The sequence below is a fragment of the Oncorhynchus masou genome, chromosome 8 (genome assembly GCF_036934945.1).
Source record: "Oncorhynchus masou masou isolate Uvic2021 chromosome 8, UVic_Omas_1.1, whole genome shotgun sequence".
NCBI classification, from domain to species: Eukaryota; Metazoa; Chordata; class Actinopteri; order Salmoniformes; family Salmonidae; genus Oncorhynchus; species Oncorhynchus masou.
In genome coordinates this window covers 27,447,600-27,735,957 of record NC_088219.1, presented here as the reverse complement: position 1 = coordinate 27,735,957, position 288,358 = coordinate 27,447,600, and the positions used below count along the sequence as shown (strand labels likewise).

The following is a 288,358-nucleotide window of genomic DNA, read 5'->3' as shown; positions in this document are numbered from 1 at the left end:
CCAACATACATGTATCTTATACTGTTTTGAAGGTAATCTTGTTGTTAATCCCACCACAGTGTCCGATTACAAATAGGCTTTACAGTGAAAGCACCACAAACGATTATGTTAGGTCACCACCAACTCACAGAAAAACACAGCCATTTTTCCAGCCAAAGAAAGGAGTCACAAAAAGCACAAATATAGATAAAATTAACCACTAACCTTTGATGATCTTCATCAGATGACACTCATAGGACTTCATGTTACACAATACATGTATATTTTGTTTGATAAAGTTCATATTTATATATTTTTAAATCTATACATTGGTCCATTATGTTCACTAGTTCCAAAAACATCTGGTGATATTGCAGAGAGCCACATCATTTTACAGAAATACTCTTTATAAATGTCGATAAATACAATTGTTAGACATGGAAATATAGATATACCTCTCCTTAATGCAACCGCTATGTCAGATTTCAAAAAAACTTTACGGAAAAAGCAAACCATGCAATAATCTGAGACGAAAATAAATAAAATTATCCGCCATGTTGGAGTCAACAGAAATCAGAAATCACATTATAAATATTCCCTTACCTTTGACGATCTTCATCAGAATGCACTACCAGGAATCCTAGTGCCACAATAAATGCTTTATTTGTTCAATAATGTCCATTATTTATGTCAAGTAGCTACTTTTGTTAGAGCGGTTAGTACACAAATCCAAACGCTCGTGCAGGTCCATCAGAACGTCGGACGAAAACTTCAAAAAGTTATATTACAGATTGGAGAAACTTGTCAAACTAAGTATAGAATCAATCTTTCGGATGTTGTTATCATAAATCTTCAATAAAGTTCCAACCGGAGAATTCCTATTTCTGTAGAGAAGCCATGGAATGCAGGTCGCTATCATGTGAAATGCGCGTGACCAGGACCTGGCTCTCTGCCAGACCACTGACTCAAAGAGCTCCCATCCGGCTCCACAACACAGTAGAAGCCTCATTCAAGTTTCTAAAGACGGTTGACATCTAGTGGAAGCCCTAGGAAGTGCAACTTTATCCATATCCCACTGTGTATGAAAATCAACCAACCTCAGATTTTCCACTTCCTGTTTGGATTTCTTCTCAGGTTTTTGCCTGCCATATGAGTTCTGTTATACTCACAGACATCATTCAAACAGTTTTAGAAACTTCCGAGTGTTTTCTATCAAATACTAATAATACTATGCATATATTAGCAACTGGGACTGAGGAGCAGGCTGTTGACTCTGGGCACCTTTCTTCCAAGCTACTCAATACTGCCTCTGCAGCCATAAGATGTTAACCTCTACGGGGTGGGTGTCCCTAAACCGGGATGGTTGTTGCTAACGTGCGCTAATGTGACTAGAATGACACAGTATACAACAGCCAGCTTTCCGGGACATAGACATGTCTTATGTTGTCAGAAAGCTTAAATTATTGTTAACTGCAGTGTCCAATTAACAATAGCTATTACAGTGAAAAAATACCATGCTATTGTTTGAGGAGAGTGGACAACAACAAAAAACTTTTATCACGACAACTGGATTGATACATTCACTTCTGAAGGTAATACTGTACTTACATTCAGTAATCTTGCCATGATTTGTCATCCTGAGTGGGCCAGAGATAAAATGGATGGGGGTCTTTTACCAGGCAAGAGGACACAATATTACCAAAAGTCCTGCAATACAGACAGCTCCTTGTATTGATACTGTGTTGCCGTGTGCCGGCTGTGGTTCCCATATGGCGGTAGCCCAGGTGAGAGCCCTCCCAGACATCAGAGTGATGAGGTAGGCTATCTTGGAGCGATCCGAGGGGACGGAGGAGGGCTGAAGCTCAAAAATTAGGGCACACTCAGCAAAAAATGCACGACAGGTGCTAGGATCTCCATTAAAGCGTTCCGGGGAGGTAAACGGGGCTTCCGGGAAGGTGGAGTGGCCGGTGGGGCGGTGCTGCTAACTGCCGAGTTACTGAGGGGCGGTGGGGTTACCACCGTGGAAGGCTGCCCCCCAGACAACCCGCAGAATTGCTCTAGCAGAATGTCCAACGCCCGGTCATGGCGCTCAGCCAACATTTGGACCCCCTCCATAAGACCACGAAGCAATATCTCGTGCCTACCAATGGAGGCTCCTTGGGAGGAGACGGCGTCGCGCAGCTGGCCCGGGTCTGCTGGGTCAGTCATGGCCAGTCCGTACTATTCAGGTATGAAGGTAAGACCCAGATGCAGACAACGTCGAATTAACAATGGTTTAATAATCCAACAAGGGCAGGCAATAGACAGGTCAAGGCAGGCAGGGGGCACATTGCAGGATCCAAGTTCAAAAGGTAGCTCGTAACCAAACTATTTCAATAGAAAAAATCTTCAGAGACTTGCAAAACTTTTAAAACAACAAACCGAGCTCTCACTAATTCAACATTTGACAACACAGAACAATAATGTGGTGCTGACTGGTGATTGGCCAACAGGGGCTGTATAATAAACCGTGTCTGAATGAGTAATGTCTCTTAACATATCTGACTGGCCCAGCATATGCCAGTTATAGGAAACCTATAGCATCAGTCAGTGCATATTGCCCAGCGAGGTCAAAGGCTAGGAAGGTCAAAGGTGTTATCCGCCTTTCATCATGAAGTGCATTAACATCTTCTCTGTGTTCATCTGATCCAGATGGCTAAGTAGAACTCTGACAGCTGCCACCACTGTGCAATGTCACTATAGAGAATATCGTTGCATCTTTAAGACATCATATTTCAAAGGAATATTACTGTGCGGATGGCTATTCCTTTGGTTGTGCACAGAGAAGAGGCAGAGGTTGCATGCACTCGTTGCTCATTAATTCATGGTTCACGACTGAATTTCGAACAGCTTTTTCTCTTCACCTAGATTTTAACGTTTCTGTACCCGACTGCTCCTGTTTGAAAAGGCTAAGAATAGGAGTCTATGGAGAAGTAGTGAGCAATAACGAGATCATTATTTCATTATGATACCATCACTGAAATGAGTCGCCTTGTTTGTTGCCACTGGCAACAGACCATAATCTGTGAAGCAGTAAAGAGTTTAGAAGAGACGTAGAAATGGCCCTGGCAAAGCCGACAGGAAGTGACCTCTTAAGTGTGTAAGTTATGGAGCCTTAACAACTTAGGTCACTGTATATGACTACAAAAGTATGCCTAGAAGTTTTGCTGTGAAAATTATGATTTCCTTTTTACATTTGAAGATATTGTGCATAACAGTAAAATCCTAAATTATATATCCCACAGTAAGGCAATGTAGTTTCCAAGTCTCTACAAAATAATGATGATAAAATTATTTAAATGTATCTGCACAGCAATAACTTTCATTCTAGTTTTTAACTAAATCAAATAAATTTGGTCCTGAGGCTGTAAACCATCACTCACAGCGTCTCCTCGACCAATCAACACAACACAAAAACAAAGAAACACACCTCCCGTTGCCCATCACATTTGTTTACAGGGTAGAGTCTCCCAAGCATGCCTATAGCCATGGCAGTGGAGCAGCTCCAAGTGAAAACGGCCTTAGCCCCCCGCTGTGAGTCCCCCTGCCTTTTCCTGGAGACCTCTGACTTGAAACACTACTTGAACCTGCTGCTCTCACTCAGCAACACATAAATCACCTGGCTCTCAGCAACATCCCCTGCCAGCAGCGCACTGCTGAACTTGACTCCATGGAAATAAAGTTCGTAACAGGATACAAAAAAACTAATCCTGGCCTGAACAATTGCTGGCATACTGGAGCCCAGAGGTGCTGATACCCAGTGACAAACACAGCCTCTGTTGAGAGGTCTCTTCTGCGTCAAGGCACTGTTGGGTGCTAGCCTAGCCTAGCGCCTCGCACCAGAGGAACCTGGCAAGAGCCTTCGGCTCTGTTCTTGTCATCTGCTGCTGATGAAGACGTAACCTGTCAGACCAGAGGCCCTCTACTCAATGTCTCAATCTCTAACCCTCTCTTACTCTCTCTAGAGAAAAGGTCCTCTCACACACACACACACACACACACACACACACACACACACACACACACACACACACACACACACACACACACACACACACACACACACACACACACACACACACACACACACCTAGAGCTGGGATGATAAAACAAAAATGATTGACACCGACCAAACGACAACTCATTACGATAAATACACTATACTAGAGAAATGTGAAGTTTCAAATTAAATAAGTTTGCTAATATGGGTGATTGTTGATGGGAAAATTGATAGCTTCAACATTTATAGTAGTAGTAGTTTTAAGGGTAATATAAAACAATGACCGATGTAAAACAATGACCGTTCAACTATCAATTAATCGTTAACGTGAGAATTCAGTAAATTTATAGTGATATGGATTGTTGTCCATATCACCCAGCAATAGTCTGTGTCTTGGTCTCTCACCTACACAGCATGTGTCTGACTGAAGTGTCACAAAGCTAACTTGGTGGGTAACCCAAACCTTGAGAAAGAAAGGGCAAATGGTGCCCGTCGTTCTGTTCTCCGCCGATTCACAGATGAGGCAACAGGTCTCTCTATTACTATTAGTCCTCCTGGCAACAAAACACCCCAATCAGTTTTCTCTACTATGTCCACAATAAAGACATCTTCTCTGAGTTCATAACAGCTCTATGCTTTTAAGAAAATACGGTCTGAAAGTACAATTTTGCTGTATTACACTACATTTTACTCCATTAAGAGTCCAATTTATTTGTTCTTTTACAGACCTTACAAACTGTGCAAACAGTAATGTCTCAGTAATGTCTCAGTAGTCTATTCTCCTAGCTGAGCCCCCATCGTTCCTCTTGATAACATCAGGCACCAGGCCTACAGAGCCACGGGCCCAGAGACACACTTTTATGACTTAAATACTTGGGCCTGTATCCACAAAGTGTTTCAGAGTAGAAAATTGGTCGTAAGTGCTCAGAATAGAGATATATTTTACTCTCACTCTTATTAGTAAAAATATATGCTATGCATGAAGCATCTTTAGTCATAAGAGCCCTACCTAGTCAACAGATATTTAGGGGACCTCATGAGCTGCCCTAACCAGTTGAGTTACCAGCAGGTCTCAGTTCAAACTTTAGCCTGCTCAGTTTTAGTTTTATGTCCCTATATAAAAATAGCAAAATATTTCAAATGATTGAGTGACAGGTTGGCGGAAAAATAATCTGTATTTCCGCTGCGCTGTGTCTGCACAATCAACAGGGCGTGCCGTGGTGTGTGTAGGGGGGCTATGGAAAGCCACTGGCCGGTTGGAAACGTGTTTATGGTAGGCTGGCATTGCTTAATTGATTACATGGGCCGTATTTGAACTTCAAAAGTGTATTGTGACATATCACAATGTGTTGCTGAACTCATGAGCGAGCGATTTACCATGTTTGAAGAGGGACTGTATAGGCCTATTTATTTGGCAAGACTGCTGTGCATGGCTGTATCTCACTGTAGTAGGCTGTGTTTTGGTTATTTGGATCTCCATTCTCCTTTTGTTTACTAGCTATTATATTATAGCCACATTTCTATTCGGTATTTTTGATTGAAAGCATTAATAACTAGGGTACTACTTCAGCATTTAGTTCACATTATGTTGGTAATACAGCTGTGTGTATGGCTGAATATACATAGGCTGTTTGTAATTGCTTTATCTACACTATATATACAAAAGTATGTGGACACCCCTTCAAATTAGTGGATTCGGCTTCTTCAGCCACACCCGTTGCTGACAGGTGTATAAAATTTAAAACACAGCCATGCAATCTCAAAAGACAAACATTGGCAATAGAATGGCCTTACTGAAGAGCTCATTGTCTTTCAACGTGTCACCATCATAGGATGCCACCTTTCCAACAAGTCAGTTCGTCACATTTCTGCCCTGCTTGAGCTTCCCCGCTCAACTGTAAGTGCTGTTTTGAAATGGAAACATCTAGGAGCAACAACGGCACACCTGCGCAGTGGTAGGCCACACAAGGTCACAGAATGAACAAGTCCTCCAGCATCTTCTGGAGAACCAGCTGTTTGTCAAAGCGGAGAAATGCAAATTCCATCGCTCCACCATCTCCTTCCTTGGATAGATCATAGCTGCAGGCAACATACAGATGGATCTCTGGAAAGGTGAGAGGGGTGGTGGATTGGCCGCAATCCACCTCCAGAGTACAGCTGCAATGCTTCCTAGGGTTCGCTAATTTCTACCTCCGGTTCATCCGGAGTTACAGCATCCTGGCATCCCCCTTTCAGCACTCACCTCTCCCAAGGTCCCGTTCACGTGATCTCCAGCTGCAGACCGGATGTTCTTGAAGCTCAAGCACCAACTCAATGCCGCCCCCATCCTAATCCATCCGGAATCGTCCTGGCAGTTCGTGGTGGAGGTTGACACCTCGGAAGTCGGAGTGGGGTCTGTCCTGTCCCAGCATTCAGCCTAAAACCAAAAAGCTGCAACCCTGCGCTTTCTTAACACCACGAAAAGGAATTACGACGTGGGTAATAGAGAACTACCCGCGGTGAAGATATCGTTGGAGGAGTGGAGGCACTGGTTAGGGGGCCGAACACCCATTCGTAGTATGGACAGATCACAAGAACCTGGAATATCTCTGCACCGCCAAGTGCCTCAACTCCAGGCAAGCTCGACGGGCACTGCTATTCACTCGATTCCACTTCCCTACCACTCAGGGTCCAAGAATGTGAAGCCAGGTGCGCTTTCACCATCATTCCCGAGATCATGCTCCCTACCTCTTGTCTCGCGGCTGCACTTATCTGGGATATAGAAAACCAGGGACCGCGAGGGGGGAGCCCGGCTAACCGGATGTTTGTCCCGGACTCTACCTGTTCCCCGGTTCTGGAATGGGCTCATTCCTCTTGACTGGCCTGCCAACCTGGCTCCCGTCGGACCCTGGCCTTTGTACGACAACGGTTTTGGTGGAACATCTTGGTTCCTGACATCTCCGAGTTTGTCGCCGCCTGCACCATGTGTACCCAGAATAAAACTCTGCGGCTGGCCTCCTTCAACCTCTTCCCATTCCTCACTGCCCCTGGTCCCATATATCCCATATATCCCTTCATCAAGGGTCTTCCTCTATCAGATGGAAACACCAATATCCTCACGGTGGTGAATTGGTTTTCCAAAACCGCCCATTTCATTCCCCTTCCCAAGTTAACCTCAGCCACGGAAACGGCCCAGCTCATGGTGCAGTCTTCCGGATCCATGGACTTCCGGTGTACATGGTCTCCGACCGCAGTCCTCAGTTCTCGTCCCGGTTCTAGAAGGCGTTCTGCACCCTTATTGGGGCATCGGTCAGCCTGTCCTTTGGTATTCACCCGTAATCTAATGGCCAGTCGGAGCGAGCCAATCAAGACCTGGAGACGACTCTTCATTGACTCATCTCCGCCAATCCCACCACCTGGAGCCAGCAACTCATGTGGGTGGAATACCCCCGCAACACCTGTCCCTGCTCAGCCACTGGTCTCTTGCCGTTCGAGTGTTCCATGGGTTATCAGCCTCCGCTCTTCCCTGAGCAGGAGGAAGAGGTCAACATACCCTCGGCCCAGATGTTTGCCCACCCCTGTCACCGTACCTGGAAGAGAGCCTGGTCCACCCTCCTCAAGATCACCTTCAGGTGATCAAAACCAAGATGGCATAGCAGTCAGACGTGTGTTTGTCTTGTCCAGTCATGTCCCGTGTAAATAGTCGTTTCCCTCGTTTTTTCGTATATATTTCAATCACACTTTTCATCTACGGACTGAATAAACTTTCTTGCAACCCGCCTCAACCAATGTGGTACAGATCTGCTATTTTTATACTTTAGAACCGGAACCCCCATCAGAAGCTAGCCAGCTAAATAGCTACTAGCTAGTAGGAAATTAGCCACTGCTAGCGGTCTTCACCGTTAACTCGGACACCAGCCAGCTTCAACTTGGTCAACACCTGCGAGTCTGCACAGCACGATATCAACCCAGAGCATATCAGACAGCTTTTTCTCTACCACATCACCGGATTCCTACCGGAAGCTCTGGACCATTACACCGGATCATTGCAGCTAGCTAGCTGCAACCTGAGTGGCTACTGCTGGCTGACGCCTCTGTCCCGAAGCAAGCACCAGTTAGCCTTGAGCTTGCCTCGAGATAGGCCCATCTCCCAGCAACTCAGAGAGGTCTACCAGCTAATTATTGGGCTACAATAACTCTTTGTCAATTGGCCTGTACCCTTTATTGCCGACACGGAGCCCCGCCAATCCATCATGACTGGTCTTCCGACGTAATTGTCCGAGGAGGTTTCAACAGGCTTTTCCGTTGCAAAGTCAACAAAGACCCATCTGCTAGTCCCGGCCCGCTAGCTTAATGAATTGCCATTTCTCCAGCTCGCCTAGCATAGTAGCGATGTCCGAGCGGCTCCCTGACTCACCTATTGCTGCTCATTGGACCCTATGATCACTCGGCTACACATGCCTCTCCCAAATATCAATATGCCTTGTCTACTGTTGTTTAGGTTAGTTATTATTGTTTTTTTTCACTATAGAGCCCCCAGCCCCACTCAACATGCCTTAGATAGCTCTGTTGTCCCATCCCCCACACATGCGTAGACCTCTCCTGGCTTAACTGGTGCCTCCAGAGCCACTACCACTCTCATCGTCACTCAATGCCTAGGTTCACCTCCACTGTACTCACATCCTACCATACCCTCGTCTGTACATTATGCCCTTAATCTCTTCCACCACGCCCAGAAATCTGCTCTTTTCCTCTGGTGATGTAGAGGTTTACCCAGGCCCTATAGCTCCCAGCACCACACCTACCCTCATTTGTTGATTTCTGTAACCGTAAAAGCCTTGGTTTCATGCATGTTAACATCAGAAGCCTCCTCCCTAAGTTTGTTTTTTCACTGCTTTAGCACACCAAAAATGTTGACATTTCCATCCCCAACTACAACATTTTCCGCCAAGATAGAACTGCCAAAGGGGGCGGAGTTGCAATCTACTGCAGATATAGCCTGTAGAGTTTTGTCATACTATCCAGGTCTGTGCACAAACAATTCAAGCTTCTACTTTTAGAAATCCACCTTTCCAGAAATGAGTCTCTAACCGTTGCCGCTTGTTATTGACCCACCTCAGCCCCCAGCTGTGTCCTGGACAACATATGTGAATTGATTGCCCCCCATCTATCTTCAGAGTTTGTACTGTTAGGTGACCTAAACTGGGATATGCCTAATGTTCTACAATCTAAGCCAGATGCCCTCAATCTCACAGAAATGATCAAGGAACCTACCAGGTACAACCCTAAATCCGTAACCATGGGCACCCTCATAGATAATATCCTGACCAACTTGCCCTCTAAATACACCTCTGCTGTCTTCAGCCAGGATCTCATCGATCACTGCCTCATTGGCTGTGTCCGTAATGGGTCCACTCCTCATCACTGTCAAACGCTCCTTAAAACACTTCAGCGAGCAGGCTTTTCTAATCGACCTGGCCGGGGTATACTGGAAGGAAATTGACCTCATCCCGTCAGTAAAGGATGCCTAGTTGCTCATTCAAAAAATGTAGAACTAAGAACAGATATAGCCATTGGTTCACCCCAGACTTCCGTAACTACCCTTGACCAGCACAAAAACATCCGGTGGCATACTGCATTAGCATCAAATAGCCCCTGTGATAGGCAACTTTTCAGGGATGTCAGGAAACAATATACATGGTCAGATTGAAAAAGCTAGCCCTAGCTTTCCTAACAGAAATTTGCATCCTATAGCATTTATTCCAAAAAGTTCTGGGACACTGCAAAGTCCATGGAGAATAAGAGCACCTCCTCCCAGCTGCCCACTGCACTGAAGCTAGGAAGCACAGTCACCACCAATAAATCAATAATTTCAATAAGCATTTTGCTATGGCTGGCCATGCTTACCACCTGGCTACCCATACTCTGGCCAACAGCTCTGCACCCCCGCAGAAACTTCAACCACGCTCAAGGTCGCAAATGATATCATAACCGCCATCGATAAAAGACAGTACCTGTGCAACCGTCTTCATCGACCTGGTCAAGGCTTTCGACTCTGTCAATCCCTGCATTCTTATCGGCAGATTCAATAGCCTTGGTTTCCCAAATGACTGCCTCGCCAGGTCACCAACGACTTCTCAGATAGAGTTCAATGTGTCAAATCGGAGGGCCTGTTGTCTGGACCTCTGGCACTCTTTTCTCTGTACATATCAAAGATGTCGCTCTTGCTGCCAGTGATTCTCTGATCCACCTCTACGCAGACGACACCATTTGGTATACATCTGCCCCTTCTATGGACACTGTGTTAACAACCCTCCAAACAAGCTTATATGCCATACACCACTCCTCCCGTGGCTTCCAACTGCTTTTAAATTTTAGTAAAACTAAATTCATGCTCTTCAACCGATCGCTGCCCGAACCCGCCCACCCAAACAGCATCACTACTCTGGACGGTTCTGACTTAGAATATGTGGACAACTACAAATATCTACCTGTCTGGTTAGACTATAAACTCTCCTTCCAGACTCACATTAAGCATCTCCAATCCAAAATCAAATCTAGAATCAGTTTCCTATTTCACAACAAAGCCTCCTTCACTCATGCTGCCAAACATACCCTTGTAAAACTGACTATCTTACCGAATCTTGACTTCGGCGATGTCATTAACAAGACACCCTCCAACACTCTACTTAGCAAATTGGATGTAGACTATCAAAGTGCTATCCGTTTTGTCACCAAAGCCCTATATACTGCCCACCGATGCGACCTGTATGCTCTCGTTGGCTGGCTACATATTCGTCGCCAAACCCACTGGCTCCAGGTCATCTATAAGTCTTTGCTAGGTAAAGCCCTGCTTTATCACAGCTCACTGGTCACTATAACAACACCCACCCATAGCACGTGCTCCAGCAGGTATATTCACTGGTCATCTCCAAAGCCAACACCTACTTTGGCCGCCTTTCCTTCCAGTTCTCTGCTGCCAATGATTGGAACGAATTGCAAAAATCACTGAAGCTGGAGACTTATATCTCCCTCACTAACTTTAAGCATCAGCTGTCAGAGCAGCTTACCGATCACTGTACCTGTACACAGCCCATCTGTAAATAGCACACCCAACTACTGTTACGGCAAATGAGTGAGAAGGTGTGGAGTCAGGCGCAGAGAGCAAAAGATGTGGGAAAAAACACGCTTTAATGTCCCGGAAAAATAACATGAACAAAAGTAGGAAAACAAATGATCAGAAATATTAACGGACAGCGTGAAACCCAAAATACTAACAAAATACACTAAAACAAGGAACAGACGAACAAGCCCGCACGAAACAGAAGCGGGCTGAACAAACTATATATAACCCTACCCTAACAACCAAACAAGAAACAGGTGATACCAATCAGACAAAACCAAAGGAATACAGAACAACGGATCGTGATAGCTAGTAGACCGGCGACGACGACCGCCGAGCGCCACCCGAACAAGAAGGGGAGTCACCTTCGGTAATATTCGTGACAACTACCTCATCCCCATATTGTTATTTATTTTTCTTGCTCTTTTGCACCCCAGTATCTCTACTTGCACATCATAATCTGCACATCTATCACTCCAGTGTTAATGCTCAATTGTAATTATTTCACCTCTATGGCCTATTTATTGCCTTACCTCCCTAATCTTACTACATTTGCACACACTGTACATAGATTTCTTTATTGTGTTATTGACTGTATATTTGTTTATCCCATGTGTAACTCTGTGTTGCTGTTTTTGTCGCACTGCTTTGCTTTATCTTGGCCAGGTCGCAATTGTAAATGAGAACTTGTTCTCAACTGGCCTACCTGGTTAAAAGGTATCGGCGACAGGCGACACTGTCCTGGACCCCTGATCCCTGCTATCATCTCGGGCAGAGGGTATGGCTGTCCACTCGGGATTTGCCCCTCCTAGTGGAGTCGGCACTGTCTCCATCTCTAAGGTCCTTAGCCCCTCTGCTGTTCGCCTTCTGTTGCCCTGCACTCTCCGTATACATCCACTTTCCATGTATCTAGAATTAAACCCCTATCTCACAACACTTTGTCTCCCGTTTCCAGGATTCAAAGGGGGTTTTCTGTTTGTCTGTTGTGAGTTTGTCTTGTCCCGTCACTTCCTACCAGTATGTTACCATGTTTCCTGTGCTCTACAGTGCCTGCAAAAGTGTTTATTCCTTTTGGCATTTTTCCTATTTTGTTGCATTACAACCTGTAATTTAAATGGATTTTTATTTGGATTTCATGTAATGGACATACACAAAACAGTCCAAATTGCTGAAGTGAAATTTTAAAAAAGAACATGTTTCAAAAATGTATAAAAAATGTAAACGAAAAGCTGTGCATGCATATGAATTCACCCCCTTTGCTATAAAGCCCCGAAATAAGATCTGGTGCAACCAATTACCTTCAGAAGTGACATAATTAGTTTGAAAAAAGTCCACCTGTGTGCAATCCAAGTGTCACATGATCTGTCACATGATCTCAGTTTATATACCTGTTCTGAAAGGCCCCAGAGTCTGCAACACCACTAAGCAAGGGGCACCGTGAAGGCCAAGGAGCTCTCTAAACAGGTCAGGGACAAAGTTGTGGAGAAGTACAGGGTTGCTTTATAAAAAATATAAGAAACTTTGAACATCCCACGGAGCACCATTAAACCCATTATTAAAAAATTGAAAGAATATTGCACCACAACAAACCTGCCAAGAAAGGGCCGCACACCAAAACACACAGACCAGGCAAGGAGGGCATTAATCAGAGAGGCAACAAAGAGACCAAAGATAACCCTGAAGGAGCTGCAATTCTCAACAGCGGAAAATGGAGTATCTGTCTACGGGACCACTCCACAGAACTGGGCTTTACAGAAGAGTGGCCAGAAAATAAGAAGCAAACACGTTTGGTGTTCGCCAAAAGGCATGTGGGGAGACTCCCCAAAACATTTTTCAAGCAGAAATTTGCATCCTGTAGCTCTAACTCCAAAAGTTCTGGGACACTGTAAAGTCCATGGAGAACAAGAGCACCTCCTCCCAGCTGCCCACTGCACTGAGGCTAGGTAACACAGTCACCACCGATAAATCCATGATTATCCAAAACTTCAACAAGCATTTCTCAACGGCTGGCCATGCCTTCCTCCTGGCTACTCCAACCTCGCCAACAGCTCCCCCCCCCCCCCAAATCCAGATAGCAGATGTTCTGAAAGAGCCGCAAAACCTGGACCCGTACAAATCAGCTGGGCTTGACAATCTGAAACTATCTGCCGCCATTGTCGCAACCCCTATTACCAGCCTGTTCAACCTCTCTTTCATATCGTCTGAGATCCCCAAGGACTGGAAAGCTGCCGCGGTCATCCCCCTCTTCCAAGGGGGAGACACCCTGGACCCAAACTGTGTTACAGACCTATATCCATCACCATATTCTTATCGGCAAACTCAGTAGCCTCGGTTTTTCTAATGACTGCCTTGCCTGGTTCTCCAACTACTTTGCAGACAGAGTTCAGTATGTCAAATCGGAGGGCATGTTGTCCGGTCCTCTGGCAGTCTCTATGGGGGTACCACCGGGTTCAATTCTCGAGCTGACTCTTTTCTCTGTATATATCAATGATGTTGCTCTTGCTGCGGGCTAAATCCCTGATCCACCTCTACGCAGACGACACCATTCTGTATAATTCTAGCCCTTCCTTGGACACTGTGCTAACTAACCTCCAAACGAGCTTCAATGCCATACAACATTCCTTCCATGGCCTCCAACTGCTCTTAAACGCTAGTAAAACCAAATGCATGCTTTTCAACCGTTCGCTGCCTGCACCCGAACGCCTGACTAGCATCACCACCCTGGATGGTTCCGACCTTGAATATGTGGACATCTATAAGTACCTAGGTGTCTGGCTAGACTGTAAATTCTCATTCCAGACTCATATCAAACATCTCCAATCCAAAATCAAATCTAGAATCGGCTTTCTATTTCGCAACAAAGCCTCCTTCACTCACAATGCCAAACTTACCCTAGTAAAACTGACTATCCTACCGATCCTCGACTTAGGCGAGCTCATCTACAAAATGGCTTCCAATACTCTACTCAGCAAACTGGATGCAGTTTATCACAGTGCCATCCGCTTTGTTACTAAAGCACCTTATACCACCCACCACTGCGATCTGTATGCTCTAGTCGGCTGGCCCTTGCTACATATTCGTCGCCAGACCCACTGGCTCCAGGTCATCTACAAGTCCATGCTAGGTAAAGCTCCACCTTATCTCAGTTCACTGGTCACGATGGCAACACCCACCCGTAGCACACGCTCCAGCAGGTGTATCTAAAGCCAACACTTCATTTGGCCACCTTTCCTTCCAGTTCTCTGCTGTGACTGGAACGAATTGCAAAAATCGTTGTAGTTGGAGACTTTTATCTCCCTCACCAACTTTAAACACCTGCTATCTGAGCAGCTAACCGATCACTGCAGCTGTACATAGTCTATCTGTAAATAGCCCAACCAATTTGCCTACCTCATCCCCATACTGTTTTTATTTATTGACTTTTCTGCTCTTTTGCACAACAGTATCTCTACCTGCACATGACCATATGATCATTTATCGTTCCAGTGTTAATCTGCTAAATTGTAATTATTCGCCTACCTCCTCATGCCTTTTGATCACAATGTGTATATAGACGCTTTTTTTTCTACTGTGACTTGTTTATTGTTTACTCCATGTGTAACTCTGTGTTGCTGTCTGTTCACACTGCTATGCTTTATCTTGGCCAGGTCGCAGTTGTAAATGAGAACTTGTTCTCAACTAGCCTACCTGGTTAAATAAAGGTGAAATAAAATAAAAAATAAATACAAATATGGAAGAAGGTACTCTGGTTGGATGAGACTAAAATGTATCTTTTTGGCCATCAAGGAAAACGCTATGTCTGACGCAAACCCAACACCTCTCATCACCTCAAGAACACCACCATGCTGTTCTTCATCGGCAGAGACTGGGAAACTGGTCAGAATTGAAGGAATGATGGATGGCGCTAAATACAGGGATATTCTTGAGGGAAACCTGTTCCAGTCTTCTAGAGATTTGAGACTGGGGCAGAGGTTCACCTTCCAACAGGACAATGACCCTAAGCATACAACTAAAGCAACACTCGATTAGTTTAAGGGGAAAGCTTTAAATGTCTTGGAATGGCCTAGTCAAAGCCCAGAGCTCAATCCAATTGAGAATCTGTGGTATGACTTAGAGATTGCTGTACTCCAGTGGAACCCATCCAACTTGAAGGAGCTGGAGCAGTTTTACCTTGAAGAATGGGCAAAAATCCAAGTGGCTAGATGTGCCAAGTTTATAGAGACACACCCCAAGAGATTTGCAGCTGTAATTGCTGCAAAAGGTGGCTCTACAAAGTATTGACTTTGGAGGGTGAAGAGTTATGCACATTCAATTTTTTTTGTCTTATTTCTTGTTTGTTTCACAATAAAAAATATTTTGCATCTTTAAAGTGGTAGGCATGTTGTGTAAATCAAATGATACAAACCCCCCAATTAATTCCAGGATGTAAGGCAATAAAATAGGAAAACTGCCAAGTGGGGTGAATTCTTTCACAAGCCACTGTAGTTTTTGTTTTTCCTAGTCTTCCCAGTTTGGACCATTCTGCCTACCCTGACCCTGAGCCTGCCTGCTGTTCAGTACCTTACTAACTCTGCCCTGGATTACTGACCTCTGCCTGCCTTTGACCTGTCGTTTGCCTGGCCCCTGTTTTGGAAATTAACATCTGCGATTGGAACTGTCTGCATCTGGGTCGTATCCTGAGTCCTGATAATGAGTGTAGTAAGTAGCAGAGGTGGGACCAAGTCATTGTTTTACAAGTCACAAGCAAGTCTCAAGTCTTAGCATTCAAGTCCCAAGTCAAGTCCCAATTCAAGGCAGGCAAGTCAGAGTCATGTCTCAAGTCAAGACCGACAAGTCTCAAGTCAACAAAGACGCCCCAACAGCAGTAACATCAGGCATGATTTGGCAACCAACTTCCTTTGCCAGTTGTAGCTCAATCTTGGGTGCAATGTTTACGTTCCCGCACTGAGTGACCATGTGGAGGCTCATTGATTTAATGTTACGTTAGCCTAGATGCTACACTAGCAAAGTTATATATATAGCTGTTGGCTATATTAGCCACAACTTACCATTCTTTGTGCAGCTTCAAGTGTCGAACAAGTTTGAACAAGTTGTTGCGCCTCCTTCTGTAATCTTCTTCCCACATGTTTTGCAAGTTGCAATCCGTTTTTTGATGACTACAGCGTAGTCTTTATATTCGAACATAATAAGTTGGGGTATCATCTTTCCAAGGGTTCCGTCTGAATTCACCCAGCGACGTTCCTCTGCACTGCCCCTCACAACTTTTTCTCAGCTGGCACAATTTGCTGTCCGATTCAAACTGTAATCCGTTAAATGAAGAGCTGATACGCTGCACAATTTTTTAATAGCATATTTTTTTATATTTAGGCTTGGGGAGGGTATCAAGTCAGTTTGAGTCAAAACGTTCAAGTCGAAGTTAAGTCCCGAGTCATTGGTGTTAAAGTCAAAGTCGAGTTGCAAGTAAATCAAATCAAATCAAAGTTTATTTGTCACGTGCGCCAAATACAACAGGTGTAGACCTTACAGTGAAATTCTGACTTACAGGCTCTAACCAATAGTGCAAAAAAAGGTATGTGTGTGTGTGTGTAGGTAAGTAAATAAATAAAACAACAGTAAAAATACATTTGAAAATAAGAGTAGCAAGGCTATATACAGACACCAGTTAGTCAGGCTTATTGAGGTAGTATGTACATGTAGGTATGGTTAAAATGACTATGCATATATGATGAACAGAGAGTAGCAGTAGCGTAAAAGGAGGAGTTGGCGGGAGGTGGGACACAATGCAGATAACCCAGTTAGCCAATGTGCGGGAGCACTGGTTGGTCGGGCCAATTGAGGTAGTGTGTACATGGATGTATGGTTAAAGTGACTATGCATATAAGATAAACAGAGAGTAGCAGCAGCGTAAAGAGGGGTTGGGGGGGCACACAATACAAATAGTCTGGGTAGCCATTGGATACCTGTTCAGAAGTCTTATGGCTTGGGGGTAAAAACTGTTGAGAAGCCTTTTTGTCCTAGACTTGGCACTCCGGTACCGCTTGCCATGTGGTAGTAGAGAGAACAGTCTATGACTTGGGGTGGCTGGGGTCTTTGACAATTTTTAGGCACCGCCTGGTGTAGAGGTCCTGGATGGCAGGCAACTTTTCCCCAGTAATGTATTGGGCCAAACGCACTACCCTCTGAAGTGCCTTGCGGTCGGAGGCCGAGCAATTGCCGTACCAGGCAGTGATGCAACCGGTCAGGATGCTCTCGATGTTGCAGCTGTAGAACCTTTTGAGGATCTCAGGACCCATGCCAAATCTTTTTAGTTTCCTGGGGGGGAATAGGCTTTGCCGTGCCCTCTTCACGACTGTCTTGGTGTGTTTGGACCATTCTCGTTTGTTGTTGATGTGGACAGCAAGGAATTTGAAGCTCTCAACCTGCTCCACTACAGCCCCGTCGATGAGAATGGGGACGTGCTCGGTGCTCCTTTTCCTGTAGTCCACAATCATATTTGTGACTCGAGTCTGACTCGAGTCCAAGTCATGTGACTCGAGTCCACACCTCTGGTAAGTGGTACTCCTGTAATAAGAGATATATTTATATATTTCTAAATTCCATTAATTTACTTTTAGATTTGTATGTATTGTTGTAAATTGTTAATATTACTGCACTGTTGAAGCTAGGAGACAAGTATTTCACGTTGCATTTTACGTTGCATTTTAGATACACTGTACAGTGGGGCAAAAAAGTATTTCGTCAGCCACCAATTGTGCAAGTTCTCCCACTTAAAAAGATGAGAGAGGCCTGTAATTTTCATCATAGGTACACTTCAACTATGGCAGACAAAATGAGAAAAAAAATCCAGAAAATCACATTCTAGGATTTTTATTGAATTTATTTGCAAATTTTGGTGGAAAATAAGTATTTGGTCACCTACAAACAAGCAAGATTTCTGGCTCTCACAGACCTGTAACTTCTTCTTTAAGAGGCTCTTCTGTCCTCCACTCGTTACCTGTGTTAATGGCACCTGTTTGAACTTGTTATCAGTATAAAAGACACCTGTCCACAACCTCAAACAGTCACACTCCAAACTCCACTATGGCCAAGACCAAAGAGCTGTCAAAGGACACCTGAAACAACACTGTAGACCTGCACCAGGCTGGGAAGACTGAATCTGCAATAGGTAAGCAGCTTGGTTTGAAAAAATCAACTGTGGGAACAATTATTAGGAAATGGAAGACATACAAGGCCACTGATAATCTCCCTCGATCTGGCGCTCCATGCAAGATCTCACCCCGTGGGGTCAAAATGATCACAAGAACTGTGAGCAAAAATCCCAGAACCACACGGGGGGACCTAGTGAATGACCTGCAGAGAGCTGGGACCAAGGTAACAAAGCCTACCATCAGTAACACACTACGCCGCCAGGGACTCAAATCCTGCAGTGCTAGACGTGTCCCCCTGCTTAAGCCAGTACATGTCCAGGCCTGTCTGAAGTTTGCTAGAGAGCATTTGGATGATCCAGAAGAAGATTGGGAGAATGTCATAAGGTCAGATGAAACCAAAATATAACTTTTTGGTAAAAACTCAACTCGTCGTGTTTGGAGGACAAAGAATGCTGAGTTGCATCCAAAGAACACCATACCTACTGTGAAGCATGGGGGTGGAAACATCATGCTTTGGGGCTGTTTTTCTGCAAAGGGACAAGGACGACTGATCCATGTAAAGGAAAGAATGAATGGGGCCATGTATCATGAGATTTTGAGTGAAAACCTCCTTCCATCAGCAAGGGCATTGAAGATGAAACGTGGCTGGGTCTTTCAGCATGACAATGATCCCAAACACACTGCCCAGGCAACGAAGGAGTGGCTTCGTAAGAAGCATTTCAAGGTCCTGGAGTGGCCTAGCCAGTCTCCAGATCTCAACCCCATAGAAAATCTTTGGAGGTAGTTGAAAGTCCGTGTTGCCCAGCAACAGCCCCAAAACATCACTGCTCTAGAGGAGATCTGCATGGAGGAATGGGCCAAAATACCAGCAAAAGTGTGTGAAAACCTTGTGAAGATTTACAGAAAACGTTTGACCTCTGTCATTGCCAACAAAGGTTATATAACAAAGTATTGAGATAAACTTTTGTTATTGACCAAATACTTATTTTCCACCATAATTTGCAAATAAATTCAATAAAAATCCTACAATGGGATTTTCTGGATTTTTTTTCTCATTTTGTCTGTCGTAGTTGAAGTGTACCTATGATGAAAATTACAGGCCTCTCTCCTCTTTTTAAGTGGGAGAACTTGCACAATTGGTGGCTGACTAAATACTTTTTTGCCCCACTGTATATATACAGGTCATGTATTTATATACTGGATTCTTAATAACATACCGTAACTCGCTGTAATATAGCTACTGCTGTACATGTCATTCTTAGTATACTGGTGTATATACGCATAGATTTTATTTGGATTACTGATACAGGATTACTGATACAGTGTTGGCAAACAAAGTCGATCCTCAATCAAAAATGTTCAAGATCGGAAGAGTTTGTTTCCAAAATGTTTTACCACTAATCATATATATAACTATGCATGGCATAGTTGAAGAGTACACAAAGAGAGTTCCAAAGACAGTGATTTCTTGCAAGTATTTCCCAAATGGCTCTGTGAGGTCTATAGGTTTAGTGTGTGCTGGGTACACAATCCAATTTAACACTAGGGTTAGCATTTCAAACACTTACATTCTGAACACGTGTGTAAATGCCTCCTCAAAATTCCAAGACATTTACTCAAATGCATTCACTCACATACTGTTCATCTCAAGGCAGCATAATCATTGTTTCTATATGAGGTTAGGCAGGCCAATTATACTTCATATATAGGAGGCCATATGTCCTTCCTTCATAGCCCAGAACAAGAACCCCTAACAATGAATGAACCACTCTATATATGTCTGAAGCCCATCCACATTGAAAGGTGCCCGCATTGCTGTAACTTAGAAAATAGAGAGAGAGAGAGAGAGAGAGAGAGAGAGAGAGAGAGAGCGTAGTCAACTGCTCCTCTTTGACCAAGAAGAAAGAGTCTATCATGCACTGTGTGTTCTTCTGATGGAAAGACCACTCCACTCTTTCTCTGACGGTCACAGCAACAACAACAACAGAAGAGATGAGATGAGTTCTCAGGGGAGTGAGGATAATACAATCAGAACGGTTCATTCACGACAGGCCTCTAAGAGAATGAGGATGGTTTGGCGGCCAGAGACTCCTTTTAGCTGGAGCAGCAGATTTCTTTGAGGCATCAGCCACCTCTTCTGAAGGGGATTACAGTGGCTCTAGGCATTACAATACTGCAGCAGAAGTGCATTATGGGTGGCGCCCACTGTCCAGAATTGTGCCTCCCTTGTTAATATATACCCTAACAGTGCTTTTTATTTTATTTTCATTTTTCTCTTCCTCGTCCCAGAATTGGATTAGGATCGATCGCAGCATCCATGGGCGTGGTGGCCAGAATAGAGCTGCTGGGCAATCGTAGCGCCGCTCCGCCTCAGAGACTATTCAAGCGACTAAATAGAATGATTTGCCCTTAGATGTCAAATTTGTTCTGAGACAAGGATGTCAATACCAATTAGATTGTCTGCAATTGCCGTAGTTACGCCGCCCCCCCCCCCCCACATCACCCCGTCTTCCCCCCGCTCTTTCTAATGTCTGCCTTTTTTTCGCGCAGCAAGGCAGAGTGGTGGTCTCTGCGAAACCTTTAGCTCCAAATCAGTTTTATGACTGGCGCTGTGCAGACATTATACTAACTCCATTAGGATCTCTGGGGGAGATGGCCTGAGGGGGAACTCAGAGGCCAAGGGGGGGGTTGTCTTACAGAGTCTTTTGGCATCTACTGAAAGGTCAGTGTCTGCCGGTTAAAGGTTCAGCGACGGAGCAAAAGCCCATTGGAGCAAAAACACAAACAACAGGGAAAAGTGGGCGGAAAATGGATTAATAAACAAATACAATTAAGAGAGAGGGAGGGAGGAGAGAGAAAGACGAGAGCACCCTGTCTCCTGTCTGTTTCCCAGTGCCTGCAGGCGCTTAAGTGCTAACATGACAAACAGATGTGGCCAAGGCTTGCCTGACAGAAGGCTAGAGACACACACATACTACAACGACATGGCAGGCAGAAGGGAAAATGAGGACTTGACTGTACTAGACCTCCACTGTGGTCACTGCAAACAATCCATGGGACTAATCAAATAAAATACAATTTTATTGGTCACATAAACATATTCAGCAGATGTTATTGCGGGTATAGTGAAATGCTAGCAATGCATGGGAAATGTAGCGAAATGCTACATACACGTTACAGCGGAAGCCAGTAGTAAGTAGCCTAAAACAAAAAAAATCCATCCAGACTCTTGATTTAAAATACATGCACAAAACACACACATGCACACACACACAGACACACACGCACAGCCAACCACAGCCAGTCCACACACACACATGAAAAAAAGACAGCTGCTGTTAGGTGTACTCATGTCTACGTACAGTACAATGCACAAAAGGCCAGACACACTGGACCTATATGTAGCCTATTACCTATGAGTACCCCGAGACACAAAGCCTGATCACAACAACCAGGTAATAGTAGGAAGTAAGATAGCAACAGTATGCATTGCATTCATATGGATCCTGGCTAGCCATGTAACTCAATCCCTGAAAGTATCCAACATGAATAAAAGTATTTAACAACACATTATTAAGTTATGAGATGTGATGATTAACAAAGGTCTTTGCTCTTAAACAATTAGAACTGAATGGACTGAATGGCTGGCAATTTGCTAAGTGGATGAATATCGCTGGGGAAATGCTAAGACAAACCTAACAGACTGATCCTAGCCATGCTACGATCTATCCAACAGACTGGTGTATGCTATGTACTCATTATATCCATGCTACGATCTATCCAACAGACTGGTGTATGCTATGTACTCATTATATCCATGCTACGACCTATCCAACAGACTGGTGTATGCTATGTACTCATCTTATCCATGCTACGACCTATCCAACAGACTGGTGTATCCTATGTACTCATCTTATCCATGCTACGACCTATCCAACAGACTGGTGTATGCTATGTACTCATCTTATCCATGCTACGGCCTATCCAACAGACTGGTGTATCCTATGTACTCATCCTATCCATGCTACGACCTATCCAACAGACTGGTGTATGCTATGTACTCATCTTATCCATGCTACGACCTATCCAACAGACTGGTGTATGCTATGTACTCATCTTATCCATGCTACGGCCTATCCAACAGACTGGTGTATCCTATGTACTCATCCTATCCATGCTACGACCTATCCAACAGACTGGTGTATGCTATGTACTCATCTTATCCATGCTACGACCTATCCAACAGACTGGTGTATCCTATGTACTCATCCTATCCATGCTACTACCTATCCAACAGACTGGTGTATGCTATGTACTCATCCTATCCATGCTACGACCTATCCAACAGACTGGTGTATGCTATGTACATCCCAGTGGAAAGAGGGGAACCGGCCAGGCAGAGACAGCAAGGGTGGTTCGTTGCTCCAGAGCCTTTCCGTTCACCTTCACACTCCTGGGCCAGACTACACTCAATCATATGACCCACTGAAGAGATGAGTCGTCAGTAAAGACTTAAAGGTTGAGACCGAGTTTGCGTCTCTGACATGGGTAGGCAGACCATTCCATAAAATGGAGCTCTATAGGAGAAAGCCCTGCCTCCAGCTGTTTGTTTAGAAATTCTAGAGCGGAGGTAAGCCCAGGCACCGAGTGATGGTAAGAGAGGTTGCACCTCTGGACATGCTGGTTATAATGGGTGAGGTCACTGCATGTGTGGGAGGTGGGACAAAGGAGATATCAGAGGTATGATGAGTGGAACTAGGGGCTCCATTGTAAACTAAAACAATGATAACTAACCTTAACAACAGTATACAAGGCATATTGACATGTGAGAGAGACATAAAGCGAGGCATAAGTAATCACAGGTGTTGATTGGGAGAGCTAGCTAAGATAACAACGGGTAAGACAACAACAGCTGATCAGCTAAGACAACAACAACAGGTAAAATGGCAATGAATGGGCAGAGAGGGTCAGTTAACTACACACAGAGCCTGAGTTTGTGGCTGTGGCTGACAGATTAAATTAAACAGAATGGAGTACCGTGATTAATGGACAGTCCAGCAGGCATCAGCTATGTAGCCAAGTGATCATAGGGTCCAGGGGACAGCAATAGATGGAACAGGGAAGACGAGGAGTAGTCGCTATTACGCTAGCACACAGGCAACACAGCGTTTAAAGTTAGCAGGCCAGGGCTAGAAGAAGCGTCTGCTCTGACGTCCGACAGAGGCCGGTTGAAGGCACAGCGGCTGGGGTAATTTGTCGGCAGACCAGTTGTGGTGGTGCGGCGGGGCGCCGTGTTGACAAAGGATCCAAGCCAGATGGCGAAAGCAGTATTGTAGTTGTAGTAATTTAATTTGCTAGCCGGGAGATGTGCCTGGCTCACGGCCAACTGGTGCTAGCTTTGGGGCAGGGGTGTTAGCCACTATAGCCACTTGATAGCAGTGGTGATCCTATTCCAAGATCCAGAGCTTACCGATCGGATCCGGTGGAGTAGTGGATTCTGGCCGTGTTTGGGTGGAGTCCAGGAGAACAACTGAGTAGGCCGGGAGGTGGGCCTGGCCTGGCTCAGGGCAAGCTTCGGTACAGGGTCACTCGGTGGCAGCGAGCTAGCTGTGAAGATCAAGAGTAATGGTCCAGGGTTTATGGCTGGAATCTAGCGTTGTAGTGGAGAAACACTCCTATACTGGTGGGCTGGCAGTTATTTTCCAGGCTACAAAAAAGGGCTGGCAGACGGTAAAGGCTGCTAGCAGTGGCTAACAATGACTAAATAGCTTGTGGCTAATTAGCTGGTTAGCTGCTGATGGCTAGCTTCTGATGGCTAGGTGGTTCTGGCTATATATCAACAACAACAAAATGTGTGGTTCCATATCACATTGGGTGAGGCAGGTTACCGGAAGGTATAATTGATTTAAAATGGAAAAGAGATTGAAAATAAAATTGAAATATATACAAAAAAAGGACGAAAAATACAAAAGTACACGAGAGGACGAACAAAACACGTCTGCACTTCTTCGCCATCTTGGAATCATGATATGTGAAGTGAAATAGAATGCTAAACGCAGCAATCAGGCTGGTTCCACCAGGCTATAGGTTATGAAGGTGAATTGGGACAAATCTCTAAACTGTTTTGACCTTTGACCAGGTCTAATATCACCAACCCGATTCTAGTGTCCAAACTGTTCCATTTATAGGAATGCTCACAGTGAGGGCATGTCTATGTGATGCTGAGGGTCCCCTTGCTGGTCTTCTCGATGTTGCATGTTCGGCTGCAAACTGGACAACTCTCAGAGAACTGCAGCGGGCAATCCTCATAAACAATGTACTTCCTCATCTTATAAGGTGGTGTTGACTGGGAAGGCCTGTGACAGGGTGATACAATAGACAGCCAAATGGTAAATATATATTTTTGGGGTTGAAATGACAAAGTTTTTTTGATCATTTACTTCACAACCAAAATCTACTCTACTACTTGTATCTGATTGGTTAGGTAATTAACCTACTAGTTTATCAAACCTGGCATTTTTCAATACAACTTTTCACATAACACACATTGCCGTTGTTGATGAAGCCGCCTGTGTCAACAGGGTAGTAATTCAGGTCAAGCTAATTCTAGGTCATCACTAGTTACTACAGCCACCAAGTCGTAATAATAGCGCCTATTTCTACAATTTATCTTCTTAAAAAGTTAATGTAAACCGAACCCTAACCTTAACCCTAACCTTAACCACACTGCTAACTATGTGCCTAACCCTAATCTTACTGTAAATTCAGGCTGCCTTCTTCACGACTGTGCTGGTGTGAGAGGACCGTGTTAGGTGATCAGTGAGTGATGTGGATGCAGAAGAACTTGAAGCTCTTGACCCCCTCCATAGCGGACCTGCTGACGTGTGATGTTGACCCCCCCCCCACCCCCCCCGCCTGCTTGCTCTTGCTGACGTTGAGGGAGAAATTGTTGTCTTGGCACCACACTGCCAGGTCTCTGACCTCCTCCCTGTAGGCAGTCTCATTGCCGTTGGTGATCAGGCCTACTACTGTCATGTCGTCTGCAAACTTGATGATGGAGTTGGAGTCGTGCGTGGCCACGCAGACGTGGGTGAACAAGGAGTACAGGAGTACAGGACACATCCCTGTACAGCCCCCGTGTTGAAGGTCAGTGTGGAGGAGGTTTTGTTGCCTCCCCTCACCACCTGGGGTCGGCCCATCAGGATTCAGTTGCCTAGGGAGGTGTTCAGTCCCAGGGTCCAGAGCCTGGTGACGAGCTTGGAGGGCATTATGATGTTGAACGCTGAGCTGTAGTCGATGAACAGCATTCTCTTTTTTCCAGGTGGGAGAGGGCCATGTGGAGTGCAATTGAGTTTGCGTCGTCCGTGGATCTGTTGGGGCGGTATGCAATTTGAAGTGGGTGCAGAGTGTCTGAGATGATAGAGTGGATGTGTGCCATGGCCAGCCTTTCAAAGCATTTCATGATTACAGATGTGAGTGCTACATAGCGGTAGTCACTGTGGCACATTGCCTTAGAGTTTTTCAAAACAGGAATAATGGTAGTCAGCGTGAAACGTGGGGATGACAGACTGAGACAAGGAGAGGTTGAAAATGTCTGTGAAGACGCCAACCAGCTGGTCTGCGCATGCCCTGAGGATGTGCCCTGGAATACCGTCTGGCCCTGCGGCCTTACGAGTGTTGACCCGTTTAAGAGTCTTACTCAGGTCGGCCTCAGAGAGTGTTAATCCAGGGCTTTTGGTTGGGAATGCAGACTGGTGTATAGCTATGTACTCATCCTATCCATGCTACGACCTATCCAAAAGACTGGTGTATCCTATGTACTCATCCTATCCTAGCTACGACCTATTCAACAGACTGGTGTATCCTATGTACTCAACCTATCCTAGCTACGACCTATTCAACAGACTGGTGTATCCTATGTACTCATCCTATCCATGCTACGACCTATCCAACAGACTGGTGTATCCTATGCACTCATCCTATCCATGCTACGACCTATTCAACAGACTGGTGTATCCTATGTACTCATCCTATCCATGCTACGACCTATCCAACAGACTGGTGTATCCTATGTACTCATCCTATCCATGCTACGACCTATTCAACAGACTGGTGTATCCTATGTACTCATCCTATCCATGCTACGACCTATCCAACAGACTGGTGTATAGCTATGTACTCATCCTATCCATGCTACGACCTATCCAACAGACTGGTGTATCCTATGTACTCATCCTATCCATGCTACGACCTATTCAACAGACTGGTGTATCCTATGTACTCATCCTATCCATGCTACGACCTATCCAACAGACTGGTGTATAGCTATGTACTCATCCTATCCATGCTACGACCTATCCAACAGACTGGTGTATCCTATGTACTCATCCTATCCATGCTACGACCTATCCAACAGACTGGTGTATCCTATGTACTCATCCTATCCTAGCCAACATATGGTTGTATCCTCTGTGCTGATCATAGCCAGCAGAGAAAGCAAGCTTTTCTGAGGGTGGCAGTCATGAAGCGGATCACAAACAGATGCCACACATACGGCTGGCAGCTCCGTGTTCCCAAACAATGTGCTTCTTCAGATTAATCTGATCTGGCAAGAGGAACTCTGTAGTGATTAGTTGTCCTGGTGTAAATCCAAAATAGCACCCTATTCCATATATAGTGCACTACTTTTGACCAAACGTAATGTGCTATATGAGGAATAGGTTGTCATTAGGGACGCAACCCTGGTCTTATCGGAGCGGCCATTAGGAGGTCTCGTCTGGTAGCTCATTCAGCTGTTGTGTTGAAGCAGACCCGGCTCCTGAGAGGCCACTGAATCAAAGACCCTCTCCTTCATTACATTCAAAGGCATTTCAGCTTACTTGGTCAATCAATTTGTGTGTACTGTGGCATTGGGAAACAACTAAGTAAAATCTATGTTTTTTATCTTCAGAGGAATAGAACTTATAAGTGCCCTCCAAATGTTTTAAGAACTTTAGAACATAGCATTGAAAAACTACAAATGGGAGTGTGAAGATTTATATAAGCTTGTGTAATGAATACTGTACATGACGCACTCTTCAAAGATACAGTACTGTATATGAACATGCCAGTCACTCATCAACAAAGCAATGTTCCATGCATACTTGCCCTCTCTTTAAGGTCAAACTGTGAACTGCCAACCAGGATAAGATTCTAACAAAGGGATGTCAGCCCTGTCCCAGACCGTTAAACTTGTAGTGAATATCCTCTTTCTCCATCTCTTTCTCTCTCTCTCTCTCTCCCGCTCCCTCTCTCTGCCTGTCTCTTCCTCTCTCTCTCTCTCTCTCTCTCTCTCCCGCTCCCTCTCTCTGCCTGTCTCTTCCTCTCTCTCTCTCTCTCTCTCTCTCTCTCCCGCTCCCTCTCTCTGCCTGTCTCTTCCTCTCTCTCTCTCTCTCTCTCTCTCTCTCCCGCTCCCTCTCTCTGCCTGTCTCTTCCTCTCTCTCCCTCCTTTTCCGAGGATATGCAATCACCGCAGCACAATCAGTTCCGCAGTGGGAATGGAAACAAGGCTTCCATTTTGAAGTTGGCTTAACCTTGCAGTGACACCTATTGAAGAGACTTTGAAATGGTTGTGGAGAATAGTTTCCGCATGGTGGGATCTGCAATTAGGCGGCACATCTGCAGCAAAGTCCTCCATTCTGGCATCCAGAGAGTCCGGTGTTGGTGGGCGGCCAACAACAACAGTTCCCAGTGCCTAACTGTGAATCATTTTATTAGATACATTTCAACTGAGCAATTAGACAGATTTCAACTGTGAATATTTAGAGAGGATAGGAGACAGCTCAATAATGAACGAGAGAGAGAGAAAGAAAGAGAGAAAGAGAGAAAGAGAGAGAGAGAGAGAGAGAGAGGAAGAGAGAGAGAGAGAGAGAGAGAGAGAGAGAGAGAGAGAGAGAGAGAGAGAGAGAGAGAGAGAGAGAGAGAGAGGAAGAGGGAGAGAGAGAGAGAGAGAGAGAGAGAGAAATAAGTTGGAGAGAGGGAGGGAGGGAGTAAAGGAAAAGAGGAATGGATGGGGATGGTGAAGGAGAGGGAAGAAAATTTGAAAGGGACTGAGAGGAGAGAGAGAGAGAGAGAGAGAGAGAGGAAGAGGGAGAGAGAGAGAGGGGAAGTGAATGAAGGAAAGTAGAGCAAGCCATGAGTCTCAGATTTATGAGCGGATCATCAATTAACCACTCCAGTCACAATGGATCAGGCCATTAAAGTAGCGTTTAGTCTACACTACAGTGCATCAAGACTGAAAACAACCTCAAATCCCTCAATAGACCCCTGACATGCAGCAGACATGTTCTAATTCTCAGCATTCCTTATAGTTTTTATATCTGAACAGGCTGACAAGGACAAAAGGAATGTCACTATCCTCTCCACTTTGATGTTGAGTGTGTGGTCCCACCCTGTAAAATCCAGTTGCTTCACCCTAGATGGGTAAACCTTTCTGCTCTATTGTTGACATGTTTACATTGCTATGTCCACCGCCTGCTGAATAATGATAGAATGGGACCATTAAATATATTGCTGATGTAGAGACAAGAGAAGGAAAACATCAATATGCAAGTGAACTTAGGTTAACAGTGGGCTGTATTAAGCCTTGGGCACGTCACTGTAATAGTGTCCAAACCAGGATACCGTATATAATTACATGGGGACTGTTTCATTGCACTAAGCACTCTAATTGATCAAACTCAATCAACTGTTTACCATGATAAGTCCACAATGGTCTCTCCTTTTTTGCAGCATAAATATACTAAAACCAAACTATTTTTAACAATGGAAAGAAAATACAATGAACGGCATATTGTTTCAAACATGCTTTGTTGAAAATCTGATCCCTAAAAAATCAACACAAAACAGGTGTAAACGTAGCTGTCTATTTATTCCTCCTGAAATAAATAATACAATATTGACCTGAATCTGAGTCCATATACCCACTTAATCCTAACATCCTCCCCACCTAGTGTGGGGACCTCAGACCTACCTACCATATACTGGAAAGCCCTTGTACTTTCACCATCATTCAACCCTAACCTCGGGTCTACCTACTATATAAAGCCCTTGTACTTTCACCATCATTCAACCCTAACCTCGGGCCTACCTACTATATAAAGCCCTTGTACTTTCACCATCATTCAACCCTAACCTCGGGCCTACCTACTATATAAAGCCCTTGTACTTTCACCATCATTCAACCCTAACCTCGGGCCTACCTACTATATAAAGCCCTTGTACTTTCACCATCATTCAACCCTAACCTCGGGCCTACCTACTATATAAAGCCCTTGTACTTTCACCACCATTGAACCTGGGCCAATATTCCCCCACATGAGTTGTTAGGGGACAATTCCCTGCTATTGACCAGGTTCTGTACCTCCTGCTCTGGGATGATTGACGCTTCATCCCCCTTTGAAGTCCCATGGCCACAACAGAACAGCACAGGCAGCACTTCCTCTTCTGTAGCTCAAAGCGCGTGTTACTGTGTTACCTCATTCAGGGCACCAGAGTGAAGAAGAAAGAAAGGCCCACAACATAAAAAATAACCCAGATGTTTGCTACTTTGCTTCCCGTCCCAAACGTCGGGACAAGAGCAGGCCGTGGGCCTGCATTAATGCGGCTGGATCTCCATCTGTGGATCTGATGACGACTATGACTGGCCATAGCACATACAGAGACTCACCCGGTCACATGTGTTAGCAATAAGCTAGCCTTGCCACCTTAGTTAGGCTAACAGATGGACTGGGTTAAAGCTTGCTTTTGCTGAGAGCTGGGGGGAGAGTTAAAGCTTTAACCAAAATCCTCTGGTACTTTGTTTTTGCATAGAAGCAATAATGTAACAAAATTAGATAAAAGGTAGGAGTTACTTCACATTGACTCAATAACAAGTAGGCCTATGTTAATATGCATGACATGGACCTGCCAAAGATCATAACAATTGCAACTCTTTGATGGAGGATCTACATAATATTATCTAGGAATCAATGTTATGAATATTCCTGATTATCGCTTATGACGACTTCCAGATTTTCTGCACTGAATTCCGTGACCGTTATGGATATTGGGCTCGTATAACACTATTATTATGAAGAGCTTGTAGTATCATACCCAACCTCATAGAGGACCAGGATAGTGGAACAGAGCCCATATGACATGCCATTTGGTATGATTGCTTCTGTGTAGGACCAAAGTCCCCTCCTGCCGAGCTTTCAGGGTCCTCTCCACAAGCCTCTCCACCTCCATTTTGTAAATATGAACAAGCCTTACTGGTTAGACAGAGCTGCAGAAGACTAGAGATAAAGATGGACCGCTTTTGAGCTTGACTTCAATATGACCTTTTTGAGACTGATAGAACATCATTAGTACACCTATTAATGAAGTATACCCGTGGCCTGTTCTCTGTGCTATATTAAGTTCATCAAGTTTGTATGTCAGTGCTAATGCCAGTGTAATTGCCTATTTCAGCTGGGCCTATTGTTGAGAATCGTCCCTTACATCCTAGACATCCTCCATTGTCATCTCAAGCCAGAGAAGGAGAACATTAAGCATCATCTGAAATAATTATCCCAATTGCTAGTATGAAATGGCACAGGCTTGAATGTTGCCTGTTCTTTTACCTGAGCTATGCGAGGCCAATATCATCGCAATCATCCAATTGGATCTGAAATAGCCAGACAACAATTGTTACCACTGCCTGCAATGTGATGAGACCATCCCACAATGAACCATCAAATGTCTAAAAGATGTACTGAAAATGTTCTAGGAGATTTTTTTTGTCTCTTCTAGAAGAAATCAAATAAAACATTTTTGAATGTATATATATTGTTTTCAGACATACAGTGGAACATTACTGTGATGTGGAATGGCATTTTACAGGACAAAATAGTCATTCTGAAAGATAAATCATTAAAGGCAGTCATTGTATTATTGTATGTGGCAGCCTGCATTGCTCATGGAATTGTGCTGATGAGTGTTTATGTGTTGTTTTTAATTGCATAATCACCTTTTTCCAAAAATGTCCAAACAGGTCGTTAAGGTAGAACGAAAATATGTTTTCAAATAATTACATGGCTAAATGAATATATGTTTGACAATTGCATGATCATTAACCTTCTGCAAGGTATTGCTGTTGCATTTCCAAAAAGTAGATAAACAATTAATAAAACGTAATTTCTTCCACACAAAGAAAAAAATACACTTGTCTCTCACCCTGACAATGTTCATTCATCATTTTGTTCAACCACTAAAAGTTATTGTCCGGTTGTCTGATGTCAGCATCTATGACATAACCTGTGAGAAATGTGAGATTTGTACAAGTTATTGATCAATTTGTCTGTCCTAGGTACTTATTAAAAAATAGCATTTTCAAGTTACAAGCCAACACAAAATAAGTCATTTCTGTACATTAAAAAGGGCTTGGTAAAAATGTAATGATGAAGACAAATTATAGCCTACTTTTGTGAGTTTTACCCTGAAATATAAACTCACGTTGTCAATTAAATTACTAATGGATGAGTCATATTACAAAACTGACTTTAGACAATAGGGTTGACGGGCGTAGCTGTGGCAGGGAGTGGGTTGGAAACTCTGGAGCGTGTACAGTCAACCCTAAAGACTCATCCAACAACACTTCGGACCAGTGATTTTACACTCACTATTCAGTTCAATCTACAAAATCAGCAAATATAGATTTCACATAATATAAAGTGAGTGTTGTCAAAATCATGGGTTTATCAGGTATTTGAATCTGCAGCTTAGAGGATCGCTCTGAAAAGTTACATTAACTCCGGTTACTCAACCCTGCACCTTAGAGGCTGCTGCCCTATATACATAGACATGGAATCGCTGGCCACTTTGATAAGGGAACACTAGTCACTTTAATCGTGTTTCCATACTGCTTTACTCATCTCATATGCATATAATGTATTCTATTCTGAATTCCATTATTTTACCTCAGATTTGTGTGTATTGTTGTGAATTGTAAGATACTACTGCACTGTTGGAGCGAGGAACACAAGCATTTCTCTACACCCGCAATAACATCTGCTAAATATGTGTACTTGACCAATAAAATGTGATTTGATTTGATTTGAAAGTAAATACACTATAGTGGAGATAGTACTGGTCACAGTCATTTGCATATCAAAACTAAATGAATGTGGTGAACTTCAGCTGCGCTGTGAAAGACATTAGGAATTAAGAGGGAAGAGTGAGGATGAATGAAAATGTAAAGATTGCACGGAATGCTCCGGCATGAACTGTAAATGAACTCCCGAACCCCAATCTCCATCTGACAAAATGTGTTCCTCACCCTGACATATAGCCATAAAGAGCTTGAAGCAAGCACTCAGGAATGCAATCTACACATTAGAATTGCCTCTCAACGGCTTCACAAATAAATATTGCCATCCCGAGAGGAGGTAATATAGAACTATTATACAACCCCCTTGGTCTGAAGATTTTTAAAGATTTTTATCATTAATTTCATTGTCCAACTTCATGCTTTTATCTTTTAAAAGAATATCCACAGAAATTATACTGGAGACTTACGCTCTCATGAGATAAATCAGTGCTGTCTCAGGGGTATATTCATTAACGTTATTTACAGTGCAAAGAATAGTGTAGTACCATCAAAATCAGTAAAATGTGATACATTGAACCAGACCCTAGAGGATGGGTACGACCTTCCCAAACAAATACCAGATTTAAACCTCCATTGTCTACCTTACAAATCCAAAAAGCTCTAATCCTCATCGGCAGCACAACGTTCTGACAACCTACTTCAACACATCGGAGGCGTGTAACCACTTCTCCTGACTCTCACTCTCTGATCCCTTCAACGCTTTCATCAGTGACAGACACAGGGTTAAAAATGAGATGTAATTAAGATAACCACTGCAGCAGCACAGTGAGAGTGGTATTTAACACGCATAATGCTGGGTTTGTTTTCCTGCGTAATCCCCTGTGGTGCTCTCAGCACTGTGAAAGGCCGATGAGTGGCAGGATTGGGCCTTTTGCAAGGTTGTTTTAAGACACTCTCTCCGTCAGATGGGCAGGTCTCTCTCTCCCGACTCTCTCTGTCTGTCAAGCTCTCTCTTCTTTCCTTCCCTCTCTCCCTCCCTCTCATCCACTCCTCCCTCTCCTCTCCTCTCACTCCCTCCCACAGGAGGCTGTGTTGCATTCCTTCCAGGAGGGGCAGAGGTGTCAGTGGCAGAGCCTCTACCCAGGCTCACCAACCCCCTCCCTGGGAACAGTCAGTGCCCCCTCCTCCCTGGCAAAGCTCTGGAGCTCCTTTGAGCATGCTGCCAGCCATGGCAGCAGAGACTTAACATGATTTGTTTGTCTGCCGCTGCATGTTTGCAACGATCACAGCCCTGCCCATTAATCCTCCTGCTCCCATCCAGGGGCTGCTTGAAGAGTGGCTGCAGGGCTAGGGAATGGGGATTCAAAAAGGTTTAGAGTATGATCCACGGGCTGAAAACATTAAACATCTCAAATATGTGAAGCTCGTCTGCAACTAGTCTCAGTTTGTATGAGTGAATAAAAAAAACATGACCTTACTGTTCAAATATCCGTAAAGTGTAAGGGTTTTCCCATCTTTTTGTATTAGCTTGATTCCTGGCGCAGTGGTGCACTGGAGGGTACAGTGGCTGCCCAGTCTGCCCATTGATCTTTCATCAGTCCATAGAGTGGGCTGAACGCTAGGAGCAGCCTTCTTTTTATGGCAGCCTGCTGGAGCCTGCCTATGATTGTTCCCGGTTTCCTCAGATTGTTTTTCATTTAGTCCGGGTGCAGTGCCTCGCGCACTCAGATTGTGAGGTGGAGTGCTGCAGACATTTAGGGGAGCACGTAACAGCTGCACTCTGGGTAGGTGACACAATGGCATTTGTGTGGTGTATATATATATATGTGTGTGTGTGCGTGTGTGTGTGTGTGTGTGTGTGTGTGTGTGTGTGTGTGTGTGTGTGTGTGTGTGTGTGTGTGTGTGTGTGTGTGTGTGTGTGTGTGTGTGTGTGTGTGTGTGTGTGTGTGTGTGTGTGTGTGTGTGTGTGTGTGTGTGTGTGTGTGTGCGTGTGTGAGAGTGGGTTGTGTGTACTCTATATTTTCATTTGTTTTAAGCCTTAGTGAATAAAGCCTTTGATTAGAAGTGAGGCGTTGCCAGAACTAGAGGATTTGTAGCAGTGATGAGTGTGTGTGTGTGTGTGTGTGTGTGTGTGTGTGTGTGTGTGTGTGTGTGTGTGTGTGTGTGTGTGTGTGTGTGTGTGTGTGTGTGTGTGTGTGTGTGTGTGTGTGTGTGTGTGTGTGTGTGAGTACACATGCCGGCCTGTGTTACTGAGCCTTTGCGTCAGATGCTGTGGTGTGTATTGTGTCAGAAAATTAAAAAATATATATATATATATATATATTACACTAAGATACAGTAACTTTAAATTAAATATTTATCTGAAACAAATTACACCTGAGATTACAAACATGTTTCAAAATAGAGGTATAAAGAACTTGTCATAGTAAACATGTTGCTAGAAACTCAATCATCAATCTTTACCAAGAGGTATATAGGATATGCTACATTTCCCTACTGCCTCTATAATTACATGCATTTATTTATTTACTGATGTGTTTCACTCAAGAGAAAAGAGGATAAGAGGCTCTAGGATGGTGGTCAGAATGTTTATGCAGTATCCAATCAGAGAGTGGCTTTAATGTGTGGGTGTGGACCTTGATATCTAAACATCCCATTGATCACAACCACACTAGAGATCAGTTCTACTGACGGTTCTGCAGCGGGCCCTGAACTTGGTCATCCTGTGATATCTAATCTTTAGCTTCTACTGACAGCTTCTGGGAGGCTCCGGGGGGAGATGACCAGAGAGAGAGAGAAAAAAGCCTGACTCCAGACCGGCGGATCAATTTTCACTGGACCTTGAATATTTTATGTAGCAAGTCTTGCAGAAGACACACAGATGGACTAAATTAATGGCAAACGACCATGTCCGTAACCCCCACTCATCCACACAGACAGCACACACCCACCCCGCAACTTCACCCCAAGGGCCACGCCAGAAGAATCATGTCTGGATCAGATTGCTGGTCACCCTGACCATGTGGTTTATGTAACACTCTAACACTGAGACGGCCCGGTATCTGTAAAGATGCACCAGACCAGAACATGTGTATAGCCACTCAATTCCCATCTATTAAACATTAAATAATGTGTGGTATAGGTTGTAGGCTACTAACCACAGGGTTTTAAGATATACTGTAGTTATAAATATTAGAATGAAAAAAATTCGAGATCCAATTGTTCAGTTCAAACCTTGTTCATCTTTCTGATAAATGTGTACATAGCAAAATAACACAAATGATTGAAATCAGAACCTACAGGGTACATTTCAGTTACCAAAATGTTCTTCTTTCTAATATTTGTAATATGACGCCCTGTCCCTGATACACAAACAAAACTGTGTCTCACGTATTTGATCGTGTAACATAATTTGCCAGCTAAATGCAGGGCAATGATCTTTTGGCTTTCTCAAATCCATTCAGAAAAGCAAGGTTATAACCTGACAAACCAAGTCAGGTAACAAGGTATTGAAATGTGTTATGCACAATTCTACAGAGATTTGTATAGGTATGGGACAGACCATCCACCCATGTTCAATACAACACTACGTTTACATATTACTCACTGCTAGTGGATAACCCTAACCTCAAGACTATAGTCTAAAGCCAAACCTACTATAAGGATGCCGTTTCACCGGCTGCCTCCAAATACCTTCCATCAGTGAAACCAGATCCAGTCAAACCCTGTATTTGTTTATTAAGTAAATATGCTCTTGGTCTGGCTTGCTCCCAAGACGGCTGTAACCGAGAGATTTGTTCATGTAGGCATTAGTGCTGGCTATCAGTGGTGAATTATTTATTGAAAAAATCCTCCCATCCAAGATAGATGAGGGGAAAGTATAGGGTAGGGCGGGATGTCACGAACATCGACGTGAACAACACCTTTGACATCAATGAATTATAGAACATGTACATTTTAGACATTTAGATTGCTGCAACCCTCTTCTAATATATTTGGGTAATGTAGGCCTAAAAGGCAGATCACTCAGACAGCTGAATAAGTAGGCGCTATCTGTTTTGGAAACATTGACATCATGAAAAGCCTTGTCATGTCGACCATGTCTGGGTTTTTGAGAGAAAATACTAATTTCAAGGGAAGGCACAAAAAAAATACATTTAACTCGTTAATTTGCCAATAAGTCTATGCAAAAAAATAACATAAGCCAATGTATCATTCATTATTAGAAAAACTGAAGATGATGATTATTTACATTAACACACATGCACACACACACACACACACACACACACACACACACACACACACACACACACGCACACACACATACACACACACAGAGTTCTTATTGAGGAAGTGGCTGTTATGGATAAATGAGTACTCCAATGTTTCTGGTTTAGTTCATACAGACTTTATAACTACTTTCTCTGTCCTCTAACTTTACACGTTACAATTAGTAAACACTCCCACTTGTTAAATCACCACATATTCGGTCAGTACCTCCTTAAAAAAATGTAAATATGTATTCTGTGGGAAACCCATCTTAAACAAATATGATTACGTGCCGTGTATACCGTAAAACTTCAATTAAACACCTCGTCCCAAATAGCCCTCCTGTCCTTTTTAATAGCTGGGCATCGGCACACATTTCTGCAAATTAAGCGCCTGTTTTACATAAACGCTTGTTTTAAATAAACGCAGGGTCTAATTGAAACGTTTATGAGTGAACTTCAGTGAGTACCGTAAAGACTGAGCAAAAGATGATAAAGGAGAGCAACTTCATTTCCATGGATGAGACGGCAGTGTGGTTTGACATGGTCGGCTCAACTACAGTGGATACAAGAGGCGCAACTAGTTGAGAGAATGGTGCTGAAGCACGAAATCAGGGGTGTGTGATATGCAGCCTAGTCTTTGCCTGTCTGATCTGCAATGGATTTGTTATTGTAATGTTTATACTGGTCATACTGGTCACAATAAGTCTTTTCAACATTTTATTGAGCAAAAACTGTGTGCATTAAGGAAAGAGACACCTCAAATAGAAAGCTGCCTCTGATAAGCATCGGTTGTGTTTAGTGATTGAAGCAAATAAACGCCTGGGCTATTAATTTAAGTTTTATGGTATAGTCACAGTGTCATGGACCAAAGATTCCATAGGGGAGCCCCAGAGATAGCAGGAGACTCTTGGTAATATGTCTTTCTCCCTCTCCCTCTATCTCTGCCTTGTGCCATAATAAAATACAGAAAGGCCTCAAAATCCGACAAGCCAAGATGAATTTAGCAACTGCCCGATTCAACAACAAATCACATATGCTGATTTCTTCCATTTTTTCTTAATGTTTTTATCTGCAGCAGAGGGGCCTGGCCATTGTCATTTAATGGCAGTGCCGTTTTGGAAATCACTGCTCTCTTTGTGCTCCGTCAGCCTCATAGGCTGTATTCCCTGATGGGCTGCCCTAGATGGAACACTTCCTTTTGTAATTTCCAAGTTATGTATACAAATCCTCCCATGTCAGAAAGAGGGAAAGGGGAGATTAATTAACAAATGAATGAATGAACAAATGAATGAATTAAGTAATTTTTACTTACTTTTTTAGATCATTTTAGTCATTCTCATTTTAGTAATTCTAATCTTCCATCAATTCTCTTTCAGCATTCATTTCAAATTAGAATACATGTTGGATTCTCCAGATTTACAAGTAATTGACCATTAACTTTAAATTAACTTGATTTGCCACAAAATACCAGGCCCAATGCAGTCAAAAATGTGATTTTCCTGTTTTGTATATATTTCCACACTATGAGCTTGGAATAATACTGTGAAATTGTGAAAATATGATAATGCCCTTTTTAGTGTAAGAGCTGTTTGAAAAGAACGCCTGAAATGTTTTGCCTGCTTTGGTGGGATGGAGTTTTGGCCTGCCTGGTTGACATCACCAATAATAAACCAATAAGAAAGAGAGTTTGAAACCTCTCTGCCAATAACAGCTAGTTTTCAGTTTTACCCTCCCCACTCAGACCACTCCCAGACAGTCCTCGCAAAATTTGAGAAATGGCTCTTTGCGAAGAGGCTATTTTTGCTCATTTTTTACCATTTTAATTGAAAACAATCACAGTAAGGTACTTAATTGTTATCCAGAAATAATTTTATATTTAGACAAAAACGACTACATTGGACCTTTAAACTAAAAACTCTTCCATTATCAAGAGTGACTGAAAATGATGATCTACTTAATCAGCAACCCAATCAATCATTTGTTAAGTGTATCAAAAACATGGGATGCTTTTCAGGGTTTAACTCAGCACTTAAAAGAGTGTAAAAAATAAGAATGTAAAAGCAGTTTAACTAAACAACACATAAACAAACCACATAAAGCACTGTGATGCTTATAGAAAAAGTGTGCTTTTAGAAAAAAGAAAAATACACATGTCCATGACTGCCTTATGGACATGAGTTCAACTAACACAGGTCTGGACTGGAACCTTAAAAGCACCAGAAGACAATGATATTATCACACATGCAGGGAAAGTCTATGAGTCAGCAACATCAGTGAAGAACATCGATAAAATCAAGTGTTCAATCAAATGTATCGATAAAGCCCTTTTTACATCAGCAGATGACACAAAGTGCTGTACAGAAACCCGGCCTTAAACCCCAAACAGCAAGCAATGCAGATGTAGAAGCACAGGGTCAGCTAAAAACACAAATCCATTTAAAGGTCATAAAACGTAGTAAAAACCAGAAGAGGTCGTTACAAAAGCCATTTCCTATATCATTTCACTCTGTCTGTGATAAGATATTCATAGATGTGCTAATGAGTGAACGCTGAAAGCAAAAGGACGTACAATAATCTTCCTCCTTATTTTTAGAGCAACCTGTTAGCAGGCTCTAATTGCTGTCAGATATCAGAAACTTTCACACTGCCAATTACACGTCATGGAAGATTATCTTCATCTGGGGCATGAAATCCACTGCTTCTCCCTCTCCAGCTCCCTCTCCCTCTCCAGCTCCCTCTCCAGCTCCCTCTCCAGCTCCCTCTCCAGCTCCCTCTCCCTCTCCAGCTCCCTCTCCAGCTCCCTCTCCAGCTCCCTCTCCCTCTCCAGCTCCCTCTCCCCAGAGCCGCCTTGCCTGGGTGGAGAGCAATGAGGCTGTGAACCAACCGCCAGTGTCTGAACTCTGGCTGGCACCACAGACATCTCAGGTCAACAACCTACTGTAATACTGAGGGAGCACACGCTAGATGGTTAGCACACGCTAAGAATGGCTTTTCTAGGCTTTTCTACAGTCAAACTCTTGGGGTTTTGGTACAAAACTAAACGTTTGTTGTCACCAGCATGCAGTGTGCTCCCATTGCACAGTGTTTCATTTATCATTATGTTGTATTGCTTGAACTGCATGATCTGTCTTATCTGCGGTTTGAGCGGCTACACACTCCCCAAAATGTTGATCTTCAGAATAACATGCATTATAGCTGCATTGTAACAAGAGTATTGATTCATAATTAGGCTATATCCATTTCAATTCATTATAATAATGTATTCTTATGAAGTAATGATGGGGATGATGTAATTTACAATTTAGGTTATTTGTGCAACATTATAGTCAATGAATATTGTGGGAAATTTTAGCCAGAACACTGTTGAGCCTTGGGGTGGTTGTGTGGGGTTTTGACTAAATGTGTAATGTTAGCAAATAGTGATCTCCCTGAGGATTAACATTAGGGCAGCGTAATGACCTAATGATCAGACCATGTCCTCTCTAATCCTGCTAATTGTTTTCACCAGGTTAAAGGATTTGGGAGCCAACACTGCATTCAGCCTTTGCCTCCCGAAAAGAAAAGCGAAAGGGGGAGGCACAACCGTTTTGTAGTCTTTGTAGGATGCTTCTAACATCCCTAGCCTACATACTTATTAGTCCAGAGCCTAGACCTAACGGCGGGTCATTCCACGAAATGAGTGCCTTTTGCGTCCTTTTGATATTTTAAGTAGAAATGCACCAATATTGAATTTTAAAAGCGTGATATATTCAAGGAAGTATGCCTAAATATAAACCACATAGAGAATTCAATAAATCTGAGTTTTTTTTATATCAATAAAGATTTGCTGAAGCGCCAAAATTCAGCATTCTGACATGTCCCTCTATACCCCATCTGCAACTTCCAGGAAGATTTTTACCCATTTAACCATGATTAGTGATTAATATTAAGGTTTAAAAAACATGTTACAACCCTTTTACATGAACTGAAGTCTCTGAGATGGGAAAACATGTTTTTTATTAAGTTGAACATGTGCTCTTCATGACAGAATACTAAAATTAGGTGAAATCTAACGTTGTTGTTGCACCAAGTTACATCTCAAAAGAAACAGAATTAGTGGAACGACCCATTTCCCATTTCCCGGATACATCACTCATATCACTTGACATAAATAGGTAAAATGGACAGCAAACGTAACTGAAATGCTGAGTGGGTTACATGCCATTGATTTGCAAATTATAGGCTTATAAAACATATATTTATATTAAACAATAGGCTTACTTATAACCTATGGATTTTGGATTTCTGGGTGATTTTTTTATAGCCTCAGCATAGCCTATACCCAAATAGTTTGTCATCCTGCAGTAATAGCTAATGGTCGATTCCATGAAAATAGTCTGATTTCTCTTTGTTAGGCAACTGAGTCTCTAACCTGTAGCCTGATGATGTCTTAGTCTCACATGTAACATTTCAGGATGATGCGAATTTAATTTCAGCATGTCAACAATTAACTATTGCTGTGTGTCGGATGAACCATTGTTTTCTTAAATTAAATGCCCATTTTCCTCTAAATTAGGTTACTATCCAGTTACAATCAAAGTATTTGCAAACTTTTATGATAGGGGTATTACGCCAAACCAGAGGCTAAGTCAATAGCATAAAGGAAGAAAACAATTCCTAGCGAGATATGCTATTATAAGTGACAGGGTAATGTTTGTAAATAGTTTGACATTGTGCTGAGCATACAAAGTGTTTTTATCACACTAATAAACATGAAATCGATGGAATTCAATTAAACTCAAAACGTGCATAGGATAGGCCTAGATGAGTGACGCATGTGAAAAGTTCAAATGTATGTTAATGTCCATGTATGTTAATGTTTAGTTTTTAGATTATTTATTTATTTATTTTTATTCAGAAATTGAAAACGGGGATAAGGCTAGGCCTACATAGGCTATTACTTGTAATATCAGAAATAAAAAGACTAAATACCATGCATCAACAAGCCAGTCCAAAGCAGCTTTGCTAGGTTAAAAGCCCAGAAATAAAAGGTTTTGTCGAGAAATGACGCTGTCTCTCCGAGATTTATCTTGAAACAAGTGACCCGCAACAGACTGGAGACTCCAAAACACATAGCCATGACATCAAACACTCTCCACTATTTACTTGGCGGCGGGACGAACCGGTCGGTGCCCAGCGGAGTGCGAGTAGTGCACGCATGACAGCGGTGGGGTAGACTGACAAGTACAAGGAAGAGAGAGCCCTGGTCTCCGGGGCTATGCGATTTGTGCTGCAACATGGTTGTTTGCCTCCATTTAAATGACTTGCCTTTAAACATGGCAGTGGTGCGCCAGGCATCCAGTATAATAATTTGTTTACAGTGCTCGTATTGATGGATATTTTTTATGATGTTGTTTAATCCAGACTCGGGGGAAGGTGTCTCGCAGAGCCCAGACAACCTGGCTCCACCGGCCATTTATGTAGACTATATGGCTGTCTATTTGAGAAGAGAGACAGGTGTAAATCTCTCTGGCTACTTTACACTCCCTGCGACACTCACCTGAAGGTAAATCAATGGTTTATGGCCAAGTAAATGAACCACCTTTTTTTCCTGTACCAAGAAGGACAATATGATAGGCTGCATATTTGGAGGTTCATCATTTGTCTAATTATTGTGTTTGTTTGTTTTTTAAGGGCGGTGTACTGGCCGCATAGCTGCCTTAAAATAATATTCATGGTTGTTATCTTGTTAATAATGGACATTAGCCAATTGATGTTTTATGAGCAATGTATTATCTATGAGCAAAGATTACTACAGTTCGTATTCGCCTAAACAAACACAATCAGTTTCACAGGAATTGCTGCTTTATTATGGACCATGCGCTAGCTATTCTTTTGGAAAACTGATTTAATTGAAGATAGTAACTTTTGAGAGTGTTTTGTGTATTCAGACCACATTTTACAATGTTAATCTTCCCATTCAAGTGTAATTAGACTAGTGAACATGTAAATAAATCAACTAAGAGCAAAATAAAAATCGGAAAATGCTTAAGAGCATAACATTGTTGCTGCTACATTGGTCTAACTCACCCGTGACAATGTCTCTCTCTCTCAAACACACATGATACATGAATAAAGCATGATCAACATATCTTTAACACTTAACTCCTATCCAGCCCCTCTGTATTGTTGCACCATGGACCTGGGTGTGTTTGTGTGTGTGTGCGCGCGCGCGCGCGCGAGAGAGAGAGACACATTTCACCCACGGCTCATGCAGCAATGTCGGTCTGTGCCACTCTTGATTAGGGATTGTTCCCAAAAGATGGTTTCAGACATTAGATAATGAGGTCCTGTGATAACGCGGGTCTCCTTTAAGTTTTTCCCATGAATCAGGCCTGTCGCCAGTTCACAGAACGGCACTGTACATCCGCACCACGCTACTCACTTCTCATTTGTTGCGCACAAAAGCTGATCCACCCCAAATCCCACGAACAAACGAGGGGCTGGGAACAAATCATATATGCCTAATGTTCAATCTTCCTCATTTCTCGACTAATTAACTGCAATCCCACCTTATTCTTAATAGAGCGACTAATTAATTTGTGATCTATGTCAAAGGTCCAGGGGCCACAGTCAGTCGCCAGGATCATTTGGACAGATGACCCTGATGCGGAAAGGTTACAGGTTTGTCACTGCCTCCTTGTTCACAAATGGATTTTAATTGGTTGGTTGAATGGTTTGTGTGCGTGTGTCTTGTAGACTGTATATTTACACCAGATCCATCCGAATGCACACGCGCTCCATTCAACACGGAAATGAATGTTTGCGTTATGTGTGCAGCACTCAACCATAGGCCTAGAGAACATAGCATTTAATACAAAACTATAAGTTACAGGTTCTACACATAGGAACTGGGATTGAAGCAACAAGGTGTTTTACATCATGTGATTTACACATTTACATAAGCTAGTTTTATTTCCAATACATTTCAGTCATTATTTACAATAGTGGCTTAAACTTATTTGACAGTGGCAGTTGCTTAAATTGTTGAGGAATATGCATGCTTGCATGAGCACTCGGGTGTTTAAGCAATAACGCATTAGACCATGCTTGTCATTATGTATCCAGTATAACATTCTAATGTGTAGTTTGTAATGAAGTTGTTATTACCTGTTTAGATGTGCATGACAACCAATGATATCAGCATAACAGTTAACTTAAAGGGTGAAGGGCAGTCAAACTTTTCCCCCAGCAAATAATGTTTTAAACCTTTGCAACAGTGGCTGGGGACCCTGCCCTCCTATTCTATTGGACTTTACAGTAGATGCTCGTCCAACCAGCTTCAGCTTACATTCAAACACTCCCCCTCATTACCCCCAAAATGTCTTCATGCAAAACATCTGTGGGAACCTCAATAAATGAAAGCACAACTCCTGACCACATCCTTCTTATTTAAATGTTCATGTGGTTCCCTAGTATTGTCTAACTTTGTATATACCCACTGGGCACAGACGTCAGTTTAACGTCTAGTTTTGATTTACATTTGATTGAGTTGTCAACTAACGTGAATTCAACATGAAATCAACCAAAAATATCACGCTGTCATTGTATTTAGATTAAAAGTTGGGTGGAAAATAATACGAAATTTCCTTACATTGATTACTTTTTGGAAATCCAATCAGTTTTCCACGTTGATTATTGGTTGAAACGAAACAACGTTGATTCAACCAGTTTTTGCCCAGTAGGTATGTTCAGCCTCATGTTCAAATGTCACGAGACTCTGACATCTTTACATTTGGACACAGCAAGTAACGATAGCCTATAAAATGCAGTGATCCAATGAGAAAAGCTGGTGCAATGTGACTTTTACAAATGTTCTATAACTTAATTAAACAAACCAATCATGTATGCTATTGTATTCTATAGGTATAAACGATAAACCACCGTTTTGTAAAACAAATTGAGATATTTATGCAAGTATTTGATGTGTTCAGGTGTGAGTAGACCTATTCATAATTTCAAATGTGCAGTTATGTTTTGTCGGGGGTAACTGTTGGCCTGCTGACTTTTATGATCATGCCACTGAAATCCCCAAATAAAAAAACTGTACACATGAGTCATGATCATGTTTACACAACCCGCATTTTTCATTTAATTTAACACATTTTATTTAATAGGCATAGATAGGTCTGGTGTGCTGCATTCTTTGAAAATACCATTACATTTCGTTATGTTGTTTCATATTTCTGTTATAAAAAAAGAACTTGCTGTTTGTAAAAATGTCAAAAAATATTTTAATCTCAAGTGGAAGTAACTGTCGTCTAAAATTACTAAAGATATGCCAAACATATAAACGAAAGCATGTAGAATGTTCACGTTTTCAAAAGTTGTATACGCGCAGGAATGAACCCTGCCAGCAGTGCATCCCAAAGTTAAAAACGACAGTTGGTTCCGAGTTCCTTATGCCATATAGTGTTGCATATAGAATTATGCCTATGGGCGTGTAGCCTATATACTATTTTATTAGCCAACTTCGTTAATCAGGTGAGCATTTTTAAAGCTTGTATTAAAACCATCACATATTGCCTTTTTCATTATTTATAATATTAACCATTGCTGCCAGTGTTAGCCAATGTTATACAAATTCATAGATGTGGCTTAAATTTAAAAAAAGAATGCAGTGAGAATATAAACTGCATATTTCTTCTTGGATTATATAATATAACCCAAGGATGAATGCCCAGAGGAATTACCAATAAACATTCAGAAGGTACTACGGCTGAATAGTTTGGAAAGGAATCTATCCAAATCACAGAGGAGCATGTGGGGGATTCACCCAGTAACAGAGGGCCAAGCTTCAGCAAAGGAAGACAAACTGGCCGGCAACTTCCAAAACATTTGGGTTAAACCGCAAACTCAACTCAGAAGCACGTCTAACCAAACACAATAGATTGAATAACCAATATCCAAAATGAATCAAGTGTTGTAGCCTAGCCTGTAGGAAATCCTTTACATGTAGTGATAGAGAGAGAGTCCAATGAACACTAAAATGCATCCCAAAAGCATGAGAAATAGGGTTTCACCATTTTTTTGATGAAGCACTTGAAACGTTTAAAAACATGAGGCACTTGCTTCACGGTGTGTTTTTCCAGCAGGTAATTTAGTATTTTACAATCAGGCTATTCAGGTATAAATACAAACATAACAAAAACTTTGTGAAAATAATATTTTTTCCTCCAAAAATGTGTTTTGGCTATTAGATTAAAAAAACATATAATTTGCTATCGACGTGTCACTTTGTTTAATATCGTATTATCGCTTTTGAAGCTATCAGAAAATGAAATAACTTGGTGATTCACACTTTCTCTAAAAAAAATACAACTGTTTTCAGTTTGGGACACATTTGATGTAGGATTGCATAGATTGTAATTCTCTAGTCAGAAACAAGTCCTAAATTACTCGATTGCTGAGCTAATTAAGCAATTAACATCCCATCATGTTCATGGTCATGTATACAAATGCCTTGGCTAGTAGAAGAGATCTCTGTGACTTTGAAAGAGGGGTCAAAAAGGAGCAATGGGGGATTTAAAGTGTGTGTGTGTGTGTGTGTGTGTGTGTGTGTGTGTGTGTGTGTGTGTGTGTGTGTGTGTGTGTGTGTGTGTGTGTGTGTGTGTGTGTGTGTGTGTGTGTGTGTGTGTGTGTGTGTGTGTGTGTGTGTGTGTGTGTGTGTGTGTGTGTGTGTGTGTGTGTGTGTGTGTGTGTGTGTGTGTGTGTGTGTGTGTGTGTGTGTGTGTGTGTGTGTCTCAGTCACCAGATCTCAACCCAATTGAACACTTATGAGAGATTCTGGAGTGGCTACAGCAGAATCCTCCTCATAATGAACCAGAAAACCCCTCTGAGCAGGTATACATACTGCACCAAAGACATGGGCAGCTAGATTCAACCCAAGGCTGGGAGAGTTGGTTCGCTAGGGAGGCCACTGCCACCAAGTCCTCTCGGCACCCTGCAGCTGAATATGGTATTTTTCAGACTGGGTTTGCAGGAGGAATATTGTGACCACTAGCATACATATTTAAGACACTGGAGTGGATTCATGCTAAGCAATGTAGCCTACTTGATATATCTACCCAACGACTGGGAGTGAACTAAAAACTCAAGTAAATATGCACTATTCCGAATGGTTCATTCTAGAGCAGAAAGACATGTATTCTGCAGTATTCAAGCCATCAATGAAAATCCGCTATGGTCCCCCTTAGCCCCTCAGACTACAAAGCACTTGCCTTTCTGCCCATGGTTTTCCATTTCAAAGGTCTCCATCTCCATGTAAATACCAAAAAACACTAATCCAATCTGACCCCATTGCAAATTTTCCAGAACTATGGGGGGCCCGCGTTTTGACATGAGCCACGCTCTTATCCCACTTAACCTCTAGAGCAGGGATATTCAACTTTTACCCTACGAGGTCCAGAGCCTGCTGCTTTTCTGTTCTACCTTATAATTAATTGCACACACCTGGTGTCCGAGGTCTAAATCAGTCCCTGGTTCGATGTTCAGAGTAAATTTTTCTCTCAACTTAAAAACAGAGAGTCATGGTTAAATATTCAATGGCAGGGCCCTATAGGGTCCAGATATACTATAAACCCACACAGTCAAGTACAAAGCCTATTACTATGGCAGAGAACTAAATGGACATAGGATATAAATTCTATAGACCTTCCTAAATAATTACTTTTAGAAGGTCATACCAAGGATCATATAGTTTGTTCTGAAGTGTTTCTCTTATATACATGGGGTTTTCTACTAAGCTATATGGAATTGTGTTTTAGAAGGTCATACCAAGGATCATTCAGCTACATTAATTTTAATTTTTTTTAAATATTTGGTCAATATTTAAAAAATATTTGGTCATGCTATTAGCCCATACGAACGCATTGAATAACACATTCACCACATGGATCTACACAATCTCCATATACACTTCCATACATTTTTTTCAACTGGTACCTGGGGACCTTCAGTCTTGTGAGACCTGTGGGCATCCTGGAGCAAAACAACCGACATGTACATGTTCGATGAGAGTCGTAGTGTGTAGCCCACACGGTTCCGATGCTACAGACAAAAGTTGGCAGATCGGCTGCACCGATACCAGAGGAGTCCTGATACTTTTGAACCCCATTGTGTTTTGTCAGAGTCTCATCTTTCCATACATGTAAATCGTTTTTGTAGGTCAAACCGTTCAAACACTACAGACAATTTTGTCAGAGGACCGATTTTTGATTTTCGGGATGTCTCATGGTCTGACAAACACAACTCTAGCTCTGTCACCTTTCACAGAAGATGCGGAAGTGCGACATAGGTGGATGCAGTGGATTGAGACGAGACACTGCCCATGCAAGTAAAAAAACAGATATCTCTAGCTTAAACTGACAGATTTTTTCATGGGGATTTTTGTATTACGCTAATTAGATTTCCTCAGGGGCGCGGAAATCGACAAATCGGCAATTGGGGGTTTAAATGGGATTATCTGAGTTGTTCCCAACAGCTGGTGAGTGGTGGCAAATAAGGCCAAATAAGGAGTTTCACACATGGCCCACATCTGAGGCATTTACCACTGGCATCCACTGCACAGCTACAGGGAGAATATAGCCTAGTCTGTTGACACTGTTCCCTCAATCCACTGCATTAAAGTTGCCTTGTACATTGCAGTATAACTTGGGTATTCCTGCAGATATGACAAAGGTCTACTATTTTCACTAATTGTATTTCACCGTGACTGCAAACCAATCAGAGGGCAAATAAATATTTAAAATCTAATCTAATTTGATTTGTCACATGCGCCGAATACAACAGGTGTGGACCTTACGGTGAAATGCTTACTTACAAGCCCTTAACCAACAATGCAGTTTTAAGAAAATCTCTTAAAAGGTAAGAGATAAGAATAACAAATAATTAAAGAGCAGCAGTAAATAACAATAGCGGGGCTATATACAGGGGTACCGGTGTCGAGGTAATTGAGGTAATTATGTACATGTACTGCAGGTATAGTTATTAAAGTGGCTATGCATAGACAATAACAGAGAGGTGTGGGGGCAATGCAAATAGTCTGGGTAGCCATTTGATTAGCTGTTCAGGAGTCTTATGGCTTTGGGGTAGAAGCTGTTTAGAAGCCTCTTGGCGCTCCTAGACTTGGCGCTCTGATACCGCTTGCCGTGCGGTAGCAGAGAGAACAGTCTATGACTAGGGTGGCTGGAGTCGTTGACAATTTTTAGGGCCTTCCTCTGACACCGCCTGGTATAGAGGTCCTGGATGGCAGGAAGCTTGGCCCCGGTGATGTACTGAGCCGTTCACACTACCCTCAGTAGTGCCTTGCGGTTGGAGGCCGTGCATTTGCCATATCAGGCAGTGATGCAACCCATCAGGATGCTCTCGGTGGTGCAGCTGTAAAACCTTTTGAGGATCTGAGAACCCATGCCAAATCTTTTCAGTCTTCTGCAGGGGAATTAGGTTTAGTTGTGCCCTCTTCACGACTGTCTTGGTGTGCTTGGACCACGTTAGTATGTTGGTGATGTGGACGCCAAGGAACTTGAAGCTCTCATCCTGCTCCACTACAGCCCCGTCAATGAGAATGGGGGCGTGCTCTGTCCTCCTTTTCTTGTAGTCCACAATCATCTCCTTTGTCTTGATCACATTGAGGGAGAGGTTGATGATGTCCTTGCATTTGTACTGTTTTGTTGTAGTTATTACCTGAATATAAGCGGTTTAGTATGCCGTTACTGGGTTCCTGCTCTTGTAATGTTTCCTCAATATAAAAAAAATGCTGCCAGAGATTTCTACCACAACCTCTCATACACTGTAAAAAAAACAACTTAACCAAATGCTTAATCAGCGTTATTCTGTGAGTTGTGAGTGCACTGCAAAAGGACAAGAATTTGAGCTCATTTTTAAATGTTTTTTATCTAACCTTTATTTAACTTGGCAAGTCAGTTAAGAACATATTCTTATTTACAATGACGGCCTACCAAAAGGCAAAAGGCCTCCTGCGGGGGCTGGGATTAAAAATACATAAATAAATCAAACATAAATATTGGACAAAACACACATCGCGACAAGAAAGACAACACAACACTACATGAAGAGAGACCTAAGACAACAACATAGCAAGGCAGCAACACATGACAACACAGCATGGTAGCAACACAACATGACAACAGCATGGTAGCAACACAACATGGTGGCAGCACAAAACATGGTACAAACATGATTGGGCACAGCCAACAGCACAAAGGGCAAGAAGGTAGAGACAACAATACATAACGCAAAGTAGCCACAACTGTCATTAAGAGTGTTCATGATTGAGTCATTGAATGAAGATATTGAGATAAATTGATATGAATTAGGTAGTCTCAATAATCAATCTTCCCTACTCCGGCAGTCATTCTAAGTGCAGGTTGCGGGTGATTAAAAGCCCCAATTGCTGTATATCCTCACTCTGGCTAAATTCCAATAGGAATTACACATCACTTTGCAAGCCAGCAAAATGTGATTTGCATGCTTTATGTGGCCTGTAAACCAGGGGTTTCAGACCACTGTGTTGGGATGTAACTAGGCCCTCAAAAAAGGCCTTCTGATACACAGTATGTAATGTTTTGTCAAAAATAGTCTAATTTCACAGTGGGAATTATGAAAGTATGGTAGAATACATTCTCAAGTTGAAATGTATATTCACCCAACCTAAAATTAAAAGTTGGGATTGTGTGTTGGTTCAACTACCTGCCCAAATGTTGAACAAACTCACAATTATATTGCAGATGGTTGCCTTACAATTGTACATTGAAAAAAAACGTTTTTATTTTATTTTTAAATGTACATCATTAGTCAGAGGAGCATGGATATTCAGTGCCATTTCTATTTCTATTGCTCTCTGAACTGAAGTTAATGCATTACTTTGAAACACAGTCCATAAACACATCCCCTAATTAACAAAAAAATGTTTTTCAGCAATACCTGTAACAAGTTATTGCCAGAATTGTTGAGAGCAAGGGTTGACTTGCTCATCGACAGGTTAGAGTTTATCATGCTTCAAGCAGATTGACTTCCAGCATGGAGCTGATTTTGGAAAGTGCATTTCGCAATCTCTGTATTTGGACCAATAGTCCACATGAATCATTTTGAAAACAGTGACATTACTTACACCTATGGGGTAAATAGTACACGTTTACTATGTTGTCATTGCAATACCTAAAGAACAGGTACAACAAATGTATATTGGATGCATACTAATTTCAAGCATTGCACAACTTAACTGACTAACCTTGTGATGCTTCCCCTCCCTATCACATCTAGTTGTGTCTAAATACCCCAAAACAACAACAACGTCCTCCATTCTCGGCTGGTGCCATGATGTCTGACCCCATTTATCATTTACAATCTGCAAATAAACAAATTCAGCACTGGCTGCCCCATGATCCATTCTGAGAGAGTCTAAGAAGTTTGACTTAATAAACATACAAACAATACACATCATATTGATCCAAAGAGCTATAGCTCTAGTCTCCATAGGTATTACTAACTTATTTCCAGTCATACATTTTGCTGACCGTACAGATAACTTAGGGAAAAGACTAAGTGTGTATCCAGTAAGAGAAGACGCTACTTGATAGGTGGTGGGCATTACTTTGACCAACATAAATAGATAAATATTGATAAATAGATCAACATATAGCCTGACATGGACTCAATCTCTTGAAACAAAAACAGTATCTGTCTCTAAAGATATACTTATACATCAATGTATATGACTACACTATAGCAAACACACCATTGATAAACAGTATGGAGGAGCATACAGACAACTGACCTCTGCATGTAACAGGTTCAAACTGCTTATTGTCCCTGTACCGTACACCGCCAGGAAACAAACCGAGGCAGACAGAATGGGATTTTGGACCATGTCTAGATGAATATATAGCTTTTTGATTTTGATATACATTATCACTGTAGATATAAAAACATTGACAACCCCACCTCATCAATCAGTTGTGTCAGGTCTGCAGTTTTATTGCCACTTGGATTCCCTGAGAGCCCTAACCCTGTAAAACCTTATATAGTGTATTGACCGTTCTCTTAGGATTGCTTAGCTAATTAAAACTTATTCGGGATCGGTGTCCCTTCTACGGAACGGTTTAGCTAACGTAGGCTAATGAGATTAGCATGAGGTCGTAAGTAACAAGAACATTTCCCAGGACATAGAAATATCTGATATTGGCAGAAAGCTTACATTCTTGTTAATCTAACTGCACTGTCCAATTTACAGTAGCTATTATAGTGAATACCGTGTTATTGTTTGAGGAGAGTGCACAGTTTTGAACATGAAAGTTATTAATAAACAAATTAGGCACATTTGGGCAGTCTTGATACAACATTTTTAACAGAAATACAGTGTTTCATTGGATCAGTCTAAAACTTTGCCTGTACACTGCTGCCATCTAGTGGCCACAATCTAATTTGCAGCTGGGCTGGAATAATACACTATGGCCTTTCTCTTGCATTTCAAAGGTGATGGTACAAAAACATACAAAAGAATGGTTGTTTTTTTCTTTGTATTATCTTTTACCAGATCTATTGTGTTATATTCTACACCATTCATTTCATATTTCCACAAACCTCAAAGTGTTTCCTTTCAAATGGTACCAATAATATGTATATCCTTGCTTCAGGGCCTGAATTACAGGCAGTTAGATTTGTATATGTAATTTTAGGTGAAAATTGAAAAAAAGGGGCGTATTCTTAGAGGTTAAGCCTGGTGGCCACAGTGAATGAAAGGGTACCACTGTGTCAACACTGCTTCTTATTTGTTGACACCTTCCACTAAATTGAAATGTGCTGCTAATAGGTGTGAGTGTTTAAAGAACAATACGCATGTAATCAGCACAGGCCTGAACTCACACACACAAAGGAGACAATAGGTGCAATGTGCCATTTTAAGTGAACACGAATGCTCAGGCTAAGGTGGCAGGAGAGAAGAGCTAGCCATAGTTACCATAGGCCTATAGTGATATCAATGCTAAATTGAAATTAAGCCTATTGTGTCAGCAGTTACCTCATTTGTTACCCCAGCAAATTTCAATAAATATTGACACCTTACAATACACAATCTATGCTACCCTCCCCTAATTAGGCATAGAGACACACGGGATAGCTTGGGGACAGTTTCCTTGCTCTGACATACTGTAGCAGCTGACAAAAGAGAGCACACGGGCTGTCACTCTACTGACAATAACTAAGCTACACTGACACATAAAGTCTGGAGAACTGGACAGTGGAACCGCAAACTGGTTGTCCTTAATAAGTGCATGCCAATTTTAAAGATAAACTTCATTAATACAACCCAAGGAAACGAGTTTACAAACTGAGCATGGGGATAACCCTCGGGACAACACCTCTCCTGTTATCAGGACTTGGTAAGACTGATGGGTAGGGGCATTCAGATACATTTACTCAATACAGTACAGACAGTAGCCTAATCAAATCACCATGTCACCAGCCTGCAGTCATCTTAGATTGCTCAGTCAAATTGACTGTATCAATAGGTGAGTTTCCCAGTAACAATAGTGTTGGTAGCAAAGGCTAAGCACTTTTATGAATGAAATAGTGGATAGTAGTCCAAAATCACAGCTCAGAAGATTGACGAACCCCTTTAGTTCAACCTTGTAGGACTATGATTGGATGGTAACCCACTGGGCACAGACATCAGTTCAATGTCTAGTTTTGATTTACATTTGGTTGTGTACTCAACTAACGTGAATCCAATGTGAAATCAACAAAACATTTTACAATATCATTGGACTTAAGTTGCAATTTTAGTGGAAAAAATATGAAATCCTTTACATTTATGATTTTTTGAAAATCCCAAAATGTTCCAAGTTGATTAAAATTTGTTGAAATTACGTGGATACAACGTTTATTCAATCAGTTTTTGGCCAATGGGAAGTTACTTGGTCAGTGTTTGGTCAATACAGCTGACCACCGCCAACTCCCTCTGTCGTTTACTTGTAGGGCCTAAATGAATCCTTGAATAAAGTATGTGAGGTTCCCGAGTGGTGCATCTCAGTGCTTGGGACGTCACTACAGACTCCCTGGTTCGAATCCAGGCTGTATCACGACCAGCCGTGATTGGGAGTCCCATGGGGCACGCACAATTGGCCCAGCATCGTCCGTGGCCGGTGTAGGCAGTCATTGTAAATACGAATTTGACTTGCCTAGTTAAATAAAGGTTCCGTTTTTTTTAATGTGGCTCTGTCTAGACTTGCGTTGAATGTGATCCGATATGTGATCCGAAATTACCACCACCAATGTTTTTAGTGGGTTGTATTTTCGAAATTGTATTTTATTAGACTACACGTTATATCAAGATAAAGGAGGTTATCTATAGCTGCGATAGGCCTAGCAGTTCATAAATTCCGACATATAATAATGTAAATTAGGCAAATGTTTATGGTAAATATGTTACTGTCCCTTACCGATTGATGCACCATTAGGAACTTGGCCTACCAGATATAAAATGTGTAGGCCTCGACAGCCCTCTGGATCTCTATGAAAGCATATAGCATGATTGCGTGGCGATATCACAATGAGCAGCATGCATAGGCTATTATCTCATGGGGACAGGGAGAAAAAGAGAGAGAGAGAGAGAGAGAGAGAGAGAGAGAGAGAGAGAGAGAGAGAGAGAGGGAGAGTTTTAATGTCGGTTTATTCATGTTAACCTGCTCTATAGTGCGCGAGGCAATATTATCCACAGACATAACCACACACTGCAGGCGCCATGCATTCAGCACACCGAATCACCCTGTCATCTCTTCACATTCAAGGTCAAATTAATATTGTAATTTGGAGAGTTAAAGTTAAAGTCGGGTCAAAATTGGCTATCAAACGCATCACCTTGGGCTACATATAGCCTATGAATTGTTACTAAGGCTGGTCGATGAGACGGATTAAAGACACAAGAAAGATTATATGCAATAACAAAGCTTACTGTCATAATATTAACATTTACGGCTATAGGTTAACTGATCCGGGTCGTCGCGTGACAACCGGTTCAAATGCACTATTATTTTTCACAAATATGGTGCTGATAATGGTAGCTTGCATGTTGTTCAAACATTCCTTTCCGGTGTTTGTATGTAGCCTAGACCACTACAACGGAGAACAACTGACGATTTCTGATCATCTAATCAATTCAAAATGATCAAATCAATGACAGTGACGATACATTGTGTATATTTCTTCATTCCATATAGCCTATACAATAAAGCTTCCACGATTTCACAGTAAAATGTAGTCAATGTTTTGATGACGGGCCAGCCCTGCCGCTCTGCACACGAGACAGTAATTTCTTATGGACAAAGCAACTGAGACTCGGGCTACTTTTCCTTCGCAGTGTTCCACAGACCGACCTATCGCACTAGTTCTGACGATGTTGACATATTCACACAACATTGACTGGGGCAGTGGTGTTTCACGGCAGCGTTTGAGTTCCAAACACCTTTTTATAAGACTGAAGTCTGTCCCCTCCACCCGACCTGTTAAAACCACGCCTACGAAGCCACACAATTGGTCCGAAAGCGTCAAAGAGCCAATCAACAGAGCCCAGCTTCTCGTAACATGCAACAAATCCATATAGTGTCAAGCCTATGGGGCACAGAAGCGCTAGTAATATCTTAGTGCTGGGACCTTACCACCTCTCTGCCGTCAACGGACTCCTTTCTCCGCATACGTTTTTACTGAAATGTGTGTGTGCGTGAAAGAGAGAGGAAGAAATAGTGTGCGTGCGTGTGAGGATGCATGTCTGGAACAAGTAAAGACAGAGGAATTGTTCCGCGCTATCGAAATATTTCAACACATCGCTTTTGCAGCAGGACTAAAGACAATGAGAGCGAATTCGTTTTAAAAAGGATGGCGATATTGTAAACAACATCAAGAAAATAACGCAACAGTCGATTAAAACGCAGTGACTTACCCTCGTTGCTTCAATTCGAAGATTGTTCGCAAGACAAGGCATAGAAAAGTGCTCTCGGAAGAAAATCTTTATCTCATCACAACTGAAGATTAATGGAGTGCGTTTTTTCATTTCTCATTACAGACACTCTGTTGGAACTCAGCGAAGGACACTAAAGAACATTCACACCACCCAGCCGAAAATAAGTGGATGCTTATTTCTGTAGTTGTGACGGTGGATTTTTCAAGACCTTCAAACAAGTTTTGCTCGTCAAGAAGGCTACATAGACTGACTATAGTATTAAACTTAATAAATCCATATATTTGGTACCTGCCTGGACTTGGATGAGCTTCCTGATGAGAGATCCAGTCATACAAGGAACGAGTATGGCATACCATCCGTTTTTACCTCACCGGGGTCCGGAATTTGCCATGAGTGCAATGTTGGGTCACCAGCCTCCCTTTTTTCCGGCCCTGGCGCTACCTCATAACGGCTCTCTCGGCTCCCTCTCTCTCCCGGGCGCCCTGGGAAAGCCTATCATGGACCAGCTGATGGGTGCCGCCGAGTCCGGCCTCCACTTCTCATCGCTTGGGCACCAGGCAGCCGCAGCCCATCTGAGGCCTCTGAAGACTCTGGAGCCTGAAGAAGAGGTCGAAGACGACCCGAAAGTTCACCTGGAAGCGAAGGAACTTTGGGAAACTTTCCACAAGCGAGGCACTGAAATGGTTATCACGAAATCCGGAAGGTAAGGTACACTTTTATGTGTTCTAATATTACATATTTTTGTTCTGTAGCTGACATACATTAGTCTGCCTTTTGTTATTATGAAGATAATTTTGATCATCAATACGATGACATTCCTCTCGATGGAATACATGTATTAATGTGTGCTTGGAACTGGACCTCCTTCGTGGCCAACATTTTCATTTCAAACTGGTTCATTTCTCATGGTTATATTTGTGTAAATTAGCTGAATATGACCATAGTCTAACTGTCCTATCGACAGAATCTGTATGGTCACAGTCACATTGCATGGGAATGTAATCTCAACACGAGATAAAATGAAGCCCAACCCAAACTATAAAATATACAACACATGAGACTGTAACATTTGAACTTGGACAATCTTATGACTCGTTGCGATTATGAAAACAAATGTAGGCCTACGCTACTACAAACAACAACAAAATATGTAGTTTGAAGATGTAAACTGAAACATGTAGGCCTATATATATTATGATAAAAAGTGTAATAACAAATGTTATTAACACAACAAAGGATTAGTATGCCACAATGCATGCTGTACATGTTATGCGATTGTGCATTATTTATAGGCGGTAGATATTTGTATGGCATGGGTGTTAGAAGGCCTACGGAGTGTTTTGTATCCTCGCACAAGCCTCTGTTTGAATTCATCATTTCTGCATGCATTCAATCTTATGGCTGACGCATATACGTATGCTATAGGCCTACAAATGAATGTAGCCAAATATTTGTAATAGTTTACTATTTGCAGTATGTAACATTGTCATTATCCTAAATAGTATAATAGCAATGCAAATATGTCTGTTTCGTGTGAGTGTATGCTATCATTATTCAGTCAAGTAGACTCGTTCACTGTTTTTAAGTGATTTTCTCATTCCATTTCACAGGCGAATGTTCCCTCCGTTCAAAGTGAGATGCACTGGCTTGGACAAGAAAGCAAAGTACATTCTGTTGATGGATATTGTTGCAGCCGATGACTGCAGGTATAAATTTCACAACTCGCGTTGGATGGTGGCAGGGAAGGCCGACCCCGAAATGCCAAAGAGGATGTACATTCACCCGGACAGTCCGGCTACTGGCGAGCAGTGGATGTCAAAAGTGGTCAATTTTCACAAACTCAAGCTAACGAATAACATCTCCGACAAGCATGGATTTGTAAGTTCATCTAATGTATGTTTTTTTCTTATTTGCATGCTTCTAAAAATTTCTGGCATGCATTTTTGTAATCATGATTGTTATTCGAAGAATATTGTCAGACGTATTATTATTTGTCCAATAATTATAACCCCATTGGCGTTGCTTCTCTGTGGCCGAGGGCTGAGAAGGCTTCACCAAAATATACAGGCCTCATTTCGATTGAATATGTTTGTGTCCAACATGAGGTCTTAATATTTTCATGTTTTCACAACTTGTATATCATGTCAAGCTATGTGGTAATTATACTGCTTATATTATTATTATTATTATATTTTATTTTTTTTAAATTGTGGGGGGATAAATGCACTGATGGTGAAATAAATTCAGGAGAATGTTCTAATACATTCCATTTTACCAAGTAAGCCTGAACTACGATTGAGCACTACATGAAATGACTTATCTTCATCAGAAGGCAGAAATCAGTGTGTGCTTATCTTTTTTTAATCTAGAATTCTTTACTGTTCCAGACCATCCTGAACTCCATGCACAAATATCAGCCCAGATTTCACATCGTGAGAGCCAACGACATTCTCAAACTCCCCTATAGCACGTTCAGGACTTACGTTTTTCCTGAAACGGATTTCATTGCAGTAACGGCCTATCAAAATGACAAGGTAGGGAGGATTACACTTTATTCGTTTATTTTCATGAAATACATTAAATAGTTGGATAGTGAATTTTGCCTTCCTTTTTTGTCAAATAGTGTATATAGCCAATAGCACTGCGCCATTTGCCATCTTAAAATATGTCATTTGTAATCTTGTTTGAGTGTTAGGCCTAAAAGCTCTCGTGTTCGATACATGTAAACGTCATCTCATGCCGTGTTTCATACTAAGCAAACCAGGCTAGAATGGGTCAGAATTCTCAGGGATATATGTTATACAGTTTATCTGTGTGTTTATGTGTGTGTGCGTGTGAGAAAGAGAGAGTAAAGAAGCAAGGAAGGAGGGAGTGAAAGTGTGAGAGAGAAAGAGAGGTGGAACAGAATGTGCAGTGAGAGAAAATGAGCATTTTGTTTATAACCGGCTTGGCTTGTGGTAACATTTAATTCCACGTGGCACACGGCGAATCAAAATCATATCTTATGGTGGCTCTTTGATATAAGAGAGAAATGTTAGCTAAATCTTACCTCTGTAAACCTGGGTCAAGCAAATATGCAGTAAATGTTTGGCAGCCACATGGGTTGAAGAATATTGTAAATCCTGCCAAAATGTGCACATGGGAGGGGCAGAAGGCGAAAGGAAGTGAGTGGGGGAAAATAATGTGATAGCTCTGCGAGAGTTGACATAAAGTGCTATGCATTGCACATGGATATAAAATATCTGCAGAGATGGGGGTGGGGGGGAGGGGTCTGAGCGTGATGGGTGAGAGCGGATGACCTGCCCAGAGAGAGAGAGAGAACTAGTTTGTGAATCAATTATAAAATAATTTCCAATCATTCAGATGATGGCTCAATTTATATATATATATATATATATATATATATATATATATATATATATATATATATATATATATATATATATATATATATATATATATTCCACTTCCTGGGACTTAAGGGTTAACACATAGGCCTAAGTGAAGACATAGGCTTGTGAAAAATGTTGAATAAAGAAACGAGGATAAATATCACTCAATTTACTTCCACGAAACAACTTTGATTTTCATTTATTTCAGATTACACAATTGAAAATCGACCATAATCCTTTTGCCAAAGGATTCCGTGACACTGGCAATGGAAGACGAGAGAAAAGGTATGTAGTAGGAGTAACTATTCCCTTACTGCACTGCAGAAATGTAACGACTCCTGTAGTCAGATTTTATGGACACGGAGTCTGACTGTGATGTTAGTGAATTCCAAAAAACGATCGTCCTACACGATTTACACGACCTACACGACAGTTGCAAAAGGGAATAATTATATGACAATCCCTTCAACTTACATTTATACTAGACATAGCTTATTATGTTGTATTTACATTGTTATGGTTCTCAGAGTGAAGAGATCGCAAGAGCAAAATGCAATTTCGAAACTCCTCTAGAAATAGTTTAGCGTTATTGATAATTAACTCTTTTCTTGAACTATGTTGACAACAGTAAACAAGAACAAGGTTTGGTCTGTGGGTTATTAGTTGTCTGCAGTGGGTTTTAATAGTTTGATTTCTTTGAACAGACATAGATCTTGAATGATAAAATGCATCTTCATAATCTGCCCTCAAAATTTCCCATCTACGCATATATGGTAGCCTACATGGAAATCCACGTTTTTTTTTTACCTTGGATAAATGATTGGCTAGTTTTTGACACGAATAGTTGTGATGACCAATAACTTTTGTGCCTAATGTAGGAAACAGCTGGCCCTGCAGTCAATTCGCTCATACGAGGAGCATCAGAAAAAAGAGAACGGGACGTCTGACGACTCCTCTGGCGAGCAGGCCTCATTCAAGTGTTTCGGCCAGGCCTCGTCTCCCGCGGTGTCTACGGTGGGGCCTCCCAACCTGAAAGGTAATTGAGCCCAGAGCTACTTTCCGCATCTCACAGCTCACAGACCCACATAGCATAGTAGCCTTTGCTTGTAAAAAAACCAAGTGGGCTGAAAAATATTTTCCAGTAAGTAAGCTACATTTTGAATTTAGTTTGAGTCCAGATTCCTTTCTTTCGAAATAAGTATGTCTGTTGTGTTGAATAATTGCACTACAAATTATTGAATGTTGTCTTGCGCCAACAATAACCTACAAACTATATAACGTGTATGTAGGCTAATTCTTGTATTTGACATTTACAGGATGGCTCTCGTGTTCGTGCTAAGCATTTAGCAATCAAGTGAATAATATATCTGCCAAAATGATATAGCTTACTGGATAAAGAATAAAGCGAAACATAAAACAAACTGTCGAGATGTAGGCCTATGCATAGTCACGAACGAATGGCTGTTATCTGAACGACAAAGAATCGTCAGAATTGTGAAAACACACCATTACTGCGGTTGAAACGAGGACAATTTGGAGGACGTGATCAATAAGCTGAGGGTTTATCAAAAAATAAGTAGGCTCTGGATTTCAATGTAGCCCAATACATTATGGAATTAGTATTAGGCCCGGTAATATTAGGCCTCCTTAGCACGATTAGCCAGAAAGTGTAGGCAGAACGCACATTAGTCTAATCTCCTCCATAAGAGCATGTATTAAAAACTAGGCCTATTTGTTATTATGTGATATAGGCTAATTAAGACATATACTGATTATATATCTCGTTGTAAATTAATATTTCCACGTCATAGGCCCATATCATCGAAAGTCATGAAAAATGTTATCACCATATGAGTTCCATCCCTCATTACGTATGCCTATGATAATTGTATAAGCCTATCTGAAGAATAAAACTTAAAACGAAATGAATCCTGATTAACTGAATTAAGTAATAATCCTTCCTCACTTATCACAAACTTTTGACTCATTTCTGATAGACTTTTGCGAGAGTGACGAAGACAGCGACGATGAGAGCAAAGATGGCAACCTAAAGGATGGGCCGGACTCCAGTAAGATCTCAACCACCACGGAGGATGTGAAGGATCTTGAGGCGAGCCCGACTAAAGGCCATCAATTCGGTGCCAATGATTCTACCGGCCGGTCTCGGGAAACCGCCCGGAGGACTGAGAAAAGCCAGGCGGACTCACAACAGAGCCCCATCACCGTTATCTCCAGCACCACTCGGTCCGGAGAAGACCTCAAGAGTCCAAACGAGGACCATCCCAAAGTGGACGAGTGCAGGTCTATAAGCAAGGAGAGCTACATGCCTTTGACTATTCAAACTGACAGCAGTCCGCACTTAAGCCAGAGTCACATGCATCATTTTGGATTTCCACCGGGTTTGGCGGGACAGCAGTTTTTCAATCACATAGGCGGCGCGCATCCCTTTCTTTTGCACCCCAGTCAGTTTAACATGGGAGGCGCGTTCTCGAATATGGCCGCGGGCATGGGCCCCTTACTGGCAGCGGTGTCCTCCGGAGGGGTTAGCACCATGGACACGGCCAGTATGGCGTCACCCTCGCAAAGCCTGACGGGAGCTCATGGACTGCCTTTTCATCTGCAGCAACATGTCTTGGCATCACAGGTAAAACCTGTTTAATTACCACCAGCAGTACCTACAGTAATGCCAATGTGCTCGCGTTTTTCGTTACATTTGGACTAATATAGCCTACTGGACTATATATGTCAGAATATATGTTCTTGTCTCCATTAGTTTATGTGTAAATGTAACGAAAAAAGTATAGGCTAATTTCCATTTCGTTTTAATAGCTGTTTCCTTGTGGCCTTAAATGGCACAACAAGTGTGAGCATATTGTAGACAATTGTGTTATAAATAATAACCAAATGTGTTTTATATGAACTCAAGTTTACTTGGATTTTACCTGGAAGGTGTGGATATTATCTGTCTCAATTGTTTAAAGCATATGTTGGGATTTAGGAAGAGACCACCTAAGCGTTGCAACAATAGTTTTAGGCTATAGAGTTGATATGAACTCAGTCATTAAACATGTGTTTTAGAGGAACATGGCAAATGTTTAAAATACTTCACTGGTTCGTGGAGGGAAAACAACTTATCTGAAATACACAGATTTGCTGTTTTCAAAAAGCCTGTTGCAGAAACGATTCCGTCTAAATTGCTATGTTCTGTACTTAATGGGCAGCATCATATGCCAACAGGCTATAAATCATTTGTATTTGCATGAACAATTAATTAACTATTTGCAAAGCTGCAGAAAACACGATATCACATGGTGGTGGGTCTAAGATATCGCATAACACTAGAACAACTAAATGTTTTGACAATTTGATTCTCGGAAGGATTTCATCGTTTTACGGGAGCATAGAACTTTATATTGTGCTTATTTTAAGGCTTAATTCTATACATGTATTGGTAATAGGCTTAGGCCCTACACCATACTCTCATTATTGGCCTAAACCATAATACTCATTGCCACAGAAAAGAATAATCGTGTAAATCGCTTTATGAGAAAAGTGAAAGTAGCCTGTAAGCCTACAGTACATAACATTTCTCATGGTCTCTCACGTGTCTGGATTCATTATTCACACTCACTCGCTACATGACCTCCATTCAAGATATACAGAAACAGAGGTCAAGTACATTGCGACAAATTAAAATGTAGCCTATTTTTCCAGTTTGGTTGTGTTATTATGGTGCGTCAAAGCTAGCGTCTGTTTAATTAAATTATGCAGGCTAAAGTTAAACTTCTATCCTTCCCCTTCTCTCTCCACAGGGCCTGGCCATGTCTCCATTTGGGAGCCTGTTCCCTTACCCTTACACGTACATGGCAGCGGCAGCGGCAGCCTCTTCCGCAGCCTCCTCCTCTGTTCACCGACACCCTTTCCTGAACGCAGTGCGCCCTCGCCTCAGGTACAGCCCTTACTCCATCCCAATGAGCGTTCCGGATAGCACTCTGCTCACCACCGCCATCCCCTCCATGGCAAGCAGCGCCACCGAGCTGAAAGGGGACGGCATGGCCATGAGCCCAGTCTCGGCCACCCAGGACTCCACCTCGGAGGTCACCAGCCGGTCGTCCACCATATCGTCCGGCTCGGTCTCCCTGTCCCCAAAAACTTGCTCTGGGAAAGACTCCACTAACGACTTGCAGAGCATTCAGCGTCTGGTCAGCGGACTCGATCAAAAACAGGACAGAACACAAAGCGTGTCCCCTTAGATTCTAATGTTGTTGTTTTTGTTGTTGTTGTGATAATAACGATGATAAGGATGACAAGGACGAGTATGACGACACCCTTCTAGCGGATCTGGGTTTAGAAAACGGACCTATTGAACAGTTTAGATTTTGAAATGCACTTTGGTTATATAGCCTACACATCTAATGTATGCTATATTTCTTTTTTGTTAAATTAAACAACACTTTTGAATTTGTCCTGTTATTTGAATACCATACAAGTATTGAAACTGAAAGGTTGGCATGGATGATACTCACAGATCTTTGATAAGTTGCTGCTGTGTCCTATAAGTTTATTTTATGTCGGGTTACTGAGTTAACAACATTTGTTTGATTTAATATGCACTCTGAATTGGTTATAATTATTTGAATTAATTTCCTTTTATATTATAGACTGTTGTGTTTGAGGTATTACTGCATATCTATTTGAAGCCTATCATTATGCTCATAGGGTAGGTGACACTTTGCATGCCCTACAAAAAAATACATGTCTCTTTTACGACCGTAGTTTTTTAATTTTTTGGGAGGGGTTCCATTTAACCAAATTGAAATGAGACGAGTAAGGATAAAAACATGATTCAGGCTGACCTTAAAACCAATCTGAAAAAAAAGATTAAACCCCTTCCCTCCCCTTTTGCCTAAGGATTCAATCAATTGGCCGTCGGTTATTGATTTTTACGTGCGAATTTTTCTGTATGTCAATTTATAAACACAGGATTATGGAAATACATATGCTGGCACTTGTTTGAAGTAGGCCAAAACAGAACCGAGGTTATAAACTTCATGTGCGAGTGGTTGAGACTGTACTAAAATCGCATGCCGAATCCAGCATAAGTATTCAACTGGCAAAGGAAATCTGAAATAACATTGAAAAGGTAATATTGATTATAAATGTAAATAGTGATATATACAAATATTTATGTAATTATTTCATATTGATATTGCGTGTAAATAGAACAGAGTAGTTTGTTTTTGGGGATCTGTCGTTAATTTATTGTCGATATACACGTGTAAAGATAGTTTGTGGGATATTTTCCTTGTTTTTCCATCTGCATTTTATATCCCCTGAATATGGATTTACCTGTACCCCAAATATCCACAGAGCTAGTTATTTTAGCGGACACACTCATGTGCCATTTTACCTTTACCTGTTGTCTGGGTGTGTTAAGTGCTACTGTTCAGACGAATTCAAAAAGAGCACACTGCACCAACGGTTTGAAAAAAGTATGAATAATTTTCTCTCAAAAGAAAAGAAACGTGTGTCAAAATATAATAATTTTCTGTTTAAAACATTGCCGCCTGATAGTAAAAGTGCAGAATCTTATTGAAATATGAAGGTTTATTTTGTGTTTCTAAAGTTGTCATTGGGTTATGTTGTATTCGATTTTTGTGTAGTTTACAACATCAACAATGTGTTCTTGAAAGTTTCAATAAAATATTGAAATGCAGTCTTCATACGTTTCCACGTGTCAATTTCTTTAGATTATGTAAACTGTATTATGTGAAACTATATGGACAAATTACAAGGTGAGGTAATTGCTCCAACCAAATCTGTGTTGCCACACTTTGTCCACTTCAGCAATTGGAGATAGAGGCGTTTAGACTATGATCAAAAAGTGGAGAAATGCTACTAAGATCCTCTCAAACTCTTAAGCTATCATACCTGGAATTCCTTCCTGGACACGAGACCGCGACAGAGCGAGTCTTGTGTGCTTGTGTTTTATGGGCCTGCTGAGTAGCCTATTGACTGATTATTTCGACCAAGCTGAATCCTAAAGAATGTAAAATAACTTGATTGCGCCTCTCTGCGCCTAGAGTCATGAGTTTAACAACATCATATCTTTATTTGTATATTGTATGGTTAATAAGTAACGGCTGTGGCGCTAGGGAATAGGAGTAAACATGACACAAAGAGTATCTCAATTGCTCTGTCTATTGCTCACCTGGCGCCTTGGATATCTTACTCGACTTTATTGCACAGAAAGGGGCGGTGCGTCTGCAATAATGTTGAACAGGATTTTCACGTTGGCATGCCAGACGTAACGCCACCTAGTGAACCCTACACAAACTACACAATTACTTGACAAAGCACTGCAGGGGGATGATTACTTTGAACAGTGTGAATCCTGACACGATGTAGACTAGTGTGTGGTGAAGGTATTCAACCAGACATTGAACATTTGAGAGGAGAATAGTTTACATTTTGGCCAACTGAAAATAATCAAACCTTATGTCGATGTGTTTGTTTGCTGGAAATTAAGAAATAATTGGTGCCACCAAAACTACAAACAAATGGCCAACAATACAATATAATTATGCAGAATGAGCATATACATGTAATAACCGTATGTTTATAGTAATTCAAATATGTCATACTGAATGCTTATTCATTCAGAAGCGTCTAAACACCTATAGGTGTGGTTGATCGTGACATGTTTACCTCGCCTCGTTTTATTGTCCAATATTGGTGGAGTAATAAACTGATTCGATTGCAGTGTTAGATTCTACATTTTGATTTTGGACTTTTCTTTCGAGTTGTCGTACAAGGGTGAGCTATAGCCTCCGAGAGGAGTATTTCATAAGCAACAACTGCAGTATCCACCTCAACTCTCTATCTCTCTCTCTCTCTGCATACGTGTGTGGTTATGTTTGTGGATAATATTGCCTCGCGCACTATAGAGCAGGTTAACATGAATAAACCGACATTAAAACTCTCCCTCTCTCTCTCTCTCTCTCTCTCTCTCTCTCTCTCTCTCTCTCTCTGCATACGTGTGTGTGAGAGAGAGAGGGGGGGGGGTAGATGTTCAACATATACATTTGCAAGTAGAAATCTTCAACAGTACAGTGTCAAACATATATCCACATGTAGGCCTATCTATCCATGTATTCGAGGCAATTGACCTGGGATATCACTTTCAATCATCTGTGAATGGGATCGTCAGACCTTGGAAGAGTATGCTTTAGCTATATCTTTTACATTCCCATTTAGTACTATACAATCTCCATTTCTCCTGCACCTGCCAGCTTGGGCGCAGTTGCCCCGGCCGTATCCTTGCTAACGCCATTTCCACCGCAGCAGCGCATGCCACCGCACTTTGCTCCTGCGAGACGCCTGTTGCGCGCCCGCGCGGAACTGGCTTCTGTCGAGCTGGCGCGTTCCTTGGAAATTGTCAATACAGTTGATTCATCAAAACACAACATCCATTATATTGTAATCATGCCTTGTCAGTAACCAATGACTTGTGATGTCTTTATTTCTGTCTGTTTTGAAGGCTGTGCTATGTCTGTAATGGGCAAAGATAATTTCATAAAGGACAATACATTGTTATTGTCCTATAGCCTACCTTTCTATTGTGATACTGGTCACTTCAATGTTGGATTTAGTGTCATGTCCCGTGCCCCACAGACCTACAAAATAACCAGGTATTTCGCTACCATCAATATGAATGTTTTGATTACAATATAGGGGAGACCATTGCATCTGGTGATTTGCCAATGGGCCGACAGTCTGATGTCCAAACTACTAGCCTTAAAGAGCCTGAGTGCGTAAAAAGTAATTTCCCAGTTCTATAGCGCCGCTCAGTGGCTATGTTAGGCCCAATGAGACTTGACTTATTGCATCAAGTCAAAGATTTACAAGTCAACTGCGTGGATTTATGAATAAACCATTCATTCCCAATTCCCATTTAATAAAATCGAGTTGAAACATAAACCCGTTCAATTAATTATTGAGCCACATAGACCTACCTGTAGGCTATTGACACTGTAGGCTATAATTTCATCTGACAGTCAGACATTTTACATGGTGTCTGTCTCCCTCATCAGGTAGAAGTGGCATTTTCCACAACACTTTGGCTTTATTTTGAGCATGGCTTGAGCATGCACAACTGGATTGGCTTTTGTACACCACATACAACACAAACAAGTTATAGTCATGGTGTGCTCATGAGTAAATGGGTATGTATAACAGCTATTATCACTCTCCCCATATCATGAAAGTTATGCAGCCTAACATTGATAGAGTTAGACCTATACAACTACCATAAAAAATGACCCACAACAGTAAACAATAAGAATCACTAATCTTGTACTAAAGATGTAATTTAATGACTGATGTTTACACTGAAACATATTTGAAATGTGCCTATTTTTTATGTACAATTAAAGTATAGGCTGCTTTTGTGTGTCTTTGTTTGAACAAAAATGATTTGCAATCTCAATAAAGTTTACTTGAAGTTGTGAATTCCTTTGTCAGGAACAAGCAAACCCAGCTCAACAGCCTGGTCTCATAGACTAGACGTAAACACAATAAATGTAAATCTGGGACACTCAAATTAGCATGATATGTCATGTTTGGTATGGTTACATAAGACTGACGATTACAGAAGGCAAAAACAAAAGTAGGTTTGTTCGGGGTGGATGGGTGTGCATATAATGTGAATGTCTAGCAAGCCAAAGGTTGTGAGTTTTAATCTCATCATGGACAGCTTTAGCCTTATATCTAATTAGTAACTTTTCAACTACTTACTACTTTTTAGCTACTTCGCAACCACTTAGCATGTTAGCTAACCCTAACCTTAACCATAACCTTAACCTTAACCCTTTCAGCTAACCCTTCCCCAAACCCTAACCTTCACCCGTTTCGCTAAACCTTCCCCTAACCCTGACCTTAACCCTTAACCAAACTGCTAAACTTAACTCTAACCTTAACACTAAACCCTAACCCTAACCCTTAGCCTAGATAACGTTAGCCAGCTAGCTAACATTAGCCAGTCAGCTAACATTAGCCACCTAGCTAGAATTTGTAACATAACATACATTTAGCAAATTTGTAACAAATTGTACATTTAGCAAATTCACAACTATTAATATGAATTGTAATTCGTAACACATCATACAAAATGGGTGATGGACATACACAAATTAATACATACCACCAGTGGAGGAAAAAGTACCTGATTGTCATACTTGAGAAAATAAAATATTCCTTAATTAATAGAAAATCACTCAAACAAAAGTGAAAGTCACCCAGTAAAATACTACTTGAGTAAAAGTCTAAAAGCATTTGGTTTAAAATGTACTTTAGTATCAAAAGTAAAAGTACAAGTATAAATAACAAAATAATCGTTAAATTAAGCAAACCAAGTGGCATAATTATTATTTTTTTGCAGTAGGGATGACCAGGGATGTTCTCTTGATAAGTGTGTGAATTAGACAATTTTCCTGTCCTGCTAAGTATTTAAAATGTAACTAATACTTTTGGGAGTCAGAGAAAATCCAAGGAGTAAAAAATACATTATTTTCATTAGGAATGTAGTGAAATAAAAGTAAAAGTTGTCAAAAATATAAGTAGTAAAGTAAAGTACAGATACCCCAAAACACTACTTAAGTAGTACTTTAAAGTATTTTTACTTAAGTACTTTACACCACTGCATACCCCACGAAATGTAACATATCATACGCAGGAGGTTTGTGGCACCTTAATTGGGAGAACGGGCTCCTGGTAATGACTGGAGCAGAATCGGTGGAAAGGTATCAAATACAGTACCTGTCAAAAGTTTGGACTTACCTACTCATTCAAGGGTTTTTCTTTATTTTTACTATTTTCTACATTGTAGAATAATTGTGAGGACATCAAAACTATGAAATAACACATATGGAATCATGTAGTAACCAAAAAAGTGTTAAACAAATCAAAACATATTTTAGATTTTAGATTCTTCAAATTAGCCACCCTTTGCCTTGATGACAGCATTACAAACTCTTGGCATTCTCTCAACCAGCTTCACCTGGAATGCTTTTTCAACAGTCTTGAAGGAGTTCCCACATATGATGATCACTTGTTGGCTGCTTTTAATTCACTCTGCGGTCCAACTCATCCCAAACCATCTCAATTGGGTTGAAGTCGGGCACTCCATCACTCTCCTTCTTGGTCAAATAGCCCGTACACAGCCTGGAGGTGTGTGGGGTCATTGTCCTGTTAAAAACAAATGATAGTCCCACTAAGCGCAGAACAGATGGGATGGCGTATCACTGCAGAATAATGTGATAGCCATGATGGTTAAGTGTGCCTTCAATTCTAAATAAATCACAGACACCGCTTCCCGGTAGGAACCACACATGTGGAGATCTGTTCACTTACTCTGCATCTCACAAAGCCACTGCAGCTGGAACCAAAAATCATACATTTGGACTCATCAGCCCAAGCAAGTCTCTTCTTCTTTTCGGTGTTCTTTAGTAGTGGTTTCTTTGGCGCAATTTGACCATGAAGGCCTGATTCATGCAGTCTCTGAACAGTTGATGTTGAGATGTGTCTGTTACTTGAATTCTTTGAAGCATTTATTTGGGCTTTAATTTCTGAGGCTGGTAACTCTAATGAACTTATCCTCTGCAGCAGAGGTATCTCTGGGTCTTCCTTTCCTGTGGATGTCCTCACGAGAGCCAGTTTCATCATTGCACTTGATGGTTTTTGCGACTGCACTTGAAGAAACTTTAAAAGTTCTTGACATCTTCCGTATTGACTGACCTTCACGTCTTAAAGTAATGATGGACTGTCATTTCTCTTTGCTTATTTCAGCTAGTTTTTGCCATAATATGGACTTGGCCTTTTCCCAAATAGGGCTATCTTCTGTATACCACCCCTACCTTGTCACAACACAACTGTGTCACGCCTGCTTCTGCTCTCCCTCTCTGGCACTCGAGGGCGCCAGGCTGCCCTTCATTATGCACACCTGTCACCATCATTACGCTCCGCAGCGCTCATTGGACTAACCTGGACTCCTTCCCTTTGTTGATTGCCCCATCTACAACTGTCTGCTCCCCCGTTTGTTCCCTGTGTCTGCATTTAATGTCGTTATGTGTTCATGTCCAGACGCTGTCCTGTCCTGTTCCGTTGATAATTAAATGTTCACTCCCGGTATCTGTTTCTGGTCTCTACTATCGTCGACCCTTACAGAATGCAGACAACACTAAAAGAAGATTCAGGGAGTTTTGGTTGGTGACGTTGGGTCCTGGTGCCTTCGCCGAGGAAACTGGGGTACCTCAGCTAGCTAGTCGGGCTTCCACGCCTTAGCTGGCTCGAGAGGTGTTTTTTTCTCAGTGGGTTTGGTAGGCGCCCAGCATACGTCTTGCATCAGCCGGCCCATCAGGTTCCCAAGCCTCAGCCGGTTCGTTAGGCTTCCACGCCTCAGCCAGATCGTTGGGCTTTCATGCCTCAGCCAGATCATCAGGTTCCCACACCTTTTCCGGTTTATCAGGCTTCTACACCCCAGCTGGCTTGTCCAGCGCCCATGCTTCGGCCGGCCCGTCAGGCTCACTCAGGTGGGATGCCGGGTTGCACCCCTAGAGGGAGGGGTACAGTCACACCTTCTGGCGCCCGAGGGCTTCATTATGCACACCTGTCACCATCATTACACGTCGCAGCGCTCATTGGACTCACCTGGACTCCTTCCCTTTGTTGATTGCCACATCTATAACTGTCTGCTCCCCCGTTTGTTCGCTGTGTCTACATTAACGTCGTTATGTGTTCATGTCCAGACGCTGTCCTGTCCTGTTCCGTTGATAATTAAATGTTCACTCCCTGTATCTGTTTCTCATCTCTCCCAGGGTCGTCCCTTACGAACTGATTGTTTCTAAAGCATTAAGAAGGAAAGAAATTCCACAAATTAACATTTAATAAGGCACATCTGTTAATTGAAATACATTCCAGGTGACTACCTCATGAAGCTGGTTAAGAGAATGCCAAGAATGTGCAAAGCTGTCATCAAGGCAAAGGGTGGCTGAATTTGTTTAACAGTTTTTTGGTTACTAAATGACTCCATGTGTGTTATTTCATAGTTTTGGTGTCTTCACTATTATTCTACAATGTAGAAAATAGTACAGATAAAGAAAAACCCTGTAATGAGTGGGTGTCTAAACCTTTGACTGGTACATTATTCCATTTGCTCTGTTCCGGCCATTATTACAGTATGAGCCGTTTTCCACTCAGCAGCCTCCACTGATATCATACTAAATTGAGTGTCCCGAATGTACATACAGAATAATACAAAAAGCTCAGAGACCATGTCGCAGCCAGCTGCTCAAACCACACTTGCACATATTGTTTCCAATGATCTATCAACACACACACACACACACACACACACACACACACACACACACACACACACACACACACACACACACTCACGCCACACACAGGCTCTTGAGATAATATCACTAACCTGCCCTGAACCATAGTCACTGCTCTAGCCGGCTACTACCCCGTACTCTACCCTGCACCGAAAATAATAATAATGATTCATTTAATTTGTAGAGGGCTTTTCTCACACCCAAGGGGCAATATATATATATATATATATATATATATATATATATATATATATATATATATATATACAGTACTAGACAAAAGTTTGGACACACCTACTCATTGAAGGGTTTTTCTTTATTTGACTGTTTTCTACATTGTAGAATAATAATGCAGACATCAAAACTATGAAATAACACATATGGAATCATGTAGTAATCAAAAATGTGTTAAACAAATCAAAATATATTTGAGATTTGAGATTCTTCAAAGTGGCCACACTTTGTTAATGCATTTCAATTAACAGGTGTGCCTTGTTAAAAGTTCATCAGTGGAATTTAATCTCAATGCTAGAGGCATCACTACAGACCCTGGTTCGATTCCAGGCTGTATCACAAACGGTCGTGATTGGGAGTCCCATAGGGTGGTGCACAATTGGCCCAGCGTCGTTAGGGTTTGGCCGGGGTAGGCCTTCATTGTAATAAGAATTTGTTCTTAACTGACTTGACTTGTTAAATAAAAGAATAAAAAAATAAATGGTCAGTCAATCTGGAAAATATGAAAGTTTCTTCAAGTGCAGTCACAAAAACCATCAAGCACTATGATGAAACTGGCTCTCATGAGGATCGCCACAGGAAAGGAAGACCCAGAGTTACCTCTGCTGCAGAGGATAAGTTTTTCAGAAATCGTCAATTAACTGCACCTCAGATTGCAGCCCAAATAAATGCTTCCTAGAGTTCAAGTAACAGACACATCTCAACATCAACTGTTCAGAGGAGACTGCGTGAATCAGGCCTTCATGGTCGAATTGCAACAAAGAAACATCTACTAAAGGACACAAATAATAATAAGAGACTTGCTTGGGCCAAGAAACACAAGTAATGGACATCAGACCGGTGGAAATCTGTCCTTTGGTCTCATGAGTCCAAATTTGAGATTTTTTAGTTCCAGCCTCCGTGGCTTTGTGAGACAGAGAGTAGGTGAATGGATGATCTCTGCATGTGTGGTTCCCACCGGGAAGCATGGAGGAGGAGGTGTGATGGTGTGACGTTGCTTTTCTGGTGAAAATGTCTGTGATTTATTTCGAATTCAAGGCACACTTAACGAGCATGGCTACCACAGCATTCTGCAGTGATACACCATCCCATCTGGTTTGCGCTTAGTGGGACTATCATTTGTTTTTCAACAGGACAATGACCTAAAACACACCTCCAGGCTGTGTAAGGGCTATTTGACCAAGAAGGAGAGTGATGGAGTGCTGCATCAGAGGACCTGGCCTCCACAATCACCCGACCTCAACTCAATTGAGATGGTTTGGGATGAGTTGGACCGCAGAGTGAAGGAAAAACAGCCAACAATTGCTCAGCATATGTGGGACTGTTGGAAAATTATTCCAGGTGACTACCTCATGAAGCTGAAAAGAGAATGCCAAGAGTGTGCAAAGTGTGTGCAAAGCTGCCATCAAGGCAAAGGGTGGCTACTTTGAAGAATCTCAAATATAAAATTAAAATAAATTGTTTAACACTTTTTCGGTTACATGATTCCTTATGTGTTATTTCATAGTGTTAATGTCTTCACTATTATTCTACAATGTAGAAAACAGTAAACAAATTAAGAACAACTTTTGACTGGTACTGTATATTCATTATAATAAAAACAATCCAAAACACAGAACACAAACAACAGGTGTTGTCACATCCAGTGGACAGGAGAACCGAATTACCAGAGGTCATTGAAAGATTTTCTGAGCAGCATAATCTTGAGCTGTGCATTAAAGGAGGACAGAGTCTGCAGACCTAGTAGCGTCTGGAAGTGCATTCCACAGCCGCAGAGCAGCGCAACTGAAAGCCCTGTCACCTATAGTTTTTAGTCTGCTGAAGGTAGACGGACTTGGAGGAGCAGAGGGGCAGGAGGGTAGAATGAGGTCAGACAGGTACTTGGTCCAGAGCTGTGGAAGGCTTGATAAGTGTGAACCAGGATTTTGTAGTCAATTCGTGAGCATACGTGGAGGTGGAGGTTGAACAGCATTGCAGTGATATGCTCAAATTTCAAGTGCAAGTTTCAAGCTTTAATGTCACATCTACAAGTACAGTGAAATGCCTTTCTTGGAAGCTCTAAACCCAACAATACAGTGATCAATAACAATGTAGTACTAAAAATAACAAGGTAGAACAAAAACACAGGAGATATACAAATAAGAAAAGCACAATAAAGTAAGTAAGCATACTACATACATGGTCAGTTCCAGCACCATATTTACAATGTGCAGGGATCCTGGATCAATAGAGGTAGATATGTATAGAGGTAAGGTGACTAGGCATCAGAATATATGATAAACAGAGTAGCAGCATGTGTGTATGTGTGTGTGTGTGTGTGTGTGTGTGTGTGTGTGTGTGTGTGTGTGTGTGTGTGTGTGTGTGTGTGTGTGTGTGTGTGTGTGTGTGTGTGTGTGTGTGTGTGTGTGTGTGTGTGTGTGTGTGTGTCATTATAAATGTATGTGCATATTACGTGTGTGTGAGCAAATGATAGTGTCAGTGTGCGTAAGTGTGTAGGGCCCTGTGATTACATAGAGACAGTGCAAAAATAAAATAAAATACAAGAGTCAACTCAGATAGTCTGTGTAGCCATTTTGTTAGCTATTTAGCAGTCTTATGTCATGTGGGTAGAAGCTGTTCAGGAGCCTGTTGGTGTCAGACTTGATGCACTGGTACCGTTTGCTGGAAGCAGAGAAAACAGTCTATGGCTTAAGTGTTTGGAGTCATTAATGATTTTCTGGTCTTTCCTTTCCCTCTGCCTGATATAGAGGTCCTGGATGGCAGGGAGCTCCCTCCGAGTGATGTACTGGGCTGGCTGCAGCACCCTGCCGAAGGTGCCGAAGGTGTATTGCCATGCGATCGAGCGAGGTCCTATTTCCATACCAAGCAGTGATACAGCTAGTTAAGATGCTCTCAATGGTACAGCTGTAGAACCTTTTGAGGATTTGAGGGCCCATACCAAACATCTTCAACCTCCCGAGGGAGGTTTGGTGAGGACAGGTGCAACGCAGTTCTGGACATACAGTATTGTATCCTGTTTAGACACTTGGCAGATGTCCTAACAAAAAGGGCCTTACAATAGTCCAGACGGGATGAAATAAAGGAGTGGATGAGTCGCTCAGGTGCAGGTTGTGATAGCATAGGTCGTGGCCTAGCAATGTTCCGAAGATGGAAAATGTTGACTTTAGTCACACTCTTGATGTGGGCCTCAAACGAGAGCAGACTGGAGGAGAAGACGTTAACACAATCAGTATTGAGGCTGTAACTGCTGATGTTGTTTATGATGGTGTCTTTTTGCAATTTAACTGCAGCAAACAGCTTACCAGAAGTGCAGTGACATTGGCAGTGTTTATGCAGACATACAATTGAGTGTCGTCAGCATAAATGCGAAAGCCCAGTCAGTGTTTCCTCAAGATGTTTCCCAGTGGTATCATGTAGATACAAAACAGTGGTGGCCCCATGACCGAGCCTTGAGGGACCCTCTGTCGGACCACAAATCTGTCTTACCTACTAGGACGGATTACTACAAACTGGTAGCGATCAGTGGGATAGGACCTGAACCAGTCCAGGACAGTGTCTGATAGGCCCAGGAGCTTCTCCATGCGGTCCAGCAGGATGGTGTGGCTGACCGTGTCGAATGCTGCACTGAGGTCCAGCAGTATGATGATGCTGGCAGTCCGAGAGTCAGCATTCATGTGGAGATCATTGGTGACCCTTACCAGGGCAGTCTAGGTGTTGTGTCTAGGTCTGAAACCCGACTGGAAGGGCTCAAGTAGGGCGTGAGTGGCCAGATGGTTTTGGAGTTGGCTTGAAACAGCTTGTTCGAGAAGCTTACTCAGGAATGGCAGGTTGGAAATAGGCCTGTAGTTCTGGACATTGTCAGAGTCAAATTCAGGCTTTTAATTACTGGTGTGACTGCCGCCAGTTTGAGCTGAGGAGGGGATAGGGTCTTTACAAGGGAGGTGGGGATAGGGTCAATTGAGCAAGTGGTGGGCCTCTTTGTCCTAACTAGCTTGGTTACATCAGCAGCAAATACCAGGGCTGGAGAGGACAGGGTGGTGTTATTGACGTTTAACATTTTTATTTGGAAGAGGCACAAGTATTGATTGCACCGTTCTGGGGAGGATGAGGTAGCGGAATTGTTCACAGGTTAGAGGAGCTTGTTTACAGTAGAGTTACCAGTGCAGATGCTGATTAGTTAGGAGTAGTAGGATGTCTGAGCTGCATTTAAGGCCTGTTTGTAGTCTTTCTGATGTCGCTCATACATCTGCGCATGCCCAGTTTTCATATACTGTCATTCTAGACAACGGCCAGTTACTTTGAGAGAGCGTAGCTCCTCAGTGTACCAGGGAGAAGATTTGGAGACAGACACCAGGCGGGTTTTGAAAGGAGCAACATCATCCAGCATGGAAGCCAAGGCAGTGTTGTATTGAGTCACAGAGCCAGTAACTGTAGAAGTAGACGATGGATTGAGTAAGCTGAGCAGTGTTTATTGTTTTCAGACTCCTAAACTGAATGGAGCATTTCTTGAGCCGAATGGGTAGAGGAATATCTAGGATGAAGATGGATGGTGAGTTTATGGTCGGACAGCCTTGTGACAGTTCCTTCCAATTTGTCGAGATCCACGCCTGTGGTACAGAGCAGGTCCAGTGTATGGCCTTCGCTGTGGATGGCAAAGTCCACTTGCTGTTGGAGTCCAAAGTTGTCCAGGACATCAACCAGGCCAGTACAGAGACTGCAGTCAGGGGGGGTCAGCATGTGTGTTGAAATCACCAAGCACCAGCATAGCAGAGGAGGCTCCGGAGTGTTAGTAGCTCAGATAGTTTATCAAGAAAGTCAGAGTTGAGTTCAGAAGGCCGATAAATCAGCACAGCCAGTACTGATACAGATCAAGTGATCTTGAAGTCATGCATTCAAAAGATGAGACAGCTGGTACTGGAGTCAACTTCACAGTACAGTCAGTCCTGCAGAATACAGCCAATCCGCCACCCCGTCCGGATTTGCGATGACAGTTCACATAGGTGTAGCCAGATGGAGTGCATTGGTTGAGGGATATGTACTTTTTCGGCTGATGCCAAGTCTTAGTAGGCAGAGAAAGTCTAGACCTCTATCAGTGATGATGTCAATCAGTAGTAAGCTTTTGTTGTTTATGGATCTTGCATTTAAAAGTTGCAGTTGAATGACTTTGGAAGTTGCCTGAGTGGCAGCCTGCAGAACAGACCAGTGTCCTTTATCCTCCATCTCCGGTGTGCATGATGTACTGCTCGCATTGCGAGTGCACAAACACACTTCCGTTTGTTAATAAGTCTCCTACCATCATCCTCGCCGTCTGAATTTTTTCTGGAGGATCCCGTATTGCATAACGCTGTTCTTCAGCTGACTGCACAGCGTTGAGTTAATACGTTCAAAACTTCTGAGGAATCCTTGGTTGTAGCGAATGATAGCATTTCTGTATCTTTTGGTCCAGCTTTTGGTCCAGTAGATGCGAGGTGAGATAAGGAGAGATAACATGAGAATGTGGGAAGATCTGTGCTGGTATTTGAATCCAAACAATTAGTTAGTGTATTGGAGAAATTGTCAAATATGTTGACTAATTTAATATGTTACCTAAAGAACTCTCAGACCATAAGAAACAAGATCATCTGGTCTCATGAAACCAAGATTGAACTCTTTGGCCTGAATGCTAAGCGTCACGTCTGGAGGAAACCTGGCACCATCCCTATGGTGAAGCATGGTTGTGGTAGCATCATGCTGTGGGATGTTTTTCAGCGACAGGGACTGGGAGACTAGTCAGGATTGAGGGAAGGATAAACATAGCAAAGTACAGAGAGATTCAAATCTACTCCAGAGCACTCAGGAGCTCAGACTGGGGCGAAGGTTCACTCTCCAACAGGACAGCGACCCTAAGCACACAGCCAAGACAACACAGGAGTGGCTTAGGGACAAGTCCTTGAATGTTCCTGAGTGGCCCAGCCAGAGCCCGGACTTGAACCCGATCGAACATCTCTGGAGATACCTGAAAAAAGCTGTGCAGCTACGCTCCCGATCCAACCTGACAGAGCTTGAGAGGATTTGCAGAAAAGAATACAGATATGCCAAGCTTGTAGCGTCATACCCAAGAAGACACGAGGCTGTAATCGCTGCCGAAGGTCCTTAAACAAAGTACTGAGTAAAGAGTCTGACTACTTAGGTAAATTTGATATTTCAGTTTATTCTAAAAACCTGTTTTGCTTTGTCATTATGGGGTATTGTGTGTAGATTGATGAGGGGACAAAACTATTTAATCCATTTTAGAATAAGGCTGTAACGTAACAAAATGTGGAAAAAGTCAAGTGGTCTGAATACTTTCCGAATGCACTGTATATACTGTATTATAAACTGGGTGGTTCAACCCCTGAATGCTGATTGGCTGACAGCCGTGGTATATCAGACAGTATACCACGGGTATGACAAAATATTTATTGTTACTGCTCTAGTTACGTTGGTAACCAGTTTATTTTTTACCTTCATTTAACTAGGCAAGTCAGTTAAGAATAAATTCTTATTTTCAATTATGGCCTAGGAACAGTGGGTTAACTGCCTGTTCAGGGGCAGAACAACAGATTTGTACCTTGTCAGCTCAGGGGTTTGAACTTGTAACCTTGCGGTTACTAGTCCAACACTCTAACACTCTAACCACTAGGCTACCCTGCCACCCAAAAAATAATATAATAGCAATAAGGCACCTCGGGGGGCTTGCGATATGTGGCCAATATACCACGGCTTAGGGCTGTATCCAGGCACTCCGCGTTGTGTCATGCATAAGAACAGCCTTTAGCAGTGGTATATTGGCCATATACCACACCTTCTTGTGCCTTGTTGCTTAATTCAAGTCATGGCTCATCCTCCAGTATATAACTACTACTGTACATACCTTTTCTTTTCATATACTGTTGTTACTATCTTCGCACACCATTATATGTATATATATTGATATTCCGGTCTCTGACATTGCTCATTCTGATATTTCTTAATTTCTACATTATGTGTGTTTTGTTTAGATTCTTATTGCTAGTTATTACTGCGCTGTTGGATAGCATCTATAAATCTGTGTATGCAACCAATAAACTCGAATTTGATTTGATTTGACTGCACCTTAACTTGTGGCCAACATAAGCAACACAGACAAGTTTTCTCTCCCTCATGACAACAGTGGTTGATGGATCACTTAGATACAATATCTATCATCACTAGTGACTCACCCAATCCACTCAGCTGAATCTGGCAGCACATCAACATAAGAAAACCTTCACTGATATACGCCAAGATAAGGAGAATGGAATTAACCCCTTGAGCCCTAGGGCCTACGAGAAGTTGTGTTGTGTTTTCACATGCCTGACTCTTTCTACATGTAACTCCTTGTACCTTTCCTATATTCCACCACACTATTTTTTGCTTTGGTTGACAAAAAGGGAACACTAATGCAGGAAACAGTGTCTAAACTGATGTAGGATAAAAAATAATAATAATAAAAAATTCAAGCTTCATATTTGGTTGAGAACATTTTTGAACATTTTGAAGAAACACTATAAAATGGTTGAAAAGGGGAAAAAAATCTTAATTTCAAATTTGAAGCCCTAAGGTGATCATTTGTAGTCTTGACAAAGCAAACCAGGTTAAATAGTGATAAGTGGTCATGTATTATGGTGTTCTAGATGTACAGAACACTGGCAACTGATAGTACTCCTTGCCTTAGAGAAGAAAGAAAATGATTGGGCGAAGTATGAGAACATCAGAGAGAATGTGACGTTAAAGCTCAGGAGTTCAAAGGAACCTAACTAGCGTTATGCAAATGTACCTGTCAGTGTTGCACAGTATTACCCCACGAGGGAAATGATGGAGAAAGGCTTTGATGCTTTGATGATATTGACAATCGTGGGAAGGTACGCAATCGTCTGCGCATAACATTCGTTTCTGAGATTGAATTGTAATACACAGTCTCTGACACTCGTCGAATGTGGCAGGGCTTGCAAACTATTACGAATTACAAAGGGAAACGCAGCCGAGGCCTGCCCAGTGACACAAGCCTACCAGAAGAGCTAAATTCCTTCAATACTCGCGTCGAGACTAGCAACACATGAGAGCACCAGCTGTTCCGGACGACTGTGTGAGCACGCTTTCTGTAGCCGATGTGAGTAAGGCCTTTAAACAGCATCTTGACTGGCTGCATCACTGCTTAGTATGGCAACTGCTTGGCATCTGTTGGGAAAGGGCTTGTAAGTAAGTAGTTCACGGTAAAGTCTACGCCTGTTGTATTCGGCATATAATTTAATTTGATTTGAATGTAAGGCCTTAATTATAATCGCAATAGAATATATGAAGCACAATTGTTCCTCATGACATCCTATCAGAGAATGCGCTCAGCAGCACCATCATGATCCTCCTGACCGACCTTAACCAGCTGATGGCATGAAGTCACACATGCATCTTTAAGTGATACCTGTTGGCCATAAAAATAAAGAACTGAATAAAATCAATAAATGGAAACAGTAAAAAAAAAAAATAGTCACAGATATGTCCAAACAAATCATTAAAGAGATCTCAGGAGGGGTTCAGGCTAGAGTCAATAATAGATTGTTTTTACCATAGAGACAGTTGTTCTATCTATATCGTTTTTACATTGCTGATTACTTGTTTAGACTGACAGAATTCAACTTAATTTCACACCTGCTTGATTTGTCAGAGTAATACAACATATATTGTGTTATGTTGATGATAAGCATTTTCACTAACAAGCAGAGAATGGAAAATGGATGTGTTTAGTGTGGGTAAGCTGTTTCTTGTTTTGGACTTTCGTTCCCTCCTAAATGCAACCAGAGAAGATAGCTGAATCGGTCTGGTTACGTTGACATCTTGAATGCATAGTAATGTGATGTGTAATGAGCATCTGGTATCATGAATTCCTCAGGTAAGCAAAACCATGTGTAGAAGTGAAAAAACATAACCTTTTCTGAATTTAAATGCAAAACAGAGAGAAATATATATACATTGGCATCTATAAATAGTGACTTATCTTCCTTTTCCTCAAAATTACCGAAGACACACACGCATACATTATACTTAAGCAATAAGGCAAGAGGGGGTGTGGTATATGGCCAATATACCACGGCTAAGGGCTGTTCTTATGCACGACACAACGCGGAGCCATGGTATATTGGCCATATACCACAAACCCCAGAAGTGCCTTATTGCTATTATAAACTGGTTTTCAACGTAATTAGAACGGTTTCCAGTCGGGCCGATTCCGGGTGGTGAATGTAGGAAACAACATCTCCACTTCGCTGACCCTCAACACTGGGGCCCCACAAGGGTACATTCTCAGCCCTCTCCTGTACTCCTTGTTCACCCATGACTGCATGGCCATGCACACCTCCTACTCAATCATCAAGTTTGCAGATGACACAACAGTAGTGGGCTTGATTTCCAACAATGACGAGACAGTCTACATGGAGGAGGTGACAGCCCTCGGAGTGTGGTGTCAGGAAAATAACCTCTCACTCAATGTCATCAAAACAAAGGAGATGAACGTGGACTTCAGGAAACAGCAGAGGGAGCACCCCCATATCCACATTGTCAGGCAGTAGTGGAGAAGGTGGGAAGTTTTAATTTCCGCTGTGTATTTTTTTATATTTTATTTTACCTTTATTTAACCAGGCAAGTCAGTTAAGAAAAAATTATTATTTTCAATGACGGCCTGGGAACAGTGGGTTAACTGCCTGTTCAGGGGGAGAACAACAGATTTGTACTTTTGTCAGCTCGGGGGTTTGAACTCACAACCTTCCGGTTACTAGTCCAAAGTTCAAACCACTAGGCTACTAGACAAACTGAAATGGTCCACCCACATAGACAGCGTGGTGTCACAGCACCCGATGTCACAGGAAGGCCAAAAAGATCATCAAGGACAACAACCACCCGAGCCACTGCCTGTTCACCCCGCTATCATCCAGAAGGCGAGGTCAGTACAGGTGCATCAAAGCTGGGACTGAGAGACTGAAAAACAGCTTCTATTTCAATTGTTAAATAGCCATCACTACCATAGAGAGGCTGCTGCCAACATACAGACTGAAATCACTGGTGACTTCAATAAATGGATTTAATAAAGGTATCACTAGTCACTTTAAATAATGCCACTTTAATAATGTTTACATATCCTACATTACTCATCTCATATGTATATACTGTATTTTATACCATCTATTGCATCTTGCCTATGCCGCACGGCCATCGCGCATCCATATATTTATATGTACATATTCTTATTCCATCCCCTTACATTTTGTGCATAATGTAGTCGTTGTGAATTTGTTAGATTACTTGTTAGATATTACTGCACTGTCGTAACTAGAAGCACAAGCATTTCGCTACACTAGCATTAACATATGCTAACCATGGGTATGTGACCAATACAATTTGATTTGATTTGAGTAAAACATATTTTTGGGTCATACCCTTGGTATACGGTCTGAAATACCAAGGCTTTCAGCCAATCAGCATTCAGGGCTCAATCCACACGGTTTATAATAGGCTTTAATGAACAGCAATCTTTTCCATCTGTGCCTGTCAGCCACCTCAGAACTGCCAGCCATTAATAGAAACATAGCATTAACAGACAACTAGAAGGATGGAATTGATTTAGTACTTAGTATGGAGCAATATTTTGAATGACAATGAAATGCTGAAAACAACAGGCTTTATCCAGGTGCAACAATGACAAACAGATAACTTGATTAAAGCTGGAGTCCTTCATGGTGAAACTCCTACATCTATTTGCAGTATTACAACAACAACAACACAGAAGTTACTGCAAACAACGAACAGCAACACATGTACTGCAATTTTTTTTTTACCACATTGGGCCACCGCTTCGTCAACAAAACAATGACAATAACTACAGCCATGGGGCAAACAGTGGCACTGTTTCCCCTACTGCCGGCTCTATCTTTAAAGTTATCAACAAAGGTATTTATGGACAGTCAGTGTAATGTGGAGGCCTTCACCATGTCACCGAGTTGCCAACTGCTTGGAGCTAAGCATGACAGATCACAGTTAGTTATTGGATGGAATAGGTGGCCACCATTGAAAATCAAAGATGCCTGCATCTGGTATTACTGTGGCAGACGGTAGGGGGCAGCATTTTCCTTTGTCGCAGTAGATATGATGTTGCCGAGGTGGTTCAAAAATAGTAGTCACTACGTTGTATACCTAAAGCTCTAAACCAAAGTCGCACAACCTTTGGTCAATATCCCATTTCAAGAGAGACCAAATGTAATAAATGAAATCCTAGTCCTGCCATTATTTTTGTCTCCATGCTTCAAATATACTTAAACACCTTACCTAATTACAAATTGTGACTGGATTAGATGATTTACATGAAAACAATGTAAACTCATTTTCATGATCCCATGAAACAAAAACATGAGGTAGTAAAATAGCAAAGGATTAACATCGTTGGAATCAGTAATGCTTGTGACTAATTAAGTGATACCATCTGAAACCACATGGTGGAGACATTAGATCACATTTTGAATTCAGTGTCCCAAAAATGGAATAAAACGTTTACTATATTTACTCAAAAGAGCGTCTCAGAGTCTCAATATAGTGTGAACTGTCAATGAATCGGTGTATACACATTGCCCAGAAATCTGTCTAAAAACACAAAGTAAGCATCAAAACACTTAGGAAGTCTAATCCAGCGTTTCTCAAATCAGTCATTGTGGACCCCTCAGGGTGTGCATATTTCTGTTATAGCGCAGTACTTAAACTCCTAACTCAACAAATCAAGGGTTTGGTGATAGGTTGGGTAGTCAAATCAGGTGTGTTGGTGCAGGGCTAGAATAAAAGTGTGCACAACCTGAGGGTCCCCCAGGAATTGATTACAATCTAGCCTTCCAAATACATTTTCTTTAAAGATTTAAGACTAACTAAGCGTTTTTATCTTGTTTAGCCTTTGAAGATTTATTTGACCAAACACAAACAATTTTAGACAAACCTAGGAAGAGTGGGGTAGCATAGACAACATTACATCATTGAAACATCTTCATGATTTGGAAATAAGTGAAATCCCAGACTAAATGCATGTATTTGCATCATTGCATACAACATGTATGCGTCGCATGATGTAGGCCTACAGTGAAATTCACATTTAAAGCTACTGCTACTTCTGCTGTGCTAAATGGGTTCTTTACATGCTTTTTAGACAGCCCTGGTTTTGGAGGAGTTTCAGTCTCGCCTGGCCACGGAATTCTCCCCCTGCCACAGAAGGGTCTAATCTCTCCCTTCATCTCCTTCTGTAGATGAGCTGCTGGGAATGAGTGAAGGCAAATCTCCATCTCCTCAGAGGTCTAATAGTCTCCAGCATCAACGGCACTTCATACACAACCACTGGCTGGCAGATTAGAGGGGAGTTGTAGGCTAGCACACGCACACACTGACTGACACACAAACACACACAGCTCTTTACCATGAAAGTCATGTGAAGCGTGTGGCGTGACAACAACTTTGGCCTCTCACCGCACTCGCCCCACCTTCCTACATTGATGACAGATTCACTGGATTTCCTTCTTTTCATGAAGAATTGAGCAACTATTTCAATCGTCTGAAACGCTTTGAGAGACGTTCATGTTCAACCAGAGATCTCTCCAGCAATCTAGGGTATGGCTTTAGGCCTACTGTAATAATAGGCCTATATGTGAAAGGATTGTCCAAGTTCATTTAAAGTTTTGTTTGATTTAGTCTTATTCTTTAACTTAGATTTTTGGTTGAGATGGAAACGTGAATCCAACCTACCAATTGTTAATTTGCCAACAAACTGCAATCAAAGCCATATTAAGTCAATGGGATCTATCCAAGCAGTAGATACATCTCCTACTGCTCCTCCGAAATGTTGATATTTTTGTAACATTTTCAACCAAATACAATTCAATCACACTGGGCACAGAAGTAAGTTCAACATCTCATTTTGATTTACTGTTAGTTGAATTGTAAACTAACGTGAATTCAACTTGAAATCAACTAAAGATATCACCATATCATTCAGTGGCAACCCGTCATTTTGCCACATCTGTTTTGAGCCCCACCTGTTTAGCTAAAGAAAATATGTTTTGCATGTTATTTTGCCATTAATACGTGTTACATATCAATTTGCAAACAATGTAAAAAAAAAATCTAAAATCATTGAGTTAATAAAGCCGCATACATATTTTTTGCTTTCTTGAGTAAGGCAGCTCCAAAATGCAGGTGTTTCAGCCTAGCTCAGTGCTTTCTGTGGTGGTGGGGCAGCCAGGGGAAAATACAGAGTTTAGGGGTTGGTCATGTTCTCTAGTTGCGCCTTGATTGGCTCAGTGTTCTGTCACTCATGGGTTGTGTTTCGGAGGATGCATGGCTTTTGACCTTCATCTCTCCTGAGCCCATTCGGGAGTGGTAGCGATGAGACAAGATAGTAACTACTAACAATTGGTTATGACGAAATTGGTAAAATTAAAAAAAAACATATTGGTGCTCATTGGCCATTGAAGATAAACATTACACAACAAGTTGGAAATTGCAAATTCAACAACAAATGGTTTGGAAGGAATCAGTGGCTGCAAGCATTGCGAAGATATGGTTTCCACTACTACAGAGTCCAATGGCGGCGAGCTTTACACCAGTAGCTGTTGATAAATGGCCTAATTAGCATCATTAATGATTTATGAGATAAAGTATGGTTACATTTAATTTGCTATGTTAAACCATTTTGAATTACTTTGACAGCAACAGTGAATCTATTTTGTTTTTAGGTGGAGATCTCTCAACAGCACATTGGTAATAGTCAGTAACAAATATAAAAGACGGGCTTGGTTAAACCCCTGGATCGGAGACCAAAAAATAGCTGTAGATAGATAAATGATCCAGTAGAAGGTGTTGCCCAGCCTATTGTTTTTTTCTGATAGTGGCTTTACAGTGCCTTCGGAAGGTATTCAGACTCGTTGACTTTTCCACATTTAGTTAAATTTCAGCCTTATTCTAAAATGGATTAAATAAACTATTTTCATCGGCAACCTACACACAATACCCCATAATAACAAAACTAAAACAGGTTCAAAGTTGTACTAATTTATTGAAAATAAAAAACAGAAATACCTTATGGACATAAGGATTCAGACTATTTGCTATGAGACTTGAAATTGAGCTCAGGTGCATCCTGTTTCCATTGAACAAACCCGGACGACGCTGGGCCAATTGTGCGCTGCCTTATGGGACTCCGAATCACCACTCCGGAGCTCATCAAAAGTTGCCAAAGTAGCCTATTTTAAATTGTTACAAACAAGTGAAGTTGATTGGGCCTATACAGCCTATTTCAATCATATTGAAATTAATTTAATGGTCAATCAATTGAGTTCTATTTTGCGACGAGGCTACTGTCTGTCATTTTTGTCTCAAAAGTATTTCATGATGTGTGACAACATGTGCGCAATGAAGTGCCTAATCTGTGATCCAGTGCATTGTAATTGGGTAATCATAATAAACCGCTTCAATAGCTATTTGCAGCCATAGGTAGTAACATTTCTCTAGTAGCTGATCCATCGTCAGTATTGTGGAATACTTCTAATGCTAAGGTAAGATCTGGTTCGAGAGCAGCGCTGCTTTTCCTTCGATCCTATCAGTATCTACACATGGTGTTCGCTCAGTGCGTCAGATTCTCTCCAAGCACTTGTTTGGGAAACACTTAAAACATTGGCTCCTACATAACGATGCATCTGGTACGATCATTCTAATGTTTAAGTTACATCACAACTGGGAAACTAGGCCCTGATCAAGACCACCTGTCTGGTGAGTAGCCTATTGTTTCGTTTACATTTTCTAAACCCCCTCGAGCACTATGTTACTTGCTCTTTCTTTATTCAGGAAAGGAGTTGATTAAATCAGCATGACCACAGTGATTAGATGAAGAAAGAAGACCCCCTCAACTACCCTATTGGCCTATTGATTGTGGTGTTTAAGTTGATCTGATGTCAATGGTTCAAAGCGAAATCTCGGCCTACCTGGAGTTTTGGGGTAGTGAGGTTTGCAGAGAGTCATGATTTGTGCTCTGGAAATGTGAAAGGTTGTGCAGTGGGGTCCAAATAGTGATGAACCCTAGCGGTAGGTGAGAGAGGATGACCCCCAGACCCCAATCCCCGTAAGGACTGCCTAGACTAGACAAGACCAGACAGACCACACCAGAAGTTTCCCATACCACACCAGAAGGTTCCCACACAACTCACCTTACCCAGTCTTCTCTAACTGTGTTCTGTGTGTGTGTGCGCCACCCACTAGTAGCCCTCATCCATACACACTGATGTCTAATTTGCTACTTCCAAACTTGGGAAGAATAGAGAATGTATGGTTGGCAGTGGATATCTTATACCTAGTGGTCCCTATAGTGCCCATCTGATAGAACTTCCAAAACATCATTCAGGTAGGGGCTGCATCCAACTCATGTCTCAGGTGTTCATAGTTTTCAAGTATGCATGTTGTATTGGCCTATTTATTGCTTTCTTGATTGATTGATTTTATTTGCCAGTGAAAACATTTTTTTTTAAACGTGTCAATGGTATCACAAAAAAAGTCACTTATTTCCATTGTGATCCCTAGCTTGATAACTGAACACCTTTTGTGATGTCTGCAGTGTCATGTCTGCTTTCTCTCTTGATTCAATTATTGACGTCCATTTTGGTACTGTCCACAGCCAACATTTGTTGTTTGGTCTGTCTGTTCTCTATTTCACAAGCCAATGAACTAAGAGTGAAGGACCAATAGAGAGCAGCACAGTACATGACATGGACAATTCTGTCACATAATTAAGGGGGAAATCATGGCAGAAGATACAATCAAATAAATTGAAATGATGATAAGGAAACCGTGAATTTAAAATGTGCTAGTAATTAATAATATTGTAATTACCAGTAATATTATTATGATACGTATTTTATTATTAATGCAGGAATCCACATTTTTGATTTGCTCAATGTCTGACCTATGGCTGCACAGTTCCACTGAGTGCCAGCTGGGGGAAGAGGAAGGCTGTGAAGGAGAGATGGGGAAGAGAAAGGGATCAGGAAGTCGGAATGTGGGTCCCTGTGTGTGATGTGATTGTTAACAGAAATGTGTCAGCCCAGCCCCAACCACCCTTGAGCCCAGGGCCCCGTGCTGCCTGCAGAACTCAGAGCCAGGCTGGAGGTGTGGGGGACTCTGCCTCTGAACGCTGCAGTGCCGTGCGGCCCCAGATAACTTATCATCCCTGTCTCCAGTGGAACAACCGTAAACTCTCGGGAGGAGGAAGAGGGGGGAGAGAGGGGCCATAGTGGAAGGCTGAGCATAGAGCCATCTTTGGCCATGTAGGGTCCACCCATTCTGGGGAGGGTTCGGTGGGTCACCCCCTTCCTTAGACAGGCCTGGAGGTGGAAGAACCCTGGCGGCAGGAGGAGACTCTGTGATGGGATCTAATCAGGAAGGAAGGCATAAGGCCCACAGACAAATGAGGCATTAATCAGGACACATCACTTTCCAGTCATTATGCAAGACTGAAACCGACTGGAGCGACAGTATGGCCATGAAACTATGTCTAACACATTATTTGGGGCGGCAGGTAGATTAGTGGTTAGAGTGTTGGACTAGTAACCGAAAGTTTGCAAGATTGAATCCCTGAGCTGACAAGGTAAAATCTGTCGTTCTTCCCCTGAACAAGGCAATTAACCCACTGTTCCTAGGCCGTCATTGTAAATAAGAATTTGTTCTTATGTAGCCAATCCCCTTCAGTATTTCATTCTGTCTAGACTTTCCATGTACCTATTTGTGCCTTTCAACACTGGGAAAGCAGATGACAGCCTCAACCTAACAGGATATGAGATTTTGGCCAACCCGCGATAATTGCATGGGTGGATGGGATTTGTAGTTCTGTATTTGGAGGGAACTTGCATTATCGTCATTTGTTATCAATTAAGCATTTGAGGCATGTTGGTTTTTGAATAATGCTTGGTGCTCTGATGAACAGCTTGGCAGGAGCAGCTTGATTTAATTCTTTATAATGCAGGGTTATAGTCTAAGGCTGGAGTAGTTGCTGACCTTTGCAGCTATAAAAACATATTTTTGGTATCTCTGATTTGTTTGGTTTTTGTAACTTTTGCATACCTAAATATACCTTATTACAATGTAGTTTACATATGTAATTACACTGTAACAAGTATTGTAATTAATAGTTACACTGTAGTAACAACATGTATGTGGTGGTAATTGCAGTCTTTAATTGCAGTGGTGTAACAACGAATGCTTGTTACCGTGCTTGTTACAAATGTTCAAGATTCCGATTTTATAAGTGTTAGCCAATTGAAAACCAACCACCTCATTGACACAACTCTACTATAAAGGGCTCTGGGAATCTGATACCCAGGCCTTCGTTCAGCTGTTGAAATTCATTAGCGCTATAGCAAAAACATGTTTTATTGTTAAATCATTTAACAGTGTATTTGACCTGGAAAGCAACAGTAGCTAAGGAGGGCAGGGCTTGACAGTGGGTGGATGACTTTATTAAGCATCAATCTCAAAGCATTTACAAATTAGTAAACAGTTAAGGCTAAAATTGCGAGATAGTCATTCAGTACTTGCCAAATTAGGGGGCCTATTTAACTTGGTTAAATAATGGTTTATAAATGCACTTAAAATGGTCATAAGACAACCTCTTATATTGTCATGTAATCTTGCAGAGGTCTACTGGTTGAACAGCATTCTCACTTCTGGATGGGACGCACTGTTGCACTTATCCCAGGCGGCATCACGTCAAGATCTGCCCATCGATGAAACTCGCTCAAAATAACGAAGACCTTGAACATGCCCACAACTTGTGTTAACACTGACTTGGTGACAGTGAAAGTCGCCCAGTAAAATGCTACTAGAGTAAAAGTCTAAAAGTATTTGATTATTTGAATATACTTAAGTCTCAAAAGTAAATGCAATTGCTAAAATATACTTATTTATCAAAAGTAAAAGTATAAATAACCTATATTAAGCAAACCAGACGGCATAATCTTCTTGTGTTTTTAATTTACGGATAGCCAGGGGCACACTACAACATTCAGACATAATTTACAAACAAAGTATTTGTGTTTAGTTAGTCCACCAGATCAGAGGCAGTAGGGATGACCAGGGATGTTCTCTTGATAAGTGCATGAATTGAACCATTTTCCTGTCCTGCTAAGCATTCAAAATGTAACGAGTACTTTTGGGTGTCAGGGAAAATGTATATTGTTTTCTTCAGGCATGTTCCGGAGTAAAAGTAAAAGTTGTCAAAAATATAAATGGAAAACTAAAATACAGATATACCCCAAAAGGCTACTTATTGATTTTCTCCTAAGTTCTTTGCACCACTGCATCTACAGTACAGAATAGACTCTCCATGCCTTGACAGCTAACATTAGCCACCTAGCTACTTAAAGCTGGCAAATAGCTACCTAGCTGGGCTCGATGGTCTTATCTTCTCTGATCCTTGTTCTCAGGGTATCCGTACGGTACCCAAGGGTATTACGTTAGCTAGCTAGCTAGCTAGCTAATTCTGTCATCAAACCTAGTACACCAGGTTTCAAAAGAGTACACTATCATTCAAAAGTTTGGGGTCATTTAGAAAAGTCCATGTCTTTGAAAGAAAAGCACATTTTTTGGCCTTTAAAATAACATCAAATTGATCAGAAATACACTGTAGACATTGTTAATGTTGTAAATGACTATTGCAGCTGGAAAAGGCTGATTTTAATGGAATATATACATAGGCGTACAGATGCCCATTATCAGCAACCGTCACTCCTGTGTTCCAATGGCACGTCTGGTTAGCTAATCCAAGTTTATCATTTTAAAAGGCTAATGGATTGTGAGGAGGAAGGGGAAGACCACCCTCTGTGAATTTAGAAAACCCTTTTTCAATTATGTTAGCACAGCTGAAAACTGTTGTTCTGATTAAAGAAGCTATAAAACTGGCCTACTGTAGACTAGTTGAGTATCTGGAACATCAGCATTTGTGGGTACGATTACAGGCTCAAAATGGCTAGAAACAAAGGACTTTTGTCTGAAACTTGTCAGTCTATTCTTGTTCTGAGAAATGAAGGCTATTCCATGCGAGAAATTGCCAAGAAACTGAGGATCTCGTACAACGCCGTGTACTACTCCCTTCACAGAACAGCGCAAACTGGCTCTAACCAGAATAGAAAGAGGAGTGAGAGGCCCCGGTGCACAACTGAACAAGAGGAAAAGTACATTAGAGTGTCTAGTTTGAGAAACAGACGCCTCACAAGTCCTCAACTGGCAGCTTCATCAAATAGTACCCGCAAAACACCAGTCTCAATGTCAACAGTGAAGAGGCGACTCCGGGATGCTGGCCTTCTAGGCAGAGTTCCTCTGTCCAGTGTCTGTGTTATTTTGCCCATCTTAATCTATTCTTTGTATTGGCCAGTCTGAGATATGGCTTTTTCTTTGCAACTCTGCCTAGAAAGCCAGCATCCCGGAGTCGCCTCTTCACTGTTGACGTTGAGATTGGTGTCCTGCGCATTCACAAGTAGGTAATTAAAGCCTATTGAGCCTCCAACCTTGCTAATCTTGGACACCCAGTGCATCTGTCCATGAGAGATTACAACCTTGTGACATTTGTTACTGATTTGGATGCAGCTGAAAAGAAACAAAACCCTAAATTGGTGAATTTTTGTGGAAACTTTCCCATTTGTAACAAGCACGCTAACAAGCCACCAATTACCACCAGTTAGTTACATGTTGTTATTACAGTGTAACTGAGGTATTACAATTAACTACAATACTAGTTACAGTGTAATTACACATGTAACAAACTTTTTTTGTTCTGACTGTGCTATGCATGATTATCTGAGGTTTGGAGCGCATAAGATTATAGTAATAAGGTTGTTAATACATGCACATTGAAATGCAATCTGTTGCTATGCAGTACCGGCACCTCAAAGTGCTTTCTGATCTACCACATTTTACACTTGACTTGTTTCCTTTCTTGACAGTTTTACAGTTATTTTATTGATTCAATTTCACTTTAACTATGTCCACCAGTAGATGACCCTATTCCTTTACTATAATGACCAATCCCATAACAAATGCGTTAGAAATCATCAATGCACTACAAAGAACATTTAAAAGGGAATTGGTACAACATTTGTTAATACAACATTCAGAACATACCTAGACATAATGCTTTGATTAAGTTGTGTTTTCAGCTCCCCGTGGTCTCTTCTGCAGGCAATAACATGGTAAATATACCTGCGTTAAACTGTAAAGGGGTTGCTGTGAATTTGACTGCAACTTACAGGCAGCTCGTGCTAAGTAAGTTACTGTATTTCATATTGCACTACTGTAATCTAAACACAGAATTAAAGCAAGTACTTTGTCATGATGGCACACAGTAAAATAGCAGAGAATGGACTGTAATATACAGTAAAAATGTATTAATTAATGGATGAACGAATGACATTAATAGAGGGGAGATGGGGTTTGTATTTCACAGTATTTTACCGTAATGTGATTGGTGCGAGCTGCTTGGCTGCTCGGTAATGTGTTTACACATTTCAGCATATACGTTAATATTTGGTGTTTTTTTATCACTTGCACATCTAGAGGCCTTAACAAAGGCTTCCAAACTGTCAGTGACTACAGGGCAAAACAGACCAAAACGACGTGGCAAAATCCAATTTTGCCTTACGACTCACCCTGAATTTATTTCCGCTGCTATATCGATCACTATGTACAGTACCCAGAAAGACTCACTATGTACAGCCCCTTCACTATGTAAAGTCCCTTCATAGCCCTTGACTTATTCCACATTCTGTTGTGTTACAGGCTGAATTCAAATTATTTTAAAAATGTATCTTATCCATCTACACACAATACCCCATAATGACAACGTGAAGAAATTTTGAAATGTCGGCAAATCTCTTGAAAATGAAACACAGAAATATCTCATTTATGTAAGTATTCACACCGCTGAGTCGCTACATGTCAGAATCACATTTGGCAGCGATTACAGCTATGAGTCTTTCTGGGTAAGTCTCTAAGAGCTTTGAAAAATTGGATTGTACAATATTTGCCCGTTACTCTTTACAAACTGGTTGTTGATCCGAGCTAAACAACCATTTTCAGGTCTTGCCATAGATTTTCAAGCAGATTTAAGTCAAAACTGTAACTCGGGCCTGCAGGATCTTTCGCTGTCTTCTTGGTAAGCAACTCCAGTGTAGATTTGTTCTTGTGTTTTAAGTTAATGTCCTGCTGAAAGGTTAGTTAATCTCCCAGTGTGTCATGCCCTGACCTTAGAGATCCTTATTTATTCTCTATGTTTGTTTAGGTCAGGGTGTGACTCTGGTGGGAGAATCTGTTTTCTATTTCTTTGTTGTTTTTGCCTAGTGTGGTTCCCAATCAGAGGCAGCTGTCTATCGTTGTCTCTGATTTGGGATCATATATAAATTGTGATTTTCTGTTTGGGTTTTGTGGGGAGTTATTTTCTGACAGAACTGTGCGCTTTCGTTTTTTCTACTTTGTTATTTCGTTGCGGTGTTCAGTTTATTAAAAATCATGGACGCACGCCTACCACGCTGCACCTTGGTACGGTCATTCTACCACTAACGACGGACGTAACAGAACTCCCCACCACAAAAAGACCAAGCAGCATGGTCAGGAGGAATGGATGTGGGAGGACATTCTGAATGGTAAAGGATCCTGGACGTGGGAGGAGATTCTGGCTGGGAGGGATCGCCTCCCAGCCAGAACTATACAAGGGGTCACAGCTAGTACGGAAGCCCAAGAGGCAGCTCCAAAAACTTTTGGGGGGAGCAACACGGGGAGATTGGCAGAGAGGGTTTAGACCTGAGCCAACTCCTCATGCTTACCGTGGGGAGTGTTTGACCAGTCGGGCACCGTGTTATGCTGTGATGCGCACCATGTCTCCAGTGCGCAGTCACAGCCCGGTGTGCTATATTCCAGCTCCCCGCATTGGCCGGGCTAGAGTGGGCATCCAGCCAGGACGGATGGTGCCGGCTCAGCCCTCCTGGCCTCCAGTGCGTCTCTGGCCCAGGATATCCTGCGCCGGCTCTGCGCACTGTGTCTCCGGTGCATCTGCACAGCCCAGTGCGTCCTGTGCTAGCGCCCCGCATTTGGAGGGCGAAAGTAACCATCCAGCCAGGACGGGTTGTGCCGGCTCTACGCTTGAGACCTCCAGTGCTCCTCCACGGCCCAGTGTATCCGGTGCCTGCTCCACGCACCAGGCTTCCAGTGCATCTCCCCAGTCCGGTGAGACCTGTTCCGGTTCCACGTACCAGGCCTCCAGTATGTCTCCACAGCCTAGTAAGCCCTGTGGCAGCTCCACGCACCAGGCTTCCAGTACGTCTCCTCAGTCCGGTGAGACCTGTTCCGGCTCCACGTACGAAGCCTCCAGTGATAATCCATGGCACTAAGCCTCCAGTGATGGTCCATGGCCCGAAGCCTACAGTGATGATCCATGGCCCGAAGCCTACAGTGATGATCCATTGCCCAAAGCCTCCAGTGATGATCCAGGCCCGAAGCCTCCAGTGATGATCCATGGCACGAAGCCTACAGTGATGATCCATGGCCCAAAGCCTCCAGTGATGATCCAGGCCCGAAGCCTCCAGTGATGATCCATGGCACGAAGCCTCCAGTGATGATCCATGGCACGAAGCCTCCAGTGATGATCCATGGCACGAAGCCTCCAGTGATGATCCATGGCACGAAGCCTCCAGTGATGATCCATGGCACGAAGCCTCCAGTGATGATCCATGGCACGAAGCCTCCAGTGATGATCCATGGCACGAAGCCTCCAGTGATGATCCATGGCACAGAACCTCCAGTGATGATCCATGGCACGAAGCCTCCAGCAATGATCCATGGCACAGAGCCTCCAGCCCGGAGCCTGCAGAGACGGTCCACAGTCCAGAGCCTGCAGTGATGGTCCCCAGCCCGGAACCTCCAACGACGGTCCCCAGTCCAGAGCCTCCAGCGGCGATCCGCAGTCCCAAGCCTCCAGCGGCGATCCCCAGTCCCGAGCCCCCAGCAGCAGTCTGCAGTCCAGAGCCTCCGGCGATGATCTACGGTCTGGAGGTCCCGGCGACGAGCCCTGCACCGGAGCCGCCACCGAAGTGGGGGGGAGCCTAAAGTGGGGTGTGGTCTGCTTCCCACACTGGAGCCCCCACCGAGAGTAGATGCCCACCCGGACCCTCCCCTATAGGTTCAGGTTTGCGGCCGGAGTCCGCACCTTTGGGGGGGTACTGTCACCCCCTGACCTTAGAGATCCTTATTTATTCTCTATGTTTGGTTAGGTCAGGGTGTGACTCGGGTGGGAAAATCTATGTTTTCTATTTCTTTGTTGTTTTTGTCTAGTGTGGTTCCCAATAAGAGGCAGCTGTCTATCGTTGTCTCTGATTAGGGATCATATATAAATTGTGATTTTCCGTTTGGGTTTTGTGGGGAGTCATTTTCTATTTAGCTGCTTTGTTGCCTGACAGAACTGTGCGCTTTCGTTTTTTCTACTTTGATATTTTGTTGCAGTGTTCAGTTTATTAAAAATCATGAACGCTTACCACGCTGCACCTTGGTCTCATTCCGACAACAGCCATAACACAGTGTCTGATGGAAAGCAGACTGAACCAGGTTTTCCTCTAGGATTTTGCCTGAGCTTAGCTCCATTCCTTTTATTTTTTATCCCAAAAACTCCCCAGTCCTTAACAATTACAAGCATACCTACAACATGAACTATACTGAAACTACAGTGTAGCCTTCAAGGAACTAAACTGGACTTTATGCAAACCACATATCCTGAGGCCACATTTATTGTAGGAGGGGATTTTAACAAAGCAAATTTGAGGATAATGCGACTGAAGATCTATCAACACATTGACTGTAGTACTCGTTTATAGAAAACACTAATTTAGGGATCACTGCTACTCGCCTTTTCGAGCTGCCTACAAGGCCCTCCCCCGCCCTCCCTTCGGCAAATTAGAACATTACTCCATTTTGCTCCTCCCTTCCTTTAATCCCTGTAAGCAGAAACTCAAACAAGAATTACCCATGCAAAGGTCTATTCAGAGCTGGTCTGACCGATCGGTATCCATGCTTCGAGATTGTTTTAATCACGTGGACTGGGATATGTTCTGAGAATAACATTGACATTTACACAGACACAGTGACTGAGTTCATCAGGAAGTGTAGAGCATGTTGTTCCAGAGGTGATTTATTAAAACCTACCCAAACCAGAAATAGATGGCAGAATTTGCGCAAAACTGAATGCACAAACCACCGCATTTAACCCTGGCAAGGTGACTGGAATATGGTTGAATATCAATAGTGTCATTATTCCCCTCGTAAAACAATCAAACAGGCAAAACATCAGTACAGACACAAAGTGGAGTTGCAGTTCAACGGCTCAGACATGAGACGTCTGTGGCAGGGTCTACAGACAATCACGGATTACAAAGGGAAAACCAGCCATGTCACGGACACCGAAGTCTTGCTCCCAGACAAGCTAAACACCTTCTTCACCCGCTTTGAGGATAACACAGTGCCACCGACGCAGATCGCTCCCAAGGACTGTGGGCTCTCGTTCTCCATGGCTGGCGTGAGTAAGTCATTTCAGCGTGTTAACCCTCGGAAGGCTGCCGGCCCAGACAGCATACTTAGCCGCTTCCTCAGAGTATGCGCAGACCAGCTGGCTGGAGTGTTTACAGACATATTCAATCTCTCCCTATCCCAGTCTGCTGTCCCCACTTGTTTCAAGATGTCCACCATTGTTCCTGTTCCCAAGAAAGCTAAGGTAACTGAGCTAAACAACTATCTCCCCGTAGCACTCACTTCTGTCATCATGAAGTGCTTTGAGAGACTAGTCAAGGATCATATCACAGTACCCCCCCAAACTCGTCATTAAGCTCGAGACGCTGGGTCTCGACCCCGCCCTGTGCAATTGGGTCCTGGAATTTCTGACGGGCCGCTCCCAGATGGTGAGGGTAGGAAACAACATCTCCACCCCACTGATCCTGAACACTGTGGCCCCACAAGGGTGTGTTCTCGGTCTTCTCCTGTACTCCCTGTTTACCCATGACTGCGTGGCCATGCATGCCTCCAACTCAATTATCAAGTTGCAGACAACACTACAGTGGTAGGCTTGATTACCAACAACGACGAGATGGCCTACAGGGAGGAGGTGAGGGCCCTCGGAGTGTGGTGTCAGAAAAATAACCTCACACTCGACCTCAACAAAACAAATGAGATTGTCTTAGACATCAGGAAACAGCAGAGGGAGCACCCCCCTATCCACATCGATGGGACAGTAGTGGAGAAGGTGGACATTTTTAAGTTCCTCGGCGTACACACCACGGACAAACTGAAATGGTCCACCCACACAGACAGTGTGGTGAAGAAGGCGCAAACAGCACCTCCTTAACTTCAGGAGGCTGAAGAAATTTGGCTTGGCACCATAAGACAAACTTTTACAGACTCACCACTGAGGAAGATGCAAGGGCCCAGCATTGAAACAAAGGTGTCAAGATTCTTGTTTAGCTACAGGATTACTCCTCAAGCTACAACTGGGTTGTCACCTGCAGAAATGTTGATGTCAAGGAGGTTAAGGTCAACCTTGGATCTCATCAGACCAGAGCTGAAAATGAAAATACAACAAAAGGGAATCAAACATGTAACCATGACAACCCGAGCCAAACTTAGAAGTTTCTCCCCTGGAGATGATGTCTATACAATAAACTATGGGTTTGGTCCTAAATGGATTCCAGCTACCATTGAGGATTGCTCAGGACCAGTATCTCATACTGTACATCATTAGAAGTGGACCAAGACTAAGGAGACACATGGATCAGATCCAAGTTAGAATTCCAGTTCCATCTGGATCAATGCTTAAACAAGCAGGACAGGACATTGGAACGTTCCCCAGAGTTGCAGTTGGACAAACCACCTGAGAGCAACAATGCTCAACTTTTTGAAACCACCCGTCCGGGACGACCTCCTCCTGTGAAGTCTCCACAAAAGGACTTTGTTTCACCATCAAGGGGTGAAGATCTGGTGGCACCAGCTACACCACCTCTGAGACGCTCTATTAGAGAGAGACGTTACCAGACTTTTTCAGATCCTAAAGGAGAGCACGTTTGAAATAATGTAAATATGAAAATAGCATATCTCAGAAAGGAAATAAGTTGGGTTATTAGCTTTAAGGGGGGGCATGTAGTAACCTGGTATATTTATGTTTACCAATAGATGGCAGTATTGACTCAAGATGGGGGTTTGCTTTTCGCTATCCGTAGCCATTTCTTATATCTGCCTATATAAATGTGATTTAAGAAAGCTTCAGGTAGCTTAAGCCAGGTGCATTAGAATGTTATTCTAAGTTACAATTAAATAATAAACCGTACTTACGTGTCATGCGTCATCAATCTAAGAAACCTCTAAGGATACTGCAATGAGGAAGGACAATTATGTGGATATATTGAAGCAACATCTCAAGACATCAGTCAGGAAGTTAAAGCTTGGTCGCAAATGGGTCTTCCAAATGGACAATGACCCCAAGCATACTTCCAAAGCTGTGGCAAAATGGCTTAAGGACAACAAAGTCATGGTATTGGATTGGTCATCACAAAGCCCTGACCTCAATCCTATGGAAAATATGTGGGCAGAACTGAAAAAGTGTGTGCGAGCAAGGAGGCCTACAAGCCTGACTCAAGTACAACAGCTCTGTCAGGAGGAATTGCCAAAATTCCCCCAACTTATTGTGGGAAGCTTGTGGAAGGCTACCTGAAACGTTTGACCCAAGTTAAACTATTTAAAGGCAATGCTACACAATACTAATTGAGTGTATGTAAACTTCTGACCCCCTGGCAATGCGATGAAAGAAGTAAAAGCTGAAATAAATCATTCTCTCTATTAATATTCTGACATTTCACATTCTTACAATAAAGTGGTGATCCAGGGCCTCCCGGGTGTCACAGTGGCCAAGGGCGCTGTACCGCTGCGCCACCAGAGACCCTGGGTTTGTGCCCAGGCTCTGTCACAACTGGCCGCGACCAGGAGGTTCGTGGGGCGACACACAATTGGCCCAGGGTTGTCTGGGTTAGGGAGGGCTTGGCCGGTAGGGATATCCTTGTCTCATCACACACCAGTGACTCCTGTGGCAGGCCGGGTGCAGCGCACGCCAACCAAGGTGCGGCTGGCTTCCGGGCTGGATGCGCGCTGTGTTAAGAAGCAGTGCGGCTTGGTTGGGTTGTGTATCGGAGGACGCATGACTTTAAACCTTCATCTCTCCCGAGCCCGTACAGGAGTTGCAGCGATGAGACAAGATAGTAGCTACTAAAAACAATTGGATACCATGAAAAGGGGGTAAAATTTTAAATTCTACCCCTTTACATTCTCTAATGCATATTTAAAAAAAAAAATTAAGTGGTAATCCTAACAAACCTAAAACAGGGAATTTTTACTTGGATTAAATGTTAGGAATTATGAAAAACTGAGTTCAAATGTATTTCGCTAAGGTGTATATAAACGTCCGACTTCAACTAGATATATATGTATATATTTATGTGTAAATATAATAAACTGAGGAGGTGACAGATATAGGGGAGGCAATCAATAAGGTAAAAGAGTCCAGGTGGGTCTGATGAAGCGCTGATGCGCGTAACGATGGTGACAGGTGTGCGTAAATATGTTGCCGCCTGGCACCCTCAAGCGCCAGAGAAAGGGAGCGGGAGCAGGCGTGACAAACACTGGCTAGGCATCATTTTGCAATCCAGCATAATGTGATTTACAGTTTGGGTTGCAAAACTCTGGTAAATTTCCCAGGATTTGCAGGAATCCTGTTTGGAAGAATTTGGAAAGTTTGTGGAATTTTCAACCCTACTTGCAGGCCTGATGTGGCCTGTAAACTATGAGTTTCAAGCCACTGTTGAAGGCCTTATGATATACACTATATCTACAAAAGTATGTTGACATCCCTTCAAATTAGTGGATTCGGCTATTTCAGTCAGCTCCGTTGCTGATAGGTGTGTAAAATCAAGCAAGAGCCATGCAATCTCCATAGCCATTGGCAGTAGAATGGCCGTTCTGAAGAGCTCAATGACTTTCAACGTGTCACCGGCATAGGATGCCACCTTTCCAACAAGTATGCTTGTCAAATTTCTGCACTGTTAGAGATGCAGGGCAGTGTAAGTGCTGTTATTGTGAAGTGGAAAAGTCTAGGAGCAACAACGGCTCAGCAGTGAAGTGGTAGGCCACACAAGCTCACAGAATGGGCCCGCTGAGCGCTGAAGCACATCGTCTGTCCTCGGTTGCAACACTCCCTAACGAGTTCCAAACTGCTTCTGGAAGCAACGTCAGTACAAGAACTGTTCTTCGGGAGCTTAATGAAATGGGTTTCCAAGGCCGAGCAGCCACACACAAGCCTAAGTTCACCATGCACAATACCAAGCGTCTGCTGGAGTGGTGTAAAGCTCACCACCATTGGACTCTAAAGCAGTGGCAACGCGTTCTTTGGAGTGATGAATCTCGCTTCACCATCTGGCAGTCCGACAGACGAATATGGGTTTGGTGGATGCCCTGAGAACGCTACCTGCCCAAATGCATAGTGCTGGTGGTCTGGGGATATTTTTCATGGTTCAGGCTAGGCCACTTAGTTCTAGTGAAGGGAACGCTACATCATACAATTACATTCTAGACGATTCTGTGCTTCCAACTTTGTGGCAACAGTTTGGGGAAGGACCTTTCCTGTTTCAGCATGACAATGCCCCCCTCCCCCCTGCACAAAGTGAGGTAAATACAGAAATGGTTTGTCGAAATCGGTGTGGAAGAACTTGACTGGCCTGCACAGAGCCCTAACCTCAACCCCATTGAACACCTTTGGGATAAATTGGAACTCCTAATGCGAGCCAGGCTTAATCACCCAACATCAGTGCCCGACCTCACTAATGCTCTTGTGGCTGAATGGAAGCAAGACCCTGCAGTAATGTTGCAGCATCTAATGGAAAGCCTTCCCAGAAGATTGTAGGCTATTATAGTAGCAAAGGGGGACCAACTCCATATAAATACTCGTGATTTTGGAATGAGATGTTCAACAAGGAGGTGTCCACATACTTTTGGTCACGTAGTGTATTAGTTTGTTTCAATTATGTTGATACTATTTGCCTAGCAACTCACTTGTTGAAGGTCTCAGTACTGAAAATGAACGAATTGAACAACCAAATCTCTGTCACTAAAAAATACAGTCATGGGTGGTAAATTCAATTGAAAAGGCAAGGCACACTGGGAAATTATTGGAGGTGTGGCTTAGTGGGGGGGTTAAATGTAAGTATACTTTACACAAAAAAACTGCGGTTGTATTACTCATATGAATGTAATACTGCTCACTTCAACTATTTAAGTTTCTTAACTAAATTTTTTTTAGATAATCGTTTTCCTCAAAATGTTTGAGAATTTTTCCGGTTTTAAAGTGCACAGCTTGTTGGCCAAAGCCTATGGGGAAATGAATGGAGTTTTTGGATAAACGCTGATAATAAGGTCTGATAATAAGGTAAACAGGTTTAGGAGATCGTATATCTTACGTTTTGTTCTATGAAATAATCTTCATAAACTAATTTAGCTTTTTGTGAATTTTGAAGCATCTATGCAATAAAAAAAGCACATAAAGGCTTCATGATTCATAAAGGTCAGGTTAACTGACTGATATTATCTCATAGAACAAAAGGTATAAGATATCCTAAACCTGTGTTAACCTCAGACCTTGTTGGCGTTAATCCAAAACCCGATTCTATCCGAACTAACCAGAGGTAACCAATTTCCGGTTTGTAAGACTACAAGCTGGCGAGCTCTATAATGAACGTCCTTGAAAAAAGATGTAATATTAACATTAAAATGTTTTCCGATCAGTTTTATGAGTAATTGCGTGTTATATAAAAGTTGTAAGACTATGGCAATATCTATGAACATATAACCACAATTATTGGGTAAAAGAAAGTGCAAATTAGGGGGAGTTCCTTTATTCACTAATGAATACAAATATGTTTTCTCATCGCAGAAGTATTGTAAAAGTGCGATTGAAATTGAAAGGTAATGTTTCCATGTATGCTGCATGTGTCAGCTCAATCGGAAATTGCCTTTGCGTTAAAATGCAATCTTTCGCGATACTTCCGCGATAAGAATTTAATCCAGCCCTAAATCTTTGAGATTGTGTTATGCACAAAAGCGTTTGATGGCCTATAGCCTCTGATTGACTTTGTCCTACCCACACTTCTGTGTGTTAATTCCCAGTATCCCTATGTGATCTGTCCTGTTTCGCCTGGTCCTGTTTCGCTTGATTTTATACTTCACTATTGATTGATGCACTTGATTTTATGTACTGCACTACATTTTATGTTAGCCTACTTTTCATGTAAGATGTCCTTGAGTGTCTTGAAAGGCGTCTGACAAATACAATTTAGTAGTATTGTTAGAATAATTCACGTGTCGTACTTTTCCATGTCCATTAATTCATTTGTCAGTTTTGTTCACGTGCACCCTTGGATTGCAAAGGATTTTAAATGTAAATTTGTAAAAACAGACTTCGATTAATACACCGGAATTACAGTGTATTTAAACAAATTCTAAAATATAGCCATATACATATTCATCATGATAAAATTATCCTAGTGTAGGCGACTGTATTAAAACATAATTTCGAAATGAGGATTTATGCTCAGAACTAAGCATAATAGCATACATTTAGTGCTTTTGTTTTTGTAGCTGGCTCCAAAGTGGCGCAGTGGTCTAAAGCACGACAGTGCCTGGTTCGAATCCACGCTGTGCGGCCGTCATTGGGAGTCCCATAGGGCTACGTACAATTGGTCCGGGTCTGGCCGGGATATGCCGTCACCGTAAATAAGAATGTGATCTTGACGGACTTTCCTAGTTAAATTAAGATCAAAATAAAGAGTGCTCTCTCCTAATCCCTTACATACTTGTCTATTAAAGAATCCTTAGTTGCTGCATCAATGTTTGGGCTTATAAATTAACGATATATAACCATTGACTGTTGAAGAATATAACTTAAAAATAGAGGTTTCATTAACGTAGTTGAACTATCGTACCCCATCAGCGCCATACGCTTGTTATATTTCAACATTTGTAAACAAATACTTTCTAGCCTCAAAACATGGTTAAAACTCGAATGTTTATATCATGGATGGTCACTCCTCACGCTTTGAATTTGAGAATTGTTCAATTTCTCCAGGCCCACCCCTCAGATTTTTTTGCGAAACACAGGCAGTGTTATTGTTTCAATTAAGGATTCCAGCTTTAACATCCATTTGAAAGATAAGCTCCAGTGCCATGCGGCTCAATTCCTTGTTATAATACCTCGATGCTGGTACATGTAACTACTTAGTAGGACTAACTATAATATGTTTTTACAGTGTACTTGTATTACAATTCATAATTATCGATTGTAGGCTATATACACATGGCCTAGCTGAGTTACATAACAACATTATTGTTACAAAATTAGTTAGGCTTTAGAGGAGCCTAACTATAAAGGCAAACAAATAAAGGTTTGACACTTTATCCTTGGTTTTGATCTACTCGACCTTTTTGCGTTTCTGGACTTGGCCGTGTAATGGTGAGACATTTTCACGCTAACGTTCGTGTTGTTCATGCGTTAGGCTATGGATATGGAACAATCAAGAGAAATGTACATGTTGTTTAAATGTCTATATCATTAATTGCAATAAAATATGAAGTTAATTAATAACAGTTTGACTTTCTAAAGTCCACGTCCAAAAATAATTTTGAAACGAATTACAGAAGCAGTCCCTTTACACAGCTAAATTGATTGGTGTTTTGTTGTTGTTTTGCGTTTTTACTTCATTACATAGCAGGAATCAAAATGTAGGCAAGTCTATGTTGAAAGTAAATTGGTTTAAGTATTAGGCTATAATCTCTGATAATTTGATATTTTCCCAATTGACAATAATTTCCATTAACATTCAACGATAACTTTTGGTCTGTAAAACGATTTCAGTCTTCATATTGATAATGGAGCCTCATACCTATTTGGAAAAATGAAGGGTTGAGTCCCGTTACGCAAATGTTTACCTGTTGTTGACGATGATGACGAGGGTGATGATGATGATACCGATGATTATGATGAGGAAGACTATGGTTATTCTAGTAGATTATGGTTCCACCAGTTGCGTCAGATGTCCTCCTGAAGAAGTGAACGTTTTGTTTAATATTTTGGAGTGAAAAAACAACATCATGAACATGCTTGTGTATTCGGCACCAAACTGGAATGACCCAATTTGTTTTAGGATTAGCCCCATATCACCACCATGCTTTATGAGAGTTTACATAGTAGGCCTATCCATTTCAGTGACCAAGTCGGGTGTAATGTTGACACAATCCAGTAAACTGCATCACCCTTAAAAAGTCATGTAGCCATATACACAATTCAAAAGCTACGTCTCATTTAGGGAGTTGGTAATAATGATTATTTGTTTTGTCTCATGCACATGCACTTAAGAACTAAGAACTTAAATTGGAATATTGTCTTTGACAACAACAAAAAAGTCCACCGCTTTGTGTGATAGGCTATTTGCGCTTCTAGTATTAGGAAAGTCTCTCTTTAACCCTAAATGTTATTTTTCATAAATGCATTACTCCCGCTGTTACCTGCGTTATGTCCATATTTATTTTACAGAGTAATGCATTGAGCAGACTAGCCTAACGTTATATATCCTCAGGTATGCTAATGTATTTATTATGTATGTTTCATTCAAAGCTTGAGTCTCACTTCCCCGAAGGTCTTCCATATTTAGAGTATTATTTGTTTGTGGAAGACTAAAATATTTGATTAGTAGTAGCAATTAGACCTATACAACGATTTACCCAAATGTAGCCTTTGACAATTTCTTTCTCTTTCGACGCATACAATCCTTAGCTGTTTTGCTAGGTCAGCCTATCTCACTCACTCAGATGTGCTACTTTATTTTCCTCCTCAAAATTATCGAAAGAGGAATGCTTTGGTGCGTAAGAGTTCAGTGCATATATTGAGGAGCTCTTGTGTGGCCCCCGGTGGCCAAGAATTTGGCAATACTTTATCATGAGTTTGCTGGATTAGCATTTTATCATTGCAAAGAACCGGTTCCCATGATCTTCAGTGTGAGCCTACGGGTTATTATTTGCTATATAGTGCAGTCCAGTTTGTCATGCTGGTGTATGTGGTATATCTATCTATAGGCTAACATTTCACACATCGAGGAGCAAGAATTCATAGACGCACCAGGCACAAACGTCAGACAAGATAAACCGATATTTTGATACCAAATTTGGCACGGACTTGTCTCCCCCTAGGCCTAAAGCTGATGAGTTCATTTAGTCTAAATGTCGTTTATTTATTTATAAACGTTGCCCTTTTGGAGGTAGGTCTACATTCTTCTTTGGTGATGTGTAATATTTTGACACGTGAATAGAAATGCTGTTTGTGATGATGAGTCATAGCGGTCAGTCGTCACATATGTGGTGTGCGTGTGGGGCAGGGTGGGCGACAGGGGTTATGGTAGGGGTTATGGTAATTGGCATAAGAACAACTGACATCTTAGAAGTCTAAATATTGACATCGTGCCACTGAATGAACATAGACCAACAGCCTATGGGGTCATACCACGCCGTGTGAGGTGTCTTTAGTACCAGCTCTGTATAGTTACTGTCACACGGTTCTTCCCGTTTGACGTGTCACACCTCACTGAATGAAATCATATAGGAAATGGCCTGAAAGCCAAATGTGGTTTTATCAGAGGTAAGGCGCCTGCGTACTGGAATAATAGCCTCGGGTGAAACAAACCTAATGTCGTGTGCACGGTGGAGGATTCCCACCATCATGAAGCCGTAAAACAGAAATGTCTGCGTTGTCCACATAAGAAGAACGTCTGTTTAATACTAGAATTGAGGATTATTCAGTCATTTTGTGTTCCCTATATACAGCAGACTGCCAGAGACTTCAACGACCAAGCTCAGTATGTCAACCTCCCTGCGCGCAATGGAGAATCTTCCATGTGGTGTGATTTTGAATTCACGCGTAAATACAGATATGTACGATATCTGGCCTTCAATTTACATTGCAGGCCTATCGTCATGGAAATGATGGCCTATACAATTGTGTTGTGTTATCTTGTAATGGTTATTCACTCATTGTAAAGTTATGCGGCCGTGGCCCACACTTAATGCTCCAAATAATGTTGACGAGGCGAGATGAAGGGTCAGACGCAGCTCATTCACACATTGCATGGATATTTTCTGTAGGCTACAATTTCCTTATTGTTGCCTACACTGCACATGCAGTCCTATTTTCTTATATGCGTTTGTTGACTATTGTTCTCAGATCTGCCCATATAATTATATCCAAAGGTTTATTTGTTCAGTTCTCTGATGCATGACCCACATAGCCTAGACTAAATTTGTAAGTATACATTTTTTTTTTTAAATAGGATGAATGTATTCTAACACATGCCTTTATCGGTGTTTGTCTCTTAATTAATCGTGACGAGTTATATCTGTAAAACAAAATCACAATTGCAAACGTTACTGAGTTTGCGCAATGGGAAAATATCTCCAGCAGATTTAGCAGTAAATTAGAGGTTTTAGAGGGGGTTGAGGGACGTGGGAGGGTGGACCTGAAGAAGACTATACTTGAGGCTGACCATTCCTGTTCAGGCACTGGATAGGCAGAGAGGACAACTCAAACTAGCTCGTCACAGACTCAGCGCTTCCGCTTCGTAACGCGTACTACTGTGGATCGTTGGTGTGTGGAGGGAGAGAGAGAGAGAGAGAGGAGGGAGGAAAGAAGCTTGGTGACGGACTTGCTCCTCTGGAACACTGCTATATTGCTATGTGCTATCACCAGGGAAGGCTTCCGGAACATCTCGACTATAAGATGTACAATAAAGTAACACCGCGCGCGTTATTTTAGCCACCTTTGCAAGACTCTTGAATGGTCTTGGTCGCTAGGGCGCAGTCTATCTGAAGATAGAGACAATCCATGGAGATACTGGATAGCCTTTTCTGGCTACACATTGGGATTATACATTGAATTGGGTGGAAACTCTTAGCAAACATTTTGAAGTAACTACCTCGGCTGTGCCATAGCTTCACAAGATTGAAAGTGACGTTTCTGGTTACAAGGTAAATCCGTTTTTACTGTACGGAGTAGGCTACCCGGTGTCATCGTGGTTAGTGGTTCATTATGGTAATTGTTATCGCAGGTCATGTCAGTTTAGGCCCTCGTATTGGGGAAAACATCACGTCTGTTTTTGCAAGGAGCTGGGGACGCGTTTAGATACAGAAGCCATACATTAGACCATTTTGGCTATACGTCGTGCTCTCTGTTTATACAAATACATATATCTTACTATTTGTAGTGGTGGTATTTGTTACCGTCACCATCTAGCATCCAAGGAATACATAGACTATAGGTTTTGTCCCGAATTGAAGGTTTTTGTAATAATTTGTTTAGATTCCCTACAATAAAAATCACGCCGGCAGGTAGCCTAGTGTTTAGAGTGTTGGGCCAGTAACCGAAAGGTTGCTGGATCGAATCCCCGAGCTGACAAGGTAAAAGTCTGTCATTCTGCCCCTGAGCAAGGCAGTTAACCCACTGTTCCCCAGTAGGCCGTCATTGTAAATAAGAGTTTGTTCTTAACTGACTTCCCTAGTATTAAAAAATAGTCTACTAGCAAAGCCAGCATTATCGAGTTTAGACACGTTACGAGTGGTGTCCTTGCTAAGCATGTATCTCCATTGCTATGTTTATGAATACTCGTAGCCAACATACATATTTCTTATTGTAATAATTTCTGCTAATTTCTGTCTTTATTTTCTTAGTTATTATATCAATTATAATGACAGCCATAGAGGTATAGCAGTTGAGAATCATTACGACACGCGCAATCTTTCTTCAATGAAAGAGTCGCAAACTGAAATGTATTAAAAGTATGAAGACTGCGTGTGTTGAGTATGTCGTTGGTATTTTATTTTGACCTACAAGTCGTTTCAGTCGAACTGGAATTTCAATTGACTAATGTCACATCAAAAATGTATTGGAAAGAAAGTTATGCGCATAGGTATATTCAGGACTGAGAAAGTGACGTTAAAATGTGCTTTTGTTTCGATCTGACAGTTGAGGCCTTGGTCTCCGGAGCTCCAGACATGGCGGACCAGGATGAAACCGTTGGGCTCCAAAATTCGACAAGCGGTTCAGAGTCAAAAGAATTACACTCCGAGAGTAAAGCAGATAAACCAAATGGAACTTCGGGCAAATCTCCATCCTCCCAGACGACATATATTCAACAGGTCAGCGTTACTAACTATTTTGAACCTATGCTCTTCAGGTCGACAGCCTCAAGTCACTGCCTAGAGGTTGCTCTGGACCTATATGCCTATCTATAGTATTACTTCAGAGTAGCCACATGTGAATAGTAGGTTAATATGATATTAATATCTATAAGTTTTAGTTAAACTATCATGGAATTTATACTACAGTACAACATTGTCCCGATATGAATTACATGACATAGAGTAGTATATATTAGTTGTATAATGATTGGGCTAATTAAGCTTGCAGAATGATGTCAACTGCAAGGAAAAGTGATATTGATATTCGTTTGACTTGTCTAATTGTGAAGGGAATGGAGGGGATAAAGGTGTACCTGCACGAAAGGGAACTGTGGGAGAAGTTTCACGAGGTGGGGACGGAGATGATTATCACCAAAGCAGGAAGGTAAGAGGGCAACGCCTGCATAAACGGGCATTGTGGGCTATGCAGATACATTTTAGGAACATACAATCATTTAAATATTGTTGCCATGGTCAATATATACATACATACACCAATATATTACTGAAATTAGTTATGTCGTGTGTGTATGCTTTAATTATATTAATTATCCATGTATGCCATACGCTTAGGCATACATGTGAGGTTATGTTTGAATAATTATTTGTTGACAAAAATTGTCAACATTTAGTGGTACTAATTTAGACAGCTCTGTGTCTGAAAAAGTGGATCCGTCCATGTTATGTTTGATGTATGAGCACAGAGCACACATTACTTTTCAATAATGTGATAGTGAAATGAATGCTGTCTTCGTTTCTGGAAGGAGGCCTACTTTCACTTTTCTCAATAGGCCAAGAGATAAATACCATAAATACATCTATATAGGCAGAGTTATTTTAAGACAGAGCCTTGGCTAGATACAAGTCAAATAAACAACACGTGACATATATTACGCGTTATATCACCTCCATTCTTGTAATCCTCTCTCTCATTCTCCATCCATTTGATTTTTGAGGTGTATTTTTCCAAGTTGAATACGTGATATTCTTTTCATTCTACCCTAGTTGTTCGTCACGTTTGCCATATTGAAAACAATTGTCGAATGACTTTTTTCAAGGCAAAAAGCAGGGGGCGGAGTGTAAATTCGTTTAGCAATTCCGTCTAACTGGTCTGTTTAGAAACTCTCAGGGAATATGGTTGAGATATTCTTGTACCTGTGAACTTCAATATGCATGATGGTCGGTGGTCTCTGCTCATGTTAACAAATCGTCTTGTGGCTTTTAGGTATTTATTATTAATTTCAGTGATGTTTCAATAGCCTTCTTAGGTGCATTGGGTTAATGTTTTTTCTCATGGCTGCATAAAGCCGTTTTTGTATTATGTCCATGCATTCCCCCTTTTTGGCTTAAGACTTTATTAACCATCCCTCCTCAGCCCTTACTCCTTCCCATCATCCGGGGCGGCAGGTAACCTAGAGGTTAGAACTTTTGGCCAGTAACGGAAAGGTTGATACCTCGAATCCCTTTCAAGGTGAAAATCTGTCCTTCTGCCACTGAACAAGGCAAACGCACTGTTCCTAGGCCGTAATTGTAAATAAGAATTTGTTCTTAACTGACTTGCCTCGTTAAATAAAGGATTAGTAAAACAAATCGCCACTTCAGCGTACGACTTCTTTTCTTTAGCAATTTCTATACCATTGCTGACGTTTTACTTGTGGAAATTGGCACATCTGGAAATATATGTGCACACGTCACACATGCATCTGGTTTTAGTGGGGCATTTGATGCAAAATAAGCTTCCTTAAACCGAGAAACAATAGGCCCATTCCTTCGCAGAATAGCCTGTTTTCTTTTGTTGCATGCGTAAAAGTATGCAGTCGCTTCCAAACGAACAAAATATATATTTGGCTACTTTAGTTTCCATTTGTTTTCTTTTGTTTTATTGATTGATGTTCTAAGCTTCATTTGGTTGTGTGTGTCTGACGTTGATATTCATTTTGAAGCAGTGGGGTTTACACCCACCCCTAAAGACGTGGAGTGTAGGTCATTCGTAGATTTGTTTAAGCTTTGCTAAATTTGGAACACGTTGTGGGCTTCTATGCAAGGCCTGTGTCAAGGTTGTAGAAGTTCATTGATTTTAACAGTATGATTTCGGAACTGTAATCAATTTATATGACAGGCAGGACATCATGTAGAGTTGAACAATGTTGACTATTCCATAAATGTGTCAATAATCCTACATTCCCTTAAGCAAATGGTCACTTCAATCAATGATAGCAGTCATACTTTATTTCATGGGAGACATTTGCACTTGCATTGTGTAACTATTTCGTCGTGCTTCATTTGCAGAAGAATGTTTCCCAGCTTCAAAGTGAAGGTCACTGGATTGAACCCTAAAACTAAATACATACTCCTGATGGATGTCGTGCCTGCGGATGACCATCGCTACAAGTTCGCCGATAATAAATGGTATGTAGGACTTTTTCAAAACAAGTGCCTCTTGGACCGTTCCGGGCTATTTCCAAAGCCATATCACAACTACATGTATGCAACATGATCACGTGAACACATTATGATACGTATTTTCTGCTCCAGGATGTTTCACAACCCTATAATGAGGCGTTTTCTGTTTTAATCGCAGCACAGTGCAGTTCAGTAGCATATGGGCCTATGCCCTCAGGCTACTACTATTGCATACATCGATATATGGAAACTACAGTCAATGTGCAATAAATTATCCCAGTAGGCCTATAAGAATGTATCCAGTTTATGTCAATAAATTGCCTAATACTTCACGCTATGGAATGAGATTCATAATCTTGGGACTAAACTTTTTTTTATTGAATTTGTAAGGTTTATGCCTCAAATTCTTTTCCCATGCATTTCGTAGGCCTAGTAGGCAATCTTTAGCAAACTATTCCTTATGTCTCAAATGTATAAACATGTTGCTTGCTGTAGGCTGTGCAGCCTAGTGTAGTTTAAAATACAATTTTACCAAATCCGAAGAAGAAGTGACTTTCGGGTGGAGTAAGGCAATTGAGTTGGGGGATTCTTGGAAAGTGCTGCGGAGTTGTGCTGACTACCGAATGGAGGCATAGGCTATTTTTGTGTTTTATGCGAATTTAATATAGCGTTGATGTTTCGTATGGTGAGGGTGTAGCTCTCTTCTGACACCTCTGAGGCATTCTCCTTGCCGTCCGTGAAACGTAGCTTAAACACAATTTGTCATATCCATCTGGTCAACAATGCCTTTTTGGGGTCAGTGGTCCTTCTATTGAGGGTTTTTAAAGAGTATAATCACATGCAAATAACGCTGATAATGACCTGCTCAGCGCATGTTGTGGAACTAATCCGCTCTTGGTCAACTAAGAAAATAATGTTCGCCGGTGCCAAATTGCAGGTTATTTGTTGTTGGTCAACGTATAGCACGCCATACGACACAAGATTATAGGCTTAATGTGGGATATTATATAAAAACATGTGTTCAGTTTGCATTTATTGTCACACAATAGCCTTTTTCACAAAAATGTGCCATTCGTATTACTTTGGCGTGAGAGTAGGCTAAACACAAATAGGCTATACGTGGACAGTATTAAAAACTACAAACTAAAGGCATTTGTCGAACCTTCAATTTCACGAACTATTGGCCTATAATGGGATAACCTTGGTAAAATCTCCAGTTTTGGAACAAACCCTAGTCCTACTACCAAATAGCTTAAATTAATTTATTTCGAAGAAGCTTTGGCGACAAATTAGGCTAAACCTGTATTTCTGATTAAAAGTGAATTGTGTCTGAGGCATTTTCATAAACAGCAGTGGGAAACAGTGGGGCAGTAGGGAAAGTATTTTTTTAAACGCTGACTTTGGTGGTGTGATTCAGGTCTGTGACCGGGAAGGCCGAACCTGCCATGCCCGGGAGGCTCTACGTTCACCCGGACTCTCCTGCGACTGGGGCGCATTGGATGAGGCAGCTAGTCTCTTTCCAGAAGCTGAAACTGACGAACAACCACCTGGATCCTTTTGGACATGTATGTTTACGGCTCTTCATATTTTATGGGTTGGTCTGTAAAGCGCATAATGATTTTCGTAAAGGAATACTGTGGCTTATAATTATCAACACAACATCTGCATGCATTAGTAAAGATTAGAATTCAGATGGCATCCGTTTCTTTCCTTTTAACGACGCTCTCATTATGAACTCCCAAGACCCTAGATGTTGTGATCCATGTCTGAAACAATATAGAAAACACAAATATCACTTACATAATCGATTTTCTTCGATGTTAACAATTGTGCTCTGGGCTAGAGATGTGGTTCACGTGGGTCCAGGTTTGGGTGACATTGTGTCCAAATTAGACATCTAAACAGAGAATACAGGATAGGACTGATTACGATACAATAGTTATCCTTTATAGGACATACAAACTGCCCTATGCAATTATTAATATTTTGTTAATTAACAATCACAAGAACAATATTGGTTGTTAAAGAAATTGATTATGCACAAAATAGGCAATAAGAAAAAAGTGAGAACTACAACAATTCTAGAAAGTTAAGTGATAAACTTACTCCATCCATCTCTTGAATTATGGCATGAAGGAAAGTGACAATATTGGTCACCTTCATGCATGAAGCTGATTAGAATTGCAATTGGTTGAGCCTGCTCTTTTTTTAACTAGGCAAGTCCGTTAAGAACAAATTCTTATTTTCAATGATGGCCTAGGAACAGTGGGTTAACTGCCTGGTCAGGGGCAGAACGACAGATTTGTACCTTGTCAGCTCGGGGATTTGAACTCGCAACCTTTCGGTTACTAGTCCAACACTCTAAGCACTAGGCTACCTTGCCGCCTCTTTCTGCTATAAGCAAATATCAAACTGGATGCAAACCATAACACTATAAAGGTCAGCACATAATCATATGGTCACAGATTTAACAGCAATTTGCCATCATTGATGATAGCCGTAGTAGGGAGTATGTTGATTGGAAACCATTTTGCATTGTTTGCATGTGTAAAAGTATTGGCTCACTGCAAATCTACAGCACAATGCGTGTAATTTTGAAGTCAGCAATAGGACAGATTATATTCTCTTTAACCATTGACCAAAGAACCTACAGCACACACAGCACTATCTATCTTCTGCCCGATCACATGACTCCTTTGGCGGTGTGTGAGAATTTATAGTGATTGTTGCCTTGCCAAATCCCAGCTGGTAGAATGAAATTGGAGCTCAGTTCAGTTGGATTGTGAGCAGTGTTGTAAATTTCGGGCCAGAATGCATTTTTAATTGGTTGCAGTGGTTCCTGGCATGCCCTCTTTCGTGCTCAGAAAGTTCCATAGGATTCATAAATGAAATACTGGTGCTAGGCCAAAAAACAATTCTATCAGCTTGTTTGTCCAGCTGGTTGAAATAACTTTGAGACAATTTATAATTACTAGCATCATACATGGAGTTGAAACATGTCAGTGAGGTAGGTTGTAGACAGATAGGAGGAAACAGTACAATTCTTTACAATTGTTTGATAATTAGGAGGAACAGAGCAGAACCTCCCCTCCCCAGCCAGAGAGCATGCTGGGATAAACCAGTGGCTCCTGTAGGTTTCAGAAGGTTGAAATGAATGTTTTTATGACTGTGTATGTTTGTAATTGAGTGTGAATGCGAGTTTATTGAAGGGATTTCTGATATTTAGTTTGATTTTTACAGTTAATTTTGCTATTGTTAAAGTTTACAGTACATCTTATTGACAATATATATATTTATATATATATATGATGTTTGTTTACTCATATAGATGGTATAATCTCAGTTATTTGGGTTAGGTTGCTAATTGAGGCGTTAGTTTCTATCTGATACCAATAGTATGCATATATGATTACCCATTTTCAGTTTATGGCCTACGTTTTATCACAAGCCTCAGCTAGGGCTTTGATCTCCATCTCAACTTGCGAAACATTTCTCAATGTTATTCATCTTCTCCCCCAATTTGCTGGTGCTGGGGTACTCGTCCAGTCCTCCCCACACATGTTTTAGCCAGGAGGGTGGAGTGTGGATATCCCACTGTTTATGTTCCAATGGCAGTGTGAGATGAGCAATAGATGATGGTGTACAAAGCCTGTTAATCCAAAGGCTTCAGAAAGCCCTCTGATGTGGAGGAACTTGAAAGCAGAGGGCAGCCGCTGGGGACCCAGGCTGATCCCTCACTATCATTAAATACTATCATACAGAGTCGGGGGGAATGGAGATGCAGGGAGCAAGGGCAACTGGGCAGGGAGACAAGGCGTGTGCTGGAGGCCTAGTGGGTGGTCTGCTATGCTCTGTGGTCACCCGTTCACAGACTGACAGACACGAAGGGAACCCCAACCCTGTCTGTGGTTCATGTTGTTGTCTGTAGAAAATGAACACAAGACTCTTGGTGTAGGTCACATGGCACATAGATGTCTTCAGGAGTTAGAAAACAAGGTTGCAGCCATCTACATGTGTTAAATCAAAGTTTGTATCATAGTGAATCTGTAGGACAGAACTTTTACATTTGCGGTGATATAGGCTGTTGTTCATAAATTATTTACAAGTCCCTAACCAACTTCCTCTGGAGGCTTTGTGGTGGGATTGGTGAATGTGAGCATACATTCTGTTTTCTCCCACAGCTTTTTATCTAATTCAGTGTTTTAAAATACTTCACAAATACTTCAGCTTTGACCCATTGTATTTTTAATGGGTAACATCAATGTGAGTCATAATGCATTTCCAGTGTTGGCTGTTAGTACATTCACCCTTTTTTTTGTTTCGAAGACAATCAAATGCATTGTACACTAACCTACTATCAAAGGGCTTTTGGAAAATTCACAGTGGACAACTATTTACTCTCTATTCTGAGGGTGAACTGTTCAATCAGCTGTGAGAATCCACCGAGTTCATGTCTTTGTAATTCCCCAGCAGTCTAGGAGGTCAGGGCATCCTCTCCCTTTTCTCTGCAGCATGGCAATTGAAAGGAAAGTACTAAAACAACCCTACAGATAAGAAATAGGTGGAATGCCCAGAGGCAGGGGTGCAGGGGGTTCCTGAGGGGGCAATGGAGAAAAAAAACCCTGTTTTGTTATCTGCAAATGTAAGTGGATTTAATGAAATTAAAAATCATTAGATTGTTCATGGCTGATGCCCATGACTCCACAGTATGTCAGACCAATTAGACTAAAGCCTGCGGATGAGATGGCCTCATGAGAAGAGTTCAGGGCTCAAGTTCAGCTGGGTGGACTGCGTCTTAACGTCGCCAATGGTAGTAGTCATCACTTAGCTTTACTAGACCGGAGGAGTCAGGGCAAATGCAGGGAAAGAGAAGATGTTTACGTGTTACAATGGGAACTCATCTTTTCTGACATATGTGCATTTTCATGGGATGTAAAGAGCATTGTAATGTATTACTGAATGTATTACTATCATGCCCTTCAGTGAGGTGTTTGTAGAGTTACATATAAGCTATGCTCACATTTCGATTTTGACTGTACTTTAAATTATATGGTCAAATAAATGTACATATACTGTATCTTGGGCTCCCGATTGGCGCAGCGGTCTATAGGGCACAGCGGTCTATAGGGCACAGCGGTCTATAGGGCACAGCGGTCTATGGGGCACAGCGGTCTATGGGGCACAGCGGTCTATGGGGCACAGCGGTCTATGAGGCACAGCGGTCTATGAGGCACAGCGGTCTATGAGGCACAGCGGTCTATGAGGCACAGCGGTCTATGAGGCACAGCGGTCTATGAGGCACAGCGGTCTATGAGGCACAGCGGTCTATGAGGCACTGCATCCTATGAGGCACTGCATCCTATGAGGCACAGCGGTCTATGAGGCACAGCGGTCTATGAGGCACAGCGGTCTATGAGGCACTGCATCCTATGAGGCACTGCATCTTAGTGCAAGAGGTGTTGCTGCAGTCACTGGTTCATACCCAGACTGCATCACATCCGTCTGTGATTGGGAGTCCCATAGGGCGGCACACAATTGCCAGGGTAGGCCATCATTGTAAATAAGAATGTGTTCTTAACTGACTTGCCTAGTTAAATAAAGGTAAAGTGAATTGCTATATGAGTATTCTTGGTTTTAATAAATATTTTGTGTGTTTTATATACACTGAACAAAAATATAAATGTAACATGTAAAGTGTTGGTCTCATGTTTCATGAGCTGGAATAAAAGATCATAGAAATGTTCCATACTCACAAAATGCGGATTTCTCTCATTCTGTGTACAAATGTGTTAATATCCCTATTAATGAGCATTTCTCTTTTGCCAAAATAATCCATCCACCTGATAGTTGTGGCATATCAAGAAGCTGCTTAAACAGCATGATCATTAAACAGGTGCACCTTGTGCTGGGGACAATAAAAGACCACTCTAAAATGTGTGTGCAATTGGCATGCTGACTGCAGAAATGTCCACCAGAGCTTTTGCCAGAGAATTTTATGTTAATTTCTCTGCCATAAGCCGCCAACGTCATTTTAGAGAATTTGGCAGTACATCCAAACAGCCATTAAACCGCATACCATGTGTATGGCATCGTGTGGGCGAGCAGTTTGCTGATATCAACGTTGTGAACCGGGTGCCCCATGGTGGTGGTGGGGTTATGGTGTGGGCAGGCTTAAGCTATGGACAATGAACACAATTGTATTTTATCGATGTCAATTTGAATGCACAGAGATAACGTGATCAGATCCTGAGGCCCATTGTTGTGCCATTCATCTGCCACCATCACCTCATGTTTCAGTATGATAATGCACATCCCCATATCGCAAGAATCTGTACACAATTCCTGGAAGCTGAAAATGTCCCAATTCTTCCAAGGTCTGCATCCTCACCAGACATGTCACCCATCGAGCATGTTTGGGATGCTCTGGATTGACGTGTACATCAGCGTGCTCCAGTTCACACCAAATATCCATCAACTTCGCACAGCTGTTGAAGAGGAGTGGGACAACATTCCACAGGCCACAATCAATAGCCTGATCAACTCTATGAGAAGGAGATGTGTCACGCTGCATAAGGCAGATGGTGGCCACACCAGATACAGTACTGTCTAGTTTTCTAATCCACACACCTACCTTGTTTTTTAAGGTATCTGTGACCAACAGATGCATATCTGTATTCCCAGTCACTTGAAATCCATAGATTACTGCCTAATGAATGTATTTCAATTGGCTGATTTCCTTATATGAACTGTAACTCAGTCATTGAGTTTATATTTTTGTTCAGTATATTTGTATGTTTTATTCAAAGCACTAGCAATAGTATTTTGAGTTTATCTGAATTTTCTGAATGGGTTTCGAACTATGTTTCTTATTCTTGGTGCTGGGGACCCAAATGGCTACACATTTGCCCGGCACTACACACCGGATTGATTCCACTAATCAAAGGTTTGTTGACGAGTTTATTTGTAGAATCAGTTGTGTAGTACTAGGGCAAACTCAACAAAAAAAACACTGGTTTAGATTTATCTGAATGTGATTTTGATAATATCAGACTTTGTGTTTTGGTGAGTTTATGCGTCAGGGTGTCCTATTTGTCAGGAGAAAACAGAAATAGTCAAAATACAAATAGGCATACATTTCTCTCTTCAGATTATCCTGAACTCCATGCATAAATACCAACCCAGGATTCACATCGTGAAAGCGGATGAAAATAACGGCTTTGGCTCCAAGAACACGGCGTTTTGTACCCACGTCTTCCCAGAGACTGCCTTCATTGCGGTTACGTCCTACCAGAATCATAAGGTAAGTCTTCGATTTTGGACATATTTAAGTAATTGTATTGTACGTGTGTGAATAGCCTAAATTGTTGTGAATTTGTCAGTGTATCATAGATTAGTAATTAATTACACAGAGTTTATAACTAATACAAACTTTTTGACTTATAAGCATAGAGTAAAAACGCCTTTTTGCATCGCCTTGTCAATTGACAGTGACACAACGTCACAACACGTAGGAAAAAAATTCATGGAATAATCGAAAACAGTTCATTAGCATCAGAAAGTTGCTCATGCTGTAGCCTTTATTGCTGCTAAAGACCTGACGGTAAAACGTACAGCCGACGAATGAGCTCATTATCAAAGCTTGAATAATAAAACGGATAGCGTGTATCCTTTCGCAAGAAATGGAGTCCGATGTAATTATATGTCCCCATGAGCAGTGGCAGAACATAAGACCCACGTCTGATAATCATCGATATCCTATTCAGTCATTGGCAGATGTGAGTAAGCTGTCCTATGGGGCCGGGGAATCCGAATGTCCAAAATATTGGATAAGGCACGCACGACCTCAAGAGACTTTTGGTAATTTCAGTGACTGGTCCTGTTTCATTAAACTTTAAACTCAACGATACGAATTACAGATACTCCTCATACATTTTGAAAGTTGTATTACTGGCCTGTGAGTGTATGTTCTTTATTATGTTTGCGCTTTGTTGATAGGCTATTGTATATTACTAGAGAAAATGTAGCAGTTTATATCCTGTAAGAAATAAAGCAACAGCTTGTTTTATTGTCACCAATGTGCTCCATAGGATACTGAAGCTGCAGTAAATGTCGAAATAGTCCATATTGTGATTATTGTAATCATAAACAATTAATTAATGTGTGCATTTATTTTTGTTTCTTATTGAAATGTGATCATTCACAGGCACATAGACTATTACGCAAGGACTCGAGCTCGCAAGTATTATAATTTTAGTTATACTTAAATAAGTCAATTCTAGATTAAAACATGAGTATTTTCTTTCATGCACACTACCATACCGAGGCATACATATATTTATTGTGATATTTTTCTATATGAACTTGAAAACATTTACATCCACTTGTTGAATGCGCTTTATTTTGATTGCGATTTGGAGCGTTTAGAGAAGACATCGAAATAATATTAAATAATTCGTTTTTCTCAAGTTCTGACGACTCATAATCTTAGGAGGGTTGTCCTATCGTTTCTGCATCTGTTTAACATCCGTTTTTAACTATGTCGGAGTCAGATTTTAGTGTGGAACAGAGGGAATATGCAAGGGGGCGAGGACCCTTAATGTGTCCTGAGCCAATCCGAATTCCCAAAGACTCTGAGAAACAGGAAATTCAAATGACTGAAACTCTGGAGAAACCATTCATTATATTCAGGGAGTTTATTGAGGGGACCTGAGAATGCAACATGGACTAATTATTATTACCAGAGCCTGCCAGACTTCCAGATAGATGTCTGATTACCGTAACTTTTTCACCGAATACATAATCCAAGAAGGTTACATCTGCCAATTCAACTAGAGAAAGTAATCATGCATTTTGGGGAAAGGGCACTAACGCGCATGAGCAGACGCAGCCATCTGCCGTCAAAACGGTCAAACTTGACCATACTATAGGCTTGAATTGAACAAATATAGCAAATTCCTTCTTAGTAAGCTATTTTGAAAATAACTCGCGTTTTCACATCTTCTGTTCTCAAATCAATAGGCAAATAGGCTACAGAAAAGCTTTGGTCCTAGGAATGTTGAATCTGAACGTATAATTGTACCAGCTAATTGACTACCTCTAACGAATTATAATTGCATTATAGTAAATACCATAGCCAAATATCACATGCAATGCATGATATAAACAAATGCAGTATCCTACTGTATTATGAATGAATGTTTGTCATGGTTGCTATCTGTGGTAAAGACAAGTATATCTAACGAGTTGGTAACAACGTGCTTTGTATTTAACGGGGTGTATAGGCCTATAAATGTTTCCAGAATTGTTAGGAAACTCTGTTACCCCAGGCTTGTCTAATTCTTTCATACTATCAGCGTTAATTCAGGGCGCTTTCTTTGATACAACCAACAGCACACTATTCAATATTTATAATATACGTTTTGAAATAGTCTTACATTTGTATAGTCTGGTAGAAATTGGTCCAAGTGATAAGTGATGCAACCTGATTGACGTTCAGTAATAGAAACTTTTCATCAAAGTTTCATTAGTGAATTAGGTTTCGTTTCATTAACATTTGCATTTACTATGCTATCCTTGCCCGCCTAATGTAATATTTCACCTGAATTATCCTGCATATTATGCTTGCAATTAAATAGGCATGGTAGGCCTAAGCGATTACTTCGGCGTTTGGATATGCTATTTTGTTGAGGGTGTTATTTTTGCAAACATTTTGTACCACCAACAGTTATTTACAAAATTAGTGCTTTTTTAAATAGATATCTAACATTGAGAATCATTATGTTGTTGGAAAACGATTATTCTTTTTTTTAAAGATTGAATTCCCTTAACGTCTTTATTGTCCACACTTTATTTTCTACATTTGCTTCTCAATGAAAATCTACATGGTGCCAAAACGCACCATACATTAACGAGAAGATAAAAACGTGTTTTTTCTCAACAAGAGATGTACAAGGTTTCGTAGAAAGTGAGAGCCAGTGCGTGGACAAAAATCCATTCTTGTTGTGAGGCGGTAAGCATTCGACCCGCCAACTAATTAGGGCCTACCTGCCAGAAACAGCGCGCCATTGCGAGAGGGTGATCCCTGCATTCTGTTTAACCTCGGAGTCGTTACTACACTTAGAAAAAATGTGCTATCTAGAACCTAAAATGGTTCTTCGGCTGTCCCCTTATGATAACCGTTCGTAGAACCCTTTTGGGTTCCAGGTCGAACCCTTTCGACAGGGGGTTATACATGGAACACGGAAGTGTTCTACTTGGAACCCTTAAAGGGCTTTCCTATGGGGACAGTCCATGGAAAATTACATTTTTGGCTAGAATTAATGAATGAATGTTGCTTTTCCGGATAAAATTGTGTGCTTACACTGAGCACATGGTCAATTCATCTACATGGTAATACTAAAACAGGAGCACATCAACCAAGTAGTACAGTAGGCCTATCATCCAAGTACTTTAAATAGCAGTGTTGAGGAATAGTGAACTACATGTAGTTCAACTAGTAATTTAACTACATTTTGTGTTAATTGGTGGTGGTTTAACTCAATTCAAATCTAGGTAGCGTTTTCAGTAGTTAATTACTTCTTTGCCATGTAGCTAACTACCGGAACTACAGGCTAGTTTGTTTTTTCAAAAATAAAATATGGGTGAAGTAGGCAATACTTTGCATTCTTTTTGGCCATCAGACCTGTCTAATTATCACTTGAAACATTGTTTTGTGTTTAATAGGGTAGATAACACATTTTGTGAACATATGACCCCAATGTGACTGGTTCTTGCAATTCGTCATATATGGCATTTTAGATTTTTTTTTCACCATGTAGTTTGGATGTAGTGAACTACTTTATCAAAGTAACTTTAGTTTAGTTAACTGTATTTCTAGAGGGTAGCTTTAGTGTAGTTTAACTTTTTCCAATGTGAAGTAATTGGTAGCTTGGTAAACTAGATTTCCAGAGTAGCTTCCCCAACACTGTTAAATAGCAGACTTCAAACCACAGGTTCTGTGAGGTTTCTCCTCAGGTGCTTATGTGACAGGTTCAGTTTGTCACGAGACTGACCACAGCGCATGTGGACCTATGGAAAGTGTCTCATCCCAAAAGCATCATGAGGCTGATGTTCCACATGGGAGGGTAAACACGCTAGTTTTAAGTGAACATATCCTGCTATAGGCCTCGAAGGACACAACTAGTACACACAGAATATAGAGGAAAGGAAACACAAGTATAGCATTGTGATATTAAGTTATCTTTTTACATATTGTTGTAACTGACGGTTGAATGGTGTAACAACCTACAAATCTGCATGCTGTTTTACAGATAACCCAGTTGAAGATAGAGAATAACCCATTTGCAAAAGGCTTCCGTGGGAGTGATGACATGGAGCTCCATCGGATGTCCAGAATGCAAAGGTACAGAACTAGGATCTTAATTTGATCACACTTTTGTTGTTGAGAAGTTTCCTGCACCACATGAAATGCATATGAGCTTTGTGATTTACTTAAATTCACTGAACACCTGCACTAACACAGTTATATTAACAGCATTGCACTTGTCATATAGCCTATTTTGTCCAGCTAATAGCCCAACCACCGATCAAGCAACTTTATGGACTAAACGTTCAAATCCTCTTGCTGCACGATTCTCTTTCTATGACAATACTGGTCAAATTAAGAACCTACATCTGTAGAAACCTATCACAGTCTCAAACAGACACATAGCCAATGGCCAAGCTTTGGTTCAGTTGCCTATCTTTTCTATCTCAGCCTACTAGAAATAATCCAAAATGACCATCATTAGCAGTTGTTTAGCACACTATACTGTAAGATGATAAACTGGAAACAGACATTAGACAATGTAACCAATATTATAGTAGATAAGGACTACTAGCATTGTAATCAGTGTCACTTCACAAGCACCGTTGTAATCCTTCAGTCAGTGAAATGCAAACCAGATATGAGTCTTATTTTCAGTGAGCCCCACCGCCCCCTGCTCCTCTCTCCCCAGCTGTGATTTAAGTGTAGTTCTTGAGCAGAGGCCAGTCTCTCTGTCCCAGGGCTTTTATAGCTTATCTGGCAGGGCCTTCTGAACCAGTGAAATCCATCTTTACCCAATATTCCTACCAGTCATCTGTGCATTGATGATATGGCTGGTCCAGCAGCGGCATCAACCACATGCCCCTCCCCTTTATTCATTCCAGATGAGTGCTTTACGCATGCGTCCACACATTTTCAAAGGAGGAAATCTGGTTTGAGACTTGCCTAGATCGCCAACTAAGGTGTTGCATGGCCTTTCAAACAGAGCATTCCGAAATCAGAGAAAAATGGGAAAGGAGCCTTGTTTTCCAATGCTGCAGTGAAACTTTGCTTCCCATGAATTTTTGAATGGGAGAACAGAACATTCTCTCTAGTAAGCCAGCAGGACTGTTTTAACAAATTGATATTGCAAATTTCATTTTGGATTATCTAAGTCAGACGTTGATTAAGTTGGTTCATATCACAAGATAATATGTAAGTGGAATAGTTATTTTTTTATAGACATTTGTAAATTGATTTTAATTGGCCAAAGGCCAAACCAGACTATCACTCCTAAATGCCACTGTCCTGTCTTGCCAAGTACAGTAAGCTCAGCACGTCTGGTCTTGGTTAGTATTTCCAAGGGAGAGCTTATTGCAAAACCAGGTCACTGGTTCAAAGGTAACAGTTAAAAGAAATCAAAGAAACAGACGAGGCAAGAATGGTCCATTCATGGATCCTCTAGATTAATGTGACTGGAATAAATCCCTGTCTTTCCACTAGAAACTGATACTCTGGAACATTGTCCCTCTGTGAATCCTAAGTGGGTTTGTCTCATTGATGGTCAGTGTGGTTTGTTAGCATTGAGAAGGGTATAGTGTCCGATCATTGGACGAAAGAGAGTGTGTATATAAGTCAGCCATGGTTAATGACTGAGGTCAGACGCAGTCCTCAAATTGATAACAGGCTGTCAAGTAATATATTTATCTTCTTCTTTTGCATGTGAAAATGCATTATGAATGCAAATAAATGAACAAATACTATGACGAGGATAATTAGGATTATTGATCTAGGATACTTAGGTGATGATTAAATACTAATGGCAATGATAGTAGTAGTAGTGGTAGTATTAGTGGTAGTAATATTAGTTGAAGAAGCATACAGTACAGTAAATGTTATCATCATTTCCTAACCCTGTCTCTGTATGTATGTCTGCAGCACTAAGGAGTACCCGGTGGTCCCTCGCAGTACAGTGCGTCAGAGGGTGGGCACCAGCCAGAGCCCGTTCAGTGGGGAGGTGCAGGGTATTGCCAACCCCAGTGGCCTGGCCTCCCAGTACACCCAGTGTGAGAATGGGGCCACCAGCACCTCACAGGATCTCCTGCCCCAGTCTGGCTCCTACCCTCTCCCACACGAGCACAGCCAGGACTACCACTGCATCAAGAGAAAAGGTGGGCCAGGCTATCATGATATATGAGATGGGATTGATTGATTGTTAGGAAGCATGAAAAAAGGGAAGCACAGTTGATTACTAAAGTAAAAATATGTACAATGTTTTGTTCAGCTGATAGGAGTCTACAGTATGTATACATACTGTAACTGTAACTGTTTCCTGTCGGTCCATAGTGGAGGATGACTGTCACTCAGGAGAGCACACCTACAAGAAGGCTTACCTGGAGAGTTCCTCCAGCGAGGACGACCATTACTACCGTCCCGTCAGCTACCCACAGAGCCTGGGCCTGCCCGGGGGGCCCTACAGGTCCGAGTCCAGCCAGAGGCAGGCCTGTATGTACGCTAGCGCCTCCCAGGGGGCCGAGCCCGTCCCCAGCCTGGAGGACATCAGCTGCAACACCTGGGCTGGCGTCTCACCCTACGGCAGCTGCTCCGTCACCACCATGCAGCCAATGGAGCGGCTGCCCTACCAGCACTTCTCCGCCCACTTCACCTCTGGGCCCCTGGTGTCCAGACTGAGTGGGGTGGCAGGCCACGCCTCTCCGCAGCTGGGTGACGCCCACCACGCCATGTACCAGGGCCCCATGGCCCATCAGACTCTGGGCCGCCAGTGCAGCCCCGGGGCAGGCATCCAGTCACCCACTGCAGGTCTCCAAGGCAGCGAGTACCTGTACTCACACGGGATCCCGCGCACGCTGTCGCCTCATCAGTACCACGCGGTGCACAGCGTCAGCATCATGCCAGAGTGGAATGAGAGCAGCTAAAAGGGATTTCTTCATAGGAACGATGAAGAAGTTATAGAAAAAAGGACAGTGATAAGGTGGGACTTTAGATACATCTATATTTATATTTTTAAGCTATATACAGTATGGCAGTGCAGTCTCGTGAGATTAGTGGGTGATCCATGAATGCCTCAAGCATTGGACATTGGACATTGGACAGTGGACTCAGAGGAAGTGGAAATGTCTTTGCAGTTACTGCGCCTATGGGCAAACATCATGAGGATGATCAAAACAAGGTGGAGACAAGCATTAACCATTGAGTTTTTAGGAGTCTTATTAGGACAACTAAATAGAAGTTTAAAAGCCAATGCTTTTGCAGGAGGGACAGAAGTGATTTTATCAAGAGACTCCCATTTTTAAAATGTCCTGTTTTGATAGTGTATTATACATCTTGGTGCTTGAAGGATATGTTTTCTTCTTTTTTCTGCTTCAAGTAGAAATCTTGTTGACCTTTATCCTGTCAACCTTTACATGCTTTAGATTTTGTGCAAAAAAAAGTTTTCATTTTGTTTGGGGCTTTTGTAGTGAAATACTTACTTTCTAAAAAGCATTCTACAGAAATTCAGAAGATGTGATTCTTTTTCTGTGGCTATTTTGAAAACATACTCGGTGAGTTGCTGGCCAGATTCGTCAATCAAAATGACAAAGGACAGAAAACATTCGATACTTACATGAAAGACATTGTATTGCTCGGCATTAAACTTGAATACATGACCACCATATCCATGGATACGGGTCGACATAACGGTGAGGTCATAGGCAGTTGACAGGTCAATAAGCTGACAGTGTGTTCTGTAGAGGAAGTGTGTATTGATATCCTCTCTAACTCTGGCATGTACAACACACACTTTGACCTGGAAATATTTGGATATGGTTTGCTGTTTGTCTGGAGAAGGTGTGTGGAAAAATGTACCTGCAACGAAAGCTAAGAAACAAGAAACCTTCTGACATAGTGGTTCTCATTCAGACACTGCCCTTATAAGAGATATAAGCTAGAACCGGTGAAAAGGTGATTGCATATTTTTATTTGGGTAATTGAAAACACCATTTTTATTAGTCTATGTTGTACCCAGTAAATGTGTGTTGTTTCTCAATCTTTTCATTTATGCTCCTACAATTGGCACTTCTCCCGCGACTACAGTCATGAACTCAACTAGAGCAAACAAAGATATGTCTGGTGTGTGACGCCTTTAACAATGTAGAACCAGAGGCAAAGATTGATATAGATAAATAATGATAATATGAAATAATGGTCACTTCAGAGATTATACAAGACATCAGTCAAAATACACGTAATTTCTGCCAACATATGGAAGTCATGTTATATGTCAAAGGTCAGTTTTATGTATGGACAAAGACTTATTTTTAAAATGCTTGTAGTTGATAGAACGTTACTTGTCGATAGTATTTATTTTTTTCCTGTATTGTAAATCAACTTGTTCCTGTTGTATCGACAACGAAATGTGTTAGTCAGTCCCGTTCTTTTTGTTACTTTGTTTATTTAGGCTAAATGTATTTTCTTTTTTAATCATCCTGCTTTAGAAATCAGGACATGCATTTACAGTTGTCAAAAGTCTAAGAAAGACAGAGATGGATTACTGCGGTGTAAATAAACACAGGTGTATATAGAATACGGAAATCTTTGCAATAAATTTAAAAGAGGATTCTGTATTTTATGATTTGACCTGTCCTATTATTTTGATGACGCTTACTGTTGTGACACCTAACAAAACTACTTAAACATGAAACATTGAATTCATCATTTGGGATCTATAGGACTCTGTACAGAGATAAGATGTTTGACTACAACTCTACATAGGTACAGACAGCTATGCAAAACCATAAGAGACACTAATGTGATACACCAAAGTGTGGGATAATGGACAAAAACTCTGACCATAGACTTTTTGCTCCTTTATTTGTATACACATCATTTTTGTTAATTGCAACAAATGTTAAATCTTGTCATCCCAATGTAGGCAGCAGTAACTAATTATACATACTTGTCCCCAGTTTCTCTTTATTCAATAGATAATCCTGAGGATTAAAGGTCTGCTGTCTGGCCAACCCCTCTGAAGCCCCTCATAAATCTTCTGTCTGTCTGTCTACATGTTGTGCTGGTTTTGCCCCTTGGTGCAGTTGATTGGTTACCTTATAAGACATATTGACCAGAGTTGACCACTCCTTGATCACTGTTTTCAACCACAGCCTGATGCTCACATTGTGTTCTTTTACAGAAGAGCGTGTTGTTGATCAGCTTAATGAAGCTTAGAAGGTCCTCAGAATCTCATGAATCACTTCATGATTGGGACCATTTATGATGAAGTGTTCTCCCTAACATAACACACCATTTTTTAAATTATCTAATGGGATGCTACAGTTGGGTCCAGAATTATTGGATGCCTTGATAAAGTAGAGAATAAAGACTGTATAAAATAAATAATTTAAATTCTGAGCTTTATATATATATATATATATATATACATACATACACACACACATTGAACAAAATATAAATGCAACATGCAACAATTTCAAAGATTTTACTGAGTTACAGTTCATATAAGGTACCTCTGTGCATTCAAATTGCCATCAATAAAAAGCAATTGTGTTCATTGTCCGTAGCTTATCCCTGCCCATACCATAACCCCACCGCCACCATGGGGCACTCTGTTCACAACGTTGACATCAGCAAACCACTTGCCCACACAACACCATACACTCTGTTTGCCCGGTACAACTGAAACTGGGATTCATCCGTGAAGAGCACACTTTTCCAGCGTGCCAACGGCCATCGAAGGTGAGCATTTTTTCAGTTACGACACCAAACTGCAGTCAGGTCAAAACCCTGGTGAGAAAGACGAGCATGCAGATGAGCTTCCCTAAAATGACAGTTTGTGCAGAAATTCTTCGGTTTTGCAAACCCACAGTTTCATCAGCTGTCCGGGTCGCTGGTCTCAGACAATCCCCCATGTGAAGAATTCCGATGTGGAGGTCCTGGGCTGGCGTGGGTACACGTGGTCTGTGGTTGTGAGGCCAGTTGGACGTACTGCCAAATTCTCCAAAACAACATTGAAGGCGGTCTATGTTAGGGAAATTAACATTCAATTCTCTGGCAACAGCTTGCACACTCCCTCAAAACTTGAGACATCTGTGGCATTATGTTGTGTGACAAAATTGCTAATTTTAGAATGGCCTTTTATTGTCCCCAGCACAAGGTGCACCTGTGTAAGGATCATTCGGTTTATTCGACTTCTTGATATGCCACACGTGACAGGTGGATGGATTATCATGGCAAAGGAGAAATGCTCACTAACAGGGATGTAAACAAATTTGTGCACAGAATTTTATTTTGTGTGTATGGAGTGTATGGAACATTTCTGGCATTTTTAATTTCAGCTCATGAAACATGTGACCAATACTTTAGATGTTGCGTTTATATTTTTGATCAGTAAATATATAATTTTATACTAATAGAATTGCTAAGAGAAAGAGCTTTTTTTAAAGAAGTAATAAAATATTGTTTCCCCTGTTTTCAATACTCCAGCACCCTCCCCAAAAAGAGATTGGAGCATACATTTTAGACCATTCCTCCACACAGAATCTTTCCATAACCTTGATATCCACCACCATATTTTACAGTAGGGATTGGGCGTTAGTACTGGTCTTTCGAAGGCCAAATCCACCGCTAGTGCGGCAGCCAAAGTCCTCTATTTCCGCGTCATATTACCATAACATCGATTCGAATCCAAGTGCCAATGCTGTTTACAAACTCCAGGCGGTGCTATGATCAGATGACATGAAAATAGAGCTCGTTGGCCACGCACAACAATGGTGGCTTTGGCCATTCGAAAGAACAATGCATATGCAGAAAATACCTCATCACTACTGTAAAATATGGTGGTGGATCTTTGATGTTATGGGGCTATTTAGCTTTCACTTCTCCTGGGGCTGTTGTTAAGGTAAATGGCATCATGAACTTTACCAAGTACCAGGACTTGAATCTTCCAGCAGGACAATAACTAATAATGTAAAAAAAAATAAAAAGTAAAATACAATAGAACTCATTATTTGTATTATTTATTTTATACAGTCTTTTTTGTTCATCTTTATCAAGGGATCCAATAATTCCGGACCCCGCTGTATATCAATTCACTCTGCTATGAACTAACGGTTTCTGTAATAATGTGGATGGGCATATGGACAGGTTTGATGTTGCAACGCATAAAGAATGAGATGCAGCGCAGGGAGTGGTAAAGCTCCATCAATCAATGTGAAATGGTTTTCTTGGAGGGTTAGTGGAAATATAACAGTTCATTTCACATTCCAGCACACATATGTGTCATTCAGTACCACAGGATATCACAAGATGATGTGTGATCTCTTTAACTCACACACATGCAGGCAGACAGTGTGAGAACTGAAATTTCAGTGACGAAAACAGTCTAGACCCATTATCTTAGCCTGGAATTCATTTTTCTGCTACCTGTTATTCCATTGATTGGTGCAACTCCTGTGAATGTGAATGTGTACATACAGGACACTGATAGACACACAGTGTTTTCCCTTGACAGTCCACAGGAGCTCAGAGCAGATATTTTCCGCCACTGTGGGAGATTAATTCAGATGTTCAAACGAAGTGGAAAGTATAGACGCTGCACTCTATCCCTCCCCTCTCCCTGACCCTGTCTCAGTCTCTCTCCACCCTCACTCTCTCTTTCTCTGCCCCCCCCCATCCCTCATATACCTCTCCCCTCTTTCTTTCTCCTTCCTCCCTGTCTCCCTGAGGGCAGTCCAATGGCCAACCACCCTGACCCTGGCCTCCTTTGATGTGAGTGATGTGACCCCTGCTCACTACCTGCCCCTACACAGCCAGCCTTATCCTCCCTGAGAGCCGCAGCGCGTCCCACTGCAACACAGAGTCATTAACCCCGCAGCCCCTGGCCTCCACTCTGTTGCATCCACATGATGTATCGGGATGCCCACCCGCCAGTCCACGGCCCACGCATCATCCTCTCATTCACCCAACATGCACGAGTGGGCGAGCCCAGCCAGAGAGGATGATGCAAGAGTTTTTTTTAAACATTTAAAGGAGGTCAGCTTCAAAGGGGGAGCCAGAACCTTTGGCCACTGGTTCAGTTATCATAGGTCAGTGGTTGAAAGGAGAGAGATACGTTGGCGGGAGAAGGAATGAATGTCTAATGAACTGAAAGACTGACTGATTCATGTATCCTAACACAGGAACGCAGCTGGTTTACTTAGATGATAAACATATAGGTTTGGAGATAAGGGAGCGAAAGTATAAAGAAAAGGAAAGAGAAAACAATGCTCACAAATCTCCACTGGTTGTTCAGGCTTAGCGTCTCTTCAATACGCTCAGGTAGTTATACTGGTATTGGTCGTAGAATTACAGAAATGCAGTACAGTAGAGAAACCCACAACACTGGCGAACCAGCAGACAGATTAAAAAAGCAGAGTTCACATAGAGTCATGATGAGTCACTGCCACAGCCAAGGCAGCAGGTAGCATCGTGGTTAAGAGCATCGGGCCAGTAAATGAAAAGTCACTGGTTCAAACCCCAGAGCCAACTAGGCAAAAAAATCTGTTGATGTGCCCTTGAGCGAGGCATCTAAGCCTAATTAGTCCTGTAAGTTCTTTGGATAAGAGTGTCTGCACCATAATGTGAAACCAAAATCATAGTTGGGGTGCTCCACATGACAAAGCAGAGGAGCACAAACGCATTCCTACTGGGGAAAAAATGAGGGAGAGGACGATTTTCAGAAACGGGGAGCTATTCCTTGTCTGACCACAGTATCAAAAGGCCTCTCCCTGCCAGTGAAGAGAGAGAAGCACTCTCACACCTAAGGGTTGTGCCTCTATTTGTACCTGAATCTGGGCTTCACGAAGGCGAGGCCTCGTTCTATTCTATTCTACTCCACTCTGAGCAGGCAGGTAAGAGAGAGGCGAGTTGCGAGCTCTTCTTGGCAGGATCCCAGGGCATATGTTGGGTGGGAGAGGGGTCTGGAGAGAGCCCTATATCAGATAACATATTTTCTGGTTCATGTAAAGATGTCGGGCGTATCAACAGAGACATGCATCACCCTGATGGGGCTTCATCATCTGCACAGGGCCTTGGGCTCTGTGGCCAGCCAGTGCTGAGATGGGAGCGGAGGCCCTCCAGCTCCCACCATTCAGTCTTTCAGCACCAGCCCTGGCCAGAGTCCTTCTCTGGGGGAGACCGGGGAGGGAGGTGGGGTGTTGATAGGGTGAGAACCAGAGAGTGTCACAGCGTTAAGAAAGTGGGATAAAGCTGCTAAGCCTGCCCGTACAGTAGCGTAGAGCTTTCAATTCAACTCCTGTCAGGGAGTTTTCCTCCAGTACATGGCAGAATCTGAACACTAACACATTGCAATACAGTACTGATAGAATATAGAATGTAGGGGAATACAGTAGCGGGAGTGGCTGGAAAAAGAAGAAGGTGAAGTGATTCTATTCTACTTTTATATCTATGTTGGAAAATGTGTTGTTATCACTAAAATTTCTATTAATAGAAAGTCCATATTATGGGAATCTGAACATGAATGTATTTAACCCTTTACACTCATGGGAATTGGCCTATATGAATAGGTTTAAATTGAAATGTTTCTTACAGAAGAATTATGAAAAGCATATGCATAACAATGCTAGAAATCAAAAGGGAACAGTTTGGAAATTATGTGAAAATTATTAGACCAAAGGTAAGGACAACATTTCACCTGACACAAGACTGAATCCAAACATTACACGGTTGATTTTATGTGTATTTTACATTTACTGTACTTTTCGTCGCATTTGTTCATAATGAAATCTGAAAATACTCTGGATATATTCTGTCACATGATAACAATATTGGAAAATGTGGGTTAGGTGCAACACAAGACAAAGGAATTACAAGGGTTTGAGTGGGAGGACCAGCTGTGCAATCCAAACACTGTCCATTTTAAGTCACAATCTGGGTCAGGTGGGCATCATTTGAAAGTCTGTTATATTGCCAACATGACTAGCTACGTTCTAAAATATGATATTACACTGTTAGGCTTTCACAATGCAATTCAGGGAAACAGACCATCATTTTGGTTCACATAGAAAGGAGTCAGTGAAATTTCTTCACAATAGACAAACATAGGCTCATTCTGTTCAGAACAACTCAGGGTATGACGACATGACATCTTGTAACTAACTGTACCTCAAACATAGTGATTGTAAACATTGACACTGTCTATGACATTAGTTTTATTACATGGAAATGTGAAGTGCACATATGGACTCACGGGTGTTTGGCTTGATTGTGTGACAGACATCAAAGACGAATTTATTGTAATCCTCAACGTCTCAAATATCTTGTCAATATTTGCTAAAGTTGCCCAATTAGCGGGAGGGATGGGTGCTCAGGTTCAGAATGTCCATCAGTCAAAATCCATAGAACTGTGAAGCGCAGAGACAGAGCTCTGACGTCATGTATAGCATGTTACTTTACAGTCACTGCGTTCCAATTTAGGCATTTATCAGTGCCCAAATCTGTCATTTTCAACCCCTATACAGGCACCAGTGTAAAAGTCTACCTAAGCATCTAAGCCTTGGGAATTGTTTTAAGATGGTCATACTGTACCATGGATCATTTAGCTATTTGATTTTGAATTTTAGGACCCTTGAGACAAGTCTTGTGGGAATCATAGAGCAAACGGAGAACCCATTTGTGTTTGTGAGAGTCTCAGCTTTCGATGGTGGGGTCATATTCATTTGTAGCTCAAACTGTTAAGACTTGACAGATGTTTTTGTGAGAAGACCTGTTCAGAGTTGGGACAGCGTCAGCTACTTGAAACAAGTCTCTGAAGCATGTGGTCCCTTGAGAGCTTTTTTCTTGACATTGCTACTCACGCAACTTAGTTATTTCTTATCGTAAACAGCTACATCAGTGGAATGCCCAACTGTAATATTATATAGAATATCATTTGAACTGTAAAATGTTTGGTTGAAAAAAGAAAAAGGGACATATCGATTCATCATTTACTCAGTGGCATCATACTAATGATTTATTTTACCACTAATATGACAATAGATGTTTATTTAATTTGACCATGATGCTTTTATCATGCAAAAAGGATTTTCAAAGACTTGCCCTGACAGACCTTCTTTTTTTTAAATGGGCAGCGCTTGGCTCCGACAGTGAAAGCTCTGTCTACAACAAAGAGATAACCAAGAATGAGTGAAATAATGGCATTTGTGCATAAAGGAAATCATATCAGATTTTAATGTATGGCTAATGTCAGAGCGGTCTCATCCATCCTTGTCATGGGGAGAGTAGGTAGGCTAGGCCATGGGGGTTTCAAAGCTTAATCTGGGCCAGGCTGTAAAATGGCTTCCAGCTGTCTCATCATTAGAGCTGATAAGGCACCCTTGCTCCCTCCACTCTCTCTCTGTCAGAGGTAGGAATTAAAGGTAGAATCCTGAGGTAAGGGGCCCCACACAGCACAGCACAGCCCACTGTCAGTCTGTTGGGAAGTAAAGGAAGGTCTACAATCGTGAGGTAAGGGGCACCACACAAGACAGCACAGAACAGCCCACTGTCAGTCTGTTGGGAAGTAAAGGAAGGTCTACAATCGTGAGGTAAGGGGCACCACACAAGACAGCACAGAACAGCCCACTGTCAGTCTGTTGGGAAGTAAAGGTAGAGACTCCTGAGGTAAGGGACAACACACAGCAGAGTACAGTCCCATGTAAGTCTGTTGGAAATTAAAAGGCCTAGAGTCCTGATGTTTTTGATTATTTTATTTTACCTTTATTTTACCAGGCAGGTCAATTAAGAACTAATTCTTATTTACAATGACAAATAAGAGTCTTTACATAAGGGCCAACATTGAGCACATAACAGTACGTTCCGTAAATCTATGGGATTTGAGGTGAAGTGCTGAGGTAAGGGCCACATACAGTACAATAGATGATATCTCTCCACCACACATTCCACTGCCCCATTGAGTTTGTGAGGATGCTGCTTGTTTTTTTTGGATAATTACTTTCTCATTACTTTCTGTCGGTGTCACTTTTCCTACTTTTTCCCAGGTTTTGACATTTTTCCTGGTAAAGACTGAGGTAAAATCTATGTTCACTACTTTTTACATTATCATCTATTTCCTTCAAGCCTTTTGATACTGGGATTGTTATGTCTGGAAGTGACTATTCAGTCTCAGAACAAGTAAACAAACAGGGGTCAACTGGGGTCAAATAATTGTCTGCTGTGGGAATCAGCCTTATCACTGGACAGGGATGCCTATCATTTCCATTCAAATGTACTCTTTATTTTTTCTCGTCGGATTCGGTGTGCATTTATGACAACAGCAGTTCAATAACCACGATTGACAAAGGTACAACATATGAACTTCCATTGTATTTTGATTAAGGGACACTGATTTCATGTCATTTGAATTGACAGAATTAATTCAAGGGGCCTGTATCGAAAAAGCTGTCAATACACATGTACATAGGTATAACGATCAGGCCACTGATCACATCTAATCTGATGCCAGCAGGACACACTGGATGGAAGTAATCTGGTCACGTAAAGCTGTATGTTGATGGGGCACAATTGTGACAGGTGTAGACGGTGCCCTCTTGCAAAGGTCAAAAAGGGGCCAAGGGGCCACCGGGCTATTGGAAAAGCCCAGCTGAGGATAGGGGAGCTCTACATGGAGCCCCATAACCCCTGCCTGGGGATCAATAGAGTGGAGTTGCCCAGGGGAGGGCACAATCTCACCTGACCCTCTAATCCTACACAGACAATGCCCCAGTTCAATTAGTAAATGTATGGCATCACTTTTGATTTAAAAAATATTTTATTTTTATTTTTCATGAGTATAACTTTTCATTTTTAAATAAAAAAATTCATATTTTCTAGTCCAAAAAATACTGAGAAGAAACAAATACTGTAAATACTGTAAACAAAAACAAATCAAAAGTACAACAAGCCAAAAATAAATGATATCATTGCTAAAAAGGGAAATCGTAAAGATTTCGAATCACAGTCGTTGACGTCTCACTCAAAATGTATTGACCAATAGTAAGCAATATCACCCCCCCCCCCCCCCCCTTCTAAACCCCACATCAACATTATCTCAAAGTCAACAGCCCTGGGGCCCTGAACCCTCAGCCCTTGAATTATGTTTTACATCGTCACATCTGATTGTACCAAATGTCACTTGCCCAAGCGAGGGAGAGTGATGATCGGAGGCGCAACGTCCTTGGTGGAAATCTTGAAGTTGAGCTTAAAAACAACCAGCCTAAAGCTATTCATGTACCTAGTAATCTAACGTATCTAGCTAGCACTCCTGTCAAGTAGCTAGCTACAGTTACCCTTGGCTGGCTGGCTAGCTAGGTTTATAGTTTGGTAATTTACATTTCAAAATTGCAAAAAATATGTTTAATTTTGCCTTGCAATACCTTTTGGTTAAGTTTTGTTTACAATGTTGAAGTTTGTGCTTCCAATATAAACATTTTCCTTTCAAGACTTTTTTGACTTTTTGTAAAAAAAATCACATTTTAGGACTCATAAAAAAGACCCCACAATTATATTTTAATCAAATGTGATCCATAAAAGTTATTATTTTCAAGACGAGAATTCTCGAGAAATCTGTTTAAGTGTGAAAATGATGAACATTTAATATTTAACACTGAATAAAATGCTGTACAAAAAGCTCTACTCTTAACCCATCTTACTAGCTGCTGTTTAATTTAGAATTTAAAACTATGTATTGGGTTGGAGGTATTAAAGCAAAGAACCTACAGAGTGGACTACATCAGGTCATGCTCATTCTATTAACACCCGTGCTCAGTCGATCAGTGCCGGTCTCCTGGGAGGCCCCGAGCTGTTAGTTGAGGGGTATTGATCTCCGTAAATGCAGGGGCCTCCGTGCAGACCTCTGAGGGGGAACAACGCTTTGCTCTGGCTACCTCTGCCTCTCTCCTTCTCTTTCCTTCCACTTTCCCTCTGCCCCAGCACACAACCAGGTCCAGCCAGAGCCCTCTCCACCTCCACAGAGGCCAACGTGTGACTTGATGCCATCGATAAAACTACAGCCTGAGCTGGACCTCGGTCGCGTCCCTGCACAGTAAGAAAGGCTCTCTGTTGCGGCTCACCTCAATGGAGGCCCGCCCTCTAGGATACAAACACTCAATATCTCCCCGGTAGGTCTGTCCTCCCAGATCCATACAAGTTCATGTCTCTGTTTTTCTCTCCTTGTGTGCTGGGTCTTCAGGGTTTGGGATAGTGCTTGGCTGCACTTAGATAGGATGAACACTGGAACTGGAACTATGTGATTCCAAGTTGAGCTATGGGAGGTAGGAGAAACAGGGCAAGAGAGGTACGGGATGGAGAGAAATAGCCAGAAAAAAGTCTAAAGAGAGGTACAACAGACTTAGAAATATCTCACTATACACTCCCCTACATATTTATTTGGATGGCACTGCAGTGGATAGCAGCCGTTTTATGGGCCCCTGACCAATTCTGATATTTTGTGTTGTTTTTACACTGATTTAAGCTTTTTTTGTACGTAATGTCTCCGCCATCACTTCCTATGCCCGAAAACAGCTTCTAGACATCAGAACACCGATCACTAACCTCGATTTGAATGAGAAATTCTACTTTAATGAGTCTGCTCTGGGCATTCTACTTCCTCTGGACTAGGCCCTAATCCCCAGGACTCGAAAAAAGAAAAAACGGAGCAAGAGAGGCAAACGAGCCGGCATCCTAACGGGACTGCATCGGCAAGCAAATGAACCGCCTCCGCTCTCCATTCTATTGGCGAAGGTACAAGCACTAGAGAACATACTCGACAAGCTCCGCTTGAGACTGTCCTATCAACGGGACCTGAAGAACTGTAATATTCTATGTTTCTCTGAGATGTGGCTGAACAAGGATAATATACAATATATCTTGCTGGGTTTTCCATACATTGTCTAGACCGGACGGCACCCTCGGGTAAGGCGAGGGGGAGGGTTGTGTCTCTAATGTTAAAGGAAGTCTCATGTTTTTGCTTGCCTGAGTTAGAATACCTCGTGATAAGCTGCAGACCATACTAGTTACCAAGAGAGTTTTAATTTAAAAAAATCGTAGCTGTCTATTTACCACCACAAACTGATGCTGGCACTGAGGCCACACTCAACAAGCTGCATAGGGCCATATATCCACATGTCCTCATTTTTACCAGCATGTCACCTTTGCAACTAGAGGCAACAAAACTCTTGATTACCTTTCCTCCATACACAGAAATTCATACAAGGCTCTCCCTCACCCTCCCTTTGGCAAATCTGACCATTATTCTATCCACCTGATTCCTGTACAGTGCCTTGCGAAAGTATTCGGCCCCCCTTGTCATTTAGGTCAACATTGGATCATTCAGAGATCTTCACTGAACTTCTGGAGAGAGTTTGCTGCACTGAAAGTAAAGGGGCTGAATAATTTTGCACGCCCAATTTTTCAGTTTTTGATTTGTTAAAAAAGTTTGAAATATCCAATAAATGTCGTTCCACTTCATGATTGTGTCCCACTTGTTGTTGATTCTTCACAAAAAAATACAGTTTTATATCTTTATGTTTGAAGCCTGAAATGTGGCAAAAGGTCGCAAAGTTCAAAGAGGCCGAATACTTTCGCAAGGCACTGTATACAAGCAAAAACTCAAACAAGAGTCAGATGAAGCGGATGCTAAGCTGCAGGACTGTTTCGCTAGCACAGACTGGAATATGTTTCAGGATTCATACGTTAACATTGAGAAGTTTACTACATCAGTCACCGGCATCATTAATAAGTGCATCAACGATGACATTTCCACAGTGACCGTACGTACATGTCCCAACCAGAAGCCATGGATTGCAGGCAACAACCGCACTGAACTAAAGGCTCGCGCTGCCTTTTCAAGGAGCGGGACACAAATCTGGACTAATAAGTCTGGCTAATAAGAAATCCCGCAATGACCTCCGACATGGCAGGGCTTGCAAACTATCATGAACTACAAAAGGAAACCCAGTCGCGAGCTGTCCAGTGATGCGAGCCTACCTAACGAGCTAAATTCCTTCTATGCTCGCTTCGAGGCAAGCAACACTGAACCAGCATGAGAGCATCAGTTATTCCAGATGACTGTGTGATCTCGCTTTTCATAGCCGATGTGAGTAAGACCTTTAAACAGATTAACATTCATAAGGATGCTGGGCCAGACGGATTACCAGGACTCAAACATTTTCCACCTCTCCCTGACCCAGTATGTAATACCTACATATTTCAAACAGACCACCATTGTCCCTGTGCCCAAGAACACCAAGGTAACGGATCTAAATGACTCACATCTATAGTCATAAAATGTTTTGAAGGCTGGTCATGGCTCACGTCAACATCATCATCTCAGACACCCTGGACCCATTCCAATTTGCATACCACCCCAACAGATCCACAGATGACACAATCTCTAGTGGACTCCACACTGCCTTCTCCCACATGGACAAGAGGAACATGTACAGCACTAGTAATGTCTGGATATACCTCCTCAGTTTTTCTTTATTTTTCTTTATTTTTGAATAATAGTGAAGACATAAAAACGATGAAATAACACATATGGAATCATGTAGTAACCAAAAAAGTGTTAAGCAAATCGAAAATATGTTTTAGATTCTTCAAAGTAACCACACTTTGCCTTTATGAGAGCTTTGCACACTCTTTGTATTTTCTCAACCAGCTTCACCTGGAATGCTTTTCCAACAATCTTGAAGGAGTTCCCACATATGCTGAGCACTTGATGGCTGCTTTTCCTTCACTCTGCGATCCAACTCATCCCAAACCATCTCAAATGAGTTGAGGTCGGGTGATTGTGGAGGCCAGGTCATCTGATGCAGCACTCCATCACTCTCCTTCTTGGTCAAATAGCCCCTACACAGCCTGGAGGTGTTTTGGGTCATTGTCCAGTTGAAAAACAAATGATCATGGGACTAAGCACAAACCAGATGAGATGACGTATTGCTGCAGAATGCTGTGGTAGCCATGAATTGTAAATAAATCACTGACAGTGTCATCAGCAAAGCACCCCCATACCTCCTCCTCAAAGCACCCCCACACACCTCCTCCTCCTCACACCTCCTCCAACTCCTCCATGATCATCCATTCACCTACTCTGCGTCTCACAAAAACACGGCAGTTGGAACCAAAAATCACAAATTTGGACTCATCAGACTAATGTCTATTGCTTGTGTTTCTTTGCCCAAACAAGTCTATTCTTCTTATTGGTGTCCTTAAGTACTGGTTTCTTTTCAGCAATTCAACCATGAAGGCCTGATTCACATAGTTTCCTCTAAACAGTTGATGTTAAGATGTGCCTGTTACTTGAACTCTGTGAAGCATTTATTTGAGCTGCAATTTCTGAGGCTGGTAACTCTAATGAACGTATCCTCTGCAGCAGAGGTAACTCCGGGTCTTCCTTTCCTGACTGACCTTCAGGTCTTAAAGTAAGGATGGACTGTCCTTTCTCTTAGCTAATTTGAGCTGTTATTGTCATAATATGGGCTTGGTTTTTAACCAAATAGGGCTATCTTCTGTGTACCACCCCTACCTTGTCACAACACAACTGATTGGCTCAAACGCATTAAGAAGGAAAGAAATTCCACAAATTAACTTTTAACAAGGCACACCTGTTAATTGAAATGCATTCCAGGTGACTACCTCATGAAGCTGGTTGAGAGAATGCTAAGAGTGTGCAAAGCTGTCAACAAGGCAAAGGATGGCTAATCTCAAATATATAATCTTTTTGCTTGTTTAATACTTTTTTTAACTTTATTTCATAGTTTCGATGTCTTCACCTATTATTATTCAATGTAGAAAATAGTAAAAAAATAATAAAGAAAAACCCTGAAATTAGTAGGTGTGTCCAAACTTTTGACTGGTACTGTATGTGAGATCTCTGTTAATTGACTACAGCTCAGTGTTCAACACCGTAGTGGCCTCCAAGTTCATCACTAAGATCAGGTCCCTGGGACTGAACACCTCCCTATGCAACTCGGTCTTCCTGATAGGCCACCCCCAGGTGGTGACGGTAGGCAACGACACATCCGCCACGCTAACCCTCAACACGCGGGCCCGTCAGGGATGCCTGCTTATTCCCCTCCTGTATTCCTTCTTCATGCACGACTGTGTGGCCGCCCACGACTCCAGCACCATCATTAAGTTTGCTGACGACACAACGGTGGTAGGCCTGATCACTGATGACAATGAGGCAGCCTAAAGGGAGAAGGTTAGAGGCCTGGCAGTGTGGTGCTAGGACAACAACGTCTCCCTCAAAGTCAAAGGAGTGTATTGTGGACTACAGGAAACGTAGGGCCGAGCACACCCCAATCCACATCGACTGGTTGAGAGCTTCAAGTTCATCAGTGTCCACATCATTAAGGAATTAAGATGGTCCACACACACCAACAATGTCATGAAGAAAGCACGACAATGCCCTTTCCCCCTCAGGAGGCTGAAAAGATTTGGCATGGGCCCTCAGATCCTCAAAACGTTCTACAGCTGCAGCATTGAGAGCATCTTGACTGGCTGCATCACCGCTTAGTACGGTAACTGCTTAACATCTGACACAAGGCGCTACAAAGGGCAATACATACGGCACTGGAGCCGAGCTCCCTGCCATCCAAGTTTAAACCAGACGGTGTTAGAGGAAGGCCCTAAAAATAGTCTAAGACACCCAAGTCATACTTTTTCCTCTGCTACAGCATGACAAGCAGTACCGATGCACCAAGTCTGGAACCAACAGGACCCTGAACAGCTTCTACCCCCAAACCATAAGTTTACCAAATACCTACCCGGACTATCTGCATTAACCCCCTTTTGTACTAACTATTTTGACCCGTCACGTACACCGCTGCTGCTGCAGCTTATTATCTCTCCTATTGCCTGGTCACTTTACCCCTACCTATATGTACATACTGTACAGTTGAAGTCAGAAGTGTACATACACTTAGGTTGGAGTCATTAAAACTCGTTTTTCAACCACTCCACAAATTTCTTGTTGACAAACTATAGTTTTGGCATGTCAGTAAGGACATCTAATTTGTGCATGACACAAGTAATCCTTCTAACAATTGTTTACAGACAGATTATTTCACTTATAATTCACGGTATCACAATTCCAGTGGGTCAGAAGTTTACATACACTAAGTTGACTGTACCTTTAAACAGCTTGGAAAATTGCAGAAAATGATGTCATGGCTTTAGAAGCTTCTGATAGGCTAACTGACATCATTTGAGTCAATTGGAGTTTTACCTGTGGATGTATTTCAAAGACTAGCTGGAAACAGCTGATTTTGAATGGAATATCTACGTAGGAGTACAGAGGCCCATTATCAGCAACCATCACTCCTGTGTACCAATGTAGTCTGTGTACCAATGGCACGTTGTTTAGCTAATCCAAGTTTATCATTTTAAAAGGCTTTCCATTAAAAATCTGCCTTTTCCAGCTACAATAGTCATTTACAACATTAACCATATCTACACTGTATTTCTGATCAATTTGATGTTATTTTAATGGACAAAAAAAGTGATTTTCTTTCAAAAACAAGGACATTTCTAAGTGACCCCTAACTTTTGAATGATAGTGTATGTAAATGAGATATTTCTTTATTTAATTCTCAATAAATGTGCAAACCTTTTAAAAAACATCTGGTCACTGTCATTATGGGGTGTGTAGGTGGATGAGAGAAAAAAAGATTTATTCCATTTTGAATTCCGTCTGTAACACAACAATGTGGAATAGGTCAAGGGGCATGAATACTTTCTGAAGGTGCTGCATATTATTATATATTATTGAGACTCTGTAAATTTGTTGGATACGTTGTGTTGTGTCATTTTAAAGTCACTGTTATTGTAAATAAGAATATAATATGTTTCTGAACACTTCTACATCAATTTGGATGCCAAGTCATGAATAAATCGTGAATAATGAGTGAGAAAATTACAGAGGCATAAACATCATACCTCCCCAAAAATGCTAACCTCCCGTATTATTGGTAATGGCGAGAGTTTAGCATGTTTTGGGGGCATGATCATTCATGAGGATCCATAATCATGGTAGAATCGACAATAATGTAGAAATGTTCAGAAACATTATATTATTATTTACAATAAAAGTGACTCCAAATGACACAATACATTATTAAACATTACTTTCTATTGGGCCCAAAATAATCTGAAACACAACCACAACAAACTGCAAATGCATCCAACAAGTTTGTAGGGGCAAAGGCTTGATGTCATCTTTGACTGCTAGGAATATGGGATCAAATACTAAACTTTTGGTTACTGTAATACACAATAAGGGAATTTGTTCAAATACTTATGACCTTCAAATGGAGGGATTAGACACATAAAGTACTTTCATTTCTAAACGGTAAAACAGATAAATATGAAAATATCCTCCAATAAAAAGTGACATTCTGTACTGTCCCCTCATAAAGCATTTGATCTCAACTCCAAAATTCTGTATTGAGACTCTGTAAACTTGTTGGATGCAGTGTACATACATTCCCCTACGTATTTATTTGGACGATGAAGCTAAAGTTGGTAAATTTGGCCCTATACTCCAGCATTTCAGATTTGAGATTAAATGTTTCATAAGAGGTGACAGTACAAGATGTCACTTTTATGTGAGGGTCAATTCATATGGGGGGACGACATACATAAAGTACTCTCATTTCTAAATGGTAGAACAGATAAGTATGAAAATACCCTCAAATAAAAGGGGACATTCTGTACTGTCGCCTTATGTGAAACATTCAATCTCAAATCCAAATGAAATGATTTAGCTTCACTGGCCAAATGCAAATACATAGGGGAGTGTTTATTTCAGAATATTAGCTCTACACTCCACATATAAAGGTGTTTACTACAGTGTGCTTCATAGTATCACAAATATCATTAGTGGGAATCTCCAAAGCAGGGCAGTGAACCAGCTGCTCCTTTTATCTCATTTGTGACAGGTTGTTTGACTTTTCTAACAGCTTAGATATCGCCTCAAACAGAAAAGTATTTTTCTTCTTCACAGCCTCAATGTGTATAGACTAGGTGTGCATTTGGACATGTGTGTGTGTGCGCATGCATGCGTGTGTGTGTGTGTGTGTGTGTATAACATTCTTTAGAGGGGGGTTGAAGGGTCTACAGTGCCTTGCGAAAGTATTGAACTTTGCGACCTTTTGCCACATTTCAGGCTTCAAACATAAAGATATAAAACTGTATTGTTTTTGTGAAGAATCAACAACAAGTGGGACACAATCATGAAGTGGAACGACATTTATTGGATATTTCAAACTTTTTTAACAAATCAAAAACTGAAAAATTGGCCGTGCAAAATTATTCAGCCCCTTTACTTTCAGTGCAGCAATCTCTCTCCAGAAGTTCAGTGAGGATCTCCGAATGATCCAATGTTGACCTAAATGACCAATGATGATAAATACAATCCACCTGTGTGTAATCAAGTCTCCGTATAAATGCACCTGCACTGTGATAGTCTCAGTGGTCCAATAAAAATGCAGAAAGCATCATGAAGAACAAGGAACACACCAGGCAGGTCCGAGATACTGTTGTGAAGAAGTTTAAAGCCGGATTTGGATACAAAAAGATTTCCCAAGCTTTAAACATCCCAAGGAGCACTGTGCAAGCGATAATATTGAAGGAGTATCAGACCACTGCAAATCTACCAAGACCTGGCCGTCCCTCTAAACTTTCAGCTCATACAAGGAGAAGACTGATCAGAGATGCAGCCAAGAGGCCCATGATCACTCTGGATGAACTGCAGAGATCTACAGCTGAGGTGGGAGACTCTGTCCATAGGACAACAATCAGTCGTATATTGCACAAATCTGGCCTTTATGGAAGAGTGGCAAGAAGAATGCCATTTCTTAAAGATATCCATAAAAAGTGTCGTTTAAAGTTTGCCACAAGCCACCTGGGAGACACAACAATGCAAAACGTTATGTTTGGCGTAAAAGCAACACAGCGCATCACCCTGAACACACCATTCCCACTGTCAAACATGGTGGTGGCAGCATCATGGTTTGGGCCTGCTTTTCTTCAGCAGGGACAGGGCAGATGGTTAAAATTGATGGGAAGATGGGAATACAGGACCATTCTGGAAGAAAACCTGATGGAGTCTGCAAAAGACCTGAGACTGGGACGGAGATTTGTCTTCAAACAAGACAATGATCCAAAACATAAAGCAAAATCTACAATGGAATGGTTCAAAAATAAACATATCCAGGTGTTAGAATGGCCAAGTCAAAGTCCAGACCTGAATCCAATCGAGAATCTGTGGAAAGAACTGAAAACTGCTGTTCACAAATGCTCTCCATCCAACCTCACTGAGCTCGAGCTGTTTTGCAAGGAGGAATGGGAAAAAAGTTCAGTCTCTCGATGTGCAAAACTGATAGAGACATACCCCAAGCGACTTACAGCTGTAATCGCAGCAAAAGGTGGCGCTACAAAGTATTAACTTAAGGGGGCTGAATAATTTTGCACGCCCAATTTTTCAGTTTTTGATTTGTTAAAAAAGTTTGAAATATCCAATAAATGTCCTTCCACTTCATGATTGTGTCCCACTTGTTGTTGATTCTTCACAAAAAAATACAGTTTTATATCTTTATGTTTGAAGCCTGAAATGTGGCAAAAGGTCGCAAAGTTCAAGGGGGCCGAATACTTTCGCAAGGCACTGTATTTTATCTTGTTAGTCGTCTGATTCTTCCATGCACTTCGAAAACAAATGTGCCCTGAGTCAAGATAAATGACTGTTCTGTGTAAAACCAATGGGCCCTGAGTCAAGATAAATGATTGTTCTGTGTAAAACAAATGGGCCCTGAGTCAAGATAAATGACTGTTCTGTGTAAAACAAATGGGCCCTGAGTCAAGATGAATGACTGTTCTGTGTAAAACAAATGGGCCCTGAGTCAAGATGAATGACTGTTCTGTGTAAAACAAATGGGCCCTGAGTCAAGATAAATGACTGTTCTGTGTAAAACAATGGGCTCTGAGTCAAGATAAATGACTGTTCTGTGTAAAACAAATGGGCTCTGAGTCAAGATGAATGACTGTTCTGTGTAAAACAAATGATCATCATCATAACAATAGCTATTGTAACCTATGCATTACTTTGACAGTTTTTTCTTTCTTATAAAAGATAGCGGTTTAAGTGGCCCCATTTGTCTCAGTGACAGCTAATTCACATCTTGTTCTCTCACTGTACTGTAGTATGTGTAGGTTGATCCTACTTCTATAATCCTATTAGTTAGCAGCATTGACTGATAGTTAGCGTTATTAAACTAACACTTGACAGGTGACAATAACAATGTGCCACAGAGCCCACAGCCCCATATCTTAACTGAGAGCCCTAGATAGGCTTGGCTGGATAGTGGATAGCTAGAATGTGATTGATAGGAAAACAAACAGACAGACAGACATCAGCAATGATAGGCAGGAGTCTGGATACCACCCATACACACATCACCATTATGCCAATCATGTTGTCTCAATGTGTACATCTTCAAGATCCTACCAAGAGTAGCTCCTATTCCTCATTATGGCAAAAGGGCCTTTTAATGGAAACTGTGTGTTCATCTTCTTCCCTCCAATTTCACTATCATTTAAGAGTCAACAGAGTAAATTCCTAAACCTTATCATTTTATTTATTTTACATGCAGCTGTTAGTTATAATATAACAAAATGTCAGCTACAACATGATCACAAAGAAAAAAGGGTCTTTTCAAACATCTCCACTTGCACATAGACAACACATCCACTTGCTGGAGTTCATACAGGTTTTCTAGCTCAGCTTCCAGCTCTTCCAGCCCCTAGACTCCAGGTAACTTACTTCTGCAGTGTTTGAGTCTTGGAGAAGGCCAGTCCGCTCCGCTCTTCTCGGACCGGTGCCGCTGGCCCAGAATGCAGATGGATGAGTGTGTGACAGCGCTCTCCCCTCTCTTTCCCAGGGAGGCTCCGTCTGCGGCTGGCCCGGCCAGCAGTGTGTTCGCTATGTAAACTCACCCAGAGGGACCCCAGGCCCAGGGGAGATAAAGACTTCTCCCAGAATGTAAACACTGTGTAAAGTGGTGAGGGGGCAGCTGTAGTCACACACAGACACGTTGGAGAACCAACCCCATCCCCCCCAGACGGGTCAAGGTTAAGCAGTGCTTTCTTTCGGGGCCCCCTTTCCCTCTTAACCCTTCTCTCCGTGGTGCATGCATCTGCTGGGGAGTTATTGTGATGACGTGAGGGGTGCCGAGATCATGGAAAGAAAAGTGGAATGTTCAAAGTATGGTTTGTCTTTTATGTCGATGGAAGAGCGGTTATTGGGGTGGGGGTGGGGGAATTCTTAAGGAACTTGTTATCAGATCAAAGTTTGGGGGCGACGATCTTCGTCTTAGCCATTATCAGCAGCAGCAGCTTTATTGTCTCTACATCATCATCTTTGGTGGCAAATGTTTGATGTCTTCTGGACAGGTAGATATCTGAGGAGATTACATTCCCCTCTGACCCCATTCTTGTGTACAGAAGAAGGTTCTCAGCACGGCTCGTACAAAGATCTTCCACCATCAGTCTGGTTCGAGGAGCCTTTGAAGATAGACTTCAGTGACATGTTTACAATGAAAGAAGTAAACAAGCTAAATAATGTTATTAGAACCAAAAGAGTTCCCATCCAGTTGTGTGGAGATATTACAAAAAAGATGAATCCTGAGTGAAAACATTGATGTAGACATGTTCAAATGGGTTTATAGTCATATCCCAAGACAAGGGAATTTGTTTCATTCATCATGCATCTATATGCACACATCCGTTCCAGCTAGAGTACATGACCGAGACCGTATCTTAATGACACATCCCACTGAGAAGTGTCTCTGGCTGTTCGCACTTGTCCTAAGTGAAGTGTTGGCACGTCAGGGGTTAAATGAGTACTAATCATAGAGATATGTTCATAATGAGAACACTGGCTCTCATTGTAATACACAAGGCCTCTTGAGGGAAGGTTAATGTTCCCTTGTGATCAAAGTGACCAAGTGGTGAATTATGTTGTCTGATCTGATCTGGTCTCCTCCCACACGTTCTCCTTCATTCCTCCTCCACCAGACATGACAGGCACACTTAGAATGGACCATCACCAGGGCGATGTTTGTGTGTACATAACACACTTAACAAGTACTTAACCAAGTAGCTTCTGCCCGAATAAAGTGCTGTGAAAAATGAGGGGGGCTGGCATGGATCGGTGGGTAATCTTTGCTCTGGGACCATCTTTATTATCTGAGCTCATGGACAGAAGTGGATCCTTGGGTAAAAATACCCAGGCCTGCTTCTCGTCTGCGTGAAGGGCTTATCTCAGCATTTGAAAATCAGTTAGAGAGAGAGACATCAGAGACAATAATGGATGGCTCCCATGTTGCAATCGTGTTTCAGCATCTCTCTGTTTGAGAGTGTGGTTAGTATTGTGAACTCACTTCCAAAATTCTTGTCACCCTGGATAAAGATGAGCAAAAGAGTCTATATAAAATCAATCATGAAAATATTGAGCTACAGTATATTGTAGGCTCAAAAAATGGGGAAATACTTTTAGACTAGTACAATTGCTCACGGAAAAAGTAATACAAACAACTGTAAAAAAGATAGGTGTCAAAATGATTGGCACCCCCGTTTTCAATACTTTGTGCTCCCTAGTCTTGTGAGGATACCGTCACTTAGCCTTTTTCTATAATGTTTTATGAAATGGGAGAACACATTGGGAGGGATATTAGACCATTCCTCCACACAGAATCTTTCCAGATCCTTGATATTATTTGGTCTACTCTGCTCTTATGAACTGCCCTCTTCAATTCAAACTACAGGGTTTCAATGTTGTTCATGTCCGGAGACTGAGATGACCATGGCAAAATGTTCAATTAGCCATTTCTTTGTAGATTTTGATGTGTGATGGGGGTCATTGTCTTGCTGAAAGATCCACTTGAGGCCAAGTTTCAGCCTCCTGGCAGAGGCAACAAGGTTTTTGTAAAAAAAAATGTCCTGGTACTTGGTAAAGTTCATGATGCTGTTGATCTTAACAAGGGCCCCAAGGGCCCCATTTTACCCGGATCTCTTATCTGGAGCAACTTACAGTAGTGAGTGCCACTGTCCCCCGTGGGAATCAAACTCACAACCCTGCCATTGCAAGCACCATGCTCTTACCAACTGAGCCACACAGGACCGTATAACATCAACCACCACCATATTTTACAGCAGTTGTGAGGTTATTTTCTGCATATGCATCCTTCTTTCCAGGCCAAACCCACCAATGCTGTGTGTGCAGCCAAAGAGCTTTATTTTCATGTCATCTGACCATAGCACTAGTTCCAATCCAAGTGCCAATGCTGTTTAGAAAACTCCAAGCATTTACATTTGTTGGTTGCTCTCAATAAAGGCTTTTTAATGGCAACCAATACAAATAGCCTATTGGCATGAAGGTGGAGTTTGAGACCAAGTTCTGTAATTCTCCAACTGTGACCATTGGACTTTTCTTTGTCTCTTGAACCATCTTCCTCACTGTGAATGGGGACAAGATACACAAAAGTCCTCTACTAGGCATGTTTGCCACTGTTCCAGTGGTTTTAAACTTCTTAATTGTTTCCCTAATAGTGGCAAGTGGTATACTGTATTAGATGTTTCTATTGTTTTTGTACCCATTCTATTTGTGAGTTCTTTGCCTTTCGCCATGGTGATGGATGACAAGGGGATTTTACATGTGTGTTACCTCATTTTTATACCCCAGCGAGACAGGAAGCCATGGAAGGCCACAATACAGTTCCTTAAACTGAGACTAACTTAAAAAAGTATAATGTTGATGCAGATTTTATTTTGTTTGTTTCTATTTATAATATTCTTGTCACGCCCTGGTCTTAGTATTTTGTGTTTTCTTTATTATTTTGGTCAGGCCAGGGTGTGACATGGGTTATTTATGTGGTGTGTTTTGTCTTGGGGTTTTTGTAGGTTATGGGATTGTTTTATAGTATAGTAGTCTAGGAAAGTCTATGGTTGCCTGGAGTGGTTCTCAATCAGAGGCAGGTGTTTATTGTTGTCGCTGATTGGGAACCATATTTAGGCAGCTATATTCTTTGAGTGTTTCGTGGGTGATTGTTCCTGTCTCTGTGTTTGTTTGCACCAGATAGGGCTGTTTTGGTTCGTTATTATCTTTATTAAAGATGTATCGAGATAACCACGCTGCATTTTGGTCCTCCTCTCTTTCACCGGAAGAAAACCTTAACAAATCTTATAATAATCTCATTTTTTAAAACTTGATAAACAAAATCTATTTTTCTATTGTATTAGTACAAAATATTCAAATTTTCACAAAACAATTGAGCATACAGTATAGCTTGGTATTTGCATAATACATTTTTTGCACATCTTTATCAAGGGTGCCAATAATTTTGGAGATGACTGTATATCATTTCTATTTTGTTATTTCAAAGATCTGCATATCAAAAACAATATTAAATGGGGGACGTACACAAGCATCTTAGAAAGATTGCAACTAGAAGCTTTAAACAATAGCTACAAGTTGATCGACACAATAGTTAGGTATAAACTGTAAGGCTGCCAGTATATTCTTGCTATCGACAAACCTGAGAGGTTAACTATGACAACAGCCTCGAGCCTTGAAGCGCAACAGATATCAATCCAGCACGCAGAGACATGGCGAAACATTAGCTGGGTTTCACCGTGACAAGGTGACAAATGGAAGCTCACAGCCCACTATGGTTCCACTCTAGTAAGCTATTGATTGTGTTCCCGGCTTCTGGAAGGCACAGGACACTCTGCGGCCTTGGTGGCACTCTCTGGACTCCTCCGGGAGGCAGGGGAAAAGGATGTCTTTTGACAAGGACCTCAAATGTGTGGCGAGCCAGTCAAAGAACACCTCTAGAGATGCTGCCGCTGTTATTAAACTGAGACAATCGTCTAGTCCGGCTGTGGCCGTGTCCCTAGATGACAAACGCTACTGAGGGTCAGTCAGGGGTGCAAAGAAAAAGAGAGGGAAAGAGAAAAAGGAGGGATTATGAGTGGAGAAAGGAGATAGTCCTTCATACACATACACACACTAGGTCAGGCTGAGTTAGCGACATGGAATGAGAGGTGGAGGGGGAAAGGGGGCACTCAAGCAGTAAGACCACAGCAGCCACCAACATATCAGAAATCAATAGCCAGACAGTTTTACTTAATGCAGGGTGCGATTCTCCACCCATCACTCGCCAACTGAACCATAGGCTGACGTGTTATCCTCATGTTGTCTGTTTTTATGTTGACATGCTCAAATGCAAAACACTCTGAGATATCGCTATAAGGTCAAGAAAGGGATCTCGATTTGGTTGACGAAGTTTAGCAGCTGGTTAGGAGAACATCAGTGTGTATGAGTCCTTAGTACTAGACCATACATTGAACTTGTGTAATCCCTTTAAGTTGCTGATAAAGCATCTGCTTAATGACCATATACAATCACAATCCTCTCGTATATTACAGATAAATTAAATGAGTATGCCACTAATAATGATCAGTCCTGTGTGTGTGTGTGTGTGTGTGTGTGTGTGTGTGTGTGTGTGTGTGTGTGTGTGTGTGTGTGTGTGTGTGTGTGTGTGTGTGTGTGTGTGTGTGTGTGTGTGTGTGTGTGTGTGTGTGTGTGTGTGTGTGTGTGTGTGTGTGTGCATACAACCAGACCATCTGCAGAATGGCTGTGTGGCAGTAGTAGGCTAGGTTAAATCAGACAGGCGGATAAAGACTCTTCATTAGTCTCGGCTCATTGTGCCACTCTGATCTCCGTCTGGGCCCTAATTGGCTGGCTATTGCTGGCTTGGAGGCCATATTTTACGTTAAAGAGGAAGGCTCAACAGGTCAGCGGAATAAAAGAACCCATTGAACAGGTCAACAGGCCGCTGTCTACAGCAAAGCACAGGGTCAAAGGTCAAACTAACATCAAGATAGGCGGTGGCAGCGCAGGTCAGCCTCCCCGGACCAGCAGGGTGACTGGCGAGACCCACAGACTGGTTGTTATAACACCACATCATTACATTATATTACGGTATGTGATACAGTTTTATGGTATCGTTGTAGTTGCATTAGCAGGTAGTTAGTTTACACTATGTTGTGTTGACGAATGTAAAAACAAGCCTTAATTGACTTTTTAGAAGAGTCAAGTTATTTAAATCATACTATTGTTAAAGTCTTATCCATTTGATTCATATTGATATTTTGCCTTCATGTGAGGAATAGCAGTTTGATCATTTAATATCCTATTGACTCAGTCTGTATACAGTACAATTCAAATCAACAACATATACAATAAGTTCAATGAATACTTGAGACACAATGTCTGCACAAATCAAAACCTGGGATTAATGAATTAGCGAGCAGCTATCTAGCCCTCGTCTCATCTTCCCAGTCCTTAGTCAATGCAATTAATCCATGCCCTATTCCCACTCCTCTACAAACGCGTGCACGCACGCACGCACACACACACACAGAGAACAGTCTGCCTGGCACCAGACAGCAGCACACAGCCAAGTGATATGTGTGAGAGCCCCCTGCTGCCAAGAGGCGGACAGGAAGAAGAAACAAACCCTTTCTAATGGAGACATGACATGCTCACCAGGGCAGAAACTCAAACAAACGATTAATGGGCCATGGACCCTTCAGTATAGCATTCCCCCTCCCCCCATTTCACTCCCCTCTCTCTCTCTTCCCCCCTCTTTCCTCTACCCTCTCCCTCCAGTCCACATACTCCCATGCTGGTCTGGGCACAGAGGCTGGCATTTCAAGACCCAGGACACTGCACAGAAACAACGTATTTTTGCCAACTCCTCCCCCTCCCATCCCTTCCGCTTTGTGTTTTGTGTTGCCCCCTGAACAAGCAGGGTAAATACAGAGGAGTGGATGACGCTACCATGCCACAGCAGCCATTTCCCAAGGACATTGTGTACTATGGGACTAATTTCAGGACAGCGCTGTTTCAGATAGATACAATACGAGCTCCATGGCGATTCACCCCCCATGGAGCTCAAACTTTGTGAAGCTGTTCTCAGTAGCCAATATTTCGCATAGCGGACTTGATACTATGTAAAAACATGATGTCAAACCAGATTAAAATGGTTCCACACAAAGAAATAGCATGCTGAAAGTCCTTGTATTGAGCTGTAGCCTGTGTGAAGCCCATGTCAACCAAATGCGTTGTCATGGCCTCTCAGTCTGGACCAGAAGACCAGATTGAATGCATGTGTGTGTGCGCGTGTGTATATGAGTGTACATGGGTGTGTGTGTGTGTGTGTGTGTGTGTGTGTGTGTGTGTGTGTGTGTGTGTGTGTGTGTGTGTGTGTGTGTGTGTGTGTGTGTGTGTGTGTGTGTGTGTGTGTGTGTGTGTGTGTGTGTGTCCGTGTGTCCGTGTGTGTGTGTGTGTGTGTAGTCATCCTGTCAACATGTGAAAAAGACACATTTCTACAAAATATATAAATTGGAAACATTTTAAAAACAATTATTTTCACTATGGGATTTGCGGTGATGTGGAGAGCAAAAAACCCTCACTTGGGCTAAAAAACTGTTTTTTACTATTAAATCCTACCCTGTGATGTCACAGAGAAGCGTTTAGGACCTTCTTATCTTATTAAACCACAGATAATAGAAATGCGCTGTTGTCACACATGTAAACACTGGTTTGGTTCTGGACATTGTTAATATGAGGTTGAAAAGTGGCAGAATTGCACTTTAATACAGGCAGCAAGCTTATAGGACGACTATTAGGACCAGTGAAGGCAGATTTATTTTCCTTAGTGGAATGACCTTTGACTCTTTCCTTCTGGGCACACCCCACACATCAAGCACCTATTAATATATGTGCTTGGCTGTAACTCCAAGCAATTTTCCATCAAGATTATCTGTACCTGGTGACTTATCATCAGAAAGAGACAGTAGCATTCTTTCAATCTGTTTTTTTTTTACCAGAACAATGACCAACACACCTTCAGGCTGTGTAAGGGTATTTGACGGAGAAGGAGAGTGATGGAGTACTGCATCAGATGACCTGGTCTCCACAATCACCCGACCCCAACTCAATTGAGATGGTTTGGGATGAGTTGGACTGCAGAGTGAAGGAAAAGCAGCCAACAAATGCCCAGCATATGTGGGAACTCCTTCAAAACTGTTGGAAAAGCATTCCAGGTGAAGCTGGTTGAGAGAATACCAAGAGTGTGCAAAGCTGTCATCAAGGTCCAGACTGAGAGGTCATGACAACGCATTTGGTTGACATGGGCTTCACACAGGCTACAGCTCAATACAAGGACTTTCAGCATGCTATTTCTTTGTGTGGAACCATTTTAATCTGGTTTGACGTCATGTTTTTACATATTATCAAGTCCGCTATGCAAAATATTGGTGGCTACTTTGAAGAATCTAAAATCTAAAACATATTTTGATTTGTTTAGCACTTTTTTGAATGAGTAGGTGTGTCAAACTTTTGACTGGCACCGTATATTAATAAATATACCCTCTGATTAAACAAGAGGCAGACAGGTTTGAAATCCTACACATAACATTCAAAGTTCTTCATTGTTTTTTCCCCCCGTCACTCTTGACTTCATCGAGTATGACAAGGTACAAATCTGTCGTTCTGCCCCTGAACAGGCAGTTAACCCACTGTTCCTAGGCCGTCATTGGAAATAAGAATTTGTTCTTAACTCACTTGCCTGGTTAAATAAAGGTAAAATAAAAAAATTAAAAAGTGACGATAATATCCTTTCTTTATCTTGGTCACTAGATTTCTTAGCTCATCATCGATCCATTTCACAAACACAGTGCAATTTCAGGATCATCCTCACTACATACTTCCTGCCATTGCACGTTATTAACCTCATCCACAAATGATGGTCCGGATGGGTGTCCTGACATCAGGGAGCCGTTGTCTGGCGTCGGAACAGAAGAGGATATAAGGTCTCCCTCATCCAGCCAGTCTCCATCCAGCCTTCAGAGTATCGTCTCCATCCCTCGTGGAGAGCAGGAGCTCAACGTTGTTTGGCCACGCTCGGGTGGAGGATGTGACCTAACGCGGTGCAGCACGAAATGGGATTAGAGAGGGGTTATTAGACCATGGCTCTGCTGGACCTAGCTGGCCTGACCCTTGGCTCTGAGGAGAGACACTGCACAACAACACAGTAAAGACCCTCGGCACATCCTCAAGGCTGCTCCCATTTCTATTACATAGACACACTGTAGCAGTATTAAACATAGTGGGCCATATAGAAGACTGGGTAGCCTTGAAACTCTCTTTATAAAGACAAATGTAAAAAAAAAAATAGAAAGGGCTATTAGTATTTGACTGATCAGCCTGTGGAGTCATTTCAGACAAGCTAAAGCAACAACAGCTCAAATACTATTCTCAAACTAGCAGTAGTCTCCCATCACAAGGGAGGGAAACAGGGCGGGTGGGATGGGTGAGTGGAGGGCATCCTCCAGTTCTCAGGGAGGCCGTGGAGGTTTGTCCGGCCAATCCGGTAGCTGCCTCCTGTAAAGCCGGACTAAGCCCAGAATAGAGTAGCGAAGCCAAGGGAAGGGAACAGAAACCCTCGCGCTCATGTGTTGTGATTAACAGGTAATGATCTTTGATCTAATGCGCTGACTGGGAAAGTGCGGCTCCCATTGAAATCCGGTGGATGCTTGGCTGACCTGGAGCCAGTGTCACTTCTCGTTAGGGCCCCGGGCTCCGTGACCTCCCCATCGCCCGGCCAGGCCCCCGCCTCTCAGCATGAGCACCCTGCGTAATGATATCAATAGCAACAGGGGTGCAATGAATACAAATCCGCGTGCAGAATGTTTGGACAAGAATTCGCTCCCAGCCTCCTCCTCTACCCCCCACCCTCCTCCATCCCCCTGTCACCCCTCTCTCCCTACTCTCCCCGCTCACCCTCTCTCCCTCACACAAAGGGTTGTGTTGGATGTAATCCGGGAAGTTGATTCGACAACATGAATGATTGAGCCACAATGGCAAAACTCCCCCCAGTGGCTGTTTGGTTCAAAATATCTGTCTCTGCCTCCGATACATGAACAGATTATTATTGACCATAATTTATACAACAAGAAGCTACTGGAAAGTCTCTTACAATCCTGCTCCAACACTTTACCTGAAGCAATTCAATTATATCAAACTCCATAACATGATTGTTTTCTCATTTAGAAAAGGACATGACTATGCTTGGGCTATAACGTATCACCTGCTACCTACTATAACATTCAAAACAAACATTGACTTTTAATCTAAATCTCTTACATAACTATTAGCTAGCTGCTCAACAAACATAAAGTATGGAACTTCCATACATTCACTTTAAAATATATAGCTCTATCACCAAGTGGCTGATGGGGAATTAAAAGACATAGTTCTGGTCCTGAGCAAACTGTCAGCCCCCGGCCATCCCCAATCAGACACACTGTCCAGTGTTAGGCCAAGCATGGCAGGAATTTGATTTCCGTCTCTGGTATTAACGCAGCCATGAGGGGGCCCAACTGACGGTGCCCATAACAAAAGCATGTTCATGGAGCAGCCAGTGAGCCCCGCAATTAAATCATGGTGGAAAGAGGCTATGGGTTTCTGTGTCCGAATTTACAAGGCTGGAAAAAGCTGTAAAACACGCCACTATGAGACCTGTTTACTATCAATTACAGGGGTACAATGCAGCCACACTGTGAACATATGTGTGATACGACTTCTTTAAGGATTACATGCCAGCACACACTGACTGGACCCCTAGCTCTAACTGCAACACTGGTTGTTTCACTGCTGCCCAGAACATGGCTCCAGTCTTTTTGGATTATACAAGGATGTCAATTATTGGTCCAATATGTAATGTGTATGTACTGTGTTGAAATGTTTTAATGTCAGCCATAATCAAGACGAAACTGATAGTGTGTGTGCGTGTGTGTGTGTGTGTGTGTGTGTGTGTGTGTGTGTGTGTGTGTGTGTGTGTGTGTGTGTGTGTGTGTGTGTGTGTGTGTGTGTGTGTGTGTGTGTGTGTGTGTGTGTGTGTGTGTGTGATAGAAAGAGAGCGCATGAACATGAGCAGGAGAGAGAGAGAGAAGAGGCTATAAAAAAGTAGGCATACACTCTAAAATGATTGAAAAATAATATGATTTTAGAGAATCTATTCCCCAAAGTCAGCTTTCAACAGTTCTGCCACCAGCTACATAATTATGTGGTTTGCTATTTCACAAAGCAAACAACATCTAAAGTCATTATAAAGATGGAAAGTGAAAAAAGCATATGGCACAACTCAGCTCACGCAAGCGGTTTGGGCGCTCCTCGCGCTTTCTCTAATTAAGTCTGCAGCCTGTTTGCCTTGTCACACGGAGACAGTTGACAGACATTATTTGCTTACCCAACCCAGGGACATTTTCTTCCCACACTTCTACGGAGATTTCTGGCCTGTGGCTTGTCATCGGTGAAGGAAGATACTTCTCAAACGGTGCTAATATTAAACAAACAAATAGGCCGATCCTGTGCACCCGCTCTCCCCCTTTCAAAACAATAAAGATATTACAAATGTCATATTATATATATATGACATATATATATATATATATATATATATATATACAGTGTTTTAACAATGTACAAATGGTAAAGGACACAAGATAAAATAAACAAGCATGGATATGGGTTGTATTTACAATGGTGTGTGTTCTTCACTGGTTGCCCTTTTCTCGTGGCAACAGGTCACAAATCTTGCTGCTGTGATGGCACACTGTGGAATTTCACCCAGTAGATATGGGAGTTTTTCAAAATTGGATTTGTTTTCGAATTCTTTGTGGATCTGTGTAATCTGAGGGAAATATGTCTCTCTAATATGGTCATATATTGGGCAGAAGGTTAGGAAGTGCAGCTCAGTTTCCACCTCATTTTGTGGGCAGTGAGCACATAGCCTGTCTTCTCTTGAGAGCCATGTCTGCCTACGGCGGCCTTTCTCAATAGCAAGGCTATGCTCACTGAGTCTGTACATAGTCAAAGCTTTCCTTAATTTTGGGTCAGTCACAGAGGTCAGGTATTCTCCGCTGTGTACTCTCTGTGTAAGGCCAAATAGCATTCTAGTTTGCTCTGTTTTTTTGTTAATTCTTTCCAATGTGTCAAGTAATTATCTTTTTGTTTTCTCATGATTTGGTTGGGTCTCTCTCTCTCTCTCTCTCTCACTCTCTCTCTCTCTCTCTCTCCCTCTCTCCCTCTCTCTCTCTCTCTCTCTCACTCTTGCCATTCAAGGACTGTAGGCTTATAGTGTCACATGCTATGCTTGTAGGCCTCCTATAAGATGAAACTCATATCCTTGAGACAAAGAAGAATTACTGGATATATCCAAGAATCCATAATGTGTCAATTCCATCCCTAATTATTATCTTCCTTTGTGATATGGTTTTTGAGTAACAAATTTGTCATTTATGAGAAATAAACGAAAGAAAAAACAAAACCAACAGCGAACTTTTAGAGACCTTTCAACACATTAACTGTTCTTTTTAACAAAATGATAAAATACCATGTTTTTAACTCAAGTTATTTATTCATATGAAGAATGTGAAATTGTTTAGTCATTTTTATTTTTACTATTTTTTTTTAACAGAATACTCCAAAAGCAAGAGAAATGCCTTAAAACCTAGGAATTCATCCAAGCAGATGGATAATAAAATCTGGATGGTTTAAAAAATGTATTAGCCACTGTGTAGCCGTTTTAAACGGCCTGTTTGACACTTACAGCGGTGCAAGGACTCCCATCTCCATTGAGTTCACACTCAGACCCTCCTCCAGTCTATTTTATTTTATTCAAGTACACATTCAAGAACATCTCAAGTGCATTAGCATTCAGTAGACTACGGCTCACATTAATGAACCCTTTACCCTCGCATGGAGAAAGCAGCCAGGAGAACCAGATGAACGTTTTTCAGTGCAGTGATGCTATATGGCTTGTATTTTGTATTGTGTATTATTTGTGTATGTAATGAGGGGATGCGCTTGTACAATCTCCATTGTTGAGCATACCTAGCCTATAAAAACTGTGTAACACATCACAAGCCTTTCGAATGTCAGTGTTTTCACAAAAGTAAAAGCCCTTTCAAATGTTTCAACTGTGTTGAAAAGTGATCTGGTGTCCAACTCAATCTGAACTCAAAGAAAGGACAGATGAAGATGGATAGATGTGTCTGTGTCTCAGTGAAACTCAAAGGGAAGTCTAGATAACCAGAGAGGGCCTGGTTATTCATCAGCAGCTAGACAGACTGCCCATACAGAGCTGTCACGCACCAGAAAAACAGAGAGAGCAAGGTAACTCACCAGCAACACATAACAGCACCTGCCTACAATGAACAGGACATAGACTGCAAATTTGACAAGAGTGTGTGTGTGACTGCTCTTCTGTCTGCCTGTCAGTTGCTGTGTTTGTGTGTGTATCTCTGTAGTGTTTGTGTGGCATGTTGGGGTCATTGAAATAACTGCCGCTGATCCCCCTCCCCCCAGAGAAGGACAAATTAATAGTATTGCTATCTATGATGCATTTGTGTCTTTGATGTGTCCAGCACCAAGCCCTGATTCATTGGAGAGAGGAAAGAGGGGAGAGAGGTAGGAAAGGTAAGAGGGGAGAGAGTTAGGAGGGAAGGAGTGGAGAGGAGGGTATGGATTGACAGCTCGGCTAGGAACGTCTGGGCAATGTCTCCTATCATCTAGACCCACAGTACCCTACACATCCCTCCATCCCTCTCTCCTCTCCTCTCCTCTTCTCTCCTCTGCTTTCCTCTCCTCTCCTCTGCTTTCCTCTCCTCTCCTCTGCTTTCCTTTCCTCTCCTCTCCTCTCCTCTGCTTTCCTCTCCTCTCCTCTCCTCTCCTCTCCTCTGCTTTCCTCTCCTCTCCTCTGCTTTCCTCTCCTCTCCTCTCCTCTCCTCTCCTTTGCTTTCCTCTCCTCTCCTCTCCTCTCCCCTCCTCTCCTCTCCTCTGCTTTCCTCTCCTCTCCTCTCCTCTGCTTTCCTCTCCTCTCCTCTCCTCTGCTTTCCTCTCCTCTGCTCTGCTTTCCTCTCCTCTCCTCTGCTTTCCTCTCCTCTCATCTCCTCTGCTTTCCTCTCCTCTCCTCTCCTCTCCTCTCCTCTCCTCACCTCTCCTCTCCTCTACTTTCCTCATGGGAGCAGCATCTCCCTGGGCCTTCCCTGACATAAACCACAGAGCCTGTACTATAGGTGACTCGACTCACAGCAGAACCCAAACCTTGTTTTCAGTCTATACGTTTATCTCTTTCTTTCTTCCACCAATTCCGTCTCCATCACTCCCTTTGTTCTTGCTACATGCGGTCGATGGTCCATAACTCAACTGTCTCCTGGTGTTTGATGTCTCTGCTCTGGATATCATTCCATCCTGTTATTCCAACACTGACAATACCTGCTGCCTCTCTCTCTCTCTCTCACACACACACACACACACACACACACACACACACACACACACACACACACACACACACACACACACACACACACACACACACACACACACACACACTCTCACAGTAGAAATCTACTACTGCTGATCAATCTACAGCTGGAATGGTGATATATGCATACAGGTACTGTATACAGCCCATATTAAGCTTCTAGACTGGAGCAATGTACCACCAAATGTCTATGGATGGATACCTCATGCTCTTAGGGAAGTACAGGTTCAAACACCATCCATGCAAGAGATTGCCCTTGGCCTATTACAGTATGTCAAGAGACAAGGTTGTGTCGGAGAGCAGAGAGCTCAGAGAGCTTAAAGAGAGCTCAGTGGTAGTGTGGTTGTCATGTTCCCTAACGTGTAGCAGGATCTATTGCCAACAGATTCATGCAAGGGAGATAGTGAATCTTTACCGAACACTCATTGCCTCATGAATGAATGATGCAGGATTACCTGTAGGAGACGAGGTGGGCCCAGGATGGCACTTTAACAATGCCACTAAAGACTGGGCTCCCCTAACTGTCAGTAGCCAAGGTGACAGAAACAGAGGGAAAGAGAAAATCCCTCTCGCTTCCTTTCTTTGTCTCCTGTTGTTTCAGTTGGACATTTTTTCAAGCTGACTGAACAGAGAGCAGATCTCATCACACTTCTATTTGCTATGTGGACACCTACTGTGAATATCTGACCTGATTTGTGAATCATGCATTTATGTAGACTGAAATTACAGTCAGGGTTAAATCTCGATGGGATTTTAACCAGATTTTAGGTCTAAACTGGCATAATAGGATTTTATGCTAGGAACACTAACAAAGATACCCAGTCCCGTTCGTACCCCATCTGTACCACACCCCCCATTGTACCCCAGCCCTATTTGTACCTTATCCCTATTTGTACGTACCCCACCAGCCCTATTTGTACCCTATCCCTATTTGTACGTATCCCACCAGCCCTATTTGTACCCTATCCCTATTTGTACGTACCCCACCAGCCCTATTTGTACCCTATCCCTATTTGTACAGTCCCCCACCAGCCCTATTTGTACCCCACCATCCCTATTTGTACCCTATCCCTATTTGTAAGTACCCCACCAGCCCTATTTGTACCCTATCCCTATTTGTATGTACCCCACCAGCCCTATTTGTACCCCACCAGCCCTATCCCTATTTGTACGTACCCCACCAGCCCTATTTGTACCCTATCCCTATTTGTAAGTACCCCACCAGCCCTATTTGTACCCTATCCCTATTTGTAAGTACCCCACCAGCCCTATTTGTACCCTATCCCTATTTGTAAGTACCCCACCAGCCCTATTTGTACCCTATCCCTATTTGTACGTACCCCACCAGCCCTATTTGTACCCTATACACCAGCCCAGTTCATAACCCAGCCAGCCCTATTCATACACCAGCCCAGTTCATAACCCAGCCAGCCCTATTCATACACCAGCCCAGTTCATAACCCAGCCAGCCCTATTCATACACCAGCCCAGTTCATAACCCAGCCAGCCCTATTCATACACCAGCCCAGTTCATAACCCAGCCAGCCCTATTCATACACCAGCCCAGTTCATAACCCAGCCAGCCCTATTCATACCCCAGCCCAGTTCATAACCCAGCCAGCCCTATTCATACCCCAGCCCAGTTCATAACCCAGCCAGCCCTATTCATACACCAGCCCAGTTCATAACCCAGCCAGCCCTATTCATACACCAGCCCAGTTCATAACCCAGCCAGCCCTATTCATACACCAGCCCAGTTCATAACCCAGCCAGCCCTATTCATACACCAGCCCAGTTCGTACACCAGCCAGCCGTATTCGCAGGCACAGTGCTACACCGGGGCTAGGGGGGGCTATAGCCACTTCACAAATCTGCATAGCCCCAGTTAAGCCCCCTCAAGCATTTTAGTGTTTTCTTTATTTTTGAAGAAATATGTATAAGTTAATAACCAGCCATTCTGTTCCCAATCCGATCCCTGGCTGCATGCTCGTGCCGCGTGTGTACCCTACGAAGTGTGTATCTGTGTGTGTGTACGTGTGTGTGTGTGTGTGTGGGGGGGGGTGTCTGGTGGCCACGTTATGTGAGCTAACTCCTAGCTAGGTAGTCGCCCACCTCGCCCCGTTGCGATGGACCGTTTTCTGATCAAGAGAAGAGTGCAGGTAGAAAATGAAAATCCAGACCCAGACCCTGTTTCCGAGGGGGCCAAAGAAAAAGAGGGAGAGAGGAAAGATGAGTCGGAGAGAGAAACTCGTGAGCCACGACATGAGGGAGCACCAGAGCAGTTTGTCGCTGCCAGCTGCCCCACAGCCATAGTTAGCTGCACTGTCAGCACAGCCACCGCTCCCTCTGATTTAAGCCAGTCACCTGTTGAAGAACCAAGGCCCCCTCTTCTTCGCCGTTATCCAGCCACAAAAGTTGGACAGCAGGATCGCTACTTCAATCGTAGATGGTATGAGGATTACAAATGGCTGGAATATTCTATTTCAAAGGACCGTGCTTTCTGCTTTGCATGCCGGCACTTTCAACTTCCAGGAAACCATGGTGGAGAGAAGGCAGCATTTACCCACGATGGCTACCAGAACTTGAAGAAGGCCACAAGTTCCTTCAAGACACACAATGCTAGTGTGGAGCATAAATATGCAATGACAGCGTGGAATGAGTGGACTATTCAAAAAGTCTGGCTTAATAATATGCAGTGCTCTAAGTGATAGACATTCGAAAATAGTCAAAGAGTCTTTGTGTTACTCTGCATACCAGGGACTTTCACAGAGAGCAGACATAGAAAACGACATGGCTGTCAACCAGGGAAACTTCCTTGAACTTTTACAGGTCATACGCAAAATCGACAAAACAGTCGCACAGAAAATCTCAGATAATCCTAGAAATGCTAAGTACACGCATCATGATATACAGAATGAAATACTGGGCAAACCCTCGACTCAGCAACCTTGTCTGCCTGTCTATACACACAGAAAGATCCAAGGCCCCGGTTGTCCAGGAGATTATAGACTCATTTGCACTGAACCACAACAACAGACATTTCGTCCTCCTATAAAACAACACTTGGTAAGTAACTGAAAAGCCTTTTATTTATTGACAGTGTGCGCCTGTCCGGTGGTGGGAACATGATTCAATTGCGCTGATCTGGATCTGGATGGAACAAGAAGACACATGCATGTTGTCGGCCAGTCGGTCTTACAAGTATTTTTGCAAAGAAATATCATCGCTAAAATAGTGATGATTGACAGTTCGTTTTACAAGAGCGTGCACAGTTAACAGGCATAGGCTAAATGCATTGCACTTCCCGTTGTGGCTGCACTTTGGATATTATTCATGTCATTTCTGACATTGTGATAGCCATTTCATCCGAAAAACATTATTACTAATGCACAGTTGTCTGGTTATGAATATGGAATAAATGCACTTGTAAATAGTAATGAAAATCAACTGTTTTCTTAGCACCCCCACGTATTGGTCAAGCACCCTCTTAGCACCGGGAGAGAAAAAATCCTGGCTACGTGCCTGTTTATTGGTACCCCAGCTCTATTCATACCCCAGCCAGCCCTATTCATACCCCAGCCAACCTTATTCATACCCCAGCACCACTTAAGGAGAACAAGGTCCAGATGGCCTCTAGGTCCGACAGTCTCCATCTCCACCGGCCCGCTTATCTCCAGCTTCACTTCACTTCAAGGGACCACTGATAGCCCTGTTAGTTAGCACCTTTAGCCTTTTTCCCATGAAGGCCTGTGAAAACTAGAGCGACCCAACCAAATATCCCCAAGTATAACCAATCAGTGAAATATCAATTTCTTTATAATAAATTCCCTCCTTCTCAGTTCTCATATCCTTCATCAACATCACCACCACCATCATCAATAACAACAAGATTCCCTCACAGCTGCATGATAGCCCTACATTGGTGACTCAGGCCAGTCCAGGCCCTCTGCCCTCACCGGAACTGAGTTCCTGACCTTGTGGTCATTCGTCCAGGGCCCTTCCTTCTCGCCATGAACCCCTACAGCCCAGAGAAATTAGTCTGCCCCTTTGATCTCCTCCGGCCATGAAGTCAGTGGGAGTCATGAAGTCGCCCTGCTAAATTACAATGTGCTTCAAAAGAGAAATAAAGCAGCAAGATGTCTGCCAACTACAGGTGGCTGCCCTGTACATAGGTCACATTCTCCAATTAAGCAGGAGGACAAAACAAATGGATGAATTACAATAGATTCAAAGTAGAAAGGAATGTATATACACCATACAAGCAACTCTGGAGAAAGCGTCTTCAGCATCCAATGATATCCAAACTAGAAAAATGACGTGGTGTGAGATGCTCTCCTTTCGATTTTCTGGATAAGATTAATGGAGGCTGAAGGGGATGTCTGTCTTTCGTAGCGTTCTAATTTATCGTCTGTAAATGGATGTTTGGAATGCTTGTATTACTGGGCCCATAGGTCACCATTGAAAGATAGTGATAATGATTAATAAGATCACCAGGAGTTGCCTCATGAAATAAAGGCCAAATAGAAAAGGAATCTAATCCTGTGTGTTTGAAGTGGTGGTCCATGGGCGGGGCCAAGGGTGTTGATTGATGGCTCCTACTCCTATTGGGCAGTGGGCTTCCTCCGGTGGGTCACGTCCTGTCTGGCCCCTGTCCACAACACACTTCCAGGACATTTCCGGGGTCTCTGCCCTCGCCAATGCTGTTTCGGCCCCCTCACCCCTCCGCCCACACCCCCTCCTCGCCTCCTCGGCGCCACACTGCGCCAGTGGTCAGGACCTGTGTGCCACCCAGGTCTAGCAAAAGGGGAAGACAGGGAGAGGAGGAGTCGCAGGAGGGAGCAAGAGGGAGATGGGAGAATGGGGCAAGGGCATTTGCATCATGAAGTTTTCTGATGGAATAGGCTTTAGTTCCTTCAACTGCTGCATGGTGTTGCTGGTGACCCCCCTCCCCCCACCCCCCTCCCCCATCCAGAATCTGAAAACAAGCACACGAGAAGAAAAGGTCACAAGCACTCAACTTTCTCTGAGAGCTAACGCTGAGCCAATGACTGGAGTGACACCCCGTGGAGACAAAGGACACTGCAGTTCACCACCCAGTCCAAGGCCACAGTTACAGAATGGCCAGATGCAGTTGGCTGCAAATAACCTTGCAAAAAGAAGAACAGCGTTTTTAGATACATTAACGCACAACAAGACCACAGAGTCCCCTGGACATCCTGATATATTACTTATTCACAACACTTACTGTTTAATGTTTAATAATTACTGTATAATTGTACATGTAAAGAATGATGAATTAGTGACAGCATTAGGATTAGAACTAGGTGTGAGAAGTGGGTACACATCTCAGTTGTGGAATGTTGACTATTTAATAGTAATGGCTTCATATTTGAACATGCTTTTAACATAAAAAGTATATTAAGTAATGGAAATATCTTCTGTGGAAAAATATACCCTACCTTACTCTTTTATTGTTCACAGTATAAAATGAATCAACATGACTGATTCCTAGCAACCACAATAAAAATACAAATACAATGAAACATATCAACTTGTTGTGCAGAAAGAGTCAAATTGATAAATTCCTCCAAATCTTTAATGTCTTGACTTTGATATTTTTAGTGGGCTCTATTGCAATGAGCCGGGACATCTTGTTATATTGGCTTGCTGTCTTTCTTGCATTACTTCTAAGTGAAGTCAGTGATTATTTTGATTTCCAGTGCCTCTCTGATCCTGGGGAAGACAAATGAAGTGCCTAACCACAGAGAGGCAGAATGCTCCGAGACGGTGAAAAGAGAATCTGGGAAAACATTCCTCAGAGGAGAAGAAAGGAGGAAAGAGAAGAAAAAAAGAAATAGTAACAATATTTTTTTTTTTACGTGCAGATTCAAGTCACATCAAACAGAGATTCTTTACATTATATACATAAATAGATAACATATATGTGTACCTGCAGTGTGAGTGCTTTTGTTCAATGAATATTGTTTGAAAAATGATTTGTGGTCCAAAGGTGGAGAGGAGCAAAACTTCAGTGAGCTGCTTGACATCAACTGTAAATATTTGTACAGGTCTAACCAGATAGTTCAGTGCTTGAGCTCTTTTCTGTAGCTTGAAGGGAATACAATAATTGGCATGTAGGTTCTCACTTATGGGTGGCACACATTGGGCTATGGGGGAGGGGACAGGGCAGGGTATATGCAAAATAAATACTGCAGTATTTACTATAGTTAAAATAGTGTTTTTTGTTGTGGATAATACTATAGTATTTACTATACACTCTTAGAAAAAAGGTTATTTGGGGTTCCATGTAGAACCTTTTGCTTATTTGGAAGATATTAATGAACCCTATATATAATGAACCCTATATATATATATATATATATATATATATATACCCAGTGAAACTTCTGAGTGTAGTCTAATGTGGATTTTAGCAAACAGCTAACAAAAGCTAAGACAGTCACATCAAACTCTGAAATGATAGCTAACTAGCTCCCTTTTCATTTGTTTTAGATATTTTGCATGAACATTTATATCCATATTAATGATGATGCTGCTGCACGATTTTGCCTAGTCAGAAAAATGGCTAGTTGATGTCTGACTGTATTACCTCTCTCAGGGGGAGATCTACTTCACATTTTTAAACAATGTTGCCCAGGTCGGAGTGGCAAACAGCAAGGTTCATACAAACCTGTGCTGTTTCAAACTACAGGCTAGCTGGAAGCCAGAGGAAATAATGAGTTGAATGAAAGCATACCCTCCTAGATTGAAAAAGGGGTTCTATTTAGAACCTTTTGGTAAATTCATATTTTAACTGCCATTCAAAAACCAACTGCCATTCCAGAATGAGGATGGTGGATGAACCTGCAAATAGCCTACCAATACCCAAGTTATTTTTCAATTTGTTAAGGTAAGCAAAGTTGATTTTTTAAATTCAAATATATGAAGCCAACGTCATATGATAAGCTCTAGCTAGGCTAGACAACGTTAGATAGATACATTTGTATTAGAATTTGAGCACCGTTCGTAAGCTAGCTTGCTAAGCTTCTTTAATTAGTCACTTTACAAGCTAGCTAGCTAATGCTAATAAATAAACATACTTTTTTATTATGGAATACACCAAATAGAGCTACAGACCCAGCCTGACATTGACAATTAGCTAATTGTTACTATTATTTCAGTATTTCAGCATGGAGTCAGATGACAGTTGCTGACCTCTGTTGAATGCAGGTGATGGGCAGTGGGCTGACTGAGAGGAGGTATCTATCTAAACCATTTATAATAAAATGAGTCTTGGTGATTCAATAGCCTAGTTAATCATTACATAACTTTTAACACACTCTAAGTCTGGCAGTAACCCATCTATCAGAGGCAGAGGATCTCTCTGTTGCTGCTGCTGACAACAACTGCACGTTTTTGCTTCTTATTTCTTCTTCTCAGGAACCCTCCAGGCAACAACACATACTGTACTGTTCCATAAAGAAGATAGACAAAGTTTGGTACCAAGATTGACGTTGTCATTCATTCAAACAAAAAGATTCCTCCCTGGCAGACAGTGCATATTTCCAAACTATGTTTGCATACAATGACAATAACATCTTTAAACTATCCTGGTATTATTTTTTCCATTATTTAATTGTTTATTATACTCAGTGGACTTGTGATTCGTTTTTTGCCCTGAGATTGGAAGGTTGTGAGTTTAATCTATTGCAGAGTCAAACCAAAGACTGTAAAAATGGGACCTGATGCATCTCTACTTGGCACTCAGCATTAAGTATATAGACTGGGGGTAAGGCTCTTCAATAGACTAGCGTTCTGTCCAGGTGGTGTACTTGTACGTCAAGCTTCCTCGTGCTACAGAAACAAGAGATAGGCTCCTATCCAAGGCTTGTGCAAGGCTACCTACTTACATATATTATATTCTTAGCTAAAAAATATTACCTTATTAGTAGTAGCCATAATTCATAAATGGCACCAATTTTGGTGCCGTGATGAAAAACCATTGGATTCTATATAGAACTTTTAGAGGTTCCATATATGAAGCAAGCGATATAACCCTTTTTGGTTCTATAACAAACTTTTTTTTCTAAGTGTAGTATTCTACGTTGTAAACTGGGTGGTTCGAGCCCTGGATGCTGATTGGCTGACATCCGTGGTATATCGCACCATATACCACAGGTATGACAAAATATGTATTTTTACTGCTCCAGTTACGTTGGTAAACAGTTTATAATAAAAATAAGGCACCTCGGGGGTTTGTGCTATATGGCCAATATACCACGGCTAGGGCTGTTCTTAGGCACGACACAACGCGGCCTTATTGCTTCAGTATACTGTACTGCAACATTTTATAGCAAGTACTACACCTAGACGATTACTACAGTCTGTAGTATAGTATTCTACAGTATACTACAGTTTACTGCAGAATACTTTAGTAAGTAATATAGTATTCTATAGTAAACTAATTTTTTTTCATGTGGGTAATAAGAGGAAGTCACTTTAACCCTGTGACAGTTCACTGAAGTAATGACAGAAAGAAGTGCATCTTCCATGCCACATAATCAGGAGAACAGAGGGCTGACGTTCTAACTAATCACACTCACACAGAATGTGTCCCACCAAGGGAAGAGGTTTGCATATCTCATTTGTAACAATGATTCGGACTCCCCAAAGACTGGAATCACATTAACCTACCAGCTGCACCATGATATGGCCAAGCCAAAACACACTTGGCCCTTTATTTTCTCATAAATAACGCAAAACACATGAGGAAGAAGGTGGAGGGAGTGAGGGAGGAAAGGGGACCTCGTTCATTCCCAAAGCACTGGAGTAGAATCCGATGTGTTAAGAGTGCTTGGGAAGCCAAAGGGTTGCTTTAGGAAGCCAGGGTCGGCTCTGCCGGAGAGGGGAGGAAGGTGTTGAGTAGATGCAAACGAGTTGGCCTTGTGAAGAGCGACAGTGGGACTGATAACCCACTTTCCATCCATTGAGAGGGACGTCTTTATAAGGGCTTTCTCATTGGGCCCCAGGCACCTGAGCCTCCCCCAAAATAACCACCATGCTGCATGGCTCCCTGCCAGAATGCCGCCCCTTCCTCCAGAACAGCCGCCACAGGCCCTATGTCCTACTGCACATCCTCTCCTCTAGCTTCTAACACTGAATACATACCATACGGCTCTACATCTCCACACATACTAGACACAGTGCCAATCAATGTCAATGTTCAATTAATGAGAGAATCTTGTGCTTTTTTGCATTTACATATTCCTTTTCATTTCATTTTTGTCATTGTGGTGGTCAGCAATATAGAATGACTCATTTTCATGTTCTGGGGGAGGGGTGAACTTATCTGGAGTGATTTCAAGTAGAAAGCATTGTATTTATTATGTATTCAATTGTGAAACAGCAAATGACAAAAATGTACCGTATTTCACCACCCACACCACAAATACTTTCACTGACATGGAAACTCAGGATAGGCCATATACTTACTTCATGACCTCCCAAACTTCCCAGAGGACGCAGCAGCACATTCTCCTGCAGTATGGTGTGACTAATCGTCTCTGCTGAAAATTCTCCTTGCTGTCTATAAGAGAGAGAATGGAGATTTACTACATGGGGGCAGAGACAGGCAGGTCATAAAGCAGTCGTTTCTACAGTATGGCCTCGGCCCACTGCTCATACGTCACTGACAGGTGGTGGTGCCCGGACAAAGGGTTTAATTCCATTTTGCTTTATTAGGATGGATGGGAAGCATCATACCATCATCAAAGGAAAGGGAGGGGCGTGGGGAGATGAGACAGCAGAACATTCATATTGCAATGTAGTCAACATGTTAAGTAGCGACGTTACCAACACTTTTGCTGAAGTTGTTGACATGATAAAACAATAAAATGATAATCTCGGCAAAGCGATCAGATGAATACTAAATCCCTCTCTCATGCCAGCACATGCACTACAGGCTTTCACTGAGCTTCCCAAACCACAGTCAGTGTCTGGAAGTCCGGACGTCAATGGCTCCGACAGTAGCCAATCAGCTTTGTGGTAACACGTGGCGTTCCTGTGTATAGGGGGGGACTGGGTGTGTTAAGGTGGACAGACCAGCTGTACTGTACCATTCTACCACATTTGAACTCCCCAGAGGTGTCCTGAGGGCCTATTTAATAGAGCCCAGTAAGGCACACCAGGAGTGGCAGCAAACCAAGAACTTCCAGGGGAAATAACATATTAACTATGGGAGGAGAGGTGTGAAAAATAGTCACTGTTTCTGGATCAGTGAGGAATTTTTGGAAGATGCTTGTGTTTCCCACTACCCTTCAATGCCACCTCTTAGTAACTCCAGACAGGTTTGAATGTTGTATGAATGTGGACACTAAAGGAAGAACAATAATATTCATACAAATAATAATTCAATAATCAAGGGTGAATGTTGTGATAACATAATTAACATAGTAATAATGTCATTTTCCCAACATTGAGTTCAACATAATCATTGACTAAAGTAAATCTGGTTTTCTCTGAAGCAGAACTTAAGACATATCTTTGTGCATTCCTTGCTACATTAAAAGTGCCCTAGTGGATGGAGTTGTATTTTGTGGTTAGGAGCTTATTTAAGACCATTTTAAAGGCCTACGGAGAAGGTTGTGCCAAATGTGTTCCCACACTCCTATTTCTAACACACAGAAACCCTAATTACAACACAACTTTAAACCAACCTAACCCTGCAGCGACCAGAGAGAACACTGAAACATTTCACTCCACAAAATCCTCCCTCACGTAAATACTATATAACCATATGGAAGAACATACACTGGAGTATAAAACATTAGGAGCACATTCCTAATATTGAGTTGCACCCCCTTTTCCCCTCAGAACAGCCTCAGCTCATCGGGGCATGGACTCTACAAGGTGTTGAAAGCTTTCCACAAGGATGCTGGCCAATGTTGACTCCAATGCTTCCCACAGTTGTGGCTGGATGTCCTTTGGGTGGTGGACCATTCTTGATACACACGTGAAATTGTTGAGGGTGAAAAACCAAGCAGCGTTGCAGTTCTTGACACACTCAAACCGGTGCTTCTGGCACCTACTACCACCCCGTTCAAAGGCACTTAAATGTTTTGTCTTGCCCATTCACCCTCTGAATGGCACACACAAAATTTGTCTTAATTGTCTCAAGGCTTAAAAACCCTCCTTTAACCTGTCTCCTCCACTTCATCTCCACTGATTGAAGTGGATTTAACAAGTGACATCAATAAGGGATCATCGCTTTCACTTGGATTGACCTGGTCAGTCTATGTCATGGTAAGAGCAGGTGTTCATAATGTTTTGTATACTCAGTGTATAGGAACGTCCACAGGTAATATGTTGCTGTCAGCAGATTTGTGCGTTGGAGACTGAAACTGTTGAGGCAACTGCAGAGGCTAATGTCAGTCATCTCTTTCCTGTCATTCCAGGAGCGCCCTTTGCCTTATGAGCGATAGCCTGAGAAACGGCAGCCATCTTGTCAATGTTTGGAGTAGAGGATAGCAGCCCCCATAGGGCAATATGCAGACTACGAAGCTAAGACATTTGGCAGGGTAAAATAGTATACATTCAAAAGTATGCATATCTACACAAACATTCGTAAACAGCTGTTATGTTGATATTGGCAGAGAATAGGAAAAAAGGTTCCACATGATATACAAATACTATTTGTATGGTGTTAATGAGAAACAGAGAGAGAGAGAGAGAGTTGTGAGTGTTACTGACCAATCTCGTTGTCCTTCTCTGTCCAGACCTATAGCGAACTAAAAGCCTGGCCAACACAACAACCAAAACATCCTCCTCAGTCACAACAGCTGACTGTTTAGTGGAGAGTGGTTTGGTTAGCCATCCTCCGCTACAATCATCCCCGTACATACACTGCCGATAGTAGCCAGTCCTGTTGTGTTGTGTGAGCCTGCTGGGCCTTGAGGCTTCACTCTCTCTGGCCTATCTCAAGTGGATGCTGTGTCAGGGCCAGGAACACAGATAAGCCTGCCGTTCTTAGTCATCTCTAGAGCTGCTGCTGCACTGCACTGGCCTAGAGGGGGACGGAGGGGCCATCTGATAGGGGGCAGGCTGAGATTAAGCCAGGCTGGCCTGTATCTCCACGGGATTAACTCCTATCACAGACACTGTTATCTCCCTGCTGATCCCATCCAGTTCTGGAGTAGCCAATATAGTGCTATCTATGTACAGTATATCTACACTACACAGGAGGCTGTTGAGAGGAGGACGGCTCATAACAATGGCATTTATTCCATTCCAGCCATTACTATGAGCCCGTCCTCCCCAATTAAGGTGCCACCAATCTCCTGTACTACACTATGGGTATTATTCATTTAAACAGGGAGGATACTGTGACTCTGGGATAGCTAAAACTATATATATATATATATATATATATATATATATATATATATATATATATATATATATATTCTGATTGATTAGGGAGCGAAATTTGAACCTGCTATATATTACTCAAAGTGCATGTGTGCGTTTTTGAGAGGTACACACGTCAGATGTCCTGGCAATGATAAATGTTAACTGTAAATACCAATCAGCCATCTTCATTCACCTCAAGTACATTCCCAAACAGAAATGGAAGCCACAAATCTTCCTTCTACTAGTAGAGCGGGCCTACGGGAAACTACGACAAGAGATAACCTACATGATAGCGTGTACACATATCAAACCAGCGCTTGCCTCTAACCACATCCAGATGGAATGTATGTCTCTCCAGTCACATCAGCTGACTTGCTCTGTAGAACAATGGCAGGACTTCAAAACCCACCGTCTCTCTGACCCTGTGTGTTCAGGTTTATGATAGGTGACGTGTACAAAACATTAGGAACACCTGCTCTATCCATGACATACACTGACCAAGTGAATCCAGGTGAAAGCTATGATCCCTTGTTAAATCCACTTCAATCAGTGTAGATGAAGGTGAGGTGACATGTTTAAGAAAGATTTTTAAGCCTTGAAACAATTGAGACATGGATTGTGTATATGTGCCATTCAGAGGGTGAATGGGCAAGACAAAAATGTAAGTGCCTTTGAACAGGGTATGGTAGTGGGTGCCATTTTGACTTGAGTGTGTCAAGAACTGCAACAGCGCTGGGGTTTTCACGCTCAACAGTTTCCCGTGTTTATCAAGAATGGTCCACCACCCAAAGGACATCCAGCCAACTTGACACAACTGTGGGACGCATTGAAGTCAACATGGACCAGCATCCCTGTTAACAGAATTGCCGTCTCTCATTCGGTTTTCAAAGGGAGAGACCACAGCAAATAGAATTATAGCATTTGTTCAACTTCACACATTCGGTACATACAGTGTCTTCGGAAAGTATTCAGACCCCTTGACTTTCTCCACATTGTTAGGTTACAGCCTTATTCTAAAACGGATTAAAACATTCCCCCCCCCCCCCCTCATCAATCTACACACAATACCCCATAAAGACAAAATAAGATTCTTTTTGTTTTGTTGCTAATTTAAAAAAAAAAACATAAAACAGAAATAGACCCTTTAATCAGTACTTGGTTAAAGCACTTTTGGCAGCGATTACAGCCTCCTGGGTCTTCTTGGGTATGATGCTACAAGCTTGGCACACCTGTATTTGAGTTTCTCCCATCCTCTCGATCTCTGTCAGGTTTGATGGGAAGCGTTGCTGCACAGCTATTTTCAGGTCTCTCCAGAGATGTTCAATCGGGTTTAAGTCCGGGCTCTGGCTGGGGACATTCAGAGACTTGTCCCGAAGCCACTCCTGCGTTGCCTTAGCTTTGTGCTTAGGGTCGTTGTTCTGTTGGAAGGTTAACCTTCGCCCCAGTCTGAGCTCCTGAGCTTTCTGGAGCAGGTTTTCATCAAGGATCGCTGTACTTTCCCCCGTTCATCTTTGCCTCAATACTGACTAGTCTCCCTGTCCCTTCCGCTGAAAAACATCCCCACAGCATGATGCTGCCACCACCATAGTCCAATCTTGGGTTCATCAGACCAGAGAATCTTGTTTCTCATGGTCTGAGAGTATTTAGGTGCCTTTTGACAAACTCCAGGCGGGCTGCCATGTCATGTGCTTCTACTGAGGAGTGGCTTCCGTCTGGCCATTTTACCATAAAGGCCTGATTGGAGGAGTGCTGCAGAGATGGTTGTCCTTCTGGAAGATTCTCCCATCTCCACAGAGGAACTCCAGAGCTCTGTCAGAGACCATTGGGTTCTTGGTCACCTCCCCGACCAAGGCCCTTCTTGCCCGATTGCTCAGTTTGACCAACTCTAGGATGAGTCTTGGTGGTTCCAAACTTCTATTTAAGAATGGAGGCCACTGTGTTCTTTGGGACCTTCAATGCTGCAGAAATGTTTTGGTACCCTTCCCCAAATCTGTGCCTCGACACAATCCTGTCTCGTCGCTCTACAGGCAATTCCGTTGACCTCATGGCCTGGTTTTTTGCTCTGACATGCAGTCAACTGTTGGACCTTATATAGACAGGCGTGTGCCTTTCCAAAACATGTCCAATCAATTGAATTTAACACAGGTGGACTCCTATCAAGTTGTAGAAACATCTCAAAGACGATCAGTGGAAACAGAATGCATCTGAGCTCAATTTGGAGTCTTACAGCAAAGGGTCTGAATACTTACGTAAATAAGGTATCTGTTCATTTTTAATACATTTGCAAAAATGTCTAAAAACCTGTTTTTGCTTTGTCATTATGGGGTATTGTGTGTAGATTGCTGAGGAACATGCTTTATTTAATCCATTTTAGAATAAGGCTGTAACAAAATGTGGAAAAAGTCAAGGGGTCTGAATACTTTCCCAAGGCACTGTAAATGATGAATGCAAAATTCAGTGTTAGCTATAACAAAAACAGTTTGATAAACACCTACATTTGTCAAAAACATACTTATTTTTCTAATGTAGGTTTAGTATGTTAAATTTATAAAATTAACTTTTTTTGTATAGTTAAGAGTTCATAAAAAGGGATTTTTTAAACAAATATGTAGTCAAAGTATTATATTCACACATATCTTTAGTTTTCAACATCACTCTATAAATGTGTAATATTAATGAAAATGTTAACATTTTAAACAACTTTACTAGGCTATTGAAAATCTGTACATTCCGTTTCCTTCTGTTACAAAGACCTTTCCCAAATATGTCCTGTTTAGTATGTAGAATAATAGAGTTATCTTATTGCTGAGCGATGGGAGGCAATTTAGAGAGGCGAGACTTTGGTTTTGCGGCTCTTTGCTGACAGAAATGTTCCCTTAATTCTCCCTATTCTAATGAACCTCAATCTCCACCACACTCTTGGCCCAGAGTCAAATCACTCAACACCCTCCGGTTGCTCTGCTGTCAGCTGGGTCAAATGAATACAGATCTCTGAAATGACAACATGTTTGTAGTGACCCGTGGTTCCGCTGGCAGACTTCTCTCTAGGCTTTACCGCCCCCTTGTGGTGAAGAATGGCAGAAGGTTATTATTGCACAATGTGGTCGACAGCGTTCGACTCACTGGGCAGCTTTGTATTATCTACTGTCATTCTGTTCCTCCTAGGACTTTCTAATGAAATAATGACAAAGTCACATATGACAACAAACATTTGTATTAGCTCTGAATTAATACACAAACAAATACCATATTAAGAGAGCAATCCATCTGGATAGGTTATGAAGCAAATATATCTGTAAAATACAGGTTTCACTTGCTCTAGCCCCGTCTTGCACAATCTCTGCATTAAGGCTAGAGGCACATAAAATATGAGGACACGGATGGGGATCTGATCTTGGCACCACACTGTGGTGTCATACACAGAGCTCTGCAATAACCTTTTGGGTTAGGGTGCATCTCAAGTCTAAAATGGCTTCCTCTGCTTTTCTCTCTTCCTACATCTGCATTAACCGAGCAGAAGAGTCATGAGAGGAAAGCAACTTTAGGCTATTGAGATCCACCATTGGAGTTTCTCCATAACCCTCTAATGGAGGTTTAAAAAAAAGCCTCTACCCGTTGTCACCACTCTGCCAATCCTTCCATATCTCACTACAGCCTCCACACCTCATCTACTACTCGCCCCCTCTCTCACAGTCTCTTCTTCATCTTGCCCTTCTTGTGGACACCACGGCCAAAGCCAGACTTCTTCTGGTCGTTGAGGCGCTGCTTGCCCTTGCCCCGGAGCTTCTTCAAGCCTCCACTCTGCAGGAACTTCTGTTTCTCTGTCTTCCTGCGCTGCTTCAGGATCTGGTCCCGGGTCTTCAGCTCCGAGCGCGGGCCCCGGGAGCCACCATCCCTCTGCTGCCCAGGGGGCCCCAGGGGCTGGGAGTTGGGGCCCCTGGATGGGCCACCTCGGCCCCGACCAGGCCGTCCTCGGCCTGGAAGAGAGAGAGAGGGATTGAGACAGGGTTAGGGGAGAGAAGGGCCGAGGCAACATTTCAATTGTTCATAATTTATTTTAACATGCTGATTGCAAGTAGCATGGCCAAAATACATCGAACTGGATATTGCTGTGACTGTTTTGGAATAGATCTTAGGCGGTAGAGCCCGCAGACAGGAGCTTGAACAATGTCAGCTTTACTTAAAAGACATTAGTCACTCATCAGACCCATCACAAACAAATGATCCAAACTCTAGCTACAGCCCTCTGATGAATTGCACTCCTACCTCCTCCTCCACCCCTCCTTCCTCTGCCTCCACCTCCGGTCTCTCCATCCGAATCTCCACCCCCTCCGTCATCCACCTTGTACTTCTTCTTCCACTCCTCATAGCTAAGACACACAGGGTCAAGGAGATGGAACATCCTAATAACATTGCAGTGGTACAATTAAGAGTGAGGACTTCTGCACAATAAGATGAGGGCGCTGGTATTCCCCTCAGAGACCTTATTAACAGCTTTCATCAGTAAAGATCAGTCAGATGACAAAGATACAAGTTCTTCTTGTTCTTGTTGTTGATCATCTGTCCGCTCTCCGTTCTCTTCTTCTTCTTCTGGTCTGCCTCCTTTCCCGTTTCTTTGACGAACCGCTTTCTCTTGCGATCCCTGCAGAGAGATGATGGAGATATCAAGTGAGGTCGATAGGGGTGTGTGTGTGTGTGTGTGTGTGTGTGCGCAGCGGTGTTCCCTCTTACCACTTCATCATGTGTTTGTGCTGGTTGAGTCTTTCCCCTTCGTCTCCCATCAGGTCCAGTACAGCAGTAGAAGCCTGCTGCTCAAACGTTGTGCCCTCTTTTCCCAGGCTCAGTCTGCAAACAGCAAACACTGAGTCATATCACTATGGCTCTGTTATACTACAAACCCACATTCACGGAATGACTATTTTGGTCTTGTGTTTAAAGCCGGTAAAGTGGAATGGACTGTGTAGTCAGCTTTTCCCATACCCTCTCTCAGAGTTGAAGTCCTTGGGTCTGTAAGGGATGTAGTTCTCCTCATCGCGGCCAGTCTGTTTGGTCTTCTTGCTGTCTGGCCTCTCCATATCGCCATCCTCATGTGGCTTCCTCCTCTTCCCCCCCACCACCTCAGAGAACACACCCTGGTGGACAAATTACAGAAGTACAGCATGGGAGACATCCGGTCTGGTCATATGATACTACTTTGTCTGTGGTGGCGCTATGCGCCACTGTTGATTAGCATTGGAACACGTACATGCTAGATGGATACTCGGTAGCGCTAACCTGAAAGTCCTCTTCACTGTCCTCCTGGTCTGCTGTGTGGTGAGTGGAGGGCAGGGGGGTGACAGGAACGTGATACCTGCCCTCTGCAGCCAGAACCTCCTTCTTCTGTGTGAACATATCCACCAGCCGCGTGTCCCTGGAGCGCTTGGCTCGCATCACCACACTGGCATTGGTCTTGCTGTTCGAGTTGATCTCAAAGATCGTCTGGAGGAAAAGTGCCATGGTTGTTTAATACAGAATTACTAGCGGTTATTCATTCATTACAGAGAATAGCGTCCGATACACATTTTCAAGCCCAACTCACAGCTCTAGCCTTGTAGCCCTTAATGCAGTCCACCATTTGAAGGCGTTCCAGTTCCATTTTCTCCAAGCCTGACCCTGAAGGGAAATGTGGGTTAATATCTTCGCAACATTAAGGAAGCGTCTGTGTGGGATTTCCATGAGAACCCTGAATCTGATGAGGATCCACAGACAGAAACTTCATTTATTTATATATCACAACATAATGGACCATCTGCAGCGCACTGGAAAGACCATTCTGTTCACAGGTCAGTCATCCTACTGACCTAACAGTGGGTGGACAGCCATGCTGGGGAGCTCTGTGTTCTTGACCCGTTTAAAGGACTCTGGCGAGGGCATGGGCCGGGACTTGATGTACTGCTTGTAGGCATTGTCCGCTATGCGGCGCAGGTTCTGCAGGTCATGAGAGTTCTCATGGGCCGTGACCAGCTGGGATTCCTCATCATCCAGGATGCTCTGGGGAACACGACCAAACACACCGTCTGACTCTGGAGGGAGGGAAATTAAGCAGGGGATAGAGGAAGGGACAGAGAGAAATATGTAGGAGTAAGCAAGAGAATTAATTGAGTGTCCATGATAGAAAACAAGTGTGACAAGAGAACTGAATGGGCTAGTAATGGTTCCATTCCCTCACACTGTGTATGACATGTTGTTGCCCAGTGCTGGTACCTTGTTGGTGGTCAGGTGTAGCCAGCTGAAGGGGTCTCCCCAGGAAGAGATGGAGGTCATAGACAAAAGGTATCTCATCTGTACACACAAGGCTATAGGCTGCTCCACCGCGGCCTGCGCGTGCCACTCGACCTGGGGTTGAAAAGGCAGAGATGAGCCAACAGTCAATGGTGAGGAAGACGCTATATTTCATTGATTCAGGTGGTTGTCACTGGCCTTTCACGTATATAAATGACAAGTCAAGATAGCCTAAAACATCATGTTGACCACAAACTGTTTGCGTTACCCACCGACTCTGTGCAGGAAAAGCTTGGCCTTGGAGGGGAAGTTGTAGTTGATGACGTTGTCCAGTAGGGGGATGTCTATACCGCGAGCAGCCACGTCTGTCACAATCAACACCATGGCCTTGCGGTGGACAAATTTACCAATGTTGATCTTCCTGGCAGTCTGGTCCAGGGCACTGTAGATGTAGGCACACTCCACGCCCTCAGAGGACAGCAGCTAAGCATAGGGTAACACAGAGTTAGAGTCAAAACGTGTTTAAAAGTACAAGGCTGAGGACAACCAAAGCTTATCCATTAGTTTACCCTTTTATTCACTGGGGTCTCACCTCTTTGAGGTACTCGACATGGTGTTTGGTGGCAACAAATACCACCGTCTGCTCCTGTGGCTTCGCCACGTTCCTCAGCAGGTGGAGCAGCAGAGCCGGCTTATCATCCATCCTCAGGTGGAAGAACGACAGCTGGGAGAGGAGAAAATGCAATGTTATGCTACTTTTATATGATGTAAATTAATCAATCACAGGTTTCACATGTCGGATTCAAACTGGGCGCACATTTTTTGAATTTTTTTGTTTTAGCGGGTCCTTTAGCTTTACCTTCAGCAGCTCACTCAGCTTGGAGTCCACGTCCAGACGAATCAGCACCGGCTCCGTCAACCCTGCACAAAACACACCCCTATTAGAGCACGACTGATCTTGCCTCGTACACAACTTATTATGAAAAGGCTGCAAAAGAAGGCAGAGGATGTGGGTGGGCTTACCGGCTCTAGCAAACTCAACCAGTAGTTTGGGCAGGGTGGCAGAGAACAGCAGTGTCTGTCTGTTGTCTGGGAGCCTCCGGATGATCTCCTGGAGCTGATCAGCAAAGCCCATCTCAAACAGCCTGTCCGCCTCGTCAAACACAACGTACTCCACGCTCTGTAGCTTCAGGTTCATCTCCATGACAACGTGCATCAGACGACCTGGGGTACCGATAATTCTGAAGGCAGAAGACATAACTCAAATCTACAGCAGAGAACAAAACATAAGCTTTTTATAGTTTGAAATTGCATTATGGCAAATTACAGCAGTACATTGTAAAGGCCATAGTTCACGTACATATCCGGGTTCTCATGAAGCGCAGCAAACTGATCATCCATTCTGAAAAGAAACAAGAGGTTCATCTCACATTTTATTTTTCGCATCCCCCAAATACAATTGGTGTAGACCTTACCTTGAAATACTTGCTTACGAGCCATTTCCAACAATGCAGTTTAAAAATAAAATGGTAACACAAGAGGAATAAAATGAAATAGACAACGGAGCTATATACAGGGAGTACCAGATCAATGTGTAGGAGTACGAGGTATTTGAGGTTGATATGTACATGAAGGCAGGGTAAAGTAACTAGACATCAGGATAGATAATAATAAGCTATTTGAGGTTGATATTTACATGAAGGCAGGGTAAAGTGACTAGACATCAGGATAGATAATAAGGTATTTGAGGTTGATATTTACATGAAGGCAGGGTAAAGTGACTAGACATCAGGATAGATAATAATAAGGTATTTGAGGTTGATATGTACATGAAGGCAGGGTAAAGTGACTAGACATCAGGAAAGATAATACGAGTAAAATAAAGAACAGAGTAGAAGCAACAAATAATGAGTAAGAGTGTATGTGTGCGCGCATATGAAGTGTATGTGAGTGTGTACATGGTTTGTAAATATAGTCTAGTGAGTGTGTGTAGGGTCAGTGCAGATAATTTTGGCACCATTAATTGACTATTGAGCAGTCTGGCTATTTTAACAGTGTTCTGGCTTGGGGGTAGAAACTGTCTCGGAACCTTATGTTCTGAGAGCCGATGCTCCGGTACCGTTTGCCGGACAGTAGCTGAGTGAACAGTCTATGGCTTGGGGGGCTGAAATCTTTGGCAATTTTTCAGGCCTTCCCCTGACACCGCCTGATATCGAGGTCCTGGATGGCAGGGAGCAAAGCCGTGTTTAAGGGTCAGCGTGGTGAGGCGTTGTTGCCTACCCTCACCACCTGGGGCCGGCCCGTCAGGAAGACCAGAATCCAGTTGCGGAGGTTCAGTCCCAGGGTCCCTAGCTTGGAGGAGACTATGGCGTTGAACACTGAGCTGTAGTCTATTTAACTAGGCAAGTCAGTTAAGAACAAATTCTTATTTTCAATGACGGCCTAGGAACATGAACAGCATTCTCACATAGTTAGTTATTTTCCCTTTTGTCCAGGTGGGAGAGGGCAGTGTGAAGTGCAACTGAGATTGTGTCATGTGTGGATATGTTGGGGCGATATGCAAATTGGAGTGGGTCTAGGGTGTCTGAGATGACAGTGCCATGTCCAGCCTTTCAAACCCCTTCCTAATTCCAGATGTGTGCTACGGGGCGATAATCATTTAGGCAGGTTACCTTGGAGCTTATTGGGGAACAGGACAATGGTGGTCAGCTTGAAACATGTCGGGATTACAGACTGGGACAAGGATAGATTGAAAATGTCTGTGAACACAATTTCCAGCTGGTCTGCACATGCTTTGAGAAAGGCCCCTGGTGGCCTTGTTCAGTGTTCAGTTGATGCTTATAAGGACAATAACAAATTTCAACACAACACGAGTGAAGATGTACTTAATACCTGTCTCCACCAAGGATCAAAGCTGTCTTAAGGCCGGTGAATTTTCCCAACTGAAATAAAATAAAGGGAATATATTTACTATTTGCTGTTACTGACCAATACAACATACTATCCCGGGTAAGGTGATGATGACAAATTGATTATGAAACACCTATCCTGACCTCTTTGGTGAACTTCATGGTTTGCAGCGCCAACTCTCTGGTGGGGGTCAAAATTAGAGCCCTGGCCCCCGTCTGGGCCTGGGGAACCTTCAGCTTCTCAAACATGGGCACCAAGAACGCAGCAGTCTTCCCGCTGCCTGTCCTTGCCATGGCAACCATGTCCTTGCCATCTAGAATCACTGGAATAGTCTGAGAGGGAGAGAGGTATCGTAAACAATCAACCTGATATATTAGTGAAAGTGAAAGGATCCAAGGGCACTGGCATACCTTCCTCTGGATTGGAGTAGGAACTTTGTAGCCCTTCTTCATGACTCCTTTAAAAACTGGGTAACTGAGACCTGCAATTAACAAAAGACGGCTGTTTTGACACACTCAGGACACATTGCTGTAAAACCAAGTGTATGCGGGTTTTCGCTCCTCCCTTGTAGTTGATTGATTAATTAATTCTCTAGAGTCTAAGCTGTTGGGGTTGGGGGGTCATACCATGGATCATTTAGCTATTTGATCGTGAATTGTAGGACCTCTAACTACCAAAAAAAAAGTGATTTTTTTAAATGGTTGATAAAACATTAAAATCTGGCCTTTAGTAACAAATCCCTAAGAAACACATTGAATATCAAAATTCAGTGAAAACATCAAAACAGTGAAAATATTTATCATATGGATTAAGGTTTTGATGTGTGTCCTATATCTAGGAGATAAAAGAAAGCTCAGGAAATATATACAGTGGGGGAAAAAACTATTTAGTCAGCCACCAATTGTGTATGATCTCCCACTTAAAATGAGGAGAGAGGCCTGTAATTTTCATCATAGATACACTTCAACTATGACAGACAAAATGAGAAAAAAAATCCAGAAAATCACATTGTAGGATTTTTTATGAATTGATTTGCAAATTATGGTGGAAAATAAGTATTTGGTCAACAACAAAAGTATATCTCAATACTTTGTTATATACCCTTTGTTGGCAATGACAGAGGTCAAACGTTTTCTGTAAGTCTTCACAAGGTTCACACACTGTTGCTGGTATTTTGGCCCATTCCTCCATGCAGATCTCCTCTAGAGCAGTGATGTTTTGGGGCTGTTGCTGGGCAACACGGACTTTCAACTCCCTCCAAATATTGTCTATGGGGTTGAGATCTGGAGACTGGCTAGGCCACTCCAGGACGTTGAAATGCTTCTTACGAAGCCACTCCTTTGTTGCCCAGGCGGTGTGTTTGGGATCATTGTCATGCTGAAAGACCCAGCCACATTTCATCTTCAATGCCCTTGCTGATGGTAGGCTTTGTTACTTGGGTCCCAGCTCTCTGCAGGTCATTCACTAGGTCCCCCCGTGTGGTTCTGGGATTTTTGCTCACCGTTCTTGTGATCATTTGACCCCACGGGGTAAGATCTTGCGTGGAACACCAGATCGAGGGAGATTATCAGTGGTCTTGTATGTCTTCCTTTTCCTAATAATTGCTCCCACCGTTGATTTCTTCAAACCAAGCTGCTTACCTATTGCAGATTCAGTCTTCCCAGCCTGGTGCAGGTCTACAATTTTGTTTCTGGTTCACTATAGCCAAGCCAGTTCTTTGGTCTTGGCCATAGTAGAGTTTGGAGTGTGACTGTTTGAGGTTGTGGACTGGTGTCTTTTATATTGATAACAAGTTCAAACAGGTGTCATTAATACAGGTAATGAGTGGAGAACAGAGGAGCCTCTTAAAGAAGAAGTTACAGGTCTGTGAGAGCCAGAAAACTTGCTTGTTTGTAGGTGACCAAATACTTATTTTCCACCATAATTTGCAAATAAATTCATTAAAAATCCTACAATGTGATTTTCTGGATTTTTTTTCTTGTTTTGTCTGTCATAGTTGAAGTGTACGGTACAGCCATTTTCATAAGACAGATTTTTGTGATGTCTCATGCTCTGACAAGCACAGCTGTGGCTTGGCCATCTTCAACCTTAGATGCGGAAGGCTGCCACAGGTGGTTGCAGTGTATTGGGACTAATATCTCTTGCTTAAACTGGCAGATTTTTGATGGGGTGCGTCAATAGACTCGGGGGTTAAGGTCACTAATTAGTAAGAAACTCCACTCACCCGGTGTCTAGGTCTTAACTGAAATGAAAAACCAAGGCCCTCCATGGTATGAGTTTGACACACTTGTTGTATAACATCTGTAAGTGTCTTACAAAGATGGGCTTCAGATAAGCGAACTCAAATTTCTCACCCATTGACTGGAAGCCCCCAGACTTCTTTTTCTTCTTGTTCTGAGCTCTGACCAGCTCCCGGGTGTCTGGTTCAACATCAGACAGACACTCTGACGAAGCACCAGGGAACCGGGGTAACTTTCTTCCAGGCTGAAAAACACATTCATTGCATGAAATACCATGACATTGTCATTATGGAAATTTTTAAACTCGATAATTAAACACTCAAATTCAATTCTAGCGTGACTTTAAAAGCTAGAATCCGTAGTTGATATATATATTTTGAACTTAGTAGCGATCCTCGCTATATGCGCATATCTATATTTGTCTTTTACACCAGAGACCGGGTTTGCTTTCCCGCTCGCTACACTGGTGTCAGGGGTCGGATGGCGCAGTCAGGCCATCGGAACACATGGGCGGACATGTGAAAGAACTTTAAAGAATGTTTACGTGCGTTCCCGTTCGGAGCAGGCTAGATATTAGTCACATTACAATATCCACCAAGTGTGTTGGCGTGATGCATAGAGGTTTTGCCTTTTACGCCAGAGACCCGGATACACTTCACGCTCCAATATATGCCCATTTATTCTTGCAGAATATAATTTAGAAACGCCTCATTAAGTTACTTCAACTGTCATACCCTATTCAGAACCCAAAATATAATATTGTTTTACTCCAATTATCGTAAAAAACGTAAACAAACACGGTATAGCCTCAAAACGGTGATATTATGGATGATCTATCCTTTCATCCATAGATACGTATACGAATTTGAGTGATTACATTTCTCCAGGCTCATTCCTTAGCTTTTTAGCGAAACAGGGGTGGTGAGAACGCTTTGTTATTGTTTCAATTAGGTTTCTAGCTTTATTAATGTGGTTAATGTAATTGGCGATATATCAATTCTAGCCCGAACGCAAAGCCAAACAGGCAAACCCCGCACACAAGTTGACATCCATCGCTAGTTGCCAAGTTAGCATGTTAGCTAGCTAAGGGTTATCAACTAGCTAAGTAAATTCATAGTAAGTAGATTTACATACGTTTGCTAAAATGACAACAGCAAATAGTTTACAATAGTTACAATAACAGAAAAACGAATGGTTCTTACAGAATCATCGTCCCTAATTTTAGCAGCAACTTCGAAATCTCCACCATCCGACTCGTCAGGCTCCCGGTGGCCAGTCTGTCTCTTTTTCTTAGTTAGCTTCTTCTTTCTTTGAGCCATTGTGATTAGTTGCAGCACTTTTTATAATTTGTTCAACGATTTGAACTAGTCAGAATTTAAAAAACAACAACGATTGGTGCTCAAAAGTAAATGAACTGTTCAGCACACAGCAACACAGACGGCAGACATTTTGAAACACGTGTGATTAAAAACGCAGGACTCGTGCGTCCGCGCAAGATATGACGTCATTGTGTTTTTTTGTGAGTAGTATTACAGAGCTTCTAAACCCAGAGGCGTAACATCGCGAGATTTCCGGGAATGATTACGAAACAGAACAGGGTGGGTTTGGGGTTTGAGAAGTCAATACCTTTCTATACCTCACCTTGCGAGGATAACTACACTGAGCCTTTGGCGTTGAAATGGGTTTGGAGTTGAAATGAGAACTCATGAGCAGAAAATAACCCCATACCTACTGTAAAATATTGTGGTGGATCTTTGATGTTATGGGGATATTTTTGCTTCTACTGGTCCTGGGGCCCATGTTAAAGTCAACAGCATCCTGAACTCTACCACGTACCAAGACATTTTAGCCAAAAACCTGGTTTCCTCTGTCAGGAGGCTGAAACTTGGACCTCAACTTGGATCTTCCAGCAAGACAATAACCCAAAGCACACATCAAGATCCACAATTATGTATTTCTTTATTCCATTCTTTTACTTTCAGATTTGCATATTTTTGTAAATTGTTAGATACTACTGCACTGTTGGAGCTAGGAACACAAGCATTTCGCTTCACCTGCAATAGCATCTGCTAAATATGTGTATGTGACCAATACAATTTGATTTGATTTGACAAAGAAATGGTTAATTGGCCAAAATAAACATTTTGCAATGTCATCTCAGTCTCTGGAATTGAAATTCATTGAAAACCTGTGGTTTGAATTGAAGAGTGCAGTCCATAAGCACAGACAAAGGATATCAAGGATCTGGAAAGATCCTGCATGGAGGATTGGTCTAAGATCCCTCTCAATGTGTTCCCCAACTTATAAAACATTTTAGAAAAAGTCTCAGTGCTGTTATCCTCGTAAAGTGAGGTATTGAAAACAGGGGTATCAATAATATTTACTTTTGAGAGAAAAAAAGTATTAATTGTTAAACAAAATCTTTTTATTTGAGCAATTGTATTAGTGTAAAATAATATACATTTCCCAATTTTTTGGAGCAGACAATATGCAGTGGCTCGTGAAAGTATTCACCCCCTTGGCATTTTTCCTATTTTGTGACCTTACAACCTGGAATTGAAATAGATTTTTTGAAGATGCAACATATTTTGGGGGGGTGAAACAAACAAGAAATAAGACAAAAAGAAAACTTGACCATGCATAACTATTCACCTCTGGAAAGTCAATACTTTGTAGAGCCACCTTTTGCAGCAATTACAGCTGCAACTCTCTTGGAGTATGTCTCTTGGCACATCTAGCCACTGGGATTTTTGCCCATTCTTCAAGGCAAACATGCTCCAGCTCCTTCAAGTTGGATGGGTTCTGCTGGTGTACAGCAATATTTAAGTCATACCACAGATTCTCAATTGGATTGAGGTCTGGGCTTTGACTAGGCCATTCCAAGACATTTAAATGTTTCCCCTTAAACCACTCAAGTGTTGCTTTAGCAGTATGCTTAGGGTCATTGTCCTAGTCTCAAATCCCTGTCAAAGTCTCAAACCTCTGGAAGACTGAAACAGGTTTCCCTCAAGAATGTACCTGTATTTAGCACCATCTATCCTTCCTTCAATTCTGACCAGTTTCCCAGTCCCTGCCGATGAAAAACATGGGGATGATGTTCTCGGGGTAAAGGGAGGTGTTGAGTTTGCAACAGACATAAAGTTTTCCTTGATGGCCAAAAAAGCTACATTTTAGTCTCATCTGACCAGACAACTGTCTTCCATATGTTTGGGGAGTCTCCCACATGCCTTTTGGCAAACATCAAACATGTTTGCTTATTTTTTTCTTCAAGCAATGGATTTTTTCTGGCCACTCTTCTGTAAAGCCCAACTCTGTGGAGTGTACGGCTTAAAGTGGTCCTATAGACAGATAGTCCAATCTCCGCTGTGGATCTTTGCAGCTCCTTCAGGGTTATCTTTGGTCTCTTTGTTGCCTCTCTGGTTAATGCCCTCCTTGCCTGGTTTTGGTGGGCGGCCCTCTCTTGGCAGGTTTGTTGTGGTGCCATATTCTTTCAATGTTTTAACAATGTATTTAATGGTGCTCCGTGTGATGTTCAAATCTTCTGATATTTTTTTTTACAACCCAACCCTGATCTGTCCTTCTCCACAACTTTGTCCCTGACCTGTTTGGAGAGTTTCTTGGTCTTCATGGAGCCACTTGCTTGGTGGTGCCCCTTGCTTAGTGGTGTTTCAGACTCTGGGGCCTTTCAGAACAGGTGTATATATACTGAGATAATGTGACAGATCATGTGACACTTAGATTGCACACAGGTGGACTTTATTTAACTAATTATGTGACTTCTGAATGTAATTGGTTTCACCAGATCTTATTTAGGGGCTTCATAGCAAAAGGGGGTGAATACATATGCACGCATTACTTTCCGTTGAGTCTTTTTTAGAATTTTTTGAAACAAGTAATTTTTTTAATTTCACTTCACCAATTTGGACTATTTTGTCTATGTCCATTACATGAAATCCAAATAAAAATCCATTTAAATTACAGGTTGTAATGCAACAAAATAGGAAAAACACCAAGGGGGATGAATAAGTTTCCAAGGCACTGTAGCTCAGTATTTGAATTATTTATTTCATACAGTCATTTTTGCTCATCTTTATCAAGGGTGCCAATAATTTCAGACCCCAATGTAGATCTTTAATATTCCTACAATTAACTGAAGTTCAGTGTAGCACTGCCTAGGGATCTCTCCAAACTGTTTGAATCTCGCCTTTGACTTTGTTTCATGTGATGTCATCGAGGTATTCTACATGTTCTAGTTGGGGGACCAACTGGCACCTGGGGGAAGTAGGATGAGCTAGTAGGATCAACTTCCCCTCCCCCAATCCTAACCTTAACCATTAGTGGGGGAAATTTTCAAACTTCCCAAGATCAGCATTTTGGGGAAAATTCACCCTACACCGGAACAGCTGCTGCTCACAAACAGCTGTGGCAGATATCAAAAGCTCTATTGAAGCCCCATGGTCCTTTGCTCATTAGGGCCAGCACATGAAGATGTTGCAACTTGCAACAACCAGGTTTTCTGGCTGTCCTCCATCTGGCGGACATCTTTTTTTGCTTGTCTTCACTTGAGCTACTGGTACACACCAGTTCGACAAATGTTACAGTACATACAGTAATCTCAGTTAACTCTCTAAAATGTCATGTAATTTGGTCAGATGCTCGATATGTTTACGTAGTCTGTCCACGAGAGATTATACATACAGTAATGATAGAAATATGGTTGGGAATCAAATGCTAAGGTCAAAGAAGGTTCATTTCAAGCCAGTGGAGTAAATAAGTGAACACCATGGCAACAGCCAGGCCCTGATCCCATTCATATTCCATCACAGAGGGCTGGCTGGCGGTTAGAAGTTGGAATGAACAGTAAAACCCTGTCAGGGATATAAGAGGTTTCGAGGGCTAGCTTACACAAATCAAATGGTTTTTTTTTACACACTCCAAATACAACAGGTGTAGACTTTACCGTGAAATGTTTACTAACAAGCCCTTTTCCAACAACTTAAGGAAAGGAGGTCAGCGCCATAACCGTAAGGCTCTCCAGAGGGTAGTGAGGTCTGCACAACGCATCACCGGGGGCAAACTACCTACCCTCCAGGACACCTACACCAACCGATGTCACAGGAAGGCCAAAAAGATCATCAAGGACAACAACCACCCGAGCCACTGCCTGTTCACCCCGTTATCATCCAGAAGGCGAGGTCAGTACAGGTGCATCAAAGCTGGGACAGAGAGACTGAAAAACAGCTTCTATCTCAAGGTCATCAGACTGTTAAACAGCCATCACTAACATGCCAACATACTGACTCAACTCTAGCCACATAAATAATGGAAAAATTGATGTAATAAATGTATCACTAGCCACTTTAAACAATGCCACTTTGTACAATGTTTACATACCCTACGTATATGCTGTACTCTTATACCATCTACTGTATCTTGCCTATGCTGTTCAGCCATCACTCATTCATATCTTTTTATGTACATATTCTTATTCATTCCTTTACACTTGTGTGTATAAGGTAGTTGTTGTGAAATGGTTAGGTTAGATTACTTGTTAGATATTACTGCATGGTCAGAACTAGAAGCACAAGCATTTCGCTACACTCGCATTAACAGCTACTAACCATGTGTATGTGACAAATAACATTTGATTTGAGTGTTTTTGTTGTGTGTGAGCATATGTAGTATGTGTGTGTGTGTGTGTGTGTTTGTGTGTTTGTGTGTTTATGTGTGTGTGTTGGAGTGTCAGTGTAGTATGTGTGAGTGTGTGGGTAGAGTCCAGTGAAGTGTGCTTAAAGCCACTGTAAGAATGTCAGGGTGTCAATGCAAATAGTCCGGGTAGCCATTTGATGAACTGTTCAGCAGTTTTTTGGCTTGGGGTAGAAGCTGTTTAGGAGCCTTTTGGTCCCAGACTTGGAGCGCCGGTACCACTTATCGTGTGGTAGCAGAGAGAACAGCATGACTTGGTGGCTCGAGTCTAACCATTTTTAGGGCTTTCCTCTGACACCGCCTGGGATAAAGGTCCTGGATGGCAGGGAGCTCGCCCCCAGTGATGTACTGGGCCATACGCACTACCCTCCGTAGCACCTTGCCGTCGGATGCCAAGCAGTTGCAATACCAAGCAGTGATGCAGCCAATCAAGATGCTCTCAATGGTGCAGCGGTTTAACTTTTTGAGGATCTGAGGGGCCATGCCAAATCTTTTCAGCCTCCTGAGGGGGACAATGATAGGTCCTTAGTGATGTGGACACCAAGGAACTTGAAGATCTCAACCCGCTCCACTACAACCCTGTCAATGTAAATGGGGCATGCTTGGCCCATTTCCTGTAGTCCATGATCAGCTCCGTTGTCTTGCTGACGTTTTGCGAGCGGTTGTTGTCCTGGCACCACACAGCGAGGTCTCTGACCTCCTTTCCGGTAGGCTATCTCATCATCATCTGTGATCAGACCTACCACTGTCGCATCATCAGAAAACTTAATGTTGGTGTTGGAGCCGTGGGTGAACAGGGAGTACTGGAGGAGACTAATAACGCACCCCTGAGGGGCCTCCTTGTTGAGGGTCAGTGTGGAGGATGTGTTGTTGCCTACCCTCACCATCTGGGGGCAGCCTGTCGGGATGTCCAGGATCCAGTTGCAGAGGAAGGTGTTTAAGCCCAGGGTCCTTACCTTAGTAACGACTCACACTAATGTGGAGCTATTTTCCCCACCTCTATAAGATCAGCTTTCGTTCTTACAGGTGGTTTAGGAGATAAAGCCCGGGGGATTAGCATGTGCAACTGTCAGGGGGCGCATCATTTCTGGGTTTGCCCGAGGGTGTTTGGCAGACTGACACCCACAGCATGTCTTAGCGTTAGCTCCACCACCACCAAAGCCAAAAGCCAACCTCTTTAAGTCACAATCTCCATTCACTGTCTGTAACTCCAGCGCTGTCTCAAAAACATGTCATTAAATTCCTGCCTGCATTCCCCACCCTGTTGTTCTTATATTTGTATTATGAGGTGCATTCATTGGCTAGAGTTGTCATGCTCCTGTGTGTCATGCAGGCTATGTCTGGGAGGATGCAGCATAGTCTTATTGCTACAGCTCTGTTGTGTAAAGCTTCACCTCTGTTACACCCATTGACTTAGCCTGATAGGATCCATATTTGACATACATGAACAGAATTATCACCACAATATGCATACTAGGTTAAGCTTGAGCAGATGCCCAAAGCTTGAGGGACTTTCAAGAAGAATATCTGACATTTAAAAGCAGTGATAATTAATTTTTGCATTTAGGTTGCCTTATCAGTCACTTAAACACTTATATTTATAACTGTACATTAGGAAACTACATATGCTGCTGACTGATACTGGAGATAGATTGCAGCATTAGTATAGCTTGGATGTGGCTTGTGGTTCAAGAAGCAGTCAGCCAGCAGATGTGCATTTCATGAAAGTCATTTTAAGAAGACCGATGTCAACATGACTGGTTGTTTTTTTTTTTTTTTTTTAATGAATATGTACCCAGATAATGTGTGATGCAGATGTTGACTGTACTGTAAGGAAAGTTTAAATGAATGAATATCTGATGCTAATACTAAGGCTGAAAATGGGAGTACCGGTTCAACATCCTTCGGCCGTATCTGTGTCAAATTTAATTATTTAAAAACCAGGCCTTGCGCTCATCTAACCTTTTTAAAAATAGACGTCCATCCAATTAGCATCGAGAGCCATGCTTGTTGGCGAATCAGACAGGAGTGTTTCCTGGCAAGGCATCAGACACTGGTATGGACGTTTCATGCCAGGAACAATCCACCAAGGGGACGGTTCGTCCCAAAATCTTAATCCAGTTACTTGCAAGAAAATCAAGGGTTGTGAGTTTAATGACAAAGAATGCTCTGTTGGATTTGCATTCCAAGAAAAATGAAAACCAATGTGATGATAAGAGAGATCCCTTCAAGATAGTCAAGAGTGTCCGGATATCTTTGTCTGACTAACTGTCATCTTGGGAATGGCCCTCCCCCAACAGTGTATGCACCATAAGATACACTCTCTCTGGTCCCTTGGTACCAGCCCCATGCATTGAGCCATGACATCCACTTACTATCACGAACACTACTACGCCAATGTGCAGCATGCATTAGTGGGTGATGAAGAGGGTGGCTCGCGGGGGGATGGTTTGGTCCCCAGCCCTTTGGTCTGGCATGGCACTGTGAACGTGAAAGTGCCACCCCAAGTGAGGACAGATGGTGAGAGGTCCCCAGGCTTCACCCCCAGGCCCATGGGCAAAATGCGGCCAAGCACAAGATATCTGGGCTGTGATTGGGCCTTGCCTCTCAGCCTCCCATGGCCCAATAAGATGCTGTGAGGCGCAGTGAAGATATGCTTGAGAACACATGTAACTATGTTGACCCTGTGGTTTCCCTAGTCTTCCCATCCCCCCAGATTTTGGACATAATGGCTTACAATGGTGTAGGGCTATAGTATAAGAGTGTAGCTGTAGCATTGACAACATTCTAACCCTCACAATAGATCTGAAACTCTATGCATGTTTCATTAGCCAAAGTCTAGTCCATTCATATTTTCAATGCACTGAATCATTTAATGTGCATTAAATCCAAATTCAGAACTGCTTGAATTTCCACATCTGAAGGAAGCTAAGCCCTTTGCTGAAATGTCCTCTTTGCTGCATAAGGATAATTTAGATTTGATGCCCCTTTAGTGCAAAAACTGCAGAGGCACATACATCTGGTTTAAACTTTCAATTGCTTGATATTCCAGCATTAAAAGGCAGTTTCCCTTCAAGCCACCAGCCGTTAATCTCACAGCTAGTGCCAGCATTAAGGCGATCATCATGGCACATGTGACAATTAAGCGCAAAAACTGTCCCTAGAGGACATTAAAGAGACAGACCCGAGAGGATTTCTCCCACCAGCGAAACTATCTGGGGATTCACTGTCACCCAAACTTACTACCACCCTAAATACTCTCTACTGTAGGCTACATGCAATGCATACACTGTTTTGATTCAAATGTATTAGTCCCATTGTACTTTTAATATGTGAGATTTAATGGACATTTCAGCCCCATCCTTTCTCATCTTCTCTGGGATATGCAAGACTACAGATGCCCAGAATTAAAACCTGAGAGCAGAATTAACATTTCATGCTTTATGTCCTTAGTCTCACTTCTGTTGTTTCTTTTGACCGCCTGCCGCTGCCAGGCACACTCCTCGTCCTCTCTCTCTCGCTCTGTCTCTCTCTCTCTGTTTCTCTGTCTCTCTCTCTCTCTCTCTCTCTCTATCTCTCTGTCTCTCTCTCTCTGTCTCTCTGTCTCTCTCTCTCTCGCTCTGTCTCTCTCTCTCTCTGTTTCTCTGTCTCTCTCTCTCTCTCTATCTCTCTCTCTCTCTGTCTCTCTGTCTCTCTCTCTCTCTGTCTCTCTCTCTCTCTCTCTCTCTGTCTCTCTCTCTCTCTCTCTGTCTCTTTCTGTCTCTCTCTGTCTCTCTCTCTCTCTCTCTGTCTCTCTCTCTCTCTCTGTCTCTCTCTCTCTCTCTCTCTCTCTCTCTGTCTCTCTCTCTCTCTGTCTCTCTCTCTCTCTCTCTCTCTCTCTCTCTCTCTCTGTCTCTCTCTCTCTCTGTCTCTCTGTCTCTCTCTCTCGTGTCTTTTTTAATTGCAAATTCATGACAGCCAGCACTCTCTATTTCTGTCACTCCTGCTCGGCTTCCCTCAGGGACTTAAGGGAATTTAAAGGGGCCATTGTGTGCCATAAGATAAGTCAGGAGTTGCTCGGGAGACTTGCTTTCATCACCGTGGGACTACTGGACCCCTTTTCCCGCTCGGCTCTCTATAGCTTTATCAGTCAAAGGCTCAATCAGCTCACCGCAATACAAATTCCCAGGGACTGACTAACAGGGAGAAAAGAGACAGGGTAGAGATAAGAAATGAGATGTGCAAATCTGAACTGCATTGTATCATTTTTATATGGAGTGATTGATTGGGGTTCAGCACAGTACTATTTGTGAAAAATATATAAATGTTTACATGCCTTGTGTATTCATCACCCTTTGATTTATATCAGAAAAATACTAAATTGTTTTGTAAACACACTGTAGTCTTCTATCTCAGCTCGGTAAAGACCTGGCAGAGGTCAACATGGGGGCCTTATCTACTGACAGATAAGTGGCATTCGGCTGGGAAGTGTCTCTTGATTTCACACAGCACACATATGAGGGGAATCGCCACATGATTCTGTCTCAGCATATGCCTCACACAGAAGACATACTAAAGAGACTTACACAATGACACACATAGAGGCACTTAAAAGACTACAGATCAACCCACACCCAGACACAGAGATGGACACACACCAAGATTCTACTACACAGGACAGAGGAAGGTTTTTCTACAATTAGGCTTTGTTTTTGTAAATAAACCGTTGCTGTGAAATTCTACGTCTCACTGTACGTCGCACTGTAAATAATACTCAATATGAGTGACAGCATCGCTGGCAGTCATCTATCAAGCCAGACCGACCATATGTTGCTTTGGGTGGGGAGAGAACGGGAGCTTACTGCAAAGCTTTCCTTATCCCCAGCATTACAGTCTCTAAGAAAGGATTTACTATTTAATTCATGATTAGATAGAATTTCTCCACAGACCAAACACAGAGTGATAGACTGAGGAGAGAACCTGAAGAGTTTGTGGATATATAGTCACACACTGGCCCGGCCCCTACACACCACTAGTGTGAACCGTTATAGCACTATTATTAAAAGCCATGGATTATCAATCAGGAATTAATCCTGCTTTTTACTGAATTGCTATCGTTTTTCACCCTCCACTGACGCTGCAACAAGAAGAGAAGGGTTTTTCTTCAGATTTTTTTCTTCACAAAAGGAGGTGAGCCAGGGAGAGGAATTAGAGGTGTAGATACAGCCCTCCACTGAGCCACACTAACTAAAACAACAACAAGCGTCTGGCTGTTGCTTCTCGTGCCCTGGATGTGCACAGACAACTGAAGAAGAGTAATTTATTTAGTTCCTTCACTCATCTATTTTCCTCCCCCCTCTGCCTGACTGACTGCCTGGCTGACTGGGCTCACACTGGCTCCTCTCTCTCAGTGAGTGAGGGTGTGTGTGTTTCTCTCAGCCGGAGTGTTGCACTGTGAAGGCTGTGGAGTGGATCTCTACTCTTCCTTTCCCAGTGGAATATTGGATGAGAACGGTTTACCAGCCCTGACTATTGACTGTTGACTGTCACCTGTTCTGCATCCATGACTTTACGTACTTGGCTGGTGTATGGGCTTGGATTTAGTTTGATATCCGCTTTCTGCATCTCACAAGGTGAGTATAGGCATACTGAGGTCAAGTGTGTGTGTGCGTGTGTGTGTGCGTGTGTGTGTGTGTGTGTGTGTGTGTGTGTGTGTGTGTGTGTGTGTGTGTGTGTGTGTGTGTGTGTGTGTGTGTGTGTGTGTGTGACCAGAAGTTCCCACAAGAGTAGTAAACAAACAAACATTTTACCAACTGGGGACATTTTGTTAGTCCCCACAAGGTCAAATGCTATTTCTAGTGGGTTTAGGTCTAAGGTTAGAATTAGTGTTAGGGTTAGAATTAGTGTTAGGGTTAGAATTAGGTTAAGGGTTAGGAGCTAGGGTTAGGAGCAACATTACGTTTAGGGTTACTGTTAAGGTTAAGATTACGTTTTTGGGTTAAGGTTAGGGTCGGGGTTAGGGTAAGAGTATGGGTTAGAGCTAGGTTTTAGGGTTTAGGGAAAATTGGATTTTGAATGGGACTGAATTGTGTGTTAGCTGTACACGACTGTGTGTGTGTGTGTGTGTGTGTGTGTGTGTGTGTGTGTGTGTGTGTGTGTGTGTGTGTGTGTGTGTGTGTGCGTGTGTGCGTGCGTGTGCGTGTGTGTGTGTGTGTGTGTGTGTGTGTGTGTGTGTGTGTGTGTGTGTGTGTGTGTGTGTGTGTGTGTGTGTGTGTGTGTGTGTGTGTGTGTGTGTGTGTGTAAAATAATGAATGGACACCATATGGTGACTTTTATGTTGCAAACGATTGCCATGGGGGGAAATCCATAAACCGTACAATGGGACTATAACCAAAGGTTTCAAACTAAATTTCCCTAGGGACATAATAACAATTGACTTGACTTGTTTTGACTTTAAACTACTGAATGTCCTTGTCTTACTAGGGACGAAAAAAAATTAAAAAATAGGTTCACTGATGTTCAGCTATTTTTTTTTTTATATTCCTCTCACTCTTATAATAACTTAATTATCAATGCACATTTGATCCCTTTATGGATGAAACTGAGGGTCCAGTAAGCTCTTGGACAGATTACTGGTTCAGTATTTAGATACACTGCCCACATGGCTCAATGAAGTGGTCTACATGCTGGACATAAATTATATTCCCAAACGTCAAAAGATTATTAAAGCAGATTTTGCTATATTCCCACGCAATCAACAGTATTTCAGGAACATTGTGACACACATCAACTAATCTATCATATTCAACTTTTTTCATGTCATCATAAATGATGGACATGCCACTTCTGATACCCCTGCAGTAATTGTTTTACATGAACAATACTGGGGTGTTTCCACAGAAAGCAGATGAAAGAGCATGATGTTAAACTCATTTGATGTGATCATTTCTAGTGCAATAGCATATCGTACTTAGGCAGAGTCAAGTGATAACATGGTTTGGTATACTGTGTAGATAAAAATTATATACTCTACATATTTGACAGTAAACATAGATGTTTACATTGGTGATTTACCATCCAGCAGAATAGATGTGTTCGTATTCCATCAGCCTCTCAAACTGGACCTGGGTTCTCTCATATAATATCAAAATCGACCAAGGAATCTAGAGTTAATGTTCCATATTTTGCCCAATTCCTTCATTAATGTGATAGATGACCGCAGAGGGGGAGCCTTTTTAATGTTTAATGAGTACGAGAAAAACAACAACCAATCAGATTGGCAGCCAACAGCCATTGAGTATTCTACTGCTATTCACTCTCATCCCTGTCAGGCTGGCTAGGCTGTATACTGTGGCTTCATATGAGTGCTTTCTTCACACTAGCATAATATTACATGTTCCCTGAAGGCTGGCATGTGTTATCTGTCCCGCTGAGGCTTTACATTGATTTCAGCAGATTTCTAGAGTGATTTTTGTAAGAGCATTTGGCGGAGATTAGTTTGCCTCTGAAAGCTTTTGGTTGGCTATTTAACAGAGACTCAGGCCAGCATTACCTTCCTGGCCCAGCTCTAAGCAGCACTAGATGAGCGGATGCTGAAAAAGAGAGAGGATTGCTGTCAGTCAAAGCTGATCTCCCACCTTGTGCACGGGATTCTGTAGGCCAAATACAGGTGTACGAAGGTCCAGTCTCATGAACAATCCCCTTAGGCCTAATGGATTTGTATCACTAAGCTGCACGACACTCACTTGAAAGTAAGTCAGGCCATTTAGGAGTTGAGACTGGGTGATGGGAGGAAAATGAACTCATTAATTCAATAGGCTAGTGATCGGTAGGCATGATCCAGGGATGGGTATTTTGTACGTTTGTAAACTCCTCGTGATGTTCTCTATCATGGACCTGAATTACATAACCTGACAATCATTGCTATATTTTTGTTTACTTTCATAGCTGATTCATAGAAAAAGAAACACCCTATCAAAACAGTTCAGATGTGAAGTGGGTGTGAACTGGGTGTAGTTAATATTGGTCATCAGCATAGAGATTCATTCTATGTAATTCTATGGTCATGGGTGTCTGTTTCTACTACTCTGGGACCAGACGGAGACAGAGCTTTACCGTGAGATCACAAGCTTACCGAACAGACAGACAACTCGGGATATAGCATTGGCTACTAAAGGGTGAGTCATGGTTAAGTACAAGCCTGTGAGGTGTCACTGTCAACATGAGAACGAGACAGACTCCAATATGACTGACAGAGAACACCATCCCAGCAAGAGATCAGAGCAATTTAGACATTGACTTTTGAGGAGCTCTTTCTTCACTCAGTATTGATATCACATAACAAAGCGTGAGGTTTTACAGGGCAACGGTCTAAATATATTTATACATTTATTGAACCTTTATTTAACAAGGCAAGTCAGTTAAGAGCAAATTCTTATTTACAATGATGGCCTAAGACAGAGTGGGTGGCTCTCCGTGGCATCATTTACCCCCAGCAATAAGCTATGGCTTCAGACAAAGTCAAACAATAGATCAAATCAAATCAAACTTTATTTGCCATATGCACCGAATACAACAAGTGTAGACCTTACCGTGAAATGCTTACTTACAAGATCTTAACCAACAATGCAGTTCATGAAGAAGAAAATATTTACCAAGTAGGCTAAAATAAAAAAGTATTATTAAAAAGTAACACAATAAGAATAACAATAACGAGGCTATATACAGGGGGCACCGGTACCGAGTAAGTGTGCAGGGGTACAGGGGGTGAAGTGACTATGCATTGGTAACAAACAAACAGCGAGTAGCAGCAGTGTACAAGAGGGGGGGGTCAATGTAAATTGTCCGGTGACGATTTTTATGAATTGTTCAGCAGTCTTATGGCTTGGGGGTAGAAGCTGTTGAGGAGCCTTTTGGTCGTGGACTTGGTGCTCCGGTACTGCTTGCCGTGCAGTAGCAGAGAAAACAGTCTATAACTTGGGTGACTGGAATCTCTGACAATTTTCTGGGCATTCCTCTGACACCGCCTATTATATACAGCTGAAGATGGAAGTTTACATACACTTAGGTTGGAGTCATTAAAACAAGTTTTTCAACCACTCCACACATTTCTTGTTAACAAACTGTAGTTTTGGCAAGTCGGTTAGAACATCTACTTTGTGCATGACACAAGTCATTTTTCAACAATTGTTTACAGACAGATTATTTCACATATAATTCACTGTAACACAATTTCAGTGGGTCAAATGTTTACATATACTAAGTTGACTGTGCCTTTAAACAGCTTGGAAAATTCCAGAAAATAATGTTGTGGCTTTAGAAGTTTCTGATAGGCTAATTGACATCATTTGAGTCAATTGGAGGTGTACCTGTGGATGTATTTCAAGGCCTACCTTCAAACTCTTTGCTTGACCTCATGGGAAAATCAAAAGAAATCAGCCAAGACCTCCACAAATTGTAGACCTCCACAAGTCTGGTTCATCCTTGGGAGCAATTTCCAAACGCCTGAAGGTACCACGTTCATCTGTACAAACAATAGTATGCAAGCATAAACACCATGGGACCACACAGCCGTCATACCGCTCAGGAAGGAGACGCGTTCTGTCTCCTAGAGATGAACGTACTTTGGTGCAAAAAGTGAAAATCAATCCCAGAACAACAGCAAAGGACTTTGTGAAGATGCTGGAGGAAACAGGTACAAAAGTATCTATATCCATAGTAAAACAAGTACTATATCAATGTAACCTGAAAGGCTGCTCAGCAAGGAAGAAGCCACTGCCCCAAAACCGCCATAAAAAAGCCAGACTACGGTTTGCAACCGCACATGGGGACAAAGATCGTCCTTTTTGGAGAAATGTCCTCTGGTCTGATGAAACAAAAATAGAACTGTTTGGCCATAATGACCATCGTTATGTTTGGAGGAAAAAGGGGGAGGCTTGCAAGCCAAAGAACACCATCCCAACCGTGAAGCACGGGGGTGGCAGCATCACAAAATCACAAAATTGTGCACTTCACAAAATAGATGGCTTCATGAGGAAGGAAAATCATGTGGATATATTGAAGCAACATCTCTAGACATCAGTCAGGAAGTTAAAGCTTGGTCGCAAATGGGTCTTCCAAACGGACAATGACCCCAAACATACTTCCAAAGCTGTGCAAAATGGCTTAAGGACAACAAAGTCAAGGTATTGGAGTGGCCATCACAAAGCCCTGACCTCAATCCTATAGAAAAGTTGTGGGCAGAACTGAAAAAGCATGTGCGAGCAAGGAGGCCTGCTCTGTCAGGAGGAATGGGCCAAAATTCACCCAACTTATTGTGGGAAGCTTGTGGAAGGCTACCCGAAACGTTTGACCCAAGTTAAACAATTTAAAGGCAATATTACCAAATACTAATTGAGTGTATGTAAACTTCTGACCCACTGGGAATGTGATGAAAGAAATAAAATCTGAATTAAATCATTCTCTCTACTATTATTCTGACATTTCACATTTTTATAATAAAGTGGTGATCTTAACTGACTTAAGACAATGAATTTTTACAAGGATTAAATGTCAGGAATTGTGAAAAACTGAGTTTTAAATGCATTTTGGTGTATGTAAACTTCTGACTTCAACTGTAGGTCCTAGATGGCAGGAGGATGAGCCCCAGTGATGTACTGGGCCATTCGCACTACCCTCTGTAGCGCCTCGTGGTCAAATGCCGAGCAGTTGCCATACCAGGCGGTGATGCAATCAGTCAGGATGATCTTGATGATGCAGCTGTAGAATCTTTTGAGGATCTGGGGACCCATCCCAAATCTTTTCAGTCTCCTGAGGGGGAAAAGGTTTTGTCGTGCTCTCTTTACGACTGTCTTGGTATGTCTGGACCATGATTGTTCATTGGTGATGTGGACACCAAGGAACTTGAAACTCTCGACCCACTTCACTACAGCCCCGTCGATGTTAATGGGGGCCTGTTCGGCTCGCCTTTTCCTGTAGTCCACGATCAGCTCTTTTGTATTGCTCACATTGAGGGAGAGGTTGTTGACACCACACTGACAGTTCTCTGACCTCCTTCCTATAGGAAGTCTCATTGTTGTCGGTGATCAGGCCTACCACTGTTGTGTCGTCAGCAAACTTAATGATGGTGTTGGAGTCGTGTTTGGCTGCGCAGTCATGGGTGAACAGGGAATACAGGAAGAGACTAAGTACACACCACTGAGGGGCCCCAGTGTTATGGATCAGCGTTTCAGATGTGTTGTTGCCTACTCTTACCACCTGGGGGCGGCCCGTCAGGAAGTCCAGGATCCAGTTGCAGAGGAAGGTGTTTAGTCCCAGAGTCCTTAGCTTAGTGATGAGCTTCGTGGGCACTATAGTGATGAACGCTGAGCTGTAGTCAATGAACAGCATTCTCACATAGGTGTTCCTTTTGTCCAGGTGAGAAAGGGCAGTGTGGAGTGCGATTGAGATTGTGTCATCTGTGGATCTGTTGGGGCGGAATGCGAATCGGAGTGGGTCTAGGGTGTCCGGGAGGATGTTGTTGATGTGAGCCTTTAAAAGCACTTCATGGCGACAGACGTGAGTGCCATAGGGCAGTAATCCTTTAGGCAGGTTCTCTTCGCTTCCTTGGGCACAGGGACTATGGCAGTCTGCTTGAAACATGTTGGTATTACAGACACGGTCAGGGAGAGGTTGAAAATGTCAGTGAAGACACTTGACATTTGGTCCGCGCATGCTTTGAGTACACGTCCTGGTAATCTGTCTGGCCCAGCGGCTTTGTGAATGTTGATCTGTTTAAAGGTTTTGTTCACATCTGCTACCGAGAGCGTTATCACACAGTCATCCAGAACAGCTGGTTGTCTCGTGCAGGCTTCAGTGTTGCTTGCCTCGAAGCGAGTATAAAAGGCATTGCAGATGTAGATGCTTTTATAGTAAAAGCAAATGAATTATCTGTTGCCCCTTTATTCCTAATGTTTTTTGTAAGTAGGGAATATTGGCAAACATAAGAAAACAAAGAATACATAATAGCTTTTTTGAGTTTGAGATGTCAGTCCCATTGCTTCAAAGCAACTTTGACATCTCCTCGCTCCTGTGTAGTCGATGCTGCTGCAGTACTATGGCTGCAACATCCCATAGGGTGCACGCTAATAAGTTGACATATCTGGTGGCGCACACTAATAAGATGAGATGTCCCCTCTCCTCTCTAGTCCATGGATTGCACTGCTATTTCTGTAACATCACAGGTTCACACTAACAATTTGACATGTCTACTGGTGCACACTAATAAGTTTACATATCTACCAGTGCACACTGACAAAGTGATACGTCTCCCCTCTCTCCTCCCTAGTCAATGGGTTGCAGTGCTATGGCTGTAACATCATCCAGGGCCAGAGGTACGTGGACATTGGCTGCACCAACCCAGAGGTCCTCACCTGCACACACTCACACAAGGGCTTCAAGCACCGCTTCTGCATCAAGACAGAGAGCAGTGAGTCTGTTTCTCATGTTCCTGAACTGATGACTGTCTCAATCAATGCCTGTCTTCATCTCCAGTCCCTCCCTTCCATAGACTTTCTCCTTCACAGTCTTCTCTGTCTGTTAATTAATGTGTTTGTGTGAAAGAACCCCGTAATGTCAATATGTAGAAAGTCTATTGACCCTCATTGTGCAGAACATGTAGATTAAACAGGAAGAAATCCCCTAACCTCTCCTCTGCACTCTTTAGCCATACTATTGTACCTCAAAAGGGCAAGATCTTAACTCGCTACATAGCTACAACGAGGGCTTTATTCCACCAAATTTGTAAATAACGGTCAGTCACTCCTGCAAGTAAAATCAACATAGAGACGACGGACTGCCATACGTAATATTAAATACTTGATGGAGATCTGCTGACATCCATGCATGTAAGATCCAGCTGTTCTGCTGTTGACAGCTGAAGGAGCCACTCACGTAAAGGGCTGATGTGGCACTGTTTTCTATTGGTTCAGAGAAATAATGGGGTCAATGAATGCTAAGATGGGATGCAGGATCCCTTTAAACAGCATCTTGGGGATCATCGAGAACTGTTCTTCACTTTAATCCCATGGGCACAACTCCGACTGGTCCGGCGGCTGCTATTTCATAACCAGCTTAGCGTCCCACTCCCCTCGCTTTGTCCCCAGCTGGGAGATTTGTCTGATGTGGCTGTTCCCCACCTGGACTGTATCCACCGCCCAGCTGTCACTTTCTTAAGACTGACGGGGGATTTATGGCTCTTGTTAGACAAAAGTGGTCTGCTCTGACTTAAAGAGAGCATTGATGTGGGTGTTTTTTCTCAAGGGTTGTAGAAGGTTTACGTACCAAATTTTATGGAGTGTTTGATGGCTTGGCTGGATGCCCTCATGTAGTTGTACAATAACAACTTTCAATCAACGGCCAAGGTTGAACTTTTTATTTCTGATTTACAGACATGCATATTTTTCAATCTATTGTACACATACGATGTGTCCTCCTCAGCAACCCTTACATTCAATCAGTAAACACAGTTTACCACAAGGAAAATGGAGAGATCTGATGATGTAATTCCATTCTATGACAGCATCCCTCTCTGCACTCCTTTGGCTCTCAATGACTTCAAAACACACATGAATACACTGGCATTCTTTGCTTCTTTTGCCTCTTTCCTGATGACCTCACCATCTACTTGTCACTCTTCTCTGACTTCCTGTCATTTCAGCGGCCCTGGGAATTGTCCTGACCAGTGGATGTGCCACGTCAAGACACTGCCAGCAACATGAGCTGCCTGGGGTGCGCATCCACTGCTGCGCCTCAGACCTATGTAACAGTACCCCCTGCTGTCGAGCAAGCATATTGCATTACATCTGCGCCCTGGCAAGCCTGCTGCTGCTGAGGTTGTGGTTGTGATATGAGGTCACAACTTGTACAGGGACTCAACAATCGATCAAATACAAAGATGGAACTCGGGATAAACCATCTATGAATGACACTTTACATAGCTAGTTCTCAGTGTCTCTTCTCAGCTCCACATGTTAAGAGTCTGAGAGGAGGGTTGTACAACACATACATCAGAGCAATGTGCAATAGCAGCTTTTGTGACAATGACTTTACACTGGACAATAGCATTGGAATGAGTGATCTGGGGGATTAATTGGCAGCTGTGACATTCTGTATTTATTCAAATTGATATCATCTTAGTCCTAATCATCAGTACTGCTTCAGTTGCTTGTAAAGCGTAAATCTTAACTTATGTGGGTTATGTTTATTCAGGGTTAAACACTAGATAATACAGTAAAATAAGGTTAAACGTAAACCGTATTGTTTATTCCGTTTCCTTGGAGATGCACGCTGCATGTTGCTTTTATTTCAGATTGTAAAAATGTACAAAATAATAGTACAGTGAAAGCATGTAATGTTGTGAAATAGTGTATTAAAATACTTAGTCATACCATGTTCTCTATCCTGTACTATAACATACACACTTATATATTGTTCATTAGTAACCATGGTATAAATGCTATCTAAAACATTGGTCTAAATCATTCATGCAACTGAGATGAAGATGCCCACAGAGAGACTAAAAGGAAGACTGAAAAGTTACTCTTTACATGGCAAGGTGGGTAACCTACAATTCATCCCAGAAAAAAACATCACCATTTTTTTGTGAGACTTGTGTTGTTCTATGCTTCCATCTCAGAGCAGTTACGTCCAGTTAGGATGTCTTTACATCCTCTGGGCACTAGATGTCTTCTGTGAGGGAGTTAGGAAGTTCATACACAATCATGAGAAATATATCAAGTGGGAAAAGGCACGGTGGGCACATTCAAAAGGTGTTTTGTGTGCACGAAAAATAAAGTATTGTGTTGATTTTACGACAGCTGATGCATTTCTGGTAGGAATTGTACCTTTACTTAACAAGGCCAGTCAGTGAAGAACTAATTATTATTTACAATGATAGCCTACCGGGGAATAGTTGGTTAACTGCCATGCTCAGAGGCAGAAAGACAAATTTGTATCTTTACAGCTCGGGGATTCGATCTAGCAAACTTTCGGTTACTGGCATAACGCTCTAACCACTAGGCATACTGCCGCCAGAATAGTGACAACGTCTGATCAGCGTGCTAGCCCCGATGTTCTTATCACAGTCTGATTTATTAGGCAACTATCATTTTTATTTATTTATTCAAGCTTTTATCAGGCTTTTATCATACTGAGACCAAGGTCTATATTACAGTGAGCCCGGAATTACATGAATTACAGGAAATACACACATCAAAATATAAATACAAAATGCAAGCAGAAAGAAAAACATGGTCATAAAAAACGAACACATGTTGTATTTATTATGGATCCCCCATATTCATCAGTAATAAGGTCTTCAATCAGCTTTCTGAATTGCCCTACAGGCATCAAAATATAAAATGTATGAAGATTGTTCCACAAATAAGATGCAAGAAAACTAAACGCTTATTTACCTCAGTAGAGACCAAAGGAATTTCCAGAGTTAGCCATCTCTAAGACCAGGTGTGGTAACTCGCATGTCTAAAATTTAGTAAAGATGTTAGGTACAATGGATTTGTACGGAGCCCTTTTGGAAAAGTGCTTTATAAATGAAAACATACCAATGTATCAACATATGTGACATCAAATGGCCTACTTATTGCCTTACCCCCTCACGCCATTTGCACGCACTGTATATAGACTTTTTTCTATTGTGTTATTGACTGTATGTTTGTTTATTCCATGTTTGTGTATTTGTTTGTGTCTCACAGCTTTGCTTTATCTTGGCCAGGTCGTAGTTGTAAATGAGAACTTGTTCTGGCTTACCTGGTTAAATAAAAAATTACCAAAAAAAAGACAGCCACCAAACTTTCTGGTAGAGAATGCAGTGATGAGTACTAAAATTGTTGCCCGTAATAAAGCGCAGTGCACTATGAAAAACTGTATCTAAGGGCTTTAATGAAGTGGCAGCTGCGTTCATTCATATAGAGGATGTTGCCATAGTCTAGGACCGATAGGAATGTCAACATTGACTATAGCTCAGTGTTCAACACCATAGAGCCCACAAAGCTCATCGCTGAGATAAGGACACTGGACTAAACTCCTCCCTCTGCAACTCGATCCTGGACATCCTGAAGGGCCGCCCCCAGGTGGTAAGGTTAGGCAACAATACACCTTCCACACTGATCCTCAACACCGGGGCCCCTCAGGGGTGCGTGCTTAGTCCCCTCCTGTATTCCCTGTTCAACCACGACTGGATGGCCAGGCACAACTCCAACAGCATCATTCAGTTTGCTGACGACACAACAGTGGTAGCCCTGGCAGTGTGGTGCCAGAACAACAACCTCTCCCTCAATGTCAGCAAGACACAGGCCCCCATTAACATCGACGGGGCTGTAGGGGAGCAGGTTGAGAGTTTCAAGTTCCTTGGTGTCCACATCACCAACAAACTATCATGGTACAAACACAACAAGACAGTCGTTCGCGCCTGGTTCACGCCCAGGTATGGTCGAGGGGACGGTATAAGGTATACTGTTACAAGTGCGTACGGCCAAATACATCACTGGGGTCAAGCTTCCTTTCATCCAGGACCTATATACAAGGCAATGTCAGGGGAAGGCCCAAACATTTGTCAAAGACTCCAGTCACCCAAGTCATAGACTGTTCTCTCTGCTACTGCACGGCAACTGGCACCGGAGCCCCAAGTCTAGGTCCAAAAGGCTCCTTAACACCTTCTACACCTATTTCTATAGAAGAAGCCCATTTAACTCATCAATATTATTTTTAAAAGACAGTTTTTCATCTCTCCAGATGCACAGATAAGCAGGGACACGATCAATGTGGACACCATCCAAAGTACATATGCTTAAATCATCAGTTATGTGCTCAAGAGAACAACATATACTTAGTTTAACCTGCATTCAATACTAATTTCAGGTCAATAAAGTTTTATGTTATACAATGAAGGCAGACTGTAGGTCAGATAGAGCCTGGTCAACCGTGGGCCAATAGCATACACAACAGTATCATCTAAATACAAGTGCAGGTTACACAAGTGGAAGTCAATATTGTTAATGTAAACAGTAAAAAGCACAGGGGCCAGAATTGACCCCTGCGGGACACCTTTCTTAATATCGAGGAAACTTTATTTAACACCATCAGTAGATACACATTGACTTCTGTCAAGTCATTTTTAAACAAGTTACATGCAGCATGAAGCCTTCCCTCTATAGCCTATTCCATATCAACAAAAGAGAATTGGGTCTGATAGCCTCTGAGGTTTACAAAATAGATCATCTTATTGTTTATGTGTCTAGGTGTGAATCATAAAGAAAATACATTTGATCTACAAATCACAAGTCGAGTTATGGAATATGTTGTAGTTGGCTTAGATCCCATTCCCAACACAGGTATTTCTTTATAAATATTCCTAGTGTGGGGCCACAACAAAAGGACCAGCAATTAAATATATAGTACTGTACTTTGACACTGATGGTAGAATATTAGGTTAGTCTACTCGCACACATGTAGGCTGAGGCCGTCGGATGCAGCACTGTCATCACACCGACCAAAGCATAAGTGATTCTTCATGCCACAAAACTGTTTAACATCGGCGACACTACCTATCGCGTCCAATACATTGATAATAATTTTTCAGTTTGCGCACGTCATTGCGCATTTATAATTAGTGCAAACAGCGCAAATCGCCCTTTGTCCCAGAAGCCACACAACAGAAGGAAAAACCCTGTGCAGTGCAAGCAGCCATCTTGGACAGGCAGGCAAGGTAGATACTTCAGCCAGGATAACCTGCAGATCTCTTCTGAAGAGCTCAATATATTAAATCGACAATTTCCGGTAAGAATATAAACATAATATAGGAGTGTTCGTATACACATATAGCTAACACATTTATAAAACTTTGAACCTACTGTGTTACAAATTATAGTGGCTAGCTAACAGCAAGCTACTACGCTAATATGGTTAAGTTAGCGGCTAGCTAGCCAACGAGTAAAGTATCTACTAGCTAATGTTATCTATCTTGCGCTGTGTAATATATTACCATTCTTCACAGGCACTCGTGGTTTTGTCTAGCCATTGTGGATCTAGCCAGGTGTCTGTCGTTTTTGGGAACAGGCCACTGCTTTTGAGCTAACGTTGGCTAACTACTGTAGTATCCGAACGAGTAACGTTACGCTGGCTAACTATCATTTGTTTGCCCCAACATTTCGCCTAAGTTAGTTATCAAGGCTCATGTCATGGTAACGGTATTCCTCCCTTTAGGTCGACACGGCTAGCTACCTGTTCGCCAATAAATTATGACACATGTATTATGGTTATCTAGTTAGCCAGTTTAGCCTGTTTCCAGCTGGCTAGTTAGCTTGCAGGTCAATGGAGATGGCTAATGTTAACTAGTCTAGTACGTTATGGTCATAGTTGGACATTTAACCGCTCCAGCTAGCAACACACACCTGTCCCGACTTCAATGCCAGTACATTTTGCAATACATTATTTTAGAGTCCCGTCTAAACAATAAACCAGTATGCTAGCTTTCTAAACAGACTGTTGCCACGGTTTGTGTTGATAGCATCAGCTAGCTAACGTCCGTTGGCCAGTAGATAGAGGCTTTGGGGTGTTGTATTCGTAGGTAATTAGTTTATCAACCTTTTCATCTCATGTAGCTAGCTATAGTCAGATGTGTGCTTTCACTGTCATGAGCAGTTAGCTAGATTATGCCCTCCCACTAGCCTACACTGTCACAAGCCAACTGTATTGTTCTGAAATTGTGGCGTTCATTCATCCATTTAAAGGTCCGACGCAGCCGTTTAATCTCAATATCAAATCATTTCTGGGTAACAATTAAGTACATTACTGTCATTGTTTTCAATTTAAGTTGTAAAAAATAAACAAACAATTTCTCAAGCATAAATGTTGCTAGGAGTGGTCTGATTGAGGGGTCTAATGCAGGGTTTCCAAAACTCGGTCCTGGGGCCCCACTAGGTGCATGTTTTGGTTTTTGCCCTAGCACTACAAAACTGATTCAAATAACCAACCAATATCAAGCTTTGATTATTTGAATCAGCTATGTTTGGGAAACCCTGGCCCAATGGAAGGGACATGTAACCTATAAACAAGCTTTTATTGGCAGAGAGGAGGGCAAACTCTCTTTGTTATTGGTCTATTAACTTATTCGGCCTGGCAGGCAGTCCAACCCAATTTATGGTGTGGAAATATATTTAAAACACAGGAAAATTACATTTTTTACTGCACAGGCCCTTAGTTTAAAAATGTATAGTACAGTCGCTGTTTAGCTCAGCCAGCTATCCAGTAATAACATAGATGACACAGCATGCATCCATATCTAGGCCTTGTCTCGGGCCAGCCTTTACTGTCAATCACTGAAATATTTATTTGATATAAGAATGGGGCTTTGATTAGGATGGGATATGAATGTATTCATGTAGATGTGTCATCACCTGAGATACTCCTCTCCTCTGTGTGACAAGAGCTGAGAGCTGTGTATTTTCTTGGCCTTGAATTTTACTTTGATGGAAAAATATTCCCTTAAAATGGCAGATCACACAGTGAAAGAAATACACTGTACGTGCACTGATTGAACCCAAGTTTTGCAATTGATTTGTCCATTCCATCTCTGCCTTTGGTAATGGTGATCACAACCCAAATGCGCTTCTGCAATTTACAGCAGGATTTTGTTTGTATAGCTGCATAGCAATATGACAATGAGGAAGAGAAAAAAATAGCCCAGATGGACAGTATGTGACACCAATTATAGTTGTTCAACAACAGGAAGTGGATGTGATAAGGTGACAGCGCTCTGTTTTATGAATCAGTGCTAGTGTATGGAGAAGTGCTGAGACTGCAGTCTGGTCACATGCTCTCAATCTCGCTCTCCTTGGATGTATACTTCTCCAGGGCCTCATTTGGGGAAAAAGGGAATTATTCCTATAATTTACCCAAAGAAGGAGTAGCCCTAGTGTGTACAGCTCTAGTAGGCCTATAGCTTTCGCCTTATGGAAAAACTCACACGAGTCTGGAGGCACCACATGACAAAGGGTCATGTGAGGGGAGGCAGTCAGGCTAGCAGCAAGGCAGGCTGTGATACTAGTGCAGGTCACGGTCAGTGTATCAAATCCCTTATTGGAGCTTATCCCACACGCTGACTACATGACTTCCCTTACCACCTCAACTGTCTTTCTACTTGTTTACTTCTCTACAGTACTCTCGCTGCACTTTGTTTTTCAAGCAGGCAGAGCTGGAATGGGGAGTGGGGCCATTTTGTTGAGAGGATGAGGCAACGGGGACACCTTGACCTGGAATTAACCCCCTCAGATGATCAGCACAAATTCATTCAATTCTGGAAGATGATCCTAAACATCAGTCTTCCGTGATTAGTTTACTCAATTTGTCTCTTTATATCACAATGTGAGCGTCCCTAATGCACCCCTCTTTCTTCACACTCCTCACCTTCTCCCATCTTCTCTCAAGTCAACCCACCCCAGCTCTAGCCTGAGGCATTTGTCATAGTGCTATATTGTTTAGCAGGAAAACTTGGTCATTGAACAGCAGGCCACATCATGTGTTTTTCTGGTTTGCACCAGGCTCTATTACATAGCAATTTTAATCTCCAACATCTGGTTGAACTGCAATGCATTTATTGCTGTGTACTGAACCACAAACTTAAGAGAAACGTATCAGATAGAGGGAAACATTCTCTAGAGATTATAACAGATAGCCTAGTCACAATTAATCGCAAGTTCAAAGACTTGTATGTGTAGGCTATTATTCAGGGTGATTGATTTGTAATCAGATCCCATTGTTCCCTTGTGCCTTCTACTTGCATTACAGATGTCCACTCTCAGCTATAGTGTGAGACTGAATTACTGACAAGTGAATTGTTTGAATCGATCATGAGAATGTCCTCTCTCTTCCTGAAAAGTTGATGCTCTTATGTGAAGTCAGATCATGTATTCATAAACAAGGATGATTTCAATTTGAGATTATATTTAATCCAAGCATTTGTTTAAATATTTTCAAATGTAAATGACTATGTGTGTCTATATTCCTGATTATCACCCATCCTTTCTTATAGACTATGGAATAGACTATATTACCATATCAGCAGCAATGGATAATAATTCAGAGATGTGTCTGTGCTATAAATAGCAGGCAGCTTCTAACAGCGATGCCTGATCGTCTCTTTATATACAGTACCAGTCAAAAGTTTGGACACACCTACTCATTCAAGGGTTTTTCTTTATTTGTACTATTTTCTACATTGTAGAATAATAGCGAAGACACAAACACTGAAATAACACACATGGAAGCATGTAGTAACCAAAAAAAGTGGTTAACTGTGCCTTGAATTCTAAATAAATCAGATCATCCGTTCACCTACTCTGTGTCTCACAAAGACACGACAGTTGGAACCAAATATCTCAAATTTGGACTCATCAGACCAAAGGACAGGTATCCACCAGTCCAATGTCCATTGCTTGTGTTTCTTGGCCCAAGCAAGTCTCTTCTTCTTATTGGTGTCCTTTAGTAGTGGTTTCTTTGCAGCAATTCAACCAAGAAGGTCGGATTCGTGCAGTCTCCTCTGAACAGTTGATGTTGAGATGTCTGTTACTTGAACTCTGTGAAGCATTTATTTGGGCTGCAATCTGAGACTGGTAACTAATTAACTTATCCTCTGCAGCAGAGGTAACTCGAGGTCTTCCTTTCCTCTGGCGGTCTTCATGAGAGCCAGTTTCATCATAGCCTTTGATGGTTTTTGCTACTGCACTTGAAGAAACATTCAAAGTTCTTGAAATGTTCGGTATTGACTGACCTTCATGTCTTAAAGTAATGATGGACTGTCGTTTCTCTTTCCTTATTTGAGCTGTTCTTGCCATAATATGGACTTGGTCATTTACCAAATGGGGCTATCTTCTGTATACCACCCCTACCATGTCACAACGCAACTGATTGTCTCAAACGCATTAAGAAGGAAATCAATTCCACAAATTAACTTTTAACAAGGCACACTGGTTAATTGAAATGCATTCCAGGTGACTACCTCATGAAGCTGGTTGAGAGAATGCCACGAGTGTGCAAAGCTGTCATCAAGGCAAAGGGTGGTTACTTTGAAGAATCTAAAATATATGTTGATTTGTTTAATACTTTTTTTGGTTACTACATGATTCCATGAGTGTTTATTTCAGTGTTTATGTCTTCGCTATTATTCTACAATGTTGAAAATAGTAAAAAAAAAAAAAAAAAAAAAACCCTTGAATGAGTAGGTGTGTCCAAACTATACATTGAAGAATCTTATATTTAAAATATATTTTGATTTAACACTTTTTTTTGGTTACTACATGATTCCATGTGTTAATAGTTTTGATATCTTCACTAATCTTCTACAATGTAGAAAATAGTGAAACAATAAAGAAACCCTGTCATGAGTAGGTGCCCAAACTTTTAACTGCTACTGTAGGTGTAGTTAGTTATAATTCTAACCCATATGAATGAATGTCGCTCAGCATAAAGGCAACAGATGGGTTGTGTGGGTAGCTGGTATCTAGGGATACCAATTACTTAGGGCCTAGACCTGTGTGTTTCCATGCAGTATCTAGCCAGACTGTTAAGTGGAATTTAAAGGTGCTACTTGTCCTCCCTTGGGTACTCTTGTGAAATGACACCTGCTAATGGTTCTGACAGAGCCTCTGTATAATGGACTAGGGAGACGCAAGGAAACGCTATCCCTCTTAAAACCTCTCCTCTTCTACAGCCTAATGTAACGTTTTCCTTTCAGTTGAGATTAAAAGGAGCTGTACACATATGATGCAATTTCCTGAATGTGAAGTCTAATGAAATCGCTTGCCTCAGTGACAACACTGCTGGGGATGTTGGCTACCTGTACTTGCTGTATCGATGACACAGTTGGCTAGAAGACTCATATTTATCTGAGTCGATCATAGAAAATAGCTGCTTATTTTCTATGCAGATCGATGTTGTTCTTTTTAATGATGTTCATACACACACCTCAGTCTGCCCGGGACCATGGACCTAAGCCTTTGCTGTTGTGGAGAGTATAGCCTTGTTCCCCCATTGGCTAAGCACAGGACAAGGCTAATGCTTACCATTCAATTTAAACCTCTCTGTTTACTCCGACATCTGTCTGAGAGTTCTCAGAGCAGTTGTAGCGTGAGGTTTGTGATGCAGAGTGAGGAAACACGCCATTGAACATAGTGCATAATGGTGATGATCAACCAACCCAACATAAACACCCATTTGGTCCTAGGCACTTGTTTTTGTTTTAGCTTCCGTTGTGTGAGATTAGGCTACATCTAGAGAAGTTCTCTATCTTCATCTTGATGAAAACGAGTGGCAAAGCGATTATTTGATTAATGAGCCTCTCGAAATGATAACATCCGTATTGTAATTGGTGGTTATTCATCCTTTAACTAACCCCATTAGTTAATGGCTGCTGGCCTGAAGATCATAAAGGAAACTTCAAATTGTAGGTGCATCTCGGGATAGTAATACAGAGGAGTCTGGAGTCTGGCTCTGCCCCGTTTCCACTTGTTCCAGTCCATGGTACTGTTCTGAATAAGATGGCTTCTTGGAAGAACTCCCCTGACAGGCCCTGTCCATCAGTGTGTGTGATCTATGATGACCCTCCCTGTCTGATTTAAGAATATAAAAACATTTGCAGCCTCCCTCCCCTTTTAGGTCTCTTTTCCTCAGCTAGGCTACGAGTCGTTGTCAAATCCTGGTTGGTTTCTCTTCTTACACAACCTGCCCACAGGGTGTGTCCTAATAATCTTTCCTTTCTCCTGAAGTGTACACTCGTTCACCACTTCCCACAAATCTAAACGCGTTGGATTGGTGGAGGCATGAGCTAGAGCTAGTTTCCACCGTGTTTCTTATACCAGAAATGTCCTTTCAAATCAGTGAAGGGAAGTGAAAAAGTGCACACTTTGGGAGGAAGGAGAGATAATTGGGACCTTTCCAGTGATTAGCTGGGTGAAGCTTGACTTCCTCATGCTGATTTGATGGACAGACATCAGTTGAGTTTGGCCCTGTAGATTAATATCCGATATTGGCGTTACAAATATGTTGACTTTATGTGGTCAGATGCATCGCTATCAGATGGTTTCAGCTCTTCCAGCTGGGTTGAGTCCTTCCCATATGTTTGAGAGGTCAGTGCTCCTGGGCCTGCTGTCTAACTGAGAAATCACATGACAGGAATCCTGAGAAATCAGGAATTATTCATACTACCTAGAATAATGTTTTAGTTCTCATACAGCACACCAGCTGCGTAGGCTGTCTAGTACTGTCTGAGACATGGTGACATCATTCTTTACTGAGCATGTTGACCAATTCACAGGCCCATGCTATCTGCCAGGCATAATGTTGTAGTTTAATGTTATGGAGTGCCAGTGGTCGAGCAGCGAGATGCAATGTTTCAGTTGACTAAGTGTGTGGTCAAACCAAGCACTGTACAAATAAATGGGATAGTGAGTGATGTCGACAGACAAAATTCAATGATAATGTGTGGTTTCTGCATGATGCCCAGCTAGAGTCGGTTCATAGACAGCACCCTGATTCTTTCTCTGACTCACCTTTCTCTCTCTTTCAGAGCCACGATGGCCACCGCACCGTACAACTACTCCTACATTTTTAAATACATCATCATCGGTAAGTGAGCCGCGAGCATGCATGTTGACTGGATTGGAATGGAGGCCTGTTTGTTTGTGTGTACAGTGCTGTGTATGTAGGTCACCCATTGGTTGCAGTTAGCACACAGCTCACTGAGATGCTACAAGCTCTGAAAGAGCACCAATCACGAGACTAGAACCGTAGCTCAGGAGTTGGTTCTGGTCAGGTCATGTGGTCAGGATTACTCCAGGTCTCAACCATGACCCCATTACAGCAGATTCCTTTTGATTCGGTATGTGGGTCGCCATCGCTGTGATTTATTTTTTTTATATATATTTTTTTCATCAATAAATGTTTTCCCCGGAAGCTAGCCTAAGCAAAGCTAAATGGTTTGTGTTCTAATGACATACTGTACCGACAATGTGCTCGTAACAGGGTTATTAATGAACTTAAAAAAGAACGATTGCTCTCCTGTTTGATTTAAATTACCAACATAAGCAATGAGCGTACAATAACCTTATGCATCGTTGGTGCATAGCCCAGGCCAAAATGTTCTGAGTTGTGGTGGTAGTTTTATCTTGTTGTGCATTCCACTCTTCCCCTTCGTCTATTTTCCGACCAGTTTGGCACCTCAAAATAGGGAAGTTAAATCTCCATATCTCTCGAACTCCCTGGAGCTTGTTTACCCTGCTGCGTTGAGGCCTTTAAAAACCCCACCTCAATGTCAACTTTGTGGACTTGTTTGACAACTGCCAAAGGCCCCCTCTTGTTTGCTGTCTGTTACCTAGACATTAATGTGGTCATACAACACACACACACACACACACACACACACGTCACTTTAGCTCCGTAGCTAGAGCAGACATTCGTATATAGGCCTTAAAGGTGCATTATGCAGAAATCGCTCCGCCATTTCCTGTTTGCCAAAATTTAAGTAGTTTGCCTAATTTCAGTTTGTGATAAAACAAACAAGTATTCAGAAACATTGTACCACCTAAACTGCTGTGAAATATATTTTCAATAACTACAAATATTGTATTATTCAGCTGTTTGAAGCTGATGTACAAAAACCGACTGCAGAAGACGCAAGAATGGGAAGCCTAGAACTCGCACACAGAACAGATCTACTGCTTCTTAGACTTGCTTTCAATAAGAATGACAGATCTATGACGCACATTTCTATGTGAATTTGGTCGGGTCACCCAAAAAGTTACATATTGCAGCTTTAAAAAGTAAATAAAATGCTCTGCTCTCCCCACTCCACTAGAGGTGACCATGCCAGCTATTAAGTCAAAGCCCTGCAGGCCTGTTCATGCTGCTTCTTCAAGCGCCCTCCATATGTGTAAAGCACACAACTGGCAACCACCATAGCATTCTGTTAACAATGTCTGAGGGGGAGAGGGAAGATACTCTTTCTGTGTTACAACCAGAGTTGTTCCTGGTCAGACCGAGTGGTCAGTGAAAACGAATCCCTTCATAGGAAAATATGAAACAAGTTGTATGTCTGTGTTTTTTGTCCTCTACGTCTTGTATGTAATGTTAATATTTGAACATGGATCCTGACACATCTCCCTCTCTCTCTCTCTGTAGGGGACATGGGCGTAGGGAAGTCATGTTTGCTTCACCAGTTCACAGAGAAGAAATGTAAGTACATCCCCGGCTCCCCACTGACTCCAAACAGATACCCCCCCATCTCACACAGGCTGTAGGAATGGACTGTTTCACTTTAAATCCCCTCTGACGACTTCAGCTCATTGAGAGAGGGGGAGAGTGTGGGTGCCACTTTGAAATGTGTGTCTGCTTCATGTTATTTGTGTGTGCTTTCTCAGCTGTAGCCTCAGTCAGTTCACTATAACACCCAGGCGTTTGAATGCATTTTAATGGCATTATTAGCAGGCAGCAGTAAATGCAGATGCTCTGCTCCTCATTCATCTATTTAGCATCGCATCCTGCATGGCCCGTAGACTTGGGCTCGGAACAGGCAGCTGCTTTGTGAGTGCTGAATGCCAGGTTTGAAGACTTCCTCCCTGTCTCTGGTTAACATTGAAATGCAAGTGGTAAAAACCAACTGATCTGCCAGTCTGAAATGGATACTCAACCCAACCCACCTGCAATCTCTGTTCCCTCACAATGGAGGTGATGAAGTGCGTGTATACGGTCAAGGGTGCACCTGTTTTCTCTGTGGTTGGATGTGTTTGTGACTGTGTGGAAAGATGCGTATGTATATGGGTGCTGTTCATAGTTCAAGTTGGTGCTAGCTGTGCCACTGGCAGGCTGTTCTATATGGTAGGGAGAGGAGAGAGATTGTGCAGGGAAAGGAGGAGGTGTAGTAACAGTAAATGGAGTAGAGAGCAGGTTAATCACAGCAGTCTGACACTCCGGAGAGGAGGAAGGGAGAGCGAGAAAGGGAGGCAGGCTGCGGAAGGTCGACTGAGTCAGACTTCCGTGATGGGAGATGTAGTCGGTGAAGAAGATGCGAAGCAAGAGGTTTCACCAATGCATTTCTATGGGCTTATTTTGTCCCGACACTTGTCGTCTGCCTTCCCCGCCTTTGGGAAAACGACTCTCATTGTTTGGGCGGAGACACGAGTATCTCGTCATTATTTTCAGATCTCTGATGTAGTTCACTCCCCAGTCTCTTCATGTCTCTTGACAAAGTGACAATGCTCTGTTGTTATTTATTGAATTCTGTGTGTTATAGAGGAATGTTGCCTCCTTGGATTCCTCATAGCTATACTGACGATCTATTCCTTTCCCCACCTCTCGCTCCTCCAGTCATGGCGGACTGCCCCCACACGATCGGCGTGGAGTTTGGCACGAGGATAATCGAGGTGAGCGGCCAGAAGATCAAGCTGCAGATCTGGGACACGGCGGGCCAGGAGCGCTTCAGGGCCGTCACACGTAGTTATTACAGGGGGGCCGCAGGCGCACTCATGGTCTACGACATCACCAGGTACGCGCACACACACCGACGTGCCCGAACCTTAATGCTCCAGGTAGAAGATGTCTGTAGGCAAAGAGCTGGGGTCAAATTACCCTTCCCCAGTCCTAGCTCAAACCATACAGAAAAGAAAAACTGGCCTCTGATAAGCATCAAGGGCTCTTCCTGAACGAACATGGTGTCTGCATCCTGTTGCCCTCCCCACCTTCCTCCCCCAAACTGTGAGAATGTATCAGTGGCCATCTAAACTAACAGTGGAATGTGTGTCTCCTCTCAGAAAGCTTAGGCTCAGAGTAAAGCTTTAAGTAGTGCAGTATTTCTATATTGTAGTTTTCCCACTAATAGTAGTTGGTGTCTATGCAGCATATCATTGCCTCTGTTTTATGAATTGGGATTCGATTGCTCGTTTGTTCCCTAGCCTAATTTTTAGCGTTCCATATTGACACCCGTGTCTCGGACTGTAAGAACTGTTGTCAAAACTGAATCAGTAAGTGATATCAGAAAGTTTATTCTATTAGTGAAAGGATATATATAGATACAGACCCAGGAACATTTCTCCATTCGTCACGGCCTCTCCTTTGATCCCACTTATGTGGCACACTCGGTTTTGTCCCGACCTGCCACCAGGTTAACTAACTCCCACTCTTCCCTGTGTGTGTTCCACAGGAGAAGCACGTACAACCACCTCAGCAGCTGGCTGACTGATGCCAGAAATCTGACCAACCCAAATACTGTGAGTATGGTTTCACACTGTTCCACTCTAGCTGCCTGTCAAACACACTGTGTCTGGTTGGATGTACTACCAAGTAGTCACTCCTTCTTGCATTCTCTCATCTAATGCTCTTTGTGTCTCCGCTGTATCCCAACGCAGCACACCCAGTGTGTATGATTGATGCCCCAGAGCCCCGTCCATCTCTAAATTGCATTTTGACTATATGATTATGGCCAAATCACGTTGCTTTCATGTACAGATTAGAATATATGTTTAGCTTGCTTATACAACGTCAACATCCTAAACTCACTCAGACTGTTTGCTTGTTTGTACCCGAAGACCACAGTCTCTCGTTGGAAAATGGGACATGACTAGTGCCCAAATGCATTGGAAGTTGTATATTCATTAGAGGTCAACCGTTTATGATTTTTCAATGCTGATACCGATACCGATTTATTGGAGGACCAAAAAAAGCTGTTTTTAATTTATTTTTATATATATATTTGTAATAATGACAATTACAACAATACGGAATGAATAATGCACACTTTTATTTTAACTTAATATAATACATAAATAAAATCAATTTAGTCTCAAATATATAATGAAACATGTTACATTTGTTTTAAATAATGTAAAAACAAAGTGTTGGTGAAGAAAGTAAAAATGCAATATGTGCCATGTAAAAAAGCTAACGTTTAAGTTCCTTGCTCAGAACATGAGAACATATGAAAGCTGGTGATTCCTTTTAACACGAATCTTCAATATTCCAGGTAAGAAGCTTTTGGTTGTAGTTATTATAGGACTATTTCTCTCTATACAATTTGTATTTCATATACCTTTGACTATTGGATGTTCAAATAGGTACTTTAGTATTGCCAGCCTAATCTCGGGAGTTGATAGGCTTGAAGTCATAAACAGCGCAATGCTTGAAGCATTGCGAAGAGCTGCTGGCAAACGCAGTAAAGTGCTGTTTGAATGAATGCTTACGGGCCTGCTGCTGCCTACCACCACTCAGTCAGACTGCTCTATCAAATCATAGACTTAATTATAATATAATAACACACAGAAATACGAGCCTTAGGTCATTAATATGGTCAAATCCGGAAACTATCATTTCGAAAACAAAAAGTTTTTTCTTTCAGTGAAATACGGAACCGTTACGTATTTTATCTAACGGGTGGCATCTATAACTCTAAATATTGCCGTTACATTGCACAACCTTCTAATTACATAATTACATAAAATTCTGGCAAATTTGTTTGCAACGAGCCAGGCGGCCCAAACTGTTGTATATACCCTGACTCTGCGTGCAGTGAACGCAAGAGAAGTGACACAATTTCTCTAGTTTAATATTGCCTGCTAACATGATTTTATTTTAACTAAATATGCAGGTTTAAATAAATATACTTCTGTGTATTGATTTTACGAAAGGCATTGATGTTTATGGTTAGGTACATTCGTGCAATGATTTGCTTTTTTCGCAAATGCGCTTTTGTTAAATCATCCCGTTTGGCGAAGTTCGCTGTCTCTGTTAGGAAGAGATAGTCTTCACACAGTTCGCAACGAGCCAGGCAGCCCAAACTGCTGCATAAACCCTGACTCTGTAACACAGAACGCAAGAGAAGTGACACAATTTCCCAAGTTAAAAGAAATTCATGTTAGCAGGCAATATTAACTAAATATGCAGGTTTAAAAATATATACTTGTGTATTGATTTTTTGTTGTTTTTTTCTCCCCAATTTCGTGGTATCCAATTGTTTTAGTAGCGACTATCTTGTCTCATCGCTACATCTCCCGTACGGGCTCGGGAGAGACGAAGGTTGAAAGTCATGCGTCCTCCGATACACAAGCCGCACTGCTTCTTAACATAGCGCGCATCCAACCCGGAAGCCAGCCGCACCAATGTGTCGGAGGAAACACCGTGCACCTGGCAACCTTGGTTAGCATGCACTGCGCCCGGCCCGCGACAGGAGTCACTGGTGCACGATGAGTCGAGGCCGAGCGCTCCCTAACCCGGACGACGCTGGGCCAATTGCTCGTCGCCCCATGGACCTCCCGGTCGCGGCCGGTTGCAACAGAGCCTGGGTGCGAACCCAGAGTCTCTGGTGGCACAGTTGGCGCTGCAGTACAGCAGAGGCCCATGTATTGATTTTAAGAGAGGCGTTGATGTTTATGGTTGGGTACACACTAGTGCAACGACAGTGCTTTTTATGCGAATGCGCTTGTTAAATCACCTGTTTGGCGAGGTATGCAATGATTCAATGATAAATTAACAGGCACTGTAGGCACTGCATCGATTATATGCAACGCAGGACAAGCTAGATAACGACACATGGTTGATGATATTACTAGTTTAACTAGTGATTGTTTGTTTTTTATAAGATACGTTTAATGCTAGCTAGCACCTTACCGTGGCTCCTTGCTGCAGTCACATAACAGGTAGTCAGCCTGCCACGCAGTCTCCTCACGGAGTGCAATGTAATCGGCCATGATCGGTGTCCAAAAATGCTCATTACCGATTGTTATAACTTGAAATCGGCCCTAATTAATCGTCCATTCCGATTAATCGGTCGACCTCTAATATTTATATCTGTATCTTTCATGGTGTGTAGCCGATACAGTATTGTTGAATCCTTTTCTCCCACTGGTGCTAAGTTCTGTAAGAGCTCTCGCTCAGTGAAGTGTGTGAGCTGTCTCGTATATCGTTTTCTGACTATAAGTGAGTGAGGATGTGAGTTTAGTGCTTGCCAGGCTGCTACTGCCACTGTGTTAATGTGTTTGGTGCCTGGAGGACTGACCGACTCATTCTGTCCTCCCACAGGTGATCATTCTCATAGGTAACAAAGCAGATCTGGAGGCCCAGAGAGATGTCACGTATGAGGAGGCCAAGCAGTTCGCCGAGGAGAACGGTGAGACAGGGAACACCCTCAGGCTCAATGAGAGGGAGGATGGGAGAGGAGTAACTTGCATCAATCTGTCTCTTCCACCCTATCTGAATGGCTGTGAGAATGCCCCCAGGCCCCCCATTCTCACAAGGTGATTGGAAGGGGGAGTGTGAGGGAGACCAAGAGAGAAGAGACTCCTCCATATAGGGAGAGTTTGAGAAGTAGCAACTCGTCTCTGATTGAGAGGGTGAAAGAGAGTAAATGGAGCATACATTCAGGTACAGAGGGAGAATGCAAAAGAGGTGAACACATAAGTGAGGACACATTCATAGCGAGCGAGTGAGAGACACTATATACAGTACCATTCAAAAGTTTGGACGCACCTACTCATTCAAGGGTTTTTATTTTATTTTTACCATTTTCTACATTGTAGAATAATAGTGAAGACAAACTATGAAATAACACATGGAATCATGTAGTAACCAAAAAGGTGTTAAACTAATCAAAATATATTTTAAATTCTTCTTTGCCTTGATGACAGCTTTGCACACTCTTGGCATTCTCTCACACATGCAGGAGTTCCCACACATGCAGAGCACTTGTTGGCTGCTTTTCCTTCACTGTGGTCCAACTCATCCCAAACCATCTCAATTGGGTTGAGGTCGGGTGACTGGAGGCCAGGTCATCTGATGCAGCAGTACATCACACTCCTTCTTGGTCAAATAGCCCTTACACAGCCTGGAGGTGTGTTTTGGGTCATTGGCCTTTTGAAAAACAAATGATAGTCCCACTAAGTGCAAACCAGATGGGATAGCGTATGGCTGCTGAATGCTGTGGTAGCCATGCTGGTTAAGTGTGCCTTGAATTCTAAATAAATCACAGACAGTGTCACCAGCAAAGCACCATCACACGTACTCCTCCATGCTTCATGGTGGGAACCACACATGCGGAGATCATCCGTTCACCGAGTCTGCATCTCACAAAGATACGGCGGCTGGAACCAAAAATCTCAGGACAGATTTCCACCGGTCTAATGACTATTGCTCGTGTTTCTTGGCCCAAGCAATTCTCTTCTTCTTATTGGTGTCCTTTAGTAGTGGTTTCTTTGCAGCAATTTGACCATGAAGGCCTGATTCATGCAGTCTCTGAACAGTTGATGTTAAGATGTGTCTGTTACTTTAATTCAAAAGCATTTATTTGGTCTGCAATTTCTGAGGCTGGTAATTAACTTGTCCTCTGAAGCAGAGGTAACTCTGGGTCTTCCTTTCATGTGGCGGCCCTCATGAGAGCTAGTTTCATCATAGTGCTTGATGGTTTTTGCGACTGCACTTGAAGAAAGTTCTTTAAATATTCCATATTGACTGACTATTCATGTCTTAAAGTAATGATGGACTGTTGTTTCTCTTTGCTTATTTGAGCAGTTCTTGCCATAATATGGACTTGGTATTTTACCAAATAGGGCCATCTTCTGTGTACCACCCTACTTTGTCACAACACAACTGATTGGCCCAAATGCATTAAGAAGGAAAGAAATTCCACAAATGAAAGGCAGGGAAGGGTAGATATAAGTCTGTAACAGTTTGGGTCTGGAGTGTCTCCCCATTTAAAGAGGGGGATGACCGTGGGTGCTTTCCAATCTTTGGGAATCTCAGATGATATGAAAGAGGGGTTGAACAGGCTAGTAATAGGGTTTGCAACAATTTCGGCAGATAATTTTAGAAAGAGAGGGTCCAGATTGTCTAGCCCGGCTGTTTTTTAGGGGACCAGATTTTGCAGCTCTTTCAGAACATCGGCTATCTGGATTTGGGTGATGGAGAAATGGGGAAGCTTGGGCGTGTTGCTGTGGGGGGTGCAGGGCTGTTGACTGGAGTAGGGGTATCTAGGTGGAAAGCATGGCCAGCCATAGAAATATGCTTACTGAAATTCTCAATTATAGTGGCTTTATCGGTGGTGAGTGTTTCCTAACCTCAGTACAGTGGGCAGCTGGGAGGAGGTGCTTTTATTCTCCATGGACTAGTGTCCCAGAACTTTTTTGAGTTTGTGTTATAGGATGCAAATTTCTGTTTGAAAAAGCTAGCCTTTGCTTTAATGACTGCCTGTGTATTGGTGTCCAACTTCCCTGGAAAGTTGCATATCACGAGGGCTAACAAGGCACACCTGTTTAATTGAACTCCATTCCAGGTGACTACCTCATGAAGCTGGTTGAGAGAATGCCAAGAGTGTGCAATGCTGTCAAGGCAAAGGGTGGCTACTTTGAAGAATCTAAAATTTGTTTAACTTTTTTTTGGTTACAACATGATTCCATACTGTATGTGTAATTTCATAGTTTTGATGCCATCACTATTCTATAATATAGTAACAATAGAGTAAAACCCTTGAATGAGTAGGTGTCCAAACTTTTGACTGGTACTGTATACAAAAGTATGTGGACAACCCTTCAAATTAGTGAATTTGGTGTGCATGCGTAAAAATGGTCTATCCTCGATTACAACACTCATTACCGAGTTCCAAACTGCCTCTGAGCAACGTCAGCACAAGAACTCTTCATCGGGAGCTTCATGAAATGGGTTTCCATGGCTAAGCAGCCGCATGCAAGCCTAAGATCCCCATGTGCTATGCCAAGCGTTGACTGGAGAGGTGCGAAGCTGGAGCAGTAGAGGGATAAATCACGCTTCACCTTCTGGCAGTCCAAAGGACAAATCTGGGTTTGGCCGATGCCAGGAGATCTCTACCTGCCCCAATGCATAGTGCCAACTGTGAAGTTTGGTGGAGGAGGAATAATGGCCTGGTCTGTTTTTCATGGTTTGAGATAGGCCCCTTAGTTCCAAGTGAAGGGAAATATTAACACTACACCATACAATGACATTCTAGATGATTCTGTGCCTCCAACTTAGTCACAACAGTTTGGGGAAGGACCTTTCCTGTTTCAGCATGACAATGCCCCCGTACACAAAGCGAGGTCCATACATAAATGGTTGTTAAGATTGGCATGGAAGAACTTGACTTGCCTGCATAGGGCCCTGACCTCAATCAAACACTTTCGGGATGAACTGGAACGCTGACTGCGAGCCAGACCTAATCGCCCAACATCCGTGCCCGACCTCACCAACGCTCTTGTGACTGAATGGATGCAAGTCCCCGCAGCAATGTTCCAACATCTATTGGAACGCCTTCCCAGAAGAGAGAGGGCTGTTATAGCAGCAAAGGTGGGGACCAAATCCATATTAATGCCCATGATATTGGAATGCTCAATGAGGTGTCCACATACTTTTGGTCATGTAGTGTAAGTCTAGGCAGGGGCGCAACTTTGGTTTTAGAGGGGGGGGTTATCCAGTCAGATAAACACTCCAAACAGCCTACCCGACCGCTCGTAAAGCACACTGTTGTCTCATTTTGTATCACATACCAATGATAAAAGTGGGGTGACAATAATGCATTTTCAGAATGTCGGGGGGGGGGGGACATGTCTGTCCTTGTGAAAGTTGCACCCCTGAGCAAGGAGGATGGTTGGGGATCTGTAATTTTCTTCTGCAGTAGTCTGACTCCATCTTGTGTCCATTCCTTGTTACAGGTCTCTTATTCCTGGAAGCCAGCGCAAAAACGTAAGGCGTAGGCCACTGCATGCTTTTACCTCACATTTGGTCTGAAATGTGCTGAAATGCTTTGTGTTCTTAACCGTGTGACTGACTGTGTCTGTCCAGGGGTGAGAACGTGGAGGATGCCTTCCTGGAGGCAGCTAAGAAGATCTACCAGAACATCCAGGACGGCAGTCTGGACCTGAATGCTGCAGAGTCTGGTGTCCAGCACAAGCCCTCCGCACCCCAGGGAGGCCGGCTAATAACCAACGAACCACAGCCCCAGAGGGAAGGCTGCGGCTGCTAATGACCAACGCCTCTCTGTTCTCATCCTCCCTCCATCTCCCCCACCCCACTCCACTGGGGCTGCATGAGTGTGGGGCACGGGTGGGGGGAGGGAATGAGGGATGGGCTGAATGGGAGTGTACCTCTCTATGAATCTGTCATTCCTCATCCCCCACCTTTTTCACTTTGTCTTCTTCCTCACTTCTCTCTTGTTCCCCCTCTCCCTCTCTTCGTCTGCCCCATTCAGTCCAGCTCATCTGCCATGGAAACCCAGATCCACACACATTTAATATATATAAAGACATGGGTTACTGACAAAGATAGGTAATGTTCATAACACAACCAGAATAAATGCTTTTTAAACGTTTCCTTTTATAGCTTCTACCTATACTATATACACCGATCAAGTCTCATCCACCACATCCCAAACCAAGCCTGTGTAGTTGATAACCGCCATTGACATGAAGCTATCTAGACACACTCCCCCCCCCCCCGCGTCAGTCCTGCATGGTTTAATGATCTAGGACTGTTTTAAACTGAAATGGTTAGTGAAGGGATTGATGTAGTAATGTATGACGCAGCCCCGCTTCAGCTCGCTATCGGCGGTGGCAGATGTGTGTCTGTTCATGTTTGGTCCAGTTGTTGAACAGGGTCTAGAGCAGTCCTTAGCCAAAGCTTTCCCCCTGGTCCTTATGGTGAAGCTCTGATATTTGACAGGTATTTCATCCTTCTGATGGTGTCCTACAGTACAGTACACCTCAGTGTGGCAACACTAGTGTAGTAGAGACACTTAAAGCCCAAGAGACCTGGAATTCCCCAGAATCTCCTCTACCTACATGACGTCACAGGAAAGGGGGGGGGGGATTTATGACTTAATGACACTTGAAATAAAACTTCTTGTTTTTTATGGGAAGAATTCCTTCAGATCATCAGTTTCATTGCACCCGCCCCATATCAATACAATATGTCCTTAACAGCATTTTCTTTGTGGTTTGCCTTGTTATGATTTAATGTTAAATATTTTCTTTGCTGCACTTGCTCTACATACTGCTGTCAAATTGTTTTACTATATGGTAATATTGTAGTGGAGAACATGGAACTGGTTTAACAATGAGGCTAGAAGTTTACCCTACTCCAGGGTGAGGAATTCAAACTGACCCCAGATCAATGATAAGGGTCATCTTAGACTTGTCTGCACCACAGGTGTAGGGTTCTCTCTCCAGCCTGCTCTCCCTATAGGCTTGTATAACAAGACCAAGCAACACGCCCCATATTGGATGAGTGACACTCATCCCAACTCAAATTTCTGTACCATAGAATAATTCCCCCAATTCGGCAGCTGTGTATATAGCTTATATATGGTGACCATGCTACTTTGAGGATAAACAAACCATGCTGGCTTCGTAGAGATCTGTACAGTTGTTTGTGGGATGCTTGTATTTCGTGCTTGGGAATTCTGTAACATAGTTTCTATGAATAAATGTGTATGGACAGACTTCCTCTAGTGATACCTGATTCTTCCCTCTGTTCAGTCTCTGGGTACAGGGAAAGTGTGGTCCATTTCCTCCTAAGTCTTGTTTTTTTGAAGGGGTGGAGAATGTCCAATTTATTTTTTATTTTTTTACTCTTTCCATGTTGTATTGGAGGGGCCTGTGCCGTCTTAATTTTGGGGAGTGGGGATTGGCTGCTGGGGCTAGTGATGGCTCCTTGTGCTGTCCCACCTCTGCTATTGGAGTCACAACGTACATGTATAAATTGAAGGAGCTGTGCATGAATAAGATGTCGACATTTTGATTTCAATGACGATAACATGCTCTAGACAGAAATACAACCTGTTCTGCTTGCGTCATTCGTCACATTGTCCATGGACAATCACACTACCACCAATACTGTGAAGTAAAAACACAGGAAGTTGCAAATTGCTTTGTATTTTAATGTTACATTGCACCACGGTTACAGGGAGGAACAAATGGAAGAGGAAAAAGACAGTGTACTTATTTACAAAGGAGCAAAATTAGTCTAAAAAAAATGTTGAGGCGGCTCGGATCCAACAAAAGTAGTGGCATGATTTTTATGGGAAGAATAAAACAAGGACTCAACATCGAAATAAAGGCAGCTTGTGGTTGATGGCATCGCAGTCAGACAGGGCAAAGGTACATTTAACTGAAATCATTATTTCAATAACAAGTAGAAAAACACGTCTTGGTCACCCCCTGACTACACAGTGAGATTTCATTGGTTTGTTAAGTAGTAAATCAAATTGATGCATACCATCCAACTCCAGAAGGTGTAACATGATGGAAACATTCAGATCCATCTAGTTTAGTTGGAGACAGTGTTCAGTATTTAAGGCCATACTGCTCTGTTTATAGTTTGGCTTTCAGTAGAATTAAAGTAATTCCCCATAGTGTTAAGGCACTTTATTCAGACGCAAAAATGTTCCCAGGTGGTCTTCTTTCCTCTATGGCGCAATTACTGACAGTCGCACATCTTTACCATTCACATCAGAGATCGGCAGCAAGCTTAGGGGAAAAGGGTAGAGACAATGTGCACTTCCCATTGTAAACCACGACAGTAACGGAAAGAATGTGACATGCGTTTTGTCTATAGTGTCATAATTGACAATGATTGATGCAGAATTGGGCCCAGGCCTCCATAGTTAAGGAAAACAAACTTCTGAATTTTGAACACAGTAACCAGTCTTTAGTGTTCTCCGACCTCCTGTAAAGCTGAATAAAGTCTTCCTCTGAGGTGTGCGTCATGCTTAAACCGTCCAGTGGCACTAACATGTCCTGCACTCAACCTCAGCACGACCACGGTAGAGGAAACGCGGCCATGGAACATTACATGCAGTGAGGGGAGGGGGGGTTAGGTTCAGCTTTTTATCCCAGTCAATGTGGCCTCTCTGCTACCTCTGAACGATGTCACTGATCTCTTTGACAGACGAGAGCAACTTGCTGAAGTCCTGCTGCGCTCCGCTGCTGCCCCCGGTGGAAGCAGGGCAGATCTGGAGCTCGCGCAGACTGCTCTCCAGCTTGTTGATGGCCTCGCGGAAGGCAAACTTGTTCCTCATCTGCTGGATGGAGTCCACGTAGCTGACGCAGTACTTGGACAGGTTCTTGCCCGCCTCCAGCACGGCGCTGTGGCTGCCTGTCTGCTCAGAGTTGCGTCCGATGGCGGTGCGCAGCAGCTCCGTGCCCTCCAGGACCATCTCCCTGGTGATGGCCGAGTTGGGTTGGCGCTCCGGGAGCGCACGTGTCTTCCTCAGGGAGCGGCGGGTGTTCATCAAGGGGATAAAGGCTGTGGGAGAGGCCTGGTCTCCTGGGGAGTTGAGGGAGGAGAAGCCCAGGGGGCTGGAGGTAGAGCCAGACACTGAAGAGGTCTTTAATGGCTGTGGTTTGGAGGAAGTGGTGTTGAGGTTGAGTTTCTTGTGGGCCTCCAGGGGAGAGCGGACTTGGTCACTGAAGCTCGATGGGTAGTGGGGGTCTGAGGCCTTGGCTTTGGCATCTGTGGGTGAGGGGAGCTCGTGGGTGGGGCTGCGGGAGATCTTGGCACTGGGGGGTGGAGGGGGAGCAGGTTTGGTCTTCTGGAACTTGCCTCTCTCCCTGGGGCCGGAGGAGTCCAGGTTGGGTTTGTGGCGGCGGGCCCTGCACTCATCCCCGGCTGCCCCCAAAGCAGGGAACACGTTGGGCTTGAGCAGCTCGGCCTGCAGGGCGCTGGTCTTGGAGCTGTCCACCCCCATCCCGAGAAGCCTTCTGCCAAGCTTGGGTGTCAGGAGGCTGGGCTCAGCATCCTTAAACACCTCGTCTGACATGTCCTCTGTCTTCTTGGGCAGGCGGGGCGGGGGGGTCAGGGTGCCCATGCGAGGGGCGCTGATCTCTGGCTTCTCGTTGGCCCTCTTGCGAGGCAGGGCGGGCTTGCTCCTAAAGGTGCCAGAGTCAAAGTGGCCTTTATGCAGGTCGCGTGGCAGCGTGACTGACTTCCACTCAGTGCGCTCTGAGCCCGGGGGCATGCTAGAGGCCGAGGAGGAGCGCAGGAAACGCTTGGAGTTAGAGACTATATCCTCCTCATTGGGTGTTTTACCCACTACACTGGGCACCACCGGTGTACCTTTCTTCCTGGCATGATGCGGGGGGAACAGGGGGCCTGGGTAGGTGGGGCCCCCGTTGGTAATACCCCCTACCCCATTGTTGTTAGCACTCGGGAACTTGCTGGGTTCGATGGTATGTGTAACACTGAAGGCTGAAGAGACGTTGTTGAAGTCGTCTCGGGGGTCGGGCGCTAGCCCCAGTCTCTCCGCGTGTCCGTCCATGTCCCTGAAAGAGCTGCTGCGTTTGGGCGGGGCGGGCGCAGTCTTCTTCTTCTTCTTGATGAGGTTGAAGAGGCTGTTGCGGGACTTGTCCTTGTCTTTTGGCAGGAGGCGGTCGTCCTCGTTCAGGTTGCTGTCCAGGAACGGACGCTCTTTCCTTGGGAGCATGGGGGACACAGCCACCTCCGGCTCCACGGCGTCTGGGTGAACACACAGATATGCAAATCATCAGTTTGGAAAACACTGTAGCATTGAAAATGTAGTAGAACATTGTCCCAATGGCATCGGTTTAAATATGGGTTCCATCCACTTTAGGGTGCAGTGTATTCGGACGAGGGGTAGATAAGTCTCACCAGGGCTGTCTCCGTCTCTGTCCACATTCCTACGGAGGGTCCTGGTCTTGGTGGGCAGCTGTGGAGCCTGTTGGATGGGGCCCAGTGTCGCCTTCTTCCCTTTCTTCCCCAGCTCCTTCTCCACCTCTGTCACATGATACACACACACAAACAAGCATCAGAGACTGTTTTAACCTACTACTTTGTTGTACAGCAACAGCAACTACTCTGATGTACAGCAACTGGAAAACATACGGTAATGACCCAAATCTCTCGGTCCGATCTTTTTGCAACAAGCACAAAACCTACAGCTAATGCCTCAAATTAAAGTTGTAGTTGCTGTCTTAAATTCAGCTGTAACGTGTGTAATTGTGACAGGAGACAGGTGTTCTCACCGTCAGAGATGCTGGATTCCTGAAACATGGTCTCAAAGGCCTGGTGGGTCTCTGCAAAGGAGGGCCGTTCCGCAGGGTTCCACTTCCAGCCTGGGAGAGGAGAGAACAGGAAATTGGTCATGTCTAGAAGGGATACAGCTATTGTTAAATTAAGTCAAAATATATATATATTTTTGTTGCATTTTAACTAAACCCAACCTGTTGCATAAATTCTCACCTATGAAAAGTCAATTTTACAAAAGCTGTATCCCTTCAAGACAAATCCCAGGAAAGGAGGTTTGGTACTAGTCAATAATTTAATTCCAGTAGACATTACACAAACTTAGCCAGTACTGACTGGCTCAGCCAGGTTGTGCTAATCAGCCATTATCCGATGTAAACCGAGTGAACAAAACATTACGAACACCTTCCTAATATTGAGTTGCACTGCACCCCATTTTGCAGTGGATTTAACAAGTGACATCAATAAGGGATCATAGCTTTCACCTGGTCAATCTATATGGAAAGAGCAGGTGGTCCTAATGTTTTGTACACTCAGTGTATGCATACTCACAGGCCCTCATGAGCTGGTAGACCTTCTCTGGGCAGCCCTCCGGCCGGTCCATGCGGTAGTCCTTCTCTAGGAGCTCATACACCTGTGAGAGGTCTATGCCAGGGTACGGAGACATCCCATAGGTGGCGATCTCCCATAGCAACACTCCAAACGCTGGGAGTTTGGGATGAAGTACAGAGATGAGTCCATTTTCATGCCAAAACAGGACTATTCATGACATTGTAATCGTAAACACTGAACAAAAATATAAAACACAACAATTTGCACGATTTTACTGAGTTACAGTTCATAGAAGGAAATCAGTCAATTGAAATAAATTCATTAGGGCTAGAGTCGATCACGCTCTTGATTGTGGCCTGTTGTCCCACTCCTCTTCAATGGCTGTGCGAAGTTGCTGAATATTGCCGGGAACACGCTGTCATACACGTCGATCATCCCAGACATGCTCAATGGGTGACATGACTGGTGAGTAATGCAGGCCTTGATAGAACTGGGACATTTTCAGCTTCCAGGAATTGTGTACAGATCCTTGCAACATGGGGCCGTACATCATCATGCTGAAACATGATGTAATGGCGGAGGATGAATGGCACGAGAATGGGCCTTAGGATCTCGTCAAGGTATCTGCATTCATAAATTGCCATCGATAAAATGCAATTATGTTGACTGTCTGTAGCTTAATGCCTACCCTTACCATATGGAGCACTCTGATCATGTTGACATCAGTGAACCGTTCACCCACACAAGCCGTATGTCGTCAGCCCGGTACAGTTGAAACCGGAATTCATCCATGAAGAGCACACGTGCTACTGTCCCATCAAAGGTGAGCATTTGCCCACTGAAGTCAGTGAACTACAGTCAGGTGAAGACCCTTGTGAGGATGACAAGCACGCAGTTGAGCTTCCCTGAGATGGCTTGTGATAGTTTGTGCAGAAATTCTTTGGTTGTGCAAACCCAGTTTCATCAGCTGTCTGGGTGGATGGTCTCAGACGATCCCAGAGGTGAAGAAGTCGAATGTGGAGGTCCTGGGCTGGCATGGTTACATGGCTGTGAGGCCGGTTGGATGTACTGCCAAATTCTCTAAAATGCTGTTGGAGGCAGCTTATGGAAGAGAAATTAACATTAAATTCTCTGGCAACAGTTCGGGTGGACATTCCTGCAGTCAGCATGCCAATTGAACGCTCCCTCAAAACATCTGTGGCATTGTGTTGTGTGACAAAACTGCACATTTTGGTTCCATTTTATTGTCCCCAGTGCAAGGTGCACCTGTGTAATGATTATGCTATTTAATTTTAGAGAAAAGCTTGGAACATTTATGGAATCTTTTATTTCACTTTACATGTTACATTTATATTTTTGTTCAGTATAAGTAATTCTAAATACATTGGTCTTTGAATTACTGTCGCATCTCCAAACTCACCCCAGACGTCAGATTTGATGGAGAACTTGTTGTAGGCCAGGCTCTCCGGGGCAGTCCACTTGATGGGGAACTTGGCCCCAGCGTGGGCCGTGTACGTGTCCCCCGTCATCAGCCTGCTCAGCCCAAAGTCTGCCACCTTCACCAGGTGGTTCTCCCCTACCAGACAGTTACGGGCTGCTAGGTCCCTGGAGCAAAGAGAACATGGCGTCAAAGGCAGCACTATGTATTTATTTTGGATGGCAATCTCTTCTAATATCCATGTCTTGAAGTGTTGGCGTTGCGTGCACACTTGAGCAAGCAGGGGAGTCTCGACAAGCTTGAAAATCGACGGGAGGACATAAATCATATCACCATCATAAAACATGCTGGGGCAAAGTCAATAGTCAAAGTCAATAGCACACATACAGTGCATCCGGAAAGTATTCAGACCCCTTTACTTTTCCCACTTTGTTATGTTACAGCCGTATTCTAAAACTGATTAAATAAATACAAAATATCCCATAAAGACTAAGTGAAAACAGGTTTTTAGAAATGTTTGCAAAATAACAATAAAAAAAAAAAATCATATCTTAATTACCTAAGTATTCAGACCCTTTGCTATGAGACTAGAAATTGAGCTCAGGTGCAGCCTGTTTCTATTGATTATCCTTGATGTTTCTACAACTTAATTGGAGTGCACCTGAGGTAAATTCAATTGGTTGGATATGAGGACATGTCCCACAGTGGACAGTGCATGTCTGAGCAAAAACAAGCCATGAAGTCAAAGGAATTGTCCGTAGAGCTCCGAGACACGATTGTGTCGAGGCACAGATCTGGGGAATGGTACCAAAAAAAATGTCTCAGCATTGAAGGTCCCCAAGAACACAGTGGCCCCCATACTTCTTAAAATGGAAGAAATTTGTAACCACCAAGACTCTTCCTAGAGCTGGCCGCCCAGCCAAACTGAGCAATCAGGGGAGAAGGGCCTTGGTCAGGGAGGTGACCAAGAACCCGATGGTCACTGACAGAGATCCAGAGTTCCTCTGTAGAGATGGGAGAACCTTCCAGAAGGACAATCTCTGCAGCACTCCACCAATCAGGCATTTATGGTAGAGTGGCCAGATGGAAGCCACTCCTCAGTAAAGGGCACATGACAGCCCACTTGGAGATTGACAAAAGGCACCTGAAGACTCTCAGACCATGAGAAACAAGATTCTCTGGTCTGATGAAACCAATATTCAACTCTTTGGCCTTAATGACAAGCATCACCTCTTGAGGAAACCTGGCACCATCCCTACTGTGAAGCATGTTGGCAGCATCATGCTGTGGGGATATTTTTTAGCAGTAGGGACTGGGAGACTAGTCAGGATCAAGGGAAAGATGAACGGCGCAAAGTACAAAAACCTGCTCTAGAACGCTCAGGACCTCAAGACGGGAGAATGTTCACCTTCCAACAGAACAACGACACGAAGCACACAGCTAAGACAACGCAGGAGTGGCTTCGGGACAAGTCTCTGAATGTCCTTTAGTGGCCCAGCCTGAGCCCACTTGAACCCGATCAAACATCTCTGGAGAGACCTGAAAATAGCCATGCAGCGAAGCTCCCCATCCAACCTGACAGCGCTTGAGAGGATCTGCAGAGAAGAATGGAAGAAACTCCCCAAATACAGGTGTGCCAAGCTTGTAGCGTCATACCCAAGAAGACTCGAGGCTGTAATCGCTGCCAAAGGTGCTTCAACAAAGTACTGAGTAAATGGTGTGAATACTTATGTAAATGTTATCAGAAAAACAAGAAAAACATTGCAACCAAAAACAACTGATTTTTAAAAAATCATTATGGGTTATTGTGTGTAGATTGATGAGGGGGTAAAAAATGTAATCAATTTTAGAACAAGGCTGGAACGTAAGAAAATTTGGGAAAAGTCAAGGGGTCTGAATACTTTCCAAATGCACTGTATAATATCTTTGTCTGGGGGAGAAGAGGACAGGCGATGAAAGAGTGAAGCAGGAAAGATGAGTGATGGGTAAGAAATGGGAAAGAGAGAGAATGTCATGTCTCACCTGTGGATGAAGTTCTTCCTCTCCAGGTACTCCATGGCGGAGGAGATCTGCGTGGCCATGTAGAGCAGCACCACAGCGTTCACCTCCTCCCTGTTACACTCCCTCAGGTAGTCCAGCAGGTTGCCATGGGTCATGAACTCTGTGATGATGTAGAACGGGGGCTCCCGCGTGCACACGCCTGACAGAGAGACGACATTAGTTACAACAATGGCAGTACAGAGTGGCTTTTCAGGAAGAGACATTTATAGGACATCTGCAACTGAAAAGTGTTGTCCCACAGTAACTCACCCAGTAGCTGTACCAGGTTGGGGTGTTTGATCTCCTTCATGACAGCAGCCTCCTTTAGGAACTCCTCCACCTCCATGGTGTCCTCCTGAGTGGGTGAAAACAGGACTAGATGGTCAACCACATACATCAGGAGAAAATACATTCAAACGGATAGCTACATCTAGACTATAGGCCATCGTGACATGTTCCCAACATGGAACTACCTCTAGAAGCTTTCCAATAAGAATGTTTGCTCAGCAGATGTCTCTGTTCTACACCTATGTGGTACACTCAGCACTGTTACCAGGCTCAGATCCCATCATCTGAAATGCCACTCTTATACTTCAACTGCCTAACTAACATTTCAGCAGCTAACAGACAATATTGTATTTAACTCATTCTGATGGTCCAATCTCACTCCCTGAACTCCCAACAAACCCCAGAGACACGTCCCGTCTCCCTGCGTACCTTGAGGGTCTTGACGGCCACAGTGAGGCTGTACTTCTTCCAGATCCCCTCGTAGACCTCTCCATACTGCCCTCCCCCCAGCTTGTGCTTCATGGTGATGTCGGTACGCTCCATCTCCCACTTGTCGTAGTTGGGTGACACGCCGTAGATGGTGGGCTTGTTGCGTTTGGGCGCTGGGTAGTGCAGCGTGGTGATGAGGCCGTCAGCCACCGTGGAGTGGTGGTGCACCAGCTCTGCCAGGGTGTTGAAACGACTCTCAGATGACACGTATAGCTGGAGAGAGGGATAGGCCGTTTTGAGTTTACATTGTATGACTGTTTAGCCAATAACAGTAAGGAGATTAAGAAACACCAGAGTTGTGGTTTTAATTCCAGCTCAAGTTACTTAGGTCACTGTAAATTAAAGTGTCTGATAAATTAACATCTTATAATCATATGCTGCAGCAAGTATCATATGAACAAGTAGATATATTCTTCTGTAAAGTGAAGCAACTGAACTGGCGGAATAATATGTAGAATAGCAGCAGCACTCTCAAAAAGCACAGAGAGCACTTCCCAACTGCACACAATCTCTGGTGAGGGATCTTGGTCAAAGCTGACTGGACACAGTCTTTTCCATTGTCCATGTCTTACATAAGTCCCAGATCCTGTTGTCAGTGTGCTATGCATGGCCTGTTCCACTCTGGAAACATTTTATAGTAGTCTGCACATCTTCACAAATTGATTACTTTTTATAGTTTAACAGAATGTAATTGGATATAATGTATGTAGGTACTCAGTAGACGGTGAATGAAAAATCTGAAGAGAGCAGCATCCGAAGGTCTTGAACAATGAAGAGACTCTCTCACATTTAGCCTAAAGCTCCAGCTTGACCACTTACGTAAGCAGGGCCTGTCTCTCAGGAACAATCATCCCAGCAGGGGATCCATTTCATTAACACAGGAATCTGGGCTGATCAGAATACTGTTGATCACTCAATTTGTGTTGTGTGGGGTGATATGAAGAGTGTTCCACAGACAGGAGAAGTGAGGTACAGATATTGGAAAAGTCTGCATTCCAGACGGCTGAATATAAGCACAGTGGGAGATAGTGGAACTGCAGGGGGTCGGGAGGGTCGGAGATTGAAAGTCTGTGTGTGTGTATGTATGTGTGATATATATATATATATATACACACACGCTGGTCTGTCCTTATCTGGTGGCTGCTGATCCTCTTGCTCACCTCTGTGCAGTGAGGAATGCTGGGATGCTGCGGTCAAGAGAGGGGAGAAGACTGCAGACGGATTATCCTAATGTTCATATAAGGCTTCTTTCTCTGTCTCCTTTCCTCATGACCACTTATAAGGGTTGGTGTAGCACACAAGCAGGTTGTGTCCTAGTCATATACGACCTCCTTTCCTTCAAGCCCCCGTCAAATTGAGGTAGAAAATGCGTGAGAGGATAGGCTTCTACAATGAAAGATGATAATTATGATGATCGAGGTGAAAATATACTTGGTTGATACAGCACTATTGGGTACTTATTTTTCCCACTCCCTGCATCTTTCCTGGATTTGGTCCCCAGCATCTTTCTGGTACCTGTTGAGGTCAGTGGTCATGAAGGAGAGGCCATTTTAGAGTGTTGGAACGTAGGCCAATCAGCTCCAGACCTGCCATGTCCTCTCTAAATGAGCATTTCCCAGAGGGGGTAGAAGAAGCTGCTCTGTGGAGACCTCCACTAAAGCCCACTGACAGTCGGGCCACTTACAACTGCCGGGCCACTTACAACTGCCGGGCCACTTACAACTGCCGGGCCACTTACAACTGCCGGGCCACTTACAACTGCCGGGCCACTTACAACTGCCGGGCCACTTACAACTGCTGACAAAAGAAGTGGCTGTTTAGGACTTGGGGACATAGTCTGTGGGGCATTATTTCATATAAACATGTGCTATGGTGATGTGATAGAATAGAGGTAGGATGTGTGTGTGTGTGTGTGTGTGTGTGTGTGTGTGTGTGTGTGTGTGTGTGTGTGTGTGTGTGTGTGTGTGTGTGTGTATCTTCACCTTCCCGTCAGAGGCTGTGTTGATCCTGTAGTGGTAGACGCGTCCCTCGTAGCGCAGTGAGATAGACCTCTGCCCGGGGCTGCTCTCGCTCTCCCTGACCAGGAAGCTGCCGTTGATACCAGAGCTGAGCAGGTACTCTGCTGCGTTGCGCGACACAGGCCCATGGTACCAGCTGTGCTTCTCCAGGCTGTTGACCGGGGTGATGTAGTTACTGGGCACCCAGCCCTGGCCGTGGTTGGTCTGCGCCTCGCACCACTCCCCATTATGGTTATAACCCAAAACTCGCAGCTTCTCTCCTGCACGGGGGACATGCCATTAGGGTGAAAGCAGGGGAAACTACAGGGGAAATCTACAGTGAGTATGGTAGGTGGTTTACATAGACACCACGCAAAGTACGCCTATATTTCAACTGGTTACAGGATAAACTTCACATGTAAAAGAGACTTGCTATAAAATGGTTGCTTGCTATAAGTTACTAGTATAGTGACTATGTTCTGTATAAAAGGTTCTACATTATACACAATTGAGGCTACGCTTGTGAGTAGACTGTGCTAACGGTTTTTCCATTGGAGTCATAGAGAAACATGAAAGTGTTAGTCTGAGGTGACACTATGCCACATGCTCACTATTCTGAGACTGAGCCAGGCTGGTCAATCCTTGACTCAGGAATCCACTGTGTCTAATACAATGTTTACTCAGATTGCGACACTGGGTTTATTTCCATTGGTCTTGAGGTTAGCTGGGTTGACATCATAGTCTGCCCCCGGTTTTAGACTTAAGTTTACATAGTGGCTCAGCATAAAAACTACAATAATACTATTTTCAATAGCTGTTAATATACTTATTTCTAAACTTTAAGATTCATCTGGGACTGAATAACTTGGAAGAACTTCTCCATTTGGAGGCAGGAATCTAACCCAACTACTATTACTTTTATTAAGAAGTAAGCTTATCCCCAAAATGATAAATGACATGACTACATAAATTAGATTTCTACCATGTTTTGTGCTGCTACCATGTTGGGCTGCTGCCATGTTGTTGTCATGTTGTGTTACTACCAGAGGTGTGGACTTGAGTCTCATGACTTGGACAAGAGTAAATATGATGACTTGCAACTCGACTTTGACACCAATGACTCGGGACTTAACTTGGACTTGAGCCTTTTGACTCGACCTGACTTGATACCCTCCCAAGCCCAAATATTTAAAAAAGTGCAGCGCATCAACTCTTCATTTAACGGATTACAGTTTGAATCAGACAGCAGCCAATCAAATTGTGCCAGCTGAGAAAAAGCTGTGCGTAGCAGTGCAGAGGACCGTCGGCGGGTGAATTCAGATGGAGACCTTGGAAAGATGATACCCAAAATTATTATTTTCGGATATAAAGTCGACGCTGTAACAACAAAAAGTCAACAGCTATATAATTTATAACTTTGCTGGTGTAGCATGTAGGCTAACATAACGTTAAATCAATGAGCCTCCACAGTCAGTCAGTGTGGGAACGTGATCATTGCACCCAAGATTGAGCTACAACTGGCTAGGCAGTTGGTAGCCTAAATCCTGCCTGATGTTACTGCTGTTCCTAAAACCATTGACATACATAAGGCTCCTGTAACCACACACAGAGAGTGTGTGTGGGTGTGTTAAGGTTGGGCGATTGTGTACAATGGGGCGCATCGCCCGATTGCGCCCCATAGCGATCCTCGATAATGGGATTTGGGGGGGGCCGGGGTCTTTCTCATGGCTACCCATGTATTTCCATGGAAATAACATATTTGGAAAGTAATAAATATATATATATTTTGATATAAGTATTCATGATTTGCGTAAATGTAATATACTAACTATTACTCTTGTTAAAAATAAGAAATGGTATTACATTTGGTGAAGAGCACATTATGACTTGTTTAGGACTCGAAACTCACAGTTTAGGACTTGTAAAACAATGACTTGGTCCCACCTCTGGTTGCTGCCACGCTGTGTTGTCATGCGTTGCTGCCACGCTGTGTTGTCATGCGTTGCTGCCACGCTGTGTTGTCATGCGTTGCTGCCACGCTGTGTTGTCATGCGTTGCTGCCACGCTGTGTTGTCATGCGTTGCTGCCACGCTGTGTTGTCATGCGTTGCTGCCACGCTGTGTCGTCATGCGTTGCTGCCACGCTGTGTCGTCATGCGTTGCTGCCACGCTGTGTCGTCATGCGTTGCTGCCACGCTGTGTCGTCATGCGTTGCTGCCACGCTGTGTTGTCATGCGTTGCTGCCACGCTGTGTTGTCATGTGTTGCTGCCATGCTGTGTTGCTGTCTTAGGTCTCTCTTTATGTAGTGTTGTCTTGTCGTGATGCATTTTGTCCTATATATATATATATATATTTTTTTTTTATCCCAACCCTTGTAAATAACAATTGGTTCTTAACTGACTTGCATAGTTAAATAAAGGTAAAATTAAAACATACCTTATTTCATATATTACATAACATTTTTGGGATCTGTATTTCCTGGTCCTTTAAAGTGAATCTCTACATCCCATCCTCCATCACACTCTCTCCTGCAATTGTTTTCCAGCTGCTCCATTGGAAAGAACTCGTGTGTGAGCGGACAGCCAGGATGTGAGCGTCACAGGGAGAGATAGGGAACGAGACGCAAATATGTGGATTTCCAGTCCGATACGTCACCCTCTAAACCCTCCCCATCCCCCTGGGAGGACACTGTACCCATCTCAGCACAGTCACAAGTTTAAGGAAAAGAAAAACAATCATGCTCACGCATACTGTCTGTCCTGTTTAACTGCTGCTGCTGAGGGCCGTATTGCACATTGACCCCATGACCAGTGACTGAGGCAGATGCCTGACCACAATATGCCCAGAGGGAGTATTTTCACAAAGCCTGATGCTCTCTGGGCTATGATGGACGGTTTTATTGTTAATCGTTTCAGAGCACAGAAATGGTTTTCTGACAGCTGTCTGGATGGAAAATTAATGTATTCTCACAGAGACAGACTCACAGCGCAGAGCTGGGGGCTGTTCCATTTCATGTCACGTCATAGTAGTGAAACTCAATTCCTGAATTGACAAGAATTTTAAGATGTTGATCCCAACTCCCACCAAGAGAATCTCATCTCCCCACATACACACACCATTTTCTTACCTTTAGTTATGCTGAGAGTGTTGTCCCCACTGGCCACAAAGTCATAAAGAGCAACAAACAAGTTGGGGTCATTCTCGCTGGGTCCGGCCAACAGGTTCTCTTTTGAGTTCCAGCGGGCCGCTTCGGTCAGACCCTGGGGCTCAAAGTCTGGTCTCTGGAGAGCTTCTGGAACACACAACAGACAGGTCCGGCGTTAGAACATGTCTTTATCTATTAAACAAGTGGACTTTGGGGGAAAGAGAGAGATCTGGAGAGAGTCGATCAGATCCGTGTTAAATAAACCAATAACTAATCAGGCAAATATCCTTCCTATCACCTTGTCAAAGAAGCACAGCCTGGGTTCCAGTCTGTTTAGCTTTCATTCCACACCTGGTAATGCATAACGTCAAATCCATCAGGATTTGGCAAGAGAGCAGAAACAGACTTGCGCCCATCAAATACAAACAGAGAAAGCAATGTCAATGTGCTGGCATTTCAGAACAGGTATCACTGCTTCAGTCTATTCCATGGACATTCACACCTGTATGCGTTCTGTGTATTTAAAACAATATATACTCCAGAGAACCTCCCCACGTCACATCGAAGGAACATTTCCCCGAAAAAGGTTTCATGGTTGCACCATTGTCCTGGACTGCACAGCTACTGTGATTTGACTATGGTATTAAAGGCAGCAACATTAACTGGGTTCTTTAATGAAGTCCAATGACATAGTCCACCTCTCCACCACCTGTACGATTCAGTTCCTGGAGTTCCAGGCTTTCCTTTCAATTTTAAGACTTTGTTTTCAATAACAAGACTCTCCAATAAAAGTTGGCCAATCATAATTTTGTAGTGAGAGGGGAAATTCGAGCTGCGTTAAGCTTCCAATTAGGACTGGAATAACACAGTAAGAGATAATCGACTCTTCAGCCACAGATTACGCTCATTATACTCAAATAATGTGACTCAGAGGGCTTCGGATGCTACATCAAGGTTACCGGAACTGGAATGAGTTGCGGGGAGGTGGAAATATAGAGAAGGAAAGAGGAAGGGAAAGAGAAGACGGAATTTTTACTGAACCCCGGCTGGCCCACACAGTGACTTCATTTTGTGGCTCCTCTGTCAGCACACATCCACACCTTGCATCTCTCACAACACATGTCCTCAGCTCGGGCACTAGGACCACAGAGAAGCATTTGTTCATCTGCTGAGGCCATAGAGATACCCGAGAGAAAGGACAAAAGCTAGGAGTAAAATATTCAGTTCAAGAGAAAGGCATGCTGTGATATATTGAACCCTGGCAGAGCACGGATCCTTGATTGTTATGATTTTTTATCTCAAATCAAATTTTGTCACATGCGCCGAATACAACAGATGTAGACCTTACAGTGAAATGCTTACTTACAAGCCCTTAGCCAACAATGCAGCTAAGAAAAATAAGTATTAAGTAAAAAATAAAAGTTACAAATAATTCAAGAGCAGCAGTAAAATAACAATAGCGAGGCTATATACCAGGGGGTACCGGTACAGAGTCAATGTGCGAGGGCACAGGCTAGTCGAGGTAATATGTACATGTAGGTAAAGTTAAAGTGAATAAGCATAGATGATGAACAAAGAGTAGTGTAAAGGGGGGGGGGGCAATGCCAATAGGCTGAGTAGCCATTTGATTAGTTGTTCACGAGTCTTATGGCTTGAGGGGTAGACGCTGTTAAGAAGTCATTTGGACCTAGACTTGGTGCTCCGGTACCACTTGCCGTGCGGTAGCAGAGAGCACAGTCTATGACTTGGGTGGCTGGAGTCTGACAATTTTTAGGGCCTTCCTCTGACACAGCCTGAGGTCCTGGATGGCAGGAAGCTTGGCCCCAGTGATGTACCACCTTGCGGTTGGAGGCTGAGCAGTTGCCGTACCAGGCAGTGATGCAATCAGTCAGGATGCTCTCGATGGTGCAGCTGTAGAACCTTTTGAGGATCTGAGGACCCATGCCAGATCTTTTCAGTCTCCTTAGGGGGAATAGGCTTTGTCGTGCCCTCTTCACGACTGTCTTGGTGTGTTTGGACCATGATTGTTTGTTGTTGATGTGGACACCAAGGAACTTGAAGCTCTCAACCTGCTCTACTACAGCCCTGTCGATGAGAATAGGGGCGTGCTCGGCCCTCCTTTTCCTGTAGTCCACAATCCTCTCATTCGTCTTGATCACTTTGAGGGAGAGGTTGTTGTCCTGGCACCACACGGCTAGGTCTCTGACCTCCTCCCTATAGGCGGTCTCATTGTTGTCGGTGATCAGGCCTACCACTGTTGTGTCATCGGCAAACTTAATGGTGGTGTTGGAGTCGTGCCTGGCCATGCAGTCATGAGTGAACAGGGAGACAGAAGGGGACTGACTGCACACCCTTGAGGGGCCCCTGTGTTGAGGATCAGCGTGGCAGATGTGTTGTTGCCTACCCTCACCTGGGGCAGCCTGTCAGGAAGTTCAGGATCCAGTTGAAGGGGGAGGTGTTTTGTCCCAGGGTCCTTAGCTTAGTGATCAGCTTTGAGGGCACTATGGTGTTGAACGTCAATGAATAACATTTTCACATAGGTGTTCCTTTTGTCAAGGTGGGAAAGGGCAGTGTGGAGTGCAATAGAGATTGCAACATCTGTGGATCTGTTGGGGCGGTATGCAAATTGGAGTGGGTCTAGGGTTTCTGGGATAAAGGTGTTGATGTGAGCCATGACCAGCCTTTCAAAGAACTTCATGGCTGCAGACGTGAGTGCTACTGGTCGGTATTCATTTAGGCAGGTTACCTTAGTGTTCTTGGGCACAGGGACTATGGTGGTCTGCTTGAAACATTTTGGTATTACAGACTCAGTCAGGCAGGGACAGGTTGAAAATCACAGTGAAGACACATGCCAGTTCGTCAGCGCATGCTCGGAGTATACATCCTGGTAATCCGTCTGGCCTTGCGGCCTTGTGAATATTGACCTGTTTAAAAGTTCTTACTCACATCGGCTACGGAGAGCGTGATCACACCGTCGTCTAGAACAGCTGATGCTCTCGTGCATGTTTCAGTGTTACTTGCCTCGAAGCGATCATATAAGTAATTTAGCTTGTCTGGTAGGCTCGTGTCACTGGGCAGCTCGCAGCAGTGCTTCCCTTTGTAGTCTGTGATAGATTGCAAGCTCTGCCACATCCGACGAGCGTCGGAGCCAGTGTTGTACGATTCAATCTTAATCCTGTATTGACGCTTTAACTGATTGAGGGCATAGCAGGATTTCTAATAAGCTTCCGGGTTAGAGTCTCGCTCCTTGAAAGCGGCAGCTCTACCCTTTAGCTCAGTGTGGATGTTGCCTGTAATCCATAGCTTCTGCTTGGGGTATGGAGTAGAGGTCGACCGATTATGATTGTTCAATGCCGGTACCGATGCTGATTATTGGAGGACCAAAAAAGCTGATACCGATTAATCGGCCGATTTAATTTAAAAAATGTATTTGTAACAATGACAATTACAACAATACTGAATTAACACTTATTTTAACTTAATATAATACAAAAATAAAATCAATTTAGCCTCAAGTAGATAAAAAAGCATATACACACACACAGTGGGGCAAAAAAGTATTTAGTCAGCCACCAATTGTGCAAGTTCTCCCACTTCAAAGGATGAGAGAGGCCTGTAATTTTCATCATAGGTACACTTCAACTATGACAGACAAAATGAGAAGAAAGAAATCCAGAAAATCACATTGTAGGATTTTTTATGAATTCATTTGCAAATTATGGTAGAAAATAATTATTTGGTCAATAACAAAAGTTTATCGGACGGAAGTTTATCTTCATCCAGTACAAGGGGATAATCGCTGTCCTGAGATCCAGAAGCTCTTTTCGGTCATAAGAGACGGTGGCAGAAACATTATGTACAAAATAAGTTACAAATTACGCGAAAACACACAATAGCACAATTGGTTTTATTTACAATAACGGTCTACTCCGGCCAAACGCTGCCCTATGGGACTCCCAATTACGGCCGGTTGTGATACAGCCTATATTCGAACCAGGGTGTCTGTAGTGCTTTAGACCGCTGCGCCACTCGGGAGCCCCCTGAGAAAGATGGTCACCACACACAGCTGACAGTCTGGGCACTAGGCTCTCTAACTGGGCACATGAGAGATTAGGGATGTGCATGATTAACATTCCTGGGGAGTGTGAGATAAGAGCAAAGGCATCGCAACATGTTCTGCTCCCCAACACTATGGCACTGGAAGAGCAGGAATATTCAACTGGAAGTTCACACATGAATTAAAAAAAATATATATGTTTAGACAGAGTTAACACATTTTGAATAGCATACCTAGAGTAGAGGTTTATCTTATTTCTAATGATGTCGACATTATTTCTCAACTCCTAATATTGAGCTAATTACACTCACTGGAGTATCTGACATAGGGTTTGGAAAGGTACCCGCAAATAGGCTACCAGTGTGGGAAGTGCCGCTGGCTGCTAGTAAGCTTTCTTGACTGTATTTAAATCAGCTAATAGTGCTGAGCGATTAACAGTAATTATGTTTTTTGGGGGTCATTAAATTACTAATTGACCAACATCGGTGCAATTACTTCAATTCCATTCAGATCTGTTTTTTTGTGAATACAACATGTACCTGTCTCTAGAGAGAAATCAAATCATTCACGAAAGAAATCAAGAACTATGTGGGAAGCTGGGCTGAAGGGAGTGGTAGTTTTCATTAAGCAAATATTCACTCTAGTTAAGCACAGACACGTGGTAATTAACTACAATGATCATAATCCATTATGCCAGTTTTTTCACTTCAGAAGGGAAGAGGGCGAAACAAGAAGTTTCACTCTGTCAAACGGTTAAATGGACATGATTTGGAAAGGCACACATCTGTCTATATAAAAGTCCCACAGTTGACAGTGCATGTCTGAACGAAAACCAAGTCATGAGGTCGAAGCAATTGTCTGTGGAGTTCCGAGACAGGATTGTGTGGAGGCACAGATCTGTGGAAGAGTTACAAAACCTTTCCGCAGCAACTGCAGCAACACAGTGCTTCCATCATTCTTAAATGGAAGAAGTTTGGAACCACCACGACTCTTCCTACAGCTGGCAGCCTGGCCAAACTGAGCAATCGGGGGAGAAGGGACACGGTCAGGGAGGTGACCAAGACCCAGATGGTCACTCTGACAAAACTCCAGAGTTCCTCTGTGGAGATGGGAGAACTTTCCAAAAGGGCAACAATCTCTGCAGCACTCCATCAATCAGGCCTTTATGGTAGAGCGGCCAGACGGAAGCCACTCCTCAGTAAAAAGCTCAAGGCCTCAGACCATGAGAACCAAGATTCTCTGCTCTGATTAAACCAAGATTGAACTCTTCGGCCTTAATGCCAAGCGTCATGACTGGAGGAAACCTGGCACCATCCCTCCGGTGAAGCATGGTGGCAGCATCATGCTGTGGGGATGTTTTTCAGCAGCAGGGACTGGGAGACTAATCAGGATCAAGGGAAAGATGAACGGAGCAAAGTACAGAGAGATTCTTGATGAAAACCTGCTCCAGAAAGCTCAGGACCTCAGACTGGGGTGAAGGTTCACCTTCCAAGAGAACAACGACCCTGAAACAGGTTTCCCCCAAGAATTTCCCTGTATTTAGTGCCACCCATTATTCCTTCAATTCTTCAAAAACATTCCCACAGCATGATGCTGCCACCACCATGCTTCACTGTGGGGATGGTATTCTCGTGGGGTTTGAGAAGGGTGTTGTATTTGCGCCAGACATAGTGTTTTCCTTGATGGCCAAAAATATACATTTTAGAATAATCTGAACAGAGTACCTTCTTCCATATGTTTGGGGAGTCTCCCACATGCCTTTCGGCGAACACAAAACATGTTTGCTTTTTTTCCTCTTAAGCAATGGCTTTCTTCTGGCCACTCCTCTGTAAAGCCCAGCTCTGTGAAGTGTACGGCTTAAAGTGGTCCTACGGACAGATACTCCAATCTCCGCAGTGGAGCTTTGCAGCTCCTTCAGGGTTATCTTTGGTCTCTTTGTTGCCTCTCTGATTAATGCCCCCCTTGCCAGTTCCATTTTCATTTCAATGCACCAATTTTGACTATTTTGTGTATGTCCATTACATGAAATCCAAATAAAAATCCATTCAAATTACAGGTTGTAATGCAACAAAATAGGAAAAATGCCAAGGGGGATGAATACTTTTGCAAGGCACTGTAATAGGCCAAGTTAAAGTTTACACTTCCTATTCCAATTATGTGGGGAGTAGGCTTGGGCGGTGTACCGTATACCCGGGTATTTGGAAAAAGCCATGGGATGGTTTTTCAATACCGTCAAAACTGTGAAATTTCTTTTTAATATTTGTAGCTACTTTTTAAGTAAATACCTGCAGTCAACTTGTGCAATACGTTAGGAGATAAAGACTGCATTCTATTTTACCTGTCAAAATGTTTCATTATGAAGCTTACCGGTAGACCCCAGTCATGTGGTGTTTATTTACAAGCACACAACGACGAGAGCCTTGTCACTCACTGTTGTGCAGCACGTGCCAGGTGATCTAGCTACAGTATGGAATTCACAACTAAAATGTTGCCAGCTAAATATCTTAGAAACTATAACCATCAAGGTAAATGCACAACTGCAGTTTATTTTTTAAATTAGTAGCTAGTTAAAACCACTTAGCTATCTTCTTCCAAAATCAAGCTTTATTTGGTAACAGCACAAAATCCCCTCGTGGATCAAGAGCATTACTATCTAATATGTGTTTTGTGTTTGCAGCAAAAAAAATGTAGGTACTTGTATTTAATTATGAGCTGGGATGTCTGTCCTGAAAATACAGTAATTTAGGTTGGAGACTGCACTGCGCTCATTAGCATTTAGTTAGCATTCTCCATGGGATTTTACATGTACTTGTTAGCATTGCTAACCTTCAGGTTACAGAGGCTGTGGGGTTAGAAAACAGTGCCCTTTGTGTTCAGTGTGAAGGTATAACAATCAGGATACCCCCGAAGCCTAGTAGGGAGGTCATAATAATGGAAAACTATCAACCAAATCTATTTATTTGGCAAGGAGAATGTTGATTACTTCTCCTTGCCATTATCATTCACCTGATAAGACAGCAAATTTTTTGTTAACGTATGACGGGGGTCCCTGGGTCACTGGTTTGCCTGGGAGGGGGTCCCTGGGCAGGAAAAAGATGGACAGCAACACAATTAGACCCAACCAAATAATGACCATTGTAAATAAACCTATATTTATGTTTATTTATTTTCCCTTTTGTACTTTAACCATTTGTACATTGTTACAACACTGTGTGTGTGTGTATATATATATATATATACATACATACACTGATCAAAAAAATAAAGGGAACACTTAAACAACACAATGTAACTCCAAGTCAATCACCCTTCAGTGAAATCAAATTGTCCACTTAGGAAGCAACACTGATTGACAATAAATTTCACATGCTGTTGTGCAAATGGAATAGATAGACAACAGGTGGAAATTATAGGCAATTAGCAAGACACCCCCAATAAAGGAGTGGTTCTGCAGGTGGTGACCACAGACCACTTCTCAGTTCCTATGCTTCCTGGCTGATGTTTTGGTCACTTTTGAATGCTGGCGGTGCTTTCACTCTAGTGGTAGCATGAGACAGAGTTGACAACCCACACAAGTGGCTCAGGTAGTGCAGCTCATCCAGGATGGAACATCAATGCGAGCTGTGGCAAGAAGGTTTGCTGTGTCTGTCAGCGTAGTGTCCAGAGCATGGAGGCACTACCAGGAGACAGGCCAGTACATCAGGAGACGTGGAGGAGGCCTTAGGATGGCAACAACCCAGCAGCAGGACAGCTACCTCCACCTTTGTGCAAGGAGGAGCACTGCCAGAGCCCTGCAAAATGACCTCCAGCAGGCCACAAATGTGCATGTGTCTGCTCAAACGGTCAGAAACCGACTCCATGAGGGTGGTATGAGGGCCCGACGTCCACAGGTGGGGGTTGTTCTTACAGCCCAACACCGTGCAGGACGTTTGGCATTTGCCTGAGAACACCAAGATTGGCAAATTCGCCACTGGCGTCCTGTGCTCTTCACGGATGAAAGCAGGTTCACACTGAGCACGTGACAGACATCACAGTATGGAGACGCCGTGGAGAACGTTCTGCTGCCTGCAACATCCTCCAGCATAACCGGTTTGGTGGTGGACCAGTCATGGGTGTGTGTGTGTGTGTGTGTGGGGGGGGGGGGGGGGCATTTCTTTGGGGGGCTGCAAAGCCATGTGCTCGCCAGAAGTAGCCTGACTGCCATTAGGTACCGAGATGAGATCCTCAGACCCCTTGTGAGACCATATGCTGGTGCAGTTGGCCCTGGGTTACTCCTAATGCAAGACAATGCTAGACCTCGTGGCTGGAGTGTGTCAGCAGTTCCTGCAAGAGGAAGGGATTGATGCTATGGACTGGCCCGCCCGTTCCCCAGACCTGAATCCAATTGAGCACATCTGGGACATCATGTCTTGCTCCATCCACCAACGCCACGTTGCACCATAGACTGTACAGGACTTGGCGGATGCTTTAGTCCAGGTCTGGGAGGAGATCCCTCAGGAGACCATCCGCCACCTCATCAGGAGCATGCCCAGGTGTTGTAGGGAGGTCATACAGGCACGTGGAGGCCACACACACTACGGAGCCTACTTTTTACTTGTTTTAAGGAAATTACATCAAAGTTGGATCAGCCTGTAGTGTGGTTTTCCACTTTCATTTTGAGTGGGACTCCAAATCCAGACCTCCATGGGTTGATAAATTTGATTTCCATTGATAATTTGTGTGTGTTTTTGTTGTCAGCACATTCAATTATGTAAAGAAAAAAGTAATTAATAAGAATATTTAATTCATTCAGATCTAGGATGTGTTATTTTAGTGTTCCCTTAATTTTTTTGAGCAGTGTATATACACATGATATGACATTTGTAATGTCTTTATTCTTTAGGAACGTCTGAGTGTAATGTTTGCTGTTCATTTGTTATTGTTTATTTCACTTTTGTATATTATCTACTTCACTTGCTTTGGAAATGTTAACATATGTTTCCCATGCCAATAAAGCCCCTTGAATTGAAGACCCTTGTGGTAGAGGGGTGTCCTGTTAACAGCGGAGTGTGATTGCAGAGCAAAACTTCAACATTCAGACAATGAGCAGAAAAGGTCTCTCAATCTATAATCATTCTGGACATTTGAGAATGACCCAAACCAAAAATCTCAAAAACAGAACTGGTATCTTTCCAACTATAGACTTCAAGTGCAAGCATGAGGAATGACAGCTTGATTTCTTAGTGAGCGACTGAAAACAATTGAACTCAAAGGCTATGATTCAATCCGCAAAAGATAAACGCTTAGATTTTGTAGAATGAATATGGGCAGGCGGGGGTTGTCATGTGAGGAAATAAGACAGATGGAGAGAGATACATATGAGTGTAGTGGATAAGAAATGAGAGGAAGAGGGTGGAGAAGGGGATAGACTGGTCATAAGTGTGTGGGCACTAACAGCTCACCCCGCCTACACATATCCATTTTACTAACCTCAAATACCTCTGCTCTTAGTGAGGAGTGACAGCAGACTGAGACATACTGCATGACATGGCAGCATACTGAGAGAGAGAGCAAGAGAGAGGGAGAGAGCAAGAGAGATCGAGAGGGAGAGAGAGGGAGAGATCGAGAGAGAGAGATCGAGAGAGAGAGATCGAGAGAGAGAGATCGAGAGAGAGAGAGAGAGAGAGAGAGAGAGAGATCGAGAGAGATCGAGAGAGATCGAGAGAGATCGAGAGCGAGAGATCGAGAGCGAGAGATCGAGAGAGAGAGATCGAGAGAGAGAGATCGAGAGAGAGAGATCGAGAGAGAGAGAGATCGAGAGAGAGATCGAGAGATCGAGAGAGAGAGAGAGATCGAGAGAGAGAGAGAGAGAGAGAGAGAGAGATCGAGAGAGAGAGAGATCGAGAGAGAGAGATCGAGAGAGAGATCGAGAGAGAGAAAATGGAATAAGACTTAAAATGAGGCAAGAAAAAAGTTAAAAAGGGAAACAGCAGTTGCTAGTGGAGAGGCTGGGATTACAGCATATCCTGGCTGGATCACTGGGGGAGATAATCCATCCAGCAGTGATTAAATATGTGTGGAACTCTTGACAGCTATGACAGAGTTGGTATGAGCAACACGGATGAATTAAAACTAACCAAACACACTGACAGAACAGGGGATACAGAGATTGGCCAAGTGGAGTTCATCACTACCTCTGAGATCAAAACATAGTGACTTGGGCCATAAGAATCCAAACAACTGTCAAGTTCCATGACGTAGAACCAAGCCACTTGAGGTGAAGTTGGAGGGAGGGAAAAGGACTCACGCTTGGGCGATTCTGTTGCATCACCTCGCTGTCGACACCTGTGATGGGTGACAAAGAGCTTGACGCTGGATCAAGCCTCAGATCTGGAGGTCTAACCACTGTTTAAAGATCCTATCTGGATCTGATGCCTTCTGTTGACTAGTTCTCCCCCCAGCTCGACTGTGATTAGGTCAAACATTGGTACACTAGACATGAGGGTGAGTGAACCTGCCACACAGAGAAGGACAGGTGTAAAATGCTAGGCTTTTTTGACTGCAGAAGAATTTGCCACACAAGTATATGAGTAATGTAAACAGAAAGAAGGGTAAATTGGGGGCTAGCTAACTTATTGCAAATTCAATAAGTGGATATCCCTCCAAAGAGAATTGCTAATTTTTTCCCAGAAATACATTAAACTATTCCAAATTAGAGACTGCTCTTTCATTTTTGGTCTGTGTGTGTGTGTGTGTGTGTGTGTGTGTGTTTGTGTGTGTGTAACCACCGCTATATGAAAATGTATGTTTAAAAAGTTATTGATCAACATCTACTTTGCTGGAAATTGTTCCAGGACTACAGTATATTGTCTATTAAATAATTTCGTTGCGCAATCCTCAGCACATGGATTTCCTCAAATTTCATTCATCTTTGATTCAGGCTAATCTATTTAGCGCATCTTTGTTTAAAGTAAGGCCGAGTGTAGGCTTGGAAAATAATTGCAATGGTACACTATAAGGCCGATAAATCTTAAAACTCTATAACTCAGTTAAACTTTTCTTTGCACTCAATGTGGAAAAACAATAAACAAGATGCAAATCTTAGCAAAGAGTGAAAAGCAAAGCGTACATTTAGATGAAACCCTCAAACAAAAGTAAAAACGAGCCCAGCCTGGAGTCAGATTTCCTTGTATTCTCTCATCCCTCTGCAGCAAGCCAGTGTCTAGCTTCCCTCTCCCTGATGGTCTCCCCCTCCGCTTTCCGGAGGAACGACAGAGGCCTCACACGGAGAGATAGAGGGAGAAGATGCGCTACGTTCTCTCCCCCTTCCAAAGTGCAACTAACTCCCCTACAGTGTCATCTCCTTCTCTGACCATCTTTGTCTTTCTCTAAGAATCAAACCCAAAACAACCCCCCTTATACTCCATACCAACCCCCTACTGCCGTTCCTGGAATTCTTACCTTCCAAGTAGCAGCTGGAGGAGGACGAGAGGCCTTTCTTAGATTTACACCCCACCAATTTCAGGCAAATCTCCAACATTTTCATTTGCTTTCTTTCGCTCCACTTGAAAAATGCTGTTTGTTTATCAGCTCAGTGTCCCTTATGTTTCCTTTTGCCGGCAGATCAACAGAAAAAAACTTCCCCAGGTCTGTCATGAAAAGACAAATAACAAAAAAAGAAAGGAATTCTGCTTTTCTCCTCTCAGAATCTTTGGCTGTTGTGACCCCCTTTTCGCTCCTCTATTCCACCAAACAAAAGCGAACTCTGTGCTGCCCGCAAAGTCTACAAACTTTGTAGTCCAAGCGGCTCCATCTTTTTTTTTCTCTGGCTTGGTTAGCTCCTTTCCGGAGGAGGCAGACGCGACCCAAAAGTGCACCCGTTCTGGCCGAAAGCTGTCTGGACATGCGGATATGTCAGTTGAGCGGGCAGTAGGGCAGTTTGGATGGTGCCATTCTCTATCCTGTCCCCGGTGTGTGCGTGTGTGTATGTCCGTTAGCATGAGAAGCACAGGGACTCGTGCTACAGCCTGACAACAAAGGGCCTCTTTCAGGCTCTGCTTGCTGCACTGAATGACATCAGATGGCTGGGCCCTCCCACAACACACAAGAGAGCAAGAACTACTATACACACACACACACACACCAAGAGGAACGCAAACAGAAACAGTATGCAAAAAAAACACATCCAAAGGAGACAGATGAAACCTCTGTTGACAACCAAATTTGAAGTTACAACTGTGAAAGATCCAGTCAGATGTTTCTCTTTGTCCTTCTGTTGGAGAGCCACAAGACACTTTTTCAAAAAACCCTTCAACACTGCAAACCCCCACCCCCACTTCTTCTCTCCCTCAGTTTCCCCCTTTCTCTTACTCAGATCTGAAATGCTTACAGGTTAAAGAACAGGGTCTGGAAGCAGCCTGGCTTTTTAAAAGCACAAAAGCTTGAGCTCGGAGTAGGAAGCTATTCTGCAATCAGATAACAGAGAAAAGTACGCTATTCCCCTGAGCCCCCCCTTAACTTTTTACACTGCTCAAATAAGGTTAAATTGCCCAGGGCTGTTTCAACTGGAGGTGAACTGCAATAATTGTGAAATCTAATATCTCAACTGATAAAAAACAACAACTTTAATCTAAAAAGAAACATGCAGGGCCATGTGCTTCCAGGGAGTGAATGGTTGGCCGTTTCTGTGAGGAACAAAGAATCATTGGCATTAGTCAGGCACTCTTGCGACATGCCTTTCTCTATCCCCGTCTTCCCTCAGCTGTCTTTACAGTGGCCATACTGAACTCAAGGATTGGTTGTGTCATTCTTCAGCATCTTATGCCATGAAATGTTATCAACAAGAGTCATTAGAATGAATAGACTATAAAACAGGTATGCCCACATGGTCTCTCCAAACCAGAACATTGACAATAAAAGGTGCAGAGTGTGTGCAAATTAAGAGTTACCGCTATAGAAAGGAATATTAAATAGGTATTCTTTGGATAGATTTCTGACTTCAGTCAAGACCAGTATCCCTCAAAACCGCTGATTCACTTTCCTTGCCTTTAAGCAGACGCTACATTCAAGTGTGTGTAATACCACTTCAGCGGGTGACTCCAGACTGGCTGGAACCTTAGATCTGTCAGTCCACAGCCCAGAAGCATGCTAGCTGGCTAACACGCTCACTGAAATGTCCAATCATAAGGAAAAGGAGGACAATTGACTGAATATAGGCCAGGAGTCTGTTGCTGTAGTCAATCCCGTCTATAAAAAGGTGAGTCAGTGGTATAGAAGGAGATAACATGACACCAAGGAATACAATAGTAACAATGTTACTATTGTTATTGACTGTACTTTTGTTTATCCCATGTGTAACTCTGTGTTGTTGTTTTTTTGTCGCACTGCTTTGCTTTATCTTGGCCAGGTTGCAATGGTTAATTGTTAATGAAAACTTGATGAAAACTTGATCTCAACTGGCCTACCTGGTTAAATAAAGGTGAAAAAAATAAAAAATAAAAATAGAATTCTCCAATCAAGCCATTGATAATCATTTCGGGACTGACAGTTGAAGTGGGAAGTTTACATACACTTAGGTTGGAGTCAATAAAACTAGTTTTTCAACCACTCCACAAATATCTTGTCAACAAGCTATAGTTTTGGCAAGTCGGTTAGGACATCTACTTTGTGCACGACACAAGTCATTTTTCCAACAATTGTTTACAGACAGATTATTTCACGTATAACTAACTCCCTGTATCACAATTCCAGTGGGTCAGAAGATTACATACACAGCTTTAAACAGCTTGGAAAATTGCAGAAAATGATGTCATGGCTTTAGAAGCTTCTGATAGGCTAAACCACCATAAAAAAAGCCAGACTACAGTTTGCAACTGCACATGGGAACAAAGATCGTACTTTTTGGAGAAATGTCCTCTGGTCTGATGAATCAAAATAAAAATGTTTTGCCATAATGACCATTGTTATGTTGAGGAAAAAGGGGGATGCTTGCAAGCCGAAGAACACCATCCCTGAAAAAGTGTGTACGAGCAAGGAGGCCTACAAACCTGACTCAGTTACACCAGCTCTGTCAGGAGGAATGGGCCAAAATTCACCCAACTTATTGTGGGAAGCTTGTGCAAGGCTACCCGAAACGTTTGACCCAAGTTAAACAATTTAAAGACAATGCTACCAAATACTAATTGAGTGTATGTAAACTTCTGACCCACTGGGAATGTGATGAAAGTAATAAAAGCTGAAGTAAATCATTCTCTCTACTATTATTCTGACATTTCACATTCTTAAAATAAAGTGGTGATCCTAACTGACCTAAGACAGGGAATTTTTACTAGGATTAAATGTCAGGAATTGTGAAAAACTGAGTTTAAATGTATTTGGCTAAGGTGTATGTAAACTTCCGACTTCAACTGTATGTTTACTGCCAAAAAAAGTCTAAGGCTGCAGTTACACAACGCAACTTGCACAGAAATTGTGGCTTGTAACAGAGTTGCTTCTTGATTGGTGAAAACCGTAATAAGCCTGCAATTAATCTGCAACCTGGATGCATCCAGCTGAAATATTTCGACTTTGCAACAGCCAATCAACGGCAATTAAAACGAATGCTTTGTCACATGATCCATTTCAAAGTTTTGGAACTCCGGCCAAGTTGTCATGTCAACAACACAGCTGTCAGTACTGCGGGAACCGTGATCAAGGTGGACAGAAGAGACATTATCCAAACGGGAGCTGAAGTAAATACTGGCATCAAGACTAGTAAAGGTGTTATGTACATGGTTCTGAAGTCAATAAACTAACACTTTCAACATGAACTGCACTAGCTAAAAAGTGTTGCTAGCTTGCAAAATTGTTGCCAGCTAAGGAGCAAGAGAGCAGTGAACCACTACACTGAACCAAAATATAAAAAGGCAACATGTAAAGTGTTAGTCCCATGAGTTGAAATGAAAGATCCCAGAAATGTCACATACGCACAAAAAAAGCTTACTTCTCTCAAATTTGGTGCACAAATTTGTTTATATCCGTTAGTGAGCATTTCTCCTTTGCCAAGATAATCCATCCACCTGACAGGAGTGGCAAATCAAGAAGCTGATTAAACAGCATGCTCATTACACAGGTGCACCTTGTGCTGGGGACAATAAAAGGCCACTGAAATGTGCAGTTGTGTCACACACAATGCCACAGATGTCTCAAGTTGGAGTGTGCAATTCACATGCTGACTGCAGGAATGTCCACCAAAGCAGTTGCCAGAGAATTTAATGTTAATTTCTCTATCGTAAGCCACCTCCAATGTCATTTTAGAGAATTTGGCAGTACATCCAACCGGCCTCACAACCGCAGAGCATGTATAACCATGCCAGCCCAGGAACTCCAAATTCTCTTCTTCACCGTTGGGATCATCCAAGACCAGCCACCCGGACAGCTGATGAAACTGCGGATTTGTACAACCAAAGAATTTCTGCACAAACTGTCAGACACCATCTCGGGGAAGCTCATCTGCATGCTTGTCGTCAATAATTGCACTTTATCGATGGTAATTTGAATGCATAGAAATACCGTGCCGAGATCCTGAGGCCCATTGTCATGCCATTCATCCACCGCCATTACCTCATGTTTCAGCATGATAATGCACAGCCCCACGTCACAAGGATCTGTATACAGTTCCTGGAAGCTGAAAATGTCCCAGTTCTTCCATGGCCAGCATACTCACCAGACATGCCACCCCTTGAGCATGTTTGGAATGCTCTGGATCTACGCATATGACAGCGTGTTCCAGTTCCCGCCAATATCCAGCAACATCGCACAGCCATTGAAGGGGAGTGGGACAACATTCCCCAGGCCACAATCAAGAGCCTGATCAACTCTACGCAAGGGAGATGGTCCATAATGGCACCGGAGGGGATGGCTGCAATTTTACGGGCTACTTAAAAACTGTGCTATTTTGTTTGTTTTTCACGAATTGTTTGTAACTTATTTAGTACATAATGTTGCTGCTACCGTCTCTTACGGCCGAAAATAACTTTTGGACATCAGAATAGCGTTTACTCACCTCGAACTGGACAAATACTTATTCTTTAATGAGTCCACCGCGAAAGGAATACTGCTTTCCGGAGACCAGACACAAATCCCCGTCATTCGCAGGAAGAATACAGAGGGAGAAGGTCAGGGTGCCTTGTGAGGATTCGGAGGCGAGTGAGTAAATCTCCTCTACCATCAGTTCTATTAGCCAACATGCAATCACTGGAAAACAAACTGTAGACCACACTATCTAGCAAGAGAGTTCTCATCTATATTATTCATAGAGGTCTATTTATCACCACAAACAGATGCTGGCACTAAGACTGCACTCAACGAGCTGTATAAGGCCATAAGCAAACAAGAAAATCCTCATCCAGAAGCGGCACTCCTAGTAGCCAGGGACTTTAAGGAAGGCAAACTTAAATCAGTTTAACCTAACTTCCACCAGCATGTCACATGTGCAACCCCCTTTACCACACACAGAGAAGCATACAAAGCTCTCCCTCCATTTGGCAAGTCTGACCATAATGATATCTTCCTGATTTCTGCTTACACGCAAAAACTAAAGTAGGAAGTACCAGTGACGAGCTCAATCCGCAAATGGAATCCTACTACACCGGGTCTGACACTCGTCGGATGTGGCAGAGCTTGCAAACTATTATGGACTACAAAGGGAAAACCAGCCACGAGCTGCCCAGTGACACAAGCCTACCAGACAAGTTAAATGCCTTTTATGATCTCTTCGAGGCAAGCAACACTGAGGCATGCATGAGAGCACCAGCTGTTTTGGACAACTATGTGATCACGCTCTCCGCAGCCGATGTGAGCAAGACATTTAAACAAGTCAACATTCATAAGGCCACAGGGCCACACGGATTACCAGGATGTGTACTCCGAGCATGCGCTGACCAACTGGCAAGTATCTTCACTGACACTTTCAACCTCTCTCTGACAGAGTCTGTAATATCTACATGTTTCAAGCAGACCACCACAGTCCCTTTGCCCAAGAATGCGAAGGTAACCTGCCAAAATGACTACCGCCCCGTAGCATTCGGTAGCCATGAAGTGCTTTGAAAGGCTGGTCATGGCTCACAACACCATCATCCCAGAAACCCTAGACCCACTCCAATTTGTATACCGCCCGAACAGATGATGTAATCACACGACACACTGCCCTTTCCCGCATGGACAAAAGGAACACCTATGTGAGAATGTTTTTCATTGAATATAGCTCAGCGTTCCAACAAAGCTCATCACTAAGCTAAGGACCCTGAGACTAAACACCTCCCTCTGCAACTGGATCCTGGACTTCCCACCCTCAGGAGGTAAGGTTTTATTTTATTTATTTAACACTTATTTTACCAGTTAAGTTGACTGAGAACACATCATTTACAGCAACAACCAGGGGAATAGAGGGGGGGGTGATTGAGCCAATTGTAAGCTGGGGATGATTAGGTGACCGGGAAGCATAGGCAACAACAAATCTGACATATTGATCCTCAACATCAGGGCCCCTCAGGGGTACGTACTTAGTCCCCTCCTGTACTCCCTGTACACCCACAATTGTGTGGCCAAGCACAACTCCAACACCATCATTAAGTTTACCGATGATGCAACAGTGGTAGGCCTGATCACTGACAAAAATGAGACAGCCTATAGGGAGATCAGAGAGCTGGCAGTGTGGTGCCAGAATAACAACCTATCCCTCAATGTGAGCAAGAAAAAAGGAGATGATCGTGGACTACAGGAAAAGGAGGGCCGAAGAGGCCCCCACTAGCATCGATGAGACTGTAGTGGAGCGGGGTCGAGAGTTAAGTTCCTTGGTGTGAACATTACCAACACCTTTTCCCCCTCAGGAGACTGAAAATCTGTGGCATGGGTCCCCAGATCCTCAAAACGTTATACAGCTGCACCATCAAGAGTATCCTGACCGGTTGCATCTCCATCTGGTATGGCAACTGCCCGGCATCCAACCGCAAGGTGCTAGACAGAGGGTAGTGCGTACAGGCCAATACATCACTGGGGCCAAGCTTCCTGCCATCCAGGACATGTATACTAGGCAGTGTCAGAGGAAGGCCCAAAAATTGTCAAAGACCCAAGTCATAGACTGCACTGTCTGCTACCGCACGGCAAGCTGGACCGGAGCGCCAAGTCTAGGTCCAAAAGGCTCCTTAAAAGCTTCTACCCCCAAATAGAATAAGGAAATGGTTGGAAAAACAAATAATGTAAAGCATCAGATGACATGTGCTGAGTTTAGAATTCTCAAACAATATGACAGAAGCAGCTTCAATTTGTTTGTCAATTTTAAAATTGCGTTTAACTTCTTTGGGATTGAAGGCGGTATTTTGACATCCGGATGAAAAAAGTGCCCAAAGTAATCTGCCTGCTACTCAGGCCCAGAAGCTAGGATATGCATATACTTGGGAGATCTGGATAGAAAACACACTTATAAAACTGTTAAAATAATATCTGTGAGTGTAACAGAACTGAAATGACAGGCGAAAACACGAGGACAAACCATCCCCTCCCCCCCAAAAAATCATCCTACCACTGATTTCAATGGCTGGCACTTTTACGATATGGCGAAATCGTGCCCGGTTGCAGTTCCTAGGGCTTCCACTAGATGTCAACAGTCTTTAGAAAGAGTTTCAGGCTGGTGTTTGGAGAAATGAGCCAGAAATTGTAGTTTTTCTAGATGGCTCCCATTTTCTGTAGTGTTTCCAAGCGTGTTAATGAGAGCGCGTTCTTTGGTATTTTTCTCCGGTAAAGACAATAACGATTCTGCGTCATAAATGTTATAGTTATTTGCGTATTAGGGTACCTAAGGTTTCATTATAAACATTGATTGACTTGTTTGGATAAGTTTATTGATAACGTTTGAGATTAATTTTGTATGCATTTTGAAGGAGGGAAACCGAGTGGATTATTGACTGAAGCACGCCAGCTAAACTGAGTTTTTATGGATATAAAAAGGACATTGTCGAACAAAAGGACCATTTGTAATGTAACTTTGACCTTTTGGAGTGCCAATAGAACAAGATCTTCAAAGGTAAGGCATATATTATATCGCTTTTTCTGACTTTCGCAACTCCCTGGTTGAAAATGATTTGTTATGCATTTGTGTGCTGGGCGCTGTCCACAGATAATTGCATGGTTTGCTTTTGCCGTAATGCCTTTTTGAAATCTGGTGCTGGATTAACAACAAGTTAAGCTTTATTTTGATGTATTGCACTTGTGATTTTATGAAAGTCTAATATTTATAGTAATTTAATTTGAATTTGGTGCTCTGCAATTCCCCCGGAAGTTTTCGAAATGGGACGCTAGCGTCCCTCTGAGCTGCAGGAAGTTAAGTAGCGTCATCTAACAGCAAAGTTGCTTGACATGTCAGTTGCAACTGCAACTAAAATTGTGTGGAAGTTGCGTCATGTAACTGCAGCCTAACATTCTATGAGATCCTCAGATCGGATGGAAATCCATACTTAAAACTCTTGAACATTAAAAAAAAGCACCCACCAGAGGACAATGCCGCCCCTATTTGGATGCAACTCCTGTCCTAGAGCGGAAACGCTCGTTTAGGTTCCAACTCCGAAGAATGACACAGGCTACGTATTTGGGCCGGGAAGGTACCAGTTTCGCGATACTCGTTCGTGTCGTGCCAAGGAAACAAAACACCAAGCGGATTTATCTTCTTTAGGAAAACAGCCCTAATGGTTGTTAAACATCTTTATGTCGTCATCTAGAGTCACATGTATTTATTTTCCAAGCTATAGCACACTCTTACATACAGCTAGTTTTTAAAGGACCAAAGAGTTTAGTCTGCTTCGTGTTTTCATTTTTGCCATGGAAAACAATTTGCACGATAGTGGTATCGTCATAGCCCTACTACTTACACATATTCACAAATTGGGGATGGGAAAGAACATTGTGATGATTTCCACATGGAGTGGAGTAACACATGGGCAACTGGCAGCTGTCATTGTAGCTAACAGCATACTAACCTTACCTCGCTAGCTGATGTTCTGTTTCTGTTTCTGTTTGTATTTTATTTTTTACTACACTGTATTCAAAAGATTAGCCAGCTGGCTTGGCTGGTTCTGGATTGGTCATAAGCATTTAGGGAAAACTTTGCCACAGATGGAAACCAGCATCTTTGACTTTGCCATCTACTGTTATCGCCAAAGAGTTGGCATCTTCCATAAGAGACATCTGTTTTTCTACGTTGTAATGGACACGGTGATACCTTTTTTCATCATGATTCACACCGCAAATGAGACGTAACAACACCCTGAGCACATCAAACATGAAAGACCAATACAAATATAAGAGCACAACAAAATAGATAAACAACTTCCTTGAATTTTCTTCGCAGGTGCCTGTTCATTATAGGATAGACACTTGTGGTTTCTAGCTGCACCAATCAAAGCAGTGAAGCAAGACTAGTGGTCAAAACCTTTCAGAGCAGGGTTGCAAAAAACAACATATCATGCAATTATTAATTATAAAATGGTCAGATGTATACTTTAAATATATATTTTTTAAATATAGACTAGCTTCAAAATAAGTGAATATTTACAAATTATCCAATGGATTATTGAAATGTTCTGGTAAAAAATGGCAGTGCAAAATAAAGCTGTTTGGCTCAGCTCAGTCGCGACTCTGAAGAGGAAGAACTTTGCAAGTGTTTCTGATTAATAAACAATGCCATGCTGGTGGGTGGTAACATTTTTTTTTAAACTGTCCTGAAAAAAAAAAAGACTGAAAAGTATTTTCCCACTTCAAGACCAAATAGATCATTGACTAAAACAAATGTATTGTAATCAATCATGGGTATGCAATGTGCACCGTCTTGTGAATCCAAAAGCATCATGAGTTTGTGTTGGTCAACTTCATTCCAATTACTGTATCTTAACTGTATGACTAATGTAGGGTGTGGAGGGGGGTGACATCAAGGCATCTATAGGGCATTGGTTCTCAAAGCGAGTTCCGCTATTGAATATTACCAACAGATTAAACGACCTTTGGCCAATGGATCCATGGAATACGTTTGAAGTGTGTAACACAATGTCATATTATTCATCTACAATTTGTTCTTAACCCTGGGCAACATTGGCCTGGGAGACTCACAGGGATATTGGTGTCCACAGTACTTCCCCTTTAACTCATTACTATTTGTATTTTTTTTAATTAATTTACATAAACACATTGTAAGTTAAGCTTTAAAACTGCAAAGTTCTCTCTCTGCCTCATGGCAAAATTGCAGGATATTAGCTTAAGGCTGCCACAACCAAAAACTTCTGCTCCATGACAAAATGTGTAAAATTACAGGAAATGAACTTGAAACCTGCTAAATGTTCTCCAATGCCAAGAGATGGGCCTTTAAAATGTTCCTTCCCAGGCCCCGACTGTTTGTCCGGCCATGAACTGCCAAAGTCACAGTAAAACCTCTTGCATGCTATTTTTACATCACTCTATATTGTATTCTGATTATGAGTGGATTCCTGATGAATTTGCTATCACAAGAGAGGTCCCAGCTCCAAATGGTTTGAGAACCCCTGCTATAGGGCATCCTGACACATGGTGTGAGACTTAGAAATGACCAACGTTTCCAGAGCATCCAGTCACATGCCACCAGGCCGTACATCCTCTCAGCCTGGCATGGCAAACGTGTCATCTCGCCAGCACACAAATCAAATAGAAAACGCACCTGCTTCCTCAATCTCCCCAAAACTCCATTAACTCACCGCAGTCACAGAGCGGAGGGGATGAGGAGAGATGGAGAGGCTGTAAAAAAACTAAACAAGGGGGGAAAAAGGTTGCAGATGCAGAAACATGAAGCGCATTGTTTGGCCATGAGCTCAAATGAGAATGAATCCATTGCGTTTTATATAATCCGTCTCTCTGTGTGTTAACAGTTAGCTGACATACACAGGATGATTTTCGGGACTTTTCCTATTTTGCCACGTCCATTGCTCCCCTTTTCCAACCCCTCCAGCACAGGAGAGATGGGGACGAAACAAAGCAACGTGAAGGAAACTCCTTCCAGGCAACATTTTAGTATCGACAAAAACCCTTGCAGAGCTTTGTGATTACATGGGACAAGGAAAATATTCAGACCATAGCTGTCGCTTTGACTGTCATTTGACACTTGCCCCTGGTGTGTCTCCGAGGAACACTTCCTCTTCAGTGTATTGGTAATGTCTACCTACAGTATCACCACTCTTACTACCCATCCGAGGGGGCCTTTTACTCCTTTTCATGGTCCTTCGTACCAGATATCATCCATGTTAGTCACTGGTCATAGCAGCTGTAATTGCGGGTTTTAATAATTTTCCTCAAATGCAATCATGTTTCCAACACAACAGACACACCGGTATGGCCAGGCAATAAAGATCTACAGTGCCTTCAGAAAGTATTCATTCCCTTTGACTTATTCCACATTAAGTTACAGCCTGAATTCAAAATTTATTAAATAAATTTTCTCTCACCCATCTCCACACAATACTCCCTAGTAACCAAGTGATTTTTTTGGTGTGGATAATTTAGCAAATGTATCTAAAATTAAATACAGATATTCCTCATGTACATAAATGTCCCTTCAGAAGTATTCACACCTTGACTTTCCCCACATTTAGTTATGTTAAAGCCTGCATTTAAAATAGATTACATTTGGATTTCGTTTGTCACTAGCCTACACACAATATCCCATCATGTCAAAGTGGAATTATGTTTTTGTAAATGTTCACAAATTAATCAAAAATGAAAAGCTGAAATGTCTTGAGTCAATAAGTATTCAGCCCCTTTGTTATGGCAAGCAGAAATAACTTCAGGAGTAAACATGTGCTAAACAAGTCACATAATAAGTTGCATGGACAAACCGTGTGCAATAATAGTGTTCTACCTGATTTTTGAACAACTACCTCACAGACCTGTACAGATATAAGGTCCCTCAGTCGAGCAGATCATTACAAACACAGATTCACCCACAAAGACGAGGGAGGTTTTCCAATGCCTCGCAAAGAAGGGCACCTATTGGTAAAAAGCAGACATTGAATATCCCTTTAAGCATGGTGAAGTTATTAATTACACATTGGATGGTGGATCAATACACTCAGCCACTACAAAGATACAGGCATCCTTCCTAACTAAGTTGCCGGAAAGGAAAGAAACCACTCAGGGATTTCCCCATGAGGCCAATGGTGACTTTTAAATAGTTAAGAGTTATATTTCTGTGGAAAAAAGTATGGATCAACAACATAGTTATTACTCCATAATACTAACCTAATGGACAGGTTGAAGACTAATTTGTAAAAAAATATATATATATATAACATAATTCCACTTCGACATTATGGCGTATTGTGTATTAAATTATTGTTTTTTAAGTAATACATTTTTAATTCAGGCTGTAACAACAAAATGTGGAAAGGGTTGTGAATACAATCTGAAGGCACTGTTTATAATCCTGGCAGCATTCTGTCAACTGTCCTATAGTCACTTCCAGACATGGGGCTAAGAGCGAGGGCATCAGTCAGTTTATCAACAAGTCATCTTAGCGTCTCTCTCAAACATACAAGATGCAAGTAACCTAAGCTGAACATTTAACACAAACGTCTTGCATGTACCAGCAGACTGTCTAACAATGTCACAAATGTCGGCAATGCAAAGCTTGGCACTGGTCCTGCCCATCTTAGTGCGGGAACTTGAAGTATTACACCCAGAATACTAATTAGAGAAAGAGGCGCCCTGCTGTAGTTCATATCAGCATTTGTAGTGTTATTACACCATACTAGGCTCCTCATTCCATCGCTGTGCCTGACCTGGTTACTCCCTCAGCTTCCCTCAGTCAGTCAGACAGTGAGGAACCAGGCGTGTGTGTTTACTCAGGGTCACTGGAGAACGCAGCCTGGGTGTCTCGGCCTTGCAGGCCTGGGGATGAGGAGAGGGGTTTTGGGTTCCACATATCCCCCATCAGTAAGGCACAGCTGTGGTGGGAGATGTGCCACTCATGCTATGGCCCGGGTGTAAGGTTTTTGGGTAGGGTTTAAGACAACAGGGATGAAAAATCAATGGTGTGTGCGTGTACATGCATATCTGCCTCCGCACCGATGACTTGGCGACTACATATCACCACTGCTACTCCCCTCCTTGCCTCGCCCTTTAGCCATCATTGCCTCGGAGTTAAGATCTAGTAGGAGACCTGTTCCCAAAATAGGATCTGTCAGCATTGCTCCATTGGCCCTTTGATACAGGCAGCCCAGACCACCTACAGAGCAGAGCTGAGAGACTGATCCCATGTGATTGGTGGATGGGGCCTTTTATGATGTGATGGCCAGATACCACTGATGACTCTTTTCTTCTTTGTCATCGGGGAAATACTGAGGGGGCGCCATGGCAAGGAAGCAGCACCTGTGCTAATCTCCACATCGCAAGCTGGAATGCCGAGACGGTGAAAGCAGTTGAAATGTTTCAACACACACGAGGCAGATACACACACACGAGGCAGATACACACACACACACACACACACACACACACACACACACACACACACGAGGCAGATGCAAACACACACACACACAAGAGGCAGATGCAAACACACACACACACGAGGCAGATGCAAACACACACACACGAGGCAGATGCAAACACACACACACGAGGCACGAGGCAGATGCACACACACACAAGGCAGATGCAGGCAGATGCACGTGCACACACACACGAGGCAGATGCACGCACACACGAGGCAGATGCACGCACACACACACACGAGGCAGATGCACGCAACACACACGGCAGATGCACGATGCACGCACACACACACACACGGCAGATGCACACACACGCGAGGCAGATGCACGAGCACACAAACACACGAGGCAGATGCACGCACACACACGAGGCAGATGCACACACACACGAGGCAGATGCACGCACACACACACAGGCAGATGCACACACACACACACGAGGCAGATGCAGAACGCACACACACACACGAGGCAGATGCACGCACACACACGAGGCAGATGCACGCACACACACACAGATGCACGCACACACACGAGGCAGATGCACGCACACACACACACACAGGCAGATGCAGATGCACACACACACACACGAGGCAGATGCACGCACACACACACACACGAGGCAGATGCACGCACACACACACGAGGCAGATGCACGCACACACACACACACGAGGCAGATGCACGCACACACACACACGAGGCAGATGCACGCACACACACACGAGGCAGATGCACGCTCACACACACACACACGAGGCAGATGCACGCTCACACACACACGAGGCAGATGCACACACACACGAGGCAGATGCACGCTCACACACACAGATGCACGCACACACACGAGGCAGATGCACGCACGCACACACGAGGCAGATGAAAGCACACACGAGGCAGATGCACGCACACACGAGGCAGATGCACGCACACACACACGAGGCAGATGCACGCTCACACACACACACGCGAGGCAGATGCACGATGCGAGGCAGACGCGCGCACACACACACACACACACGAGGCAGATGCACGCACACACACACACGAGGCAGATGCACGCACACACACACACACGAGGCAGATGCACACACACACACACACGAGGCAGATGCACGCACACACACACACGAGGCAGATGCACGCACACACACACACACAGGCACACGAGGCAGATGCACGCACGCACACACGAGGCAGATGAAAGCACACACGAGGCAGATGCACGCACACACGAGGCAGATGCACGCACACACACACGAGGCAGATGCACGCACACACACGCACACACACGAGGCAGGCAGATGCAGGCAGATGCACGCACACACACACGAGGCAGATGCACACACACACACGAGGCAGATGCAAGCACACACACACGAGGCAGATGCACGCACGCACGCACACACACACACACACACGGCAGATGCACGCACATACGCGAGGCAGATGCACGCATACACACACACAAGGCAGATGCACACACACACACACGGCAGATGCACGCACACACGCGAGGCAGATGCACACACACACACACGAGGCAGATGCACACACACACACACACGAGGCAGATGCACACACACACACACACACACACACACGGCAGATGCACGCGCACACACACGGCAGATGCACGCACACACACACGCGGCAGATGCACACGAGGCAGATGCACACACACACACACACGAGGCAGATGCACGCTCACACACACACACGAGGCACACACACACGAGGCAGATGCACGCACACACACACACAGGCAGAGGCAGATGCACGCGCACACACACACACACAGATGCACGCTCACACAAAACACACACACACACGAGGCAGATGCTCACACACACACACACACACGAGGCAGAGATGCACACACAGATGCACACACAGGCACACGCTCACACACACGAGGCAGATGCACGCACACACACACGAGGCAGATGCGCGCACACACACACGAGGCAGATGCACGCACACACACGAGGCAACGAGGCAGATGCACACACACACACACACGAGGCAGATGCACGCACACACACGAGGCAGATGCACGCACACACACACGACACACACGGCAGATGCACACACGAGGCAGATGCACGCACACACACACGAGGCACACACACACACACGAGGCAGATGCACGCACACACACGAGGCAGACACGAGGCAGATGCACACACACACGAGGCAGATGCACGCAGGCAGACACACACACACGAGGCAGATGCACACACACACACAGGCAGATGCACGCACACACACAGACACACACACGAGGCAGATGCACACACACACACACGAGGCAGATGCACACAGATGCACGCACACACACACGAGGCAGATGCACGCACAGGCAGATGGCAGATGCACGCACACACACGAGGCAGATGCACGCACACACACAGGCAGATGCACACACACACACACACACACACGAGGCAGATGCACGCGCACACACACACACGAGGCAGATGCAGGCACGACAGGCAGCAGATGCACGCACACACGAGGCAGAGGCACGCACGCACACACACACGAGGCAGATGCACACGCGCACACACACGAGGCAGATGCACGCGCACACACACACACACGAGGCACACACGAGGCAGACGCACACACACACACACACGCAGGCAGAGGCACGCACACACACGAGGCAGAGGCACGCACACACGAGGCAGCAGGCACGCACACACAGGCAGATGCACACACACGAGGCAGATGCACGCACACACACGAGGCAGAGGCACGCAGGCACACGCAGCAGGCACGCACACACGAGGCAGATCACGCACACAGGCACGCACGCACGAGGCAGAGGCACGCACGCACGAGGCAGATGCACGCACACACACTCACGAGGCAGATGCACGCACACACACTCACGAGGCAGATGCACGCACACACACGAGGCAGATGCACGCACGAGGCAGACACAAACACACGAGGCAGATGCACGCACACACACGAGGCAGATGCACACACACACACACTGCACGCACACACACACGAGGCAGATGCACGCACACACGCAGATGCACGCACACACGAGGCAGATGCACGCACACACACGCACGAGGCAGATGCACGCGCACACACGCACGAGGCAGATGCACGCGCACACACACACGAGGCAGATGCACGCACACACACACGAGGCAGATGCACGCACACACACACGAGGCAGATGCACGCACACACACACGAGGCAGATGCACGCACACACACACACGAGGCAGAGGCAGATGCACGCACACGCACACACACAGAGGCAGATGCACGCAGGCACACACACACAGGCAGATGCACGCACACACACACACACACACAGACACGCACACACACACACGAGGCAGATGCACGCATACACACACACGAGGCAGATGCACACACACACACGAGGCAGATGCACGCACACACGAGGCAGATGCACGCACACACACGAGGCAGATGGCACGAGGCAGATGCACACACACACAGGCAGATGCACGCACACACACACAGATGCACGCACACACACACACGCACGGCAGGCAGATGCACGCACACACACACGAGGCAGATGCACGCACACACGAGGCAGATGCACGCACACACACACGAGGCAGATGCACGCACACACACACACGAGGCAGATGCACGCACACACACACACACACGAGGCAGACACGCACACACGCACACACACACACACACGAGGCAGATGCACGCACACACACGAGGCAGATGCACGCACACACACGAGGCAGGCACGCACACACGAGGCAGATGCAGCACACACACACGCACACACGAGGCAGGCACGCACACACAGGCACGAGGGCACGCACACACACGAGGCAGATGCACGCTCACACACACACACGAGGCAGATGCACGCTCACACACACGAGGCAGATGCACGCTCACACACACAGGCAGATGCACGGCACAGGCAGATGCACGCTCACACAACACACACGAGGCAGATGCACGCACACACACGAGGCAGATGCACGCACACACACGAGGCAGATGCACGCACGCACACACGAGGCAGATGCACGCTCACACACACACGAGGCAGATGCACGCTCACACACACACACGAGGCATGCACGCACACACAGGCACAGATGCACGCTCACACACACACACACGAGGCAGATGCACGCTCACACACAACACACACGAGGCAGATGCACACACAAACACACAGGCAGAGGCAGATGCACGCTCACACAAACACACACGAGGCAGATGCACGCTCACACACACACACGAGGCAGATGCACGCTCACACACACACAGGCAGATGCACGGCAGACGCACACGACACGAGGCAGAGGCACGCTCACACACACGCACGAGGCAGAGGCACGAGGCAGCAGGCGCACGCACACGAGGCAGATGCACGCAGGCAGATGCACGCTCACACACACGAGGCAGATGCACGCACACACACGAGGCAGATGCACGCTCACACACGAGGCAGATGCACGCTCACACACACGAGCAGATGCACGCTCACACACACGAGGCAGATGCACGCACACGCAGATGCACGCTCACACACACGAGGCAGATGCAGCGAGGCAGATGCACGCACACACACACACACACGCACGCACGCACACACACAGAGGCACGCGCACACACACACAGACGCACGCACACACACACACACACACACGGCAGATGCACGCACACACACACACGAGGCAGAGGCACGCACACACACACACACGAGGCACGCACACACACACACGAGGCAGGCACGCACACACACGAGGCAGACGCACGCAGACACGCGAGGCAGACGCACGCTCACACACAGACACGCAGGCAGACGCACGCACACGAGGCAGAGGCAGACACGCGAGGCAGACGCACACACACGAGGCAGCAGCGGCACGCACGCGAGGCACACGAGGCAGGCACGCACACACGAGCACACACGCAGAGGCACGCACACACACGAGGCAGCAGGCACACACACACAGGCAGAGGCACGCGAGGCACGCACACACGAGGCAGAGGCACGCACACACAGGCAGACACACGAGGCACGCACACACGAGGCAGAGGCACGCACGCAGACGCGCGCACACACGAGGCAGAGGCACGCACACACACACACGAGGCAGAGGCACGCACACACACACGAGGCAGACGCGCGAGGCACGCACGCACACACGCGAGGCAGACGCACGCACACACACACACGAGGCAGAGGCACGCACGCCACACACACACGAGGCAGACGCACGCACACACGAGGCAGAGGCACGCACACACGAGGCAGAGGCACGCACGCACACACAGGCAGGCAGAGGCACGCACGCACACGAGGCAGACGCACGCACACGACACACACGAGGCAGAGGCACGCACACACGAGGCAGAGGCACGCACGCACACACACGAGGCAGGCACGCACGCGAGGCAGACGCACGCACACGAGGCAGGCACGCGCACACACGCAGGCAGAGGCAGGCACGCACACACACGAGGCAGAGGCACGCACACACGAGGCAGAGCACGCACGCACGAGGCAGAGGCGCGCACACACGAGGCAGAGGCACGCACACACGAGGCAGAGGCACACACGCACGCACACAGAGGCAGAGCACGCACACGCACACACACGCACGCACACGACACGGCAGATACACACACGGCACGCACACACACGAGGCAGAGCGCACGCACACACACGAGGCAGAGCACACACACACACACACGAGGCAGATGCACGCACGCACACGAGGCAGAGGCACGCACACGCACACGAGGCAGAGGCACGCACACACACGAGGCAGAGGCACGCACGCACACGAGGCAGAGGCACGCACGCACACGAGGCAGAGGCACGCACGCACACGAGGCAGAGGCACGCACGCACACGAGGCAGAGGCACGCACACGCAGAGGCACGCACGCACGCACACACACGCACACGAGGCAGAGGCACGCACGCACACGAGCACGCAGAGGCACGCACGCACACGAGGCAGAGGCACGCACGCACACGAGGCAGAGGCACGCAGACGCACAACACACGAGGCAGAGGGCACGCACACGAGGCACGCACGCACGAGGCGAGGCAGAGGCACGCACGCACACGAGGCAGAGGCACGCACGCACACGAGGCAGAGGCACGCACACACGAGGCAGAGGCACGCACACACGAGGCAGAGGCACGCACACACGAGGCAGAGGCACGCACACACGAGGCAGAGGCACGCACACAGAGGCAGAGGCGAGGCACGCACACACACGAGGCAGAGGCACTCACACACGAGGCAGAGGCACGCACACACGAGGCAGAGGCACGCACACACGAGGCAGAGGCACGCACACACGAGGCAGAGGCACGCACGCACACACACACACGAGGCAGACGCACGCACACACGAGACAGAGGCACGCACACACGAGGCAGAGGCACGCACGCACACGAGGCAGAGGCACGCACACACGAGGCAGAGGCACGCACACACGAGGCAGAGGCACGCACACACGAGGCAGAGGCACGCACACACGAGGCAGAGGCACGCACACACGAGGCAGAGGCACGCACACACGAGGCAGAGGCACGCACACACACACACACGAGGCAGAGGCACGCACGCGCACACACACACACACACACACACACATACACGAGGCAAATGCATGCACACGAGGCAGTACGAGCAGAGGGCGATGCAGTACAAACAGAGGGCGATGCAGTACACTTGTGTAAACACAAACACAAGAAAACTCAGACAGACATACTCACAACCCCAAAAAGGCCTCTTTGATAGTCAGAACTGGGTGACTGGGTGACAACATAAGTCAGTTTTTACCAAGATTGCGAATGTTTTCCTTAAAAATGATGCCCACTTCATATTTTGTTTCCTTTTTTCCCCTAACTTCCTAGTATCCCAATATTAGTAATGTGACAACATGGGTGTGGGTGTCTTTCAAGTTTTATTAGTTGTGTGTACCTGATACACATGGTATACATCGTCCAACAACATGCTTACTTGCAGGTTCCTTCTCGACAATGCTACAACAATAAGAAATAAGAAAATAATATGAACATAAAGTAAAGGGCAGTAAGATTTCTGCATAAGTATAATACATTAAGGCACAAGTTAATCAGTTGTTTTCACAATTTTACAAAAATCATAATTTGACCCAGACAACTGGCAATGTAGCAACATTTGATATTCCAATATGTTAGGAAGGTGAAGAACAGAAAGGCCTAACTGATGCGTAAGGAGGTGGGGAGTGGGTGTGCACCTGTGTGGGTGGGGAGAGACGGGAAGAGGGAGACAGTGCTGTGACAGAACTGACCACGCCTGGGTCTATCTCCCATTTGGTGACCATAGATACCCTGTTAACGGCTATGAGGTCCATCTACATAAAATAATACATGGTAGTGGCGGCAGACTCAGTTCAGTCGAAACGAGGCCAGTTGTATACACTTAGGCCAGACGCAGTAAACAGAGCACATGCAGTAAATGCCTCAGCTCTTTTTACAGGCTATCGACCTTAATGAGATGTCCTGCAGAAGTTTCTAGGTCTGGGAGGGGTGGGGCCTGCCTGTCCAGAGGTAGAGGGAGAGAATGGTTATTAGCATATGCTCGGAGACTGGGAGCAAGAGCGGAGGAGCCACTGGTTGGTTTTCTTTGTGTCTAAGTGGATCCAGATGCAGCCAGAATAGCAGAAAAACTGAAGAATAGAGATCTTCCGTTTCTAGGCAATTTCTCACACTGAATAGTCTTCATTTCTCAGAGCAAGAATAGACTGACGAGTTTCAGAAGAAAGTTCTTTGTTTCTGGCCATTTTTAGCCTGTAATCAAACCCACAAATGCTTATGCTCCAGATACTCAACTCGTCTAAAGAAGGCCAGTTTTCAGCTATGCTAACATAATTGCAAAAGGGTTTTCTAATGATCAATTAGCCTTTTAAAATGATTCACTTGGATTAGTTAACAAAACGTGCCATTGGAACACAGGAGTGAAGGTTGCTGATTTACATGTATTTAACTAGGCAAGTCAGTTAAGAACAAATTCTTGTTTTCAATAACTAGGTTAACTGTTCAGGGGCAGAACGACAGATTTGTACCTTGTCAGCTCAGGGATTTGAACTTGCAACCTTTCGGTTACTAGTCCAACGGTCTAACCACTAGACTACCCTGCCGCTGATAATGGGACTCTGACTCTATCTAGATATTCCTTTTTTTTTTCTTTTTTTTTTTTTTAAAACAGCCGTTTCCAGCTACAATAGTCATTTACAACATTAACAATGTCTACACTGTATTTCTAGATCAATTTGATGTTATTTTAATGGACAAAAAAAATAAAGGACATTATATAAGTGACCCCAAACTTATATATATATAACATTTTGGAAGCCATGAGCAAAATGGACATTTGTGGCCCCAGCATTCCAATAGGGGACAGAGGCATTAGGATTAAACATGCTGTGACTCGACGGAATTTCTATCACAAGATGGAATTCACATCATAGGTAACAGGCTGTCCATAGAGAAAACAACAGCTGTGCTGCAGGCCTAGGCCAGGGCAGAGGGGAGGCAAGGTGGCAGAGAGAGAGCTCACACAGTGCATTCCTGCCCCGACTTAGAGCGTGTGTCTGCTCCGAAAAATCTGGAGCACCATGAGGAGGAGCACCAAAAGGAGTAGGGGATGGGGGGGGGCGAGAGTATAGGGAGAGGGGATGTGGAGCGGGGCAGAAGCTTTAAATCCTCTCTCCCTTGCTCTCTCTGCTCAGGCGGACTCAGAGATGGGCTGATGAGTGTTTTGTTGCACAGGATTCTGTTGTTATTTTAAAAGCCGTCCAGAGGGCTCGCTGCTGCCCTGCCGGTTAGCACAGCGATGATGAAACACGCTCCCCTGAGCACATTTCACACAAGGCTTAAACTTATTCCTCGACTCCGAAGCCAGGCTGCTGGTGAGGTACTCCACCCCCCTGCTCTCACACCTCACCCAGCCCGCCTACGCCAGAGAGCAGTCACACAGAGGAGGAGCATAAAGTCAAAATGATGCCAAATAAGATGAATTAACTATGAAGACGTGACCACAATAACACACAGTTGATATGAAGTTCATAATGGAACATCAACATACATGCCTGTTGTTGTATAACCTACCTGGAGTTAGAATAAGGTGAGGACAGTATGACCTAACAAAACAAGTACAAGCCATTGACCGAGGCTAAACTATGGGAATCTGAACAATCATCAACCAGCCTTTTACAATGTGTTTGTAACAACGACAAACACCTCGGCCGACATACCTCTACGATGAAAGGTTCACTGATGATTCACCTTGCCCTCAGGCTAGATAAAGACCCATCTGCCCTACAGCCTGCATTAGGTAACTAACAATAGTATCCCAGACGATTATAAAAGCATGTGTATGCACTGCAATATGTATACAATGTATTCATTCCATCACTGTTGGCCATTTCTCTAACCCATTAGCAAACTAGCTCAGTCTTTCAAGTTCCCCCATCTAATTCATATGTCACTATCATGACATTTAGCCAACTCATTCACACGCACTAATGATTGGCTATCGTAGTGATTAGGCCTGGTTTATCATAATCATCATAACCCATGTTACCTTACATTATCAAACCTCTCAACTCCATAGCTACCAAACCGGTTTCTGCCACTGGGACCAATTGCCTCAGTGGTTCGCTTGATGGTATTTGAGCAAGAAAACAATATGTCTGTTTCTATTTGCTATGAAACGAGAGCAAGCGAGGGAGACAAAAGGAAAGTAAGAGCAAGGAACAGAAAGGCGCCTGAGCAAAAGAGAGCGAGAGGGGGGGGGGGGGTTGCACCAGCTATTTGAGAGAGGAATGTACAGGAGGTCACATTCCTGACTCCACTGCTGTGGCTTGCCCTATGTTCAACTCTCTCTCGCTGCGAAATAGGCAATACTATTCTAGCTGCCTCTGGAGCAACATTAATCACATTTTTATTGTCACAAGCTTCGTTAAAAAAACAGGTGTAGAGCAACAGTAAAATACTTACTTCCAGGCCCTTCCCAACAACGCAGAATACGATCAAGAATTTGAAATTTAACACGAGGAATAAATACACAATGAGCAATGATAGCTTGGCTATATACACAGGGTACAGAGTTGATGTGCAGAGGTACGAGGAAATCTAGGTAGATATGTAAACATAGGTCGGGGTAAAGTAACTAGGCAATAGCAGCAGCAGCGTATGTGATGAGTGTGGAAGTGTGTGTGTGTGTGTGTGTGTGTGTGTGTGTGTGTGTGTGTGTGTGTGTTGGAGTGTCAGTGTAAGTTTGTGTGAGTGTGCGGGTAGTGTCCAGTGTGTGTTTGCATAGAGTCAAAAATATGTAGATAGTCTGGGTAGCTAATTGGTTAACTATTTAACACACAAAATGCTTCACACTGGGCCAATTAATTAATAGAAAGGAGGGGTGGATGGGGTGTACAGTTAAGACTGGTGTACAGATAAGACTGGTGTACAGATAAGACTGGTGTACAGATAAGACTGGTGTACAGATAAGACTGGTGTAGAGAACACTGGTGAAGAGGATATGCACCAGATGTCAAAACACCCCATTATGAATGGAGGGGGAAGTGCAAAACAGAGAAAAGCCAAATGAGAGATTTGGCAAGGGCATCCGTGTTCATTCACTGCCTTCAAACGAGGCTACATGTAGGCTAAAGGTGTGTGAACCCTGGGTCCGTGGAGCCTTGAGCTCAACCTATACGGACTGGGACTCAATTTGAAACGTGCAAAAGAGCGTGTTACTTGTGACAACATTTGTTTCAAAACCTCTCATTTGAATTCTTTTTTAACTCAAATGTTATGGAGGATAGGAAACAAGACCATAAGAGAGTGTTGGTACCACCTGCATGCTGTGAACAGCCCCCTAGAGAGAGGGGACGTGTCAAGCTGACCTAAAGGAGAGATTCACCATCTGTCTACACACAGACATACCTGCTTCTGCCAGTCATCAGCTAGGGACTATATTGGCTTTGCTGACCACTCCTTTCCAGGTGGTCAAAATGACTCATCGAGGAGGTGTTGCTCAAGCGGGGGCACAAAGGCTGTCACAGAGAATTGACAGTGCAAACTGTAGGGGGGGGGGGGGGGAGACGGCCCTCCAACCACCCCCGCAGTGGGACATTCCAACATGGAAACATGACATGAGAAATGTCAATATCTACTTTCCGGTAAGTTCCACCAGCTAGCCTAACTGTTCCAGAACCGTCAAAATAGGCGTCAAAACTACATGCCAGCATTAGAATCACAAAATTACATTTCCTTGACCAGTATTCTCTTCACCGTTCAGAGTCAGAGTTCCCAACATCACATCAAGAGTCAGTCTACGTAAAATCCATCTAAACAGTCAGATAGTAAAACAGTAACAGAGCGTCATGTAGCCTAGTATAGGCCTATTTCCTCTGACACATCAGAGTGCTGTCTGTCTCTAGAGCTTGGCGACGTGGCCAGGACCAGGCCACCAGGGGCGAAACAGCTGGCCGCAGTGAGCGGCAAATCTTACCAGGAGGCGCCTGCTGCCCCCGTCTTCAGGACCCAAAGGGATCAGGGGGTAGCTTTTGTGTCTAGACTGCACAGATTCCATGAGTTCCAGACAAAAGACAGAGGGGGGGAAAAAACAATGGGTGACTCTTCCATGGGCCTTACATGATGAATGCAGCTGCTAGAACAGCCCAGGTCCCTGGCATAGGACACCAGGAAGTGGGGGTGATATCACAACAAGCCTGCACTAGAGGGGGGTAGGCTAACCAATGCTCCTCATATGGAGACTGGAGAAGTATATCCCGACTATCATCAGAAGCAATAGTCTTCCAAATTAGATCATGCTACCTATAATTTAGTGTATTTTACACTCTATAACATTTGAAAGTTTATTATCTCACTGGCTCATTGACCTAAACCAAGCAAGTAGGCCTGACTCATTAGATTTTTCCGTGGCAGGTGCATTAGTTGGTCTATAAAAGATGTACAACAGCCAGTATGTTTCTTATGTTAGTCGACATGAATCCTGGAAGAGGCCAAGATAAACGCAGGAGGACCATGTCAGACTAGCTTGCAGCACAAGAGGGCAATAACCTGGAAAGTCAGTCAGGAACCTGGGGGAATGGCCTCCTCACTCTGCTCACTTCCCTTTCTGCTCTACAATCTCCATACTAGACCACACGCCTCTTTCCTCCTTCCTGTTTCAGGCTTGTTTTTGAGGGGACAAAGGGAAAGAAAACAGAGCATCTCAACTGTCCCTTTAGATACATTTACACAGCATTTCCACTTCCTGAACCCCCGCAAAAACCTCCCAGCAGGCAGCCGTCATGCCTTGGTGCAAGCGCCCTTGAGAGGAAAAACAATAGCTGATACGGAACTACGGCAATGATCAGGTAACAAATGACAGGCTTTTAAACCACTTATCTGAATTGCAATATTACCAGGAGCTAGAGGAAATTAGGTAGGGAAGACCAACCTACTCCAATTACTCTCTAGAAGCCCAAATCTGATGTTCTTGGGTGGTGACACAGTGGTGCAGGGGGGAGACAGGTCTTTGCTTGCCCTGCTCTGCCTCTCTCCCTGGCTGTGTGCGGAGGTCTAAACCGGCCTGGTGAGAAGCTTTGCGTAGGCTAGCAGCTCACTAACTAGCGAAGGCATCCCGGGTAGAGCAACATGGATGTGAGTGACTGAGTGCTGACATCACCCTCCTCTCGCAACATGACTCACATCACCTCGTAACCTGACTGACTCATTGCAGGAGGAAGGAGCCAAAATCTATAATAATTCTGCCACTGACCCTTTGCCGGAGATCACTCCAGTCCTCCTCTCCATTTACTGGCAGCACCTTTAACTTGCATCCTTACCCATTATTGTTACGCAAGAGGCCTCCGAGTATCTATCCCTGCCGAGACAATCGCTGTATTTAAAAGACATTCAGTATCACTGGCATGCAATCTGATTGAAAAGGGAACGTTGTCAACAAACAGGCTACCAAATCAAAGTTTTCCATACAGAATCCCTGAAAATGTTTATGCTTAATATGTTTACACAGTGCCCCTGTGAAAACAAGGAGATGCATATCCTGGGGCTTAACCAGTCAACTCGGCCTGACTTTCAGTCAAAGCAGGCCATTTACTCTTTATATCACCTGTTGCTGTTGGTTGTCTCCACTAGCCTACTACGGTAAGCTTCATCTGAAAAGCTGAGGAAACACAAAATAACTGGAGTACAGTGATGAAAAAATATATAAGTAAATTGCCATGTCAATTGACATCACAGTGGGATATTATTCATCAATCTCCATGACCAAACACTCACACGACCCCTCTCACACAAATCAATAATGCTGCCTACAGAAGATTGAGCAATAGTGTGGGCATACTAGCACGGTCAAATGATTGCGAAGGGAACTTCGATGCAGGCCCCTTAAAAACGGTGCCTGCCTCATCACAGCCCTGAAACCTATATCCCCAACTTTCATATAAAGGTTGACCTTCAGGGTGAACAAGCATGATGAAACAAATCACGACCAAACTCTACTGAACTGTGAATGAGGAAGAGGTAAGTAGAAGCAGATTCGGAAGAGAAGACAGGGTGAAAAGAAAGACAATATATTGTTAATGACCAAAGTAGGGGTTAGGTACAGAAACAGTGTGTTTTTACCGTGCACAGTGAACACGTTACAGTGATGGGCTCCATGCCGTGATGACTCCCTCTTCCCTCCCTTGATGAAATTCAGCGCTGGCAGACTCGGTCTCCTCTGGTCCCCAACAAATTTCCCCGGCTGCTGCCCCATAAGGGCAGGGTGCCAGGCCGCAGCCGGGTCACCAAACTGGGCTCTCTCACCACCTGGGTGTAGGGAACCTGGTGGGTAGGAGATGGAGAGCTGGGACCCCCTCCGTGGTGCGATTTCCCTCAGTCAGTTTGGTCTCTCTTGGTGCGGTGATGACTGGAAAGTGGAGGCGGCGGGAGATGCTCACTTCTGCATCCCACCACTGACACCAATGCAGAAGTTTTGGATGGAGGTCAATGCAATGGCGAATGGGCAGGCTGGTCCTTATTACTCAAATTCCTCCTTCTTTATCATGCATTGCCTGCTTTGGTTGTTTCTGTTACTGTTAGAGAAGGTCTCTAATGGCACTTGTGGGTTTTATTTGTAAGACGGAGGCAGTCAGAAGAATACTGGAGGCCCAATCAAAAGACATTAATGTTGATCCAAGGACTAATCGTGATGACTTACATTCATCCAGCATGAAATAACATAATGCAGGCCTAAGCCACTACTGTGCTCCATTGACATGGTTGCTTTAAAAGTAAAGAGGACTCGAGAACAACTGAGAAAGCTACTATCAAGATGGGGAACTACACAGAATGATAGAAAATGCACAATTCCTACATTTACCAGCTGAGCTGAGAAACCTCAGTTCCATATCTGGTAAAATGGTTCATAGAGTTAGCAACCGCGGGAGACAGCTACAGGCACCAATCCTGGTCGTCCCAATACAATATCTCTGCAGACACTGGTCATATAACAATTGCCTAGTCAAATACCGGCTACATGTTGTACAACAGTTGTGATAATGTCAATACTGCACATGGCCCTGTGGCAACTTCCTCCTAGACTACAATAACTAGATATTATGTTTTCTCATTGTGCCCTTTAAACAAACGTATTGGCATTTAGCTCGTTTTGCTGTCATATCCCTCTGTGGCCATCTCTCATGCTTTTCTGGCCACACTTAGGCACGACAAAAGGCACTAATACGGGCTAAACTGTGTTTGATGAGCAATCATGGGAAACTTAACTAGTTCGCATTACTTAGATGATAGCTTTCTGGTAAAGCCAGTGGCTAATATAAAAGGTTTAAGCACTCATTCAATGAGCTAGTTTGCGGACAACTGAAGAATGTTATTCAGTAGCTTTGAAGATGCAAGAGTGCTCGTGCAACACTGTTTGTTGGAATGCTAGCTACAGCTAACCGTGGAGCTAGCCTTGCTTTGCTAGATGGCGTTCGAGAACCTGGAAACACACATCGGAACAGTCAACATCTGTCTAACTAGCTAACTTGCTAATAACCAACGATAACTTCGGACTGAGTACGTTGTCGTCTCGTTTAAGTCAATAGTGACAACATTAATGAAGTTTTGGCTAAATGTCCACCCAACCCTTGGTATTCAATTATTTGTCAAACTTCCGCGTCCACCGTTCTGCAGAGTTTATCTACGGCAGTGCATCCCGACCCAGGTACTTTAACCAAGGCGCAGACTCCAAACTTCTCAAGCCAGCCAGTGTGTTGTCAGGGAGTTTTCGCAGCTCCTTCTCAACAAGTGCAAATAACAAGCCCGTCGTTTGTATCTCCCTGATTCCTATACTTATTCATAGCTCTTTCGATAAATTGTGTGCAATTAACTTCGGTCGGATAGTCTCCACTGAGGCAGCCATATTATTTCCGTAAGCAAGGTGGTTTGCTAAAATATGGGTGGGTATACGTTTTACGTCAGAGCGTGCGTGGTCAAGTAGATAGGGATAGGGCCCACACAGACACATCTCTTCTGTGTTTTTGATGGGACATGCTGAACTACTCTGTAGTATGTCAATGTGGCTAAAGTCATAGACTGACATAAAATCATTGCAAAGTATTAACTGTTGATAAATAGCAGTTTTGCTAAAGGTAAAGTAAAGGGCAGGCAGTAGAGTTGGTTTCATGAATCAAAAAGTTGTCCTTACTGACTGGAGTCGTTTCAACTCATCTTCGGGAAATAGGAGTAAACAAAAAAGAAAGAATCAGCTGAGAACTTTTTGGGATGGACATAGAGGGGCTGTCTAAAATTCCTCCACAAGGATCTCTCATACTCTCAGAACATGTGCCCTCTTGAGGTAAGATAGTCTTATTGGGGAAACCTCTAATTAGAAACACTACTTGCAAGCATGATTATATCAAGTTCTCACACACTGATAGCTTGAGGCATGAACAGTTTGGTATTTATTTCTTACGAGAGCAGTTATTCACACAAAAGTACAACATAATCAACATTCCTCTGACCTCCTCAGCCATTGCACCAGCAGCTCTATTGTAAAAAACATTTTGGTTCCCCGAGCAAAAACCCTGTGCTTACCCAGGAGCACGAGTACAAAACAGTACAAGGCTGCTTCCGACCGTTCTACGACAGATGCCGGGAGCTGATGCTGTCGTAGTCCATGTGGGGTCAAACGACATCAGGAGGCCTAGCTTGGAACTTCTGAAAATGTATTTTAAAGAACTGATTCTAGCACTGGAAGATTCCAAAAAGCGGCCAATCATTTCAGGTCGACTACCATTGTTGGTCCATGGGTGTGAAAGATTCAGCAGACTACTGGCATTACACACCTGGCTAAAAGATTACTGTACCTCTGTTGAAATCACTTTTATAGATAACTTTGACACCTTCTGGAAACAGAGGATATTCTACAGGAATGACGGAGTCCATCCAAATTATCTTGGCTCCTGGACTCTGTTCACACATTTCAAGGCTGCGTTGAGACAATGACTTATCAATGACCCAAAACCAGCAACCTGGTTCAGGTTATCAGTCAACTTACCAGGGTAGTTACAAACAGCAGAGGAATGAAATCATCAACATGTACTGATCACATCTATACTAAGGCTGCAGAAATTTGATTTAAAGCAGTATCCAAATCCATAGGATGTAGTGATCACAATATAGTGACCATGTCTAATATATATAGTGTATAAGAGATCTTACAATACGTTTTGTAGTGATTCTTATGTTGATGATGTAAAGAATATTTGCTGGTCTGTGGTGTGTAATGAGGAGCAACCAGATGCTGAACTTGACACATTTATGAAATTGATTATTCCAGTTACTAATAAGCATGCAGCCATTAAGAAAATGACTGTAAAAACATTCACCATATTAAAATTAGTTCAGTTCACAGGGTTGACCTTAAATTAAGGGGCAGACGTAAATGAATCCCAATCTTCAGAAATAACTGTCGAAGCAACACAATAACTAGGGATTTACAACAATGGTGAAACTTGGGAGGCAATGTAGGATTAAGTGGGTTGAAATCTTCCGAGAAGTGACACAGGGTTAAATAAGGGACAAGTCAAAATGCTGCATGTTTACACTTTAGAAAGAAAAAAGAAAGCCTTTATTCATATTAAAAAAACCATCTGATTTATTGAATGCTCCATGTGGTCTTTATTAAAGAGCACTTCATTTAATATAACAATTCAAGTTCAATATTGGTGTACAATTTCTACTTAAAATATCAAAGGGACACAAAAGGCGCTTTTTGTGGAACGACCCAGGTATCTTCTGGTTGAGAGTGCAGACCTTGGGCGGGGGTTCAGTCCCTAACACAGTTAAGGCCTTGGTGCCTAGACTTGGAATGCAGGGAACACCAACCTTCCATTGTGACAAGGTCACAGAAAGGTTGCATCTGATACTCTAACCCTCCTGTTCCACCAGTTTCTGACGCGTCACCATCACAATCTCCTCCATCACCTCCGGTTTTAAGATATCCTTGATCTAGAAAGACAGAGAGACAGGTAACTTTATATGCTTTGTAAACACTTTGAAATCTGATGAAAGGTGCTAAAAATGCAATGTCATCATTGTCATCATATGAATGGCTTGGATGGCTATAGATTGTGTGTCATGCTTGCCATCGTGTCCCTTTTAAAAATAATGATCTAACTGAGGCACAATGAATGGAAAGGTTTGCTTCTCTCAGATCCTCTTTCCATTAGCCAGATCAGTACAGACAGCGTTACCTGGTGTGGGAGTGATGACTCGTAACAGTAGAGCACACTGGTGTCATACAGCAGCACCTTGTGTGCCCCCAAGGCCAGCAAGCAGTTCCTTAACCGCGAGATCACCTCCCGATCAGAGAGAGAGACCGGCTGAAAGAGGGAGAGGTTACAGTGAGGTGAGCCGAAAGACCATGTTGAGAAAGGGAAACAGAAGGATTGGGGTAGATAATATAGTAAAAGTCAAACAGTTATAAGTTTTGTTGAAAGATAAGTACAAATTCAAGTAACACTTCACATTATCCACGTAGAAGTTGGATCCCTTGTATTTCCCACTCGCATCTCTGTAGCCCCAGGCAGCTCATACCTCCAGACTGGTGTAGTATCCTCCAGCCTCCTCGTCCTGCTGTCCTGGGGCGGGGTACAGCCACACAAAGCCATTGTTGCCCAGGATGATGGAGGCCCCACACGGCAGGTTGTGGAAGTGGGTTTTCTGTCTCTTGATGAGAGAGGGAGATAGCTGCACAAGAACTCCTTGCCCCAGCTGATGTGATGTGGTTGCAAATTAATAAGAGAAGAATATGAGGTCAATGATTTTCAATCACTTTAAAAACCATAGAACATCAAAATTGTTGATCACACATTGGGTAGTTCATCTTCGCTACCTTTCCGTACTTTAAACTGCGGGTGTGAAGAGAGAGTGCTCCATCCGAGAAAACAGACTGTACCTCTGCCTGAGAGAAGAGCTAGTCAAGGACAATCTTGACCATAGTCACATACAAATGATGGAGCAGATAGAAGTTAATGCATTCATCAATGAGAGAATGACACTTTCTAGTAGGCGGTAGAGTAAAAAAAAAATGGAATCTCAAGATAACAAAGATTCCATGTATTTCAGTGTAGTTCGGAGGGTAGGCTGGATATTATGAAGGCAAAAGGGCCCAGGTTACTGGTTAGGGTCAGATCAGAGGATACACTGATGAGGTCCCCCTCCTGAAGGTAGTCTCTCATGGTGAGCTCATCTTCTGCTGACCGTCTCCTCTAAGAAGGACAGATATAGACATAGAAAGATGGATTTATGGTAAGACAAAAAGAAAGAGAGAATAATGTAAATAAATATCCAAAGACGTTTGACCAACAGTGTCATAACAATATGCTTGCACTGGGTGCTAATAGGAAGAGAGGACCAAGCACACATTTACCCAACGACACTTCCATATTCCCAGATCTATGTTGTCTATTCCACTCACCAGCTCTCCTCCGGGCAGATTGACAGAAGACAGCAACAACACAGAGTCCAGTCTGGAGTTGGTCTCCACCTTCCAGCGCTTCTGTTGCACCTACAAACAGCAGACAAACACTAAGCTCCAACCAGGAGAAGCACGATCACCCCAAGTCATTATTAGCCTTACTGACCGTATCACCACCTCAAATGGAAACATACCTCTGTGATCCTTCCGACCACCACATCTCCAACCTCCCCATTGAACCTGGGAATCAGAACAGATAAAGATGGCAAAATTGATCAATAACAAGTCATATAGGGTTTTTATTTAATTAATTTTTTTAGACTGTGATACAATAACAGCAGATGCTGCACAATGGAACCGTTGTCTTCAACATAGAGTCAGTAGCTAATCACTGTGGTAAATCGAAGCCTACAGACATTACTGTGGCACCTGGTCCACTTACCTGGTCCTGAGCGGCCGTACACAGACGAGCTTATTCACCCTCTCCACCTCTCCTGCCACAGAGGCTGTTAGTTTTTCTTCATCCATGTAAGTCCCATGACCCCTAGAATGAAAATCAGTTTGGTCTGATCATGACTCACTCAACATCCACTTTCAATGTCAATGTCATGTATACTCCAGACTCCGACATTGCTCATCCTAATATTTATATACTTCTTAATTCCATTCTTTTAGATCTGTGTGTATTCTTGTGAATTGTTAGACATTACTGCACTGCTGGAGCTAGGAACACAAACATTTCACTACACCTGCAAGTACATCTGCTAAATATGTGTATGCGACCAATAAAATTTGATTTGAACACAATTCAAATTACCTTGGCAGAGGGGGTATGATTCAATGAAGAGAAACTTGAAATTGTGCAACAAATATTAACAATAGTATAGTAATAGTGTAGTATAGTAATAGTATAGAAAATATAGTATAGAAAATATTGTTATATGTTCTACCTGGAACTTGTCAGTAATACATATAGCAGTAAATATACTTACAAGATTCATAGAATAGTATTGTAATATCTGACATATGGGTATTTAACATTTAGACATAACAGAAATATTGCATGTATTATATATTTTTTTAAACATACAAGAGACATGAAAGCGAAGCATTCTAAAAGGTGTCACATACAGTGGGGCAAAAAGGTATTTAGTCAGCCACCAATTGTGCAAGTTCTCCCACTTAAAAAGATGAGAGAGGCCTGTAATTTTCATCATAGGTGCACTTCAACTATGACAGACAAAATGCAAAAATAAATCCAGAAAATCACATTGTAGGATTTTTAATTAATTTATTTGCAAATTATGGTGGAAAATAAGTATTTGGATTAGCTGTCACAACGTGCCATTGGAACACAGGAGTTGCTGATAATGGGCCTCTGTACGCCTATGTAGTTTTGCTTTTCTTTCAGAAACAAGGACATTTCTAAGTGACCCAAAACTCTTGAACTGTAGTGTATAAGGGAAAACACCTTAAGGAAAACACCTTACATGATCCTTATTACGGATTACTTATTCGATTTTTGTATAAATAATCTTCTGCCATACAAGATTCTTATTGGATGTTCATTATTATTATCCATACGGGACGTCAAGTTGGCTAAATAACCTATGAATGGAGTGAATAGCTACAGTACTGTACAAGTGAAACTTGCAGAGTATTATGCACTAACAAGTGAGACCTGACATATCATGTCAACATCATATATAACGTTAGCTAGCTACCTATCTAAAGCAAATTAGGCAAACAAGACGTGGATTAATATTGATTTACAGTAAAGAGAAGGGGGGGGCTCAGACTCAAATGTTATAAAATGGGAGCAGCACTCGTGTACTCGTGAGGTCCATACTAGCTTGTAGACAGACATACCTCATAAACCCTGTATCTGATGTAATCACATCACCGGGCACAACTAGATCTTTCCCATCCAAAGCAGACAGGGAGGGTGATAACGATACTTGTTTCCGAAAAGTTGGTAATCTCATGTCCGCAGCCATGTTTTCTGTCTTCTGTAAATTTAAACGGCGCATGTAATTGACGTCACTAATACTTGGCCATTCAGAATGTACCGAAGACGATTTCCACAAAATCCAAATGTCTCTCGACATTCATTCATTTTATAACTTATTTTCACAATATTTCAAACTGCATGAGTAATAATGTGAAACAGACAATGCGTTGCTTTGCAAAAAAAAAACATTGTTTACGTCAGGATGCTAGTTTTCTTTAGTGTCTTGCGCCATCATGTGGACTTGAAGCGATAGCATTTTTCACTATCATTATGTGTAGAGGGCAATAAATAAATAACAGAAAATCATAAAATTTTAACATGGAAATAGCTGTTCTATAATTCAGCCTACAGTAGTAGCCAATGTGTGGTGTTCAAAGTAGGCCTAAATTCCATGAGACTTTCGAAAAGGAAGTGACTGAAAATGTTGTGTTGTTTGCTGCAAGAAACCACTTCACAAAATAAAATGCGTTATTATTCCCATACCATTATTACAGAGAATCAGACAAATGATGCTACCCTCTGGCTACTTAGCTGATTCAAGCCTGTCCCAAAAATACAACACTGCCCATTTAAGACAAAAAAAAGCTCTTTACCTGACTAGCTTTTCAAAGATTGATAGAAATGTTAAAGTTTTGTGCTCTTGTAGGAATAAATCGCTACCCCATTTCTGACTACAAATGATCTCTAACAGGGCTAATAATTCACTAACTAGCAAAGGATATGAACAAATGTGCACATGTTTTACATGCAGCTCTCGCTTTGATCTCAAAACAAGCCATCACTCATCACAGCTCATGCTGTAAACACAACCCAGTTCACAGGGAACAGCACAGATACATATATGGCAATGGTCTATTTGTATATTGGCCTACTGCAGCCCTGACTGGTTATGCCCCACAGGTCTGTGGAGAGCACGGCCGAGATGTGCATGTCAATGCAATAGAATCCTACCCGATACTTTCTGCCTACAACAGCATCTCTGGCATTGTTAGTTTTGCATACTCTTGCATAGTTTGTTTTGTTTTGCATTGAAAGAGGCTAATATTGCATTGATTTGATTACAATTTCCACAGTAAAGGGGGTAACTCGGGGACATCTCTAGAAAGTTGAGTGAAGTTCAATTTCATGCTTCTCTGCTCTGGCTGATATTTCTTCTGCACAACATGGACTTGACAAAGTGTCGAATGAATTCCACAGGGATACTTGCCCACGTTGACTCCAATGCTTCCCACAGTTGTGTCAAATTGACTGGATGTCCTTTGGGTGGTGGACCATTCTTGATACACACAGGAAACTGTTGAACATGAAAAACCCAGCAGCGCCGCAGTTCTTGACACAAACCGGTGCGCCTGGCACCTACTGCCCGTACCCTGTTTAAAGGCACTTAAATATTTTGTCTTGCCCATTCACCCTCTGAATGGCACACATAACACAATCCATGTCTCAATTGTCTCAAGGCTTAAACATATTCATTTAACCTGTCTCTTCCCCTTCATCTACACTGATTGAAGTGGATTTAACAAGTGACATCAATAAGGGATCATAGCTTTCACCTGGATTCACCTGGTCAGTCTGTCATAGAAAGAGCAGGTGTCCTTAAAGTTGTATATACTCAGTGTATGAAGTATAAGATGTTTGACATCTGTGTGGACAGTGCTTTGTCAACTGATATGTCACCTACAGGGTCTGAACCATTCTTGTGTGAGTTGGATGGCAGTGGTAGGATGTTTCACATCCGGGAGCCAACCTCCAGGCATCTCCAGGCCAGCTACCTGAAGACATTTGCCCCCTTCCAGGTCCGCCAGGAGGATGGAGGCAGTGTTTGCGACTGCCAGATGTGGTTCCCCAACATTGCCTCCCTCCAGATGCACCTCATCCACAACCCATGCAGCCTCTACTACAGGTTCCTCCCTCGCCCGGGAGTCAACACGCAACCGTCCACAGAGTCTGTATTTTGCAGGAGGCACAGGGAGGAGGATGAGAATCCTCACCAAGTGGTGCAAGGAGGAGCTGTGGTCCTCCCAAATAAATATTATTGCCCGATTATAGCCACTTGTGTGCTTTTGTCGGTCATGGTTATTTACACCTAATAAACATTCACAACACGCTCGTTCACAGGAGGTTGGTGGCACCTTAATTGGGGAGAACGGACTCGTGGTAATGGCTAGAGCGGAATAGTATCAATTGCCTTTCCATCCGCGCCGTTCGCGCCGTTCTTGTGAGCCGTCCTCCCCTCAGCAGGCTCCACTGCATTAGTTCATAATAGGCTACCAAAAGGTCCAAAGTAAAGAACACTATGCAGACGTATTAATATCATTCTTTATTTAGAATATAAGGAAAGCACACGTCTTTACATTCACATACAGTTCATCATCACACAACACTTTACATTAATATACAGAGATAAAGGGACAATTTATTACAGTGTAAAATTTTGAAAAATGTACACCTATTTCTACATACTGTACATTTCATTAGAATTCAACTTTTTGACTTGACTTTTTCAAACAACCTTCCTCCTGAGTTGGAAGGCCTACGATGACAGGACGTAAAGTGAGGATAATTGTATTTAATGACAGCATGAAGGAACCGCCCAACAGCTAAAATCTGTTATGGTAAAACATCCTTATCTGAAATACAGAGTACTCGTCTTGACCAATAGAATTATTAACTAGAATAGCAAAGTATTTCCTTTGACATGCTGCATTCTGGTAATACCGTATTGACTATACAAACAGATGAATAATGGACAGTTAGTCTACTCCTGGAACCAACATTCAGTCCTTTGTTCAGATTCTCTGTACAGGCAATAGTACAACAGTTTCCTTTGGAACAACAAAGTGTTTTTGACACACTCTGACTTTGTGACCATTACAAACATAATACCCAATAAGTCTAAGCAGACTCGATTGTAAATAAGGCAACCAGTAAAACCGGATTTGAGAACGGCTGTACTATCAGCTCAACCCACCAGACATAGTACACCCGGACATACTCTGGTCCATTGCAAAGTCATAGCGATGCCTGCCACACCAGCAAACAGTAGCCTCTCTGAGAAGGAGGGAGAGCGCAACCTGTGGCTCAAGTGGGCAGAGGTAAAGTGCAGAGTTGTTTGCATTAGCAAGTTTCTCTTTCTTCTCTGCTATCATAGCACCATGGTGGGGATATGGTGAACCAGGGGGACCTGGTGTTGGGTCAAGCTGGTGATCGGTGGGGGTGGAGGTGAGATTTGGGAGGCAGTGTCTGCGCCCCCCGCCCCTGGCCTGTGCCTGGCACTCTTCTGGTGTGCTCGCAGCCCTGCCAGTTGGGAGTAGGCGCTCTGGCACACGTGGCACTTGTAGGGGCGCTCTCCGGTGTGCAGTCGCACGTGGTTGCGCAGGGTGGACGACTGGCTGAAGCGGCGGTTGCAGAAGCGACAGACGAAGGGCTTGTCCAGGGTGTGGATGCGCATGTGGGAGCGCAGGTTACTACGCGAGTTGAAGCCCCGGTGGCAGATGACGCACCGCATGCGGCTGGTCGCAGACGAGGAAGAGGAGGAGGAGGAGGGGGAGCAAGATGAAGAGCCGTCACATGAGTGGGAGTCCTCTGAAGGGAAAGGAGAAAGAGGGAAGGTGAGATCTTTATGTCAGTCACATCAGTTTATGAATTATCAAATGTTGATTTTGACATGGAAAAGAAGTCTATTTGCAGTAGTTTGAAATGAACAAGGGTGATGTAAACCTGTTGGCTGCAGCAGCGCCCATAACACATTGGCCCTACAGGTAAAGGGGGTCAGATAGTAATCTGGTTCTCTAACGCCCATAGCGTGAGGAAAAAGGAGCTCACCATTGCGGCTCTTTTTCTGATGCTCTTCTTCTGTACCGGGAACGCCA

The 288,358-nt window shown here is 43.1% G+C and overlaps 8 protein-coding genes across 12 annotated transcripts in view; 4 read left to right on the top strand and 4 right to left on the bottom strand.

Moving 5' to 3' along the window:
• The first annotated feature begins 55,298 nt into the window (after nucleotides 1-55,298).
• LOC135544473 (T-box transcription factor TBX3-like) lies at nucleotides 55,299-64,777 on the top strand. Of its 4 annotated transcripts, none has more exons than XM_064972108.1 (7): nucleotides 55,299-56,367; nucleotides 57,275-57,557; nucleotides 58,034-58,198; nucleotides 59,265-59,341; nucleotides 59,935-60,092; nucleotides 61,054-61,700; nucleotides 62,869-64,777. In XM_064972108.1, exons 1-7 carry the CDS (start codon nucleotides 55,967-55,969, stop codon nucleotides 63,307-63,309), a joined length of 2,172 nt encoding a protein of 723 aa, XP_064828180.1. In that variant the 5' UTR covers nucleotides 55,299-55,966; the 3' UTR covers nucleotides 63,310-64,777. The 4 variants fall into 4 exon arrangements, with proteins under 4 accessions (XP_064828180.1, XP_064828184.1, XP_064828182.1 ...); XM_064972112.1 differs by having other exon boundaries at nucleotides 55,300-56,367; nucleotides 57,275-57,542; nucleotides 58,052-58,198; XM_064972110.1 differs by having other exon boundaries at nucleotides 55,300-56,367; nucleotides 57,275-57,542.
• Nucleotides 64,778-107,946: 43,169 nt separating this feature from the next.
• Nucleotides 107,947-124,755, top strand: LOC135543920 (T-box transcription factor TBX5-A-like). Its single transcript, XM_064971236.1, has 8 exons — nucleotides 107,947-108,090; nucleotides 108,423-108,517; nucleotides 110,422-110,541; nucleotides 111,953-112,100; nucleotides 117,683-117,835; nucleotides 121,845-121,936; nucleotides 123,758-123,990; nucleotides 124,166-124,755. The coding sequence occupies exons 1-8, from the start codon at nucleotides 107,947-107,949 to the stop codon at nucleotides 124,753-124,755; spliced, it is 1,575 nt and encodes a 524-aa protein (XP_064827308.1).
• A 50,176-nt stretch (nucleotides 124,756-174,931) lies between these two features.
• LOC135544472 (ATP-dependent RNA helicase DDX54-like) lies at nucleotides 174,932-184,626 on the bottom strand. Its single transcript, XM_064972107.1, has 19 exons — nucleotides 184,349-184,626; nucleotides 183,261-183,390; nucleotides 181,317-181,387; nucleotides 181,050-181,238; nucleotides 180,889-180,938; nucleotides 179,357-179,398; nucleotides 179,020-179,237; nucleotides 178,856-178,917; nucleotides 178,589-178,720; nucleotides 178,269-178,479; nucleotides 177,979-178,110; nucleotides 177,576-177,797; nucleotides 177,314-177,387; nucleotides 177,010-177,213; nucleotides 176,716-176,867; nucleotides 176,467-176,580; nucleotides 176,267-176,377; nucleotides 176,002-176,105; nucleotides 174,932-175,712 (listed from the first exon to the last, which is right to left on the bottom strand). Exons 1-19 carry the CDS (start codon nucleotides 184,463-184,465, stop codon nucleotides 175,423-175,425), a joined length of 2,625 nt encoding a protein of 874 aa, XP_064828179.1. The 5' UTR covers nucleotides 184,466-184,626; the 3' UTR covers nucleotides 174,932-175,422.
• Nucleotides 184,627-194,391: 9,765 nt separating this feature from the next.
• On the top strand, nucleotides 194,392-203,230 carry LOC135543919 (uncharacterized). Its single transcript, XM_064971235.1, has 3 exons — nucleotides 194,392-194,464; nucleotides 201,157-201,297; nucleotides 202,528-203,230. Exons 1-3 carry the CDS (start codon nucleotides 194,395-194,397, stop codon nucleotides 202,713-202,715), a joined length of 399 nt encoding a protein of 132 aa, XP_064827307.1. The 5' UTR covers nucleotides 194,392-194,394; the 3' UTR covers nucleotides 202,716-203,230.
• Nucleotides 203,231-206,524: 3,294 nt separating this feature from the next.
• LOC135544471 (ras-related protein Rab-14-like) lies at nucleotides 206,525-225,364 on the top strand. Its single transcript, XM_064972106.1, has 8 exons — nucleotides 206,525-206,663; nucleotides 213,448-213,506; nucleotides 215,058-215,111; nucleotides 216,243-216,420; nucleotides 217,075-217,141; nucleotides 219,945-220,032; nucleotides 223,580-223,610; nucleotides 223,710-225,364. The coding sequence occupies exons 2-8, from the start codon at nucleotides 213,455-213,457 to the stop codon at nucleotides 223,888-223,890; spliced, it is 651 nt and encodes a 216-aa protein (XP_064828178.1). The 5' UTR covers nucleotides 206,525-206,663; nucleotides 213,448-213,454; the 3' UTR covers nucleotides 223,891-225,364.
• Nucleotides 225,365-225,780: 416 nt separating this feature from the next.
• LOC135544468 (tyrosine-protein kinase ABL1-like) lies at nucleotides 225,781-278,927 on the bottom strand. 2 transcript variants are annotated; one of them, XM_064972103.1, is made up of 11 exons: nucleotides 277,135-278,927; nucleotides 238,837-239,001; nucleotides 235,695-235,990; nucleotides 233,653-233,925; nucleotides 233,206-233,290; nucleotides 232,918-233,095; nucleotides 230,878-231,062; nucleotides 229,458-229,610; nucleotides 228,905-228,994; nucleotides 228,531-228,656; nucleotides 225,781-228,377 (listed from the first exon to the last, which is right to left on the bottom strand). In XM_064972103.1, exons 1-11 carry the CDS (start codon nucleotides 277,265-277,267, stop codon nucleotides 226,777-226,779), a joined length of 3,285 nt encoding a protein of 1,094 aa, XP_064828175.1. In that variant the 5' UTR covers nucleotides 277,268-278,927; the 3' UTR covers nucleotides 225,781-226,776. The 2 variants fall into 2 exon arrangements, with proteins under 2 accessions (XP_064828175.1, XP_064828176.1); XM_064972104.1 differs by lacking the exon at nucleotides 277,135-278,927 and adding an exon at nucleotides 250,352-250,952.
• A 1,688-nt stretch (nucleotides 278,928-280,615) lies between these two features.
• On the bottom strand, nucleotides 280,616-284,514 carry LOC135544469 (exosome complex component RRP4-like). Its single transcript, XM_064972105.1, has 9 exons — nucleotides 284,345-284,514; nucleotides 282,918-283,019; nucleotides 282,670-282,715; nucleotides 282,476-282,565; nucleotides 282,201-282,266; nucleotides 281,891-281,959; nucleotides 281,593-281,769; nucleotides 281,250-281,378; nucleotides 280,616-281,004 (listed from the first exon to the last, which is right to left on the bottom strand). The coding sequence occupies exons 1-9, from the start codon at nucleotides 284,503-284,505 to the stop codon at nucleotides 280,924-280,926; spliced, it is 921 nt and encodes a 306-aa protein (XP_064828177.1). The 5' UTR covers nucleotides 284,506-284,514; the 3' UTR covers nucleotides 280,616-280,923.
• A 2,295-nt stretch (nucleotides 284,515-286,809) lies between these two features.
• The window catches only part of LOC135543918 (PR domain zinc finger protein 12-like), a 4,658-nt gene continuing 3,109 nt past the window's right edge, over nucleotides 286,810-288,358 (bottom strand). The window contains exons 4-5 of the mRNA XM_064971234.1: nucleotides 288,312-288,358; nucleotides 286,810-288,071 (exon numbers count right to left, since the gene is read on the bottom strand). The exon at nucleotides 288,312-288,358 is cut by the window's right edge and continues 68 nt beyond it. Coding sequence (XP_064827306.1) covers nucleotides 287,632-288,071; nucleotides 288,312-288,358 — 487 coding nt within the window. The 3' untranslated portion in view covers nucleotides 286,810-287,631. The remainder of the gene's footprint in view (nucleotides 288,072-288,311) is intronic.

What these genes read in the sequence shown, in the direction of transcription:
- LOC135544468 (XM_064972103.1), bottom strand. Translation starts at nt 277,267, where the DNA reads ATGGGGCAGCAGCCGGGGAAATTTGTTGGGGACCAGAGGAGACCGAGT. An exon ending in AGGAAGAACTTCATCCACAG is followed by an intron (nt 231,063 to 232,917) that starts GTGAGACATGAC and finishes TCTTTGCTCCAG; the next exon opens with GGACCTAGCAGCCCGTAACT. An exon ending in CATCAAATCTGACGTCTGGG is followed by an intron (nt 229,611 to 230,877) that starts GTGAGTTTGGAG and finishes CCAAACTCCCAG; the next exon opens with CGTTTGGAGTGTTGCTATGG.
- LOC135543919 (XM_064971235.1), top strand. Translation starts at nt 194,395, where the DNA reads ATGACTTTACGTACTTGGCTGGTGTATGGGCTTGGATTTAGTTTGATA. An exon ending in CGCTTTCTGCATCTCACAAG is followed by an intron (nt 194,465 to 201,156) that starts GTGAGTATAGGC and finishes TCTCCTCCCTAG; the next exon opens with TCAATGGGTTGCAGTGCTAT. An exon ending in CTGCATCAAGACAGAGAGCA is followed by an intron (nt 201,298 to 202,527) that starts GTGAGTCTGTTT and finishes CTGTCATTTCAG; the next exon opens with CGGCCCTGGGAATTGTCCTG.
- LOC135544473 (XM_064972108.1), top strand. Translation starts at nt 55,967, where the DNA reads ATGAGCTTCCTGATGAGAGATCCAGTCATACAAGGAACGAGTATGGCA. An exon ending in GATTTGTAAGTTCATCTAAT is followed by an intron (nt 57,558 to 58,033) that starts GTATGTTTTTTT and finishes TTTTTAATCTAG; the next exon opens with AATTCTTTACTGTTCCAGAC. An exon ending in GGGGCCTCCCAACCTGAAAG is followed by an intron (nt 60,093 to 61,053) that starts GTAATTGAGCCC and finishes CATTTCTGATAG; the next exon opens with ACTTTTGCGAGAGTGACGAA.
- LOC135544472 (XM_064972107.1), bottom strand. Translation starts at nt 184,465, where the DNA reads ATGGCTCAAAGAAAGAAGAAGCTAACTAAGAAAAAGAGACAGACTGGC. An exon ending in CACAAACACATGATGAAGTG is followed by an intron (nt 176,378 to 176,466) that starts GTAAGAGGGAAC and finishes ATCTCTCTGCAG; the next exon opens with GGATCGCAAGAGAAAGCGGT. An exon ending in AAGGAGGGGTGGAGGAGGAG is followed by an intron (nt 175,713 to 176,001) that starts GTAGGAGTGCAA and finishes TCTCTCTTCCAG; the next exon opens with GCCGAGGACGGCCTGGTCGG.
- LOC135543920 (XM_064971236.1), top strand. Translation starts at nt 107,947, where the DNA reads ATGGCGGACCAGGATGAAACCGTTGGGCTCCAAAATTCGACAAGCGGT. An exon ending in ATTATCACCAAAGCAGGAAG is followed by an intron (nt 108,518 to 110,421) that starts GTAAGAGGGCAA and finishes CTTCATTTGCAG; the next exon opens with AAGAATGTTTCCCAGCTTCA. An exon ending in AAGTTCGCCGATAATAAATG is followed by an intron (nt 110,542 to 111,952) that starts GTATGTAGGACT and finishes GGTGTGATTCAG; the next exon opens with GTCTGTGACCGGGAAGGCCG.
- LOC135544469 (XM_064972105.1), bottom strand. Translation starts at nt 284,505, where the DNA reads ATGCGCCGTTTAAATTTACAGAAGACAGAAAACATGGCTGCGGACATG. An exon ending in GTACGGCCGCTCAGGACCAG is followed by an intron (nt 282,716 to 282,917) that starts GTAAGTGGACCA and finishes TCTGATTCCCAG; the next exon opens with GTTCAATGGGGAGGTTGGAG. An exon ending in AGGAGGGGGACCTCATCAGT is followed by an intron (nt 281,960 to 282,200) that starts GTATCCTCTGAT and finishes CTCTTCTCTCAG; the next exon opens with GCAGAGGTACAGTCTGTTTT.
- LOC135544471 (XM_064972106.1), top strand. Translation starts at nt 213,455, where the DNA reads ATGGCCACCGCACCGTACAACTACTCCTACATTTTTAAATACATCATC. An exon ending in TTTTAAATACATCATCATCG is followed by an intron (nt 213,507 to 215,057) that starts GTAAGTGAGCCG and finishes CTCTCTCTGTAG; the next exon opens with GGGACATGGGCGTAGGGAAG. An exon ending in GCAGTTCGCCGAGGAGAACG is followed by an intron (nt 220,033 to 223,579) that starts GTGAGACAGGGA and finishes TCCTTGTTACAG; the next exon opens with GTCTCTTATTCCTGGAAGCC.